Genomic DNA, 257,743 nt, shown 5'->3' on the forward strand with positions numbered 1-257,743 from the left:
ACAGCAGCCACAGCGCTGTGAACAACGGTAGACTGGTGGGTAATAAGCCAATGAATAATACAGAAAACAGAGATTGGAGACGGGAACTGTTCTTGAAGTACAGAGAGAGAGAGAGATAGAGAGAGCTAGCTGTGCATGGAGTGTGATTTTAATAGTCGTGGAAGCAAAACAGCAAAATTCAGCTCGGTGAATTTTGGTTGGAGAGACAAAACCTGCAGCTCAGAATCAGCGCAAAAAGACGTAATCACAGCGCGGACCGGACACATCGGATTCGCTGAGCTCCGACAGCGTGTCCGTCTACGGACCGTCGGGTGAGAAAGCCGAGAAAGACAAAGTTGATTCTGATGCGTCGGGTCTGTGTTTACGTCTTTGTGTGGAGTCCGTGTACCTGCTCTCATCTGCTGTTTGGTTGTTGTTGAAATGGTTTTGTGAGCTTTAATCTGAGAATCTGGCGTTTCTGGCAAAACACAGTTATATTTAAAAGTTGATTCAGGATTTAATGAATTGATATCCTTTATTCAAGCTACTCACCTCCCACTTCCACCTGCACTTTCAACTGGACCATGGCCAATCAGAGAGGTCCCGCCCCTGACTATCTCTGATTGGTTTAGTCCACGATAGGGGCAAAATGTGTGTCTGTTGTTGACCACAGGGAAGGTTGCAGATTTTGTTTGTTTTTTTTGCTACCCGAACAGTTGGTCGCACAGGTGCAACCAAATATTTTTTTTTTTAGTCGCACCACTGAAAAATTTGGTCTTGTGTGTGTGTGTGTGTGTGTGTGTGTGCACGTGTGTGTGTGTGTTTGGCAGTCTGATGCGGTTTCAAATAATCAAACAATCAAAGCTTTATTCGCCACATGCAGGTTGCCCTGCAGTGAAATGGGACCCCCCCGACCTTACACACACATCACAGACATCACATGGGGATACAGTCGGAGATCGGTAGCGTTACAGAAAAACACTGAAATGTACACTACAATAGGAAAGTACAAGAGGAAAAAAAGAGACCTCTACTCATGCTGTGCTTCCATGGTAGGACAGCATGAGAACAGGAAACAAAAACACTCCTCTGCACAAAAAGCACATAAATGTCCACAGCACAACTTTGTGAAAGACATGACAAGCCACAGGATTGGGTGGGGGGTGAGGAGTAATCCGAAGCGAACACAGCAGCCGCCCTGCACAGCGCTACCATTCCAGCGCGGCACACAGACCCACCGTGTTCCCCCGCAGGAAACAAGCATCGAAGGCGTTTGGAAAGTGAGGGGGGATGAGTGTGTGCTCATCAGTGTAAGTGTATGTGTGTGTGTGTGCGTGTCCAGAGTTCAGCTGAGACAGTGCCCTTCGCCCTATCAGGCTAAGTAAACAGTCTGCCAGCCAACCCAGGTGGCCATGTATGGGATGGGAAGGAACAGACTAAACACAGTCGTCATGAACAAATGGACAACAACGCTGACCGGGATTCACAAACGACTGAATGACTTCATACCTGGATCAACAGAATCGAACACGTGCATTAATCACAGGAACAAATAGGAAACTAAATGGATCAAAGTAAATGAATTTGGGAGTTAATAGAAAGGCAAATAAATACAAAATCAAAGCATAAAAGCAGTTAAACTTCCTGATGAAGCTACGAGACTTTTTTCAGAGCGAACAAAGACACGCAGCTCTCGTCTCGTTTGTCCTGTAAGTGTTTGGTGCTGCAGGATTTACACACAGTTATTCTTTATGGATGTGAACCTGAGAGCTGCACGTTCATTTAGAAATGACTTTCATGTTGTGTGTTACAGCCATGGCATCCCGTTGGTGGCCCTCCTCGATGCTCTTGGCTTCACTGCTGTTTCTCTACTGGACGACCTCCTCTGCTCGGCCCCGTGACCCCGTCACAGCTGACCTCTCACCACCTTACAGGGCTCGCAGAGACCTGCCTGAAGACAGCAGAGACCAAGCTGATCAAGTTCTGAATTCTGTCAAAGATTCTCTGTCTCTGTTTAAAGACGTGATGGAAAATATTAACCCAGATAAAGTGGTAGGTGTAATCAAAAGCCTTTCAAACTTTGCTAGCCTGGCACCTGGCATCGGAGGTGTGGTCTCCTCTGTCATCAGCATGGTCCTAGTCTTCATCCCACAGGACGACCCAGTGCTGAAGGCAGTGAAGGAAGGCTTCGCTGAAGTAAACAGGAAGATGGATTCACTCTCCATCCAGATCTCTGACCTGGCAACAGACGTAGAGTGGTTCAGCTACATCAGCGTCTACTCTCAAGATGAACTCCGCATCCTCAACGCCTGGAGGAAGTTCAACGAGTTTCGAGAGAGTGGCGAGCTGATGCGAGGTGAGGACAAATGGCGACTGGCACAAATATTCACCAACTACTATGAGAACACGGGAGCTGAGACCGGTATGACCAACCTTTACCATTACCTGACAGTCACCAGCACGTCTCTGAGCGGAAACATCAACGAACTCCTGAAGAGAAAGTTTAAATGTGACACGAGTCAGATCGGAAAATACAACTTGTATTTAAGCAGCCTGCTGTGGAAGGGGATGCTAGTCAACCAGTTCTACTGGAAACTCCTGGGTTTAAACACAGCAGCCAAAGAAGCTGAACACACGCAGATGTTCAAGAAAGTCTCTGAAGCTCAGATTTCAGCTGTACAGTTCTGTCTGACCAACTATGAGCAGTTCATGAAGAACGATGTGATAGAGACCGCCAAAGCTCACACTGCTAATAACAAGCAAGCCATCGCTGTTCAGGTGAAGACGGTTCTGGACCAGAAGTACAACTGGTACAGCTGGGTGGTGGTGGTATATGACACTGATACAGACACGACATATGCATTTCACAATATGACAAAGATCCCTGTGGACAGTGTGACTGTGGCTGTGGGCTACACTCTGAAAGAAGAGCAGGACACTAAAGCAGCAGCAGTGGTAAAGGAGCTGGACTCGTGTAACCTGGAGCCATATTACTTTTACCATAACCTTTTGCCAGAAACACACTGCGATCAAATGGCACAGAATATTTTAAACTGCAACCGCAAGGTCGATGGAGTTTCTGTAGGTCAGTTTTTAAAGGTGATGCACAGCATCAAGTTTAAGTGGGACGACTTAGTGGAAGTCCCAGCAGCCATGAAGTCCTTCAGATGTTGGAGGTATGATTGGCTTCCACCTCAATACAGTGTTCGCTATGACTTACCTCACTACAGCCAAATCTGCATCCATTACTCCCGGTCACTTGCCGTCTGCAATCCTGATACGTGTCTGAACGGGGGACGGTGCAAGAGGCTGCTGGACTCCAACCAACACCTGTGCGACTGCCCCGACAGTTACCTGGGAGACAGGTGTGAACACAAGATGAACACCACTGTGCCGCCCATAGATGTAGGGTTTACTGTGCGGAGAGCTCCGCCGTCACCGCTGAACTAAATCTGGAGGATCGGTGCGCACTCATTAAAAACCACATTACTGTGAAGTTCACAGGAAACTCTGTAGCTCATGAAAAAAGCATCAGTAGAATAAAGCAAAACTGATTTTGTTCAAGAATGAAATGCGCTGACACAGCAGTCCACTGCAAACATGACAACAAACAGTCAGGACCAGCTGAGGTCCTTTCTGTGTAAGGCAGTCATGCTTTAACGATGTATTCGTTGTGTTTTCTTTGTGCTTGCCATGAAAATAATTAACTATGTGACCACAAATAAAGACACCTGGACTGTGTCTGATTCTTAAAATATCTGAAACCATGGCTGTGGTTGGGGATGGGATCCACTGTGAACTGGTGCGTTTCTCCTTCATGTTTGCGTCCGCTGAAGCTTCACGGGTCAGAGTAACGTTGTGAAGTCATTCTGGAAGCTGCAAAAAACGGCGAAAATCTTTCACTTTGACTTTCTCATCTTCGGTTTGACAGCATTTTAGTAGATAAAGTCAGATGGTTTGAACATGAATTGAGCTGGAGTTTAAGAAGGCCTCTGGGGGGTCGGGCTGACCTCCGTGTCCTAATGACAAGTGAAATAACTGAAAAAGGGGGAGGGAGGGTGAGGCAGGAAAACGAACAGCTTGTAGGGCTGGCGATGTCATCTATAGACAGAGGACACGTTAGGAGGTGCAGTCCTGCTCCTCAAATTCAAATAATTTATCTCAAACTAATGCTGTCAAATAAAAGACATCATGTCCTCTTCATGCAGCTGATAACAGTCAGTGTGAAACAGAAGCTGTGCAGGTCTACGATCAGCTGTAAGGAGGATGCCGAGGAGGAAACATGCAACGACACACGTACAGGTAACACGGTGGCTCAGCCTTTGGACTTTTTCCTCCGTGGGTTTAGATTTGGCTACAGATATACTTAAAGTGTGATCGGCATTAAGTGCAGACATGCATGACTGTTTCATGTCGGGGGTGCTGAGCTGTGAATCTGAGGGCAGCTGGGGACAACACCGGGACAAATGAGTCGTTAGAGCTGCAAACGTGAGAGGACAGCGCAGTCCTGCAGTCCTGCAGTCCTGCAGTTCTGCTTCAGTCACTCGCAGGAAAACTGTAAAAAAAAAAAGTTAAGTGTTCATTGCATTTCAGTTAATTTCTCTCACTGGGTGTGAGCGGCACAGAGTGTGTCTGTGTGACAGATGTTACTCATTAACACTGATTGAGACTGCTTTGTAACCTCCACATTAACCCTTTCACACACAGTGGTCACTACAGCTATTCAAAGGCTGTTTGCTGGTATTTGTGTGCACTTGTATTGGTGTTGATGGTATACTTGCACATAAACCAGTACATTGGACACTGATGTGTCGCTCCATACCCTGCCACCTGGTGGTTGTTAAATGTTACTGCAGATTTTTGATGTGTTTCATTGTAATTATTGTCATTTAACCCTGTCATGCATGAATTATGACAACCTCAATCAGGATTTTTTTCTTAGGTATTTTTATTTATCTTTTCAGGCCTGATCCTGATTGAGGTTGTCATAATTCATGCATGACAGGGTTAAAAACAAACTCTGCTCCAAAGCTGAATATTTTTTTAAAAGATTTTGTTAAGATCAGCAGCAGTCACCACATAAACCCGATAATATCTCACTGCAGTGAGAGCTGCAGCGCCAGCGTCTGTACTGACATGAACATGGCTGTTCATTCTTTAACTAATGCAGGTGTACTTTAACATTACTTTACTGAGTCTGTCCACTCAGGTCAGGGAAACTTTGCACTTTTGCACAAAGACAAGATTCAGTTTGCTTTCAAATAAAAGTATAAAATTAATCTATGAAAAAACTCAATAAGCATACTTTCCTGTGAGAATAATCGGTGCAGTTTGCATCTTAATTGCCAGCTGGGTCAGTCGTGTCCGAACAGCTGAAACCTCTGCAGAGCTGATCAAGATCAGCACACACAGAACAGGGCAGACTTTGTGCAGCTCTCAGTAAACGAGATCAAACTTCCACTTTACATTTAACAACCATACGACCACGAGTGGCATCGGCATCCAGGGTGGAGGAACCTATATTTTGAGCAGTGTGTCATGGAGGAATCCAACAAACATCCGGACAACCCGTCCAAGCGGACCGACAAAAAGAGGAAGACCTACTCACAACTGACCTGGGGTAAGTGTTTTAGAGCAGCGGTCCCCAACCCCCGGGCCTCGGACTCGTACCGGTCCGTGAGTCGTTTGGTACCGGGCCACGAGAGTTGAGGCTCAGGTGTGAAATGTATAGTTTTCAGGGTTTTTATCGGTTTTCAGCGTTATTTTGTTATCGTTTTTGTCGTTTACTCGGTTTTCCTGGGTCTTTTCACATGTTTTATGAATAAATCTTTTTTTTCAGTACCGGTACTAGTTTTATTTTGTTGTATTTATCCGCGACACCTTAAAGGCCGGTCCGTGAAAATATTGTCGGGCATAAACCGGTCCGTGGCGCAAAAAAGGTTGGAGACCGCTGATTTAGAGTCCATAAACACAAAGCTGGATATCCTAGGGATGCTCCATCAGGAGATCAGAGAGTTTATCTCCAGAACGGCAACACAGAACTCAGACGTTCTGTCACAACAATAAAAGTGAATAAGTCCCCAGAAAAACTGTCCTTGACATATAAACGAGAAGCATGAGAGACAACATGGTTTTAAGCCTTAAATGTTTGTGATCATGTTTCATAGGTCTCGACGTTAATTTGTTGTTAAGATGGATTTTGTGTTTGAGCATTTGATCTTGGATAGTTGTTCCTGCCTCATGTTTTGTTATGTTTTGCAAGTAGTGATGTGGAGATGACACCTCACGGAGGGTGTGGCACATTGTGCTTACTGTGTTGATGTGTGTCATTGGTTCAGATATATGGATGACACCTGGGTGAAAATCAAATCTCAGGACGTTTCACATTTCACGGATCACATTAACTCAGTGGACCGACACATCAAATTCACCAGGGAGGATATGAAAAGTGGCAGGTTAGCCTTCCCAGCTGGACTTTTGTCAAAGCTGGGAAGGCACCAAAAGAAAGCTCCAGCTGATCCAGGACAGAAGGACAACCTCTGACTAAGGGAAAACCTGTAGTGATCCCGTACATGTCAGGAGCAGTTGAGACTAGTTTTCTCTGAACACTGCGTCTCTGTGGCTTTTAAACCCCAAAACCCGCTGTGCCAAAAATAGGTCCACCCCAAGGATCGGGTCCCCCGACACAAACAGAGTAACATAGTGTACGCTGTTAAGTGCAGGAGGATTGGCAGGATTTATACATCGGGGAAACCAAACAACCTCTGGCTAAGAGGACGGCACAACACAGAAGAGCTACCTGGTCAGGCCAGGAGTCCTGTAGTTCATGGACGTTGATGTTGATGTCATTGATCTGTAGGCCGAGCAGTGTGTTGGTTCTGATTCAATCATTTATTTGTCTATCAGTGGTCACGCTGTACTTCAGTCTGTTTTATCTCCTCGTCTGTCACTTTTGGGAAGTTGGATTTTACCCCTTACCGGAATTATTTGCTTCTCTGGCTGATGTCCAGTTGGATTGAATATTTGCATTTTGAACTTTAACCTTGGTCTTCTGTGTCCTATGACTTGGCAGTCTTCCCTCTGTCTCTCATTACAAGGAGCCAGGGATCGAACCACCAAACTTCAAATAAGATCCATGAGACCGAGATCATGCGAAGCGAGGACCCAAATGCAGATGATTATAGGCAGGAACACACTCAGAAATTAAAGTACAGAAATGTACCTATAGGGGTACAATGGCTTGTCACTGGGGTGGTACCCCTCTAAGGTACCGTTCTGTACCCTAAACTGTGGGTACTGATTTGTACCCTTGTAATTTGTACCTTTTACACGTCAAACCTGTACTTTAAAGGGCAAAGTTGTACCCTTAGTATAAAGTACAAAAAAGAACCCTTAAAAGGAGTACAAAAATGTCTTTCTAAAGGTTCAGTATCTACACACAGATTTCCTATATTTTTCCTCTCAGGATTTGAAAAATTGAAGATACAAAGTCAAAAATACTTGTCACATTTATTACCTTCTTAAATACATTGCTTAACTGTTACATACAAACTGTTATCAACAGAGTATGTGTCATAAGCTGCAACATCAATTTCCTGTCCAGGTTTTAGCAACGTCCATTCACTATCAACTCTAACACTGTATGAATGAAAATGGTTGTCATATAACAGAGGAATGAGAATTTTTCCACAAAAGACCCACATTGTGTCAATATTAAATATGTACTTAATTTGCCAGAACAGAGGAATCTTCTCTGAAAGCAGTACATCAATGACAAACACATCTCTTACACAGTATTTGACACTGTTCACAATTACTTCTGACACACGCTGGAAAGCTTTCTTAGCACTATCAACTTCAGAAAAGCCACAATAGACTGTCAGTGCTTGTTGCAGTTCCAGTGGTAATGACAAAAATGGTGTAGTCACACTTTTTCCAAAAACATTTTCAAATTCACCAAGTAAACTTTTGTTAGAAAACTCCCAGCACTGTCTGAACTGATGTCTGTTGCTCAAAGTTGTAGCAATGTTCATAAAATTTCTACAATTGCGGGACAACGTTTTGAAATACTGGTGCTTACTTTCAAATCTCATACACCATAACAAACGTAGAGGGCCGAACATTTCAATCAGTCTTGCATAGTGGATTAAATAATGACACTTTGGTGTAATTACATCCCCAAATACACTTTTCAGTTTTGTGAGAAACTCATGGACAAGCAACTTCAACAATAAAATATTCTCTTTTCGCACTTTTTTAGCCATTACAATCTCTGTTATTTCACGACATAGAAGAAAAACATGCCAATATTTACAATTAGGTGGCACACGGTCTGCCATCAGAAATGGCAGCAATCTGAACAGGCACCACTTTTGAGATGCTGATCCAACAATACCAACACTCTGAAGTCTCTCTGATAACTGTACTGGTTTGTTTGTTTTGTCATTCTGACCGATGGGCATTTTTTGCAATTCTTCATTGATCTCTCTAATTGTAATATGCTTCTCAGTGTGGGCTTTACAAATCACTAGTTTCATAACTAGAGGAACTACACCTTCCAACAGATCATGCATTACATCAGGTGGTAAAGCTTGCGTAACACTGAAATAACTCAGTCTGTCAAAAGGACATGAACTATTTACACCATATATTGTTTTATCATCCGGAAATTCTTGGATTCGTGCAAGATGATACTGGTGAACCTCTGATGTTCTTAAAACAAAGCTTTCTTCCTCAAAGGATTGTTTCATATCTTCATAAGAAGCCATGCAATACCGACAAATTCTACCAGTGTTAAATGACATAGAAAAACCACCAATCATGTGAGCTGATAAATTATCACAAGATAAAGTTGCAAGAGCAGCATGAATAGTGTGTTCAGTTTTATCAATGGTAAAAGTAAAGCCATCAGTGGAAAGTTTTTCCAAATCATCAAGCAAAGGTTTAAGGATAACATGCCAACCACACCGCTTAACGAAAGAATAGCGTACCAATAACGCTAGATGAATGTGCCTCTGCTGAGAAGTGTACCTTTTGTCCAAATTGCCTACAGTGTAATAAAATGCACTAAGTTTGTGTTTGGATCGTTTAGATCCTAGAGGATTAAGTACTTCAAATTCATCCTCATAAAAATGGAGTCGCAGTGCATTTGGGTTATCCTTGAAGAATTGATGATGTCTGAAGATTTCTCCATCAGAGTAATCTGTTAGAAATTCATCAGTTTCCAAATTGCCACTTGAAAAAATGTGATCTTGTATGTCTTCATGAGAAAGATAATTTTTTAGCACCTTATCAACAGGCACATATGAATACGAGCCAACTGTATGACCCACAGAGTCTCTTAATTTGCAATGAACAGGCTCTGTCATGTTGAGCTTTGATTTGCAATGTTCTTTGACCAAATAAGGAGATCGAATAGCTGTTGAAGCCTTCTCAAAAAATTCATTTGAATGCAGGACATTTTTAAGCTCTGGACACAAAGACACATCAAGACCCATTTTCTCTAAATGATATGCTATAAAAGCATCGTAGTTCTCCTTGAAAAAACACATCAGAAAATTTACATCTTCCACAATTTCTTCCTGAACAGAGACTGGTAAAGAATTTTTCTCTCTGCACTTAAGAATGAACTTGAAAAGATTGTCTCTGAAATTTATCAAAAATTCATCCCAGGATGGAGGGGTTTCAATATTTTCAGTCATGTCATTTGCAAATTCATTTGGGTGTGGACTGACTACCTCCTGCTCATTTTCATCTAAGTCTTTATGGGGACACAACACCTGTTCTCTGTGTTTCCTATACACATGTCGTCTGAAAGATTCATATTTTTTGAAGGAAGAACAGCAGTCACTGAGTCCACAGGTTATATCAAAATTGGCATCATGGGAATGAATAAGTCCTATGTGCTGAATAAGCTTTGTCAAACTAAAGGTTCTTCTGCCACATTTGGAGCACTGATATGGCTGAGGCATGGTGGTCAATACAGAAGATTTATTTGTCTGGTGACTGTGATTGGCAGAGGCCGGTCCTCACCCTCATCTATTTTCACAATGTACTTTTGGAGAAAAATCAGGGTGTTCTTCAGATGTTTTGGATAAGCAAGGTTGAAGACAAAATACAAGCAGAAAGAAGAGATGATTCCTTCAAAAATACACGAGCTTCTGCACACTTCACTGCCATCCAACTTCACAATGTTTGGAGCGCTTCTGGAGAACACTGGTTTCCAGTCTTCATGAAGTAGCTGCACAGTTGGATAGGGGGTTTTCGGATGAACCTTTGAAGTCAAAAGAGAAGGTAGAGGAAAGCAATATCTTAGTCTCTTAACAAAAGATACATTTGTTTTCCTTTTATATAGACTAAATATTTTAATACACACACCTCTCCAAGTATGACAAAGAGATCCAGTTTCTCCTTGAAGACATATGGCAGGAATAAAAGTGCAGCCCTTGTGTCAAGATCTGCCAAAAAAACCCAAAAACAACACAAGATCACCCATGCATTTTATCTGGCATTTCCAGTTACCTATAAAAATTATATAAAATGGAAGCCTTGAAAGCAAATACCTGGTAGGTCATCAGTGAGAGCCTCCTCTCTTGCATCAAGGTAGAGCTGGTAGAGTGGGGTTTTCCCTCGTGTAACGTCAATCACCTTTGCTGCAACACATGAGAGCCCTTCACGAAATCGCTGGCTTACATTACCCGTTGTTGGTTGGATCCACCCGAGTTCGTTGCACAGCTACAAGTAAAAAATTAATTTTCAGTACAAAATAACAGTGTATGAAAATGAAATAATCTAAAGTTGATATTAATTATGTATGGTGCTGCATAATTATTTTTTTATAGAATTTAACAACAATACTGTAAGAAGTTACATGAACATACAAAAAAAGGAAAGAGGGACAGATGAAGAAAGCAAGGTCAAGGGCAAATAAAATTTACTACTATAAACATGTTAAATGTGACAGCTATTTCCAAGTTCAGTTCAGCTTTCTGACTTACACCAGTAGGCATCCCTAAGAAGGGGTACTTCTTCAACACATCCTCCACAGGCATACCATCTGCAATTTCTTTTTGCCGCCAAGCAAACGTTTGCTGCATACGGTTATGAACCACCATGGTATCTGGTTGCATCTTCTGATATTGGCACTGTAAGACCTTTAAGTGGGCGTCGATGGATAATAAATCCTCTCCTTGTACGCATGGTCCCTTGAAAGAAAGCAAGAGTGAGAAGAGAAAGTCAAAACAGATTAGAAACCCAACATAAGACTAAATATACAATTAGAGCTGACACGATCTGTGCATCACAAAGAACTCGTATCGTTTAAAGTTAACCGATACCATGAACCAATATTTAAAATATGGAAACTCTGAAATAATTTCACATAAAATCTTAATTGTTAACTTGAAATTTTAGTTTTGGAGTCATATTTAAAATGTTGGTTTTTTTTAAATCTAGTTCACCCTCTTTTAGCGCCTTCTAATTAATAATATTTTGTGAGGTAGAAGTATTAGCACTGGTACTTTGTATTAGCAAGTGCTCTAATCCAAGTATTGGTATAGTTTTGGTTTGAAAAAAGGGGTACAGTTGCATCCCTAATCCTTAGTTTTAGATGTAATAACAGAGGCAAGAACATTTTATAGCTCAAGATGTCCCTCACACCAACCTGACAAACATTTCTCTGACTTGTTCGTTGACATTTATTAGGCTGCCCTCTCCTCGTAGAACCAAACTTCTCCTTACAACGCCTCACTGCCTCACTGTCGACTAGTGGTGCCCGCTCTGATTTGAATTTACGTCTCAAAGACATATGCCATGTGTGCTTGTTGAACAGAAACATAAGTTACTGTAAAAACAATCTACACAAAATACACCCAACAAAGAATCAGTAAACATACTTCATACAAACCTACTGAGAGGCTACAGATTGTCTTACTAACAAAACAAGATTGAAAAAAGCTTCACTTTTACTTTGTAATCTTGAAGGAACCTTATGCAAATTTTAAATTTAACTTACATAACCATTTCCCTCACGATCCTTGAGGAAAGGATACTTCATTACCAGCGTCTTCACAGCTTGCACATATTCAGAATTTGTAGGATACCTGTAATATCAGAAGAAACATAAGTGTTAGAGCAACTGCTGACAAACAAACTTTATCAAGTGTCAGTTATTGTTTCTTAGTAATGTAGCGTTTATTTTCAATATGACAGATTCAGCTTTTTCTAAAGCAACAAGCTAACATTACCCTGATTAACTTACATAGTATACTGTGCCACAGCTTCATATAGAACTCTGATTATTGTGTGTCTGTCCCTTGGATTTTTATGGCACGGTTCTTTGTTGTCCAGTTTTAGTTGCAGATTTTTGGGAAATCTTGGAATTTCAAAAGAGGCTGGCAGTCTCAAAGTATTTTCATTGCTGTGAAAACAGTTAAATGTTTGTTTTTATTGCATGAATTGAAGTATAAAACACTACAGTAACAATACATATGGTAGGAAAAATGATCATATTAACTAAATCCTAAAAGTGCATAATGGCCAACATGTATGTTTCAGACATACTAACTTCATTATAAATAAGAAAATACCTTATTGAAGTTGACGAAGTAGATGGTTGCCAGTCTTCTGGAGAGACAGTCTGTAGAGTCAGCGTCACTGAAGATTCCTTCATCCTTGACACAAATTGGTTGAATTTAACCTGCTTTTTGAAGGATCCTTGGAAAAGGTATGCAACCATAGTCTCAGTAAGACCGCAGTCAACTGTGTCACCATCAACCTCATTGTCTGCAAGATAAATGGTAGTACAAACTCTAAATTCCATGTAAGAATATTTAACACCACATTTTTACATGGGTAAAAACCGTATATCACACACATTAAAACCTTTTGTACAACTTCTTTCAGTTCAAAGAAATATTCATTAAAAAAATCAGTAAATTAAATAAAATAAACCAAATTTTTAGAGTGAATCCTCTTGATATGCAAAGTTTTCATTTTTAAATTTAGATGTTTGTTTGGGACTACTGGACACAGGAGAGCAGAGTCTGAGCATGCTTTTGTGCCCTTTCAAGTTTGGAAGAAAAAAAAAAGACTAGAATGCTGTAATTTGTTAATATTCACTACTAAGGTGACTCCTTTCTCCAGATTTCCGACAGTTTCTGCCGTCTGTTCTTTCAGACCGATTACTTATAGCGATAACACCCGGAGGACCGTATTACAAGCTCAGATTACATGCTGAAAAAGTTCCCACATTGCTGAAAACGGGACTATCAAACCCCAGCTGCGACACCCTTGTTATATTTTAAACAAGTGCGGCGTCAAGATATTTCCTTTAAACGCCGCCCATGTGTGTTAATGGCCTTGGAGTGGATGTAAAAACGTGATTTTATTAAACCATTAATACACTAACGGTAAACTGCATTCAGCTACCAGGGAATCAAATTTCGCGCCGTTCCGCTGCGCAGGGGTTACCGAACCCATAGACTGTGGCCGAACCACATATATAAGTTCAAACTTATACAAATACTATGTGTACACATTTTTCATTTTTCAGAACTGTGACCTCAACTTTACACATGAAACGTTTGTAAAAACGTTTGTAAAAAGACATAATTTGAGCTAAGAGAGTGCCGAAACTAGCTAAATTGCTAATATACGTTAAGCTAGGCTAAACCAATAATTAGTAATTACGCTACATTTTTCTTTAAATAAAACTTACCTCTGAAACGCTGAGCTTCAGCTTCGGTGACATCTAAGCCCCACTCTTGTATTTTTGTTAAGAGTTCCTCGGTTGAAAGTGAACAGAGCACACCAGGACTTGCAAGTTCGTAATCCATCTCCGTCCGTTGATAAAACAAAATGGCACCTGCTGCATTTAAAGAAAGTTCTAGAATCCACCAGCTATTCGTTGAGTTTCTTCTTCTACTTTTTGTTTGATGTTGTGAGGATGGGCTCAACTCGCACTCCGAGGGTGCTTTTTTGCAATTCATCCAAATACTTATACTTAAAAAAAAAAAAACGCTCTCTTAAAAAAATGTTTAAATGCATTTTTACTTTTTTTTCTTTCAAATAAATTCGTTGTTCTTAAAGCAGCTTAAAAATAAGGGGGGTTCAGGGAATACAAAAACAACAACAGCAATGAAAATAATAAAAAATAAAATAAAAACACTAAAATATATGCTTAAATCAATACAGTTGCAAATAAATTACTGTCAAAAAGAATTAAAAAAAAACCTCTAATCAAAAAGAGCTTAATCAACCTGTACTTTATCTTTTGAAAGAATGGGTACAAATAAGTACTTTTCACAATTAAGGAACATGTATGTACCTTTCAGACGCTAAAAAAGGTACAGATAGTTCCCCCGAGGTCCAATATTTGTCCTTAGACTGTATTAATGTCATTTTTGTACCTTGGGGCACAGTAATGTACTCCTTCCGTACCCCTATTTCTGACTGTGAAGGAGTTAACTGAAGCTGAGCTATTGATTTATTAATGCTGATTGGCAGAAAACACAGAACTAAAAACCAAAACAGAACAGAGAACTAAAACAGAAAACCTAAGCTGACAAACGCAAGGAACAGAGAACACGGAACACGGAGAACCACAAGGGTAGATTAACAGTCTGACGAAGAGCAGAGGAAACACTGACGGGTGCGTTATGATCCAATTGGCCCCACTCACGCACCACCCAAGAAAGAACACAAACAGTAGTGCCTTTTAAAGTGCTAAGCAGCCATTTATTTGCTTCAGCAGTGAGCAGTGCCAAAAATAACAAACAAAACTCCCTAATGGTCCTTATGCTTTCCTACACAAATGAAAACAAACAAAAAGACAATTCACTTACCTAACTTAGGAAACACAGGAGAAAACTTATTCAACAAAAATGACTTCTCACGCTTAATAGGATGCTGCAGTGAACAATATATACAAGGTGAACAAAATACACAATTCCTACTTTACAAATCTATGTACAGCTATTTACAAGATTAAGGTACTAACACCAGACACACACACACAAGGTCATACTTGCAAAACAATGGGCAAAGACACTCTACGAAACAACGAATCAAAACCACAGGCTCTTTGTTGGATGGTGGAGGCTAGGAGAGAGGGGGGCCAGGTGGCTGTCATCTGGTGGTTAAATACTGGAGGTGATAAACCAATTATCCAATCCGAGGACAGGAAGAGACTCCAGCCAACTACTCAACAGGCACGCCCAAGTGTCCATCTGCTAAGAAAGAAAAGGGGAAAACACCCACAGCCATTGTCTGGTGGGAGGAGTCACACACAAAACAAACACTGATAACATTGGATCATAACATTTCCTCCCACCCAAAAATCAAACATTTAACCCCAAATGAAATGTTTGATTCATGACCTAGAGAGGGCATCAGCCATGACATTCTCTAAGCCCTTTTTGTACCGGATTTCAATGTTGAAGTCCTGGAGGAGTAAGGACCAGCGCATAAGGCGCTGGTTGCTGTTCTGCATCTGAGTTAGGAACTGGAGAGGGTTGTGGTCAGAAAACACAACGATTGGAAGGGGACTGGACCCAAGGTACACTTCAAAGTGTTGCAAGGCTAGCAATAAGGCTAAGGCTTCCTTTTCAATCGTGCTGTAATGTAATTGGTGTTTTAGGAATTTTTTGGAAAAGAAACAGACTGGATGGTCAATGCCATGTTCATCCTCCTGCAAAAGCACTGCACCAGCCCCCAAAGCACTGACATCCACCTCAAGCTTGAACGGACGTGTGAAATCAGGGGCGGCCAGCACAGGAGGACTGCAAAGCAGAGCTTTGGCAGCTTCGAAAGCAAACTGACATGTCTCTGACCACACAAATGGTGATTTTGGACTGGCAAGACTGGTTAATGGGGCTACTACCTCGGAGAAGTTTTTGCAGAACACACGATAATAACCTGCCATGCCTAGAAAACGACGCAGCTCCCGACGCGTCTGCGGAGCTGGGAAGTTTAATATTGCCTGCACTTTCACGGCAACAGGGAGGACTTGACCCTGTCCTACTTGTTTCCCTAGGTAGCTTACAACAGCCTTTCCGAACTCACATTTAGCCAAGTTTAGTGTCAGTGAAGCATCATGCAAGCCGTCAAATATTTCACTGAGGGTTTTGAGGTGTTCAGTCCAGGTGGATGAATAGGCCACTATATCATCCAGATACACTTCGCAGTTTATGACTCCATGTAACACAGTGTTCATCAGTCGTTGGAATGTGGCGGGAGCATTTCTTAACCCGAACGGCATGATGTGTATTGCAAAAAGTGGTCGGGTGTCACAAAGGCACTGATTGGTTAATGGGACTTGCCAGTATCCTTTTAGGAGGTCAAGTTTGGTCACAAAGTTTGCCAAGCCCACACGGCCGAACAAGTCATCCATGCGTGGGAGTGGGAAAGAGTCTGGTTTTGTAGCAGCGTTTACCTTTCGGTAGTCGTTACAGAAACGGGAGGTTTGATCGGGTTTTGGAACGAGCAGTGATGGTGAGTTCCAAGAACTATTACTGGAACGGGCAAAACCATGGTCAAGAACATACTGGACTTCTTGCTGCATTATGGCACGCTTAGTGGGATTTACTCTGTAGGCATATTGCTTTATTGGTTTGTGATCACCCACATCAATATCGTGACTTAGCACGTGCGTTTGAGTGGGTATATCACCGAAAAGATTTGGGTAATTGTTAATGAGCTCACAGGCATCAGATTTGGCAGGATCAGACTGATGTGCTAAATAGACATCCAAGTCACCCAAGATTTCAGAGTTCCTGAGTAATTCCCTCGTTTTAAACGATAAGAAGACTGAGACTGTGGTGTTCAACAGTAAAATCCCTCGTGCCTAACTCTGTGCTGCCCTGGGTTCCTTTGCTAGTTTTTCTTGTGACTATGTCAGTAACTTGGGTGCACTGCTGGATAGCTCGCTCAAACTCGATAAGCAAGTGTCTGCTGTAGTGAGATCTAGCTTCCACCAACTGCACCTTATCTCTAAGGCTAGGCATTATGTTCCGCATGAGGACCTGGAGAAGCTTATTCACGCTTTTGTGACCTCCAGGTTGGATTATTGTAACTCCTTGTACTATGGTCTTCCCTCTTCTCTTCTTCTTACACTGCAAACAGTCCAAAATGCAGCAGCCCGCCTTTTGACTGGTACCAGGAAATTTTGCCCTATTACTCCTGTTCTAGCTAGCCTGCATTGGCTGCCCATAAAGTACCGTATTCACTTTAAAATATTACTCCTTACATTCAAAACTATTAATAAATTAGCGCCAAGTTATCTTAGTGAACTTCTCAAACCACATACTCCTGCTAGAACACTCAGATCTGCCACTCAACTACTTCTGACCCAACCCAGATCTCGGCTGAAGTCCCGGGGTGACCGTGCGTTTGCTCCGGCTGCCCCGGTACTGTGGAACACCCTTCCTCTCGACCTCCTCGCATCTGATTCCATTGCACTGTTCAAATCACGACTAAAAACCCACTTATTCAATCTTGCCTTTCCCTCTAGTTAATATTTCTTTTATGATTTTATATCATGTGAAAAGCTTCATTAAAATCCACCGTAAAGAACATCGCCTTCGACAGAGTGCATCGCTTGGGGGCCGTGAGGTTGCCACTCACACTAACTTGCATTAACTTAACATTAACATCTGTTTTAACTTACCATTATCAAATCGCATCTTAAGTGTGATATGATAGCAGAATTAACACCGTCACTCTCCGTCAGTGATTTAATTGGAATGTTTCCGGGGGGTTTTTTCTTCTCTCTTTTCCCCCCTCTTGTTTTTATGCTGCTCACCCTTGTCCTTGGTTTCTTTCTTTATTTCTTTCACTGCTTCGATCACCTGCTTCCACACTCATCCACAAACAGCATCCTTTATTTCTACACATAGGCACAGCACGATCATGCACAGTCATGCGTTCAACGGCAGCGCATTTGCATCAGTCAGACAGCGCACACAGTCGTATATGATACACACACTTAAGCCAAGCCTACTCATATTAGTAAATATGCACACACATAGTCAAACTATGTTTGACTATGTTACATTTTGATTTGTTACATGGAATATAAATGGAGCTGGCTCCAGAGAAAAGAGGTTAAAAATATTTAACCAACTCAAAAAACTACAGGCAGATCTTGTCCTATTACAAGAGACCCACAGACCTCTTAGAGGTTCGAATGAACTTAAAACACCTGAGTTTCCTAATGTGTTCTCAGCTTGTTATAATTCTAGACAAAGGGGAGTAGCAATTTTAATACATAAAAATATTAATTTCACAGTACTCGATACAGTTATAGATCCAGAGGGCAGATTCTTAATCATTAAACTATCTATACTTGATAAAAAGCTATGTATTGTAAGTGTCATGGTCCTGGGTCGGTGACCCAGCGCTTTAAGTTTATTATTATCATTTTCCAATTTATTATCATGATTATTATTATTGTTTGAGTTCTACGTGTTATATTCGGTCTGCCTCTGAGTCTGCGTCTGTATCTGTCTGTCTATGGCGTCACCCCGTCTGTTTGTGAATCTGTCTGTTTAGTTCAATGTCTTGTCTGGTTCCATGTGTCTGAGTTTCCTGTTTTATTGTGAAGGTCTGTGTTGTATGTGAGTGTGCTCAGTTTACGTTTCCCCTGTCTCGTCAGCTGTGATTTCTCCCAGGTGTGTTCCCCTCCTGACTCTCTTCCCTTGATTACTGCCGTCTGTGTATTTAAGCCCTGTGTTTCTCTGTGTCAGTGTCGCGTCGTACCCTCAGAATTATGCCTGTGTGTTCAGTTCTCGGTGTCATTGGTCTGTTCACGGTTTCGTTTGTCACCAGCAATAAAGCTAAGGTTCTCAGTTTCAATTCAGTCTCAATTCAATTCCAGAGTCTCAGAGTCTCGCATTTGGATCCTCCTCTCCATCCGCCTGCACACAGAGCCCTGACAGTAAGTGTATATGGTCCAAATGTTGATGATCCCTCATTCTTTCACGGGTTTTTCAGTGCACTCTCTGAACACTTAGATGGCACACTTGTTCTTGGAGACGACCTCAACCTTGGACTAAATGAAGACATGGATAGGCTCAATACAGCGGGAACTCAGCGTAACTGGCAGTCCACAAATATAATCAAACAGTATATGAGCGACTTTGGTCTTTGTGATGCATGGCGCTCCCTTCACCCCACCAGTAAGGAATATACTTTTTTCTCACATGTCCATCACTCCTACTCTCGTCTGGATTATTTTCTGGTCAGCAGCTCACTGCTGAGCGAGATTTCAGACACTGAGATTCACCCTATAGCTGTCAGCGATCATGCTCCTGTATCTTTAACACTAATGCACAAGAATAATACTACGCCAAGTAAAAACTGGAGATTCACTACACGCCTACACTGAAAAAAATATGTTGTTGGATTTACTTAATTCAATGGTGGACATTTGTTGCACACAGATGTTTTGCTTTGGCAGCAACTTAAACAATTGAGTTAAATTAACACAATTTATTCATGTTCAATAAACCTGTGCAATTTGTGTTGATAAAATGTGACTTAAACATGTTTTGATGAAGTAATTTGAGCTCTTGGAATATTTTAATCCTTCACAATTTTTTCACTTTATCCCAACACCATTCAATAACTTTTACCCAATACTACTTGGTCACTTAAATACTACATGTTATCTTCAAATTACATTTTGCTATTATATTCTAGTATCAAATACACAATTTTCAAATGGAGGCCTTATAACAGATTGTATTGTTCTCTTCCAAGATGGTTGCTGGCATCCACCAGTAACCTTTAAAAACAAAATGTCTAATTTCACTGCATTGACAGTAGGTAAAGAATTAAACTGACATTACTCCACTACTGAATCTATATAAATCAACAGTTAAATAATGTCAGTTCTTCCGTGTTCTCTGGAATCAATCACAGCAAAGAAATTAGACTGTTTCTTTTGAAAAATGTTACAGGACAATACAAAACATTCTATTTAAGGCCTCTGACGTCAAGATTCAGTTAAACAACAATTATAACTAAACAATTTGAGGAAATGGTAGTTTCCATTAACATTAAATTAGGTTACTGAATTGGCAAACACCTTCCTATTAACATTACCCATTTTACCCCAATAACTAAAGAAATTAGCACTTGCAGGTCAAAAACTTTATTCAAGAGACGCAAAAATAACATTGATACAGTGACTGTCAAAAATTACAGCACTGATCATACTGTGACATCTTGGTTCAAAACAGCACACTTAGAAATATTCAACGTTCTTTACTTCAACTGAATGAAATTGAAAATACCATTTCACACGACCCATATGGGATATTTAGACTGTATAACTGTTCACGCTACATCTCTTCACTAGTAAAAGAAAGAAAAAATACAAAGACAAATTTAAAAATGCTGCCAAACAGACAAACAGAACTTGTACAGAGCAAAAGGAAAAACAAACAACAACAACAAAAACAGCTTGTCCTCATGGCAGTTGCAGAGTATATAAAAATGAACCCTGCGATCTGCTCCTGGAATTGAGCTTCAAAAATGCAGCAGAACAAGTGTGAGATTTAAATGTCCTCTCACCTAGAGCTGATCACCTTGCATGCATAACAGTGAGCTTTCCTTGCAGGAGCAGTTTTGTCTTAGTTGTGAGCTTTTCTTGAGAGCTGAGTTGCATCCAACTCCATTACCACCCATTGAATCACCTCAAAAGTGTAGCAGAGCTGTGATGGGTAACTCATGTTGAAGGAATAAAAAAGGTCCAAACAGCATGGCTACTGCAAAGGTCACATTATCCAGATCTTGAAGAACTACTATACCCTCGATGATGATGCCAACATCAGAAAAGTCATTGCCTGGCGCATCTCTGGAGACAGATGTTCATTGTGGTTTTCTCAATCTGTGCAGTGGCCTCAGTCAAGTCCTGGTTAAACACAAAACATTTTTTTAAGATTCCCTTTTAAACTCATCTCTTTTGAATCTACCAGTTCTAATGTTAGAGTAATTTAAACCATAGTAAATAGCTATAGCCAAAGAGTGGCCTGCCATGCTGCCATTCATGGTCTAACAGAGTTTCTAAGAGAGAGTGAAAAACATAATAATTTCAAATGCTTTACATTAGTTTTTGTTAGAAAGACACCGGCCCATCAGAAATCCAGGTTATGTCACTCAGAAGATGTTAGAATTTAGACTTTCAGCCCCACAATTTGGTTAGCTGTTGGTCAGTTGGTCTTTTTTTTTTTTTTTCTTTCAAACAAAAGCTAATGTAAATATTGGGGGGATTTTTCTTTGTTCACTAGAATGACAAATTTAAAGTTTTTTCACACTGATGTGACCCCTAATACAGGGGTAGGGGTGGGGCCTCAAGGGCCGGCGGCCGAGTTCACTACTAGGCCTCATGTGAACTTCAAATTATTAAAGAGGACTACTGGTCCTAACCAGTCCAATGAGGATCAAGTGGATAACTAAATGCATTTTTAAATGTTGCAAAGCCACAATCTACTCATAAAACACTCACCATGAACTCCTGCACCAAGATGTTGCAATTGTCTTTCACACAGATGCGGAGCACTTTGATGAGACTCCCTTTGAGCATTAATGTCATCCTAAAGTATTATAACAAAGAAAACAGAGATTTGTGAACTTTTCAGTAGCACAGAAGAAAATGATCCCAGACAAAAACTTGACTTTTTAAACCAGTCAACATGCAACACCAGCATCTACAAAGCAATATCAAAAGTTCCTGTTTGACATCAACTTTATGGATATATAGTTTCCAGAACATATATTTTTAAAAAAAGATAATTTTTTCTCAGTGGGCCAGTAAATGCATGACAAAAAAGAATGGCATCCTTTCAGTGGAATCAGTACTCACAGGTAATAGTTGACTGTTTCAATGGATGCAGCATAAAAATCTTTTACTGACCTAATGCAATACATATACACTTTGTAGTTAAAGAATTTTAAAGTTCTTACTGTCATCATGGCAGCTACATCCTTTAGCTTTGTGCACTGTTCCCCCGATCACTTTGCAAACACTTTCAGCAGACTGTCAGAGAGAAACTCAGCTCCGTCAGAAACCTTGACTGTAAAGGCATGGTTGGGATGCACTGGAATGCTGCATTTTATCTGAAATAACATTTTGAAATTTTGAAATAACAGCAGGCACTGTGCTTGGTTAATCAGTAATGTTTTGTTGAATAAAAACTGTGTTTCCAGATCTTATGGGATTAAAAAAATCCAAAGATGTTTGTTTCTGATTTGCAACCCAAGAACCCACAAGTTACAACCTCATTTTAGTTCAAGTGTGCATTAATGTGAGTCCAGTAATCACCTTTCTGACAATACATACAGGTATAAGTTAAACCTATGGCAGATTTTGGATTTCTCAGTTGTTTTAATAGGGTGGTCTATTTGTGTATGCATGCACCTAATAATTATACAAAACCTATTATAATTAAGTTACAGAAACCTTAAGCGAAAATAGAATATACTTTCTTACCATAACACCTTGAACCCACAATCCATCAGCTGACTCCTGGTGAAATGCAGAATAGATGTGGTCTCTCAATGTGCAGCAAAAAAAACAAAAAGAAAAGGACAGCAGGTGAGGGCAGGAGGGGTAGGGATGTAAGCTAGCATAATGCCGCTAATGATATTAGCTAAAGCTGTTCAATGTCCAAAATCTCACTAACACCACGGTGCAGTAAATACACAATGTAACTGAAGAGTCAGTTGGCAAATCTATTCACACAGAAAACCAAATTATGTTATGAGTGCCTCATAATTAGGTTTAATGTGATATTACGGCTCTTGTGCCAAAGACAAATTCAAATGAAAAAGCGCCAATTCTTTGACAACAGATAAAACAGCAAATAAGCTAATGGCTCTTTTTTAGCATGTTACATGGCGGCACTTTAGACGTTTAACTACATTTGGCTGAAATATGGTAAATATTAATTCAAAAAATCAAGACATACCAAAAACGTAGAGTTGGCTGCTCGACTTGACTGAGATGGATGCCTTTTTTGAACCACGATCCAAAGCCCGCGAGATGAAATCACGCGTGGTTTCACGAGATTTAACGTTGCTATCTTATTGACTTACTTCACCTGAACATGATATGAACAATTTAATACACCCTTTCTGCATATCATGTAGTTTTTACACTATATAGTTACATTTATCTTTAAAACATGAGGTAATTGTGTTAAATACATGCAAGATGCTTACATAAATCCAAGAGATGGCCAGTCCCTTTTTTTCAGTGTAGACTAAGAACGTAAGAGGTGAATAAACATGGAAACAACACAGAAAGGAAACTCAACAACCTCAAATAACCACCAAACAACATAAGCACAAGAAAACAAAACCAGGAAATGAGATGGAAAAGTCCATAAACACAAAACCCTGGGTCAAAGATCCAGAACCGTGACACAGACTGAGAGTACACCTGTGTTCAGGTAAACCTCTGCTGTGTGTTAAAACATTTATATTTCTTTTTATTCAATCATCTTCCAGAAGACAGAGACCTCTGCACAGCTCAAATGCCAGTTGCAGGATCTCTAACATTAGAATTATAAACTCATATAGGTTTTATTTTGGTACTTTACACGTCACAGTTTCAATACAAACATTGCTTATATGGCAAAGTTCCTCTTTTCTGTCTGGCTTCCCGTATTTATTAATATACTGTACAGCTCTACGTCACAGAGGAAGGAGGAAGTCTTCTTCAGAGCGAGCGGAAGAAAGAACGATGGAAGAAAATCAGTGAGTGTTTAAAATGAGACTTCTGCTTGACTGTCGACCTCCTTCCTTCTTATGGATGTGATTAGGATAAACGTGCCAGTGAAACTTCCTGTATGAACCCTTAAACTATTCGCACAATCCGTTCACGTTCGTCTTCTTCCTGAAACTCTTTGGCGTTTTTACGAGGAAGAAGTCGTTGGAAAATTGGGTGGGGGAGGGTGTTCGTGGTTATGTTGTTGTGTGCGTGCAACTCAGTTTACATTCATGCTTTCTGAAATCACCCTTATCTCTATAAGACGACCATCCACCTTTGTAGAGCGCTGCAGGCCATTCCTGTTTCACTTCTTGCCGAGCGTTCCTGATCGCTGCTCTGTGATTGGCTGTGAGGAAGTGTCTGTCTTAGAGGAAAGCAGAATTATTTTAATGCTTTTCCAGTTTTCTTCTGCAGGAATCTAAAGTTGTGTGATTTTTAACAGGGCACAGGTCAAGATACTGCTCCTGGAAGAGCTGAATAGACTGACTGAGGAGCAGTTTAAGAGTTTCAAGTGGCAACTGGGACTCAGGATGCGGGATATGCCTGCATACCAGCGGGAGAGGGCAGACCGACATGAAACTGTGGATCTGATGATGCAGCATCGCCCCCATCAGGCCGTGGTCATTACCACTGAGATTTTTAGGGCCATTGCCAGGAACGATCTGGCTGATCATCTGACTGAGCGTCTGGCCGATATCAACATGGGAGGTGATGAGACAGCAAACAACAAAGAGCAACATAATAATAGAGAAAACAAAGCACCATCACAATAAACTAGCTAGCCATAGATATCAATATTTACTAAATAATAAACGATATTTTTTTGTTTGTTTTTTTTTTTTCTCCATACAGGTGACCCAGGAGTTCTTTTTTTTTTTTTTTTTCTCTCTCTTCCCCCCCCTGCTCACCGTCTCTTCTCCCCTTTGGTTTTCTTTCTTTCTCTCCCCCTCTTTCTCTCATTCATTCCCCCTGTCCTATTTATTAAAAAAAAAAAAAAAAAAAAAAAAAAAAAAATGACAAAGGAATGTCGCATACTGCTGTTTCTGATGTCATTAAAAAAAAAAAAAAAAAAAAACGAAAACAAAAACAAAAACAAAAGAAAAACAAAACAAAAAAAAAAAAAAAAAAAAAAAAAAATGACAAAGGAATGTCGCATACTGCTGTTTCTGATGTCATTAAAAAAAAAAAACAAAAAAAAAAAAACAAAACAAAACAAAACAAAAAAAAAAAAACATGGGAGGTGATGAACCTGCTCTTTCCAAATGAAGCTGTAGAAATGTCCTCACTTTATTCGCACTGAGACAGCAGCAGAGCACGAGCTGAAGCAAGAAGAATGATTTCGTTATTTTTTTAAGAGAACATTTAAAAAATTACCTTTATTTGGTAAAACTTTTACTTTTTCATGACGATGGTGAGGAGTGGTGTGTGAACTTGTGAAACACGCCAGAACCAGCATGACAGAGTGATCATGTGACTCTGTGATTATTCGACTGTGAGATGACGGGTCTTCGCCTGAAGCTCCAGAAGCATCACGTTCATCAGCACGAAATACAAATCCATGTTTGTTTATTGATAAATAATCAATAAACTTGTTTTACATGATCTCTGCCTCTGAGACCCAAACTCTGTATTACAGCTCCACCATCAGCTCCACCCTTATGCAACTGGGTCATTAATTACATATGGTTATAATTACACAAAATATGTTCTAAAACCCACATTTGTCCCTGGTATACCCGACCTTTAGGACCTCCAAGTTTGTAGTCATCTTTATTATCAGTTAGAGCGCCTCTGCATCCTTTTCTTCTTCTTTGGTGCAACCCTGTAAATTTGGGCTACCCCTTTGGCCTCTCTCCTTTCCTATAATTTCCTGTGGGGGAATTATTCCAAATTATATCTTTATCCACCTTGATGTTTGTCATTGTGTGTTTTAGTTCGTTATTGTCGTCATTACGACTGTCTTTACTAAATGCTGTGTGTAGTACGTGTGTGTCTCGTGTGTAGAGGCATTGTTAATGCTAGCATGAAAGTGTAGTGAGTCTGGTTCACGCTCGTCCACACTGTTTATATGTTACTTGGAGGTCTTTCTTTCATTGTCAGGTATGTCAGGTGTTTTTTTTCCATGTAAGTTTGTACTTCATGTTTAATGTAAAAATAAATGCAGCCCCTTTTCTACAGTTCCCCTGTGGGAGAGGAGCTGGAAAGTTGTTTACTTGGAGGTGTTTCCTTCTACCCTTCTGTCGGAGACAATGCAGGAACACACCGGTTACACTTACAGGTCCAGCACAGCCTCCATCTGAAGCATGAGTTGTACACAGTGATTTACCAGCGGGCGTAGGTGTGCCCATCAAACCAAATCATTCCCAAATGAATCGTTTACTAATTAATCTCAGAACCTCCACCAGGTCACCAGCTACCTGGCTAACATCAGGGGCAGGGCACACAACAGTCTGTTTGGCACGCCACTAAAAACAAAACCCTGACGGTTCACCCATGTCCTGCTTCTGGGTGTTAACGTGATCTCCTGATCAAGCTTCAGAGAAGCCTGCAGACGGTCGTCACCTACCTGAGCTCACAGTCCGGCGTTTAAGCTCAGTGAGCTCAGTAACACCTGGAGGCTGCAGCAGCCTCTGTAAGCAGGCAGAAATATTTCTTTACTCCAGGTTAATTTGGTAACACTGGAAATGAAACATGACGTCAAAAAGACTAAAAGGAAAAAACGTTCCATGTTTTAAATGGAGTAAAAGCACTGAAAGTCCATGTTATTTTACATTTTGAACTTTCGATTAAGTTTAAGAGCGTGCAGTTTGTTTGTGCCCATTTTTTTTAAAATCACATAATTACATATGTACCCACTGCACGGGTAATAATGAACCACCGACGAGGGCCACCGGCGAGGGCCACCAGAGGGCGCTGTTGGTCTGCCCAGAGAGGACTGAGGGTCTGACTGTGGCTTCTTTGGCAGACAGGATGTAATCTCAGGAAAGGAGGGGAAAGAAGACAAGCCAGGACTGGCAGGTCAGAGAGGGCGGAGCTAAAGAGAGAGAGCGAGAGAGAAACCTGTTTGAGTGATCGGGGCTCGCCCCTCCAAGATCAGAAGAGAAAAAAGTGAAGTAGGATGGTTGGATCTGACTTTTACTGCAGGTAAAACACAACAAACTCTCAATTTATCTGTGTGTGTGTGTGTGTGTGTGTGTGTGTGTGTGTGTGTGCGTGTGAGTGAGTGTGTGTGTACCCAGTTGTAGTTGAAGACATTTGCTTTGTTACATTTTTGTGTATTGTTGTGTCTGTCTAGATAAAAGCGTTTCCAGTGGACTTGTAAACCCTATGTCACGGGGTCCTGGTCCCACACCTGCATTATGGGGAATATGAGTCTGTTTTTAGATTCAGTGCATGTGTGTGTGTGTGTGTGTGTGTGTGTGTGTGTGTGTGTGTGTGTGTGTGTGTGTGTGTGTGTGTGTGTGACTGTGTGTGTGTGTGTGTCAGTTGCTGGTATGTGTGACCGGGTGTGACACAGTGTCCTGATTTCAGACTGAGGTTTTTTTTTCGCTCTTCATTAAAAATCTGTAGAAATGACAGAACTGTAGTGAGAGTGTGTCTGAAAACCCGCCGGGCATAAGAACAGGTTTTACTGTAACTGCAAACTCTGTTGTTGGTGGTGGTTACACTTAGAAATGGGACGGTCCAAAAGTTGTCGTTCGACGCACACCTCAAACCTGGAGGTAAACATTCACAGGCCTCGGAAATATTCCCTTTTGACTGTTTTATCGCCACAAATCACAAGTGAAGAGCTAAAAACAGAAAGAGTCAAAGGAAGAGCTCGGTACAGGAAAGAAGGGCCTTCATCACTGAAATGGAGCCAGGCCTTTTATTCTGAAAACAACCTGCTAAACACATTTTACAAAGTTGTGGTCAAAGTCCTCGACAGGCTGTAAACATGCAGAAGGTTCACCCGGGTTTGGATACGTGCTCTTGCATTCCTCACACACAGACAGAAACACAGCACATGTTTTATATCTGAATCTTATTAGACACGTTTTGTGTTATTACACAGGGACACATCTTACACGAAACATACAGAACCACATGTAACAGTGTTCTGTATGTTTAATAATGCTAAAATATTTAAATCACACATGTTCATCGTGTGTTTTGTGCGATGTCGAGAAGAACTTGAATAAGAGAAAAAAGAATTTGCTTCCACTGAAGTTTTTAGAGGCGGGTCACATGACTCCACGCCGCAGGCTGGAGTTCCTCATCAGGTAAAAACTCTGCACGTTATAATTCTGTATGCTAACAAGGTGCGAACGCATTTCGCTTTTATACAGTTTATTACATTAAGATGTTTCAGAAAACAACAGAAGCTGAACATCTGCATGAACAGATAAGAGCTCAATAATAGAATAAGCCTGCCACTGTAGTATGTGTTTATAATAATGTTATAATAAGTGATAAATGTGTTTAGTTTGTGTTTGGACACAGGGCTGTGTGCTGTATTCTCCACAAACTGCATAAACCGGGCTCAACCTGAACCCTCACTCACAGTGTTTTAGTGTGTGGGGACTATTTGTTTTCACCGGGCTCACTGAGCATCAGGTTACAGAGGAAGTTTGAAAGGTTTGAAACAGCGTGCGAGGAGAGCGCGGCAGGTGCCAGCCAGTCAGAGCCGTGTGTTTGTGCTGAGAGTGTGCGATGCTTATGTGTGTGACTCTGTGCATTCCTGTCAGCGTCGGTTTGGTTCCAGCCTCATGTGGGCGGAGCCAGCAGACAGATTTATGACCTGGACTCGTTTATTTCTGTGTGCTGTGACCACACCCGCTCTCACATGGGGTAAAGGTTGAACGGTCTTTAGATTAAGCGACCTGGGATTGGCTGCTGGGTGTATGATGTCACTTGACGGATGGCTGACGAGGCCCTCACAGATTCTCCTTTAAATGTTTTATCTTTTCTGATTGGTGGACAGGGTGTGTCCCGCCACAAACCCTCCAGTTTATTTTTTCACATGCTTCGCTCCTGTGGTCACACAGAGCAGTGTTTGTGTGTGTGTGTGTGTGTGTGTGTGTGTCACATACCAGCCTGCTGGTGCCGCAGAGACACAATCACAGTGTGCGAGGAGGGGGAGGGGCAGCAGCATTCCAACATACCAGCGTCTCTGAAACTCACCTGTCCCAGGTGTTTAAATAGAAAACAATGGATTTCTAAAATAAAACTTTATTTGTCTTTGCAATGGCAACAAACAAACAGCAGGAGAAAAAACAACAATAATAATTATTAAAAATGACTGAAGTCATAAATAAATGAACAAAATTACGGTAAGATTCTTAAGGTCCTGTTTATGAATGAGTGAATTCCTTCATGGTTTTTGTACATCAAAAAACCTCAGATCACTGAAAACCAGAAGGACGGACTAACGATTCACGAGGAATAATAATCAGTAATCATGATTTTCTTCTAGAAATCAACACGGTCCACTGAAAACAGCACGACATCAGTCACATACTCCACTGCTGTACAAAGAGTGGGGTAGCAGCAGGCTAAAGAGTGGGGTAGCAGGAGGGTAAAGAGTGGGGTAGCAGGAGGGTAAAGAGTGGGGTAGCAGGAGGGTAAAGAGTGGGGTAGCAGGAGGGTAAAAAGTGGGGTAGCAGCAGCCTAAAGAGTGGGGTAGCAGCAGGCTAAAGAGTGGGGTAGCAGGAGGGTAAAGAGTGTGGTAGCAGCAGGCTAAAGAGTGGGGTAGCAGCAGGCTAAAGAGTGGGGTAGCAGCAGGCTAAAGAGTGGGGTAGCAGGAGGGTAAAGAGTGGGGTAGCAGCAAGGTAAAGAGTGGGGTAGCAGGAGGGAAAAAAGTGGGGTAGCAGCAGCCTAAAGAGTGGGGTAGCAGCAGGGTAAAGAGTGGGGTAGCAGCAGGGTAAAGAGTGGGGTAGCAGGAGGGAAAAAAGTGGGGTAGCAGCAGGGTAAAGAGTGGGGTAGCAGCAGGGTAAAGAGTGGGGTAGCAGCAGGGTAAAGAGTGGGGTAGCAGGAGGGAAAAAAGTGGGGTAGCAGCAGGGTAAAGAGTGGGGTAGCAGCAGGGTAAAGAGTGGGGTAGCAGCAGGGTAAAGAGTGGGGTAGCAGGAGGGAAAAAAGTGGGGTAGCAGCAGCCTAAAGAGTGGGGTAGCAGCAGGGTAAAGAGTGGGGTAGCAGCAGGGTAAAGAGTGGGGTAGCAGCAGGCTAAAGAGTGGGGTAGCAGGAGGGTAAAGAGTGGGGTAGCAGCAGGCTAAAGAGTGGGGTAGCAGCAGGCTAAAGAGTGGGGTAGCAGGAGGGTCAAGAGTGTGGTAGCAGCAGGCTAAAGAGTGGGGTAGCAGGAGGGTAAAGAGTGGGGTAGCAGCAGGCTAAAGAGTGGGGTAGCAGCAGGCTAAAGAGTGGGGTAGCAGGAGGGTAAAGAGTGGGGTAGCAGGAGGCTAAAGAGTGGGGTAGCAGCAGGCTAAAGAGTGGGGTAGCAGCAGGCTAAAGAGTGGGGTAGCAGGAGGGTAAAGAGTGGGGTAGCAGGAGGGTAAAGAGTGGGGTAGCAGGAGGGTCAAGAGTGGGGTAGCAGCAGGCTAAAGAGTGGGGTAGCAGGAGGCTAAAGAGTGGGGTAGCAGCAGGCTAAAGAGTGGGGTAGCAGCAGGCTAAAGAGTGGGGTAGCAGCAGGGTAAAGAGTGGGGTAGCAGCAGGCTAAAGAGTGGGGTAGCAGGAGGGTAAAGAGTGGGGTAGCAGCAGGCTAAAGAGTGGGGTAGCAGGAGGGTAAAGAGTGTGGTAGCAGCAGGCTAAAGAGTGGGGTAGCAGGAGGGTAAAGAGTGGGGTAGCAGCAGGCTAAAGAGTGGGGTAGCAGCAGGCTAAAGAGTGGGGTAGCAGGAGGGTAAAGAGTGGGGTAGCAGGAGGCTAAAGAGTGGGGTAGCAGCAGGCTAAAGAGTGGGGTAGCAGCAGGCTAAAGAGTGGGGTAGCAGGAGGGTAAAGAGTGGGGTAGCAGGAGGGTCAAGAGTGGGGTAGCAGCAGGCTAAAGAGTGGGGTAGCAGGAGGGTAAAGAGTGGGGTAGCAGCAGGCTAAAGAGTGGGGTAGCAGCAGGCTAAAGAGTGGGGTAGCAGCAGGCTAAAGAGTGGGGTAGCAGGAGGGTAAAGAGTGGGGTAGCAGGAGGGTAAAGAGTGGGGTAGCAGCAGGGTAACGAGTGGGGTAGCAGGAGGGTAACAGGAGCCCAGAGTTCACAGGTTTGAGGCCAGTCGCTTCCAGGTCCATTGACGAAAGAGCAGCTGATTGGATGTTTGCTGAAAGCTCTGGGCCAGAGAAAATGTTTGGCTGTCCCGCTGCTCTGTGAGCACACACACACTGTTGTTCCTTCACAAAGACAGGAAACACACCGCTATGTGATGTCATTGAGGGGTGAGGTCAATGCCGCTGTGTGGGCGGGGCTTGCAGCAGACAGGAAGTGCAGGCGCTTCCCTGTGTAAACAGAGCTGCCCTGAGATCAGCCTCCTGCTATTGTTCTAAGCGAATGCCTGGCTCAGAGGCTGCTGGGAGGGAAATAGCCCCGTACTGCAGACAGGGTGGCTGTAGCTCAGGAGATCCCTCGCACTCCCTCTGAGTGGCTGAACGAGGCATGTTACATCTCGGACAGGCGTCCAAGTCAACATAACCTCTGCTGCATTGCAGTTCACCTGCTTCTCTCTGTCCAATTAAATCAAAACACAGACTCAGGTGCTGCTCGAGTGCAGAGACCCTTCAAGGAACAGGCAGGGAGCACGTGAACTGCCAAACTTCAAACCAGGGTAGTGATGCAGCGCGTGCTCCTCAGCTCAGACTCAGATTTCAGGACGGACAAAACTACGTCCTGTATGTCCAAATATTCACAGCTCTGTCTGCGTGTGGCGATGTTTGATGCTGAGGATGCAGGTCCAGGTTCATCATTTCAGTCACAATCACCTCAAATGCCTTTGCATGTGCTTCACACCTGAGTTTTGTTCCTCCTATTGGTGCAGTACATTCTAGTCGCACCTACCACCCCCCACCCCAAGGTTGAAAAATGAGCACTGACCAAACCCTGCAGTCCCTCTACTGTCCACCAGAGGCTTCAGCAGAGGGTTCAGCCCGCATAGACTCGAGTTTTCAAGCAGTGTTAATTCTGACAGCAGGTTTCTTGTCGACTAAACATCAGGAGACTGCAGCACACTTAGGCTACATCCGCACTAATACGTTCTCGTTTGAAAACGCATAATTTTCTCTCTGTTTTGCCCTCCCGTCCACACTGAGACGGCCTTTTCATTCAAGAAAAACACACTCGAAAACACATACATTTGAAAACTGTTTGTTCTTTTGTGTCGCAGTGCGGACAGCGCAACCGCAGACTTTTTGAAAACAATGACACATCAGATCACTTTTATTTTCACATCATATGTGCAGGTACACGGGTACAGAACACGCGAGTGAAATTCTTGTGTGCGAGCTTCACAAGCAACGGAGGTGTGGAAAAATACAAAAACATAAGAACAAGCAAATATAAGAATGGCTAAATCTGAGTCTCACATTTTAGTCATGTGATGCAGTCATGTGACCAATTAAACTAAGATAGCGGAGGACATTATACAGCAGTTGTTTTGTTTGACTGCCCTGTTAAAGATTAATATCAGTCTGTACATGCTTCAGAGAGCTTTTCTTCAAATTCTTTAATTCTCACTCGCTTTTGCAACTTTGTACTTTTGTGTTACTCGCAGCAACAACTCCACCTCATTGTGAGTCCATTTAAAAACCTTATTGCCGACGTTTCAAAGAGCCGGAAAAGTAAATAAACCTAATTAGTTAATGTTAGTTAACCTAATTAGTTCTGATTGGATCTCATCTGTCCAGAATGTTTTCGTCTCGTTTTAACTGAAGTGTCGATACATTTCATCACTGTTTTTGTCCTCGTGTGTTAGTTTTATGTAGTTTACACGGATATGAGGAAAAATAAACCTTGAATGTTCAGTGAGGGTTTCACACAAAGGACTGAAAAACTGAAAGCAGACGGGCTTCAGCCTGCAGTCTGCTTCCTCGGACTCTCTGTGTGAAACAGAGCTAACCTATTTTAGCCATTGATTTGTTCCAACTGTTTGTCTTTGGTTAATGAAACACAGCAGCGTTAACTCCTTCACTGCGCTGGGAGATAAATGTGATGTTTGTTAAGTGGACTGAAGTGTTTTTGCTTCGGGGCTGTGGGAGGAGTTCAGACCTCACTTTGACCTGTTCTGACATGAAAGCAGAGGAGCTGATAACTGTCATTCCTCTGCTTTCAGTCCATGAAGACAGTCTGTCCTTTCCTCAGTGTTAGAGACTTTCATTCATTCAGAGACGTTCGTTCTACAGCTGTTAGAAACGTGAGTCAGGGAAACTAGAATCTTACAGACATGGAGGAAAGACAGATAGCCTTGGGCAAGGTACGAACCCAAGTTGCTCTCTGATGCATTTTTCAGTGTGAATGTTGGATGAAAAGCGTGAAATGTGTAAGTGAGCCTCGGGTGCTTAAGAAGACAAAGACTGTGAGCAGCGGCCATGTTCTCGCTGTGCCTGCAGTGAAAAGGCAGGTCTGCTGGGTTAGCTTACGGTTCTATGTTGATATAATGCGGTGGCGCCCAAAACTGTGGTTTGTAGATGTGCTACAGTTGGCTCAGCTCTCACAGCTCATCAGACAGAAACGCCCACAGACGGGTTATACAGGTGTTTCCACGAGCTCGCCAGCATCTACCTGATGGTGTCATCAGACAGAGGCGAAGGCTTTGAGTAGGAACACCAACTGAATCAGCACGCCTCCTGGTTTCTGCACCGCTCTCATCCACTAACACAGTGGTTCCCAAACTTTTTTTGCTTTGTTTTACAAGAAAAATGGTCCGTCCCCCCCACGCACGCACAAAACATCCTCCAACCACACACGCCCATATTTTGCTCCATTGCAGTTTATTTCACACCTCAAACATTTAGTAAACAATTAAGCAAATACAAGTAAACTGCAATAAATTACAGGCAGTAATAAAATAAACGAGTAACTCTTTTATGCTACGTCCGCACCTACACATGTATTTTTGAAAACGCAGCTGTTTCTATGCGTTTGGACCTTTCTTCCACGTAAACGGTGTTTCCAATCACCGAAATTTTTTTAAACTCCTTTTTTGCGTTTACGTGTGGACGAGTAATACAGAGTTCATCACGCAACGTCAAAGGTATGCGCCTTTTTTCACGTCACGCTGTGGCCACGTTATTGTTTACATGAGATGAATTGCAGAATGACAGAGAGACAAAATGCTGTTAATCTGACTGTCTGCAGGCTTTACACGCAGTTACTGTCCCTCCATTTACAAAGGCAGAGGCGTCACGGTGGGATTATTTTACGTGTGGTTGGTTTTTTCCTGTGTAATAATGTTCAACATTGCTGTCAATACATTTTTCAAAAAATGCCTCTCTGTGCAAAATGGGTTTAAAAACATAAACAGCTGTGGGATCCTGTTTGTCTGTGATTTGAACAAATCGTGGCAGGATCAGCCTGATGTTATTTGTATCCCGCTGTCTGTGATATAAGGCAAAGCAAGGCAAGGCAAGTTTATTTGTATAGCACAATTCAACAACAAGGTGATTCAAAGTGCTTTACAGAGACATTAGAAACAAAAACAAATAAAAAGCATGATTTAAAATTGATTAAAACAAGCAAATAAACTAACTAATTAACAAACAAACAAACAAAACAGTATATAAAATCAAAACAGATCAAATCAGAACAGTAGATAAAATCAGTAGTTAAATGTAAGTTTTGAAATTTAAGCTTAAAGTGTGGATTTGGTGCTTTATTCAAATGCAGCTGAGAACAGGTGAGTCTTCAACCTGGATTTAAATAAACTGAGTGTTTCAGCTGATCTGAGGCTTTCTGGGAGTTTGTTCCAGATATAAGGAGCATAAAAGCTGAATGCAGCTTCTCCGTGTCTGGTTCTGACTCTGGGAACTGATAAAAGACCGGATCCAGATGACCTGAGGGATCTGGATGGTTCATACTGGGTCAGGAGGTCATTGATGTATTTTGGTCCTAAACCATTCAGAGCTTTATAGGCCAGCATCAGAACGTTAAAGTCTATCCTCTGACGGACAGGCAGCCAGTGTAAAGACCTCAGAGCTGGACTGATGTGGTCCACTTTTTTGGTCTTAGTGAGGACTCGAGCAGCAGAGTTCTGAATGAGCTGTAGTTGTCTGACTGATGTTTTAGGTAGACCTGTAAAGATGCTGTTACAGTAATCAAGCCTACTAAAGATGAATGCATGGACTAGTTTTTCCAGGTCCTGTTGAGACATCAGATCTTTTATCCTTGATATATTCTTGAGGTGATAGTAAGCTGACTTTGTTATTGTCTTAATGTGTTTTTCTAAGTTTAGGTCTGCATCCATCACTACACCCAAATTTCTCGCCTGGTTTGTGGTTTTTAGATGTATAGATTGAAGTTCTCTGGTGACCTGTAATCGTTTTTCTTTGGCGCCAAAGACTATTACCTCAGTTTTGTTTTTGTTTAGCTGGAGAAAATTGTGGCACAACCAGTCATTGATTTCCTCAATGCATTTACCAAGAGCCTGTACAGGGCCTCGGGCTCCTGGTGACATTGTGATATATATTTGTGTGTCATCTGCATAGCTGTGATAGTTTATTTTGTTGTTGTTTATAATCTGTGCCAGTGGGAGCATGTAAATGTTAAACAGAAGGGGTCCCAAGATGGAACCTTGGGGAACTCCACATGTGATACTTGTCTGCTCAGATGTGAAGTTACCTACTGATACAAAGTATTTCCTGTTTTCTAAGTATGTTTTGAACCAGTTTAGTACAGTTCCTGAGAGACCTGTCCAGTTCTCCAGTCGTTTGAGTAATATGTTGTGGTCAACTGTATCAAATGCTGCACTGAGATCCAGTAAAACTAGGACTGACATTTTTCCACTGTCTGTATTCAGACATGTGTCATTGAACACTTTGGTCAGAGCGGTTTCAGTGCTGTGGTTCTGTCTAAAACCTGACTGGAAGGCATCATAGCAATTATTCTGTTTTAAGAAGTAACTGAGCTGTTGAGAAACTGCTTTTTCAATGATCTTACTTAAAAATGGGAGATTTGAGATCGGCCTGTAGTTGTTCATTTGTGTCTTGTCAAGATTGTCCTTTTTCAGTATAGGTTTGATTACAGCAGTTTTTAGTGATTCTGGAAACACACCTGATAATAAAGAAAAGTTGACGATCTGTAACAGGTCTGACTCTAAAGTCTTTGAGACCTTTTTGAAAAAAAACTGACCACTTACCAGTTTTTACTTTGTGTGACTGTGATTTAAAAAAAATAGATACCAAGATCATGATAGAAAAGCGAACAATAAATGAAGAAGCAATTCATGCCTTCAATTTCGATTTAGCACAACAAGATTGGAGTTCGGTGTATGAAGAGTCAGATGTGGACAAGGCTTATGATAATTTTCTAGATATTTTTACTATGTGGTACAATAAACATTGTCCTGTAAACGAACACATGACAAAGAAAAAAAAGATAAAAAGTCCTTGGCTCACAAAAGGAATTATTAATGCTTGCAAAAAGAAAAACAATCTGTATAAACAGTTTATCAAAGTAAAAACAAAAGAAGTGGAACAAAGATATAAAGCATATAGAAATAAATTGACTGATATTATAAGAACGAGCAAACAACTTTATTATAGAAGAAGATTATATGAAAATAAAAACAATATAAAAGGAACTTGGGATGTGTTAAACAACTTAATTAAACAAGGATCTTCTGGAACATCATATCCTGAATATTTTACTGATGCAAATGGTGAAAATCACAACATGAGTAATATTGTCGATGGGTTCAATAAATTCTTCATAAATGTTGGCCCAGAACTAGCAGCGGACATCCCGTGTCATAAAAATGAAAGTATCAGTAATATAAAATCAAATCCCTTTTCACTGTTCCTCTCAGCTACAAATGAGCAAGAAGTAATAAATATCACATTAAAATGTAAAAGTAAGTCTTCAATGGATTATCATGACATAAATATGTCTGTAGTTAAACAGGTTATTCTGAATATTGCTAGTCCCTTAACATATATCTGTAATTTATCATTTCAGTCCGGTTGTTTTCCAAAAAAAAATGAAAATTGCGAAAGTAATACCACTATATAAAAGTAATGACAAACACAGTTTTACCAATTATAGGCCTATTTCTCTACTGCCTCAATTCTCAAAAATTCTAGAAAAACTTTTTAATTCAAGATTAGAAAAATTCCTTGAAAAACATCAAATAATAAATGTTGGTCAGTATGGTTTCAGAACGCAAAGAACCACTTCAATGGCGATAATTGAGGCAGTAGAAGAAATTACCAATGCACTGGATAAAAATAAATATGCAGTTGGTATTTTTGTTGATCTCAAAAAGGCCTTCGACACAATCAATCACTCAATTTTACTGGATAAATTGGAAAGATATGGTATTCGAGGGAAAGCTGGTAACTGGTTAAAAAGTTACCTAACAGGTCGGGAACAATATGTTAGCATAGGGCATTACCATTCAGAGAAACTTGGTATTACATGTGGTGTTCCCCAAGGGTCAGTGTTGGGACCAAAACCTTTCAATGTATACATAAATGATATTTTTGATGTTTCTCAAGTACTTAAACTCATACTGTTCGCAGATGACACCAACATATTTTTCAGTAGCGATGATTATACTGATCTTGTAATGACCGTAAACAGGGAGCTACAATTAATAAAAAAATGGATGGACATAAATAAATTATCATTAAATATAAATAAAACTAAAGCAATGTTTTTTGGTAATTTAAAATATAATATAGAATTACCAATTATCATTGAAGGTGTACCAATTGATAACGTGAGTGAAAACAAATTTTTGGGAGTCGTAATTGATAATAAAATTTCATGGAAACCCCACGTCAGACACATAAAAACCAAAATTTCCAGAAGCCTCGCAGTTTTGAACAAAGTGAAACCATACCTTGATAAAGATGCACTTCGTACTCTGTACTGTACCCTGGTTCTTCCATATCTTACATATTGTGTGGAAGTGTGGGGAAATACATATAAAAATACAACTAATCCATTAGTCACAGTACAGAAACGAGCACTGCGTATTATTCACAAGGCTGGTTATCTAGATCATACTCACAAATTCTTTCTTCAGGCAAAGTTACTTAAATTCCAGGATCTGGTTAATTACAATACATCCATAATTTTGTATAAAGCTTTTACTAAACTTTTACCGGCAAATTTACAAACTAGATTTGAAATTCGAGAAAAGGTTTATAATGTGAGAGGCTTTGGAGAATTCAAATTACCCAGAACTCGAACAACCCGTAAAGGCTTTTGTGTGTCTGTATGTGGTGTGAAAATCTGGAACAGTCTGAGTTTACAATTGAAACAATGCAAAAATATTCATAGATTTAAATTCCTCTACAAACAGTTGGTCTGGTCACAGTATACTCAATGATGGGTTTTAGTGTGCTCTGTAATGTCTGTCCTCTTACCATTGCTGGTATGGATTCCAAAATAAAAAAAATAAAAAAGTGTGCGTATGTATGTACATATATGTACTTGTGTGTGTAGATATATATGTATGTATATGTATGTGTGTTTGTTACTTGTAGTTATTACTGCCTGTTACCTGTGGTAATGCAATTTATAATTTATATATTCTGTATTCAGTTATGAAGGCTCTAATTGTTGGTTGCGAGCTGCCGCTTAGATGCTTGTATCTGCCCGGGGCTGTTGATGGGTCTGTATGCAATGATGGGCGTAGCTGCGGGAAGTTTATTGTTTTTTTTTGTTGATGAGTGAGTATAGGGGTGGGATTTAATAAGTTTTCTTCGTCCCACTCCTTTTTCAGGCAATTTTTGTTTTTTGTTTTGTGTATTTTATGTTCAATATAGGTATTTGTTGTGCCTGAAAATGAACAAATAAATGAAATGAAATGAATGAAACTTTACTGTATAAAGAGCAAACATCTCCAAAATGTCAGGAGTAGATAGTCATTACAACAAGTGTTTGTGAACTAAAAATCAAGAATGTGGGATCCTGTTTGTCCGTGATTTGAACAGCCCAGCGCTGCTCCCAACGCAGGGAAAACCAATCCTGCAGGGAGACCTACCTCGGCACTTGTGCAGGTGAAACCAAAGGGCAGATTTGCTTCACCATATTTTCTAGTCTTCTCTAGGCTTAAAATGAAGTTGGTTTGGAAACATATTCAGCGATGCTTCAGCTCCTGCTTTGCGTTTGTGTGGGAGCCCCGTGCTAGCAGTGTCCAAGCGTTTACTTATTTATTTTTTCCTTTTCATACCCCCCCCGCAATGGCTCTGCGTCCCCCTAGGCGGCGGGCCCCACACTTTGGGAAGCTCTGGTGATCATAATTAATTCCTGTTAAATGTGTTAATGCAGAGCTTCCCAAAGTGTGGGGCCCGCCCCCTAGGCGCAGAGCCTTTGCAGGGGGGGCGCTGCAGTATGAAAAGGAAAAAAAGGAATAGGGTTAGGGGGAAGGGCACTTACGCACTGCTAGCACGGGCTCCCACACAAACGCAAAGCAGGAGCTGAAGCATCGCTGACTAGAGACTAGAAAATATGGTGAAGCAAATCTTCCCTTTGGTTTCACCTGCACAGGTGCTGAGGTATGTCTCCCTGCAGAATCAGAGACAAACAGGATCCCACAGCTGTTTATGTTTTTAAACCCATTTTGCACAGAGAGGCATTTTTTGAAAAATGTATGACAGCAATGTTGAATATTATTACACAGGAAAAAAACAACTGCAGGTAAAATAATGACACCGTGACGCCTCTGCCTTTGTAAATGGAGGGACAGTAACTGCGTGTAAAACCTGCAGACAGTCAGATTAACAGTATTTTGTCTCTCTCTGCCATTCTGCAATTCATCTCATGTAAACGTGGCCACAGCGTGACGTGAAAAAAGGCGCATACCTTTGACGTTGCGTGACGAACTCTGTATTCCTCGTCCACATGTAAACGCAAAAAAGGAGTTTTAAAAAAACTCTGTTTTCAGTGATTCGAAACGCCGTTTACGTAGACGAAACAGCTGCGTGTTCAAAAATACTCGTGTAGGTGTGTTTGTATTTTTGTCTGTTTGCTAGGCATTGTTTTTATTTTGTGTGTTTGTTTATTTTTTCCTTTAGGACGGGGGTGTAGGATCAGGAGTGATCTTTGACCAGTTACCTTCAGATTAGATCTTCCCGAGGGGGCGGGGCCTGAAAAGCCCAGGGTTGTCAAAATGGCAGCAACATCCTCCTTGCAGAGCAAAGGTGAGTCACCCTACTGTTGCAGGTGAACTCCAGCTTATTTAGACTCTGATTGGATGAAATCACCACATTAAGACCTGATGAAGCTGTAGAGGAGCGTTCGATGGCGCTGCTCTGGCGCGTCTGCATGTTTACAGTCACAGCTCATGAGCACATGTGCTTCACATTACTGCCATCTCCCTGCTCGTGACCAGCTCGTCTGCCTTCTTTAAAACTACATATAGCTTCAGGAAGTGAACCGGACCTCATTTTGACCTCAAAAACTGAACACAGCAGCTTTGAGAAGGTTGGGTTAAAATCTGTGGCCCGTTGTGTCATCACATTCAGCTTCTTGAAACTTTTCTGTTCCTCTGTCTGATCCTTTCTTTCAGGTCTGGGTCTGGTTCTGGTGGAATTTGGGTACGAGTACGAGGGTCGGGATGGGGCGCTGGTCACAATCAAACCCAATGAGCGCTACATCCTCCTGGCGAAGACCAACAACCACTGGTGGCAGGTCCAGGAGGATCGCAGCTCCAAGCCCTTTTACATTCCGGCCAAGTACGTCAAAGAGCTGCCGTTGGAGTTACCGTCTCCTCTGGACTTTGCTGATCCTCCCAGTCCCGAACTGGTGCTGCCTGTCGTGGCTCCAATCCCTGTGGCGGTGCCTGTCCTCATCCCAAAGCCTCTAGAAGAGTCCAGAACCAAACCAAGTGATGACATGACCATCAGACTCACACCCGATGCGGTCAAAAGGCACCACAAAAATGAAAATCGGATGTCTACATTTGGCGTCCCGCTGGACTTCCAAGATGTGGCACCTCGGCTACCTGGGGCCCCTGCTGGCCCTGCAGAGCCCGGGTCAACAGCAAACAACAGAACTGCAAACTCTGCCGATGGCAAGAAGCCGCCTCACCTGTCAGGCTACGTGGAGGACGCCAGGGATGCCGGGAAACCTCGCGTTCCCAGCTTCAGTCCGGCAGACCCCCTCTCAGTGCCCCGGCCCCAAGCCCAGCCCATCCGGGTGGAGACACCAGTGATCCCGCCCCACAGCAGCCTCCACAACATGTCCTCATCCCCAGCAGGACGTCCGGATGGCCACGAGTCTCCAATAGAGCCAGATGAGGAGGAGCTGGCAGAGGAAGAAGCAAACGTGGAGGAGAGCGTGGAGGAGAGCGGTGAGGAGGGGCGGGACTCAGTGAAGGGTGAGGATTCACACCACATCTACGAGTCCATCCAGGACCTGAACCTGGACCTGGAGGCTCTCGTCGGAGCGAGAGCGAGCCCTGCAGCACAGGTCGAGCCTGCAACACCTGAGGCTGCACCAGCCCCACCTCCCACACAGGTAAGTCCCCAGACTATGAAAATGACCCTTTGATAAAGTCTCTGATTGTTGACTTTAATGTAATCAAATATCTTTTTACAACACCTGGACTTTACTTTTATTGAAATGATTGGTAAAATGGCACAAAGGCAAAAATAAGTGTTCAGGAATGGTTAAAGAACAATATGTTACAGAGTCCTCCAAAATAAAAGTCCTGTGCAGCGTGTCATTTCCTGCAGTTTCCACACAGGAAACAAGTTTTGGAGGAAAAGAAAAGGCCAGTTCCTCTTTTAATTCTCAGCATACCAGAAACAAACTGCTGACCTTTGACCTCCAGACCCACTGAAGCTTAAGAAAACTTAGTTTAAAGATTTAGTTTAAAACTATTTTTTGTTTACTGCTTTTGTTAGTTGTGATCTTAATGTTTCTTTCTTTTGGTTTTAAATTTAATAATTTACTGTTTTTTAAATATTTGTGTAGTTTAACTTTGTATTATTTGTATAAAATAATTTCATTGAACTCAAGTTGCTTAAAACCTACAGAGAGCAGACATTTGTGCGGGCAGGGTTACTGAGGGGAGCTTTTCCACGGTTCAGGGTCTGTAGTGATGTCACAGCTGGCAGGATGTGTTCAGGGTCGGACAGGAAACTGCGAGAGGATGACGCTGCAGCGACACCTGCAGGTGAAAACAGTCTTCAGTCAAGGTTAAATCACGCTGCATTACAGCAGACAGAGCACCTCCTACCCAGCATGCCGTTCAGCTGCTTTAATCATCCGTCCATGCGTTTTCTTTTGGTTATCCAGTTCAGTGATAGGGGGGTGGAGCCTCTCCCAGCTGTCACAGGGTGAGAGGTACACCTGGACAGGTCTCCAGTCTAACACATAGACACTGACTGCACGTGTTTGGAGGAAACCGCCCAGATACTGGAGTTGAACCCCGGACTTTGGTGCTGTGAGGCGACAGCGCTGAACGCTGCAGCATCGCTCAGCTGCTTTACTTAGTAAAAGTCTGCTTGCTCTGTAATGACAGTGCATATGAATGATAACACAGTGACAGTAAAATAACATTCCTTATCGTGACACTCGCTCCGGCTGTGAGCTCCTCGCTGACGTGTAATTACAACAGTGAGTGTGTGGTGAAGTGGGTGTGTCTGCTCTTCAGTCATGGAGCAGGTAGACCAGCTGCTGTGATCTGAGCACACGAGCTGTGGACACTCAGGGTTTAAATTAGAAAAATTAGATAAATAAATTAGATGCAGAGACGGGTTTAAGGTGGAAATACTGGAATAAAAGAAGTGATTCTGAGGTTTTAACCAGGGCTGAGTATCGTCACTGATTTCTAGAATCGATTCAATTTGAATCGGGGAAATTTTGCCTCAGTCAGAAATATTATAATTCAGATCATGCATCAGTGCATTTCCATTTTTTATATCTATTAAAAGAAAGCTGACACTTGTGAGACTTTATCAACGGTGTGAGCATCACAGCAGAGGCCTTTGTGTCAAAGTACGTGAGGTTAAAACAGAAAAAGATTTTCCTGGCCTGAGATTTTATAAGAATATTCTGCAGTAGATCGTCGGTGAGAAAGTCACATGATCCTGATGCGTCGGCGGGTCGAGCTTTGTGTTCACGTCTCTGTGCAGAAGCCTGTTCCTGCTCTCAGTTACTGTTTTAAATGTTTGCTGGTTGTTGAAATTTTGTGAGGTTTAACCTGAGATTCTGGCGTTTCGGGCAAAATAAAATTATATTTAAAAATCGATTCAGGATTTTAATGAATCGTATCACGTAATCCAAGCTAGAACCGATTTTAATCGATAAATCGATACTCAATACCCACTCCTAGTCATTACCCTCAGGGGAGTTCAAATCATGTTCAACGTCACGTTAGCGCCGTCAGTTTCTGTGTTTGATGAGCAGCAGCTGCTTCTTACCTCTGTGACCATCCGACTCCTCGCATTGCTTTCTGATGTCAGCAGGTAACGATGAAGTGTGGGCGTCGCCTTTAAAGCAAACGTTTTGAGTTTTCAGAGTTTGAACTTTTTTCTGCTGCTTGGGTTTAAAGATGAGCTGGCGGCTCAACTATTACAGTTTTTGCCCTTTGCTTGAACACATTTTGCAAAACTTCGCTCATTGTGCCAAAACTCTAAACACAAGTAAACATGACACAACACTGGGAAATATACCATTCACATCTCTGCCAAATGGAAACTCTGCTCTCAAAACCTAACATTCCTCTGTCAAAATGTAACTCTGTTGACAGAATGACACATACCTGCATCACATGCAAACACTTACAGATCAGGGGACACACTAGTCTACTTTATATAAAACACTGCAGTCTTTGATTTTCATTGTTTATTCAGAAGGCATATTTTCAGGAGACACAAACAACCAAAAAAGCAAATAGGCCTACTCAATATTGTCCACTGCAGTACCATGAATTCAGATCATGCAAAAAAACCAAAAAACTATACTGTAAACACAAAACATCATGACAATTGTGCATACGTGGGCTCATGGATCCCGCCGTCTGTTGGGGTCTGGCCACAGGACCTCATCAACATCGCAAGCAGTGTCCTCTCCCGCTGGGCACCGGGGAAAATATCCTCTTGCATGTCGAAACCATCCATGGATTGCTGTCACCTGAATGTCGCCGCAGGCCTGTTCCATTGCCTGCAGAAGAGGCATGCGGGCATGTGGTTGGCGGTCATATACACGCCATCTCCAAGCCTAAAAAAATCCTCTATAGGGTTTAAAAATGGTGAGTAAGGGGGCAAGTATACCACTTCAAATTGACTGTGGTTGGAGAACCAGGCCTGGACCAGAGCAGCCGATGGAAACTGACATGATCCCAGATCACCACAAACCTGGGCTGATCTGCTCTGTTCTGTACAACTATATCATGGAGAGCATCTAGAAATGTGAGTATGTGTTGGCTATTGTATGGACCTAGTTTTGCATGATGATGCAGAAGCCCTCGAAGGCTTATGGCGGCACATAATGTGATATTTCCCCCGCGCTGCCCTGGGACGTGCACAATTGCCCTTTGGCCAGTTACATTACGACCCCGTCGTCTTGTTTTGCTCAGGTCGAATCCAGCTTCATCAATGAAAATGAATTCATGAGGCTGTGCAGCTCCATCCATGGCTGAGATTCTCTGTAAAACAAAGAGAACATATTACTGCACTACAGTGCTACACATACAGGACCCTCACCCCATCACACAGGTACCTGTGTAGCTCTCAGGATGGATCCATGTGGTACTGATATGGTACATATTCAGCTGCTACTGGACTTCACCAATACTCTATTGTCATGTAAAGGACAGTTACACGTACCCGTACATATTCAGCTCGAAGTCCTTTGACCCCGTCACTGGTCCTCTCAAATGGGACTCTGTAGAGCTGCTTCATGGTGATGCTGTGTTTACCCAAGATGCATCTGATGGTGGTGATGCTCACATGGTTTATGTTGCTGAACACTCGCCTGTCTGCAAGTATTTGCTTTCGTAGCTGGTGGAGACGGATGGCATTGTCTGCCCTCACTAGGTCCACAACAGCAAGTTCCTGCTGTTGTGTGAACAGGCGTTGGCGTCCTGCCTCAGAAGGTCTTCGAGTCGTTCTAGAGAAATACAACCACATATTGTCATGGCTTTGCTTACTTTCTTACAGTACTTTACTGTATACACTGTATCATCCACTGTACAACACTGTACTTCAATATAAGTAATCATGCTATGTTTCACAGAAACCACCACTTTGGCTGCAAAAGCAGCATTAGCACCCTGCAGTACCCTGCACACTTGATACGATGATATACTGTAGAACAGTGCTATGAAACCATCTGAGTAGAGTAGAAGGCAGAGAGGTGAAGACAGACCTGCTTTCTAGTCTGAATGTTCGTATTACAGATGCCACTGTGAAGCAGCTTCGATGTGGGTGGACTCTCTGCCCAGCTTCCCTCATAGTCAGGCCGTGGTTGATGACATGGTCCACCAAAGTTGCTCTTATTTCATCAGAAATATGGGTCCGTGCATGGCCTCTTCGACCTCCTCCTCCTCCTCCTCTTCCTCTTGCTCTCCCTCCATCCATGCTTGCAAAGTTCTTGAATTGGCTAAACTGAGGGCTTTTTGTAGTTGGCTAATTGGTGTTCAGTTTTGCAAGTAAGTGCCTTCAGGTGTGTATTTGAGTGGTTGCAATTACCCGATGTGTTTTGTATTTTGGATACATGTGTTTTCCAAATGGCACCCTGAAATTTCATTTTCTGAACGAAGTGTCTTATGTATGAAATAGAGTGTAGTATGCAGGACCATGTGTGTTGCATAATTGCAACTAGGGTGCAAAGCAGTGCTTTTGTTTAAGGTAGGGGTACAAGTGTTTGAGGTCTGGTAACAAAAGCTTCAAGTTGTGTTACTTTAGTCTAAGCATGGCTTTATAGTGTTCAAGAAACGGGCAACAACTGTAATCTTTAACAGGGCTGTCAAAACTGCAAACAAAACAACTGCTGTACTGCCCTCCGCTATCTTGGTTTAATTGGTCACATGACTGCATCATATGACTGAAATGTGTCATCGTTTTCGAAAAGTCTCCGGGTTCGCTGTCCACACTGCGAAAACGGCGTTTTCAAATGTTTCTGCTTTCAGGAGCGTTTTCACCACGCTGCGTTTTCCTTGACCCAAAATGCCGTCTCAGTGTGGGCGGGAGGACGTAGCCTCAGTAAAGGTGGGTGGCAGCAGGCCGTAAATCAGCTGTTGGTGCGTGGAGATGGAGCGGGTTCAGCCAGAGTGTTTCTGACCTTCAGCTCCTTTCAGAACTCAAAGGTTTTCAGCGTCTTCGGTCTGACGACTCTCAGTGAAACTCAGCGTCCACATGATCAGCTCTCTGGGACTTCCTTATCTGACTGGTGGAGCATCGAGAATGCAGCTCTGCTCTTTTCTGGGTGACCTTTGACCTTTAGCAGTTGATGTCTTGCTTTCATGTTGTTCAGCAGGTGGTTCGTTTACCCAGAGGGTGGAACAGATTGAGTCATCTCGTGTTTGAAGCTGTTTCCTCCTCATAGGCTGTCCTGAAGCCAGGTGTGTCCCAGGTGAGGTGGCCGGCTGAGCGCGCTGCTGTGTTTGCACTAAATGAGCTGCAGCCGGATGTTTTGCTGTGACACTGCACCGTTAGGACTTTACCGGCTCTGGGGTCATCAGTCAGCCAGCTTCCTGTCAGTCGCAGAAATAAAAGCTCTGCATCCTGGTTAACGGGCAGTCATAAAGTCATCCTCTCCTGATTGGCTGCTTTTACTCTGTGTGTGTGCATATGTGTGTGTGTGTAGTGTGTCTGCTTACAGCTGCTGCTGGACTGCAACACTCTGAGTTGCATGTTTCCTGCAGTTTGAGACAGCTGCAGGCTGCTTCCTGCAGGCAGCAAATGCCCATTTGCAGCTGCCTGTGGACCTGCAGTGTTACAGCGCTCCCAGGACAAACGGGGAGTCCAAGCACAGGCTCCAGCTGTTCGAGTCCCGGAGAACGTTTAACGTTGCTGGTTTGGACGTTTGAGCTGTGTTTTTGGAGTGTTTGCTGAATCCTTTTAGAAGATTTGGCCGTTGGATTTATTGAAGCTTTAGAAAAACTCCAAGACTTATTTATGAAGTGTGATAAGAGTCCAGGGACTTGAGGGAAATGTCCATTAGAAGATTCCAGGAAACTTGAGGAAGTTTGATGAATTCCAGGTGATTCCAGGACTCAGAAAGAAAATTAGGTGGTCGTCAAAGTTGATCTATGGAGTCATAAAATGTTTCATGACGTCGGTGAACAGTGATCTGGCTCAGCAGCGTTGACTCCTGATCACACTGCCCTTCACAGGGGGCGGGGCTACTGAATCAGAGGGGGTGGGGCTACAGCCTGTGCAGTCTAAACACAAACGGAGTCTAGAAGACTTTCTGAGTTGTTCCTGGTGAGGTTTGATGCAGGACACACTTTGGTGATACTGAAACAACCACAGATGCATTATGGGTAAGTCCAGACATGCTGCATTAAACTTTGATGCTGGATAGAGATGTTGTCATTGTTTCCCTGCGTGCAGCTGCAGGTTCAGAGCATACGGAGCTTGTCGCAGTAAAGCAGGAGAGCAGATTTTTTCAGGTTAACGTGACGCTGCAGTCGATAAACACTGCAGGGCTGCAGGGCTGCCCCAGTCACCGGTGGTGATGACTAAATGTGCAGGTTACTCCCGTGGAGTAATCCTCCTGTGGAGTATTCCTGCTCCACCTGTGCCGTGCTGTGCCAGTGCCAGTGCCAGGTTGTAACTGTGAGTCTATGCATCAGTAATAATGAGTCAGTGTTTAACATCGAAGCCCAGCACACTGACCGGTCGGTCTGCAAGCATTAATGATGAGTAAAGTTTAGTTAATGATAACGAGAATGCCTGCTGAGCAGTGGAGCCTCACCGGAGTCGTACCCAGCGGCTTTAATGGAAGTGACCTGAAGTGAAATGTAACACTATCTTTGTTTCCCTGTGGCCACACTCGCCTCCTCAGTGTGACAGGAAGCTGTCTGCTCCCTGCTCAGAGGAGGAAATCTTGGCAAAGGTGAATCACCTCCAACATCTTCAGGATGATGATGAGTTTTATCAGAACTCGGTGTATCTGTGGTGTTGTGGAGATGTGAAACGTCTTCATCACCACGAGGACTCGACTCCCTGAAGACTGAAAACATCCAGATCTTCTTCCTCAATCAGACGTGAGGCTTAGTGAAAGTCTGCAGGAAATGACTGCAAGTCACTGTGTGTGTGTTTGTTTATAAACCCTGGGGGGAGCTCTTCCTGTACAGCAGCAGATGATTGCCGTAAATGAGGCCGACGCTCCAGCAGGTTCCTGCTTGTTTAGCGGGGACTTTGTCCTCGGTGGGTCGCCGTGCTCTGAGCGTCTCTGTAAGGACTCGCTCTGCAGCCCTGCTAACGCTCGCTCTTTGCTAACGCTCGCTCTTTGCTAACGCTCGCTCTTTGCTAACGCTCGCTCTTTGGACCCGTGGTCTTCTCTGCGCTCCTCTGTCTTGCAGAGTTGTGGGAACCCGGGACAGTGGCGCAGCTGCCCCTCTGTTGGTCTTCCTTGGTCTCTTGTGTTCTGGGGGCCTCTGGATGTCTGGAGTTTTGATCTCCTCCACACCTGCTTCACGCCCTGGAGGACGGGGCTGTGGCCCCCCCCACACCCTCTAGCAGATCATTACATGAAGGAACCTTTTAAAAAACAAAAAACAAGCGCGTCCATGCTCACAGGTGTACACACGGGTGATCACACCCACAAACTACACCCTTTTTGGCTCCTACCTCAAAGCACACTGTGTTCTGTTGATCTTATGTGCTGCACAATAATGTTTAACATTTAGTATTTACTGTCATATTCCCATATATCATTGTGATGTTGTTTATTCTGTTACTCTTGTTCTCTTCTGCTTGTTTTCTTTTTTCTTTCTCAGCAGGTGACCCAGGTGATTGATATATGCATTTTTTTTTCTGCCCGTTCTGTTGGTTTTTGTTTTTTGCCCTTCTCCCCCGTCCCTCTTCTCAGCTGTTTCTCTTTCCCTCTTTCTTTCTCCCCTTCTTTCCCCCAGTCAAGTCTGTCCCGTATTCAGCAAGTGAAAATAAAATAAACAATAAAAGGTGAATCAAATGGACCATTATGGCAAGGCTGGGATGGTCAGTTTGGTAAAGTAAATCCGTTGGGCATCTTTGTTTGCCTTTAGACAACAATTCTGATGCAAAAGAGCCAAACGGGACAGGCAAAAAAAAAAAAAAAAAAAAAAGAGTTGTGGGAACCCCGTAAACTTTATTAAAAACAGATTTTCGGCTTTCTGCAATGATTCTTTTCACTCTGAGGAGAAAGTTAGGCGGATGAAGCTGGATCTCCATCAGGATGATAACATCACCGCCATGCTGCCGTGTGTGGGTGATGGTTGGGGGTGGGCTTTAAATGGGCTCCTAGTTGTCTATGTTCTGTAGTTTTATGACTTGAGGCGTGCAGCACAGAGCGCTCTGTCGTCCAGATGAAGAAGGAAGGACACGGCCGGTCGTCGGGTTATGTCACATGCAGGAGGTCTAAACACTGTGACGAATCCACGCCGTGAACATGTCACAGCTTCGACTCAGAGTGTGTTGTTTTGTGTCTGACGGTGTGGTTGAAGAAATCCTCTCTCTCTCTGTAGGACCAAAGCTTGCCCGACCCTCTGTCGCCCATCTACGCCAACGTCCCATCTCTGAAGAAATTGGCTCCGCCTCAGGGCCCTTCTGGCTCCTCCCTCTCCTCTCCACCTCCCACAGACCACTCCCTCTCAACATCAGACCACAGCCCATCATCTTCTACCTCCTTGGGCATGACCAGCCCCAACTGCCCAGTCAGCGCACAGGACCGATTGCAGGTAAGGCGACCTTTGACCTTTCCAGGTGTGTTTTGAGTTCATGTTTGTGTTCGGGTCACTTAAACACCAAACGGAGATGAAGCAGCAGCGCCAAAAGACTGCATGAAATGAATGTGAATGTAGACGAGAGCTAAACTATCAGGACAGATGAAAGAAGCTGACGTGCAGCTGAGGAAAAGAAGTGCAAGAACAGAGATGATGAGTGCGGTTCACATGGTGAACCCATACGCTTACAGGTTCAAATCGGTATTTAGAAAAATGCAGGAATTCCTTCTAAAAGGAGTAAAATGGGTTTAAAATATTGAAAAGAGTGTTTGCATGATATATGGTTCATTTTCACAGGTTTCCTGTTTTATTGTGAAGAGCTTTGTAAGAGGAAGTGAATGTGGTTGTGATCGGTAGCGTGCTCTGACAGAAGTTTGTGCCAGTGTTCATGGATGGACTATCTGCTCCACGGTCTACGTGCACATTTCTGTGACATTTCTGCCCACATCCACGAGCAGCTGCTCACTTCTGTTTCAGACGCCTCGCTCTGCACACGCGACTGTTTCTGTACAGACAACATGCCTCAGCTGTATCATGAGCCTGGCATCACAAAATAATGTTTACCTTCTGTGCAGTTTCCAACATCTTGTGATAAAAGTGAAAGTTCTCCGAGCTTTTCAGGAGCCGGACAAACAACACAAACTGAACGCTACACTTAAAGTCTTACTGAACACGAGGACACATCTGCAGTAGGCGTTTGGACTTGTGGATAAAAAAGTTATTTCAATCCAGGCACAGACTGAGAGTTGCCCATCCTCAGCCTTACTCTCTCCTTCCAACACTTTGCTCGTGTCCTGCATGAGACGTCCTTTCAGGTGACGCTGATAGTCCAGCAGCTGCAGGACGCCACGTCCATAAGCGACACTGCAGGTGTGGTAGAGAAGGCGGGGGCGCAGGACGGGCAGCTGAGGCTGCAGGAACAACATCTGGTTCTTTTCTTAACAGTGCATCAGGATTACAAAAAGAAAAGAAAGTAATTGCATTTACTGAGTTAAAGCTGCCATCGGGCAGCAGCCCTGGAGTTACTAAAACACTGGATTCAAAGCAGTGTGACAGCACAGGAAGTGACTGAAATCTAAATGAACTCGAAGGTAAACGACAGGTCAGACACCACGGCGGCATTAAAAGAGCAGCACTGGATAACACATAAAAGCTCAGCTAAGCTAGCATTAAACACACTAAGGAAGAGCAGAAATCTAAGATTTCAGAATCGGACGAAATCAGAAAAATCCATTTTGAGCGAGACGTAGATGATGTGTACGCTCGTTTCCTAAAACGATGATTGCTGGGAGTGACGTGACAGGAGACGATGGTCCAGACAGAAGAAGGGCTGAAGGCTGATGATGCACAGCTGAGGTAGTGCGCTTCATCATGCTGTAGCGACAGATTACACACCAATGTAAGTGGTCAACAAAGTTTAGTGATGGCAGCGTTACAAACAAAGCGTATCTGGAGAACATTTGTACGAATGGCTCGTTGGATTTCTCTGCCATCGTCACTCTGACCTTCCATTGTGTTCCACTCCAAACTCACCGCTGTGTGCAGCTCAGAGGTACTTAAAGTTTTATCAGCTGTAATATGAGCATGTGGCGTCTGTTCCACAGGGATCCGGTGACCAGTTACTGGACACCAGTTTGTCTTACTGGTTGAGCAGGCATCCATGAGCCCTGTGCCCCTTTCTCTCATGTCTGTAGCCAACTATCACTGTAGCCTGATGAGATTGTTTCAGGTGTCACATATGAGTCTAAGAGGTTTTATATATTTTATGTCGTCAGTATTTTTCTGTGAATTAGTGCAGCGGTCCCGACCCCCGGGCCACGGCCCGCTACCGGACCATGAGAGCGTAGACTCGGGTGTGAAATTTATGGTTTTCAGTGTGTGAATGTATGAATGTGTGTGTGGATGTGTGTGTGGATGTGTGGATGTGTGTGTGAATGGGTGGATGTGTGTGTGAATGTGTGTGTGGATGTGTGTGTGAATGTGTGTGTGAATGTGTGGATGTGTGGATGTGTGTGTGAATGGGTGGATGTGTGTGTGAATGTGTGTGTGGATGTGTGTGTGAATGTGTGGATGACTGGATGTGTAAAGCGCTTTGGGGTCCTTAGGGACTAGTAAAGCGCTATACAAAAACAGGCCATTTACCATATTTTATCGTTAACTCGGTTTGCCTGGGTCTTCCCAGAAAAAAAATATTTACACGTTACCATAGTGACCAGAGCATTAAGGGGCAGAGAGGATGTTACTCTGTTGTTGGTGCATTTCAGGAGGACGCTGCTAATAAAGTTACACAATCACACAGTGAATTCACGTTTATTATTATATTTACAAAATACCAGTTTTTGTCTTGGTCGTATCCTTTTATTTTGTTGTATTTATCCGCAACACCTTAAAGGCCGGTCCATGAAAATATTGTCTGACATTAAACTGTCCGTGGGGCAAAACACGGTTGGGGACCGCTGGATTAGTGAATTTGGTCCACAGCCACAGACAAGTTTTAACTTCTAGTGTGCAAACAGCAGAAGACAGGCCTGATCATCATTGTACAGAGCACGAACTACTTAAAGTTTGTATAAGTAATATTAAACAGTGGAATAAATAAACCAAAGGGTAGGAATTACACCCAAAGAACTGTATATAAAATTAAATCTATAAACAAATGGACTGATAAACACACACACACAAACATTATCACTCAGCTTAACTCAACTACCTCAAAACATTGAGACTGGACTGACTAATCAACACAAGCGCAAACACACTGACCTACACCACCAAACCATCGCACACACCAACCTGTAAATGCTCTTTTGCACAATATTATTACTGGACTTTCTGCACTAACTTCTTTACTTCCTAATTTTTGCTGCTACACTAAGGAATGTTTACTGTTCCTCCACTGCCTCAACTCATCATCACAAAACCTTTTTATTATGTTACGTTGTGTTTTTTTGTCACACTGTCACTTTGCTGCTCATGTTTGCACATTTGCACGTGCACTTTGTTGTCTGCTGTCTGTTAACAAAAAAAAAAAAAAAGGCTTCCTTAGATAGTTAGTTTTTGTTAATTTATGTTGTAATTTATGTTAGGTCAGTCTGTCTTGTCTCTGCTAGCAGCTAACTAGGCCTCTTAGTTAGCTAGTTTAGTGTTTTCTGTTAATTTATGTTGTAAATTTATGTTGCATGTAGCACCTTGGTCCTGGAGGAATGTTGTTTCGCCTCACTGTGTACTGACTGTATATGGTTGAAGTGACTATAAAGCCAACTTGACTTGACTTGACTTGAAATGAAGGATTTGTAAGTTTAGCAGAGGAATAAAGTAAAGCAGGAAAAATGTACAATTTCATTAAAAATACAAAAATGTGATTACAATGAAGATCAGAGTACAACACAGAACATGTAAGAGTGTGAAGGAGGAAAGCAGGAAGTATAAATGCAGTGACAACAACAAATCTGATGACAGAACCAAAGCAGACAGTCCTGCTGTGCTGACCTCTGTGCAGGGCCACACTGAGCAGGACAGCGGGAGGCAGCCTGGAACCAACCACATGAACAACTCTCGCAATCCTCCACCCGTGCCGGTTAGAGACCTGGACCGGTCCAAGGGAAAAGAAGGGGGTCAGCTGACCTCCATCTCCCCCGCCTCCTCTCAGGTTTGAATCACTGCCTTCATAACCCCCCAGTCCATTATCAGGTCCTCAAAGTGATGTCGTCGTGCTTCCCGTCAGGGCTCTGGTGGCTGGGAGAAGGTGTTTGATGAAGTCTCAGGGAGACCTTACTACTTCAACCGCAGCACACGAACCACATCCTGGAATTTACCTGAGCCATCCTCCCCGTCACCCCCACCTGGATCTGCAACCCACAGGAAGCACGAGGGCGGCCCGGTACGACCCAGTTTAAAACGATGACCAGGTTCAAAGTCAGAACAGAAACTAGAACAACAAACTTAGTCATTTTTTAAATTGTGAAATATGTCAAAATGTCACTTCAACAGCTGAAAAACTGAAATCCATCTGATATTTTATCAGCTGTATCAGGTGATGCTTAGTGAACAGGTGGTCTTTGTGTTAATGAGGATTCAGGGTTGTTTGATTAAAATGGTGAACTTCCTCCAATGACTCCTCTTACTCTGATTACTGAAAGCCTCCCCTGCCAGAGGAAGACTATCCTGTAGGCGACCATAAAGACAACAACGCCAACTTTAGAACGGTACCACACACACAGACTGAGCACACGGTTCATTGCCACCCATCAATGACAGTCCTTGGATTGTTCCGAATATTCTCCCACATTTGTGCCTTTTTCTCTCCACAGCATCCTCAGCAGAGCTTGGGCCTGATACCCAGAGCTCACCTGGACCTGAAGGATCCTCAGGTAATCAGTTGGTCAGCGCCATCTGTGTGTCTGCTTTTTATTTGCATTAATCCATTGGTTTGCTGACTGTTACAGATTCCCTCAGTGCCCCAAAGTCTGATGGGAAATGGAGTTTGTGAGGACGGAGCATCGCTGCAGGCCAGGAAGCTGAGAGTCAGCATGGGAGAAGACGTGAGTGAAAACTTTACGGTACAGCAACAACCTTTTTAGGCCTGCGTCACACAGACTTTAACTGGTTTCTGGGTTTCAGACGTGTTCCCATGGCCACCGGAGGAACTTCTCCGATCACACTGACATGATAAGCAGACACGCCTCCCCCGACAGTCCACAGGTAGACACTTACCTGTGTCACTATCACGGCTCCATTCATTCGCATTGACTCGCTCGTTCCCGCTCATCCATTCGTTCATTTGTCGATCTGATGTCATCCTGTTCTCCCCCATCAAGCTCTCTAATAGGTGCAGACTGAAGAGGAATCTGTCCAATCAGAGCACAGGGTCCAGCTCACAGCATGTAGGTCTTGGCACCTGATTGGCTGTTGGGAAGATTAGTGAAGGTTTCCAGTAGATGTGGTTCCACTAACTCATCACATTAACATCTTACTAACCACTGCCTGACGGGAACTTTTTGGGCAGTTCAGACTGACAGCGCCACCTGCTGTGCTTCCTCAGTATTACGTGTTAAACATTTAGAAAGATTTTTCCTGACACCATGAAGTTCAAGTGTGTTTATCGGTGTTTAGATTTTTACTGTAAGGCTGAATTTGCCCAGAAAGTTGCTCAGTGTTTCTCCACTAACCCTTAAATCGCTCAATAACACCGATCCATCACACATTAACGGGTCTGAGGGTCTGATTGGTCTCTTTCTATGGCCCTGCTATTAGTTCTGGTAACTCCAGCATCTCTGACTGTGTCCACACTGGAGGCTGGTGTGCACACGGAATCAGACTTTGTCCACAGGTTCACACCACACTTTGGTGGTCCTCCTACTTCTCCTGTAGCCTCAGCAGACATTCCTGGCCTGATTCTATACACGAACGTAGCTGGTCTTTGACCTGCTGCTTCACTCACTCTGTGCAATGTTCAAAGGAGCACCAACAAATAAAACAGGAAACCACCTGCAAAGGAAACATGTGCACATTGTCCAGAGTTCATGAGGAAAATGGTTTAAGACATAAAAACTGAGAGCAGATGAAAAGAAGATGCTGCTGTGTGCATCCCAGTGTCCGTGAACACCCCATGTGCAGATGTGCAGATCGTCTCTGATGACGAGCCAAGGACCAAAACCAAACACTCCCAGAAATCTTGGACCCAATGCTAAAATCAACAAACGCTAAGTTTAATAGTTGCAGACTTCAAAGCAAGCTGGCCATTAACTATGACTCAAGCGGTAAGCTTACCAAAGGAGTTTACCCTCCCAGACACCACTCCATGTGTTACTGCCTCAAGCTAAACAACAAGAAGTGTGTGCATGACAACATTACATGAAGTAGAATTTATTAAAAACAAACTCACAGTAAGTTCTGCTGAATGAATAAAAGTCACCACACCTGGGCCAGCTTTTATCAAGTTGAAGGTACAGGTGTGCTGCATCAGCTGACCGCCTCGCAGAGAGGAGAGCATCAGCAGCACGAGGGCAGTGGGAGTTTCAAGGCTCAACCTTGATTAATGCATGAGTAACACAGTGGATTGTGAAAATGGCTGCTGTGGAGAAGCTTTGGTTCACGTGGTAGTAAAGTCCCTCCTGTGTTTCCTGAAAGCAAACTCCTCCTTTGTCAGATGAAAAGTTCAGTCATGTTTTAATTAGGGATGCAAAGAGGTCTCTCGAGGCCTTGTTTGTGTCCGTGAGGAGGTCCTCTGTCCGCCGAGAATGTTTTAGGTGTCCTTGAATAATCACATAAATCCTTGAGTTTGGTTCCTGGAAAGATTTTCAGGTATTTAAAAATGTTTCCAGCACTGATCAGACTGATGGATGAAATGAGACAGGCTGATAAAAGGCCTTTCATTAGACCCTCACCACTCCCGTGTTTGCAGAGGAGTCACATTTCAAAGCAGGTAACCTGAGGACTCAGCTGTGTGTCTGCATTCCTACAGGGACACCTGCTGGAGAAAGCAGGGATTCTCAACAAGACTAAAGTGGCTGAAAATGGAAAAAAGATCAGGTGAGAGCACAACAATTGTAAAGGTAAGGTGTGTGCTCGTATCTGTTCTGTGGGTTTTGTCGGAGGTAACTGTGTCTGCTGATTTTTGGACAGGAAGAACTGGAGCCAGTCGTGGACTGTCCTGCATGGAGGGATCCTCACATTCCATAAAGACCCCCGACCAGCCGGGAATGCAGTAAGAATCAGTTTACAGAGTCCAACAGGAGCTCAATCAGAATCAGAATCAGAATCAGAATACTTTATTGATCCCTGGGGGAAATTATTTTTTGTTACAGTGCTCCATTTTAAACCAACATTAAGACAAGACAGACAATACGCTAACTAAGAATAGTACAATATATACATATATATACATACATACATACATAAGTCACTTATAAATAAATATTTGGAAAAGAAACATGTGTAGCTGTAGCAGCAAACAGTGTGTTAAGTGGATGCGTTGTACAGGGAGATGGCCACAGGCAGGAATGATTTCCTGTGTCGTTCAGTGGTGCTTTTCGGTAATCTCAGTCTCTCACTGAACGAGCTCCTGTGACTGACCAACATGTCATGGAGTGGGTGGGAGGTGTTATCCAACATTGTCTTTATCTTGGACAGCATCCGCCTCTCCGACACCACCTTGAGGGAGTCCAGCTCCATCCCCACAACATTGCTGGCCTTACGGATCAGTTTATTAAGTCTGTTGGCATCTGCGACCCTCAGCCTGCTCCCCCAGCATGCAACAGCATAGAGGATCGCACTGGCCACCACAGACTCATAGAAAATCCTCAGCATTTTCTGGCAGATGTTGAAGGACCTCAGTCGCCTCAAAAAATAGAGACGACTCTGGCCCTTCCTGTAAAGTGCTGTGGTGTTTTTAGCCCAGTCCAGTTTATTGTCAATGTGTACTCCAAGGTATTTATAGTCCTCCACAATGTCAACACTGACCCCCTGGATTGAAACAGGGGTCAAGTGTTTCCTGGTCTTCCTGAAGTCCACGATCAGTTCCTTGGTCTTTGCCACGTTGAGCTGCAGATGATTCTGCTCACACCACGTGACAAAGGACAAACACCCTAATGCACCTTCTGCCTCGAACCATTACTTGTGTTTTCTACTCTCTGTAGTAATAACATTTCTCAGGACTAAATACCTGAGAAATGTTTGGATTTCATATGTGGAAGACTTAGATTGATCTAATAAATGAACAAGGCAAACAGAGAAAAACTAACTTGTGAGAAGGAATTCAATGAGTTATTAAACACAAACAATACCGCCAGCATTAATAAATGGCTACGATATAGAAACTTTAGATTTCCATCCATGAATCATTGATCCTATTGTGCTATTAAACTATGGTGATGATGAGGAGGAGGAGGAAGGTAATAAAAAATAAAAAATCAACTTTATTTCTATTGCAAATAAAAATACAACAAAGTTGACCAAAGTGCTTCAGAGTCGGTCAGAGCAAAAGCACAAGACAGAATGAAAAGAAAGAGTTAAAAGGAAACAATATACAACTGTTTGAAACAAAAACTAGCCACGAAGTAACAAAGTAGTTTGAATCAAAAGCCAGACTAAAGTTTTAAGACGCAATTTAAAAGACTGGGTGGACTCGGAGGAACGAACATTAGGAGGGAGGTTATGATGAAGATGATGATTATGACGGCAATGAGGAGGAGGAGAATGAGGATGATGATGATGAGAAGGATGAGGATGATGATTACTTTTATTATTAGTCCTTATCCAGGTGAAAAAAATCTCATTGAGATTAAAAATCTCATTTCCAAGAGAGACCTGGCATCATGGCAACAAAAGTCAAAATACACGAACCACATGACTATATAACTTATTATAACTTATAATTATGACGGCCATGAGGAGGATGATGATGATGACTTGTTTTCCCTCAGAGCAAAGCGTCACAGATTGTTCCAGAATACACCGTTGAACTCAGAGGAGCTTCGGTGAGCTGGGCCTGCAAAGACAAGTCATCCAAGAAGAACGTTCTGGAGGTACTTTTTACCCCAGTTACATCAGCTTCCCTTCTTACCTGCTTGATGAAGACCACTGTGGTGTTTGTGTGCAGCTGAAGACACGTCAGGGCTGCGAGTATCTGATGCAGTACGACAAGGAGAGCATCATCAGCGACTGGCTCAAAGTGATCCAGGACACCATCGGACAGCTGGTGCCAGACGGAGCACACAGACCGGTAATCCTTCGAAGCCTCGTGCCTCGTTCAGGCTCTTTGTTTCAGAGCGAACTGGCTTACAGTGAAGTCTGCTTTCAGGACCAGGAGCACCTATCAGACAGTGAAGACGATGGTTCTTCAGACAAAGAGGACAAAGACAGGAGATCAATATGTGAGTCTTTGAACTTTAACCATCTCCAACATCTGTGCAGACTCGGCCTGATGAAGGTCTGAAGCATTAAAAGCTCAGGAAAGGAGCACAGGATGGCCCTGAGCGGAAACATGTTACCAGCTGGTGTTTCTGATGTCTTTTCAAAATGACCCACAGAGTGATGGAATAAGTTTATTAATAAGAACGTTTTATTGGCAGGTATTGCACAGTGGTTGTCATAGTAACACTGAACACTTTCTTCTTCTGCTGCATCTTCAGCGAGCAGGATCCCATCAGGAGCTGACACGGAGCAGACGCGAGTTCGGTCCAAACTGCGACGCTTCCTGCAGCGAAGGCCGACTCTGCAGAGCGTCAAAGAGCGAGGATACATCAGAGGTAAAAAGGCCTCCCGATCACATGCACCGACCTTTAAATGCTACAAACTGTGAATATCATTGACTTTTCTATCAGATGCAGATGTTTACCTGCATGAACCCGCTCAGTGATCCAAAGCTAACTCGCTACAACAACAGATTCACCTGTATATTCATTTGGTAGTTTAATGAGTGAAATTAGCAGCTGAGTTAACCCATTTACATCAACATGTGCACAGCGCACGGGTAAATACAAGATCCAGAGATGAACAGAAAAACATAGTAAAACAGTAATGCATCCGAATATGAGTTTATCAAGAGTGAATCACGATGTAGACGATATGAAAACTGTAAAATGATGCTAAGTCTGATGACACAGAAACATGCAGCTCGTTGATCAGACTGGAAATGTCTTCCAGACAACGTCTTTGGCTGCCACCTGGACACTCTGTGCCACCGAGAACACAGCACCATCCCCAAGTTTGTGGAGAAGTGCATCAGGACAGTGGAGCGCAGAGGTGACGGAGGCACACATGTTACCCACGCGCTACAGGAAACGCACAACAAAACATCCCAAAAGGTTAACTGTTCATCTGGACGTAACGTTTTCAGTGTGAGAAACATTCAGATGAACAATCAACCTTTTGGGATTAGGTGCCATCATGGCACCGGATACCGGTACCCATCCCTATTTGGGATTGACTTACCTGGATGATTGAGCATGCATCAAGGCACATCAAAACGTGTGTTTACAGTGGGGCAAAAAAGTATTTAGTCAGCCACCGATTGTGCAAGTTCCCCCACCTAAAATGATGACAGAGGTCAGTAATTTGCACCAGAGGTACACTTCAACTGTGAGAGACAGAATGTGAAAAAAAAATCCATGAATCCACATGGTAGGATTTGTAAAGAATTTATTCGTAAATCAGGGTGGAAAATAAGTATTTGGTCACCTCAAACATGGAAAATCTCTGGCTCTCACAGACCTGTAACGTCTTCTGTAAGAAGCTTTTCTGTCCCCCACTCGTTACCTGTATGAATGGCACCTGTTTGAACTCATCATCTGTATAAAAGACACCTGTCCACAGCCTCAAACAGTCAGACTCCAAACTCCGCCATGGCCAAGACCAAAGAGCTTTCGAAGGACACCAGGAAAAGTATTGTAGACCTGGGGCCCGTTCTTCGTACCTCGCTAAGTAAGTTAGCTGGATTAGATTGTTGACGTTTTCGCCTGATCTTGGATCGTTCGGTTCCCCGAAGCTCATCCGGGACTTGCTGTCATAGCAACAGAGCCGTAAGCGTAAACCTGCTCGGGAGCAGGTTTACTTTATGTAACCAGGATTAGATCGCGGCCACGCAGGTATGTCCGCTTCATTCATACGAAAGCAACAGCGATATTCCACCACTGTTTCACCATAAATAAATAACATCAATGTAACTGAAGATAATGCAGTATTTGATTCTTTTATTGATTTCATACAGATACATACAGGTCATTTCCTAAAAAAAGGGAAATGTACTATTAATCATTCTATTCCATGTATGTGATTATTTCAGATGTAATTCATATTTTAGAGTAGTAATAGTAAATTACTTTGTGTAATCAAGATGAGAGACCACGGCTATAAAAGCGAAGGTGGATTTGGGAAGCCTGTCGCAGCCATGTCCTGTCCGTTTACGCGAGCAGCCCATTGTGGAAGGTGCAAGATTGATAAGGAGAGTCCTCAGAATCCAGCGTATATTGCGGGACAGACAGGATCCTTTAGCTCAGCGCGACAGTGTGCTCATAGAGAGATATCGATATTCCCGTGAGGGTATTATTTACTTAACCAACTTGTTGACGAGGGGGTGCAGGACCACCACCTGTCTTTGTTTGCTCTGCCCTTTTCTTGGTTGCTGTTATGAACAAACAAACAGATTATTTCAGGGTCTCTTTCCAAGAGACGAAAAGCAATATAAGTGATAAATATTACCATTCTGTAGAATATTCTTATATTTCACTTTTACTTGTTCCCATGTTCTAGTGGGTCCTGTTGTGGCTCTAATGTGAAAGAGGATATAATGTAATGTAATATAATATAATATAATATAATATAATATAATATAATGTAATATAATATTGGATAATATAATGTAATATAATATAATAGATTTACCCTACCGCCTACTGGTGTTGGCCAGAGGGGCCGATGGCGCGATATGGCAGCCTCGCTTCTGTCAGTCTGCCCCAGGGCAGCTGTGGCTACAACCGTAGCTGCCTCCACCAGTGTGTGAATGCGAGAGTGACTGAATAATAATAATAATAATGGAGTGGATTTATATAGCGCTTTTCAAGGCACCCAAAGCGCTTTACAATGCCACTATTCATTCACTCTCACATTCACACACTGGTGGAGGCATTGTGGCATTGTAAAGCGCTATATAAATCCACTCCATTATTATTGTTATTATTAAATCACTTACGAGTTTAATTTGTCAGCAACTTTCTGCCAGCCCTCTCTCCTTGCTTTTGCAGCCTTTGCAGTGTTCCCTTGCGTTCTGATGAAACTCCTGAAATCCCTCACTCAAGGGTTCTTCCTCTGCTGCCGAAAAATACCGAGCGCGCTCCTTCGACATTTTCGCCGACCAATCAGAGGGTTGCCGATCAATGTTTCTACTATCGATGCGTAGCCCCTGTTAAGCCACCCAGTGATCTCACATTACTTCATCCAGCTGTACTAATCGTCAACAGCAGGTGTGTTCGGAGAACCGGATTAGCGAGCTCAAAGTTAGCACGATGATTTGGTCTTGGATGTGTCATTTGATCTTGGATGTAGTGAGCGACGTACGAAGAACGGGCCCCTGCACCAGACTGGGAAGAGTGAATCTACAATAGGCAAGCAGCTTGGTGTGAAAAAATCAACTGTGGGAGCAATCATCAGAAAATGGAAGACATACAAGACCACTGATAATCTCCCTCGATCTGGGGCTCCACGCAAGATCTCATCCCGTGGGGTCAAAATGATCATGAGAACGGTGAGCAAAGATCCCAGAACCACACGGGGGGACCTGGTGAATGACCTGCAGAGAGCTGGGACCAAAGTAACAAAGGTCACCATCAGTAACACACTACAACGGCAGGGAATCAAATCCCGCAGTGCCAGACGTGTTCCGCTGCTGAAGCCAGTGCATGTCCAGGCCCGTCTGAAGTTTGCCAGAGAGCACATGGATGATACAGCAGAGGATTGGGAGAATGTCATGTGGTCAGATGAAACCAAAGTAGAACTTTTTGGTATAAACTCAACTCGTCGTGTTTGGAGGAAGAAGAATACTGAGTTGCATCCCAAGAACACCATACCTACTGTGAAGCATGGGGGTGGAAACATCATGCTATGGGGCTGTTTTTCTGCCAAGGGGACAGGACGACTGATCCGTGTTAAGGACAGAATGAATGGGGCCATGTATCGTGAGATTTTGAGCCAAAACCTCCTTCCATCAGTGAGAACTTTGAAGATGAAACGAGGCTGGGTCTTCCAACATGACAATGATCCAAAACACACCGCCGGGCAACAAAGGAGTGGCTCCGTAAGAAGCATTTGAAAGTCCTGGAGTGGCCTAGCCAGTCTCCAGACCTCAACCCCATAGAAAATCTGTGGCGGGAGTTGAAAGTCCGTGTTGCTCGGCGACAGCCCCAAAACATCACTGCTCTCGAGAAGATCTGCATGGAGGAATGGGCCAAAATACCAGCTACTGTGTGTGCAAACCTGGTAAAGACCTATAGTAAACGTTTGACCTCTGTTATTGCCAACAAAGGTTATGTTACAAAGTATTGAGTTGTATTTTTGTTATTGACCAAATACTTATTTTCCACCCTGATTTACAAATAAATTCTTTACAAATCCTACCATGTGGATTCATGGATTTTTTTTTCACATTCTGTCTCTCACAGTTGAAGTGTACCTCTGGTGCAAATTACTGACCTCTGTCATCATTTTAGGTGGGGGAACTTGCACAATCGGTGGCTGACTAAATACTTTTTTGCCCCACTGTGTGTGTGTGTGTGTGTGTGTGTGTGTGTGTGTGTGTGTGTGTGTGTGTGTGTGTGTGTGTGTGTGTGTGTGTGTGTGTGTGTGTGTGTTAAGGCTCACATCGTGTTGTGATTTAATGGTTGAAGGTGGGTAAATTTCACTCATTAGCTTGGATTTGTAGTCGTACTGAATCTAACATGATGTTGCAGCCATACAGCACTGAAACAGGGATTTATGGTGAAGTGTTGTGCAACAGAATTCAGATGTTGTTTTTGTCTAAGGTGGAAATGAAACAATTCTTAAAGGTGTAACCCAGCGACTGATGAACTGGACAGAGGTGTTTGTCTACTAACTGGCTTCACTCGCTGTGTTCAGGTCTGGACGTGGACGGGATCTACAGAGTGAGCGGAAACCTAGCCGTGATCCAGAAACTACGACACAAAGCCGACCACGGTAATGCGTCGCTGACTCAGTTCATGTTCGGTAACGGTCACGTGATTTCTCCCTGGATTCAAACGGTCTGATGGATCGTTCAGACCTGCGGCGGCAACACGAAGCTGTTCGCGTCTAACAGATGGATCTGAACCCAAAGTCTGTTTGATCTAAAGTTTGGTTTCAGAAGACTGAAGCTGTCCTCTGTTTCTGCAGAGGAGCACTTGGACCTGGAGGACGGACAGTGGGAGGAGATTCACGTGATCACCGGCGCTCTCAAGCTTTTCCTGCGGGAGCTTCCAGAGCCGCTGTTTCCCTTCAGCGTCTTCGAAAAGTTCATCGCCGCCATCCGTCAGTACACACGCTGTTTGACACATACATGTTAATACACAGCAAAGGAAATGTCACACACTGTACCAGACCTGCAGTAGCCCTGGTCTACTCGTGTTTTTATCTTATGTCTTTAACCCAGCTCTTACCTGAAGGAGGGTAAAGCTGGGCATACACTTTTTTTTTCAGTCGCGTTATTCAGCTCCTGCTCAAACTGCACGATTGACTCGCAGGGGTGAGAAGTTCGTAGGTCACGATGCAGGTCTCACACTATACGGCCCGATGCTCTGATGCGACCTGAGTGCTCACACTGTGCCTCCATAACATGAAGCTTATAACACAAAATCTGTCGCTCGCTCTGTCTTTCACTCACACAGACTCACATCGATCATCGAACATCAAACATCAGGCAGCTGTGATTGAGCAACAATGTAAATCCAACTGTTTTCACTCTTTCTAGACTCATTGGAACGGCGCATACATTTGCACACACACAGTTCCTCAGTGAAGCAGGAAAACCTGGGACATTACTTGCAGATCTCCATCTCTACATGCATCCTGACAATCCTGCAGTTTTTACATTATGATTTTACTCTAACGACACCACAAGCGTAGCCGGACGTACAGCAGGCTGGAAAAAGGGCCACTTTAACATCATCTGAACACAAGTCAAAGTTAAGAACCGACACAACTTACAGCACTGCGCATCACATCATCATCATCATCATCATCATCATCGCCAAGATCACTTTTCTAGATATGACCCAAGGATCTCACCACTCCAGGTCTGCTAAATAAAAAGATCCTCTGTAGTTAAAGCAATCGCAATAACTCTTTTTAGGGTTAAACAAAATATCACACTGGGCTCCATAACAGCACAAACTCTAAGTAATGATTAAGAACATCACCCACACAGTCATTTAACATGACATCAGGACACAAACTGAAGAGAACTGGAGACAATGTTCTGACTCCAGTTAGTAAACTTTTCTTACTCTTACAGCTCGTTGTGCTGAAGCTCATATTCCTTTGAATGAAGCAGACAGCATTCTTAGATTATCATTAACAATTTTCTCATGTTCACTTACGTTTTTGTGCAAACTCTTGGCTTTCCAGCACTAATAACATTAGCCTGCATTAAATATTTGCAAACTCGAACAGCTGAACACATCTGGAGATTTAATACATCACTGCTTAAAGATGAAGACTTTATTAAATATTTTTAAAAAGAGTGTACTCTATATTTAGACTATAATGACACTCCCGGAACATCAGCTCGTGTGGGACTAATAAAGGTTATCTTATCTTATCTTATGATGTGTTACTTTTTCTCTAAAACTCACAATCCAATCTCTCTGGGGTCATTGCATTGATAAACTCTTTTGCAAGAATATCAGATTACTCAATTTACTGGTCAAAATCTACAGTCCTTCCGATGAATTGCTCCTTCCATAATTCTTCTGCACGACTACATCTGATAAGTTGTAAATGTGCAGAGGTTGACCGAGCAGTCGACTCTTCCAGTCAGGTCTCCTGGTGTCACGGTGACCACAGAGAAACACAAAGTAACGAGATCGCAATAATCCCAGCACACGTTTGTGATGAGCGATACACTGAAAAGTGCCGTCATGCCTCTAAACTGTTGTAGTACAGAACCTTAGCTGTGTGTGTGTTTGCAGAAGTCCCAGACTACAGCCTGAGGGTGTCCTACATGAAGGATCTGGTGCAGACTCTTCCTCTACCGAACCACAACACCATGGAGCTGCTGTTCAGACACCTGCGAAAGTGAGTTTGCTCCGAGGCTTTATGAACCAGTGCAGACAGACAGCGGAGTGAGCAGTGCCCAAAACACTGCTAACTCGGCCAGCCTGCTCTCTGCCAGATAACCCCTAACAGTCCCAGTTACACACTGGGTAAGGGTGTAGAATGCACTGGATCATGGCAATGGTGAAATAGATCTGTAACTCCCAAATAATCAGTCAGCTAAAATAAAATTAGTCTGCAAGTAAAAACGAAGCGGCAGAGCATGAAGGTGATTAGGTCTGCTTTGGAAACAACGTGTATCTGTCTGTGCCTCTCCAGGGTGATCGAACACAAGGACTCTAACAGGATGTCGGTTCAGAGTATCGCCATCGTGTTCGGACCCACACTGCTTCGCCCCGAGACTGAGTCGGCAAATATGACGATTCATATGGTGTTCCAGAGCCAGATTGTGGAGCTCTTGCTCAACGAGTTCCCGACTGTTTTCTCAGAGAGCTAAAAGGAAACTCCTGGAATTTACTCTGCGTCCTGCGAGAACCCTCAGAGGACGCGAGTCTTCCAACACCCTCGAGGACATTGGACCTACACACCCCCTCCTCTCTGACCCAGGAGCCAAATGTGGGAATCTGAGAGGACCACCTGATACCGAGGGTTGGCTCTGAAACCTCTTCACTCCTCTTTAAAAGGAGCAGACCCAACCTGACGTTTTATTGGCACCTTAAAACCATCAAACATGTGACAACGACATCTTTTGCCAGACTTGTAGCTCTCTGGACCGAAACACAGGAACTGATCCTGGGTAAACCTCCAGGACAGGTTTGAAACCAGCATGTTTGTTTCTCCTTCAAGACAAAATACCAAAGTGGTGAATGTCCTGTTAAACCTCTGAATGCCTCACAGTAAACCAGACTGGTTCAGGACCCTTTGAGAAACTCGTGGAACTCTGAACTCATCTTCTGTTGCCTTTTTGTTTTGTTTTTTCACTCTGTGGATGTTAAACTTTGACCCGGGACCTGCTGGCTGTGTTGCCTAGACCCAAAAACCCTTTTTATAAATTTCATATATATAAAATGTAAATGTTGAGTATATCATGTCGGCATCTCAGCATCACGCCTTAAATGAGCTAAAACACAGCAGAACAAACAGTATCCTGATTGAATGGCACCGTCTCAGGATCCTGTGCTTCTTCACTGTACAGACACGATCCTTCGAAGTATTTTTAAATTTTCAGACCCTCCTCTGCAGATGACTGGAAATTTACCTTCAAGCTATGACTTGGTGTGACTTTCTGGTTCACAGAAAGTCACACCAACCCAAAGAGGGTGTACAGAGTCTCCCTGGCAGACTGTGGAGAGCAGCTGCACATGTGATCCTGAGAATCTCCATCCACCTGTTCAGGTATATCTACCAGAGCAGCCACCACTGCGCTGCATTCACTGATGCTGGGAAACAGATTCACACGGCAAAATAATTTTCTACATCAGTGTTGATACCATGAGTATGTTTAAGTTAAATAAAACATGCAACGTATTAAACACTGGATCAAACTCTAGACTTTATGATGTGATGATCATAAATATGGAGCTTCATCAGCAGATGGAACATTATAGAAAACGCATGTAAAACGCTCGACTCCGAACGAGAGGCAGAAGCTTTATCGACTGTTAAACTGTAGATCTGAGTGAAGGGAGGCTCCACTGAACACAGAACAAAGGATTTAAAACTACATGACGGCCAGGGGTGGATTTTACAGGACAGTTCTTACTGTTGTAAATAGTTATGTATGTTTTTATAGCAGTGAGTTTCTATGCACTACAGATGCAGAACTAAGTTACTTTGTTAGGGAAGATATTCCTTTCATATTCCTTTCTGTACAAGAGGGCATTTTCCTGACTTTAGTTTGAAATAAACTGTCGTGTATGACGGTGTCCTGCTGGGTCTGCTTCTCTTCAACACACCCAGAAATCAAACACATCAAACTCTTTATTTAACACAAATTCACCAAAGGACTAAAACCACAACCCCAGACAGAAATATAACCTGCAAAGATGGCTGCTAAAGCCTCGACAAGCCAAAGTGTGAATCATCAAAGGTCAACAAAGAGCTGAAGCTTCGGTGGGAGGACTCACAGATGTGCTGCTCCACGCTTGGTTACTGGCGTTCCTGGCATCATAACAAAAATGACCAATCACAGTGCAAGCTAGCAAAGCTTCCATCAGCAAGTTGCATTAGCCCAGCTAGCTGCCTGTTAGTAACTTTGTTCGCATTGTGTTGTCCGTAGTCAGTAGCCGCTGTCCCAGTTTATTTGCATAATGTGATTTCATTGGCTAACAGCCGCTGAATAAACACGAATAAAAGACAAGAGCAGTTAGAAATCTCAGGTTTTCAGATCCTTTGTTGTGAAACTGTGTGTCATACATGATGTATCGCCTCTTTGTGTTATTTGGGAGATGTGATCATGGTAAACTGTTACCATGGTACCAGCTGCTCGTCGGACGATGCTCATCTTCTGCGGTTTCAGCTGAGACGGTGATGTGGATTGTCGAGCTGCATTGGACCTGAGGGTGTAAAATAAGACTCGTCAGAAGCTTTCACATCATGATCAGCAGCTGCTTCATTCTTGTGCTTCAGAAATATGTGAACAGGTTCTTCTTCTTCTCTGAGCGCTTACAAAAACGACACAAAACACCTGAGCTGTGAATCCTGATCAGTCTGCAGCAGATTTTACTTTTCAGGAAAATATTCACTAAAAAACTCTTGAGTACAAATGTTTGTTCATGTTAGTGCATCAACAACAAAGGTGGATATCAAATCTTTGACCTGTTTTACTTCATAGGAACAATTTAAGGAAGGAGTCATCTCATTCAGATCTCAGTCTTCGTTAAGAAGGCATCAGCTTAAAGTGCTGACCCGATAACATCCCACCCAGGATATAAAAGACTTCCTGCTTCCTGCAGTGGAAAACTCTCTGAAAACAAAGAAACTTTCAGATTTAAATTATCAGATTAAATCAGGCCAGGAAGAGCTGAGCTGCTCCTGTGCTGTGGGTTCACCTGTGTTGTTGCTCATGCATTCCAGACTCTCAACTAGGTCGTGCCTCCCCACCTTCTCCAGCACAGACTTGTCCACCTGCAGAGCATCAGAGCTGTTACTGTCCACCTCTGCTCAGGACAGCGTTAGGACGACTCTAGTTAGTAAAAAGGTTCTTTGTGCCAACATCAGTCAGTGTGCTGAATAACGAGATGCTGGGATGTGTATTGTTGCGCTGAAGTTTTGTATACGTACATATGTACATACATGTGTAAATATGGGTTGATATGAAGTGACTCGATTGATCCGTTGATGAACTGGAAACAAATTTCCATCGATATGGAAAATAAAGTTATTCTATGCTATCGTTCTGATCCAGGTGCAGTGGATTTATCTGGGCTGCAGGGGGCGCCAAACTTCACACACAATAAAAGATTCTTAATGAAATATTTCAGGTGTGATGTTAACTGTGGTTAATGGAATACTTCATCAGCTCCTTCCTCATAACATACTGCCTGAAATAAAAACTGCACCACCACAAAAACCAGAGACGAGAGAAGCTGCAGAATAAGCAAACACCAGCATTTCTCTTCCTGTTCACGGCACTGAGCTCGACCTGCAACGCGAACACCTTCATCTTGTCTAATGTGATCGCCTTTAACATTCTTAGTTCGTAACTTCTTACAATGAATTGTGCCACAAGGCTCAGTTGACTGCATGTTTCATTTCTTTACGATTGTGTGCTACATATACACTATATATGACATATAAAATACATAAACCTATGAGATGTTGTATAGAAATATTACCTTATCAGCTAATATTACTGAAGTAGAAAGTGTGGAAACAGTGGAGGCTTCGTTATGGCTTCCTGTTTGGTTTATAAGTCACTGTGTGATCACGGTGATCCTGATCCTGTCCAGATTCGTCCGGATCACAATCATCATGTCTTTCTCTTATTTATTTTTTTAAATATTTCTCCTGTTTAATATTTATATTTTATTCCAGCACAGATGGTGTGGCGCGCTATTCTGTTCTGTTTTGTACAGGCGGATCCCAGCCCTGCAGTTCCGCCAGCGGCCACAGGCGGCAGCAGCGAGCTGACATCGCTCAGAGAAGAGGAGAAGAAGACACGAGCGGCGCGTCGTCATGGAAACGGTTTGTTTTCGATCAGAGACGAGAGAGTTCACGGAGGGAGTGAGAGCGCCTGAGTTTAGGTGAACACAGAGAGGATTCAGGCTGTTACAGGTGAGCACTGAAGACAGACTCGAGCTGCGTTCAGGACCCGGTCGTGTTTTCAACTTCCGCTGGATCAAAGCTGCTTTAGTTAGCAGCTGTGAGGTCACGTGACCAATAACCGTGTACACTATTAGATCGGTGTAGCTGATGTGATGCCACGTTGTGATGTCACCGCTGTTTGCACCGTGGTGTGAGCTGCAGCAGAGGGAGGAGGGCTTTATGTGACCTATCTGCTTTCTTATTAGAATTCCATCAGAAGTGATCTTAGGCTCACTTTTATTTTTCTGCATTTCTGATGATCTCAGTACTTAAACAGGAAGTTCAGTCCGTGACTTACAGGAAGTCAAGAAGCTGTGAGACATCATCAGGAGATGGCAATGTCACAGTGTGACGTCATCGACTTCTCTGCATTGGAGAGAGAGCTGCAGGTGGCAGTCGAGTCTGAGCGGCGACATCAGCGTGAGAACGACGCCAAGCTGAGAGCCGTCTGCCAGAGAGCGTCCTACGACCAGTTCAGGTAGGCGGCTCCTGGAGAGGCCTGGACCTCTTTCAAAGCATTTCCAGGGTCTTTGGATGAGTTCCAGGAGATTTTGAGCTTTGGTTGGCGAGGCCTGCTGAGTCCAGCAGGGCCCTGGTTAGTGATGCTTTAAAGGTTTTTCTCACAGCTGGGTGTGGTTTATATGCCCCTCAGAGACCTGGTCCTGGCCTGCCACATGAAGCCTCTGGAGAAGAAAGATAAAGACGGCGCACTGCGGAAACAGCCCTGGAACCCCGTCGCCCCGAGCAACAAGTGATGTCCACTCACCTGGACCAGCGTGGACTGACACGCTGTAGCCCACAGAGTCTTTTATAGTCCTGCTGTGATGTCAGAACATGTGACACATGATGAAAGCTGTAAACAGGAAAAGAGATCAGATGTAACAATTCATCATTTCTAATAAACCTGAAGAACGTGAACCATTCTCCCAGCATCACTGACTCCTACACCTGTCCACTCACCTGTGAGCTGTGGACGTCTTTCACTGTACTGACCCAACAGCCCGGTGGCGCCTGTGTCCGGCAGCCTCGCCTCTGTCAGTGCGCCCCAGGGTGGCTGTGGCTACAATGTAGCTGCCATCACCAGTGTGTGGATGTGTGGATGAATGGGTGGATGACTGGATGTGTAAAGCGCTTTGGGGTCCTTAGGACTAGTAAAGCACTATAGAAATACAGGCCATTTATCATTTACTGACCCAACACTGAGGTCAGAGGTCATCAGGTAGTCGTGCAGGTAGCCCCACCCTGAGAGCGTAACAGTAGCAGATCAGGTGTGGACAGGTGTGCAGTTCTGTGTTTCTTCTGTCCTCACTCCTCTGATTTCAGATTCTCACACTGAGCAGCAGGGGGCGCTCCAGACCCACCGCTCAGCTTCATCTCTGGATGAAGGCTGAGCACTAACAAGCGTGACAGAGCGAAACCGCTCACATGTGACCAACTGTGAAAGACACTGAGATGAGTTTTTATTACAGGAAGTGAAAAATGAAAAGTAAGTCACTATAAATACAACAGACTCTGTGATATCAGCTCATGTTCTGTCTGTGAAGGCTCTCAGTCATCCAGGTCGCGGTGATCTAAGGCAGCGGTCCCCAACCCCCAGGCCTCGGACCGGTACCGGTCCGTGAGTCGTTTGGTACCGGGCCGCGAGAGTTGAAGCTCAGATGTGAAATGTATAGTTTTCAGGGGTTTTATCGGTTTTCAGCGTTATTTTGTTATCGTTTTTATCGTTATACTCGTTTGTCCTGGGTCTTTTCACGTGTGTTATGAATAAATGTTCTTTTTTTTTTGTGTGCGGGTACCAGTTTTATTTTGTGGTATTTATCCACGACACCTTAAAGGCCGGTCCATGAAAATATTGTCGGGCATAAACCGGTCCGTGGCGCAAAAAAGGTTGGAGACCGCTGATCTAAGGAGCTTGGAAGAAACGCGACTGGACATCTTTAAGCTTGTGCAGACATTTCTTCACAATCAGGACACTTTGATAATTCCAAAGGAAATTATGTATCCGACAAGCTTCTTCAGTACCAAAAGCAAATGATCAACAGTGGGTCATGACTCACTGACCTCAGTAGAGGTCAGTAGAAGATGTGAGTGGGTGTTAAGGTGTCTGTGAAGGGTCTCAAACTGGATTATAGATGGCAGACATTTGGTGTCCAAAGATGGTCGCTCACAGTAGACATTAGGGATGACCGATACCACTTTTTTGGAAACGAGTACGAGTACTTCAGAAAATGTGGTATCGAGGCCAATACCAGATACCGGCATTGGTATCGGTGCATCCCTACACAGCAAAATCTCCAGTGTTAAATTAACACTGGAGAGTGTCTATATGGGTCCACACCTCTGAGTGTTAAATACAACACTGTTGAGTGTTAAATTAACACTTTTGACAGTGTTATATGTTTAAAAGTAACTTAGTCAGTTTTGAAGATTAACAATGGCTAACACTGAGCAGTGCTGATTTTCTAACACTGGAAAATAACTCAAAATGTTAGAAATATTCCAGTGTTAATTTAACACTGGAGATTTTGCTGTGTAGTAGACATCAGTGTTGGTCAAGTTACTTGAAAAAAGTAATCAGTAACTAATTACTGATTACTTCCCCAAAAAAGTAATCCCGTTACTTTACTGATTACTTATTTTCAAAAGTAATTAATTACTTAGTTACTTAGTTACTTTTAAAAACAGGATTTACAACCTGAAGAGGTGATAAAGTGATAGATCTTTCAGCCCAATTCTACTTTTTCTGCATAATCCATCATACAACATGTAATCAAATGGAAAAGTCTCTTTTTAAAACTTGTTTTATTAGTTTTAATCTTTTAACTTTATGCATCAAGCAAAAATGTAATTATCTGCAACATTCTCTGACTGGAAGAAATTAGTTTAACATTTAAACCTGTTTTCTGCACATTCCAGCTCATAAAATAAAATATATTTTGTGTTTACACTCAGTCTTTCAAATAGATGCAAGTAAAACACAGCAGAAAATAAATAAAGTCAAAGACTCAGCGGTCCTGTTGCTCTATTTTCACCTGTAAAGCAGGACTGCGGTAGGCGGAGGTTTACCCTGGTGCAGGTGTGCCGCGGTCAGTGGAAGAATCCGCGAGTTTCTCTGTGAGTTTCCCATTACGTCGTAGCTACTCGGTGCTTGTTGGAAGTTTAGGGGTTTTTCACTGTAAAAGAAGTTTTCTTCCCACACACAGCGGACACTAATGTTTTTGTCACTTTTTATGGAATCAAACTCAAAGTAAGGTCAGTACTTCCACGCTTTAAACGCTGCACGCTCATACTCTCTCTGCACTCGATATGTGATCCATTGTTGATCTGCACACAGCTGTTGTCACAAACGTCGCACTCGCTTACGTCACTGTCGTGAGACATTCTCACAAAAAAAATCACGGTTTTAGTAACGCAGTAACGCAGCGTTCCTACGGGAAAGTAACGGTAATCTAATGACCGTTTTTGCAATAGTAATCCCTTACTTTACTCGGTACTTGAAAAAAGTAATCAGATTACAGTAACGCGTTACTTGCATTACTGCCCATCTCTGGTAGACATAGATGCTTCCTTCACTCCTCTTTCAGACCATCTGTCCTCTCTGTCCAACAGGTGAACATTGGCATCCTCAAAGAGTGACCTTTGACCTTTAGATGCAGATGGACTGCTGAGTCTTGTCCCGTGGAGGTGGCTCTTCTATGTTGTGGCTGTTTGGTGTCTCCAGTGTAGTCTGAGCACTCCTCGCTGCTCTGCACAGCTACGTTGTTGAGTTTGTCTTTGTGATGAACCAGTTTATGTCTTTGTGTGTTGCTGGGTCTGAAGTACACTGGCATGTCGTGCTTGGAAAAGACTCCCCTGAGTGTCTCTGATAAACCTCAGTCAGTGATCACGATGATGTTTTGTTTCTCCATAGTTGGTGTCTGATCTTTTTTACTGTGGATCGTTTTTTCTAATGCACTCTGATAACCCTGCTACAGTCTGTTACTGTTATTAATACTTTCACTTTGTTTCATAGCGTTTGAAACATCTTGCCCAGCTTAGTTTTTCCTAAATTGTAACTTATGTCCTCACGCTGATGTGAAACGGGAAGTGGTTTATACTGAGCAGGTCTGCACACAGAGGTGCAGATGGGCGCAGGAGTGCTGCCTCTCACCCATATGTGGAAACTGAAGTGGGGCCGGTCTGGGTGACGGCTGTTGTTGGTGGCCCGGTACAGCAGAGGAGTGAGCCCTCGCGCTGTCACACAGGATCTCTGTGTGCTCAGCGCTGCAGCAAACATGAAAGTTGGAGCTGCACGGTGAAGTTTCACAGAATCACATGGGAGGAGGCTTCATCACAGCTCCGGCTCATCAGACGGCTGCTGGTGACTTTCTGCACTTTTCTTCAGGTACGGTTCTTCCTCTATGGTTGTGAGATATAAATCTGCTGCTTTCTGTGTGTTATTCAGATCAATATTCTAATATATTGATCAGCGTGCCTTCATCAGACTCAAACTGATTTATGTTTTAGAGTGACTGTCCCTCACACCTACAGTCACAGCACGTCAAAGGAAAGACGTTTTTCCACTGCACTCTGATTAACAGCACGCTGTTTGGCTCAGATGGTCGAGCAGAGCAGCTACTGATCGAACGTTGGTGGTTCAATCCTTGGCTTTCCCAGTCTGCATGCTAAATATCCTTGGGCTAGATAGTAACCCCAAGTTGGCCCACGGTGCGTGACTGTAAATGTTGGTGAGATTGCACTTGAGGTTAGAAGTGCTTATATGAATGGGTGAATGAGGCATGTTGTATACAACGCTTTCAGTACTCCAGGAGAGCAGAAAAGCGCTATATAAGAATCAGTCCATTTACTCTTGCTTACAGCATGTTTCTATTGCACTCTACTCTGATTAACAGCACTTTTCTATTGGACTCTAACAGCAATTTTCTGACTATCTCTCACTGAAATGGCCCAGTTTAGTCACTTTGTTTGATCCCTGGTTCTGGTTGGTTCTTATTGCTCTCTGGTTTCTTCTGCATGTTTGTGCTGCTCTTAAGGATTAGTTTGTAGAAGCTGAGCTTGGAATCATGAAGGATCAGAACTTAAACGAGGATGTGATGAAGATCCTGGAAGAAGCTCCTAATGCCAGAAAAGCTCTGAGGGAAAACTACGACAATCTGCTCAATGTGGCCGACTACTGCTACAACAACTACATACAGGTACTAATCAGGAGCTAGTCTTTGTTCTAAGCTAAGCTAACAGTTTCCCTTTGCCTCCAGCCCTTTTGCCAAGTTAGGCTAACCATGATGTGTCTCTATCAGGCTGGTGAGGGCAGTGTGAAGGCATTGGAAGAAACAAAAAAGTTCACCACCCAATCACTGGCCAGCGTCGCTTACCAGATAAGCACTCTGGCCAGTGGCGTCCTGAGTCTACTCGATGCCCAGACCAATCAGCTTCGCCACATGGAGTCGTCTATCAACCTGATTGGTCAGGTAGGCCCCACCCAGTCCATGGTGCTGATTGATGGTTAAAATAAGACAGGGGTCTTGGACTCCAGGCCTTGAGGGCCGGTGTCCTGCAGGTTTTAGATGTGTCCTTGATCCATCACAGCTGATTTAAATGGCTAAATGACCTCACATGTATAAAGCTCTGCAGAGGCCTGGTAATGAACCAATCATTTGATTCAGGTGTGTTGACCCAGGGTGAGATCTAAAACCTGCAGGACACCGGCCCTCGAGGCCTGGAGTTCAAGACCCCTGAAATGAGAGATCCTGTTTTCCTTTCAGGATAAGAGTGTAAGCATGATGTAAAGGTCCCGATTAGAGTCTGAAGCTCCTGACCTTTGACCCTCGCAGTGCTGTGGTTTTCACCTTAGGCAGAAAACACAAAGTCTACTCCGCAGGGGGCGCTGCAGGGAGGAGGGGCTGTTTTGTTTTTTTTTTCAAACAGAGAGTTTGGTTTTCTATTTTGGAACAAAGGCTACGTTCACTCTGCAGGTCTTAATGCTCAATTCAGATTTTTTGATCAAATCTGATTTTTTTGTCTGCTTGTTCACACTACAAATAAAATGCGACAGCAAACGCGCTCTAGTGTGAACGCTCAAAGTGGCCGCATGCGCAAAAGAAGACGTCACACACAACGCGCTCTGTTTAGACCCAGACCAACAGTATTGTTTGACTGATGGCCTTAATATAAAGACTTGTTTCGGACTTTACGTTTCCCAATTTTTGCTTTAAGTTATTTTGTTATTTACATAACAATGTAAATAACCTAATAATGATCCTTATTGCTGTTTTAGAGGAGCGGTGCGTCTAGTTGCAGATTTCTGTCAGAATCTGCAGATTATACAGTACAAATAAAATGTTCACGTTTCTCCAACGTTGTTCCCAGCAGTTTCACTGACATCTACACTGGATGGCCAGGAAGCGTTCGCGATGTCTTCTCCGGCGCTGATAATTGGCGTCTGTCTTGTGTCGGTGACGTAAAAGACGGATTTAATGCGACATGACCATCAAACAGCAGTCGCTTTCTAAAACATCGGATATGTATCGGATTCAGCACCACATACAAAAGTGACCCAGATCGGATTTGAAAATATTGGATTTGTGCCGTTCACACTGTCATAGCACGATCGGATTTGGGTCGCAGAGGGTCAAAAAAATCGGATTTGATGCGCTTTCGCCTGCAGTGTGAACGTAGCCAAAGTGGTCAGGCAAATGACAATATTGAAACTATCATATCACAAACTATCGTTTATGAAAACCTGGAAGAGTTTTAAAAGAAAAAGCTAAACCTGATCATTTACCTTCTGAACAAATTACTGAGCTCGGGGTCAGAGTCACAGTCGGTATAAGTTATGGACGGCTCTTCTGTGTCTGTAAAAACAAGCCGATGCTGAAGCAGCTGGATAGTGTATCGGGGCGAGACCACACACCTTTGGAGAAGAAGTTGCAAGTTCGATTCCCTTCTAGTATCCAGTAAGGGCCCTGTCTAGGCTCCCCATGCCAAACACCAATCCCTGAAATTGCGTGGCTACGTATGCAGCCTTTCCGCAGCTCGGACATGACACATTTCACTGTATGTTGTACTCTATGTGAGTGTCTTACACCTGCATTTTCTCTAATGTCCAGCAGGGGACCACTACTCTGAAGTCTGCTTTCATAGAAGTATATGGGAAAGTGAGCCTCACCTGATTCTGAGCTCAGTGAACTGTTTCACGTTTCAGGTCCTTCAGAATAAACGTGAAGTCCATGTTGTAAATGCCGGTTTTTCGAAGAGTCAGATCCCACGGTAGCAGAGCACCGGAGACCTCTACCCATCCTGCCTCTCACCCTGGGATGGGTAGAGGCTAATAGTATCCGGTTGTTAAGTGATGACGTGACGAATCCTACTTCCGGGTCTAAAGTAGTCTGCGTTTAATATGGCTTTTGTGTTGTTAACATGTTTAATGTTTTGTATTTTCTTCTATTTGATCTCAAAAAGCTCCTAAAACAGTCAGTGATCACTGTTGACCTCCCTCGGCTTTTATTACCACTAATCATTTATTTAAGCTCGGTTTTTAAAACCTTAGGATGTAACTACAGCCCAGCCCATGCAGCAGTATATGAATGACTAACCTCGTATTGTGGATGGATTATCTCAGTTGTTCTCCTGGCTGAAGTTTGGTCCTTTTACAGCATCCTGGCATGCGATTACATTTGTTCCTGACCACCGAGAACACTCACGTTAACTTTTATCGAGTGGAAAAAAAGTTAGCTTGTTTATATTATGCTAACATAGCTGTGTCGCTAGCTGTCACGTAGCACATCATTATATAGCAGCTAGCCCAACTTCAGTAACCCTACAAACGTCACTGCTGTTTAGTTTTCTGTCTTCATTTATGCTGGAAGTGATAACAGAGCTGTACGTTTTAATTTGTTTCCAAAACCCCGCAGTCAGGACATGCTATATTGTATTTAGATAGAAGCTAGCGAGCTAACTCCCTGCTAACTTCTAACTCCGTTAAATGTCATAACTTCCGTTTTCATGGATGCCTGGATGTTAAACTCAATTGTTACACCTGGTAGAGCAGAACGCTGATCATTTTATTAAAGATTAAAGACTTTAGACAGTTTTTCAACTCTCAGTAATGCCACAGTGATCGTTTGATATATGGACCTGCAGCGGAGTTTAGGCCCAGACACGGCTAGTGACGTCAGACTGAACGACCGGATAGCATTAATTATATACCACAGTAGGCTGAATTATTCACATTTAGAAACGATGGGTGGACGGGCGGGTGTCACCCATGAAATGTTAGAAGCTTTGAATTTGAAAAAGAAGTAGGAAATGTCGAGTGCATATAAACAGTGTAATGCAGTAAGTGTAACAGAGTGGGAGGTTCTAACAGACTGAAGGTGATTGGTCGCTGTCCTCCAGCAGCACTACACCTGATTTAAGATAAGATAAGATAAGATAAGATAAGATAACCTTTATTAGTCCCACACGTGGGAAATTTTTTTGTCACAGCAGGAGTGGACAGTGCAAAAGTTATGAGGCAAAAATTAGAATACAATAAGAATAAATACAGTACACAACTGTACAGAATAGAATAAAATAAAATACTATATACAGTAGAATAAAATAAAATAAATATACAATAAGATAAAAATAGAATACAAATACAAATACTATATACAACTGAGTAAAAATACAACGATGCCAGAAAGGATTATTGCACTTAGTATTATTGCATATGTATGGATGTGTGTGCTTGATCAGTTAAAGTCTTTATTATGGAGTCTGACAGCAGTGGGGAGGAAAGACCTGCAAAATCTCTCCGTCCCACACCGTGGGTGCCGCAGTCTCCCACTGAAGGAGCTGCTCAGTGCTGTCACACATTTAAGCTAGCATCAACACAAAGCTGTGTTTCACATTACAGACTCAGTGCATCAGAGACGTATGAGCAGTATGACGTATGATTACAACCTCTTCAAAGGTCAGAGGTCACCTGTTTCTCCCTGTGTTTGTCTATGATGCCGTCACATTCACTGAAGCTCATGGTTTCTGCAGCGCAATAAATTTAAATGGAGCCACCATGTTGGACTTGCGCACACTGACCTGGTCCAGACGCGGGTCCATTAACCTCTGACCTTTGTCGTCAGACCGTGGACATGCACAAGGAGAAGGTTTTCAGGAGGGAGATTGGCGTGTTCACGGTGGTGAGACGAGTCCCACGCAGCCACAAGATCCTCCCTCCCACCAGCATGCAGCCACGCCCATCATACAGCCGCAAGCCAATCAACTACCAGCAGCTGGACAGTCTGGGCCACGGCATGAAGGTAACACACACAAACACAACCTGTGACATCAGCAGATGACTTCCAGGCTTTGCTCTGTTTTATCCACATGCTAAAATCCAGCAGAGCTGCTCTTTGGTCAGGTGATGTGAGCTTGTGCACAGTGACAGGTGTGGCCGGTGTGGGAGGCGGAGCTCTCGGTACAGTGTTTCAGTATTTCAGGCCTTTGTGGCCTTTGAAGCTCTGAAGACATGAGAGGGAGGCTCTGCAGCAGCTGGTGTGAAATCAGACACGGGAAAGCAGAAGTGACGCTCTTCTCTATGTGCTGCTTTCGCGATGCTAGCAGGAAGTGTCTGAACCACAGAAGCAGAAATGACTGTGCAGTGAGACTTCCTCCTTCAGATGTTGGGTCACCTCTGTAGGCTGCAGCGTTCTCGTGCAGGTTTAGTTTCATCTGTAACATCCTCTGTTTCTGTTCGGGAAAAGATGAGACTCGTAGCACAAATCCATAACAGTCGAGATGTCTGTGAAGGTTCTCAGTCATCCAGGTCATCGTAGTCTAAGGAGCTTGCAAAGAAAAGCGTCTGGACTTCTTTAAGTTACTTGAAGACGTTTCACCTCTCATCCGAGAAGCTTCTTCAGTTCTAAGGTCAAATGGTGGAGAGTCCCAGATATAAACCTAGTGGGAGTTTCCCCCCCACAGAGGGACAAAAGGACCCCTGATGATCCTCTAATCACATGAGCCAAGGTGTGAAACTGGGTGTGGGTCCCAATCAGCCAGAGTTTCGGGTGAGCTCATTGTGAAACCTGGCCCCACCTTATCATGTGATTTCCTGAGGTCAGATGGCCCAGGATGTGAGTGGGCGTTAAGGCATCTGGGGAGGATCTCAAAACTGGATTATAGATGGCAGAGAGTTGGTGTAAACCCCGCCTCTGTTAAAAGATGGTCGCTCACAGTGGACGTAGATGCTTCTTTCACTCTTTCAAACCATCTGTCCTCTCTGTCCAAAATGTGAACATTGACATCCCTGAAAGAGTGACCTTTGACCTTTAGATGCAGATGGACTGCTGAGTCTTGTCCTGTGGAGGTGGCTCTTCTATGTTGTGCCATGCGCTTGTGAAGAGGCTGTTTGGTCTCTCCAATGTAGAGGTCTGGGCATTCCTCGCTGCACTGTACAGCAAACACCACGTGTAAGCTGTTCAGCTTTATAACTTTATAAAGTCAGCAAAGAGGCACAGAAAAGAAGACCAGACACCAGCGAGGGAGGATAAGAAGGACAGACGCAACAACACTGTCATCCCCTATGTAGCCGGTGTATCAGAGAAACTCAGGAGAGTTTTCTCCAAGCATGACATCCCGGTGTATTTCAGACCCAGCAACACACTCAGACACAAACTGGTTCACCTGAAAGACAAAACGCCAAAACACAAACTTAACAATGTGGTGTATGCTGTACAGTGCAGCGAGGAATGCCCAGACCTCTACATTGGAGAGACCAAACAGCCTCTTCACAAGCGCATGGCACAACACAGAAGAGCCACCTCCACAGGACAAGACTCAGCAGTCCATCTGCATCTAAAGGTCAAAGGTCACTCTTTCGAGGATGCCAACGTTCACCTGTTGGACAGAGAGGACAGATGGTTTGAAAGAGTGAAAGAAGCATCTACGTCCACTGTGAGCGACCATCTTTGAACAGAGGCGGGGCTTACGACACCAACTGTCACATTTGTGGAGATTTTTGATGTTGCTGTGCTGCACACACATAAACATCACATGAAGGATGACCGTATTAACACAAAGCACTGCAACAGCCCGACTCTCAGCTTTTTGTCAAACACATTTTTATCTTGAGAGTAAAAAAAGACAGAAAGAGGGTGAGAGTTTCTCACATCAGCTGCAGCAAGCGCCGCACACTTCCTGTCTGCTGTCGCCTTCTCTGTGCAACACGAAGCTCTGCTCAGGTCACAAAACAGCAGCAACAGCAGAAGAAGAAGAAGAAGAAGTGCTTCTAAAATAACTTTAACACATTAACCACACACACTCACACACACACATTTGCTGTTCTGTCTTTGTGAGGACCCACATGCACACAGCACCTTCTCAGGCCCCTGACCATGAATCCACAAATGTTTCATTCACCCAGACAAAACAACTCCCCCCCCCCCCCCCCCCCATTCCAAACTGTCCTCACAGTGCGGTGATGCCCCTCCACCCCGGTCCCCACTCACATGTGCACGCACACACACACACACACACACACACACGCACGCACGCACGCACGCACGCACGCACGCACGCACGCGCACACACACACACACACACACACACACACACACTCTGGGAGCCTGGCATCTTTGTTGAGCGTGGGAAAATGTTCAGAGAGACTAATTAGTGCTGCAGCAGCCTGAGAGGCTCCATTGATGCTCACATTGGTTTCTGTGTGTCCCCCCCTCCCTGCAGGTCTCTGGGAAACAGTCGGACAAAACCGGAACGATCCGCAAACACGGCGCCTCCATCAGGTTTACTTTAGTTCTACTGTGTTTCTATTCAGAGCTCCTTCTGCTTTCACATCAGCATGCTCAACAGGAAGCTGAGCTTTCGTGTGTCTGTGTGTTTCAGGCCCAACAAAGCTCCAGAGGCAGTCCAGTGCCCTGTGGTGCCCCCTGCTGGCGGGTAATAACCAGACACCTTCAATCCTCCGCAGCTTTAGGTCTGGTTTTAGGGTCAAGACCTCAGTTTAGCCCTGAGCTCTGACTGCCGCATCACAGAGCCTTCAGTTCGAGCTCAGGGCTGAAACCTGACTGCTGCTGCCCGAGGTTAAAGGAAGTCAAACCCACTGATGGGACAAACACAGTATCAAACAGCAACTCCAATTTGAACTTCATTTATCAGCTTTAATGTTGAAAAGTTTGTTTTTCAGCTCCAGCTTTGGGAAACCTGTAGCTCCACCCACCATTCCCACCACCTGGCAGGCACCACCTGAGGCTGACATCATCACCACGCTGCTGGACGATGCCCCACCTCCTCCTCCTGCTCTCATTGAGATGCCAGTTCCAGATGGCGCCTTGGCCTTGCCTCCCCCACCTCCTCTTCCTGGTTCATCGGGAGATATATTAGCCCCACCCCCCCCTCCTCCTCCCCCTCCTCCACCCTTTTCAGGTGCTAGTGCTCCACCACCAGCTCCACCCCTCAGCCTTGAGACAGGTGAAGACAAAACAGAAAAATGTTTTTTGATGATGCCATAGCAACTACAAATCAGTTAGAAATGCACAATTAGTTAATCCTGGTTTAGTTAATCTCTGATAAGCAGGTTCATTCATAGCTATGTCTGGATTAGTTAAGCCTGGACTACTTTACCCTGTATCAGTGTGGTTGGTTTAGTTAAACCAGGGGTCGCCAACCTTTCTGATGGCGAGTGCCATTTAAAATTTCCTGAGAAGTCAGTGTGCCATATGATTCCATAACAATAAATTTAATAACGCTCTTTGAACAGTCACACACTATATAGAACCACTTTATAGAATTATGTTTGTTTGCAGATGTTGGCAGCTGTCAGCGAATAGTTATCAGCTATTTGGAAACAAAAAAAGACTTTTTATCCATAACAGCAAATGAACTGTACAACAGAAAATACAAATGCTATTTATGGTCTCCTCACAACAATGATAAGAAAAATAAACTGGGCCAATATGGCATGTTTGTTAATACAGAGACACACATGTTAATGTGATCTCTGGTCTCCCACTCAGAGACACAGGTCTCCCAGTGTCCAGCATTCAGACGGCTACCTGAGGACTCATGTGAGAGAAAATCTGCTACACAGACATGTAGAGCCAAATACTGTCAATAAGGCCTCTGCAATGTTCTGAAGACAGTTAAACTTGTCAGGTAGTTCAATTCACTTCAATTCAATTTTATTTATATAGCGCCAAATCACAACAAAAGTCGCCTCAAGGCGCTTCATAGATACAGAGAAAAACCCAACAATCATATGACCCCCTATGAGCAGCACTTTGGCGACAGTGGGAAGGAAAAACTCCCTTTTAACAGGAAGAAACCTCCGGCAGAACCAGGCTCAGGGAGGGGCGGGGCCATCTGCTGCGACCGGTTGGGGTGAGAGAAGTAAGACAGGATAAAGACATGCTGTGGAAGAGAGACAGAGGTTAATAACAGATATGATTCAGTGCAGAGAGGTCTGTGAACACATAGTGAGTGAGAAAGGTGACTGGAAAGGAAAAACTCAATGCATCATGGGAATCCCCGGCAGCCTACGTCTATTGCAGCATAACTAAGGGAGGATTCAGGGTCACCTGGTCCAGCCCTAACTATATGCTTTAGCAAAAAGGAAAGTTTGAAGTCTAAAACTGAGTAGGTGATGTCCAGCAGGTGAACATGCAGCTCCATGAACACGCACAGCTGTGGATTCCAGCTGCTTCGATGTTGCATTAACTGGCATTAACTCAGCCAGTTAATGCGAGACAAATCCAGCTGCTCATTAAAGATTTCTGGTTTGATCAGAAAAGAAAACATTGGTCCAAACACCTGAAAGTCCCAAAAATGCATTGTGTCTACGGATGTATCCGTGTATCTCCGTGGTGCTGATGCTGTGCTGAGCCGACAGCTCCTGAAGCTTTTGAAGTGTCAGAATGTGGAAAGCTAATAACGTCCCTCTCACCAGTAGGCTAAGTTATTTTTAACCAGTTAACCAGTTAACCAGTTACGAATCTGGTACTTGGGGTTGCTAAGATACCGTCATTAAGAAGCGGCACAACTAATGTGTCTATGCGAGCTGATTTGCGATGTTCATCGCTGGCGCGGCCATTTATTTTTTGATGCACCTTCTTAGATTAATTCACTGCGTGTCGTGCCCAGGGCTGGACTGGGACAAAAAATTAGCATTTTGACTAGAGACCGCCCCCCAGGTATTAAAACCATAAAGCCTTTGAATGAAAACAAACGCTGTTGTGACAGTGATGTACAGTCTTGTTGGTATATGTATGATTTCTATACATTTTACATCAGATAGAAACCTTGGTTTTAAGCTTCAGATAATTATTTAATAACAGCAAGACATTTTAAATGAGAATAAGAAAGTATTTCTTTGTGCCCCCCTCTCCCTGTTAATGCCCCACCTGGCTGTAAAAAGTCAGCACAACGAAAATAAACTCCAGCTAAACTTGGTTTATATCTGACCCAGATAGACTGCAGGTCATAACTTCTTACCTGATGTTCAGTTCACCTGACACTCGGACCGGCGGCCGCCTCAGGTCTCTCCTCCTGCCTCCCCTCTTGCCTCCCCTTTCTCTCATCCACCTGCTGGCCTCCACCACTTGCTAATGTTACTGAATCTGTGGAAGCACCGCCATAGCCACCACCAAACAACTGAGTCATTTTTACACACAGACCAGCATCTGGCCAATCCACCACCTTTCATTGTTTATACCGTTACAAAAAAAAAAAAATCATCGGCCCACCGAGCAAATGCCCGATTGCCAGTCCAGCTATGGTCATGCCATCAGTTAACCCTTCGTGTGCCAACTGTGGCACGTGCCCAGGATTGCCGACCCCTGAGTTAAACCATTCTTATTCACATCGCACTGTAACCCTGATCAAACTGTGTGACATCATGATGACATCTCGTTTCCTCCCTGTCCTCAGTGGTGGAAGAAAACAGTTTTCCTTGTGCCTCTCTGCCTCCTCCTCTTCCTCTTTCTGAAGACGACGGCTTCCCTCCGTTGCCCGGTGACACCGCAGACCTGCTGGCCCCACCCCCTCCACCCCCACCTGACCAGGAGATAGACGGTAGCATTTTTAATATTGAACTGTGTGTGCGTTTCCTGTATAAAGAGACTGAAACATTTAACAATTGTGCAGTTTAACCCAGTTTGGAGCCTTTGAAAGTCTGATATTATGCATATGCAACAACTTTTACTGTGAAGATGAATGAACCACTGGTGCATGTGCAGTTTGATTTTCTAAAATCAGCTTTCCTCGACTCACCGATAAGTCTCAAGATTCTCTGAGAAGGTTCAGGTGAAGAATAAATCAGTGAACACACTTCCTGTGTGATACATGGACAGTCCGAATCATTCACAAATCTGGTATTTTAAAAGACGCCAGAAAGCTTCCATTCCAAAAATGTGCAGTTTAAGTAGCCCTTTCTTCTTCTGTGGTGCTTTTTGTCAGCCTTCCTTTGCTTTGTTTTTCTCCAGTCTTTTCTTTTTCTGTGGTTCTTTTGCAGTGACCCTCCCATCCAGGAGGAGTCACCGCCGTCACTCACCCCCAGCCACTCGCTCTCTCTCTCTGAGGGTCCGCTCAGGCCCCGCCTCTCGCTGCCGCTATACCCGCTCTCTGTTCCTGCCTACTGTCCAATCACGTAAGCACAAAGTCGGGGAGCTACAGGTCTGAGAAGTCATGAGGTCCTTGAAAGGGTTCTTGAATATCTTTCAGGGCCATAAATGTTCCTTAATAATGTTCCAGGAGTTCCAGGCCTTTATTTGCCCACTATTCATTTCAATCCAAACTTTATTAGGAATCTGTCGTGGTCCTGATCAGCGACAGTGTGAAAGATGGACGTAGCTAAAGCGCCTTATAGCTGCATTGTTTTTAATGGCCATCAGGGGGCGACACCGTTTCTTTACTTCTGTCATCGACTGTTCGGGCACTGAACTGGCTAACAAATTACAGTTTACATATCATTAACCAATGAGGCTGCAGTTTCACACTCAGACCCGCCCTTTGAGGCTTCAGAGCAGGACTTGACTAACTGATGGCTGATGTCATTGTAACGGCGTCCATCTTTGGTACTGCCTGTGGTCTCAGACGATCACGCCTTCATCATACTTTTTTCTGTCTGTCAGTCATGATTCCCCCACCTCCCCCCTATCCTCCCCCCTGTGCTCCGCCTCGTCTTTCCTCCTCTTCATCTCGGCTCTGCTTACCTGCTCGTCTCGAACACCTGGGTAAGACGAGAACTCTGCTGCCAGCATGCCGTACTCTTAGAGGTAGTGCTTTTGTAGAATTAGAACATTAATACGCACCTGCCTCCTCACCCTCGTAGATCTGGAGATCCCAGCCCCACCTCCTCCGCTCTCATTGGATGATATGGCGAGGTTTGATGACATACCGCCCCTCCCACCTCCGGTGGATTACGACACCAACGCCCCTCCAGATTACATTGAGAAAGGTACTGAGGTGACTGTGATGACATCATTCCTACAGTCTGTGGCTTGTCTAACTGCAATTCCTTTTTGTGTCCAGTGAGGGCGCTGTACAGCTATGAGGCTGTGAAGCCCGATGAGCTGTCCTTCACTGAGGGCGACATCATCTACCTGACTCAGCGCCATGAGGACGGCTGGTATCAGGGCGTCCTGAACGGCAGACAGGGCTACTTCCCTGAAAACTACGTCGAATCATGTGGCTAAATGAAGCCCCGCCCCCTCATGTTTAACAGCCCCACTGTAGCATCCACTGAATGATTGTTAATGTAGGGTAACTTGTTGCACACCTCGGATCAGGTAGACTTCTCTGTTCTTAGCTTCTGGTTGGTGTCCCCACACCTGAGTGATTAACGCTTTGAGCGCTCGTACAAATCCTGTGATTAATGAAATAAAGTTTTTTCTTCTCAAAGCAGCAGCCGTGTCCCTCCCTGCAGTGTGTCCTCTGTCCTTCAGAGGGCGCTGCTACTGTTCGGTCTCTCTGTCTTCCTGTTTGTTTCTCAGGGGCTTCAGCGTTCAGACTTGTTTTGTCTGATTTGTCTCGTCTTTCAGATAGAATAGAATAGAATAACTCTTTATTGTCATTGTTACAAAAACGATGAAAGGCAGTTTGGCATCTCTCCACGTGTTTGAAGTACACAATAGTGTGAGTATTTACACAATACCACAGATAAATTTACACTTACACAAGAAACATATGTACAAGTTATAGATACACTTGCATACATACAACTTTTGCACAAGTTTTGCAAACAACAAACAAACAAAGTTATTTGCATCCATTTACCTTTTACCTTGATTTTTTTAAATAACCATTTCAAACTATTTACAGAATAATCAGCTGTTCTTCAATAAGATGCCAAACAAATTATTTGTGCCACTCCAAAAATGTAATTTCTGTCCACTATAAAGGAGAACATCACAGCCTGATACCTGCAGGTCTGACAGCAGCAGGCTTATCACTCCTGTTTCTACCCGGAGACAGCAGTCGCCTCATTGTTCTGACCAGTGTTGGGGAAGTTACTTTAAATTAGTAACTTAGTTACATTACTAGTTACTTCTATCAAAAGTAACTCAGTTACTTCAAGTTACTCGTTACTTTCAAAGTAACTAGTTACTAGGGAAAGTAACTTTGGTTTTACTCAGAATTCTCTTGTTAATGTGTTGCTTCCGTAACTGGATACCGAGCAACACTGCCAGTCTTCTAGCTTGCTTACCTGTTAGCACTATCCTGCCACATAAAAAAAGGATCCTGGTGTTATTTGTCTCTCAGAAACAGTTCGTAACTTCAACTCATCCATGTCACCTAAAAGGTAAACCTGTTTCTCCATCACAGCTCTGATGATTCAGTAAGGACATCTCCTGGTTTCATCTTCATGTTTCCCTCTCACCACATATCCAAACCGACATCATGACCAGCAGCTTTTACAGCTGTGGCTCCAGCAAACATCAGCTGATACTAGAAATTAATATTAAATAAATTCTAACAACAGCTGATCAAACGTGCTGCTGTTGTTTAGCGAGACATCCGCTGGTTTCCTCTTTATGGCGCAAAGTGGACGATAAACAAACGAGAGAAAAGCCGATCAGCTGATCATTGTTCAGTTTAATGATTGAAGTAGAAACAGGAGAGGGAGGGGAGAGGATGAGAGAAGAAGAGGCAGCTGTGCAGCAAAGACACAGAATAAATCCAGCTTTGTGTCTTTTTCCATTGTAGCTGAAGTCCGGGACAAACCGTTCCTTTTCACCTCAATACGAAACGCGTAATATTAACTCTGAATACCAGAGGATTCCGTTTTTTTACAGGATGGTTGGCAACTCTACTAAGTTCAACATCAGTAACATCATAACACCCACCCAGCTGTGCAGAAACTCCGTCATGCTAGCTAGGATGCAGTACGAAAAAGTCAGCACAACGAAAATAATGCGGATGATGTGTTGCTTTTTCTGCAAAACACACAAACCAACCTCTCTGAGGTAATTACTCTAATAAACTGGTTTTCAAGAGTTTCAGATTATTCAATTAACTGGCCAAAATCTACAGTTCTCCCCATTAACTGCTCCTTCCATAATTCTTCCTCTGCCCCACTGCAATCCGGAAATATTAAATATTTAGGTATTAATGTTTCTCCTAAGCTTTCAGACTTAACTAAATTAAACCACATCCCACTTCTAAAGAAAGTAGAAGGCGATCTGACTAGATGGAAATCTTTACCCATATCACTCATGGGAAGGGTCGCCACTATAAAAATGATGATCTTGCCAAAAATAAATTACTTATTGATAGGTTTGTAGCTTGAACCCATCCGCTGGAACGTTGAAGACAATATAATTACACTGCAAAGCAAGACACAAGTAGGCAAAGTTCTTCATGTTACTCGTGCACGGGAGAAAACCGAAGAGGCGCCGTTCCCTCGCCTGACCCCAGTTGCTCTCGTCCGTTCTCCCGTACCACTGCTCTTTTATTGAGGTTACATGAATATGCATAAATTCATTAACATATGACGTCTACATACACACAAAGAGTACCTTTGCCTGTGTGTGTGTGTGTGTGTGTGTGTGTGTGTGTGTGTGTGTGTGTGTGTGTGTGTGTGTGAGGTCAAGATGTGACCCTGTGAAGACTCCCCAAAGCTGGTGCCAGGACGTCTGAACAAAAGGCTCTTATACTCAAACAGATATACGTGTGTTTGCTATACCATAAATCAATAAGGAGAAGATAAACTCTCCTAGGGAGTGTGATCCATGCCAGGACACTCTGAGTAGAGGAATGTATGCACCCCCCTCTACACAGAGTTAATAGGATGAGACATCCTTTCAATCTACAATTGATTATACACTTCTAAGCATATGTAGTTAAATATTTCTAAGCATAAATGACAATCAACAATACAAAATCTATCACTTATTTTTGATGATCCCTAACAAACCATCACAAGATTGGTTCAGATCTCTGGATTCATATATTTCCAAATTCCTTTGGAAAGATAAACCCCCGCGTATCAGCTTAAAAACGCTACAAAGAACCAAGGATAGAGGAGGATTAGATCTGCCTAATTTTCACCAATACTTCTTAGCCAACAGGCTTCAGTTCATCTCAGAATGGTCAAAACATACCTTCTTAGATGAGCCCTGGCTAGATGTTGAACAGGCACTATGCAAGGATCTAGAGATTTCAGACCTACCATTTATGAATGCTTTAAAAGTATCAACATCAGCTTCTCTCTGACAGCATGGTGGGAGTTTCTAAAAATAACGGAGTCTTCATTAGTCTTCATTAATCCCATGCAAACGTACACCTATCTGGAATAACCCTGACATATTACAAAACAATAATATGATTAATTTCCCAGAATGGAGTTGTAAAGGAATTAAATACTTAGAACATATATTAGAGGGAACAGAATTTATTCCATTTGACAGACTAGTTGCACAATATGGGATCAACAAGAAAAGATTTTTAGAATATCAACAAATTAAATCCATAGTAAAAAAGAAATTTAACCTCAGTCAAGTTGAATTACAAACACCACCAAGTGCGGCACATTTCCTTTTTTTTTTTTTTTTTTTTTTTGTGTCCCGTTTGGATCTTTAGCATCAGAATTGTTGTCTTAAGGCCAAGAAAGATGCCAAGCGGATTTATTTTACCAAGTGGATCATCATGGCCTTGCCATATTGGTCCATTTGATTGACCTTTATTATAATTATGAATTTATTTTATTTTCAGTTGCTACAAACGGGACAGACATGACTGGGGGATAAGACAGGGAGAAAGAATGAAAGAAAGAGAGGGAGAGAAAGAAAACCAAAGGGGAGAAGAGACGGTGAGAAGAGGGGGAAGAAAGAAAGAAAAACAAACAAACAAAAAACAAACAAAACACCTGGGTCACCTGTATGGAGAAAAAAAACAGAAGAGAAAGCAAACAACAAAGAGCAACATAATAAAAAAAACGGCACCATCACAATGAACTAGCTAGCAGTAGATATCAGTAGATACTAAATAATAAACGATATTGTGCAGCACGCAAGATAGACAGCGCACAATGTGCTTTGAGGCAGCAGCCAAGAAAGCTGTAGTCCGCGTCTGTGAATACCCGTGTGTACACCTGTGTGCACACCTGTGTGGATCAGCATGCTTGTATTCCAAAGGTTTCTCCATGTAACGATCTGCTAGGGAGTGTGGGGAGCCACAGCCCCGCCCTGCAGGGTATGAAGCAGGTATGGAGGAGATCAAAACTCCAGACATCCAGAGGGCCCAGAACACAAGAGACCAAGGAAGACCAACAGAGGGGCAGCCGCGCCACTGTCCCAGAAAGAGCTGAGGAGAGTCCCAGATGAGGGCTCACTCAGCAGCCGCGGAGCAGAAGCCAGGGGGAGTTGCAGTGACGCGCCCGTGAGCTCCGCCGGCAGCCAGCTGTGCCTGGCACATTTCCTTACTCTTAAATCCCTCAAATTATTATCTAAAATATACAGAACACTTTCTAAATTAGATGAATCAATATCCCTTCCTATTGCAAAGTGGGAAGCAGATCTATCAGTCAGCTTAGACCAAAACTTCTGGTCTCAGATTTGCTTAAAAACCTTTAAATTGATTAAAAATCCCAGTCTGCAATTAATACAATGCAAAATACTACATAGAGTGCACTATACAGGTCATCGGATGTTCAAGATGGGCTTTACATCTTCCAACAACTGCTCACACTGTCAAGGCAATACACCAGACAATTGCATTCACGCTCTTTGGTTCTGTCCACCAGTGCAGAAGTTTTGGCGCGAGATATGTGAGGACTTATCAAAGTGTCTGAAATGTAACATTCCAACTTCCCCCTTAGTGTGTTTGTTGGGCAGCTTAGATAATGTCACTTCAGAAAAGAATATAGCCCATATGGTTTTCACTGCCCTATGCATAGCCAAGAAAACTGTCCTCATGAACTGGAAAAATAAAAATAATCTTAATTCTAACCAATATAGAAATTATCTATTAGATTACATTAGTCTTGATACAGCCTCTGCCACCACATCAGATCAATTGCTCTGGGCTCCTTTGATCAGCTCCATCACCTAGTGGGGGTGGGGGGGTCATAGTTTGGTCCCGCCTTCCCTGCTGTGATTGGTGTGGGGGTAGGGACAGGCTTAGGGCGTCGGGGGGTTCCCCGGAGGCATCTTCCTTGGGGGGCTCAACCCGGGGTAGCGGTCATGTCCGGTTGGGGGCTCTTTTGGCTCTCGGGTGACTGTTTCCTCGTGGCTGCGTGTAGCGGGGCTAGGGGAGGGTCTGTGCTGACGGACGTGGGTTACTGACCTGGTAGCCTGTCTGCCCCTGGGTGGGTCCGGGATGGGCGTGAGGTTCTGGGGGCGCTCCGTCTCTGGGCTGGGGCCCTGGCCGGGCCTCGGGGCCTTGGGTCCTGGTTGGTGTGTTGCCGGGGTTGTGGGCGGGTGGGTGCATGGGGCCCATCCCTGGCGCAGGGTGCCGCCGGTGCGTCGAGCCACCTGGGGGGCTCTTCAACTGGTGGGGAAGATTGTCACACGTTGCAGGAGCTTTCCTCTCCTCAGGAACTCTCTGCAGGAGGGGGAGATACAGGAGAGGTGGAGGAAGATCTCAGCCTGGGTGTTTATTGTCTCATGTAGTCTGGAAGATGAGTGGATGGTGGGGTGGGTGCAGTTTTCTCTGTGGTGGGGTTGGGTGGACTGTCCCGGGCTCTGTGGGGCCGGGGGGCGCTGCTGCGCTGGGCCCCGGTCTGGATGGGCCTGGGCCCCCTTTCCCTGGCGGGTCGCGGAGTATGGGAGTGCCTACTGGGGTCAGCGGGGGAGCTGGCCCCAGGGAGGGGTCACCTGCCCCTCCCTTCCTTCCCTCCCCATCTAAAGCTGCCTCCCTCTCCCCGCTCCACCACAACCACCCACACATGCAGGGCCTTGGAGTAGGGGTATGTCACCAGGGTGCAGAGGAGGCTACCCCCCCCTGTCCCCTTCTGGCTGCCTCTGCCTCAATTTTATCCCACAACTTAGACATTCACATTACTCACACTCATTACACATACATATAGGATCTTGGGGGTGGGCACGATACACGGAGTCCAAATTACCATCAGGGTGTACACCTCACCCCTGGCGTCGTTGCCCACCTCTCAATGTTAAATACACGTAGACATTGAGGGCCAGCAGGAGGGACCATGCGCTTACCTGCTGCTCTCTGGCAGGTAGCTCCATGCCCTCCTGGGTTTTAATTGCACCTTAGAACACACATGCATCAACACTACAATGAGCGGGTGGAGGGAGGTTTGGAGTCTTCTCTCACCCCCATTCTCTGCGGCCTGCTGGAGCGGGAGGGCTAGTAGGAGGAGTTGGCCGTCCGACTGCGGTCTGGGGTGTGGGGCCTCCCTGCTGCTGCGGAGTCGGGGCGGTCTGCCTCTCCCCACCGCAGGGAAAAGGGTAACACCACTTGGGTCTGGGTGCAGTTCCCCCCTCCAGGGGCAAGGGTACCTAGACCCGGTTCGTAGAGTACGCTTGGGGAGTGTGATCGTGTGTACAGCGTCTCTTTATGTCTGTCTCCACGTTGGTTGAGTGTGGAGTAAGTGCATATGAGAGCATGAGGGTGGGAATGGATGTTTGTATCTGTGTGTGCCTGTATGTCTGTGTCTATATGTCAGGTTGGGTATCAGACGCCACCTCTCTGGGGACATCTCAGGCCCTCCAAGGTTTGGAGGCCTATCTCCCCCTACCACCACTTCCCCTGCCGGTGGCGGATTCCCTCAGGTGTCGGTGCGTTGGTGGTTCTTTGTGTCTGGGGATGGGCGTCCGGGTACACACCGGCTCACTCCTTGGCGGCCGCTTATCGGGGCCTGGAGCCTGGGGCTCGCTCGGGCCACTTCGGAGGTGGGGTGCCCCCGGCCTCTCGGCCTGGGGCTCGGTCACTCAGGCACGGCTGGCTGCCGGCGGAGCTCACGGGCGCGTCACTGCAACCCCCCCGGCTTCTGCTCCGCGGCTGCTGAGTGAGCCCTCATCTGGGGCTCTCCTCAGCTCTTACTGGGACAGTGGCGCGGCTGCCCCTCTGTTGGTCTTCCTTGGTCTCTTGTGTTCTGGGGACCTCTGGATGTCTGGAGTTTTGATCTCCTCCATACCTGCTTCATGCCCTGGAGGACGGGGCTGTGGCTCCCCACACTCCCTAGCAGATCGTTACATGGAGAAACCTTTGGAATACAAGCATGCTGATCCACACAGGTATGCACACAGGTGTACACACGGGTATTCACAGACGCGGACTACAGCTTTCTTGGCTGCTGCCTCAAAGCACATTGTGCGCTGTCTATCTTGCGTGCTGCACAATATCGTTTATTATTTAGTATCTACTGATATCTACTGCTAGCTACACTGAAAAAAATAATCAGTGGGATAAACATAAAAAAATTATTGTAATCGGTTGCACGAAATTAAGTTATGTTTGGTTAACCTTAGTTTTTTATGTTATACCTGCACACATTTTTCTGGTAACACGAACATGACTTTTTTATGTTGTTGTTATGTTTTTCATTCCGGTCAAATATTTATAGAAACCACTTGTTTATCAGACATGAACTTTTTGTGTTAATTGTATTGGACTACTATGTGTTATAGTGACAAGATTATTTAAGAGATAAGATAGAACTTTATTAATCCCTCGGGTGGGTTCCTCTGGGAAATTCGACTTCCAAAAAGCACAGCAACGACCGAAGTTACAGTTACAGAATTGTTATATATATATATATATACACACACACACACACATATATATACACACATATACATATAAATAAAATATACAAAGGGGATAAATAGAATAAATAGGAATAAAAAATAAAAATACAAGTGAATTGCACATTTCAAGTATTGAGTCTATTGCACTGTTGACTATTTACAAAAGTATTGCACAAGGTATTGTACAGTGAGGTGAAGAGGCACTACAGCTTAGTTGTTCCCCCCTCCTTTGTCCTCCTGTTTCCCCTCCCTCTCCCCTCCAGAGAGGAGTTAAACAGTCTGATGGCGTGTGGGACAAAGGATTATTTTATGGTAAGCTTATTTTATTTTATAACAAATTTCTAATATATAATATATAATCTAATATATAATTGAGTGTTCAATAAATAAAACTAAATTAAGGCTGATCTTACTGTATGTACTGTACACTTTCTCTTCAATCAAAGAAATAAGCAAAACATTTTTGAACAATGACCTGTATTTTTGAAAATACTACACAGTTGTAACAATGGACTTTCAATTCAGGCTTCCAAAATATACATGAGTCATATTTGTACAATGCATCTCTTGAAAAACATTCCACAACATTCCTCAAAGTTATCTGCTGTAACCTGAATTCAACATTGTGGGGCCTTATGACATCGCGCTTATGTAAAAAATTGTTTTTTAAATGTAAGAGCCATGAGGTAATATGGCAACAGGGGTGTAATTATTAAAATGACACAAAGAAGAGACTTAAAATAACATCATAACCCACAGGCACACAACCAAGAGACCTAAACTGATTAGTATTGGCTTGCTTCTATCACTAAACATCACAATCACTAATACTAGACAATGCAATCTGTTTGTAGTGGTGCACCTTGGGAAAAAAAATTGCAAACTGGTGAAATTGGTGCAAGGCACCATTTCCATTGAGAAAAATGGACATTCAAAGTTTGAATTTTTTTAAAAGAGCCATGGCTTGAAAAGTGAAAACTGCAGTAATAAAGGCCCCAAGTTGAAAAGTGCCAGAAAAATAAGTTTCACTATGTACTGCAACTTTACCAGTGCTGGCTTAAAAGAAAGGATGGTACATATTCGAAGAGGTAAACATGTTGTTCCCACATCATAACTGGAAAACTGTTCAATCATACAAAACCTGGGCCTTCTTTGAAAGGCTGTTCCTTTTGAGCTCCATAACCAGTTTCTATAATACCTCGAAGGTATACTTTTCCAGTGGGTAGGTGAGGTTCAAAGTGTACATTAGTCCAAACAGCATTGCAGCTGCTAGGGTATAGTTATCCAAATCCTGCCAGACTCTCTGGCCTTCAAGGACTATCCCGATGTCCTCAGGGCTGCCATTGGCATCTCTTGACTTTATGATGTAAATTCCCATGGTTGTTTCCTTATTAGATCGTTGGATAATGGCTTCATCTGTGGCCTAGAAAATGCAGAATTCCAAAATTTAATTAAACAGAACACTGGTCAAAGAACATTATACCAAATCTTATTTTAATCTGTGTCACTATTCCAAAAAATGTTACATAAACACATTAGGTGAAAAAAAAATGGATTCATTACAGCATGTGATTTGAGTCCTCAGAATGCTTAAAAAGGTAATGCATGAAGTGAAATCTCCATGCAAAGAAGCAGAATACTGTCAGAGCATAGAGAGGTGTTCAACTATGAACTCCACACATAGTTCTAATGCAGGTAAAAGAAAAAAGAAAAAAAAAAACGCACCCATGGTAAATTGTGAAAATCCCAGGTGATTTTCAACATACTCCTGGCATAGAGTGACAAGCAGCATTTTGTTAAAATTATTATTTTCCCTAAAGTGTATATACAAATGAATTTTTTTCTTACCTGGGCTGTGGGCTCCAGAATGTTCTGAAGTCTTCTTCCTATTTGTCCTCCTCGCCTTTTGAACACCTTTATTAGTTTGTCAGATAGCACATCTATCTGCGAGAGTAATATGGACTGCAGTGGCATGGTGGTAATGCGCTTAAACTCTGTATCTAAAAAGAGAAGTTGTCACATAAAAATGCTGTCAAAATCTCAAATCTCACAAGGTTACATCCACACAAAGTTGTTATTTTTTGTCATATTACTATTTATTAGCTATGGGTCCCATGTTGCTGAGCAGTTCCATAGTTGCCCTTACTTCCATACCACCCAAAGCCTGTTTGCAACCACAGCAGTTGCCTCCTTCTGGCCATTTTGCAGTTCTGCCAAATGACCCAGAAACTACATCTATTATTGTCATATACACATCAAGGTCTTTCATTAATACTTAGTTAAATTAGTTAATTTGACTTTTCCAGAAAATTTACCTTACAGATGCAAATCTTCACTAGTAAATAAAATAATGTTATTAAAACCTTAACTGTAACACCTCTACATAACAGCGCTAGAGAATTGTTCTGAAGCAACACCAATCTGCCCTTCAGCAGCGATAAGCACCATATATCGATACAGAAAAAATAAATTTAACATATTTATATTGTCATTATTTTTATCTCTTTAAGCCCTCCTCTCAGTCTCTCTATAAATCAGTTAAAACAATTTGTTGGGTTTTTGTGTGTCTTTAACATGTTATCAGTAGATTACATTCACTGCCCCAGAACATGAAATAAAGCCCCACGTCATGCACTTCCTCTCCTAATGAGTACTGCATAGGTGTCATGCCCTAAATAAACCGACTTTAGTGAAGACCCCCACCCCCTCTCCCGAACACACACACAGAGCCCACCCCATGGCAAACTAGCTTATTTAACTGTTAACTAAATGGACACAAGTTTGTTAGTCTGTATTCACTGAGAAAAAACAAGCGGATGTGACTGGGCACACACTGAAAAAAAGCTAATGCACATAATATTGTCCCGCAGCTTAAGCTAGCATTATCGTTAGTTAACTTAAGGAATGACTTGTTTTTTCCATTATGTTGCTCAACAGCAATTCATGAGAAAAACTTCCCCATCTAATGGATGTTCTCTTCGTTTCCTCTCAAACATGTAGTTTTCAGTTTACCTCGACAAAGTAAAGCTCAGCACCAAACGTAAACGAAGCGAAGACAAAAAATGGCGGACCGCCACAGTGAATTTTCCCTCGTAGAACACACCCTGGGGGGTGGAGTTTCAACAGAAAACATAACTATTTTCTGTTATTTTGATATGACTGGTTTTAAAAGACTGAACATCCTTCTAAAACAAGTGAAAGGCGTGAGACTTAATTATGTTTAGACCAAAAATATAAATGATTCATGTTGGATATATTTACTGTATTTTTACTAATTTAACAACCTCATCATTACATTAGTTGCTTTATGCTACTAGCATTAGCTTGAAGCTCAAGGTCGTCATTTTATTTTATTTCTTTTTCTGGGCTTACAAACAGGACACACAACATTTAGATAACCGTTACACTGAATCTTGGGTCTGTGTTGAGTCTTCCAGCTGCTGACTACAGAAGCTAGATTGACCTTTCAGCATGTTTTTAGCGGCTGTGGCTATGTGCTGATAATGTTACCGTGTGTGAGCAGTCACATTGGCAGCAGACATGTTTCAACAAACTAGTCATATCCCGGCCCTACATTAGCTTGTTTAATGGTTAAGACACTGCAGGTACCACCACTTACTACAGACACCGATGCAAGTTTGTAATAGTCTGTTAATTTAAACTGAAAGAATATACAAACAATATTAACTCACATTATATATGTTAATTACTAATTTGCTTATCGCATAATTTCGGTTACCATTAGCTAACTGGAGCTAGCTAACATTGGCCTTTCATGGTTTTCGATAAACAGCCCACATACCTGTAAAATGACAACACCCCAGTAAAAGTCCACATATATAAAGGGTCTACACTCTTTCTCACTGGTGTGTTAGCTTTAAAATCTTATTTACCTTCAAGTGTAAAACTCCAGATGGTAGTAGATTTTCCAAAGCGAGAGACAAAAATGGCGGACAGTGCAGCCGATTTTTCCTTTCCAGGGGGCGGAGCTTGAGGATAAAACACGACTAACTTGTTTCTTTTCAACATGATTTGTTCTAAAAGAATGAATATTCTTAAAGAATATGTGAAAATTAAAAGTCAAAAATATGTTTAGATGTGAAATTTAAATTAGTCATGCTGGATATATGAAGTAATTCTATGCAAATTCAACAACCACCCTATTGCATTTTTTTCAGTGTAGTTTATTGTGATGGTGCTGTTTTTTTTATTATGTTGCTCTTTGTTGTTTGCTTTCTCTTCTGTTTTTTTTCTCCATACAGGTGACCCAGGTGTTTTGTTTTTTGTTTGTTTGTTTGTTTTTTTCTTTCTTCCCCCCCTTCTCACCGTCTCTTCTCCCCTTTGGTTTTCTTTCTCTCCCTCTCTTTCTTTCATTCTTTCTCCCTGTCCTGTCCCCCAGTCATGTCTGTCCCGTTTGTAGCAACTGAAAATAAAATAAATTCATAATTATAATAAAGGTCAATCAAATGGACCAATATGGCAAGGCCATGATGATCCACTTGGTAAAATAAATCCGCTTGGCATCTTTCTTGGCCTTAAGACAACAATTCTGATGCTAAAGATCCAAACGGGACACAAAAAAAAAGAAAAAAGAAAAAAAAAGAAAAACGGATGGCTGACCTCCAGTGGAGGATTATACATGGAGCAATAGCCACGAACAGACACAGAGCCCACCTGGACCCAAGCACTGGGGAGGGTTGTCCTTTTTGTTCAGAAAGGGAGACGCTGGAGCATTTAGTGGTCTGTAGTCAGGTTTCAGAGCTCATCACAGCACAGAAACAGCTTTAGTGAAGGTTACAAATGATCTTCTTATGGCCTCTGACAGTGGACTCATCTCTGTGCTTGTCCTGCTAGACCTCAGTGCAGCGTTCGATACTGTCGACCATAATATCCTATTAGAGCGATTAGAACATGCTGTAGGTATTACAGGTACTGCACTGCAGTGGTTTGTATCATATCTATCTAATAGACTCCAGTTTGTGCATGTAAATGGAGAGTCCTCTTCACACACTGAGGTTAATTATGGAGTTCCACAGGGTTCAGTGCTACAGTGCTAGGACCAATTCTGTTCACATTATAGTCCATCCGGGTTTTTTTTGTTTTTTTTTTTTGCTTTTTCCTTGATGAATATTTTTTCATATTTCTCTATATGATGTATTTGACTTGTATTTTGTGTGTTCTAAAAACTCAATAAACATTGTTGCAAAAAAAAAGAATAGAATAGAATAGAATAGAAAGCATTTTACAGCCCTTTAAAAAACAGTGAATCTCTGTTTTACAATCTGCTGCTCATCAAATCTTCTTTAAGCCACAAACAGAGTCAGGAGTACCTGAGAGATGACCTCATCAGACAGATGAGTTCTGGAGCAAACTCAGCAGCAGCTCCATGCTGTCTGCACAAGTTCAGCTGTAAAAAAGAAACCCCACCCACAGACTTCATGTAAGCTCCACCCTGACCCTAATTCTGGGAAAACAACCTCACACAGTAGCTCAGGCACAGATGTTTCCTCTATTATCTCAACCATCATAGTGGGAATGTGAAGATCAGACCTCTACAGGATACCGGGAGAAACACACACACTCGTCGTCTGTATTCATATCTTGTGAGGACATGTTGTTGACATAATGCTTTCCCTGACCTTTACCCTGCACCTACACCAATAACCGATTGTAACTTTAACACTAAAACCACATTTTGAGTCTCAAAGGTGCCTTGGTCCCCACAAACACATGAATACACACTCACAGAGTGTGTGTGTGTGTGTGTGTGTGTGTGTGTGTGTGTGTGTGTGTGTGTGTGTGTGTGTGTGTGTGTGTGTTGGATACTGGCAGCGCTGATGGGAGGAAGCTGGAAAGTCACGAAAACAACATGTGTAGAGAATTCCAGCACATTAAAAAACCCTGCAGACTGAAGGAGTCTAACTCGAGGTGGTGGGAGGGGTCAGATATCTGGGTACATGTGCCGTGTATAGGACGCAGGCGAGGAGTGCAGCTCGGGCTCAGGTCTGTGTGCTAAAGAAAGCTTTACCCCGAGCTTACATTTCTGATCTGAGTGAGTTTTCACCACACGCGAGCTCGCAGGTTCAATCTGTCCTGAGTTAAACTCATCATCATGCTGAATAAGCCAGAACAATCCTCTAGTTTTCGATTGTGTTCAGGAAACGTGTCAGAGTTTCTTTGAGTCTGGTTGTTTGTTCAGAAGCGTCTTTAGTGTTAGTTTTAGAGTTTCACTTTGGCACGTTTGAGGTTTTCAGGTTACACTCTTCAGATTAGATCAGTGAATGTCATTTTTTCTATTTTCTCTCCATTGGAGACGTTTCTCTGTCGGCTCTGATTTCCTCAGGAAGCCACGCCTGACCATTAGAGCAGCAGCAGCAGCAGCTCAGAGACTTCAGCAAAGACCTGCAGCAGCAACCAGTAAGTGAAGCTTCTCCTTCAATGCTTCAGCATTGATCAGAGTCCAAACTGGTTTTGATTTGACTGGAAACATTGAGGTTAAAGTGTATGACAGTGCATGAAAGTGTATGGTGGTGTAGTCCTGGCTGCTATCGGGGGTTCGGTGAAGCAGATCCGTGGATGTGTGTTTGGCTGTAGCAATAACACGGTCATTTCTGACACTTGGGTTTTAAACCTCTTTTTAGGATAAACAAACTGTGATGCAGAGCGATACAAACTCCTGTATTCAGGTTAGAAAAGCACTAATGAAATGTCAAAAACAAACAGCTCTGTGAGGACTCTGATTGGTCAGTGAGGGGTTAACAGCTCTGTGAGGACTGATTGTTTCCAGCTGTGATCAGGCTCTGGGCGGCGGCTCCTCCCACCAGCACACTGTTACACAATGCCTCAGTCATGTCATCATGTTGAACTCCTTCAGATTTCCAGTGAAATGGCTTTAAAGTCATAAGTGAAGAAATCAGACTCACAATTTACCCAGAATGCACTTTGTGAAGTCTCCTGTAGTGAATGGTCAAACATCAGATTACCAGTGCTGGTTTCTGCTTGTCAAACAGCTGCATACAGATGTTGTCTTCTGACTGAGACTCATCAGAGCTTCAGTATTAAAGTGGTTGTGCTGGTGGAAAGTCAGGTGACTATGATGGCGTCGGGGGCACCATTGACTCGGACCAAGAACACGCCTCCTATGACCCACAGTGGCTCTGACCGTCCGCCAGCTCGTGTCAGAGCGGTTTCAAACCTGCTGCCAGGCTGAGAGACGGCGGTCAGTCAGTGAAAACATCACAGTGAAAGAGGAAGTGGAACAGGAAGTGACAGGGAGGGGTGGTCGTGTCATACAGGAGCAAAACAGACAGAAGAGGATTTGTGTGAGGCACTCGAAGGCAGCAGGTAAGAGGACAGAGAGAGAGAGAGAGTGTGTGTGTGTGTGTGTGTGTGTGTGTGTGTGTGTGTGTGTGTGTGTGTGTGTGTGTGTGTGTGTGTGTGTGGAGTGCACTGCGTGGACGTGGAGAACACGGTCACCGTCGGTGTTTCTGTGTTCGTTCTGACTGATGAAGGAGATGAAATAACGTCTCTATGAGTGCGTGTTATTGAACATGCATTATAATGAGTTTGCAGAGCTGTTGTTGTGTTTGCCCTCTCAGTCTCTTCAAAACTGATTTTTAATGTCGCTGTTTTCACCCGGGTCAATAAACATCAAAGTTACGGGAAAGTCGTCTGTTGCTGAAAATGACCTGATATCACTGAGACGTGTTTGACGTGTGTGTGTAACGTTCAGGCTGCAAAGTTGTTTGCATCGGGTTAAATTCCTGCGTCAGTGTGTGTGGAGCTGCCCGTCGCTCCTGCAGGAACGTGGACGCCATCCTTACTTTGGTGCTTTTAAAGTCCCGAGTCTCTGTTGTTATCCCGGGACTCCTGCTCTGCAGACGCACCTGTACACACAATGGACAGCCCTCAGCCCAGGCTGTGGTCACCGAAGTAACCATGTAATGGATTTACTGTCAGGTCACATGTGAGTCATTGGTGTCCTGCGCTCTTCTTGGCTTGAGGGCTCTGATGCTGATTTCATTGTGACGCCTCAGGCTCATGGCACCTCTGTGACTCCCAGATATCAGCTTTTCTTGTAGTCACACGATCACTCGTCTTCATGGTTAGCTAGACACAGGCTCACGTTACCTGCCCGTCCTCCCCTCAGTAAGGCAGGAAAAAGAGGAGGCGGCGATGAGGCTGAGAGGACCTGCGGGTGTAATAAACATTTAAATATTTCCATCATGTGAGCAGCAGCTGAGAGCTCAGGAAGTGTGTGTGTGGTAGCGAACAGGAAATAACAAAGTGAGAAACATAATAACAGCTCAGGCGTGACCCGATCACGTGATGCTGACTGAGCCAATCTGAAGCTGAGGACAGGGCTGGACTGCGTCTCTGGAACCGTCCCCTGCATGATGATGCTAGCTCACCAACAACCCAGAGTCCAGGATCCAGGACAGGGAGTAAACTGAAAGGACTTCCTCTGACTCTCTGTTTTCTGCTCCTCTGCACAGGTTCATCATGGGTCTCCCAACTCACCGTCAGTGCAGCATCGAGATCCAGAACAAGACCACGACGTTCACCCTGTGCAACCCACGGTGAGTCCTGCAACTCCACGTCCACAGAGAGCTGTCCCCGCGTCAGCTGCATGACAGTTATTGAAAAATCACTTGGATGTTTCTGTGAGGTTAAATCCAGATATATGTAATTATTGTTGTTTTCATTCATGAACGTTCACAAAAGCAGAAAAAGTAAAAGCACAGTTGTTGATTGATTAAATTACAGTTAATCAATCACACGTGAGTGTGCTGCAAGGATTTTAAAGCATTGTGAAGTTTGACGAGATCCCTCGACCCCACGAACGAGCCTTTCAGACTCATGCTGGGACATGAGGGGTCAAGGAAGGACAGTAGGAAGGAAAACTTCCTGTTAAAAGGGAGTTTTTCCTTTCCACTGTCACCAAAGTGCTGCTCATAGGGGGTCATATGATTGTTGGGTTTTTCTCTGCATCTACTGTACAATATAAAGCACCTTGAGGCGACTGTTGTTGTGATTTGCGCTGTATAAATCAAACTGTGTAAATTGGGAGTGAGACCAGAGTCAAACAGGATGTGACACGAGTCAGATCAGATCTCTGACAGGAAGCTGCCATCTTTCTGTTGAGCTACGTTCCTTCCTGCTTCACCAAACCTCAGACTTCCTTTAGACCAAACCAATCCAACCAAGGTGCCATTATTTCTATTTCGTATCACTTTATAACTTCTTCATCTCAAAGAAAAATATCTCCTACACCATATATAAGGATGCATTGTCTATGAAAGACACAAATATGGTTCTTTTCATGTACTGGCACAGCTACATTTGTCTGAAAGCTTACTTTATGGCTCTTGTATAGTTATCTGTGGTACTATATAAGATGAGCGCTAAATTCACCCACGACATGGTTAAGTTGGTGCACTGCCCAAATGTCTGGCTCCTGAGAATGAACCACCATCCTTTTAACTTAACGAGTGAACTGTCTGCTTGTTTCTCCTTAAAACAAACGTCGGTTTGACTCGACACCACCAACACAACCAGCTTCAGCAGCAAAATAACTGAATGAACGTTACTCCATCCAGATGTTTGACTGTAAAAGTGGCACACAGTGGCATGGTCCTCCTGTCCTGTTTGCTGGTTCTGTTTGTGGATGTATTATCCATAAAATCGTGATCTGTCTGCAGGGTTAAAGTCAGTCTTCTAAAGTAAAGGCCTTAAAAGTAAGTGGAACCTGAGCCGCATTAAGTACTGACATTGCTAATGTCACGTCACTTTGCCGACATTTGACCAAAAGTAACTTTTTCCACATTCTTCAAAATTTGCATTGCTACTTAAATAAGTGAGAATAAATATGTCACAATAGATACATGAGAACAAAGCCCAGCACTTGCTTGTCTTCCCCCAATTTGTTTTTAAATTAGCTGTGTCCCAAAAGGTCGGCTGCATCCTCCGGAGGCCGCATTTGAAGGCCAATTACGTCACAGCCAGGCGACGAAGGCTGTCCCAGTTCGTCGACTCCTTCAAATGCGGCCGACAAATGCGTCCTTCATTTCCCCGAATTTGAAGGATGGGTCGGGTGTGTCCTTCGTGCCCAGAATTCATAGTGCGGGGCCAGCCAAATTTCAGCTGCCAACAATGGCGGCCGCTACTAAGTTTTAAAATTACTCTTATTAATCTTTCTGGGTCACAAAATAAACTTTTAACATATTTTAAGGCGAGAAAGCAGCTGTGTAAATTACAAATATCTGCTCGGTTTATCAAGACATCGCATATTTGCAAAAGTGTGCCGACGTTTTCGGAGACGTCTGTTACCCACCCGCTCGATAGCAAGCCGGGGGGTTCAATGGTCACTCCAGCCGGCGAGAGCAGTGGACTCCCGGCTTCATCGTTTTCAGACCCCCGCTCTTTCGCTACTCAGGTTAAACATGATATAAGTCACTCGGATAACTTAAAAATGTAATTGTTTGCCTTTTTTCTGTGTTTTATTTGTTCCGGAGTAAATCGGTTTGGCTGAGATCAAAGTTATTAGATTATTAGATTAAATAAAACTTTATTAATCCATTGGGTGGGTTCCTCCGGGGTTTCCACACAGCTGAATAAACGTTAAACAGAAAACTGATTAAACAGAAGTGTGAGACGGTCGAGAGTTTACTCCAGTGTCCTGTTATATTTTAGATAGCAAGGAGCAGACGGCCGAGTTTATTAAACTCCACCGAGACAGCGGTGACGCTGATCTGAAGGCTCGACCATCACATTTCACAGCCTCGCACTTCCGGCCTTCTCGGTCTTTGAAGGACCCGGCCCACGTAGACCGCGAAGGCCGGGTCCTCCGAAGGATGCAGCCGACGTTTTGGGACACAGCTAGTATTCACCAACACACTTCCGCATCTGGTCCGTTAAGTTATTGTGTTCCCAGAAACGCTTCTGTTTTCTGAATTGATTTTTTTTCCTTTTGTTTTGGCTTTTAGCTTTTCCTGCACCACCCCTTCTCCCCACCGCTCCACCACCCATTTCCCATTTTGGGTCAGATACGTTAAATAATGTCTGAGAATGGCTAATTAAAATATAGAAAACAGTTCCATACTCTTTCCCAAACCAGCAGAGGGATGCAATCTGTCCAGCATGCCCTAGTCTGTGGAGGAGACTCTTTGAGGCTCCGTTCGATCACTACCTCCAGGTCATGATCATCAGCGAGGACAGGAACGCAGAACAAGCCACAAATCACAGGCTTCTTGCTCAGCTCTGTCCTCACCACAACGGACGGATCACTGCAGCCTGTACAGCCTGCCTTACTTCCTAACTTCCTTCCTAACTTCCTTCTGTCTTAAACCCATCTCCAATCTAAAGTGGATGACCGCCTGGTCCTCCACACTGCAAACCAGCTGATGAAGCTGGATGCTGTTGTTCATGCGACAGATCTCCACTCAAGCTCGTTAACAGTAAACTCCTGATAAAGTTTCTTTAATTAATCCGTCACCATGTTTGATGTTGTGTACAGGATTCAGACCTCGGCCTGAAAAGTCCTCCTGCTCTGTTTGAGCCTTTTAGATTTGAGTCTTTGCAGCGTTTGGCCCTTAGAATCAATCCTCCCCTCAGGTGTGTACACAACATGAAGACATTGTTGCCTCGGTTCAACTCCACCATCGGACCAGAGTCTTTCTGTACCCGGGTCTGTGTGGGTTCTCTCCAGGTACTCTGGCTCCCTCCCACAGTCCAGACACCTGCAGTCAGTGGGGTTAGGTGAACTGGTAACTCTAAATCATCCACAGGTGTGAATGTGAGTGTGTTAGAGCTGTGGCAGACTGGCGACCTGTCCAGGTGTGCCCCACCTCTTGCCCTATGATAGCTCAGATAGGCTCCCGCCCCTCCGCAACCCTGATAAGGTTAAGTTGGCCACTGATGGATGGTCTCTGAGCGTGACGGTGCTTGTGGGTGCAGGTCTCTGCCGGTTGTTCAGGTGTGTTGCAGGTGTGAGGTGTGTGTAACGGCAGTGATGTCTTCCTGTTTCTCCAGCATGCACATTGTGAGCGGCTCCTGCAGCTCGCCCCTGCCTCCCACGCTCAGCCCCTACGAGAACGGCAACGCCCTCTTCATCAAGAAGCCTCACACGGCGTGTGGCTCTGTGACCGTCTTCACCTACGACCTCCAGCACGTGTCCACCCTGCAGTTCAACGGCAGGGTCGCAGTGATGTTCTCGGTGCCGTACGACTTCAACTTCTACTCCAACTGGTACGCGGTGGGAGTCTTCGACATGGACAAAGCCTGCGACCAGCACCTTTACGACGAGATGTACAACAAGTCGGAGCAAAAGTTTGTCAGGGGCAAAGCCAAGGGGCCGAGTCTGACCTACAGGGGGGCCTACATCACTGTCAGGGCCACCATGTCCGACACCTACCAGCCCATCCTCAAGGTCGCCATCTGCAATAACTGAGGCCCACAGCCGCACCTGCAGTGTGCACCATTAATCCCACTTAACCCAGTAACACTGGGTTCACACTGCAGGAGACCTGCAGCTGATTGATCAATCAATTAATCAGTCATCAGTCAGTTCGATTCTCTCCTCATTTTATATCCACAAACACAGATTAAATCTCAACATTTATTTGAAATTTGGATTTCTTTCCCTGCCCCTCCTTCCTGATGACATTCAAAAAATGGTGAGCTGTGATTGGTCAGCAGTGTGTCTGTGATGTTGTCTGAACCCGATGTTAAACTTTTTTTCCTTCTCTTTATGTTTGACACAAACTTAACTTTTACTTGTGATGATGTCACTCAGAAATCGTCATGGCGACTGCATTACTGTGGTCCAGTGAGATGAAACCACAGAGCTGTGCAGCTGTGAACATGTGGATGAGATAATAAAGGCTGAGTGAGTCCTAAATGTCTGAGCTGTTTTCTTACGATAACCAATCACAAAGCAGTCTAAGGAGCTTGGGAAGAAAAGCGTCGGGACTTCTTTAAGTTTCTTGAAGACGTTTGGTCCGAGAAGCTTCTTCAGTTTTCAGAGCAACTAGTGCAGAGTCCAAGGTTTTAAGCCCTGTGAGAGTTTTTCTAAAGGGGTCGCTGACCCACTGTTGATCCTCCGCCTAATCACATGAGCCAAGGTGTGAAAACAGGTGTCACTATCAGCCAATGTTGTGAAACCTAGTCCCATCCTGTCATGTGACTTACTGAGGTAAGTCACATGACAGGGTGTGAGTGGGCGTTAAGGCGTCTGGGAAGGATCCCATCCTCTCTGTGAGAGGATACAGAGCTGCTCTGCTAACAGCACTGCCATACACCTCGTGGAGGGCTATGGAGCGTGATCCCTGAAGATGGAGCACGTCCTCTGTTGAGGGACCAGATCTGCCCCACCCTGGCCCTGGATCAGGGAGGGGCAGAGGATTATCTGGATTATAGATGAATATTATTTGCTATTGATATCTATTGACAGTGTATTGATTTGTCCAGGAGCTGAGAGTTAATTAAGTTAATTTGTAAATTTTTGTAGTAAATTGTAAATATTGTAGAACTTTTCTTCTGTCATTTAATGGTCGGGCATTGTACAGCTACAAGCATTTCACCCCCATGTCATACTGTGTATGGTTGTGTGTGTGTGACAAATAAAATTTGAATTTGAATTTGAATTTGAATTTGAGCTGCCCTCTGATCCCATATTTATCATCATCAGCATCATGTGATTTTCTGAAGGTCAGTAAACGCCACACAGCAGATCCTCCAGTTTTCACTGCATTTAATTTAAAAAAGATCTTTGTTTACATAAATAAATAAATACATAAATACTCTGAATAAATAAATAAATAAATAGAGAGGGGAACATCAGAGACAGTCTTCAGATATTGTGTCAGTGTTGCGTTGCTGTTGCGTTGCTGCAGAGCGCCTCCTGCTGGCAGCAGCAGGAACTCTGATGGAGGCCACGAGCAGCTCCAGCTGTTCCAGGCGCAGTTTGGTTTCCTTCCTGAGCAGCTGCCATGACGCAGTACTGCAGCCCTGTACACACAGTACTACACTTATTACCACTGTCACTACACACAATAATACAACGAGTACTACAGTACTTGTACTTACAGAGCAAGACAGAGTACTGTTGGCCAGAGTCCTGTAGTAGCTCCTCAGTCTGCTGTTGGCTGGACTGTTGGTCGAAACCTGGAGACAAAGAACAGTTCAGACTGAGGCTCGGAAAGGAGGTGAAGTGTTGGTGTGGGAGGAGGTGAAAGGAGGTGAAGCACTGATGAAGAGGAGGCTCTGGGAGGAGGTGAAGGAGAGTGGGTGTGGGTGCATGTTTGCTCCTGTGAGTAGGCTGAAAGCAGTGAAGTGGGCGTGTCCACTCACACACGCGCTCAGTTCCATGATCTGTCTGTGGATGACCGTCAGGAAGCCCTCCGTCTTGTCGGCGCCCCAGGGAGCGGCTGACAGGTTGTCATGGCGATACAGACAGAAAATAAGCTGCAGACTGTCTCTGATGAAAACCAGCTTTGAGTCCACCTGAAGAGAGAGAGAGAGAGGTGAGCTGCAGGCGTCTGATTGACAAACAGATGTGATGTCATCGATGTAGTCATGTGACCTACCTCAGAGTTTTTTATTTGCTTGTAGAGATGTTTTGGGAATCGAACCGGATGAACTGAAGAGTGCTGTTCAGTCAGCTGATCGCCCTGAAACAGAGAGACAGCGCTTCATTTCACCACATCGCTCTGAGCTGTTGCCAATCGTGACGTGTTGTTGACGTCCCCACATTCAGTCTACACACTAAACATGTGACCTGTGATGTTTACAAATGTCCTACAGGCTCTGAATGCATCGTTTTAGCTGTCAGTAAACTTTGTGTTGAATATTCATCACATCTGCAGACGAAGGTCTTATTTCAGTCAGGTTTCAGAGCCCATCACAGGACAGAAACACAACATCTCTAAAGTTAGAAATATCCTGTCTCAGAGTGACGCAGAAAAACTAGTTCATGCATTTATTACTTCCAGGCTGGACGACTGTAATTCATTATTATCAGGAAGTCCTAAAAACTCCCTCACTCACCCCAACCAATCACAGCAGATGGCCCCGCCCCTCCCTGAGCCTGGTTCTGCCGGAGGTTTCTTCCTGTTAAAAGGGAGTTTTTCCTTCCCACTGTCGCCAAAGTGCTGCTCATAGGGGGTCGTATGCTTGTTGGGTTTTTCTCTGTATGTATTATTGTAGGGTCGACCTTACAATGTAATGCACCTTGAAGTGCCTCTTGTTGTGATTTGTAGCTGTATTAATAAAATTGAATTGTATGTAAACGTGTCACATCATGAAGAATCACTGAGAGTCTCTAACTTAAGTTCAAAAACCCTGAAAATCCTCTTATACAGAATCTCTTTATGTATTCACACAATATGTTTATGCAGTCCTGGAATATCATTAAAGTCCTGGAAACATGTTTGAAAAAACCAAGCAGTGTTTTTAATGTCCTGGAATGTTTTAAAGACCAATTTAAGGACCTGTACTCACCATGCGAGTGAGGAAGCCCCGGGCTTCTTCCATTGGTGCTTTGTAGTGTGTGAGCCAATCACAGCAGAGGGCAGAGGTCAGGGTGCCACAGAGAATGAAGAGCAGACCGGTCCAGGTGACCATGATGAAGATGATGAAGATGCTGTGCGGTGCTGAGAGTGCGTGTCCATGCTGCCAGCAGAGATCAGGCTTTTATTTTACAAACAGGAAACAGAAAACATAACAAAAATTCCGTGTTTCAGTTTTCAGACAGAAGCTGTGAAAGTATGGGCTCATAATGTGGTCATAATGTGAAACTCTGCACTCAAGTTTCAAGTAACAAGTATAAATTTTGACCCTGTTTTTCTTCCTTTCATCGGGTTGGCCAATGTCATGTCAATCACAAATTTAACTATCCAATCAGAGAACAGATGGGTTTGGCTGTCGGAGGGGCGCTTTTTTGAACTGCAGGTCCTTGAAGGGTAATACAGTTTGAAGCTGGAGGACCTCTATATAAATATAAATAGAAGCTAGGTCCCCTAACTTTCAGTAGCTGTTGAAAGGATAAAGTTGTGCTATATCAGTGGTTAGAAATACCGTTATTACTTTAGGATTAATTTAACACAAAGTCAGGGCTGACCTGGGACCATTGCTGTGAGTCACAGTGCGCAGCATAAAGGTCCTTTCACATCGGACGCAGGATGTGCTGCTAATGCTAACTGCTAACTAAAAGCCAAGGATCCAGAATTTGCTGCTGGCTGCTGGGCTCTGTGGGTTTTTGCAGCAGCTCTACCTGTACTAGATGCACCTGCTCCTTGTCGTTTCTATCTCTGACTCTACAAGAGTTTCTGTTTTTTTTTTGCTGGTTCTTCAAATGTTCAATAAAAACATGTATGCTAATTCATAATGAAGAAATCTTTGTAACCATCCCCACTAGTAAAGACTGTCATTTCCACAATACTGCCCCGCCCCCCGCCCTAGGTCCGCAGCGCTGTTGAAAAGGCTTTGGAGGTCCCTGTATTAAGCATGTAAACTTGTGACACATAAATCACCAAACTCAGACGACCACAGACTGTTTTCCTTCGTGATGAAGGAAGACGCTGGGCTGGCATGTATAAGGGCATTTATTCTCTTCTAGGACCTGAAGCTCCATAAAGCACACCTCCAATAGCCAAACCCACCTGTTCTTTGATTGGATAGTTAAATTTGTGATTGACATGACATTGGCCAATGAGATGAAATGAAGAAAAACAGGGTCAATATTCGTACTTGTAACTTGAAACTTGAGTGCAGAGTTTCACACGTATTTTTTGACTAAATCCCCACACAAATCTTTTTACACACACAAATTCGATTTACAAGTACAAAATATTTATGACCACAATTTGAGCCCATATGAAAGGGTGGGCTTTCAGAGTCTCGTCTCTTTAATCAGGATAAATGTTGTCACACACACTTCAACTGCTTTGATCTGAACCTGAGCCGGGTTTTAACACCTGTCTGCAGGTAAAAGTCCCCACTCTGCAATTTACAAATGTCCCGAGGGGACTGAATGCATCAATTATTTGTAACGTTTATTTATTCATTTATTTATTCGTTTCTAAATCAGAGGTTTTATATTCATGGATACAAGTTTGTGTTTAATCTGCGTGTTTAGGCTCTTATATTCAAGGACCCTGGAAATCCTCTAGAGGACCCTCACCCTCACAGTCCTGGGATATTCTTAAGCACCCTGGAAAGTCTTGAAGTGTCCATCTTCGTGAGCTGTGATTGGTCAGATGTGTGTGTTCTGTCTTATTAACGTGATCAGTTCATTGATCTCAGGCTGATCGATCACTGATTGATCGATCAGCTGTGTATTGGTAGAGGAATGACAGCATTTGGGTGGAATTCGCTCGCTTTCATTTTCCACACTGACAGGAAGCAGCAGCATTTCACAATAAAAGCTGTTTGTGTGTGCGGTTCACTGTTTCCTATAAATAAACTCTTTAACTCTTTACTCTTTATTGTCATTGCACAGTCATACATAGTACAGTAGTACAATGAGATTGGAAAACTGTCCTACGTCGGCACTACATATAACACAACACGATACGACACATCACAACGCAACACAAACAACACAACACAGTATATTAACTTAGTAATAAAAAAAGAAGAAGTGTATGTGTATTGCACACTGTTATTATTACACATTAATTATTATTGCACCTTGTTATAAACATAAATATTATTATTGTTATTGTATTAAACATTGTTACCTCCCCCCTAAAAAAGTCCAGGGAGGTATCCAGTCAGGTCAGCTATTTGCATTGATCAGGGCTGTTGCCCTGTTGTAACAGCTGTCCTTGAGTCTGTTTGTTCGGGACCTCAGCAGCCTGAACCTCCTGCCAGACGGCAGCAGCTTAAACACCCGGTGACTGGGTGTGTGCAGTCCCGGAGGATGCTGCGTGCCCCCTTGAGACAGCGAGTGCTGTACAGGTCCTTCAGGGAGGGAAGAGGATGTCCAATGATTTTTTGGGCCGTATTAATGACCCTCTGGAGTGCCTTTCTGTGTGCTGTGGTGCAGCTGGAGAACCACACACTGATGCAATATGTCAGCACACTTTCAATGGAGCAGCGGTAGAAGACGGTCAGCAGCTCCTTCTTCAGGTCCATTTTTCTGAGGATTCTCAGAAAGTGGAGACGCTGTTGGGCCTTCTTTAAAACCGCAGAGGTGTTAGATCTCCATTGGAGGTCTGTGTCTATGTGCACACCCAGAAACTTGAATCTGGAGACCCTTTCCACGCACTCGCCGTTGATGCAGACAGGCTGCGGCTCGGACTTCCAAATAAAGATTTGTAGATGTCTGTGTATTTTATAATCGATGTTTGAGTTTCTGCACTTACTGTTGTGAACCTTCTGCTTTCCTTTTTGAGTTTTTTCATGCAGTCTTTATTCAAACTTAACCTGAAAACCATCATGCTTTTATTTTGGTTTGCAGTTTTGTTTTCTGCTAACACCCAGCTGACGTCATCGTCGTTTTCGCTTTCGGGTGTGCAGGAAACTCTCAGTGACGTCACACCAGGTGAGCTCACTGATGAGGCAAGAAAGAAACTCGGAAATAAAACTTTATTAACACAGCAGAGTGGCGACAGACACGTGCGCTCATCCCGATACTCCTTACTTCCGGTCTCAGCAGACAAAAAAAGCTTCATTGAACAATCTCTCCACGATAATCACTATGACAACACAGCAGACGTAAATAGAAAAGCAGAGACAGGATTGTTAAATAACAGCCGTGAGACTCGTGACGAACAACATTAAAATGACGCCAAACTGATTTCCAGAACTTTCCCCAGATTCCTCAGAGGAGTCAGGCCCGGCAGCGGGTGGACTTCAGTGATTGGTTTTGTAGGAGAACGCTCTGATTCGTCGAACATTGTCGCTCTGTCCCCTGATTGGTTGCCGTGGCAGGCTCCGCCTCTCAGCGGAAGCGCGCTCCTCTCGCGACCCCGCTGAGCGCGTTATCAGTCCAGGGGAGCGGCACACGTGCGGCCGGGATGGAGGCGGAGGTCGTGGACTTCCGGGTTCCCGTGGAGAGCAATAAGACGGTGCTGGTGTGGGACATCCCGCCGACCCACGGCGAGGCACACATCCACGTGAGTGCACACACGGTGACGTCAGTTTGTATTAAATGGTGACGGTCTGTCTTGAGCTGCTGGTGTAAAATGAGTGGATGTGACATAAGAGCTGCAGGTGAGTGAGGCAGGAGTCGTTAGTGGGAAGCGCGTGCTGAATTCAGGTCACATCACAGCATTTCAGTGATGTCACTGCCCACCGACCAATCAGATCTCCATTCCTGAACATCCCTCAGAGCGCTGTGTGCGAACAGTGTGTCACATCTCTGTTTTCCTGCTGAGCATCAGTAATCACAGTCAGGTGGATTATTATCGTTGTGTTGTAAGCATGTATATCTGGACATGCTGACCCCAGATCAGATTGATGTGTTCATATTTAACCTTAGATCCTGAAACAGAGTCAAACAGGTGGTGGTCAGAGTGACGGAGAGCGCAGAGCACATGCCTGCTCGACCAATCACGTCCATCCACTCTGCTCTGATTCCCACGTCTCCTTCATCAGGCTGTGGGACAGGAAGTTTCACGTTTCCATGGATACAGCCTTACTGTGCAGCTGTGAAGCCAGAAACCAGTTTCTGCTGCTTCAGAACATTTCCTGTCAGATTTCTAGTCACCGTCTGATAGCACCTCTGAGGTTTGTGGCACTCTCAGAATCAAGTTCTGTGGAAGTCACATGACCCACCAAAGGCCCCTTTATAGACTGCCCCGCCCCTTTGACGTGATCGTGCTGGTTAAACTGTGAGCTAACAGCGAGGTGATAACGTGAGCTCCATGTTGGGATTAGTGAATCAAGATAACAGCGATACCCTGGCTACTCGCTGAATACTTCTGATACTAAATCTATCAAAAGGAAACAGCGGCCTGTTTGTCATGATGATGATGATGATGAAGGCCAATGAAGACTGTCCACCTAAACACAGATGCAGGACAGGGGCGCTGCTAGGATCCTGAAGCCCTGGGGGCTTAGCCCAGCCCTGAAATATGTTTGGGTTTTACTTGATAACAGCAACTTTTTAACAGTCATGACTACAGTAACAGATGAGTGTGATGAAGCGTTCGTCTGTGAGACGGGATGCTGACGGTACGTAGGCGAGTTTAACAGCGTTCCCTGCTCCGCCTCAGAGCCTCTGCTTTTCACTGCTGCTGATCATCTTCTTCTTCACGCCCGGGTCTTCTTCACCAGCCTGCTGCACTCTTCACCTCCTCGGCTCTCTCCTGTCCTCTTATGAGAACAATGTAAACAGTCATCAGAGTCAGCACTGAACACCAGCTGAGGACCCGCCCTCTGCTGCTCTCCAACCAATTACATCTGTCTACACAGTCACATGTCTTCCTCCTTACTTGATCGCTGTTTTCTATTGCACTATTTTATTTTTAGAGCACTTTAATAATCACTCTGTTGATGTCACTGCACTTTATTTCGTACAAACTGTCCCATGCAGTGTCCTGAGATGTCCACTAGATGGCACCAGTCCTCTGTGAACATGGAGCGTCAGTTACCATCAGTACCAGCACTGACACACCGTATTATCAAGGTTACTGCAGTAATACTGTGTACACATGCAGTATACTTCGTTTAAAAGGCTTCAGTGTTGCAGTAGCTGATACTGCATGGATATAAAACCTGAGAACTTTCACTGTGTCATCACAGCATCCCCCGTAACCACGGTTACACACCATCCTGCAGCCTGTGCTCAATCTGAGCAGCTGCCTGATATTTGTCGTGTCCAAATTCATGGGCTGCATTCTCCTGAGGCCGCATTTGTAGACCGATTACGTCACAGCGACGCGCCGAAGGCTGTCCAAATTCGTAGACCCCTCCGAATGCAGCCGACAAATGCGTGCTCCTTTTTCCGAATTTGAAGGATGGGTCGGGTGTGTCCTTCGTGGCCCACCATATCCCAGAATTCATAGCGCGGCCCAGCCAAGCTCCAGTTTCCGGCTAATGGCGGCCGCTACTAAGTTTAAAAATTACTCTTATTAATCTTTCTGGGTCACAAAGTAAACTTTTAACATATTTTCAGGCGAGAAAGTAGCTGTGTAAACATCAAATATCTGCTCGGTTTATCAAGATATCGCATCTTTGCTAAAGTGCTTCGATGTTTTCGGAGACGTCTGCTACCCACCAGCTCGATAGCTAGCCGGGAGCTCGAGGGTCACTGATGCGGCCGAGAATGGCACAACTCCCGGCACATCATTTTCAGATCACCGCGGACTTTCGCTGCTCGGGTTAAACGTTGTCAGCCGGTGATCAGCTGTGATCAGCTGATCACGGGGCCGGGGTTAAAAGAGAGACGCCACCCACCTGTTCGCCGCTCAGACATCATTCTCTTCGTGTCAGGAGCTCCGAAACTCTGCCGACGTCAGTCTCCGCCTGATTCAGCAACCGTGAGTGATTATCCCTTCAATCCTTTTTCTCTTCCCGGCTCCGCTCGCTCTCTGTCGGTAACGACCGTTCCGAAGCCACGCTTCGTGCACTGATCGTTACTAGAATAACTGCGTGCCTGCTCCAAACCCACCGCTAGCCTTCGCCGCGCTTGGGTCTAGCCAGCACGCCACACGGGCACGCCGAATTACTGTGTGTAACCCGCCCGGCCGTGACAAACGTAATATATAAGTCACTTAGACAACCTAAAAATGTTATTGTTGGGCTTTTTTCAGTGTTTTGTTTGTTCGTGAGTAAATCGGTTTGGCTGAGATTAAAGTTATTAGATTAGATAAAATAAAACTTTATTAATCCCCCGGGTGGGTTCCTCCTTGGTTTTTACACAGCTGACTAAACGTCAAACAGAAAACTGATTAAACAGAAGTGTGAGATGGCCGAGAGTTTACTCCAGTGTCCTGTTATATTTTAGACAGCAAGGAGCAGACGGCTGAGTTTATTAACTCCACCGAGACAGCGGTGACGCTAATCAGAAGGCTAGACCGTCCAATTTCACGGCCGTTTACTTCCGGCCTACCCGATCTTCTGAGGACCCGGCCCACGTAGACCGCGAAGGCCGGGTCCTCAGGAGAATGCAGCCCATGAATTTGGACACGACCATTGTGTGTGTGTGTGTGTGTGTGTCAGGCCCAGCTGCATGCTGTCTTCTCGTCCTTCGGTCCTGTGTACCTGTTGAAGGTGAGCCCTAACGCTCCGCTCCACCCTCCTGGTTTTTACGCCCTCATCAAGTTCTTCTCTGCGGCTCACGCCGCTGCAGCTCAGCGCATCACAGACGGACGCCCGCTGCTTGACGACTTGCCGCTGAAGGTGACGACATTTTCTTCGTCTTTGATGACCTTTGTGTGTTTTCCTGGAGCTCACCTGGCCATATTTGTGGGTTTTAGGTGAAGTTGAGCTCCAAGCAGACGCCTCACTTCCTGTCTGGCAGCAGCAGAGTTCTGAGCCATGCACACTGTCTGGAACTGGCCAATCACGTCCTGGGATTCAACGGCTGGACCTCTGACATCATCACAGTAAGCACTGCATCGATGTATTCAGGTGAGCGAGTGAGAGTGCAGGTGACTCACTGTCTGTCTGCTTCAGCTGAAGAAGCTCACCAACGAAGAAGAAGGCGAGGAGGAGGAGGGGGGAGGGGCCGGGCAGAGGAGGCTGAAGTTCGGCTGCGTGCTGCAGCTCCGCTTCCCTCATCACGGACAGACGAGCAGAGGAGCTGCGGTGCTGGAGGACTGCTTCACCTGCACAGGTGAGGGCAGGGAGAGCCCGACACTTTGAACATTGCTGCCTGGTTATTCTGGTCTAAGGTGTGTGTGTGCGTGTGTGTGTGTGTGTGTGCGTGTGTGTATGTGCGCGTGTGTTTCAGGTCCAGATGTGTTCCTGCAGAGGTGCTGCAGGCTGCAGAGGTTGGTCAGAGAGAAGGCTCTGGTTCAGGCCTTCAGCTCCGTGCTGCTCATACTTCTAGGTACTGCAGTACTCTAAATACTTTAAATACTGCCGTACCTGCAGCACTGACTCTGCTCACCTGTGTGTGTGTGTGTGTGTGTGTGTGTGTGTGTGTGTGTGTGTGTGTGTGTGTGTGTGCGCGCGCGTGTGCGCAGGTAACGGGAAAGTGATGGTGGAGGTGAAACAGACCCCTGATCAGTTTTTAGCTGATGACACTGAAGGAGTCCTGCAGGTAATCTCACCTGTTGACTGTGTGTGTGGGAGGGTAGGTATGGGGGGTTAATGCCTTTAATTAAACCCTCACACGGGGGGTGTGTGTGTGTGTGTGTGTGTGTCAGGTGAACGAGTTTTCCTGGACAGAGGGTCCTGCTGATGAAGAGGAGGCTGACGATGCAGAGTGGGCTCTGACTGTGTCGTAGATCAGGACTGTGGGTGGGTGTGACGTGTTTCTGAGAGGAAAGCTTTCAGGTGTAGAAACAAAACAACGGCGCTCCCCGACGCGACGCTCCGGCTGTACGAGGACGGGAAAACTGATCCTGAGATGCAGAAGCTCATGGCACACACACAGCTGTGAAACAGCACCGATCAGCTGTGCGTGTTGCTCTCGTCCTCTCTGCAGCAGTGAATCATGATTTTCCACACAGCTGTTTAGCGTTCCCTCATTATTTATGTTTTGGTTTGAGGTTTTATTTTGAATCGCCAGGCTGGATTTTCTTGTTGTTGTTGTCGTTTCTTGTGTCAGTTTGATTCTTTTTAATAATTAGTATAAAAGATCTGTGAAATAAATAAAAGCACTGACTCAGTTTGTGGATGTCCATCAGAGAACTCTGACAATAACTCTTGTCATTGCATGGTCCTACATGACAGTCAACACAACACCACACAGTAACTTAACTAAACTTAATAACATAAAGAATAAGTGTATGTGTATTGCACACTGTTATTATTGCACCTTGTTATACATATGTCGTTATTGTTGTTAGACACAATAACATAAGTATCTACTCAAAAAGTGGGAATTTAATGTGTTAACTGATTTGACAAAAATAACACATTTAATCGCACTTTGCTTTCCAAGCAAAGACAAAAGGGGACCACTGCATCATTTCCTGATAAACCAGTTATACTGATGCACACATCAGAGCTATGTTGCTAGGACTGATCAGAAAACGTTATCCCGACAGAAGTGGTGTTGTGCAGAAAGTGAGTTTGCATACCACCGAAGCACTTCAACCTTACGGTATCATCTGAATGCAAAACACGTTGCAGCGAGCACAGAAAATGTGGCAGCTGTTAGCAGCCTCAGCACCAACAAAAGGTGCTGGCAGTAGTGATGGGAATTCCGTCTCTTTTCAGAGAGCCGGCTCTTTCGGCTCCCAACTGGCACTTCAGGTTCTTTTGTTGCTTTAATTAATTTATTATCAAGAACAATAAAAAAATATGTACAAAAGGAATTACTAATGTAAAAAAAATCCTGGCTTTATCCATATATGTTTATTAGAGGTGCAACGATACACACAATTCACGGTTCGGTTCAATACTTTGGTGTCACAGTTCGATATTTTTTCGATACAATTTAATTTCTCATTTATTAAAATTATAAATATATATTTTAACTCAAAAGTACAGTTTTTAAATTTAATGTTGCTGAAACAACAAAATAATAATAATAATAAAAAAATCTATCTGATGGAGAAATCCCTCATCTTTGGAAAAGAAAGTTTATTACAGAGAAATGTCTCTTTCCAAAATAAAAGCTATACTATACGCTTCTTCTGGGCTATATTCTCAGCAGCATATTAAACATATCAGGTCCCCATAAGGAGAATCCTGTGCTAACGGCTGTCTAAATCAGCGGTCCCCAACCTTTTTTGCGCCACAGACAATGCCCGACAATATTTTCAAAGACCGGCCTTTTAGGTGTCACGGATAAATACAACAAAATAAAACTAGTACCGGTACCGAAAAAAATAAGATTTATTCATAACACACGTGAAAAGACCCAGGAAAACAGAGTTAACGATAAAAACGATAACAAAATAACGCTGAAAACCGATAAAAACCCTGAAAACCAAACATTTCACACCTGAGCCTCAACTCTCGCGGCCCGGTACCAAACGACTCACGGACCGGTACGAGTCCGAGGCCCGGGGGTTGGGGACCGCTGGTCTAAATGACTCAGGTAAAGTTTGTAGCATGCTGCTTGTTGTTTTTGTCTGCTTCCACTTGTCTTTGCACTAGGATGCTGTCGGTGTAAATGTGCAGTCATATTCGTTGTGTTCCCACTAGTGCTGTCAGCGTTAATCTGAAATGACGTTAACGCCACAACAGGGCAAATCTCCGTTAACGAGCTACCGCGGATCGCCCCGTGCGTGGGGCTGGACGGCGTCAACACGTTAACGAGCTAACTGCGCTAACGCACTAGTTCCCACCCATGTAATTGAGCATTGCATGGCACATCCGACATACTGTTTTACTTTAGTCCATGACGCGCTTACCTTCAGGGTCATACGTCACATGAAGACCAAAATAGTTCCAAACGCCAGATCTGAATGAGGGTGGGGGAGGTTCAATTTGCCATGTTGCAAGGCGCTTAACTTCTGTCTCGCTAGCTTGCCCTGCGCTCAGTGAATCTGCGTTCGACTACTCCGCCTAGGCTGCACTGTCGAGCGCAGATCCACTGAGCGCTCAACACAGACAGCATCGTCAGAAGGAAAGTTGATAAAATTAATTGTCTGTGAAGGTTCTCAGTCATCCAGGTCATCGTAGTCAAAGGAGCTTGCAAAGAAAAGCGTCTGGACTTCTTTAAGTTGCTTGAAGACGTTTCACCTCTCATCCGAGAAGCTTCTTCAGTTCTAAGGTCAAATGGTGGAGAGTCCCAGATATAACTAGGGATGGGTACCGGTATCATGGCACCGGTTCTGACATAAACAGTAGTAACCAGACCGAAAAGCAGCGCACATTTCGGTGCTTTATTTCGGTGCTTTTTTTTCCTGAGCTGTGATACACTTCTAGCCAATCATTTTACGTTTCCGAGGATAGTAGGCGGGGCCAGGTACGTACGTTCTTTTATGCAGAGCTACAGATTAAAAATGCCCAAGGCGAAGCGGTCAAAAGTCTGGCTGTACTTCACAGCAAAAGATGCAAACTCAGCAGCCTGCAACAAGTGCTTTAAGCTGATACTGTCAAAGGAGGTAACTCCTCAAATCCGATGAAACACCTGGCGACGCATAGCGGGTTTTTTTCCCCAAAAACCAAGAAATGCGCTGTATTTGATAGCTTGCTGCGAGACCTCACACCGAGCGCATCTACTGCGGTGTGGTGCCTGTTATCGGACCCGGAGTTAGCAACATACCCAAAAACACGAAGAGGAGAGTCCTGGCCCCTAGCCCTGCCAGTGTAGCAGAAATGATGACGGATGATGATGCAGCAGCAGCAGCCGTTCTTCTCTGCGTGAGTAATTTACGTTGAGTAGGCTAACCACGTTATTACATTAATGCATGTAAGGTGAACTAGCAAACATCATCATAGCTACATGCGGCTGTCTTCTTGTTTGATGGCAGATACTCCCTTCACCCTGGCCAAAAAGGCTAAAATGACCAAAGAAAAAGAGGGAAACAGCTAAACATGAGAGGTTTTTGGACAAAGTTTGTGTTTTTTCCATTGTTTATGCACTGCTTCCAGCCAAGAGTGATACCATATATGCCCCATAGCTGCAGAAAAGGCTAACATTGTTATCTTTTTACAAAAACCAAATCAAATCAAATCACTTTTATTGTCACATCACATGTGCAGGTACATTGGTGCAGCACATGTGAGTGAAATTCTTGTGTGCGAGCTTCACAAGCAACAGAGTTGTGCAAAATACAATAATGTAAACAAGCAAAATACAAGAATGGCTACATCTGAAACTAATAAATATATGTACAATATATAATAGTATATGCATTTCTGGATGTGTATACTAAATATTTTCCTACGTGTGTGTGTGTGTGTGTGTGTGTGTGTACACATATTTTACAAATTAAATAGAGTAAACAATAAATAAAATATATAAAATATACAGAGTTGAGACATGTGCAAAACAGTGGCATTACTGTACAGTATGGAGTGCATAATGTTAAAGTTCCAGTAGTGAAGCTGAGGTGTCTATGACGTGTTCAGCAGTCTGATGGCCTGGTGAACCAGCTGAACATGAGAGGTTTTTGGACCAATTTTGTGTTCTCCATTCTTTAAGCACCGGTTTGAGCACCGTTTAAGCACCGGCACTGTTTCAAAAGTACCGATTTGGCACCGGTATTGGATAAAACCTAAACGATACCCATCCCTAGATATAACCTAGTGGGAGTGACCCTCCACAGAGTATGTGTGGTGTACAATTACATCAAGTACACCAAGTGATGCAGTGAAGATAAACACTAACCGGCCAGCCAGTCACAGTCTGCTGATACTGCCTTCATGAACTAAACAAGCCGTCACTGTAAATCATCCAAGGACAATAGTTGCAGTCAGAATAATTGATACTCATCTATATATGAATATCTACTGACTCATTGACCTTCAAATATTTCAAACAGGTCTGCTGGCTGAGAGACAATAAATGATGATGTGTTTTATCTTTCATTTGCTCCTGTTGATCCTGAAATGACCAAAGATGCCAGGAACTTTAGCTAAAGTAGACCCTGAGCACATCACTGCAGGTAAACAACAACGACTCAGAGTGCAGACAGTGGACTCTGGACTTTGTGGACTGGTGTCAGCAGAACCACCTGCTGATCAACGCCGGGAAAACCAAGGAGTTGGTGGTGGACTTCCGGAGACGCAGACCCACCACACTGACAGCGGTGAACATCCAGGGAGTGGACATTGAGATAGTGGACTCTTATAGGTACCTGGGTGTTCACCTGAATAATAAACTGGACTGGAGCCACAACACTGATGCTCTTTACAGGAAGGGTCAGAGCAGACGCTACCTGCTGAGGCGGCTGAGGTCATTTGGAGCACAGGGAGCGCTTTTAAAGACCTTCTATGACTCTGTGGTGGCATCTGTCATTTTTTACAGTGTTGTATGTTGGAGCAGCAGTTTATCGGCAGCTGAGAGGAAGAGGCTGGATAAACTCATCAGGAAGGCCAGCTGTGTTCTGGGATGCACCCTGGACCCAGTGCAGGTGGTGGGAGACAGAAGGACTCTAGCCAAAATAACATCTCTGATGGACAGAGTCTCCCAGCCCATGCATGTAAATGTTGCTGAACTGCAGAGCTGCTTCAGTGACAAACTGCTGCATCCTCGATGCATGAAGGAGCGTTTCTGCAGGTCCTTCCTCCCTGCAGCTGTCAGACTGCACAATCAGAACTGCTCCCAACAAACACAGATGTTTACATCTGCGCTGTAACTGCAATAATTTAATCAACCAATTCGCACTACAACCTGGTTTGCCTCTTATCTGTAGTTATTTTTATTAAATTTAATAACTGTACAGTACTCTCTGTATATAGTAACCATTGTCCTTAATGTAAATATGTAAGAAAAATTGTGTATGTTTCTGTTCTGTGTCCTGTGTACTGTTTGTTTGTATATGTGTCTTTCTGGCTGCTGTTACAACCAAATTTCCGCTTGTGGGACAATTAAAGGATTATTCTATTCTATTCTAAACAGCAGAGCCAGTTATACAAAAAATAGTTTAATATCATTGACAAAGACACTGATATGCAGTTAACGCACCCACATTTTACACAGACTTTCAAGCGCAGTCAGAAATATCACAAATATACAAAAACAGCCTGTAAAAGTACACGAGACACCAAACAGTTTCACAGAAGAGCCGACCGCACCTAAAGGCAACCGGGATGGTTTTACTAACAGCTTTCTCAAAGGAGATTTTATGGGGGTCCTTGAAGGCAGCACAAAGACACGACTGCTGCCATATTAAAGGAGCAGTCCCCTCATTTTGATTCCAGCCCTTTAAAGGAAAACACCAATCTGTTTCCAATCAATCCATGGCTAAGAGATGTACACATATACACACAGATCAATAACCAATCATCTATAATCAATCGTCTGTGCTTGCTGTCAGCTGGAAACCTCACATCTCCGTCTACAATATGAACGTAAACACATTACGAGGTTTTCACATGACAGCAGACTCACACTGGCAGTGTGTTGGTCCAGTTAGAACTGGTTTGTTTTGGCCTAGTCCAGTTTGGTCTGGTCTGGTTTATTTTTTCAGACGCTGAGAGTCTCTCAGTGAGTCTCAGTCCAAGAAGTGACCCAGTGTTTCGGGGACTTCCTGTTTCGACATGAGGAGACTTGGTCCTGGATCAGGAATCCGTCAGCATCCATGTGCTGCTGTTGTAGGTCGTCTTTACCCATAATCCTCCCCTGATGGAGCGCCACCGCCCGCCACACCCCCTGACGCAGAAAGAACCCACACTGCAGAGAAAAAGAGGGATCAGAGACCTTGTATGTCCACAGAGACACGGAGGCAGTGAATAGGTGACACAGGTGAGTTTGCTGGGATAACCAGTGATCTGCTGAAAGGCAGATTCATACTGGTCCTATTTTGGGGTGATTTCCCATAATTCCTTGCATTGACAGCAAACTGAATATTTTTTGGTTTAAGGAGTCTGTCGGGATTTGTGTGTGTGAAATTTGATTTGATTGGCTGCAAAAATCTAGCAGGTGTGGCCACAGACACATTAAAGGGTGAGCCCGCTTAATTTTTTTCTGCCGTTTTCTGTTAATGTGTCTTTTGTGACTCCTTTCAGAATAAAAGCTCCATCAAATCTGCAGAGAAAAGCCAACAAACACAAGCAATCACATTTTTTGCTGAGCTGATCAATCAGAAAAAGTAGAGCAGATGGAAACAGGAGGTTACTGAAAATCAAATGGTCCCTGAGATTATGGATGAAACAGGTTTTATTATGGGAGATGAATTTGTGGGGATGCCGTTATTAGTAAAAACCTAGAATTGATCAAATTTAAGACAAAATTTCAAAGAACCTCAAAGTATCAGTGCTGACTACTTTAAGCAAGTACAAACTTTTTAACTTTGATCTGACTCAGCACTTTTCATAGTCTCAGTAATCAGTTAGTAACCCTTCCACCTCTGGTCCTTACAGCCGGGCTCTCTGGCTGCGGTGCCCCAGCCTCAGAGCTCCTCGGTCAGCCTGTCGTTCTCAGATGGCTGGCTCTTCATCTGGGCCTTCTGGGTCTTTGCCTGGTACAGCTCCCTGGTGCTGGCTCTCCTGAAGAACCCACACTGAACAGCAGGGGGCGACACACAACACTTTACAGAGATAAAGCTCACGATACAGATGAATGATGAATGGTGATGAGTGGTGATGAGTTGATGCTGCTCTGGAACCTAAAACTGGAACCAGTCTGGCAGTGCAGCAGAACTGGAGCTATCTTTCAGAAGCACTCTTGAGTTTTCAGGGATGGTTTGTAAATCCAGCTCAGGAACAATGATTTCACTGGAATCATTTAAGACTTTTTCTCCCAGTTTCTATGCCAAATGAATAATTTAAAGACTTCCTCTGATCAAAATCATCTTTCAGTTTACACACAAAACACCAGGCAGCTGAAAGTAAGCTGTTATTATAACAATATATGAGTACTGTGGAGACGGGGGATAATATCCACTTGTAAAAAGTTTCCCTGGACTATGACTTTATCTGCTGCATCATTTCTGTATGTTAACACCCGGGTTACCTTCCAGAGCAGCAGACAGATGAGAGCCAGCAGCAGGACACCTGCCAGGGCAGACAACATGATGATCCATAGGGGGGCGCCAGAGTCCACCTGTAGCCCCAGATCTGGATAGATGTAGACCTCAATCTGCAGAGAATACCTCAGAGATTCAGCAGGAAACTACAGCCACATACAGTGAACTGTGAAGGAGGGTGCAATGGTCCTTAGGGGGCACTGGCTGCAATCTGTTACCTGCGAGCTGTGAGACTCCATGTTCACGGTGGGTTTGTTGGTCTGCAGCTTCAGAGATGCCTGACCTTGAACCAAGACACTGCTCGCATCGCTGTAGTCCTGAAACACAACAAGAAGCGATAACTGGCCATGAGAGGATGAAAAAGACAAAAAGTCCTGATATCTGAGCACAGGTGTCTGCAGGTTTGGGGACAGAAATGCTTTCTGAGCTCACAGGATGACATTTTTTGCATTTCAGAGGTCTTAAGAGTTTTCATGCAGTATTTAAATGATAACGAGGGTTAATTTCGACAACACTTTAACACACAGACAAAAAAAAAATCAACTTTAAAAAATATAGAGCAAAAGAAACCAAAAATAGAAACTATCAATCTAAATAAAATGTAACAAATAGAATAAAAACCACTTGTCTCTGTAGTTGTGATGCAGACGGTTTAGTCTCTTTAAGCTGTAGTTTTGAATTCTTCTGGTCTCCATCAGAGATGGGCAGTAACAATTCAAGTCAATTCAATTTTATTTATATAGCGCCAAATCACAACAAAAGTCGCCTCAAGGCGCTTCATAGATACAGAGAAAAACCCAACAATCATATGACCCCCTATGAGCAGCACTTTGGCGACAGTGGGAAGGAAAAACTCCCTTTTAACAGGAAGAAACCTCCGGCAGAACCAGGCTCAGGGAGGGGCGGGGCCATTTGCTGTGATTGGTTGGGGTGAGAGAAGGAAGACAGGATAAAGACCTGCTGTGGAAGAGAGACAGAGGTTAATAACAGATATGATTCAGTGCAGAGAGGTCTGTTAACACATAGTGAGTGAGAAAGGTGACTGGAAAGGAAAAACTCAATGCATCATGGGAATCCCCCGGCAGCCTACGTCTATTGCAGCATAACTAAGGGAGGATTCAGGGTCACCTGGTCCAGCACTAACTATATGCTTTAGCAAAAAGGAAAGTTTGAAGCCTAATCTTGAAAGTAGAGATATTGTCTGTCTCCTGAATCCAAACTGGAAGCTGGTTCCACAGAAGAGGGGCCTGAAAACTGAAGGCTCTGCCTCCCATTCTACTTTTAAATACTCTAGGAGCAACAAGTAGGCCTGCAGAGCGAGAGCGAAGTGCTCTAATAGGGTGATATGGTACTACAAGGTCATTAAGATAAGATGGGGCCTGATTATTTAAGACCTTGTATGTGAGGAGCAGGATTTTGAATTCAATTCTGGATTTAACAGGAAGCCAAAACAGGAGAAATCTGCTCTCTCTTTCTAGTCCCTGTCAGGACTCTTGCTGCAGCATTTTGGATCAGCTGAAGGCTTTTCAGCGAGTTTTTTGGACATCCTGATAATCATGAGTTACAGTCGTCCAGCCTGGAAGTAATAAATGCATGAACTAGTTTTTCAGCGTCACTCTGAGACAGGATATTTCTAATTTTAGAGATGTTGCACAAATGGAAGAAAGCAGTCTTACATATTTGTTTAATATGTGCATTGAAGGACATGTCCTGGTCAAAAATGACTCCAAGGTTCCTCACAGCGTTACTGGAGGCCAAGGTAATGCCATCCAGAGTAAGAATCTGGTTAGATACCATATTTCTAAGATTTTCAGGGCCGAGTACAATAACCTCAGTTTGATCTGAATTAAGAAGCAGAAAGTTAGCGGCCATCCAGGTCTTTATGTCTTTAAGACATTCCTGCAGTTTAACTCATTGGTGTGTGTTATCTGGCTTCATGGACAGATAGAGCTGGGTGTCATCTGCATAGCAGTGTAAATGTATGCTATGTCTTCTAATGATGCTGCCTAAGGGAAGCATGTATAATGTAAACAGAATTGGTCCTAGCACTGAACCCTGTGGAACTCCATAATTAACCTCAGTGTGTGAAGAGGACTCTCCATTTACATGCACAAACTGGAGTCTATTAGATAGATATGATACAAACCACTGCAGTGCAGTATCTGTAATACCTACAGCATGTTCTAATCGCTCTAATAGGATATTATGGTCGACAGTATCGAACGCTGCACTGAGGTCTAGCAGGACAAGCACAGAGATGAGTCCACTGTCAGAGGCCATAAGAAGATCATTTGTAACCTTCACTAAAGCTGTTTCTGTGCTGTGATGAGCTCTGAAACCTGACTGAAACTCTTCAAATAAACCTCTGCAGATGATCTGTTAGCTGTTTGACAACTACTCTTTCAAGGATGTTTGATATGAAAGGAAGGTTGGAGATTGGCCTATAATTAGCTAAGACTGCTGGGTCTAGAGATGCTTTTTGAGTAAAGGTTTAACTACAGCCAGCTTGAAGGCCTGTGGTACATAGCTGATCATTAGAGATAGGTTGATCATATTTAATCGGAAGGTTGCCGGTTCGAGCCCTGGCTTGGACAGTCTCGGTTGTTGTGTCCTTGGGCAAGACACTTCACCCGTTGCCTACTGGTGGTGGTCAGAGGGCCCGGTGGCGCCAGTGTCCGGCAGCCTCGCCTCTGTCAGTGCGCCCCAGGGTGGCTGTGGCTACAATGTAGCTGCCATCACCAGTGTGTGAATGTGTGTGTGAATGGGTGGATGACTGGATATGTAAAGCGCTTTGGGGTCCTTAGGGACTAGTAAAAGCGCTATATAAATACAGGCCATTTACCATTTAAGACTGAAGCATTAATTAATGGCAGGACTTCTTTGAGTGGTTTTGTAGGAATGGGTTCTAAAGTTAACTCAGAAAGATCAATTGGAGAAAAAGAGTCTAACTTAACATCAATGGTACTAAGAGTAGCTGTAGATAATATTACATCTGTGGGATGATTATTGGTCATTTTTTCTCTAATGATTAAAATTTTATTTGTGAAGAAGTTCATGAAGTCATTACTAGTTAACGTTAAAGGGATGGTTGGCTCAACAGAGCTCTGACTGTTTGTCAGCCTGGCTACAGAGCTGAAGAGAAACCTGGGGTTGTTCTTATTTTCTTCAATCAGTGATGAATAGTAAGATGTTCTGGCTTTGCGAAGGGCTTTCTTATAAAGCAGCAAACTATTTCTCCAGGCTAAATGATGATCCTCTAAATTTGTGACACGCCATTTCCTCTCCAGCTTACGAGTCATCTGCTTTAGGGTACGTGTTTGAGAATTATACCACGGAGTCAGGAGGCCTTAGTTTTCACTGGAGCTACAGTATCCAGAGTCGTACGTAGTGAGGAGGTGAAATTATTAACAAGATGATCGACCTCTGTTGGGGTAGCGTTCAGATAGCTGCTCTATGTTGGTACAGGGCATTGAAGATGATAACAGTGGGTGGATTATATTCTTAAACTTAGTTACAGCGCTTTCAGAAAGACATCTACTGTGATAGAGTCTACTCTCCACCGCTGTGTAATCAATTATTGTAAATGTAAATGTTATCAGGAAATGATCAGACAGGAGAGGGTTTTCAGGAAACACTGTTAAATGTTCAGTTTCTATGCCATATGTTAACACAAGATCTAGAGTGTGATTAAAGTGGTGGGTAGGTTCTTTTACATTTTGAGAGAAGCCAATTGAGTCTAATAACAGATTAAATGCCATGTTGAGGCTGTCATTTTCAGCATCTACATGGATGTTAAAATCACCTACAATAATTATTTTATCTGAGCTCAGAACTAAACCAGATAAAAAGTCTGAGAAATCAGACAGAAACTCTGTGTAAGGCCCAGGTGGACGATAGATGATAACAAGTAAGACTGGTTTCTGAGTTTACAGCTGGGGTGGACGAGGCTAAGCATCAGGCTTTCAAATGAATTAAAAGTCTGTCTGGGTCTTTGGTTGATTAATAGGCTGGTGTAAAAAAATTGCTGCCACACCTCCCCCTCGGTCTGTGCTTCGAGGTTTCTGGTAGTTAGAATGACTCGGGGGGGGGATGTGGGGGATGTGATGGAATGTGCAGAAAATAGGTTTAAATGTTAAACAAATTTCTTCCAGTCAGAGAATGTTGCATATAATTAAATCTTTGCTTGATGCATAAAGTTAAAAGATTAAAACTAATAAAACAAGTTTTAAAAAGAGACATTTGATTACATTTTGTATGATGGATTATGCAGAAAAAGTAGAATTGGGCTGAAAGATCTATCACTTTATCACCTATTCAGGTTGTAAATCATGTTTTTAAAAAGTAACTAAGTAATTAATTACTTTTGAAAATAAGTAATCAGTAAACTAATGGGATTGCTTTTTTGGGGAAGTAATCAGTAATTAGTTACTGATTACTTTTTTCAAGTAACTTGACCAACACTGGTCTCCGTTTGCTTCTTTAGCTGGTAAATGTTTGCATGCTTGCATTTTAAACTGGCAGGAAGTGAACCAGAAGAATGAAAGTGGGCATTAAATGAGGGTATAAGACTGGGGCTGCCCTTTTACCTCGATCATGGTGGAGTTCCACAGTCGGGCTTTGATGGTCAGAGTCGCCGAGTTGTTCATGCTGACGAGAGGACAGACGAACTTCACGCACCTCGCTCCGCGGACACAGTCCTGCAACACGGTTTGCTGTGGTTACTTTGAAACACAACTGTGGACGTCCTCATAAAAATGTCCTCATGTTCTTCAGAAGCCCTCAGTTTTCTAAAACATGTCAAAATTGTTCCTCAAATTGTCCTCTCTCCTAAATGTCCCCACATTTAAAACTGTCCTGTCCTCCAAGATTGTCAATAAGCTTGTAGAAACAGTGTGTCCCTGTGCTTGTGTCTGTACCAGACTGTAGCGCTTCTTCTTTCTCTGAAGATGGAGGACAGTTGGAGTTCTGTCAGTCTGCTCCTCTTCCTCGTTTACTTCATCCAGATTCCTCTTCATCTTCTTCTTCTCCTCTTTTGACAGCTGAACCAACAGGAAGACAGGCTAACTTTCAGAGACAAGTTTAAAATCTTCGGTAAACAGTTCAGTTTTAATTGGCCTTTATTCTAAAGAAGAACGACTTTTATTTTGAAAGTAGTGTATGAGGCTGATGTTGCTGTGGTTACCGTGAGGTTGAGAGGATTAATGATGTTGCCGGGTGGAGAGCAGCGAGGCTCTGAAGTACCGTTTATTTGGATCTCTGTGAGGTACAGCAGCCACTTCCCATTGGTGGCTTCCATCGGCCAATCAAACTCCACCTCCAGGGTGCCCAGGTGGCCCAGCGGCTTTCCCTGGACATGCACCTGATGGAGAATACCGTTCACACCTGACCTGGTGAGGGTCACGCAGAACTGTAAATGTTTTCAGACTAACCTGGAAGGTCAAGACCAGCAGGCTGCCGATGTCCTCTGTCTTCTTCATGGCCACCTCACCGATCACATGACCACTGAAGGAGGTGGGGCCTGACGTTGAAATTCTGTCGAGGTACCAGATGAAAGGTTACCATGCCTTCTCCATTTAAAATACTCAGAAGTGTGGCTCCGTGTTGGAGCGTTTCTGTGGACCACTGTGGCCCTTCTTTTCACCTGTCCAGCACTCCCGAGTGCAGTGTGTTGCACTCTTCATCCTCTTCATACCTGCCTCACTTCCTTGTCCCCCATTAACCATATAAGTACAGGGTGTCTGTAGCTCACAAGATAGGTCACCTACTAACTGGAAGGTTAGTGGTTTGATCCCTGACTGCCTTGGGCAAGATACTAACTCCAACTTAATGACTCGCTGCCCTACAAGGCCACCTGCGTCGGGCTAGAGGACACACACGCAGACACAACTGGACCAGGGCAGAGATGCTGCCGTCTACACCGGGTCACTCTTACCCCATTTACCCACCCCTATTGCTTGTCATGTCTTTTCACGGTGTTACGGTGTGAAGGCATAGGGATAGCTCAGTAGGTAGCGTGGTCGCCCCGTGACCGGAAGGCTGGGAGTTTGAATCTACCGAACAGCTACCCTCAGGTACACCGGAGCAAGGTACCATCCCCATTGTGTAATGTATGTACAAGGAGTCCAATTTCACTGCAGGGAACTGCTAGTGACAAACAAAGGCTTCATCATCATCAACTTGCTCTGAAGATGCTCCATCTGAATATGAATATGTGTGAATGTGAGCTAGAGCACACTCAAGTGCTTGCATGAATGATGCAAGTTAAATAAAGCACTTTGAGTATAGAGCCAGTCTATTCAGCATTTACATGGATGTAAGGCATGTGTTTATTGATACTGTCTGTTATCTATGTGCTGATGTTCATCATTTTTTTACTAATTTTGACGCTGTGAGCTGAGGTCAACGTTTCCACTGTGCTTCGGTTTGTTTTGTGTCGGCTCACATTGGGGCAGGGTTACTGTCCTTGTCAGTCTGGATTCATTTCACAACAAAGAGTCGTAACTCAGATTCTCCTCCCTGGCTGTGAGCTTAAAGCTCAGACGGGCCACCTGATGTGCACCTGATCTGTACTTACAAACTGAGTGATGTCTGCAGCAAATACTCCACCACCATGAAGACGGAGATTGGGGACAGATCCGGCTGTTCACTGAGCCTGAAGACACACAGAAATGCCACTCAGTAACCTCCAACAAACACAGAGAGAGTGGCGTGTGGTGAAGGCCGTACGTGGATAGCTGCAGCACAGACTGGATCTCGCGTGTGTCCAAACTGATCTCAGATGGCTGAAATTTGATCAGAACCTGAACCTGAAACACAGGAAGAGACAATACATCAGAAAGAGCTCAGCAGAGTTACTGCAGTACAGACAGCAGCAGACAGCAGCAATGCTAGTGCCCTGGGTCAGCAGTGATATTCCCTACCTTGTTGGTGCTTCTGAAAGGGTTCCCGAGCTCACACTGAAGAGAGGTCCCCTCCACAGAGCACTCCACCACTGCCGAGGCATCACCCTGAAACACAAAGAAAAAGGGGTGATATGGTACTACAAGGTCATTAAGATAAGATGGGGCCTGATTATTTAAGACCTTGTATGTGAGGAGCAGGATTTTGAATTCTGGATTTAACAGGAAGCCAAAACAGGAGAAATCTGCTCTCTCTTTCTAGTCCCTGTCAGGACTCTTGCTGCAGCATTTTGGATCAGCTGAAGGCTTTTCAGGGAGTTTTTAGGACTTCCTGATAATAATGAATTACAGTCGTCCAGCCTGGAAGTAATAAATGCATGAACTAGTTTTTCAGCATCACTCTGAGACAGGATATTTCTAACTTTAGAGATGTTGCACAAATGGAAGAACGCAGTCTTACATATTTGTTTAATATGTGCATTGAAGGACATGTCCTGGTCAAAAATGACTCCAAGGTTCCTCACAGCGTTACTGGAGGCCAAGGTAATGCCATCCAGAGTAAGAATCTGCTTAGATACCATATTTCTAGGCTTTTCAGGGCCGAGTACAATAACCTCAGTTTGATCTGAATTAAGAAGCAGAAAGATAGCGGCCATCCAGGTCTTTATGTCTTTAAGACATTCCTGCAGTTTAACTCATTGGTGTGTGTTATCTGGCTTCATGGACAGATAGAGCTGGGTGTCATCTGCATAGCAGTGTAAATGTATGCTATGTCTTCTAATGATGCTGCCTAAGGGAAGCATGTATAATGTAAACAGAATTGGTCCTAGCACTGAACCCTGTGGAACTCCATAATTAACCTCAGTGTGTGAAGAGGACTCTCCATTTACATGCACAAACTGGAGTCTATTAGATAGATATGATACAAACCACTGCAGCACAGTACCTGTAATACCTACAGCTGCTCTAACAAAGTCACCGTGGTGTTCCACTTTAGATGGTCGGAGCTCTGCTCTACCTTTGTCTCTACTCCAGAGTAGATAAGTGATGGTGGGATGCTGATGCTCAGAATGGTGTTGTGAGCATCCTCTGCTGGTTGACCTGTTGATGGTGTATTGCTGATGTTAACCTCCAGAAACAGCCTCTTGATGGTGGAGTTGAAGTACATCACCTGAGTACCCTCAAGCCTGAAAACACACAAGAACACAAACATCGGCCGAACCTCAGCAGCTGTCTTAGTTAATAATCACCTGACAGACTCTAACCATGTTGTATCTCACAGACTCTAAGCCAGTCTTCTGTTCTTTTGTCTGTTATTGTTTATTCTTAATGTTTGTACAGTTTCCTTTAAAAGTGAAATATTTGAATTTTGTTTTTCATTATATCTCAGTACCTAACAGTTAGTAGGAGACACTGGCCTTCAGGCTTTCTGGCAGAACACCTTCAGGGAAGTAAGTGGAATATCAAAGTCAATCATCAAGTAAGTGGTTGCAGTGGGATGTGGTCTGTGGGTTCAGGGGGAGGTGCCAGACAAGGTTGGCCAGCTCTGCCCTATTTCAGTAGCACGCCAGGACATGGAGAAGGAAGGAGCTGAGAGCAGACAGCTGCACCGGGATCAAATGTGGTAAAAGGAACATTCTGAGCTAGTCGGCACATCCGCCTGAAAGGCACCTTGTAATTAAAACACTGTGAAACACTAACACATGTTACAGTGGCCCTCAACTGCCCAGCAGGACAAGGTCAGTCCCCTGACCCATCCAGGAGAGGGGGCACTGGCAGAGATGGTGGTAGTGCCAGACTGAAGTGTTAGAAACCCGTGGCAGCGCTGTGACACTGGCTGAGAACCAGCTAGCAGCAGCCCCAAGAAGAAGGCCCCGTGGCACTTCCCCGTTTCGACTGTCCGCTTAAGGACAGCAACAACAATCTCCAACTAACCTCTATCTGTCACCACAGGTCTTGGCGACAGTGGACGCTACACCTTGCTTACTGGGAGTCCCACAAAGATTGGGACAGCAATGCTGGTGGTGCAGATGACCGGTACACATGCACCAGGAGTACCCACTGATGGAGGAGGAAAAAGTGCTCCAACACCCTCACCCAGTCTGGTAGAGACATTCAGTGTGCCGGTAAGGTGCCAAGGGGGTACAGGTCGGTGTGCGATGGACTCAGGCTGCACACAGACTCTGGTCCACCAAACCCTGGTTTGCCCGGAGCATTGGTTGAAACAGAGCATGGGGACATTCCTAAATCAATTTCATTGATCAATTTCATATCATTCAAATGAAAATAACTCAGCATTAGCGTTAGCTGATATACTGTAGAAGATGGATATTTAAAGCTTCAGTCAGTGATTTTTTAAGTTATTTAATAAAATAAAAGAATACTGCCTGGGTTTGTGTTGGGATGCACTGATGACCATTACTGACATCGTCAGTGGTGACCCGGGGTGAGTGAGGCTGTTTAATGCTGACTCTGAGGAGGAGGAAACAGCGGGGCTTCCAGTGATTCGCTCCACAGAGATGTATCCACTGGAGCATCGAGTGTAGTCACAAGACAACACTCGATGATAGAAACTGATGTTCACATGGTGCGCCCAGGTATGGGAACTGATAAGAATTTAGCGATTTCACTATTGATATCACTTATCAATTCTATTCCTTATGGATTCTCATTGGCTCCACCATCAACGACAACAAATTCATGCAAATTAATAACATGCTGTTTGGTCAAATCAATCACAACAACTTATTGCTGCTAAAGGAGGGTCTGAAGCTGCTGAATCATGGAGTGTACAGCTGTAACAATGATTAGTCTCAGACGTGTAGTTGCTTCATTTTCTTTTTCAAGTGTAGTGGATTTCTGGGTATACAAATATAAATGAGATAATAAATAATGATAAATAATAACAAAGATTTTAACTCCAGTGAAGTACAGAGCTTCTTATCTGCTTCATCATGCCTTTAAATTGGCTTCTTATCACATGACCTCATGCTTCCTGCTGAGTGTTTCTGTCCAATCATCTTTTTTGGACTCTGGGCTGAGCAGTGTGTGTTCTGTTCACTCACTCGGGGAAAGCTTTCTGGCTCTCATCGGTGAACCGAGCTGTCATCTGCAGGTTGCTGTGGCAGCGGTTATCAGAACCACAGTCCTTCTGGATGTGGATCTGAGGGACAAGGACAGCATCGGTCAGACCAGCAGAGTTTGGCTTTTCTATAAAAAGGTTCTGATGGGTTCTGACCTGGGTTCTGATGGGTTGGGGGGTCTCACTCAGCACCGGGAGGCGTTTCAGGTCCTGCACGTTCTTCTTTTTCTTGGGAAACTTCTCGTACAAGGAGGCATTCAAGGAGAACACCAGAGGCTCCACTTTGTCTCTGATTACACTCTTCAGAACATAAGAACACAGAAACTGAACATCAGCTCAGTGCCAACATGACGTGGACTGCAGGAGCTTCTTTGCAGGATCTGTCCAGCCAGACTGATGTGAACTGGCCACTTGGAGCTGAGGAAATCAGGCTGAAAGCAGGTGGTGATCAGCAGGAATGTGAAGTAAACACGAGTCAGTGGACTGAAAGCATGAGAAACAGCAGGCTCGCTGACAGACTGAAACAGAATCACAGAGTGAAAACAGGACGAGAGCCGAGCGAACGCGATCAGAAACACAAACCGAAGACATGAACGAACGTGACTTTTGCTTCGACCTGCCTACACACCACCTCAGATGCTCGCTGTGGTTTTCCTGTTGAGCTGTGGCTGAGAAGCAGGATGTGGAGTCTGTCAGCAGCCGCATGAATAACATGGCGGCAGAAAGTCATCATGACTTTGATCATCAGAATCAGTTCGTTATATCTCACACAGCAGAACTTCCTTCATCTGACTCTAATTAAAGGAAAAAATATAATTTAAGTTTTTTCATGCAGAACTGGAGGACCACGTTTGGTCTTTGCTCTCGTTATGTGGTGTGCTGGTTTGGGACGATTCTCAGAGTGAGCTAGTCTTAAATAAACCGTGACACAGCTCCGACACTCGCCGCTCACATCGACACTAAATGTTTTGTTTCAGTGGACGTGCTTGTCAGATTTCAGCAGCCTGTAGGGGGTGCTATGCCTGTGTTTGTCTCACCTGCAGTCCCACTCTCAGCGTCCTGCACTCCTCCAGCGGCATCGACAGGTAATCAGAGTACACGCTCTGCCCGTTGTCATGAAAATTGAGGCGGGGCTTGACACTAGTGATGTCAGCTTTCAGCGTGAAGAGGATGGCTGTGACACAAAGATAAGGGTTCAAATATAAAACACACAGGCGTAAGATAATCACAGGTTGTGATGTGATTTATTTGTTGTTCCTTAACCCTGACATGTGACAGACACCAATAGAGTCCAGGATCTGGGTGGGCTTTAAGGCGTCTGGGAAGGGAACTCAAAACTGGATTATAGATGGCAGACAGTTGGTGTCGTAAACCCCCGCCTCTGTTCAAAGATGGTCGCTCACAGTGGACATAAATGCTTCTTTCACTCCTCTTTCAAACCATCTGTCCTCTCTGTCCAAAATGTGAACATTGGCATCCTCTTTCAATCCAGTTTTGAGTTCCCTCCCCAGACACCTTAACGCCCACTCACATCCTGGGTCATCTGACCTCAGGAAATCACATGACAGGGTGACTACGATGACCTGGTTGACTGAGAACCTTCACAGACATCTAAAATACAAGACTGTTTTATTAAAACTCCGGCAAGATTTTTATGAAATTGAGTAGGACCACGAATTGATCCTTGAGGAACTCCACATTAAAATTCATAGATAAAGATAATCTACATTTTAGACTGGATTTCAATACACAACATTTTATTTCTGATACTTTAGTTTCTCTGTGAAAAGATTAAGAACAAACATGTTCAAACAAAGGCTTGACGACATTGTGAGGCAGCATCAGATCATGGGAGTCGACAGCCACACTCAGTAGCTTAGATTAAAAAACATGCGCTGAACTAAATTTAAATGAATACACTGCCCAGGTAGCACATCCGAAGTTACTTTTACAACATCACCTTTGGTGGGACATATCAGTTTCATTTAATGTAAATGAAAATAACTCCAGCAGTGTTAGCTGACATACTGTAGAAGATGGATATTTAAAGCTTCAGTCAGTCATTTTTAAGTTATTTAATAGAATAAAAGAATACTGTATTCATAAACATACATACAGACAAAAATAGTGTTATTACACAGAAACTGATGCATTCTCATAAACGTATAGTTGATGTATTATCATTATTATTTTAGCAGAGTGGCTGGGAGGAACAACTCCCTTCTGACTAATGTTGGGGTTTTACACATGTGCCCATCACCAGTCAGAAGTGAGCGTCTCTGACTCACTAACTCGTATCAGACTCCATTCACAAACTTCTACTGCCTCCTCCAGAGTAAATAAAGGTGGATGCTTCTCACTCGGGATTGACAGATACTCTGGATTATTGCCATCACACTGATTTTTCTGCCAATACTACAGTTTGGGGTTTGAGTTGGGGTTTAATTATAGCAGAAAAGGTATCGGATGTATTACTGATAGTTGGCTGAAGCCTCACAATGCTTCTGTAATGGAACATGACGACTTTAGAGGAGATCAACTTGCAGGGAAAAAATCTTTTTATTAATTTGAAATTATTTTCAGTTTTGGTTGGTGTGACCTGCGATGACAGAGGAAGTACTCTTTTTATGCTGGGGTTTATCAATAGTTTATCAATATATTTATATTTGCACACCAATGCTAAATTAGCCAATACTTGAATGGACTCTGGTCTTCTCTTTCTGTGTGTAGTTGACATGTTAACAGTTATCAGCTTCTCTGTGAGACAGAAGACGCTCGGGTCCAGAGACACAGTGAGGGTGACCTTGTCTCTGATTGGTCAAATTAACACAACCAGCAAACACAGACACACACTGAGAGAGCGAGAGTCTCAGATGTAATAATATCAGTTTCTCTAATGTGATTTATCATTCAGAGAATCACTCAGGGGACAAGAGGACACACAAGGACACGGCATGATGTCATCTGTGCGTGTGTGTACAGGCGTGTTATAGCAACAGTGTGGCCTCAGCTCTGATTGGTCAAGTTAACGAGACACAATAAGGACACACGCTCAGAGTCTGTGTGTGTGTTGATTAAAAACTGGATCTAATTGACAGCTGTGTCCTGTCAATCACTCACACACACGCACGCACGCACGCACGCACGCACGCACGCACGCACGCACGCACAGGAAGTTGATGTCATTAGCAAGTCCAGCCTGTAACCTCTTGTTAGTGGCAGTGTGGTCGATTGCTGTGCTCGCTTAGACTCTCCTGAGGTGTTACCTCAGGTCACCTGACCCAGGTGTGTCTCTACAGGTCAGAAACCACTACGGGCTGTTTCCATGGTTACACGTTGGTGGGCTGACACTCCACCATCTCGCTCAACTGCCTGATAAAATCCTGCTGCGTAGTTTCTGTCTGCTGGTGCTGAGAGTGATGCGAGATGGACAGTGAGAGTCCACCTGTTGGAGGTTAATCCAGCCGTGAGCTCAGCTTTGAAGGCAGCACCTCCTCTTGCAGCAGGCCATAGGGACGTGAACTTTGGATGAGTCACATGACTTCATCTTTCAACAGCCAAACTCTGGGAAAACTGGGAATGGTCATGATTTACTTTGATAGATAACAGTTTATGACTGATTTTACTGGCACATGGGCACCTGGTAGGATATAATGAGCAACTACAGCCAGAAGGTTGGGTTAATGCATCCTTAAGCTAAAACTGAAGGAAGCCCGCAGCTATGGGCATTGGAGAAGGAAAGCAAACAGGAAAAATATGTAAATACTCTTGCATCAAACGCCATCAAAAACTAATGAAACGGGACTGATTCTGAACCTTCCAGGTAGACATAGCATGTTACAGGTGTACTACCGCGTCTGAACAATACTTCCTGGTTTAATTTGGCTCAGCTATCCTTCACGGACATCTCCCTGCAGTCCTGTTTTGGCCACTCGTATGCTCTCCTCCACAGAGCCAAACCTTCCAGCCCAGCCTTCCAACCTTCGCAGAAGTTAGCATGATCAGATTTAATATGGGTGCATTTTTTTGTCTTTGACTCACTGATGTTGTCTCTGTCGCTCTTCTCTCCCCTGTTGAACATGTAGAAGAAACACACTTCCACCTGTATACTGAGAGAGTTGAGCTGTTAGCATGTTATCGTGTGAAAACACCTCCGTACTGAGGGTCTGTGAGCATGTTAGCTGATGGTAGCTTTGAATCTCACCAGAAGTCACAGCTGTTTGGGTCCACGATGGTCGGAGAAACTTTGAGTGTTTTATTTAAATGGATGACCGGTCGACTCCTGAGGATCAACACATCAGTCCATTAATAAATGCATAAATTTAGTTATTCTTGAGCTCTTAATTAGCAGTAAGTGCTAATGATCAGTACTTTGAGGACTTCAAAATGTACTTTAGATGAGCACTATTTAGCGCAGAAGTTGGTACCTGAACAGAACAACGGTATCATCGAGAGAACCAACCAGCAGGTCCGGGTAATAGTTCCCATCAACATCCCCGCCTGCAGAAAGGGAGTAGCCAAAAGTCCCGAAAACAGGGGAGACCGTGCTGCCTCGGATCACCTGTACAGAGGAGGAGGCGGGGTCACAGGTGTGTCTGCACACCAATTTAAAAACCATCACTGGCAAAACTTGTCTGGCCCGTGAGGACATGTCTGCACTCTGATGGTTCAGAGTTGGTTTGAAAGTTGTGTCCTGGGAATGTGGGTCAAACATAGAAAGGACCGTGTTTTTGTGAGACCTGGCTCGGCTCTGTAGAGATGCCCTCACTGCTTCCTGTCCAGATCATCACACTTCCTGCTTCATGAAAAGGAGCTCCGATGGCAAAGTCTGGAACAACCAAAGACCCGTCACCATGACTACTGATTACTGATCACGAAAACACCAGCATCACGTTGAGCCCTCACCCTGGAAGCCGTCCTGGTTGAGGTCTCCTGCAGCGGCCACAGCCATGCCGAATGCCGACCCCGCCGGCCCCTTCAGCACTACGCTGGGCTCAGAATTGAACCTCCCTCCTACGTTCACGTAGACATAAACTGCCCCGCCCACCTCCGTCTGACGGTGGAAATAAAAAGGAGCGCCCACCAGCAGGTCGTTCCACCTGTGGGACAAAAAAGCAGCTCAGTGAGTGTTCCTGAAACATGTTCCTCAGGTTTAGATTATGGTGCTCTGTGGTTCCCACTGAGTCGTTGTCATCAGAAGATTTTACTAAAGGTACTGACCGTGTTGCCTCAGTGCGGGTCATGTGACCCATAAACCATTCCTCACCCGTCATTATTGAGGTCAGTAACTGCCAAGGCGTTCCCAAAATACGAGCCCATCTGTTGACCGCGCAGCTTCTGGCGAATCATCAGTTTATCAGAGCGCTTGACGGCCAGCAGCACCGAGCCATGAGCGTCTTCCATACGGTCCCGAGGAGCTCCTATTCAACAACACACCAATCAACACATCTATCAGTAAATCTACAGGTCAACCAGCTGCTTCCTGATTAGCTGAAAAGTCTTCACCTGTTACGATGGTTTCATCATCCTCAGAGAGAAGGCGAGGAGCCTGAGCGACAGAATATCCTGCACAAATACACGTTTTACATTCAGCTTCAATTCTTTAAATGTAGGAAAGGTTCCCATTAAAAGCATACATGTCTGAACATTCATTGAAACTTCAAAATAAAAGCAGCTGAATTCTGTGACACACAGACAGATAGATACATGCGAGACCGATGGAGGACTGATCCAGAGGAGACCTGCTTCATTAAAATAAGTCTGCCACGTAAAACAATAACACAAAGCACGATTCAGATCCTGACTGATCCGCACGTCAAAGTATCGGCTGCTCATCCACATACGTAACTCTGCACTTAGCTTGTGAGGCTGCAGGTATTTATTTAAGTCAAAGGAAAGAGCCGGACTCACAGCCACCTGTGGCGGCAAACACTTCCTGCAGAAACCAGAATTACACTTTTTGAACGATATGAAAGCCGGTTTGACGCATGCGTTTCTGAATGAAGACACACAAACAGAGAGTTTTCACTATGGACTCTTTTCTGCGTCAGCGTGTGACTAAAAACCTGAAACACTGCTCACAATAAGCTAAGCCTGACGAGAGCTTCTGCTCTGTGTTGAGGAACATTAGCGTTTCTACAGGACACCGTCCCTCTGCTCCACCCTCATTAAATCATTGTCTCAAACCGCATGTGCTCATTGCAAACCTTATTTAGGCACATTCATGTAGCTGATTTAAATACTGTCCTGCCCTGAGGAAGACACGTGTGACCGAGCTCAGATCTGAATGAGCTATTTAAAGAGACGGCGCACCGATGTAGATGTTCCTGTGCTTCTGGTTGGAGAAGGAGCTCTTCTTGGTGTCAAACTCATCGTCAGGGTTCATCCAGGAGACTTGGACGTTTCCTACAACACACACACCATGAACTGCATTAGATGCTCACAGAGCTGAGATGCTCGCTCTGAAAAGGAAGAAAAACATCAGAATAGAATAGAATAGAATCACCTTGCCATTCGAAGCTTCCAGGCGAGCCAACAATGACTTCGCTTTGAGTGATGGCCGCTGACATCCCCATCCCGCACATGACCTCACCAGTGAAATCACCCAGATGACTGAATACAGACAGGCAGCAGGTGAGGAGGCGGAGCATCACTCATCACCTGTAGTGTGCAGTCATGTGACATACCTGCAGGACTGTTCGGGGTCCTGCCAATTAGAGTCGTTCTCGTCGTACCGCAGGTCGTTTCCACGGAGATAACAGCGGCCAATCATTTGCCTTAAATTGAACGCTCCATAGAGTTTTGTGAAGCGGTGACCGCATGCCTGCAGAGCAAACACGCCATTCTTTAACTTCTCACCAATAGGAAAATAATCAGCCAATCAGAGCACAAACTCACCAGGACACGCCCCCCAGGCCGGCCCTGACTGGCTACTGAGACGCCCAACCACATGTCCTCGACCAGTTCATCAGCATGGATCTTGGCTGAAACACATCACAGGTGAGTCACAGACTGTAGGCTCCGCCCACTGACGGGGTAAAGGTAAAAAAGTAAACTTTTGTGTGATTTATTCCACTGACTCTAACCCCATACGACCTGTGCTGCAAATATGTTGTCCAGCAGCTGACAGAGCAGGTGCTATCCTGCACACCTGAGCTGCAGCAGTATGACAGCACAGCTCACCTGGACCTGTCACACAGGTGTCACATACCCGCTGGCTAACCTCAGCCGGGAGAGTCAGCTCAGATCAGTGAGTTGCTGATTCATGACAGTTTCTCTCCATATAAACACTGTGTGTGTGTGTGTGTGTGTGTGTGTGTGTGTGTGTGTGTGTGTGTGTGTGTGTGTGTGTGTGTGTGTGTGTACATGTGGGTGGGTGTGTTGCTGTTGTTGTGTTTGAGCAGCCGATAACACACACAGCAGCTTTCACTGCTCACTGAGGGATGGAGTTCCCATAATGCACCAGGACACTGATAGCATCACCCATTAGTGCAGCCAAACAAGCTCAGGAAACGGGTCGCTGACTGTCAGGCTGAGTACCTGATCTGTGATTGACCGATACAAGAGAAAGTAAACAAACCAGCCAATAAGGCTAAGGACACGTGTGACTCACTTGGATCTATGAGCTTCATCCTCCTGCAGTCTGACTGGTTGGCACTGATTGGACAGGTGTACACTCCTCCTGTGTGATTGGCTGGAACATTTGGCTCCGCCTTCTCTCTGGGGGCTCCGACTAATAGCCTGTCGGGATGACACAGACGGCACAGTTAACGTTTGAGATTCTGGGTGGAATAAATGAGGAAACGTCTGAAGGACACACACAGAGGACACGGGTCGCCTCCTTCTAAGGAGCTTCAGTCACGTGACGTGAATTATCTGAAGATGAGCAAACCGGCCCAGCCTTCCAGAGACAGTTCGGGGGACTCTGTTTGTGTCAGTGCCGTCTACATTTAGTCTCACAGTAAAGTTTTACTGGAACAAACGTGTCCTCCCAGCTGAGAGCTCGTTCACAGCAGCCTGACCTGACTGTGCATCTGTACCTGTTTAACTGCTGCTGTGGGGTCCCAACTGCTTCACAGCTCAAACCCTATCAAACACACATTTGAACTCTGCCTGTCCTTAGGCATCACTACCTGCTTAACGTGTCTCCCAGAATCACCTGACTATGCATAGTGTCCTCAAGAACCCATAAGACCATGGCAGATGGCCCCGCCCCTCCCTGAGCCTGGTTCTGCTGCAAGTTTCTTCCTGTTAAAAGGGAGTTTTAAAAGAGTTTTAAAAGAGTTTTTCCTTCCCACTGTCACATAGGGGGTCATATGATTGTTGAGTTTTTCTCTGTATCTATTATTGTAGGGTCTACCTTACAATATAAAGCGCCTTGAGGTGATAGTTGTTGTGATTTTGAATTATTGATCATGAGTGTGACAATCACAGAGGAACACACCTGGGGGGAGGGGGGGAACTTCCAATCAAAGACATTGACCTCCTAACCCCTGAACACTCCAAGGAAGCTACATTAGAGTGTGTGTGTGTGTGTGTGTGTGTGTGTGTGTGTGTGTGTGTGTGTGTGTGTGTGTGTGTGTGTGTGTGTGTGTGTGTGTGTGAGACTAACAGCTAATCCAATTACAGAGTATAAAGAGACAGTTGTCACGGTGACTAGAGACAGACAGCTGGGTGGCCTCTGTGTGACCGCCTCTCACATAGAGACAGGAAATGTGCAGCTTTAGTGTGACCTGCACTTCCTGTTAGACCCCCCATCTAACCTCAGTTTACTCTCACACAATACTCTGCAGACAGTAGCTGCGCGCAGAGACTTGAGCTGCTTTTATTTTGAAAGTCTAACCTAAAAATGTGTGTGTGCAGTGTGAGGCTGCACCATGTGACCTGCCGGCATCTGCTCGGACTCACTCTGACGATAAACGCCGCGCTGACAGAGGTGGGCGCTGTCACTCCTCTGCTCCCCGACATTACGGAGCCCCCGAAAACCTCCTGAAGCTCCACCTTTCTTAATACCGCCTTGTCCTTTATCTGCTGTTTGCGCAGACTTCAGAAGAATTCAGACATATTATTAACGCTGTGGGGCATTCACCTGACTCTGTGTGTGTCTGACGCACACACACAGAGTACGGTGTGTGTTTGATAGGGTCCAGTGAAGGAAGCGGAGAAGTCGGCCAGAATTCGGTGGAGAACAGTCACCTGAAGCCAGACAGACCACTCCGTGAAGCCAGAGAGCGGACAGAAATGTTGCCCACGACGACCACAAAATGATCCACTATTTTAAACGTCCTCACAACTCCAAATGCCACGTTTATTATTCACACATGAAAGTGTTTCTGAGATATGACCTCACTTCCTGTTTTACTGCTGCTTTGATTAGCTGTGATAGATTTGGTTCTAACTGATGAAAAGTGGAAACAATGTTGCTTTGAACTCTGCTTCATCAAAATAATCCAGCAGTTCTTCATCTATAGAAAAGGACCCACACAAGCCCGCTCTGTCACAACACTGGTGTTAATGGTCACTTTGAGGACAGTAGAGATCTGCTGACCTAAGGTTCAGTCTGAAGTCAGATCATTTACCCGGACACACCTAAAAGCAGATGTACAGCTAGCACGCACACACACACACACACACACACGCACGCACACACACACACACACACACACACACACACACACACACACACACGCACACACACACACACACACACACACAGGTGTGTACTCACAGGTAGCTCTCTGTCTTCAGGTCTTGGTGCAGAGCAACAGAAAATCCAAACAGACTTCCTCGTTCGCCCATCTTCAGCAGTGGAAATGATGTGTCGAGGTTAAACGCTGCACACACGCTGATACCCACAACCAGCAACATGCACACACCTGTTGCCATGGAGACACACACCTGAACAGCAGAAAAAAGTCAGAAGTGCGATTGTCAGTAAGTTATCTTTAATGTCACACGGGTTTTATTCTACCTGGCTGTATCGTCATGGTAACTGATGCTCAGTGGAAGACGTATGAAATGTGAAAGCTGCTGAGCCGTACCTTTGTCGTGTCATCAAATGAGTCCTGAGTGAATCTCTCAGAGTGTTAAAATGCTGACTGTGGTCTGGATAGCCATCTATCTCTTTCATGCAGACGACACTGTTATTGATGAGCCTCTTTATACCCTCACAGTCACACTCCACCGTGAACTTAATCTGCTGCGTTTCGGGACGTTTTGGTATAATCTCGAAAAAACTGGATTGGGGTTGTATTTGGAAATGTAATTCACAAAGGTAGCATGAAAATCAAAAGTCAAAGATTATTGTAATCTTTTATTTGAAGTTTGAATCTCTGGAAGCAGGATTGATGCTGCTCAGCTTTCTCTGGGTTATGTTAAGAAAGAGTGCAGCTCATCCAAGCTGTGTGAGCTTCCTACTTTGTGATGATCTGCTGGGATTGGTGGTGGTCGCTCTGCCACGGTTGATTTGAAGTTGGTATGGAAAATGAGGAGCACTTCATCATTCTACCTGCTCACAAGCTTAATGGAGATGCTGATTTCTTTTTCCAGCAGAGTTTAGCAGGTGTCCGCAGCAGCAAAGCTAAAGGAAACAGTTTTCTGGTCACCCTGAACGCCACAGAGAATCTACGAAAGTCACTTCACCCAAAACTTCAGTAACACCTCAGCAGCTATGAGCTTTTCTCCTCCGTGCTATCGTTGTGTTCCTTATCCTTTTCTACTGTATTTCCTTGCAGCTCTTTACTCTTCTCTCTGTGTTTTCTGTTGGGTTTATGTCTTTCAGTAAATACTGAGAAACTGTCTTTCTGTGAGCTGCAAACAGTATACCTGTACTGACTGTATTTTTGCTTTCACTTCAGGCTGTTCGTTCTGGCACTAATGAAACATTAATTACATGTAACAGCGCATTAAATATGAAGTGTTTTTATGCTCTCTTCTATCCCACACAGACACTTTATGGTAAATGGCCTGCATTTGTATAGCGCTTTTCTAGTCCATAGGACCCCAAAGCGCTATACACTACATTCAGTCATTCACCCATTCACACACACATTCACACACTGGCGATGGCAAGCTACGTTGTAGCCACAGCTGCCCTGGGGCGCACTGACAGAGGCGAGGCTGCCGGACACAGGCGCCACCGGGCCCTCTGACCACCACCAGTAGGCAAACATGGGGTTAGTATCTTGCCCAAGGATATTTGACATGCAGCCCGGAGGCAGCCTGGGATCGAACCACCGACCTTCTGATTAGTGGCTGACCTGCTCTGCCACCTGAGCTACAGCCTCTCACAGCATCTTTACCCAGCAGACTTACAGTACATTAGCTTTAGATGTGGAGTATTTTGACTCTGTGGCACTTCATTACAGCGTGAGGACACCCGTCTAACCCTGGAATGAATTTACTGAGATATTAAATTTGCTGCTGAATAATAGAAATCTGGTCTGAAGTCTGTCCCTGTCAGATCAAATGTAAAGAAATAAGGGTAGAGGAAGAAATGCAGACCTGTTGCTCTTCCTGTTGGCTCGTTGGTTTGTCCCTTGCAGGTTGTCAGTTTGATTCCCGCACTGCTCCGTCTGACTTCTCCTCCGTCTGCTCACCGACTGATCTGCACACGCTCAGATGCCTCCCTCACTCACGCCCTCATTCTCATTCTTCAGCCGTGCTCACTCGCCCTGAAATGAAATCATGTCTCTCTCTCTCGGTTAACCCCACCCCCACACTCTCTCTCGCGCGCGCGCACACACACACACACACACACACACACACACACACACACACACACACACACACACACACACACACACACACTATATTTGTCTTTCTATCTTTGTGAAGACCCATGTTCTCATGTTGCTTGTAGAACGCCTGATCTAGAACCAGAACAGAACCCTGAAATTGGTTTTGAAGGTCCAAGACATTCAAAACCTTGACCGCTCAAGTCCATGAAACAAAACCAAATGTCCTCACAAAGCCCAGAACTCACATGAATAGACATTTGAGCACCCACCCACACAAAGTCACAAAATGATTCAGGTTGTTTGGACATTTGAGGGCACCTTGATTCTCGCCACACACACACACACACACACACACACACACACACACACACACACACACACACACGGTTTTCTGGGTTTATTTCCTGTCTTTGTTGCTGCTTCCTGTCTTGCTTTCTTCTCCTTTTTCTGATGTTAAAAACACAGTTAATGACACACACACACACACACACACACACTGCATACCAGAGACCCATGCAGTAGGAGAGCATGCTCTCTGCTGAGGAGCAGTGCTCCACTGAGAGCACCACAACTTGAAGAAGAACCTCTGGTCCAGGTTCTTCTTCTTCTTCAGGACATGGAGGAAGTGCAGCCACTGCTGGGCCTTCTTTAACAGGGCGATGGTGTTGTGGGTCCAGGTGAGACCAGTGGATATGTGGGTGTGGGTTAGATACAAAACAAATTCTATGGCAAGGGGGAGCCAGAACATCAGGTCAGGGGGAAGAAATCATGATCCCCATCCTCCGAGACTGTGGTGACTGTGAGAACATCTGACTCAAAAGAGAGGATCATTGCTGAGTTTGAAACCTGGACCCTCCGAGGTCGATCACTAAGACTATGTAATATACCCTCTGAAGGTCTTCTAGGCTTCCTGTCGTGTTTGGGTCAAATCTGACTGATTTACAACTTAAAACACTCATAAATATTGTTTTTTACATCTGCCTCGAGGCCTTATGACATCCTCCACACTATGCACTTGAACATATAACAGTGATGGTCAGCTCTTTCATTGAATTTTGATTGTTTAAATCAACCTTTACATTTGTGATGTTCCTGGTCAAAAGTACCTGCCATAGGAAATGAATGGGAATCCACTCAACCCCTCCTCCACTGACTGAGCGACCCCCTGAATGGTATTTATGGTAATGTCATCTTCTCCTTAGCACTGCCCCTGAACCCACTCTACCACCCTGCCACAACCACACCCTGCTGCCACAGTGTCATACTAAGCTGGAGCCAGAAGAGCACAGACCAGTAGAGTTACTTAGTGACTTTTTTAAAAACACGATTTAAATTCAAATTCTATTTGTCACACACACACACACACACACACACACACACAACCATACACTGTATGACATGGGGGTGAAATGCTTGTAGCTGTACAATGCCCGACCATTAAATGACAGAAGAAAAGTTTTACAATATTTACAATTTACTACAGAATTTACAAATTAACTTAGGAATTTACAGTAAAGAATGTGCAAATAGCAGAAGAGATTATAAAGATAAGGATTATAAATTATAGGAATTATAGGATTATAGGAAATGTGTGGTGACGTGTGTGAGAGTCCAGTCTTATAGTGACGTGTTTGGGAGAGTCCAGTCCTACACCTGGTTCAGGCCCCGAATAGCCTGGGGGAAGAAGCTCCTCCTCATTCTCTCTGTTTTGGCCTTAAGGGAGCGGAAGCGCTTCCCAGACCTCAACAGTGAGAAGAGTCCATTGTTGGGATGGGAGAGGTCCATCATAATCTTCCTAGCTTTGGACTTGCACAGCTTGGTGTAGATGGACAGCAGGTCAGGGAGCTCTGATTGAATGATGCGTTCTGCCGAGCGCACCACCCTTTGCAGATCTCGTCTGTCCTGCTTGGTGCTGTTCCCAAACCAGGTGCAGATGTTTGACGTCAGGACGCTCTCGATGGTGCAGGAGTAGAAGTTCTTGAGCACCTTCAGTGGCAGATGGAAGTCTCTAAGTCTTCTGAGGAAGAAGAGACGCTGACGGGCTTTCTTAACCAGGGTGTTGATGTGACAGGACCATGACAGGTCCTGAGTGATGTGGACACCCAGGTATCGGAAACTGTCCACTCTCTCCACTGGCGTGCCACTGATGATGAGGGGTTTGTAATTCCTCGCCTGCTTTGTAGTGAAGTCCACGATCAGCTCCTTAGTCTTGCTGATGTTTAGGAGGAGGTTATTCTCCTGGCACCAGGTCTCCAGGTTCCTAATCTCCTCCAGGTAGGCCGTCTCGATGTTGTCGGAGATCAGGTCCACAACAGCAGTGTCGTCAGCAAACTTGACAATGGAGGTGGTGTCGGATGTGGCTACACAGTCATAAGTGTACAGTGAGTACAGCAGGGGGCTTAAAACACAGCCCTGAGGCACTCCAGTGCTGAGTGAGATGGAGGGGGAGACTTGTTTCCCACCCTCACTGTTGGGGTCTGTCTGTGAGGAAGTTGAGGATCCACTGACACAGTGATGAGCTGAGTCCTAGATCCGTCAACTTGGTGAAAAGCTTAGAGGGAATTATTGTGTTGAATGCTGAACTGTAGTCCACGAACAGCATCCTAACATAATTCCCTCTGCCAGTGTCCAGGTGACTCAGGGATGTGTGGAGCAGGTGAGATATGGCATCGTCTGTGGAACGATTAGTCCGGTAAGCAAACTGAAGTGAGTCGATGGTGGCAGGAAGTGAAGAAGTGATGTGATCTCTCATCAGTCTTTCAAAACACTTCATCACAATTGAAGTCAGTGCTACTGGACAGTAGTCATTGTGGCAAGCGGGCTGTTGTTTCTTTGGAACAGGGACAATAATGGACCGTTTGAAGCACGTGGGAACCACAGCTTGGGCCAGGGAGAGGTTGAAGATCTCCGTGAACACCGGTGCTAGTTGATCAGCGCAGGCTCTAAGGACCCGGCCAGGGATTGCATCTGGTCCTGCTGCCTTCCTGGTGTTCACCCTCCTGAAGGTGTTCCTCACGGCATGCTCTGTGATGACGAATGCATTTTCTTCACTGGTGCACTCCGAGCGCCAGTGGCGTGTCTAGAAAATTTTTGTTGGGGGGGCCAGGTAGGGGCACAGATTTGGAGAAGGGTGGCAGATTTAATTGGCAGATAATGTTTTAAAAAAAAAGTCTACCAACCCTTAACCATAATTCAATAATCCTATAAACCTAATAACCAAATGCACTTTTAACTCTTATTAGAATGAGATTTTAACCACTACGGTGCAAAGTTTTTAGATACTGCGTTGATAAAGTACAAGAGATACAATCAGTGGTTTGTCAGTGTTTACTCAGCATTCAAGGACATCAATATTTGCATAGTATTTTTACTGACATGTAGTGCACATATGTTTTGGGCAAAAACATTTTTGAAAATTAAAATACGAACATTTGTAACAAACAATTGACAAATTAGCCAATGCAAAACCAATGCCTGTTAAAAAAAGAAGATAATCTTCTCACAAACTGGTGTTTGATTTTGAAACAGGAAAAAAGTGGAGAAACAAATGAAAAGACTAACATTTGAATACAACCTAAAGGCAAGTAAATACTTTCTATGCTGCCTTATGGTAAACTTTGGTAATATTGATAAAGAACAACACTGGCTGATGATGAAATACAGTCAGCTGGCATGGTGACACTGCCAGTATTAACCTGCAGGGCTGGACTGGGACAGAAAATCGGGCATTTTCACTACAGACTGACCCACCAGGTATTAAAGCCATAAAGACTTTGACTGAAAACAAACCCTGTTGTGACAGTGATGTACAGTCTTGTTGGTATATGTATGATTTCTATACATTTTACGTCAGATAAAAACTTTGGTTGTAAGATTTAGATAATTATTTAATAAAAGCTAGGTATTTTAAATGAGAATAAGAAAGAAAAGTATTTCTTTGTGCCCACCTTTCCCTGTTAATGCCCTACCTGGCCCCCTGGCAAAACTTTGCTAGACCCGCCCCTGCACAGTTACCAGCTGTCAGCTGCTTAGAAAAGGATCCTGGTGTTATTTGTCTCTCAGAAACAGTTCATAACTTCCCTTCAACTCATTCATGTCACCTAAAAGGTAAACCTGTTTCTCCATCACCTGTTCAGCTCTGATGGTTCAGTAAGGACATCTCCTGGTTTCATCTTCATGTTTCCCTCTCACCACATATCTAAACAGACATCATGACCAGCAGCTTTACAGCTGTGGCTCCAGCAAACATCAGCTGATACTAGAAATTAATATTAAATAAATTCTAACAACAGCTGATCAAGCTTAAACGTGCTGCTGTTGTTTAGCGCGACATCCGCTGGTTTCCTCTTTCTGGTGCAAAGTGGGCGATAAATAAACAAGAGAGAAAAGCCGATCAGCTGATCACTGATCAGTTTCATGATTGAAGTAGCAACAGGAGAGGCAGGGGAGAGAATGAGAGAAGAAGAGGCAGCTGTGCAGCATAAAGACAGAATAAATCCAGCTTTGTCTCTTTTTCCATTCTAGCTAAAGTCCGGGACAAACTGCGTCTCTTCTCAGCTCAATACGAAACGCGTAATATTTTCTCTGAATGAGGGACCATTCCATTTTTTTAAGGAGCCGTTGGCAACTCTACTAACTAACCTTATGAATAAAATAAAGTTCACTATCAGTAACATCATAGCACCCACCCAGCTGTATAAAAACTCCGTCAAACTGGCTAGAACGCAGTATGAGTTATTGCAACTGACAGTAAAAAGTCAGCAACATGAAAATAAACTCCACCTAAACTTGGTTTATATCTGACCCAGATAGACTGCAGCTCATAACTTCTTACCTGAAGTTCAGTTCACCTGACACTCGGACTGGCGGCTGCTTCGGGGCTCTCCTCCTGCCTCCCCTTCCCTCATCCACCTGTTGCCTCTGTGGAAGCCCCGTCATAGCCACCACCAAACAACGGAGTTATTTCTACACATCGACCTGCATCTGGCCAATCCACCACCTCTCATTGTTCATGCCATTACAAAAAAAATAAAAAATAAGTCACGGGGCAGATGCCCGGTATGCCCGATGGCCAGTCCAGCTATGTTAACCTGCAACCAAATCTGCAGCTCCATACAGCAATGTTACGACTTAGATTATATCTTATAACTCATAACTCTTATGTTAGCTGCCCTCAGTAGCATACTGTCTGAAATATTCCACAGCTGCAATAATTCTTTAAGTGTTATTTTTTTCCTTGGTATTCTAATTTCACCAAAGTTTACTAAACTCAACAAACTTAATATTACTTACCGGGACATTTATTCTGTCCTCATTTTCTTTCACCGAAAAATTGTTTCCTGCAGTGCCATCTTTCGGCTTGGCTCTCCTACCTTTGCTAACGTGATGCACATAGCGCAGAAGCGATGCTGCATTCACTTACACTCGGATATCTGAGCGTCACCGTGAAAACATAATCGGATATTTGATTGAATTTTATTGTTTTGCCTTTGGGGTGGCACCTGGGGTGGCCAGTCTGGTTTGGGGGGTGGCCTGTGCCCCCCCAGGCCACCCCGCTGGACACGCCATTGCCGAGCGCGCGCAGCCGTTTGTTGTTTTAATTGCTGCGGCGTTGAAGCGAGCATAAAACGTGTTCAGCTCATCAGCCAGTGAAGCATCGGCATTCATCATTGAAGAAGCTGGTCGTTTATAGTCCGTTATAGTCCGCAGTCCTTTCCACAGGCTCCTAGAGTCGCACTGTCGTAGCTGTGACTCTAGTTTTTCCCCGTAGCTCCGCTTTGCCTTTCGGACCGCGCTGCGCACGTTGTAGGACGCAGCCTTGTATAGGTCCATATTACCGGAGACGAGCCCTTCATTGTAGGCAGCGGTGTGTGATCTCAGAGCGTCGCGGATGTTTTTATCCACCCACGGCTTCTGGTTGGGAAACGTTCGGATGATAGTTCTTTCTGCTGTGTCGTCCGCTAGTTTCCCGATAAATCCCACAACCGCTTCCGCAAACATGTTGATGTCATCAGAGCTGCGCCGAAACATGTCCCAGTCTGCGTCATCCAGTGCGTCCTGCAGCGCGGCCACCGATTGGTCCGTCCAGCGAGCGACCTCCCTCCTGATTGGTGGTTGCTGCTTTAGCCTTTGTTTGTAAGCAGGCATGAGGAAGATGGCGGAATGGTCCGATTTTCCAAATGCCTGCAGGGGCTGAGCCTTGTAACAGTTCTTGAACGGGGTGTAGCGGTGGTCTAATGTCCTCGTGTCCTCGATTTACAACCTGAATAGTTGATAAAGTGATAGATCTTTCAGCCCAATTCTACTTTTTCTGCATAATCCATCATATAAAATGTAATCAAATGGAAAAGTCTCTTTTTAAAACTTGTTTTATTAGTTTTAATCTTTTAACTTTATGCATTAAGCAAAAATTTAATTATATGCAACATTCTCTGACTGGAAGAAATTTGTTTAATATTAAAACCTATTTTCTGCACATTCCGGCACATAAAATAAAATATTTTTTGTGTTTACACTCAGTCTTTCAAATAGATGCAAGTAAAACACAGCAGAAAATAAATAAAGTCAAAGACTCAGCGGTCCTGTTGCTCTATTTTCACCTGTAAAGCAGGAGTGGGGCAGGCGGAGGTTTACCCTGGTGCAGGTGTGCAGCGGTCAGTGGAAGAATCCGCGAGTTTCTCTGTGAGTTTCCCATTACGTCGTAGCTATTCGGTGCTTGTTTGGAAGTTTAGGGGTTTTTTTCGCTGTAAAAAGAAGTTTTCTTCCCACGCACAGCGGACACTAATGTTTTTGTCACTTTTTATGGAATCAAACTCAAAGTAAGGTCAGTACTTCCACGCTTTAAACGCTGCACGCTCATACTCTCTCTGCACTCGATATATGATCCACTGTTGATCTGCACACAGCTGTTGTCACAAACGTCGCACTCGCTTACGTCACTGTCGTGAGACATTCTCGCAAAAAATATCACGGTTTTAGTAACGCAACGTTCCTACGGGAAAGTAACGGTAATCTAATGACCGTTTTTGCAATAGTAATCCCTTACTGTACTCGTTACTTGAAAAAAGTAATCGATTACAAGAATGCGTTGCAAGTAATGCGTTACTTGTGATTTGGCGCTTTATAAATAAAACCAAATTGAAAAAAATTTAATTGTGTTGAATCAGGGACCCTCAATGAACTTTCCCTGACTAAGGTTTAACCCTCCACCCCTGTGCTAATGTGTTTATCGTACCTTAACCATAGGTCTGTACCTAGCCACCAGCTACCAGGTTTGAGATGTGTGTGTGTGTGTGTGTGTGTGTGTGTGAACTAGGAATCAAACAGATGAATTGATTCAAACTGAGGACGAGACCAAGCTCACCACCCATGGTCCCCAAATGCCAGACAGACAGGAGCACACACACACACACTTTATCTCTTGCTGCATCAACACGAAACACACAGATTATCTGATGCTGTGTCATGGACACAATAACCAGTCAGACACACCAACAGTTACTGACAAAGAGCGACTGATCAAAGGGTTGAGGCGACACCTGTGTGATGAGAAATACTCGTCAGCGTGCACAAGGACGCCCTCCATGTCCCTCCCCTACAGTAAGGCTTCATGTCCGATGAACAGCTTACATCCTGCCTCTTCTATGAGTTGAACTCGTGCTTTGTGTGTGAAAGTGTGAAAGCAGTTCTCTGACAGCGCTGTATGTTTCAGGAACACAGGTGTATTTAGAGTTCACTGTTTGAACTTTGAGGAAGTTTTGACTCTAACCAACAATTTTAAATAATTCCAAGAAAAAAGCTTTTTTTGTTTTGAATTTGAAGTTCATTACAGACTAAATGGATCCAAATCGGGAACACGGACTCATGCTCACGATTTCTGTGAAATCAACGGTGTGGATCATCTCTGAATCTTAAACACAATCTTTCATACACAACATGAAAGCAAAGCCAGGCGGTGACCAGCGTCTGTTATCAGTCCCATCAGTTTTATGTCAGACAGAAGAGGTCAGAGAAGACTCCATCAGGGTTCCTTCAGCCAGCGGCGCTGACTTATCGTCTTATTCTACAAATGTGAAGCAAAGTGAGTTTGTCTGGGAACCTTCAGAGCCTGTTTTCTGTCTATCAGCACAATCAGGAGGAGGAGAGTGCATCAGCTGCTCGGGCTGGAAACACCACAATCAGTGATCTACCATCTCCATCACCAATCATGATTACTCAGTGAACTTGTCATATGCAAGACGCAGACTCGGAAAAACAAGCCTGAGATGTTTTCACAGAGGCTGACTCATGGTAACGGTAACAGTGTGTCCAGCGTGTGAGGCAAGCTCACCGCCATGATGTCGTAGCATCAGTGTGAGTTCTCCATGAACGACGAACCTGCTGGGTGTGAAATATTCTTCCAAAGCTGAACACGTTTGCACGGCTGCAGTCAGGAAGTCAGCCCGAAGTGGAAACACCTGCATCACATTCAGGTTTCGCTGCGGCGCTCTCTAGCACAGTGAAGCACATTAAGCTGCTGATAATACACAAAGTGAAATCCAACACTGCCGAGCGGAGATAAGCAGCCAGCCATCGACCGTGCGTCTCACACTCTTTCACCAAAGAGCCAATCACAGGCTTTGTTCCTGTTTTTGAACTCATTTCCAGCACAAAGGAAAACACTCTGAAACAAAGTACACAGTGCATTCTGGGTAACGCCACCAGATCTGCATTACCAATAATAATAATAATAATAATAATGGATTGGATTTATATAGCGCTTTTCAAGGCACCCAAAGCGCTTTACAATACCACTATTCATTCACACACTGGTGGAGGCAGCTACAGTTGTAGCCACAGCTGCCCTGGGGCAGACTGACAGAAGCCAGGCTGAGATATCGCGCCATCGGCTCCTCTGACCAACACCAGTAGGCGGTAGGGTAAAGTGTCTTGCCCAAGGACACAACGACCAGGACAGAGAGCCCAGGGATCGAACCGGCGACCTTCCGGTTACAGATGCGATTCCCAACCCCCTGAGCCACGGTCGCCCCAAATGAGCGCTGTGCCTAACAGTGGCCTCTAACCTCCGCCTGGAGCCAACAAGTGACAGTGACTGACAGCACAGCAAACCCGTCTGTGTGACGGCAGATGCGAGAACACACTCTGCTGTGACTGGATGGTGAGCCAATCTCTTGATGACCGTGTGACTTCCTGTCAGAGTCAGACAGGAAGTCCTTGCTGCAGATAAAGAGGATGAACAGGACCCTGATTACTGTTTGATAAACAACATTCCTTATCTCACTTCCATTTGAAAGCACATGATGGGAAATCTGCTTCAAGTCAATGATGTTTGTTCTAATATGTGGGGGAGCCACAGCGCCACCTACAGGACAGAGTTCACACCTGAAACTCACGCTGTAGAGTCTGGAGCCTCAAACAATCCAGCTTCTCATGTCACCATGGTAACTAACGCTGCAAACCTGCTCCAGATTACAGATGAAATCTCAACGTGCTGACCAGAGTTCCTGATGATCCCTCAGAGCTGTGTGTGCAGCGTTAGTCGGTTTCTTTCTATTGGCTGGAAACAGGTTTATTCTTCTATGAGCGTTAATAACGGTCCCTGTTGTACATTACTCTGTTCAGTTACTTAATACACTGCTGTGCTGATATGGCACAAAGCACGTTAACAATCCATTTGCACAATGTTTCTATTTAAATTTAAATGCAATTATTGTTTATAATGTTTGCAGAGTCAAGTAAGCCGTTCAGGACACATTTCACTGTGTGTTGTACTCGCATGACTTGACAAACTAAGGCTGTGTCCCAATTCAGCGACTGCACTGCTTGGAGTACGCATTTTGAGACCTATTACCTCACTGCGATGCGACAACGGCTGTTCCAATTCAAAGTGTACTCCTAATGCGCCTGTCACTACCCAATCCGGAGATTGAAACCCGGAAACCTGATCGGTACCACGCATGTGGCCTCTGGCTACACTGTAGCTGCCATCACCAGTGTGTGAATGGGTGGATGACTGGATGTGTAAAGCGCTTTGGGGTCCTTAGGACCAAGTAAAGCGCTATACATTTACCATGTGTGAATTTTACGATAGTTAAGGGTCAGCGTATCTGTTAAGAATAATAAGTATTTTTGCAATAATGAAATATCAATATAATGAAGACAAAAATAAAAAATAAAAAGATAGTTACGGATCAGGACTCCCCGATCCTTACTGCGCATGTGCAAAGTCGGACTGTACACATCGGGTCTAGCCGATCTGTACCGTGCATGTGTAGATGTTCTCTTCTTCTTCTTCTATAATTAACTCTGTTAATAATAATCCGTATTCGGAGCGGGTACCGACAGCGCCGTCGATTTCCCCAAATAACAAGCGTGGTCCGGTGTCGCTACCAGATCCGTACCGGAAACCCGATTGGTACCCCGCATGCGCAAATCTTACGTCACTTCCTCTCTTTGCCAGCATTGCAACATTCAATATATTTGAATGACACGGTTAGCGCCCAGTTAGCTCCTAGCATTTCTCAAGGGCTCTGCCTCCTTTTCAACTACCGGGACATTTAAACAATGGATAATCTGTTTACAAACAAATTCATGCTTTTCTCCTCAACAGAGAGCGTCCCCCGATTGAACAACAGCGCCATAAAATAAGAACAATGGCGCCTAATTACCAGTGTTGGGACTAACGCGTTATTAAGTAACGCGTTACAGTAACTACGTTATTATCGTGGTAACGAGCACGGTAACTAGTTATTATGCCAAAACCAGGAACGCGTTAGTCGTTACTGGGATTTAGATAGGCTCGTTATTCGTTACTTCGTGTGGTGGCATCGCGGAGCTTCCACAGATTCAGTAACATTAGCAAGTGGTGGAGGCAGCAGGTGGATGAAGGAAAGGGGACGCAGAAGGAAAAGAGACCCGAGGCGGCCGCCGGTCCAAGTGTGAACTGAACTTCAGGTAAGAAGTTATGAGCTGCAGTCTCTCTGGGTCAGATATAAACCAAGTTTAGGTGGAGTTTATTTTCGTTGTGCTTTTTCGTACTGCGTGCTAGCTAGCATGACGGGGTTTCTATACAGCTGGGTGGTGCTATGTTACTGATGTTGAACTTTATTTTGTTCATAAGGTTAATTATTAGAGTTGCCAACCATCCCGTAAAAAACGGAATCGTCTCGTATTCAGAGAAAATATTACGCGTTTCGTATTGAGGTGAAAAGGAACAGTTTGTCCCGGACTTCAGCTACAATGGAAAAGACACAAAGCTGGAGTTATTCTGTCTTTGCTGCACAGCTGCCTCTTCTTCTCTCATCCTCTCCCCCTCCCTCTCCTGTTGCTACTTCAGTCATGAAACTGATCAATGATCAGCTGATCGGCTTTTCTCTCGTTTGTTTATCGTCCACTTTGTGCCAGAAAGAGGAAACCAGCGGATGTCACGCTAAACAACAGCAGCACGTTTAAGCTTGATCAGCTGTTGTTAGAATGTATTTAATAATAATTTCTAGTATCAGCTGATGTTTGCTGGAGCCACAGCTGTAAAGCTGCTGGTCATGATGTCGGTTTGGATATGTGGTGAGAGGGAAACATGAAGATGAAACCAGGAGATGTCCTTACTGAATCATCAGAGCTGTGATGGAGAAACAGGTTTACCTTTTAGGTGACATGAATGAGTTGAAGTTATGAACTGTTTCTGAGAGACAAATAACACCAGGATCCTTTTTAGGTAGCTGACAGCTGGTAACTGTGCAGGGGCGGGTCTAGCAAAGTGTTGCCAGGGGGGCATGTAGGGCATTAACAGGGAGAGGGGGGCACAAAGAAATACTTTTCTTTCTTATTCTCATTTAAAATGTCTCGCTTTTAAAAAATAATTATCTGAGTTTTACAACAAACGATTGATAGATTGATGCATATATACCATCAGAACAGTGAACATCACTGTCACAACAGTGTTTGTTTTCATTCAAAGGCTTTATGATTTTTCCTATAATGGTGGGCCGGTCTCTAGTCAAAATGCCCGGGCCGATTTATTTGTCCCAGTCCAGCCCTGTATGCAGCTCATCTGCAGTCTGGTGTTACCTACATCTTCCTATTCAGAAGGCAGAATTTCAGAGTTCTGAGTACAATCGAAGCACCACGACTGCAGTTTTTGTGTTGGATGTAAAAGGCGCACATGACACTGTGACGTAGGCTAGAATCATGGTAGCAGTCAACGACGGTCCAGGCGTGGGATTTCTCTCGTGGAAATATGCACATTATCTTTTCCTTTCTATTGGTAGGTGGCACAGTGCACTGCGGCAAGTAAGCAAGCTAGAAGACTGGCAAAGTTATGGAAGCAACACATTAACAAGAGAATTCTGAGTAAAACCAAAGTTACTTTCCCTAGTAACTAGTTACTTTGAAAGTAACGAGTAACTTGAAGTAACTGAGTTACTTGGAAGTAACTAGTAATGTAACTAAGTTACTAATTTAAAGTAACTTACCCAACACTGCCCCAAGTGGAGGAGTTCAAGTATCTCGGGGTCTTGTTCGCGAGTGATGGGAGAAGGGAGCCGGAGATCGACAGACGGATTGGGGCTGCAGCTGCAGTAATGCGGACGCTGCACCGGTCCGTCGTGGTGAAGAGGGAGCTGAGTGTAAAAGCGAAGCTCTCAATTTACCGGTCGATCTACGTCCCTACCCTCACCTATGGCCACGAGCTGTGGGTAGTGACCGAAAGAACGAGATCGCGGATACAAGCGGCAGAAATGAGCTTCCTCCGAAGGGTGGCTGGCCTCTCCCTTAGAGATAGGGTGAGAAGTTCGGCCATCTGGGAGGTGCTCAGAGTAGAGCAGCTGCTGCTCCACATCGAAAGGAGCCAGCTGAGGTGGTTCGGGCATCTGACAAGGATGCCCCCTGGGCGCCTCCTGGGTGAGGTGTTCCAGGCATGTCCCACCGGGAGGAGGCCCCGGGGCAGACCCAGGACACGCTGGAGAGATTATATCTCTCGGCTGGCCTGGGAACGCCTTGGTATTCCCCCGGACAAGCTGGAGGAGGTGGCTGGGGAGAGGGAGGTCTGGGCCTCTTTGCTTAGGCTGCTGCCCCCGCGACCCGGCCCCGGACAAAGCGGATGAAGATGGATGGATGGATTACCCAACACTGCTAATGACAGAGTTAATAATACAGACTTAGTAATGTGTCACGTGTAGATTCATCAGCCAGATGAAGTGTTTACTGACAATTGACAGTGACAGCGGACATCATCATCACTATTCCGACAATCCTCTCCACACAGACGAGCATAAACACACTCGACTATCACTAAATCAAATTTAACACACGTTTGTAATGACGCTAATTCAGTTTACAATAGGGTTCATTCGCTCGGTCAGCAGGTGGCGGTATCCTCATCCTCATACACTGCCATTAGACTAAACAGAAGAAGAAGAAAACATCTGCACATACGCGGTAAGGATCGGGTAGACGCACCGTACGTAGTGCGCGTACTCCGAAGTGTGCTGGATTGGGACACAGCCTCTGTGTCCGACCAATCAGTCTGCCCTCTCACGCAGGCGGCGGTCCTCCGTGCATCCAACATGTTAAACTTTATTCTTTAGTCTGACCAACGGAAGCGTTAAAATCTACACACACATTCAGCCTTCATAGTCAGAAGCTTTACTCATACACTCGTCTGTATTTAATCATTGTACTTTAGTTTGATCTTTATTTGTAAAATCAGCAGTCCATACACCCATGCTTGTTTGTGATTGGTCAGATGCTGTCAGCTACACCCTTCCTGTGAGCGTGCAGGGAAGCCCTGGGTTAGCGCCATGCTGACCTCTGAACCTGACTGGTGACATTAGGGTACATGAGCTGGGTCTGCCAGCCTCGTTGAGCAGCACAGGGTGGTGAACGTATGTGAAGTGTTTTACTGACCCCCAGTGGCCAAATGCAGGAAGTACACTTTTAGTCAAACAGGACTAAACACCCTAACTGTTTAGACAAAGTGAGATTTTGAAGGCTCAGTGTTTTGTCTCTCAGCTGCTGCCATTCTGGATCCTTGGAGGAAGGTCTTCATCCTCTACTTACACAAAGATCAGGGCCGTCCCGAGTCACCTGACCTAATGGGTTGGCTATCCTCAGATCCTGGCAGCAGGCACTTCTGCATCGCTTCTTGAATCCGAGATGATGTCTGTGGTTCTGAAGAGGTGTGCAACAGGTATCTATAGACTGCCCAGTCCAGGATTCCTGGTCCGGCGTCAAGTCTGAGCTGGTACAGGTGTGCAGAAGGCATCAGCTGCCAGTGAGTCCAGGAGCTCCTCTTCCTCATGGAGAATAATTTGGAACCAAAGAGAATCAGAATCAGATGGGACAGTTTAGTCTGGGAACTAGAACCAGAACCCAGCCCACAGTCTAAAAAGCGGGTTACAGAGGTATGGAGCTTAAAAAGCAGCTTCAAGCTGAAAGATGCAAAATATATGCTTGAATTAAAAAATACTTTTATTTTGAATAAACTGAAGCAGCTTCCCTCACAGAGAATATCACGCAGGACCTTAATGTACAGCACAACAGAGGAAATGAAGGTCAAATGTTGCAGAGACCCGTTTCAGACTGGCACACCTGCTGCAGGTGTGTTTGTGCACCTGAGCTAAAAGGCACCCAAGAACGATCCCTGCCCCACAGCAACATGTTCACGTTTCAAAATAAAAGCTTTGAAACTGTCACGTGCCTACATTTCCTACCCCTATGTATTGCCCGGTGTTGTCACATGACCCTAAACCTTTCTCCTGTGGCTCGCCACCCATCACAGCCCACAGGTTACTAACTGTTAACGGGACCTCGAGCATCGTTAGCGTGAAGACCCTCAGGTGGTCCCGGTGTGCATGTCTGGTGGTTCTTGTGACTTGTGAATGGGCAACGAACACTTCAGCGTCCACTTGGTCCTTCAGGTAAGCTAAAAGTCACACAGACTACCTGAGATGGTGAGCGAGTCAGGACGAGAAGCACACTGAGGTGTGCACCTTCACTTTCTCACACCAAGAGACTCTCGGTCAGGCTAGAAAAATGCATTGTGGGTAAAAACATGCAGGTACATCACAGTTTTGCAGTCAAACACAAGCAGCAAACCCACACCTAACAGCCCAAAGTTTACCTGGACAGTTGAAGCTGAGCCTCCTGTCGGCTCCACGTGTAGGAAAAGTTATAAAAAATCAAACACAAACATCAGGAAACACAAAGAAACTCAGAATCGGGGGAACTAGAGGCAGAATTTGATCAAAGACCTCAGGGGGGCTGAGAGCGGGACATTTCTATGACTCAACAGCATAAATTGTTTACAAACTGCACATGCTCAGCAGAGGTAATCCAGCAGGTCTGGGGGTGGGGTTAAAAATGATTCCTGAGAAGGATTATGGGTGAAGGTCAGATGCGCGAGGCCTTTCCCAAAGTCAGACACACACTGGCTCATTTCACCCAGTTCAGTCCAGTTTGGTCTGGTTCAGTTGGGTCGGATGTTGGCGTAGTTCTTGATGACGCCGGAGAACCTGATGATTTGGACCTCTGGGTTTTTGGGTTTGAAGTCCTGCCATAGGTACTCAGGTGACAGCACCTTGCTGGGTTTGTTGATCCACATATACCTGAGTAAAGAAGCAGGAAGTAGAATCATCTAACGATAACAACAAGGACCAGCACATCCAGCACCTGCCCAGCCACCTTTCCTACCTGTTCAGGTGACTCTCCTCCTGCCAAGCTGCCTCGATGCCCCTCTTGGCGTCGTCCTCAAAGTTCTTGCGGCAGGTTTTGGCGAGCAGGTGAACTTCTTCCACCAACCCCCCGAACGCCCCTCCACAGTAGTAGAAGTCCCCCTCCCCGGGAGCCACGTAGGCGTTGGACGCAGGACTCCGCTCGTAGGGGAACCTGCTGCGGTCATCTCTGTAGTAACCTGCAGACACAGGTGGGAGCGATGTCACTAAAAGTTCAGGGCAGAACAAAGCCGCAGAAAGCAGAAGTGAACGCACCTGAAATCTTTTTCAGAATTTGGCCTGAGTTTTTGAGATGTACTCTGAGGAGATCAAGCTGTTATTTTAGGGTTCATGTCTCTGTACCTCTTCTGTTTTCATATGAGTATGCCATAAACGTAATGCCTATTTTTGACCTTGTGATTTGAAGCATGTGCCTTAAACTGAAATTCTCGCCCCAACAGGAGGGATGATGTAATCTGTCTGCTTGTTAGCACTCGTGTCCACAGTTTTCAAGATATTATGTTCAAATTCTGTGTGATGGGAGATACCAGTAACAGCTCCATATGGTGAAAGTTTGGTGAAAAGTCAAAATAAAGGTCACGCAGAAAAAACCTTATACTACGCAGACTTTTTGTCTTCACAACAATATAGCAGGCCTGCGATGGTTTAAGTAGCTAGGTTGGCTAAAAGCTGAGTTTGACCTCCAGAAACCAGAACAGCGTAAAACAACGCACGAATGTGTGAAAGTTTGTACAGAAGTCAACGATTTCAGCCAATTCTGCTCCGATCATAAATAAAATAAATTAAAATACAGCTTTAAGGTCATAGGTCAAAGGTCAGACATTGGCATGTTTCAGTAAAAACATCCTAAGACACCAAAACAGCCTTAACCTCTGACCCTAAATGCTGGCCTGGACCATAAGCTCCGAGCTCCCTGACCTGCACTCAATCTACAGCAGGCGGTGCTGGACCAAGGCCAGGAAGATGGTGAAGGACCTCAGCCATCCCAACAACAGACTGTTCTCTCTGCTGAGGTCAGGAAAGCGATTCCGCTCCCTGAAGACCAACACAGAGAGACTGAGGAGGAGCTTCTTCCCGCAGGCGATACGGTCTCTCAATCACACCACCACACAGTACTGACCCACACATATGGTTCTTACACACACACTGGACTTTCTGGACTTTGGTTTTGCACAACACTGGTCACTATATTCTTCAATTCCGGTTAATACTTGTACAGCTGCTGTTATTGTGTATATATTTATTTATATTTAGATTTCTTCATACATTCTTATATAGTTCTATATTGTGTATTTTGTTGTACAGTTATTTTATTTTCAACTTTAATTTATATATTTATCTTTATCTTATTCTTCCCTGTGTTGTACAGTTATTTCATTTTTAACCTTAATTTATATTTTATTCCTTCTTAGTTAAATTTACCCTTTTTAATTTTTCATATTTAGTTCCTATCTTATTCATAGCCTTTTCCTTTTTTGTTTTCTTTAGGTCACGAGCAGTTGTCCAAGCATTTCACTACATATCGTACTGTGTATGACTGTGTACGTGACAAATAAAATTTGAATTTGAATTTGAAGCGAGACATTTGGCCGGCGGTCACCATGGAGACCCACAGCCAGACTTTGTTTCTTTGGAGGTTCTCTGCTGATGTTTACAGATGTGGGAATACTCGGATGTGTGTGTGGGGTGTTTTTGATCGAGCTGAAACGTCGACCACGAACTCGTTATTGTACGGTTTCGTGGCAGTGCGGGAGAACAGACCTGGATGGATCACGGCCACAAGTCCTCCCAGCGACTCGGCCCCCCAGCGACCGTGGAACTTTGAGTCGACGTCCAGACAGAAGATGTAGTCGGCGCGGTTCTGAAGCTTCTTCTCGATCAGGTTCTGGATGATCTCCATCCTGCGAGCTGAGATCTCCTGCCAGCGGTTTGAGCTGGGCACCGAGCGCACCGTCAGCTGGAGGAGGAAGAGGAGGAAGGAGGCAGAGTCAGAAAACAAAGAATCCGCCAAGAGGCTGCGTTTGGTTACAGGATCCGTTTACCATTCTGCCGGCCGCCATGTTCACTTTGGGCACCTCGTTAGGGCGATCAGTGAAAACGTAAAAGTCCACCCTGAAGCCAACGAAGAAGTGCTCCTCAGACGTCTGCAGAAAGTCCTTCAGGAACATGATGTACCTGTGCAGAGGAGAGGTCAAAGGTAAAGCCAGAGACGCTGCTTTTAGGCCTGCAGGGAAACCGGAGCGTTGTGATGTCACACTTACTTTCCGACAGCGAAGACTGTGGCAGCAATGGTGATGTTCTTCCTTTTGTAGATGCTGTCCAAGAGAAACGGGTTGAAGGTTCCCTCCCAGACCACCGGAGCCAACCACGGCGTCACCGTCACCACGTCAGTACGACTGCCATTACAGAGACACGGCATCATCATCTCCATCATCATCATCATCATATTTATCAAAAGTACAAACATCATGACCAGGGCTCTAGAGTGCGACCAATTTGGTCGCAAATGCGACCAAATTTTTCAGTGGTGCGACTAAAAAAAATATTGCAACCTTCCCTGTGGTCAACAACAGACACACATTTTGCCCCTATCGTGGACTAAACCAATCAGAGATAGTCAGGGGCGGGACCTCTCTGATTGGCCGTGGTCCAGTTGAAAGTGCAGGTGGAAGTGGGAGGTGAGTAGCTTGAATAAAGGATATCAATTCATTAAATCCTGAATCGACTTTTAAATATAACTGTGTTTTGCCAGAAACGCCAGATTCTCAGATTAAAGCTCACAAAACCATTTCAACAACAACCAAACAGCGGATGAGAGCAGGTACACGGACTCCACACAAAGACGTAAACACAGACCCGACGCATCAGAATCAGCTTTGTCTTTCTCGGCTTTCTCGCCCGACGGTCCGTAGACGGACACGCTGTCGGAGTTCAGCGATCCTGATGCGTCCGGTCCGCGTTGTGTTTACGTCTTTTTGCGCTGATTCTGAGCTGCAGGTTTTGTCTCTCCAACCAAAAGCAAACTGCGCTTCACATTTGATCAATGTCGTCATTAATTTTGCTGTTTTGCTTCCACGACTATTAAAATCACACTCCATGCACAGCTAGCTCTCTCTCTATCTCTCTCTCTCTGTACTTCAAGAACAGTTCCCGTCTCCAATCTCTGTTTTCTGTATTATTCATTGGCTTATTACCCACCAGTCTACCGTTGTTTACAGCGCTGTGGCTGCTGTCTTTTTCTTTTTCACTTAAATGACCTCGGACAAGAAAGCCTGTTTTTTCTGTTGTTCAATACTGAAGAAATTTAAACTTTATATGCAGAACATTGTAGAATATTTTTAAGGTTATCTGCTATAAAAAGCCAGACCAGGAAAATCTCCTTCATGTTTTTCTGTGTTTTATTCTCAGTTACTTTCACACAAAGGCATCTGCTGTGATGTTCACAATTCTGATGAAGTCAGTGCTGATAAATGATCAGAATTATAATATTTCTGACTGTCTGAGGCAAAGTTGAATCGAATCGGGACTTTGAAAACCAGAATCGAGTGGATTATAGAAATCAGTGATGATACCCAGCCCTAGTGAGCAGCCTAGGCACGACAGAAGTGGATGTAGCTGTAATAGGAAAAGAACTATTGCTAACTTTTCTGTTAAGGCCTGATGCTTCTGAAATTCATAGCCAGTGCTCTGACACGGTGTCATCAATCTTTGAATGCTGAAAAAGCACAGTGTATCCAGAAAAACACATTATATTATATAAATTTAGAGCTGGGCGATATGAGATTTTTTCATATCACGATATGTTTTTTTCATTTCAGGCGATAACGATATCTATCACGATATAAGCCAAATAACTATATTTGTAAGATTTAAATGTGCCGTTGCTCACAAGTAAAATGTGAAATAATCAGCAGCTTGTTTTTAAATATTTATTTCCCATAATAAGTTCAACAGGGTAGATGTACTTAAGGAACATGAGACTTTTTCAGATAAATAAAGGCAAATATTGCAAACTACACAAAAGGCAGCCGCTAAAGCGTTTAAGTTTCAAAATAGAACAAACGAAACAGACTAAATTGTCAATTCCACTTAGAAACAAAATATTAATTCTAAAAATAAATCTTAGTTTGTTTTACAGAAGAACAGACAAAACTGACTAACTTTTGTCAATATCAAATAAACTGAGAACTAAAAGGAAATTCTCAATCTCTCCTTGTTGTATAGCTGAGCTTTTCAAACAGTTTTAACAGTTACTTTAGTCTGACAAAAGCCGAATGACGAATTAGCGCTTCCAGTCAGAGACTGAGGCTACGTCCACACGTACACGGGTATTTTTGAAAACGGAGATTTTCCGTTTTCGTTTTAAAAAAATAATCCCGTCCACACATAAAGGCAGAAATGAAGGAAAACGCTGCTATGAACATGCCAAAGCAGCAGGTGGCGCTAGATTCCTAACCGTGCAGAAATGTTGGCCAATCAGAAGTCTAGAAGCCTCGGTGGGAAAAAGTAAACAAAGCTGGGGCATAGAAGCAGAACCGAGTCGTATGTGTGGAGGGACAGTAACTGTGTGTATATGTAAGCATTTAAACACTGCAGAGAGTAGAATTAACAGTATTGTAGAAATTCATTTCACCGAAACAATAACGTGGCGCACAGTGTGACGCATGCACCAGTTTATTGTATTTCCAGACTTGCTTTCGGCACAATTTACAGTGCACGCTACTCTGTTTTTGTCAGACTTGAAATAGCAGAAATACCTTCACACTACGGAACTTCTATGGCTCTTCCGTTCGACAATCTCTCCGGCGTTGGAACCATCATCTGTTTTCTCTTCGGTCACGCTCGGTTGATTTTTCTAGTCGGCACACTCATTTCCTCCATTACCCGCTGGCTGCTTCCCAAACAAACACACGTGCGGCTTGGCACTTGTGCTGTATGTAGCAAGTCACGCGACGTGACGCTGCGGCTGTGATTGGTTCGGCTCTGCGCTACTGAATTTGGATCGGCTGACCTTTTTTTTTTTTTAAGAGGACAAGAGCGGCGAGGTCTATCGCGATAGCTTAATTTCTCTATCGAGTAAAAGTTATATCGCGATACATATCGTTATCGTTCTATCGCCCAGCTCTATATAAATTATTATAAAATTTGTGTGCGCCTAACTTTTGTGCCGGTACGCCCATGGCAAAAAGTTAGTCTAGAGCCCTGATGACATAAAGAAGCAGAGATACTGACCCGTGCACGATGCTGGGCTGGTTGTACTTCAGACTGAAACACAGAAACAAAGAGGTTAAAGTTCAATACGAGCCAACATCACGAGCCTAACGCAGCCAAGCGCGTTCAGTTTGTCCAGCAGGGAGCGCTGCAAAAGGGACACATTTATGAGGAGTTGATGCACGCTCAATCATGCAGGTAAGGAAATCCCAAAAAATTGATTCTGTTCATCTGGATGTTTTCAGTGGGAGATTCCTCACATGAAAAGACCATCTCTGAATCGAGGAGGGGCCTAAGGGTACATCTGTCACCATCCTACAATGCTGTGACTGCAGCCATTCCCCAACTCTCTGTGAATGGTACTCGTGGACACTGATCAGTGGTCATGACCATTTGCATGTTAATGATCATAAACTGACCTCACAGCCCATTGTAAATCAGTGGTGCTGGTTTCATGTCCTGTTTATAAGGTTGGAAACCTGCAGCCAGCTGAGACTGAAGGAGTCACCTGATGATTATGAAAAGATGAACAGAACCAACCTTTTGGGAATACATTTATGAGTTAGATCCAGATCCTGAAGGAGCAGAATGAAAGGAAAGATCCATGATCTTCAGTCACATGCATGCAGTTCCTGCTCCTGACCAGCAGGTGTCAGCCGTCACACATTTCACAAATATGAGGACCGTTTCAAACTGCCTCTTTCACTACCTTTCCATGACCTGATGAAAACTTCATCAGCTAGTAAAGTTGATAAGGAATAAGAGGCGAGCAGAGCGGTGCTCAGATATCAGAACAAACTAACTTCAGCAAAAAATGGACTACAAAACACACATATGACGTCATGACAGCTGTTCTAACCCTGCTAATTTATGAGAACATCCAGTAAAAGAGTAACCCTTCATCCAAGAAAGAACGATCAGATCTACTCATGTCGGCAGCAGCTGTTTGCCTTTTGGGGGAAGAAAAACTGTGATGCAACAGAGTGAAGCTGCTGAGTAGAAAGGACAGTACTTACTGCTCAGGAGACTCCAGGTGGAGATCAATACCAGGCTGACTGAACGTGGTGGTTTCAACGGCAGATCTGCAGCACACACACACACACACACACACACACACACAGTGTCTGTTTGTTACCCTTAAAAACACCTTTAGACCGGACTGACCAAGTTCCACAGATCAGCAAAGGTGCTTTATATGGTAAGGTTAAGACCCTACGATAACACAGGGAAAAGCTAACAATCAGACAGTCCTCTATTTGCAAGCACTTTGGTGACAGCGGGAAGGAAAAACTCCCTTTTAACAGGAAGAAACCTCCGACAGAATCAGGCTCAGGGAGAGCCGGGGCCATCTGCTGCGACCGGTTGGGGGGGGGGGGGGGGGGGGGGGGGGGGAGAGAAGAGGAAGACAGGATAAAGACATGCTGTGGAAGAGAGGGAGAGTCATACAGGGCTCTAGACTGGAAACTAATTCCTCAATGGTGCGACTAAAAAAAAACATCCTTGGTCGCAGCGGTGCAACCAGCCGTTAAAAAAACTCTGAAAGTCTCCGCGTGGTCAACAGCAGACACACATTATGCCCACATCGTGGTCAAAGCCAATCAGAGAGCGGGACCTCTGTGATTGGCTGTGGTCCACACATTCCTGTAGGCCTACCTGTCTATACATTTGAAAGCATAGGTGAATGGACAGAGTGAGTAGGGCTGGGTTTAAAATCACATTTCTGATTAAAATCAATTTTAACTTGAATAAAGCGACATCGATTCATTAAATCCTGAATGATTTAAAAATAAATGTATTTCACCAGAAACGCCAGAATCTCAGGTTGAAGCTCACAAAACTGTTTCAACAACCACCAAACTGCTAAAACAGGAAACACCCCCCCATTAAAGTGTCACAACCAACCACCCATGCTGAAACCAGCTTTACTGCCTGTTGTCAGTAGCAACAAACAGTAAAGCCGGTCTGCGCTATGGGCTGAACCACTGTTAATGGTGGTTGGGGGACACACACTTTGTATTCAGTTTTAGGATTTATAGGCAATGTTAACTGTAGCTTATTTTAATTGTATGCTAAACTGGGGTGGCAAGAGATTTTTGTAGGGTGGCACACGCCACCCCTGTAGATCCGGCCCTGCATTCAGTGGTATGCAAAAGTTTAGGCACCGCCGATCATTTTCATGTTTTTCCTTCATAAATCATTGGTTGTTCGGATCAGCAATTTAATTTAAATATATCATATAGCGGACAAACACAATGATATTTGAGAAGTGAAATAAAGTTTATAGGATTTACAGAAAGTGTGCAGAAGTTACGTAAACTAAATTAGGCAGGTGCATAAATTTGGGCACCCTTGTCATTTTATTGATTTGAATACCTTTAGCACTAATTATTGGAACATAAAATTTGTTTGGTGAGCTCATTGACCCTTGACCTACATACACAAGTGACCGTGGTTCAGGGGGTTGGGAAGCTCATCTTGTAACCGGAAGGTTGCCAGTTCGATCCCCAACTCTGTCTGTCTGTCTTGGTTGCTCGATGGCGTGATATGGCAGCCTCGCTTCTGTCAGTCTGCCCCAGGGCAGCTGTGGCTGTAACTGTAGCTGCCTCCACCAGTGTGTGAATGTGAGAATTAATGAATAGTGGAGTTGTAAAGCACTTTGTGAATTCAATCCATTATTATTATTACTAATCCAGACATGAGAAGGGTATTTAGGGTGGCCAATTGCAAGTTTTCCTCCTCTTTGCATCTTCTCTCGAGAGTGGCTACATGGGAGCCTCAAAACAACTCTCAAATGACCTGAAAACAAAGATTGTTCAACATCATGGTTTAGGGGAAGGATACAAAAAACTGTCTCGGAGAATTCAGCTGTCAGTTTCCACTGTCACCGGAAGTGACAGGTCAAGGAAAATCTTAGATAAGCAGAGGCGAAGAATAGTGAGGACAGTCTCAGTCAACCCACACACCAGCTCTAAAGACCTACAACATCATGTTGCTGCAGATGAAGTCACTGTGCATCGTTCAACTATTCAGCGCACTTTGCACAAAGAGATGCTGTATGCGAAAGTGATGCAGAAGAAGCCTTTTCTGTGTACATGCTACAAACGGTGTCTCTTGAGGTATGCTAAAGCAGCGTTCCCCAACCCCCGGGCCTCGGACCGGTACCGGTCCGTGAGTCGTTTGGTACCGGGCCGCGAGAGTTGAGGCTCAGGTGTGAAATGTATGGTTTTCAGGGTTTTTAGCGGTTTTCAGCGTTATTTTGTTATTGTTTTTAAGCGTTAACTCGGTTTTCTTGGGTCTTTTCACGTGTGTTATGAATAAATCTTTTTTTTCGGTACCGGTACTAGTTTTATTTTATTGTATTTATCCGTGACACATTAAAGGCCGGTCTGTGAAAATAATGTCGGGCATAAACCGGTCCGTGGCGCAAAAAAGGTTGGGGACCGCTGTGCTAAAGCACATTTGGACAAGCCAGCTTCATTTTGGAATAAGGTGCTGTGGACTGATGAAACTAAAACGGAGTTATTTGGACATAACAAGGTATGCATGGTGGAAACAGAACAGCATTTCAAGAGAAACACTTGCTACCCACGGTAAAATGTGGAGGTGGTTCCATCATGCTGTGGGGCTGTGAGGCCAGGGCAGGGACTGGAAATCTTGTTAAAGTTGAGCGTCGCATGGATTCCAGTCAATATCAGCAGATTCTTGAGAACAATGTTCAAGAATCAGTCACAAAGTTGCGCTGGGGCTGGATATTTCAACAAGACAACGACCCGAAACACTGCTCAAAGTCTACTAAGGCGTTCAGCAGAGGATCAAAAAAAATGTACTGGAATGGCCATCTCAGTCCCCAGAAATAAATAATATTGAAAATCTATGGTGTGACTTAAAGCGGGCTGTCCATGCTCGGAAACCATCAAACCTGACTGAACTGGAGAGGTTTTGTAAGGAAGAATGGTCCAAAATACGTTCAACCAGAATCCAGACTCTCATTGGAACCTACAGGAAGTGTTTAGAGCCTGTTATTTCTGCAAAAGGAGGATCTACTCAATAGGGCTGGGCCATATTATACCGCTGAATGCATGATAGAATATTGGTAAAACGCTCATGCGCAGTGCCTTTGTTTTCATACGCAGATGGCCGATTGTTGAGTGAAACGAATGAACCAGAACTGGTTTGTAAAAATGCTGCAACTTCATGTGGAACTGGTTTTTCGTGTTTGTCCATCAGATACACAACAAAGCACATTTTTTTGTAGAACGTGCAAGCGGGCCGTCGTTATTACCGTATTTGTTGGACTAAGGTGCTCGTAAATCTGGTCCTAAACTCCCTCTGCTTCAGGTCCTAAAGTCAAACGAACACTGCAGCATCACTGAGAGTTAAAAACTGTCTAAATTCTTTCATCTTTAATAAAACGACCAGCGTTGCTGCTTTACCAGGTGTAACTATGAAGTTTAACATCCAGGCATCCATGAAAACAAAATTTATTACATTTAACGGAGTTAGAAGTTAGCAGGACGTTAGCTCGCTAGTTTCGCTTGTTACCCAAGCATGATATAGCACGTTCTGACAGAGATTTTTCAAAAAATTTAATCATACTGCTCTGCTGTCACTTCCAACATAAATGAAGACAGAAAACTAAACAGCAGTGATGTTTGTAGGGTTACTGAAGTTGGGCTAGCTGCTATATAATGATGTGCTATGTGATCGCTAGCGACACAGCTATGTTAGCATAGCATAAACACAGTGAAGCTGGAGGATGAACACTAACACTTTTCCACTTGATAAAAGTTAACGTGAGGGTTCCTGATGGTTAGAGACAAATGCAATCGCATGGCAGGATGCTGTAAACGGACCAAACTTCAGTCAGAACAACTGAGATAATCCATCCACAATACGAGATTAGTCATTAATATACTGCAACAACTGCAACAACAAAGTTCGATTTATCTGACTCCTTTGTTTCGCTTAATGTGCGCTATAATCCCGTGCACCTTATGGTCCGAAAAAAACGTATTTGACTTTTTTTATTTGGCACACTGCAGTTTAATGTTGCAAAGCACCTCTTTTTAACTTCAGTGGATATTATACATGGTTAACTCAGGATATGTCAGCACATTTCTACTGGAAATGCCTTTTGGTTAAACCTTCAGCAAAAAATTTGCATTTGCACTGTTAAATTTTTATATAGCTTTAATGTACTCAAAAAACAGCTGCTTGTTTAAGTAAAATAAATGGAAGGTGTTTTTTTGCACTAGTAAAGTTGTGGAGTTGTATTTTGTCTCACATCAATTATATCATTATCGCAAATTTTCAAATATATATCGTGATAAATATTTTTGGCCATATCGCCCTGCTCTAACTACTAAATATATTGATGCAATTTTTCTGTTGGGGGGTGTCCAAATTTATGCACCTGCCTAATTTAGTTTACCGTATTTTCACGACCATAAGGGCACTGTGCTAAAAGGCGCAGTCTCAGTTATGTGTGCCCTTACTGTATTTAACACACACATAAGGCGCACTGGACCATAGGGCGCATACAAGTACCGTATGCGTATTTAAAAATAAAGCGGGAGCAAACCTGAATTCGGTACCTTACTCACATTTCTATTACCAATAATCGTCATCATCAACAACACACAAGCATACAAGTGTGCGTATTTAAAAATAAAGCAGGAGCAAAACAAAGTTTGGTACTCACATTTTTATCATCAATCAAACCCATCGAAGTCCTCATCCTCTGTGTCTGAACAGCTGCGCTAAATCTCCATCAAACATGCCAGGTTCACTTTCTTCACTGTCAGAGTCACTTTCCGTGCCGTGCGGCTCCTCGGAAACGATGCCGGCTTTTGCGAAAGCTCGAACAACAGTGCCAGCAGACATGTTAGCCCAAGCATCTACAATCCATTGGCAAATTGTGGCGTAACTCGCCCGGCGCTGCCTTCCACTCTTAGTGAAACTGTGGTCTCCACCGGTCATCCATCGCTCCCAGGCCGCTCGCAGCCTTACTTTGAACGGGCGGTTCACACCGATGTCCAGCGGTTGGAGTTCCTTTGTCAGGCCTCCCGGAATGACAGCAAGCTCACAGTTCATTTGCTTCACAAGTTTTTTCACATCGGCTGTGAGATGGGCACGCATAGAGTCACAGATCAACAGCGATGGTGATGCGTGGAAAAAACCACCTGGTCTCCTTACATACACCTCCCTCAGCCAGTCTTTCATCATTTCCTCATCCATCCAGCCCTTTTCATTTGCCTTAATGATGATTTCTGCTGGAAACTTCTCTTTAGGCAAAGTCTTTCGCTTAAAAATCACCATAGGCGGCAGTTTCTGTCCATTAGCATGGCAGCCAAGCACAACAGTAAAAGAAGACTTTTCGTGCCCCGTTGTGCGTATCGCTACCGTGCTGGTCCCCTTCTTCTCCACAGTGTGACTCACCGGGATGTCAAAAGTGAGCGGGACCTCGTCCATGTTAGTGATGTGGCTGGGCTGGATGTTTTTGTCGCCGATGTGTTTGCTGCAGTAGGAGCGGAAGATGGCCAGCTTTTCCTTATAATCCGCTGGAAGTTGCTGCGCTACCGTAGTCCTGGTCCGGATGGAAAAATGGCACCGTTTCATAAAACGAAAGCACCAAGACGGACCTCCTTGGAAATGTTCAATGTTCATCTCTTCAGCTAGTGAAACTGCTTTTAGCCGAATGGTGAAGTCGAAACGCTTCTCCCGCTCGCTCTTTGCTCGATGATCCACCGCTCGAGTCTTTCCTCCAACTCGGGCCACCTCGCCTTATGTCCGCGGAAACTCAGCTGCGTTTTCTTGACCTGTCGGAGCTTGTTTTCCAGCTTCCTCCATTTGCGAACCATCGATTCGTTAATCTTAAATTCTCTCGCCGCTGCTCGATTTCCATGTTCCTCCGCGTAGCTGATGGCCTTCAGTTTAAACTGTGCTTCGTAAGCGTGTCTCTTTGCCATTTTCAGGGTTGTTAAAACAACGATGTCCTGCATAATGCACATACCTGTTCTTTTATACAGGTATGTGCGATTGTCCCGGTATATACGATCAACGCCCACACTTCACCCTTTAACGTTCTCATGGTGTTCTCTACTACGTCCTCCTTACGACACACAGGGCGCACTGCACTATAGGACGCGCCGCACTTTTTGAAGAAAATCTAAGACTTTTAAGTGCGCCTTATGGTCATGAAAATACGGTAAGTAACTTTTGCACACTTTCTGTAAATCCTATAAACTTCATTTCACTTCTCAAATATCACTGTTTGTCTGCTATATGATATATTTAAATTAAATTGCTGATCCAAACAACCAATGAAGGAAAGACATGAAAATTATCAAGGGTGCCCAAACTTTTGCATACGACTGTAGATCTGTTTCAAAGCACTGCAGCACCTGTAACACCTGTTAGCTGTGTGACTCTTTCAAGGATCTGGCCTGTCATTAGCTAAGAGCGCTGGCTCTTTGGGTCTAGCTACTGCCAGCTTGAAGGCCTGTGGTACATCTCTGAGTCCTCTGAGCTTCATTCATGACTCATTTTAACCAATGGATGTTTGTATCTGTGTGTGCCTGTATGTCTGTGTCTATATGTCAGGTTGGGTATCAGACGCCACCTCTCTGGGGACATCTCAGGACCTCTAAGGTATGGAGGCCTATCTCCCCCCACCACTCCCCCTGCCAGTGGTGGACTCCCTCAGACATCGGTGCGTTGGTGGTTCTTTGTGTCCGGGGATGGACGTCCAGGTACACACCGGCTCACTCCTTGGCGGCCGCTTATCGGGGCCTGGAGCCTGGGGCTCGCTCGGGCCACTTCGGGGGTGGGGTGCCCCCGGCCTCTCGGCCTGGGGCTCGGTCACTCAGGCACAGCTGGCTGCCGGCGGAGCTCACGGGCGCGTCACTGCAACCCCCCCTGGCTTCTGCTCCGCGGCTGCTGAGTGAGCCCTCATCTGGGACTCTCCTCAGCTCTTTCTGGGACAGTGGCGCGGCTGCCCCTCTGTTGGTCTTCCATGGTCTCTTGTGTTCTGGGGGCCTCTGGATGTCTGGAGTTTTGATCTCCTCCATACCTGCTTCATGCCCTGGAGGACGGGGCTGTGGCCCCCCCACACCCTCTAACAGATCATTACATGAAGGAACCTTTTAAAAACAAGCGCGTCCATGCTCACAGGTGTACACACGGGTGATCACACCCACAAACTACACCCTTTTTGGCTCCTACCTCAAAGCACACTGTGTTCTGTTGATCTTATGTGCTGCACAATAATGTTTAATATTTAGTATTTACTGTCATATTCCCATATATCATTGTGATGTTGTTTATTCTATTACTCTTGTTCTCTTCTGCTTGTTTTCTTTTTTCTTTCTCAACAGGTGATCCAGGTGATCGATAGATGCATTTTTTGTCTGCTTATTTTGTTGGTTTTTGTTTTTTTGCCCTTTATCCCCGTCCCTCTTCTCCGCTGTTTTTCTTTCCCTCTTTCTTTTCCCCAGTCAAATCTGTCCCGTATTTAGCAAGTGAAAATAAATAAAATAAACAATAAAAGGTGAATCAAATGGACCATTATGGCAAGGCTGGGATGGTCCATTTGGTAAAGTAAATCCGTTGGGCATCTTCTTCTTCTTCGCCTTTAGACAAAAATTCTGATGCAAATGAGCCGAACGGGACAGGCAAAAAAAAGATATGAGTGCCGCCTTAAACACAGACACACAGAGTTCTTGTTACTTACCCCGCCTCCACTGTCTTCCACTTCTCCTCAAAGGACAGCGAGACTCTGCATGACACAGAGATCAAAGTTAGCCCCGCCCACCTCTGACAGGTTACCGGTTATCGATCAGATCCCGGTAACCCGCTCCCATCTTATTATCGGTGTTGTCGTGAGCGCATGAAGCAAAGATATTCCACACAGCCAATCACCAGCCAGAACAAAAAATGTGCAAGCCAATCACGTGTCAGCACAGCACGGGGCGCGGTCATGCGCCATCAGACACGTCTGCTTGTTATCGCCGTGACAATGGAGACACTTCTCCAACTTCGGCGATCGTAGCTCAAGAGTTGGGAGTTCGCCTTGTAATCGGAAGGTTGCCGGTTCGAGCCCCGGCTCCGATAGTCTCGGTCGTTGTGTCCTTGGGCAAGACACTTCACCAGTTGCCTACTGGTGGTGGTCAGAGGGCCTGGTGGCACCAGCGTCCGGCAGCCTCGCCTCCGTCAGTGCGCCCCAGGGCGGCTGTGGCTACAATGTAGCTGCCATCACCAGTGTGTGAATGTGTGGAAGATTGCGTATAGTGTAAAGCGCTTTGGGGTCCTTAGGACCAAGTAAAGCACTATACAAATACAGACCATTTACCATTTGTTAACGACCTTTGACCTTGAACAGCCGTTTCTGTCAAACACTGAAGAACAACACTTCGCAGAGTCAGCTAACCCACACTGCCCCCTGCTGACAGTAAACAACAGTAAACAGGTTTGGGTGTTGCTGCAGCCAACGTCGGCCATCTTTCCCTAACTCTGCCCTCGCCCCCATAACCATCAGCCAAGTGTCACAGCATTCCCAGAGAGGAACACTGATCCCAGACCTGCGCTGTTTCACACCTTCATCACCCTCGGTGTGCCTGTGGATGTGAAGCTGATTGGTCAGGGTGCGCAGAGAAAACATGCTGGAATCAGCTGAGCAGACCACACACGTCAAACACTGAGAGGGGGGTGGCTTACAGATGTGCAGCTGCTGCAGCTACAGGTGAAACAGGTGAGTCACTCTTCCACGAAACACATAAGCCTGGCGTGAGTTCATTTCCATGGCCAGTGAAAGTGAAATGGAAATCAGGTCATGGAAAAAGTTTTCACAGAAGAGAGAAACACATCAGGGACGTAACCAGGGAAACCATCAGTGGTAAAACACTTCACAGATCTGAGATCCAGGCGCTCCGGAGGCTCTCACGCTTGCCTGTGGGGAGCAGAGAGCTGCCAAACGTGTGGACGAGCTGCAGCTCGGGGACCAGCAGGTCCAAACATCCCCAGAACCCTGTTACACCCACTTTAGCTCATTGCTAAATCCCAGTTAGGTTTCCTTAGCCCTCGCGCTGACCGGCAGCTCTCACTTTACCCGCCCCTTTCTGCTGATTGGCTGCCCCGGCACACGGAAGTGTCATGTTAGTCATGTCCAAATTCATGGGCTGCTGCATACTGAGGACCCGGCCTTCGCGGTCTACGTGGGCGGGTCCTCAGAAGGTCGGGTACGCCGGAAGTAAACGGCTGTGAAATTGTACAGTCTAGCCTTCAGATTAGCGTCACCGCTGTCTGGGTGAAGTTTAATAAACTCAGCCGTCTGCTCCTTGCTGTCTAAAATATAACAGGACACTGACGTAAACTCACGACCGTCTCACACGTCTGTTTAATCAGTTTTCTGTTTGATGTTTATTCAGCTGTGTGAAAACCACCCGGGGGATTAAAAAGGTTTTTTTTTTAATATAATTTGATCTAATAACTTTAATCTCAGCCAAACTGATTGCCTCACAAACAAAGCCCAACAATAACATTTTAAGTTATCTAAGTGACTTATATATCACGTTTAACCTAAGTAGCGAAAGACCGCGGGGGTCTGAAAATGATGTGCCGGGAGTTGTGCCGTTCTTGGCGGCTCCAGTAACCCTCGAGCTCCCGGCTAGCTATCGAGCTGGTGGGTAACAGACGTCTCCGAAAACGTCGGAGCACTTTTGCAAATATGTGATATCTTGATAAACCGAGCAGATATTTGACGTTTACACAGCTACTTTCTGCCTGAAAATATGCTACAAGTTTATTTTGTGACCCAGAAAGATTAATAAGAGTAATTTTAAAACTTAGCAGCGGCCGCCATTGTTGAAAACTGGAATTGGCTGGGCCGCGCTATGAATTCTGGGATATGTGACTTTTTTTATTTCACCATTCATTAACTGCACAGAGAAGGCCTCGTTTAAATATGTTAATGTTTTCTTTAAGCAAAGACTATTAATAAAGTTTGTCATGACTGGGCCAAGTGTCCTCTTTTTTGGAAATCAAAGCATGGTCACCCTAACATGAATCCACTTCCTGGCTGTGACATCATCATCAGATCATCCAATGAATCCAACACAGCTTCACGTCTCGTTCGGTTTGTGTTGATGCAGCTTCCAACATTCACGCCGATTCGTGCGCTCAGACTGGGTCACGTGACCGTTTCAGCTGCAGTTCAAACTCAGACAGGAAGCTCTGTGACTTTTATTTTGAAAGTCAGAGACTTAGCAAAGAGGAAGCTAGCAGGAAGGAATCATGCGTGTCTGTGCGAGTGTGTGTGTTACCTGTAGTACTGGGACAAGTACAGCAGCCTGTGGGGTCAAACAAACACAATCATTAATCAATCAGCAGACCTTTAGCTCGTTAACATGTTCCTAACCCGAACGGCATTAGGTCGAGCGCCTCTCCTCGCCAACACGCCTACACTCAGGCTCGACCGCCGCCTCGGTCAGAGGTTACATTCTGTAAAACCAGACTATTACTGGACTGTACACATGATCATCAGGTGTTTGCGATAGAGCTGACCAATAGGAGCGCATGAACACACAAAGCTTCAGTCATCAGCCTGAACACACCTGAACAAACTGCTGTCACTCACGAGGCTTTGTGCCACTGTGAACCCTGAACGACGCAACGCTGCAAGCTCGAACACAGAGACGGGAACAAAGAGAGACGCCCTGAGCAGACCGAGCTACAGACCTGGCAGGATCCGCCTGAAACCTGAGCATGCTCCGTGTGTTTGCTCTGCTCAAAGCTGACATCGCAGAGGTCGAACAGAGGCTTCAGTAGTAAACGCCACATTAACAGTAGTATTAAACGCAGTATTAACTGTAGTATAAGTACATGAACTCACCCCAGCAGCACAGTGACAGACAGGATCACAGTCACAGCTTTTGTGTGGAGCACGGCCATCTTTCAGACCGGGACGGGTCCGATCCTCGCAGGTCTCTCGGTCCAGATCAGGACCACATCAACCACCGAGACCGCGTCCAGCACTTGGCTTCTGATCCAGCAAGTCTAATAAAACCAGCCCGACTCCTCTGTGTCTGCACAGAACGCAGCGTTTACTGGCTGGATCTGATTAGCAGGTTGAAGTGTTCAGGCACAACTCACATCCTCCACACCCTAGAGAGAGAGAGAGCAAGAGAATCTGAACTGTTAATAAAGGAGCAGCCAGTCAGCGGAGAAATGGGAGGAGCTAAAGCAGCTTGTTGGTGAATGGAGGGGCTGCAGCAACGTCCAGTCTCAGAAAGAAGATCAGCAGGTACACACCTGTGGCTCAGGTTACCTGAGACAGCCCCCTCCTCCTCTCACGGCTGGAGCACATTTAAAGCCCGCCCTGACTTCCTGTACGCTCTGACCTCCTTATCGCATCGTTATACGAAGCTTCTTTTCACAACTGTAAACCGAGACGCGTGTTTCGGCGCCATGAAGTCTGAAGTTATCTGGGCCTAAAATAACACGGCTGTAAACGGAGCGAGGTCACCTGACACAGGTGTGCTGTTGTCACAGTAACATAAAGTCGTCACATCAAACCTTCACACCGTGCGCAGGTGAATGTCACAGAAGACAGCAAAGCCCCGCCCACATTCAAGTAGCACTGCAGCATTCCAAAATGAAGCTTTTTTGCTTCAATGTTTCATTGAAGACACAAGTTGTGCTTTCTCCTTTGAATATTAATGATTGCTTAATAATTACCAAAAAGATTCATTTCTGATTCTTCAGTTAGTCAATAAAAGACATCAGCTCATCATGCAGGTGTGGAGCTGTGTCCACTCCCGTGGAACAACATGAAGGTATGCACACGCATCACATGACAGTCCTCTGTTTGTGTGAAAACGATGGTTGTTGTTGTTGTGCAGGATCATAAGCCTTTGCCTCCCTCCTGAGCTGAGCTCCAGCAGATCCTCGCTGGTCTGGAGTCGCTAACAGTACATCACATGTGCAGCTGCTCCTCTCAGCAGAAACAGGTAAACAGTTTTCCTGAGCTGCTCGGTCCTCCTCCGGCACAGAGGTCAGAGCACCTGCAGTGAAGCAGAGGGGAACAGCTCCAAAAACACAGATTTGTTCCTGTTTTAAGGTCTTGGAGCGTTTCCTCATTCTGACATCACTTCCTGGCTTTGAAAGTAGCGGCGGTTTGGGCATCTGACAGGGATGCCTCCAGGGTGAGGTGTTCTGGCCATGTCCCACTGGGAGGAGGCCCGGGGCAGACCTTACAATGCCGTGATTGCAGCAATTCCCCAACTCTCTGTGAATGGTACTCATGGTCTTTGATCAGTGGGTTTTGGTCAGTGGTTGTTGATCAATGGTCATGAGAATTTGCATAATTATGATTAAGGAACTGACCTCACAGCCCATTGTTCCTTCAGTGGGCTGGTTTCAGTCATTATGTAAATGTCCTGTTTATAAGATTGAAACCTGCGGTCAGCTGAGACTGAAGACGTCACTTGGATGAGTGACGAAACGTTTCTCCCAGAAAACGATACGTCCAGATCAGGGGTGCCCAATCCCGGTCCTCGAGAGCTAGCGTCCTGCAGCTTTTAGATGCATCCTTGTTCCCACACACCCGAATCAAATGAATGGCTTGTTATCAGGCCTTTGCCAAACATGATGGCATGCTGAAGAGGTAATCACACCATTTGATTCAGCTGTGTTGGAGTAGGGATGCATCTAAGAGCTGCAGGATAGTAGCTCTTGAGGACTGGGATTGGGCAGCCCTGGTCCAGATGAACAGAATCAACTTTTGGAGATCTATATATAACCCCTTTGTAAACGCTGTTCACCGAAGTCTATTTACCAACATACGTAAAGATATTACACATAAAAAATACACGGAAACATTGGAAATGACTTTTTGGCACAACACCGGCACTACACTTCATGATGTTTCCGTCTCTCCGTTTCCAGCCCGGAGCTGCCAACCAACCCGGAAACAGCGCGACACACACGGGCGGGCGGACGGACAGCACGTACCTGTGCAGGCGCTCGTCGCTCTCCTCCGTCTTCTTTTTTTTTTCTTTCTTTCTTTCTTTCTTACAGTTGTACTGGCGGTTGGCAAACAATTGAAAGGTGCCTGTCTTCTTCGTCTGTCTCACCTTCACTTCCTGCTCCGCCACAGCCAGCGGGGAGGCCACGCCCCCTAACCTCCCCCCGGTGCTGTGTTGAAACGCTTCCGCGTTTCTGGCTGATGCGCTTGGTCGTGAGCAGACTCAAGCTGGTCTCCGTGTTACTGAAGAACACGAACACAAAATATTACACGCAGCGCAATGTTTACACAAACACACTTCCTTGGATGGCTGAGTAACGGGAAACACCCGCAGCAGATGGGTGAGGGTGAGCACCACCACCAGTGACGGAGAACCCTCCCCATGTAACCAGGAACTCCCCGTGGGTTTAATTCACCAAAAGGCTTCCCGTGGTTCACTCGATCTAAAGCCAGTCAACCTGTGGCTTTAGAAGCATCAATTAAACACGAGAACTGATGGATTCTAATTTGTGTTGTACAGTTATTTCCTTTTTAACCTTAATTTATATTTTATTCCTTCCTAGTTAAATTTACCCTTTTTAATTTTTCATATTTATTTCCTATCTCATTCATAGCCTTTTCCTTTTTTGTTCTCTTTAGGTCACGAGCAGTTGTCCAAGCATTTCACTACATATCGTACTGTGTATGACTGTGTACGTGACAAATAAAATTTGATTTGAATTTGATTTTTGGGCCTGCACAAGTTTCCTTGTATACACTGTCAGTACCATCCTTTCACTTGATGCCAAACTGATTTTCCAGGGAAGAGATACACACTTATCTAGATCCTTAGATAAAATCCTGGCCTATAATTATCCACCCAGCTCACTTTTCCAGTTTTGACCAAAATACAGACATTTAGTGTGGGAGAATGTCATGGATCACAGATCCAGTGAAACAGAGGGCTGAAACAGGAGCTAGCCTTAAACTAGCATGTCTCAGATTTTCCTGTGATCCAAACCACAGGCCTTACTATCAAATACTTTATGAATGGCTTCATATACCTCACGTGTCAATACACTCATAGGTCCATTGTTGTACAGTGTAGTGTAATGTTGTCTCCATAGTGCTGCAGTATTATCTTCCCCAGAAACCGTGCAGAGTACAGATGGTTTGCAGTTGTTAACAGCATTTACCTCTTTCCCAAAATCTACATTTTCCCATGGATCCATCGGAGCAGAGACGGGGATCAGACCACCAACGTCCTGATTAGTAGGCGACATGCCACCCCTGTGCTTACATTGGACATCAAGCAGTTTACCACCTTCATGCAGAGCAGCCACTGTATCATCATATGGAACAAAGTTTATGTGAAGGCTGAAGATGCTGATGTTGGACATCCTGCACAAAACCGATTCTTTAGGCAAACAAATGTTGTTTAGATGTTTATTTGTATTATTATAAAAACCAAGAAGTCCTCTTCACTAAATGCTCTGGCAGCAGTGTGTTATTAGTGACATGATTATTTGGAGTTGTTGCTGGCAGTTGTTCCACATTTACAGTAAAACCCACAGGTATATGGTCTGACACAGCTACCCTAGATTTGCAGTCATGTTTTCTAATCCTGCATGACCCTCAGCTGTACTGATGCAATGATCCAGCCATGATGAAGTATAACAAGCTCCAGCCTACTGAGACAATCCTCGTCATTTTCACAAGTTTCATAAGGAGGACAACCAAACTTTTGTTATTCTGTGTATATTGTACACCAGTCTGCATCCAGCCTAATGGGCTTATCGCAGCCCTGGTATTCTGCCTCTGACTACAGCTGTGCTGAGACCAGCTGTTGATTCCTCCACTCCCCAAAATTTGGGCTCAAGGTAGTTAATTCTTGGTTAAGTCACTGTGTCTCCTGTAAATATAAAACGTCACATTGCGTTACAACAACACATCAAGCTTTGTGCCCTGCACTCTGTCCCAAACGCAGGCCACCACAGTTAGTTACACACAGTAGCTGTGGACACCAGGGGACACAATTATCTGCGCTGCTGGATGCACTGTGTTTGACCTCACACATCCGGGCCTGCGTGGTTCATGACAATGCCGGCCAGATCCGTTTCAGGCCAGAGTTCAGGACTGTGCTCCGTATATTGACAACTTTCTGGCAGGTGGCATTCTGTCAATGCAGAGAAAGCGTTTCTGCATCTACATCTGGGGAAGTCTTGTGCTGAACACGCTAATTTAGTCTTTACAGTTTTTATAGTACTGCCAATGAGAGATACACTTCCAGGCCTCTTGTTGCCTCCAGCAGTAACAGTGTGCAATCCCAAACCTGAAACAAGCTTCTCCATGGCCCAAGTTTGACTTCATGTTATTTATGTTCATAATCGAGCCGCTATGTTTATTCTAGAAATGGCACAATACCACTTTTTTATGTCCGATACCGATATCATAAATTTGGATACCAATACTGATATGAATCCGATATAGTGTTTTTTAATCAATAAAACTGTTTTTTAATATCTTGCTGCATTTTGTATAAGTTCATACTCAAGTTTAAAAAAAACCCACTAAAGCTATTCTGTTATACCTGTATGTAAAAAACACACTGCACCCAAAATATTTCATAGTTCAGCAAAACTGATGAATCTAATAAACTTAAACCTGCTCAATCCTCCCTATTCTGGTGTTTTAAAGAGTAAGCAACCTAATAGGGTTGCAGCCTCGCCTCTGTCAGTGCGCCCCAGGGCCGCTGTGGCTACAATGTAGCTGCCATCACCAATTCAATTCAATTTCAATTCAATTTTATTTATATAGCGCCAAATCACAACATAAGTCGCCTCAAGGCGCTTCATAGATACAGAGAAAAAAAACCCAACAATCATATGACCCCCTATGAGCAGCACTTTGGCAACAGTGGGAAGGAAAAACTCCATTTTAACAGGAAGAAACCTCCGGCAGAACCAGGCTCAGGGAGGGGCGGGGCCATCTGCTGTGATTGGTTGGTGTGAGAGAAGGAAGACAGGATAAAGACATGCTGTGGAAGTGTGTGAATGTGTGTGTGAATGTGTGGATGATTGTGTATAGTGTATAGCGCTTTGGGGTCCTTAGGACCAAGTAAAGCGCTATACACTATACAGACCATTTACCATTTACTCCCAGCAAAAAAAAAAACTAAATAGGGAACCACCCCCCACCTCATGATGCTTAATTGACGTAATCAACTTTAATTTGATGCAGTGCGGAAAAAAAATGCACAGAAATCAATTATTTTTCAAATCAAATCACTTTTATTGTCACATCACATGTGCAGGTACATTGGTACAGCACATGTGAGTGAAATTCTTGTGTGCGAGCTTCACAAGCAACAGAGTTGTGCAAAATACAATAATGTAAACAAGCAAAATACAAGAATGGCTACATCTGAAACTAATAAATATATGTAAAATATATAATAGTATATGCATTTCTGGATGTGTATACTAAATATTTTTCTACGTGTGTGTGTGTGTGTGTGTGTGTGTGTACACATATTTTACAAATTAAATAGAGTAAACAATAAATAAAATATATAAAAATATACAGAGTTGAGACATGTGCAAAACAGTGGCATTACTGTACAGTATGGAGTGCATAATGTTGAAGTTCCAGTAGTGAAGCTGAGGTGTCTATGACGTGTTCAGCAGTCTGATGGCCTGGTGGAAGAAGCTGTCTCTCAGTCTGCTGGTACGGGACCGGATGCTGCAGAACCTCCTTCCTGATGGAAGCAGTCTGAACAGTTGATGGCTGGGGTGACTGGAGTCCTTGATGATCCTCCCCGCTTTCCTCAGGCAGCGCTTCCTGTAGATGTCTTGGAGGGAGGGAAGCTCACCTCCAATTATCCGTTCAGAGCACCGCACTACTCGCTGGAGAGCTTTGCAGTTGTAGGCGGTGCTGTTGCCATACCAGGTGGTGATGCATCCAGTGAGGATGCTCTCAATGGCACAGCGATAGAAGGTCCTGAGGATGCGGGGGCTCATGCCGAATCTTTTCAGTCTCCTGAGAAAGAAGAGGCGCTGCTGCGCCTTCTTCACTGTTTTGTTTGTGTGTACTGACCACGTAAGATCCTCAGCCAGATGTACACCAAGGAACCAGAAGCTGCTCACTCTCTCCACAGCAGCGCCGCTGATGGTGATGGGGGTGTGTACTTCTCTGCACCTCCGGAAGTCCACTATCAACTCCTTTGTCTTTGCGACGTTGAGGGTGAGATGGTTGTCTTGACACCAGTGGGTCAGGGCGCTGACCTCCTCCCTGTAAGCCGTCTCATCACCGTTGGTGATAAGACCCACCACTGTAGTGTCGTCCACAAACTTCACAATGATGTTGGAGCTGTTAGTGGCTGTGCAGTCGTAGGTGTAGAGTGAGTACAGGAGAGGGCTCAGTACACACCCCTGTGGAGCACCAGTGTTCAGTGTGACGGGGGATGAGGTGATGCTGCCCAGTCTGACTACTTGGCGTCTGTCAGACAGGAAGCTAAGGATCCAGCTGCAGAGGGAGCTGCTCAGTCCTAGATCCTGCAGTTTCCTGTCCAGCTTCGAGGGAACGATGGTATTGAATGCTGAGCTGTAATCTACAAACAGCATTCTCACATACGTGTCTCTCTTCTCCAGGTGTGACAGGGCAGTGTGTAGTGTCAGGGCTATGGCATCATCAGTGGACCTGTTGTGGCGGTATGCGAACTGTAGAGGGTCCAGTGAGTCGGGTAGTGCAGAGCAGATGAAGTCCCTGACCAGCTTCTCGAAGCATTTGCTTACGATGGGGGTCAGGGCTACAGGTCGCCAGTCGTTCAATGAGGAGATGGTGGAGGATTTGGGTACAGGGACGATGGTGGCCATTTTGAAGCAGGCTGGGACTACAGACAGAGAGAGGGAAAGGTTGAAGATGTGCGTGAACACTCCAGCCAGCTGAGCCGCGCATGACCTGAGGACGCGGCCGGGAATCCCGTCCGGACCTGTAGCTTTGCGTGCGTTCACCTTCCTGAAGCACTTCCGCACATCCTCCTCAGACACAGTGTGCGCACTGACATCATCCGCGGTGCGCACACTGTCCGGTCTCATGGTGTTCGCTGTGTCGAATCTAGCGTAGAATACGTTTAGATCCTCACACAGAGAGGCCGTGGTCTGCGGTGTGCTGGTTTTCCCTCTAAAGTCTGTGATCGTGTTTAGTCCCTGCCACATACTCCGAGGGTTGTCAAACTGTTGCTCCACCCTGTCCCTGTACTCACGTTTGGCTGCTTTGATCGTCTTCCGGAGTTGGTAATGTGTGTGTTTGTAGTCCGATGTGTTCGCGGAGGCAAAGGCGGTGCTCCGTGCCACCAGTGCCGCGTGAACATCTCCGTTAATCCAAGGTTTTTCTGTTTTTCTACAATATTTAAATAGATTCAACATCTTTCTTCAACAGAACTGCAGACTGCACAAATGGTACCTTCCCAAAGGAAAAAGTACGATAGCTTACTAGAGTATATTAGACTTAACAGTTACTACAGTAATGGACTTCTATACATTTTACATCAGATTAAAACTTTGGGTGTAAGATTCAGATAATTATTTATTAAAAGCTAGACATTTTAAATGAGAATAAGAAAGAAAAGTATGTCTTTGTGCCCCCTTTTCCCTGTTCATGCCCTGTCGGCCCCCCTGGCTAAACTTTGCTAGATCCGCCCCTGCACAGTTACCAGCCGTCAGCTGTAGAAAAAGATCCTGGTGTAGAAAGTAATATTAAATAAATTCTAACAACAGCTGATCAAGCTTAAACGTGCTGCTGTTGTTCAGCCGCTGGTTTCCTCTTTCTGGTGCAAAGTGGGCCAAAAAGAAACAAGAGAGACGGACTCGCGACAGAAAAGCCGATCAGCTGATCATTGATCAGTTTCATGATTGAAGTAGCAGCAGGGGAGAGAGAGAGAGAGAGAGAGAGAGAGAGGTAGTCGCTCCATATATTGGTTGTTAAGCTTAACGCAGGAATGCTTTACAAACATTCAGAGATGAACTTACACACTTGCTTTACTTCTCTCAGGGATCACTTCCTCAGAGATGAAATGCTGGTTGGCGAGGCTCCAAATGCTCAACCAGACACCAACAGGTCCGGCACACCACAGCCGCTCTATCCCATGACGCATACTGCTCCAACGTGCTACGGTTATGAGCAGTGGCGTGTCTAGAAAATTTTTGTTGGGGGGGCCAGGTAGGGGCACAGATTTGGAGAAGGGTGGCAGATTTAATTGGCAGATAATGTTTAAAAAAATAATTCTACCAACCCTTAACCATAATTCAATAATCCTATAAACCTAATAACCAAATGCACTTTTAACTCTTATTAGAATGAGATTTTAACCACTACGGTGCAAAGTTTTTAGATACTGTGTTGATAAAGTACAAGAGATACAATCAGTGCTTTGTCAGTGTTTACTCAGCATTCAAGGACATCAATATTTGCATAGTATTTTTACTGACATATAGTGCACATATGTTTTGGGCAAAAACATTTTTGAAAATTAAAATACGAACATTTGTAACAAACAATTGACAAATTAGCCAATGCCAATGCAAAACCAATGCCTGTTAAAAAAAGAAGATAATTTTCTCACAAACTGGTGTTTGATTTTGAAACAGGAAAAAAGTGGAGAAACAAATGAAAAGACTAACATTTGAATAAAACCTAAAGGCAAGTAAATACTTTCTATGCTGCCTTATGGTAAACTTTGGTAATATTGATAAAGAACAACACTGGCTGATGATGAAATCCAGTCAGCTGGCATGGTGACACTGCCAGTATTAACCTGCAGGGCTGGACTGGGACAGAAAATCGGGCATTTTTACTACAGACTGACCCACCAGGTAGTAAAGCCATAAAGACTTTGACTGAAAACAAACCCTGTTGTGACAGTGATGTACAGTCTTGTTGGTATATGTATGATTTCTATACATTTTACGTCAGATAAAAACTTTGGTTGTAAGATTCAGATAATTATTTAATAAAAGCTAGATATTTTAAATGAGAATAAGAAAGAAAAGTATTTCTTTGTGCCCCCCTCTCCCTGTTAATGCCCTACCTGGCCCCCTGGCAAAACTTTGCTAGACCCGCCCCTGCACAGTTACCAGCTGTCAGCTGCTTAGAAAAGGATGCTGGTGTTATTTGTCTCTCAGAAACAGTTCATAACTTCCCTTCAACTCATCCATGTCACCTAAAAGGTAAACCTGTTTCTCCATCACCTGTTCAGCTCTGATGGTTCAGTAAGGACATCTCCTGGTTTCATGTTTCCCTCTCAACACATATCTAAACAGACATCATGACCAGCAGCTTTACAGCTGTGGCTCCAGCAAACATCAGCTGATACTAGAAATTAATATTAAATACATTCTAACAACAGCTGATCAAGCTTAAACGTGCTGCTGTTGTTTAGCGCGACATCCGCTGGTTTCCTCTTTCTGGTGCAAAGTGGGCGATAAACAAACAAGAGAGAAAAGCCGATCAGCTGATCACTGATCAGTTCCATGATTGAAGTAGCAACAGGAGAGGGAGGGGGAGAGAATGAGAGAAGAAGAGGCAGCTGTGCAGCGTAAAGACAGAATAAATCCAGCTTTGTGCCTTTTTTCCCATTCTAGCTAAAGTCCGGGACAAACTGTGTCTCTTCTCAGCTCAATATGAAACGTGTAATATTTTCTCTGAATGAGGGACCATTCCATTTTTTTAAGGAGCCGTTGGCAACTCTACTAACTAACCTTATGAATAAAATAAAGTTCACTATCAGTAACATCATAGCACCCACCCAGCTGTATAAAAACTCCGTCAAACTGGCTAGAACGCAGTATGAGTTATTGCAACTGACAGTAAAAAGTCAGCAACACAAAAATAAACTCCACCTAAACTTAGTTTATATCTGACCCAGATAGACTGCAGCTCATAACGTCTTACCTGAAGTTCAGTTCACCTGACACTCGGACTGGCGGCTGCTTCGGGTCTCTCCTCCTGCCTCCCCTTCCCTCATCCACCTGTTGCCTCTGTGGAAGCCCCGTCATAGCCACCACCAAACAACGGAGTTATTTCTACACATCGACCTGCATCTGGCCAATCCACCACCTCTCATTGTTCATGCCATTACAAAAAAAATAAAAAATAAGTCACGGGGCAGATGCCCGGTATGCCCGATGGCCAGTCCAGCTATGTTAACCTGCAACCAAATCTGCAGCTCCATACAGCAATGTTACGACTTAGATTATATCTTATAACTCATAACTCTTATGTTAGCTGCCCTCAGTAGCATACTGTCTGAAATATTCCACAGCTGCAATAATTCTTTAAGTGTTATTTTTTCCTTGGTATTCTAATTTCACCGAAGTTTACTAAACTCAACAAACTTGATATTACTTACCGGGACATTTATTCTGTCCTCATTTTCTTTCACCGAAAAATTGTTTCCTGCAGTGCCATCTTTCGGCTTGGCTCTCCTACCTTTGCTAACGTGATGGCATAGCGCAGAAGCGATGCTGCATTCACTTACACTCGGATATCTGAGCGTCACCGTGAAAACATAATCGGATATTTGATTGAATTTTATTGTTTTGCCTTTGGGGTGGCACCTGGGGTGGCCAGTCTGGTTTGGGGGGTGGCCTGTGCCCCCCCAGGCCACCCCGCTGGACACGCCATTGGTTATGAGCCGAGTTACGCCGTGTCGCAAGTTTTGTGAGGTTTTTTTTTTTTATATTTCAAGGATCGTATTACATTTTTTATTTCTCTCCGATATCCGATCCAGTAATGTAGGTCAGTATCAGACTGATACCGATACGTAATATCAGATCGGTCCATCTCTAGTTTATACTGGTTTGACTGCAGCTTCTACACAGTGACAGACGTGTTTCTGACATTTTACAGGTCCAGTTTAAATTCCTGCACTTGTGTTTCCAGCACAGAGGCTTCACAGCCTGTTCAAAGCCTTCCAGGACTCCTTCAGTGCTTACAGCCTTGCAGCTTTCAGAACGTGAACATGAAAACGAAAGTGAGAGGGGAAAGAGAAAGCAATGACGTCATCGCTGCACAGACGTTTCACGGTTTCTGTTTTGCGTTTGTGAACCAATCAGAACACTTCTGGTTGGTTTTAATAACAATAATAACAATAAAAATATTAATAATGACAATGATATGAAGAGAGTCAGTCTACGGTCAGGTTCTTCTCTCTCACCATATCCGCTGATTTCAGGTGTGCTGTGATTATTTCTCTGGAAGTAAAATAAAGTGAAATGTGAGTGACAGGAACACGTTTTTACACGAGTCCGATGTCGTCCTCTCGTCCAAACGCTGAAAACTAACCAGTCTTCAATGTTCCGAGCGCACCTTCAGCACCTGCAAGACCCACCAATCAGCGCCCTGCCTCGCTCACCAGTTTGCAGGTACTTTTTCCCAAGAGGGAAAATGAAAGACGGACTTTTTCCCCAATATTTCTGTTTCCTGTTTGTAAAATAAAAGCTTGAACTCTGCTGGCAGAATGGACACGCACTCTCAGCACCGCACAGGATCTTCATCGTCTTCATCATGGTCACCTGGGGCCTGCTCTTCGTCCTCTGTGGCGCCCTGACCCCTGCCCTCTGCTGTGATTGGCTCACGCACTACAAGCAACCGAGCAAAGAAGCCCGGGGCCTCCTCACTCTCATGGTGAGTACAGCACTGACTCCAGGTCCTTAAATTGGTCTTTAAAACATTCCAGGACTCCTTAGACTGTTACAAAGAGACAGTTCCGGGGTCCTTTAAAAGTTTCCAGGATCCTTGAAGACATTTCAAGAGTGATGAAATTATCCCAGGACATCATTAAGTTAAAGAGATAAAGAGATTCCTGCTGTAAGAAGATCATTTGTAACCTTCACTATAGCTGTTTCTGTGCTGTTATGGGCTCTGAAACCTGACTGGAATAAGCCCTTCCTCTGCAGACGTGATGAATATTCAAGACAAAGTTTACTGACAGCTGAAACGATGCATTCAGAGCCTGTAGGACATTTGTAAACATCACAGGTCACATGTTTAGCGTGTAGACTGAAGGGGTGTCCAAATTCATGGGCTGCATCCTCCTGAGGACCCGGCCTTCGCGGTCTACGTGGCCTGGGTCCTCAGAAGGTCGGGTAGGCCAGTCGTGAGCGGCTGTGAAATGTGACGCTCGAGCCTTCAGATCTGCGTCACCGCTGTCTGGGTGGAGTTAATAATCTCGGCTGTCTGCTCCTTGCTATCTAAAATATAACAGGACGCTGGTGTAAACTCTCGACCGTCTCACACTCCTGTTTAATCAGTTTCTGTTTGACGTTTATTCAGCTGTGTGGAAACTAGAACTTTGATCTCAGCCAAACTGATTTACTCACAAACAAATGAAACACTGAAAAAAGCCAAACAATAACATTTATAAGTTATCTAAGTGACTCATATATCATGCTTAACCTGAGTAGTTAAGACCGCAGGGGGGTTGAAAAAGATGTTTGGGTGGAGTTCGCTGTTATCGCCCCGGCTAGCTATCGAGCTAGTGGGTAAAAGACGTCTCTCCAAATATGTGATATCTTGATAAACCGAGCAGATATTTGGAGTTTAATATCTTAGAAGCTTATTTTGTGACCCTGTTTTTTTCTCCATACAGGTGACCCAGGTGTTTTGTTTGTTTGTTTGTTTGTTTGTTTCTTCCCCCCCTTCTCACCGTCTCTTCTCCCCTTTGGTTTTCTTTCTCTCCCTCTCTTTCCTTCATTCTCTCTCCCTGTCCTGTCCCCCAGTCATGTCTGTCCCGTTTGTAGCAACTGAAAATAAAATAAATTCATAATTATAATAAAGGTCAATCAAATGGACCAATATGGCAAGGCCATGATGATCCACTTGGTAAAATAAATCCGCTTGGCATCTTTCTTGGCCTTAAGACAACAATTCTGATGCTAAAGATCCAAACGGGACACAAAAAAAAAAAAAAAAGAATTTGGACAGCCTTCTGCGCGTCGCTATGACGCAATCGGTCTACAAATGCGGCCTCAGGAGGATGCAGCCCATGAATTTGGACACCCCCTGAATGTGGGGACGTCAACAACACGTCACGATTGGCAACAGCTCAGAGCGATGTGGTGAAATGAAGCGCTGTCTCTCTGTTTCAGGGCGATCAGCTGACTGAACAGCACTCTTCAGTTCATCCGGTTCGATTCCCAAAACATCTCTACAAGCAAATAAAAAACTCTGAGGTAGGTCACATGACTACATCGATGACATCACATCTGTTTGTCAATCAGACGCCTGCAGCTCACCTCTCTCTCTCTCTCTTCAGGTGGACTCAAAGCTGGTTTTCATCAGAGACAGTCTGCAGCTTATTTTCTGTCTGTATCGCCATGACAACCTGTCAGCCGCTCCCTGGGGCGCCGACAAGACGGAGGGCTTCCTGACGGTCATCCACAGACAGATCATGGAACTGAGCGCGTGTGTGAGTGGACACGCCCACTTCACTGCTTTCAGCCTACTCACAGGAGCAAACATGCACCCACACCCACTCTCCTTCACCTCCTCCCAGAGCCTCCTCTTCATCAGTGCTTCACCTCCTTTCACCTCCTCCCACACCAACACTTCACCTCCTTTCCGAGCCTCAGTCTGAACTGTTCTTTGTCTCCAGGTTTCGACCAACAGTCCAGCCAACAGCAGACTGAGGAGCTACTACAGGACTCTGGCCAACAGTACTCTGTCTTGCTCTGTAAGTACAAGTACTGTAGTACTCGTTGTATTATTGTGTGTAGTGACAGTGGTAATAAGTGTAGTACTGTGTGTACAGGGCTGCAGTACTGCGTCATGGCAGCTGCTCAGGAAGGAAACCAAACTGCGCCTGGAACAGCTGGAGCTGCTCGTGGCCTCCATCAGAGTTCCTGCTGCTGCCAGCAGGAGGCGCTCTGCAGCAACGCAACAGCAACGCAACACTGACACAATATCTGAAGACTGTCTCTGATGTTCCCCTCTCTATTTATTTATTTATGTATTTATTCAGATTATTTATGTATTTATTTGAAATATTTATTTATTTATTTTTCTACATATTTCATCAAACACTGTTTGTTTGTTTGTTTGTTTGTTTGTTTGTTTGTTTGTTTGTTTGTTACTTCAGAGTAACTCAGTGCTTTAAGTACAGAAACTTTGTCTTCCAAATATTTCTGTCGTGCATTTTAGTCACTCTGAATTTTTACTTTAGATTGGTCTTATTTATTTATTTTTTTGTATTAACATTTCATATGCTTTACTTTTTTTTAAATAAGTTACTGAAATAAATTCTGTCTCATTTAAAATGAGCTGCATTCATTGGTTGTAGGGAGGAAGAACTCCTTTTTAACAGGAAGAGACCTCCATCAGTAGCATGCTCATGGAGGGGTGCTCTCTGATGGGATGGAGAATGCAAAGAAGCATTCACGAACAATAAAACAATGATCTTTACTCTTAATCGCACCTTTCTCCTCTCCTCCTTCCCCTTATCTTCCCTGCTTAGCCTCTTGTGTCCTTGTCTTGTCTTGTGTGCATTACTTTCCCTGGAACAGTCTCTCACTGTCGTTCTCTAAAACCTAAAAGAGAATTATGGATTTGATCAACTGGTCTCTGAATGCTATTGACACCCTTTTCTCAACGAGAAGTCTGGGCTCAGGTGAGGAAACCAAACTGCGCCTGGAACATGGAGGGACTTTCCCTGCCGGATACACGATGGCAGACATGGCAGACATGGAGGGTCTGTCGATCGAGGACGCTGAAGATATCTACCTATGAACCATGATAACAGGGTTCTTGCTGATCGGAGCTGGCTTGGCCCTGGCTTATCGGAGAATTAAGAAAGCGGAACCAGCTGTTCAAACCCCCACAAAGCTGCCCGCTGGGATTGAAACGATGGGACGACGCGTGACTTCTCAGAACGGGCTAACTGAGTGCAGCATGGTTAAGATCTTGGAGAAGCTTACGGCTGCCGTGAATACTCAGTGTAACTACAGGGGTCCAACAAAGAATGGCCACGCATCATACTGATGTCTTCGTAAATTTATTTCTCTCTCTCTCTCACTCTTATTGTCTTCAGACACCGTGAAAACTGAAGAAACACAAAGTACACAACATAAATGTTTTGAGCTTATCAGTCTCTCATATCAGTGTCCATAAACAGTCTTGTACAAGCAGAACAGAAAAATGCACAATAATGGATATCACAAAAATGTCCTCTCATTACCAGTGTAGAACACGTATGCAACATTATACAAACAATATACATGAAACCATACCGTGTGCGCCTCTTGGACCACATGCAGAATAACATTAACGCTGAGGCTGTAGATGCATCTGTAGCCATGTATCCATGCTAGCTCCACAATGCCGTGATTGTGCTCTCAACCAAACTCTGGTCATGTGACAATTACAAACTTTACCTCATACAAACGTTACAGCACTTTACATATTTAACAAACCCATATTTTGTAATCACATATTTTAGACATGTTTTTTTTAAATTAATGTTACACTTTTATCATCTTACTCTTATAAATAAATGAACTAAATTAAGCATGAATCTATCACAGAAACACAAAATAACCAACTTTATTTTAACTGTCTCAGGGACAGTTACACTCAGAATAACACCTCTGAGCGTAAATTTGATTACATCAAGGAGAAGTTCACTCAGAATAACATCTGTGAGCGAAAGTTGGATCACATCGTGGAGCAGCTGACTGCAGTCGTGAGTTCTCAGAATCGGCTCTCTGAGCACAAGAATGACAAGACCACGGAGCGCAAGTTTGATACCATCATGGAGAAGCTCGCGCCTCTCCACCGGGAGATGGAGAGACCAGTGTTGGAGTGTTAAAGAGCAGCTTTGAAATTCTCATGAGTTGTTCGCATAAAAGAATAATCAACATCATAATGCGGCTGTCCCTTCGGCGCCAGCTGTGGGCTCAAGGCTGGAGCCGAACAAAACTCCCTGATAACAACTGTGTGTTGACTGTTCTTCCCACTCCATGCAAGGCCACCTGGGTTGGCTGGAAGACTGTTTACTTAGCCTGGCAGGGCGAAGGACACTGTCTCAGCTGAACTATGGACACGCACATACACTTGCACTGATAAGCACTCACTGATCCCCCTTCCCCTTCAACCTGCCACTGCATGTGGCTCATAAAATTTGAACTTGAACTTCTGTTTCTTTATGATGTTCCTCACAAGATAAGCCCCATCTCATGATCACTAATCTGTGGTCATGACAATTTGCATATTAATGAGCACCTCACTGCTCCTCATTGTTCATTCAGTGGTGCTAGTGTCAGTCACTGTGTAAATGTCCTGTTTATAATCCTGGTGAAACCTGCAGTCAGCTGAGACTGAAGAAGTCACCTGATGATGACGAAAACATCCAGATGAATAGAATCAAACTTGTGAGTCTCATCAAGACTCGCAAGGTAAGGGGCTTTTGTTTTTTATATGCAAACTAAACATTGTAAACTTTGTATTTATCATCTGAATTTACTTCAGACTGACTGCAGCAAAGAGACTTCAGCCTTGTCTAGTTTTAAAACCAGTCTTTACAAAGAGCAGGAGAAGCCCATGTGTTCTGAGAAAGCTCTGACAGGCCAAAGAGGCAGCAGGCACCCTGGTTACCCAGGTTAGTAGTTCTAAAACTATGTCTTTACAATAAAAACAATAAAACCACAAAATATATCTAAAGTCAACAGCTATATTTTCAGTGAACTGTCAGCCTCCTCAAATACAGTGTGTGGTCAGCTCGAGCTGCCGTCCTTCTAAAAGCTTTTCTTGAAGTGTTTCAGCAGATCAGCACGCTCTGCATCAGCTGCTGGAGTCTAGCAAAGCACTTAATATTTCAGTCTTTAAGCGGCCCTACCATTCTCTACTAATGAGCTGCACACCACAGGCCTTCAACTTACACCATGACTTAAAAAGCCATCTCTTGACCCAGCCATCTCAGCTAGTTACAGCTATCACGATTACAATTTTTTCAGCTATTGCACCCTTCCTCTGTGCTTTGGATAAAGGCGCTGTACAGAGATATCCACAGGAAGGAAAGATTTCCTGCTGTGATTGGTTTTATGGTAAATGGTCTTTATTTGTATATGTATGAAGAGCTTTCTCTACGTGTGTGTTCCTTTTTCTTTCCCTTTTGGCACAGAGGAAACATAAACCAGTAAACTTAATGTTGAGGTTTCCATTCTCCTCAGTGCACACATCGCAGTCCAGAAACAGCAAACAGTTATCTTTGTGTCTTCCTGGTGAACTTTGTTTCCATCCACAGAGTTAATGTGAGCAGTGAAGGATTCTACTTTTGACCCAGGTGTTATCAGCACATCTGTACCAGTAGCTCGGCGCTGTCCCGGAGCCAAGAGCCTTTCTTCCCACTTCCTCCATGTAAAGGTTGGCTACAATAGGAGACACCAGGGACCCATGGCACAGCCATGTTTGTGTCTGTAGAAACCCTCGTTGTATTTGAAACAAGGCAGAGCTCTAACAGTGTGCACGTGAAGAGGGAGAGTGCGACTCCTTTATGGATTTTTGGAAGTCCTGCATACAGTTGAGTTCAGGACAACAGTGGACCTCCCCTTGTCGGCTGGTAATATGGTGACATTTGGTGGGTATGCCACAAGCAGTGACGATGCTGCTGCCATCGTTTAACATGGAGTCTGTGTACACACTCACACAGCCCATCAGAAAACGCTGCCAGGCTCTAAAGGCTGAACCAGCAGCTGCTCATCGGTCAGATCTGTTTAAGATCATCCAGCAAGTTTAGTCATGGAACAGTTCAGCAACAGACCAAACACCCTCCAAGCAATGTTCCCTCTAAGCTGCACGCGTGTGAAATTGCGCACTGCTGGCACGGTCTCTGCGCACAGAAAATCTGCGCTGTGCACATAAAAATCGAGCCTGAATTGAAGTTAAAATTAAAACGTTAACAATTCTGTTCTGCAGTGTTAGTCAGTAAGAGACTGGCTGCTCCTGTATGGGATTAGAACGATGCCACCTTATCCCATAGTCCAGCCAATGATGCGATTCACATTCGTATATACGCAGCTAATCAACGCGGTTGACAGGCTCTGACAGCGTCCTTATGTGCCGACACCGGTGTTTTAGCGAGCAAAGCTGATGTGGAGTGAAGCCACGTTAATGACAACGTGTACAACCATTGGAGATGTGAGCAGGACAGACGGAACAACTGACGGACAAAGTGTGGACTTTATACCAGTTTTTAAATTGTGTTGATCGGACGTAAAACCAGAGCTATGATAAAAATATCTGTAATGTTTGTTTTTCTTCCTGAATACTGTCGTTGTTTATATTTACTGCGGGAAGAAACGGTAAAAACGGCGTTTTATAAGGAAAACGCTCGAAAGGCGAAAGCACTCTCCGCCTGGGGAGGGGGGTAGGAGTGACGGCGGTGTTTTGAGATGTGAAAAATTTGCGACGTTTAGTGCAAATCTTGTGTAGTTAGTGTGTAGTGTAGTCAATAGTTTTGTTGTGTGTCAGAACAATGAGGCGCCTGCTGAGTGTTACAGGTGTTACAGCAGTGACACATCTGCTGCTGTCAGGCCTGCAGGTATCAGGCTGTTGTTCTCCTTCATCTCATAGTGGACAGAAATTATTTTTGGAGCGGCACAAATAATTTGTGTGGCATCAGATTTGATGCAGAACAGCTGATTGTTCTGTAAATAGTTTGAAATGTTTATTTAAAAACGCCTTGGCTGCATTTTTAGGTAAACAGCTGCAAAAAACTTTGTGGTTTGCATAATTCAGTTACTTTTTTGAAGAAGTAACTATATAATTAATTGCCCAACATTGGTCATTATTTACTGTATGTTGCAGACAGAGTTACAGACTCTCTCCCAGACCACAGACTCATAATACAAGTCAGAGCTTTATTTAAAAAAAAAAGGAAAGTTGTGTTTTCAAAATTGGAGTTCAAGTTATTTTTACTTCCAATAGTGTTAACATGCTGCACAGGTCATGAACAATTGTTAAAAAAAATTTCATTGTAAGTGGGATAAAGCAGTTAATTAAAAGTCGTCTAACATAAATGTAAATGCTGTAATTTCATTATTTTAAGAAACATGCAACTTGGATGGATTCGGTGCTGGCGTGACCACAATGACCACGCCTGCTGTTGCTCACAGTGGTCCAAGTGTCCGCTCAGGGAGTTTGCGCGATTGCTCAGACACATGAAACATTAGAGGGAACATTGCCTCCAAGGTATGTTCCCTCTAAACTGAGTGCGTGAGCAATCGCACACTGCTGACATGGTCTCCCCACACAGAAAATCTGCGCTGCGCACACAAAAAAAAATCCAGCCCGAAATGGAATTAAAGTAAATACGTGTATTTATTTTATTTCGCTGATTCGCGATTGCTCCCGCGCTCAGTTTAGAGGGAACCGTCTTCATCAGGGTTTGATAGGCAGGCTCACCATCAGCCAACACCTGACTCTTTGAACCCCTAGAGGGCGCCAAAGGTTAAAAAGACAGATGTCTGTACACAAGAAAACAATAAACCTCAACAATGTTGTATAAAATTATGCAAGACATACAAAACAATCTGTGAAAAGGGCCAAAGGTCATACATTAAATCCATCCATTGTCGTTCGCAGGTCTAAACAAAAGACAATCCAGACATTAAAATTCTGCTTGTGCACAAGAGTGGCATCAAAATTTGATCCTATATAATAAAAAACAATAAAAAACAGAGCGTAATAGTATAAACTGGGATATTTTACTGGAATCACAAACTGTGTAGAGAAACAGGGTGTGTAAAACTGTAAGGTCCCCCTCCTCACTGCATCCTGCCCTGTAACATTTTCCACCCACTTCGGGTGTTATCGGTAACATTGCTGCTAATAACGCCCACTGAATGGACCAATAGCATCCCAAGTGGGTGAGTCTCTCCCCTAACTTACTTCTAAAGATCTGGGGTCCCATGTCATGCTTGGTAACAGCGGACCACCCAAGTCTCACCCTTAACCCCCAACATCGAAATGTGCTCAGGGCACTCGAGACGGCTCTCAACGTTTGTTTCATCCCATACGTCCAGTTAGGGAACAACAAGAATACGATTTTAAAATGGCCCATAAAGGTGAAGTTTTATCTGCAGTTAAACTATTAAGAAACAGACATACGAGGTGGAACCAAAGAGAGTTCATTTTAAAACTCCCACGTTTTCTCACTTCTCGTGAATAAGACAGAAGTCTTTCTTATCTGGTTACTTTTAAAAAATACTTTATTTGGCCTTTGTCAGCTTTATTTGATGAAGAGAGGACAGGAGAGCAGGGCAGAGAGAGAAGGGAGACAGCTCGACGCACTGAGCTAAACCCCCTTATCGTGTTACTTTATCAGATAATGATTAATCAGTAGATTACGGAAATACCTGATAGACAACTGTGAAACTGTGTGTCTCAGTCTTTGCCTCCCTGCGGCTCATCTACGCTTCTTAGTCTACCGAGCTGGACTTTTTTTTCATCAGAGCCGCTTCACGACTCAGATTCTTCAAGCTGTTGGCGACCTTTCTCAGAGATTATGAGCCATGTTGACATGACATCATCGTGACATCATCACGACCCTCCACTTCCCAAAGCTGCTGTGTTGGACTGAGATCTGTGACGGTGGAGGCCATCCGAGTGCAGCGGCACGTTCAGGAACTCGGTCTGAGATGATCTGAGCTTTGAGACGTTGAGCTTTATGACCAAATCTCAGAAGGATCATAACGGGACAGACGTGGTCTAACCGTGGTCTAAGCCCACGCCATCAAACCAGCAGCCTGGGCGCTGATACAGGCAGGATGGAACGTGCTTCCAAACTCTCACCCGACCATCAGGAAACCTTTTGCACCTCCTGTTGTTCAGTGTTGTGGGTCTGTGTGTTTTCTGTCACGGTCCTGGGTCGGTGACCACGTGCTTTGTGTTTCTTGGTTATTTGTTGTTCATGGTTGTTGCTGTTGGTGTTTTGGTTTCTGTCCTTGTATTTCTAGCTGCTTAGTTCTGTAATATTTCCAGAGTTCTAGTTCTTAGCTTTTGTTGTTGACTTCCGTGTGTTCTGTGTTAAGTTTACGTATCTTGAGTTCAGTCAGCGTGTTTCCTGTTTTACTTTGAAGGTCTGCGTGTTATGCAGTGTTGGTCAAGTTACTTCAGTAACTAATTACTGATTACTTCCCCCAAAAAGTAATCCAGTTACTTTACTGATTACTTATTTTCAAAAGTAATTAATTACTTAGTTACTTAGTTACTTTTAAAAACACGATTTACAACCTGAAGAGGTGTCAAGAGGAAATTGTGTTTAGTAGTCAGTATAATCTTTTTAGTGATATAAGTTTGCATATGGTAGAATACTGCATGTAGTGATTTGTATTAGGAAATATTCAACCATGTATACTTAGAGGCATATAATCAATTGTGTGTGATCTCTAGCAGGCTGCAGGCTTGGCGTGCACCCCAGGAATGCACCCCCAAATCCTGGGAGCATGGGAGAGATCGTACCTTGTTTTATTGTTTTATGGCAGGATTAACGTAGTTACGTTTGTTTTAGTCTAAGTGCTTTAACTGCTGGACTTCCTCACCCTTCTCCTGACCAAGGATGTACCTTTTATGACCCTTTGATCAGCAGGACACACACACACACACACACACACGTTCAATGGAGTATAAAATAAAAACCAGGGGCAGTGCTCAGGGCGAGTCTCAGTCTGGAGGCTGCCCTTGCTAGCAAGAAGTTCTGTGTGTTTCTCTTCTCTGAGTCTTTACTGAAGAAGTGTTTTAGAACATTTTCTTTAACAAGAGGTGATAAAGTGATAGATCTTTCAGCCCAATTCTACTTTTTCTACATAATCCATCATATAAAATGTAATCAAATGGAAAAGTCTCTTTTTAAAACTTGTTTATTAGTTTTAATCTTTTAACTTTATGCATCAAGCAAAGATTTAATTATATGCAACATTCTCTGACTGGAAGAAATTAGTTTAACATTTAAACCTATTTTCTGCACATTCCAGCACATAAAATAAAATATTTTTTGTGTTTACACTCAGTCTTTCAAATAGATGCAAGTAAAACACAGCAGAAAATAAATAAAGTCAAAGACTCAGCGGTCCTGTCGCTCTATTTTCACCTGTAAAGCAGGAGTGGGGTAGGCGGAGGTTTACCCTGGTGCAGGTGTGCCGCGGTCAGTGGAAGAATCCACGAGTTTCTCTGTGAGTTTCCCATTACTTCGTAGCTACTCGGTGCTTGCTCGGAGGTTTAGGGGTTTTTTTCGCTGTAAAAAGAAGTTTTCTTCCCACGCACAGCGGACACTAATGTTTTTGTCCCTTTTTATGGAATCAAACTCAAAGTAAGGTCAGTACTTCCACGCTTTAAACGCTGCACGCTCATACTCTCGCTGCACTCGATACGTTACTTGAATAAAGTAATCAGATTACAGTAATGTAATCCGTTACTGCCCATCTCTGGTGTTATGTCAGTGTATTGAGTTTTGCAGGCAGAACGACCCGAATGTTGCATTATTTTTATTGCGTTAAAATGAAAAAGTCTTTAATTATTGCTCACATGTGGGAGGGACTGGGAGGCAGCATATTTAATGAGGAACAGATTAATGTTGCACAGAGTTCATGTTAGTCTGAGAATGGCTCGCAGATGAGCCGCTCAAAGGCAGCTGCAGTTAGTTTGGCATCAGAGCAGTGGGGTCACCCTCAGGGGTCAGGGGTCAGGGATGGTGACCTGTGTGTTTCAGGTCAGTTTTTTCAGTCTTAAAGGTTAATTTTTAATCACTTTAATAATTCGTCAGGCATCAAACAGGTGAAAACTGATTCTACTGTCAGTAGATCATCTTTAGGTGCAGAGAGGACTCAGATGTGTGTGCATCATCTGTCTACGTTTATGTCTTATCCCTGCACAGTTAGTGTGGAGGACCCACAACTCATTAAAGACATGAAAGGGCTATTCAATTCTATTCTATCAGAAACAGCACATCGTGTTTCATGTTTAAACACACTGCTGATCATCGGTAACATGTGATGGGAGCTTTCCGATGAAGCGCAAACTTCCTGCGGCTGGAAGCAGAATCAGTCATTCGAGTACTTTAGGGTAAAAGCTGCCTCGGCCTCGGCTCAGTGTCGCTCTGACTCTGCAGCTCGCTTCAGTTTCAGCGTCACTCGCCCCGCGCTTGGTGACACTGAGCGACTCGTCGAAGCTGAAGTGGAAAACGAAACACTCGCCGAGATCTCATTTCTCCACAGAGGAGCTCCACGCTTCCTTCCTTCTTTCTTTTCTGTCTAAATGTGACTGAAGCTGCACTTCCTGCCTCTCTGCTGCTCTCTCTTCTTCTCTGTAAACATAAACTGAAGCGTTAAACCGCTTCCTGTGACGAAACTCACAGGTTTTACTTTGATTCATAGACGCAAACACAAGGACGAGGACAGTTCTGTCCATGAACACTTACTGAGAAACTACAAGAGACATCATTGTTTCCATGTGACTCAAAGGGAACAAGCAGCAGGAAATCAAAGTGTTTGTTTGTTTCATGAAAAACTACAAACTGCATATTAATCCTTTATTTTCTGAATGAGAAACATGGATCATTACAGAGCAATCGCTTCAAACAGCACATCTCTGAACTGCGTCTCCGATTCAAATTCAGCACATAAGCATCAACAAAACCAAAGTGAAACCACCAAAATAAAACAACCATCCACCCATCGACCATCCATCCATCCATTGATCATCCACCCATCGACCATCCACCCATCGACCATCCATCCATCGATCATCCAACCTTTGATCTGTATTTTATCTCCTTACTTTTGACTTTCGGCAAAACTCAGATGTTCACAAACTTTTGTGTTTAATGAGGAGTCAGCATTCCAATCATCCAATCAGAATCAGGCGATGACAGTGCACTTTATTTTTGAGTTTATAACTGACTGACCACTGGAGGAGTTTTACAGGACACACACACAAGGACAGAAAAGTGAGGAGAAAAACTGCAGGATACAGAATAGTCCTAACACCAGCTGGTTGACTGTGTAACAGTAAATTAACTACAGATTTTTCCTGGCAGGTTCGATAGCTCGCAGTTTAAACCAAACTGAGTTTTTTGGGGCAATAATGAGCTGATTCTCAATACTTGGTCAGTTTTTTAAGTATTTCACCAGCAAAAACAACATATAAGAGAAAATGAACAATAAGTAATTACAAAGGTCTGTGTTTGTCTAATATGTATCTGCTTTGATGACATCAGGCTACAGATTAGTACTTTTATTTTTGACTTGTTTGACTTGTTACCTCGTTCATTTACATCATTATTTTAAAAGTGTATTTAATTCTGTAGTTTTGTTTATTTTGTAGTTTTTCATTTAAGTTTCAACTGAAGTAGTTCTAGTTTTTATAAGACTTGAACATAATTATTGTTGCACTTTAACCAGCTGCACACTTCTGTCACAGTTTGTTTCAAAATCAAATAAACTAATGAAGCAGCTGACATATTTACAGTTTGTGAGTTTGCTTCTGTTTCTCCTTTGTGTAGATTTTATTGATATAGTTTTCCAAGTTTATAAAATCGTTTCATTGAGTTTCATTGTTTTTAAAACTTTTAATGTTATTTTAGTGTAGTTAAAAACATGTTCACATCAAGTCTTAGTTTGAGTGAACAGTAATGATCTTGTGGAGCTAACATCACATCAGAGCTTTTGATTCTTCTGCCCATTTGAAAACTTTTTGCTTTGACACTGCACACTGAAGTGTTACTGCAGTAATGTGATTACTTTTTGAAAGTGCTCTTTGAGACACGGAGCACTTCATTAAAGTGTCTGGGGCCTCCAGCTGACGACACATGTAGCTGACGTCAGCTGTCCATAAACTTTTGACCGTCAATGTTTCCATATGTTTTGTGCATCTCTGCTGTTGCTGGATTTCTTACCATGTTGAGTCAGCAGTTGCAAAGCGAAGGCTCGCGCGCCACCTCGCACCCTGAGGGGGTGGCCAGGATGCAGTGGGGCCTGAGGTTGGGAAATTTCCAGAAGTTCTTAGAAATGTTTAATTTTTGTTGAATGCATCAGAGTTTCATTTACTGCTTTCCAGGATGAAGCTTTATTTAAACCACAACATAACACAGACTCTCATCAGAACCACAACAACCACCAGAGGAAGAACCAGATCAGCGCAGACCTCCGACACCTCCAACACCTCCAACCCTGCAGCACCCCTGCCAACGGTGAGTGTCTCGACTCAGATATCAAAGCACTGAAGCAGTTTTAGATCAGCTGTGGGCTTTATTGATATCCTCAGATTAATCCTCAGACTTCTGGATTAAACATATTTCATTAGAACAACAGCTTGAAACCTGATGCCATTATTGATTTTCTATTGCTCAGTCAGCTGTTGAACTTTCAGTTACTGTTTCCTAAAATCTTTGATCATTTATGTCTGCAACAGCTTTATTTGTAATTTGATGAATGAAGTCTGCAGTTTGGATAAACATCAGCTGGTTTTTAACCCTGTGAAACAGAAATGTGGCAAATATGAAACATTTTTGTGTCACAGGGTTTCAGAGCTCTACATCATCAGTGCCAAAAAAACCCCCGATCCTTCAAAAAATACCAAGTAAAACTCAAATTTATAATGATTTTGTTCCTAATTAGTTAGAAGATTTAAAAGAGGTTTTGAGGGTTTTAATAAAGTTTGAAGACTTTTTAGCGTTATGCCCTGGCTGCCTGCGAGCTCTGTGCTGTTGAATGAAGTTGCATTTTGAACAATTTGGCTTCGGGTCCCTCTGTGCCGGTGATTAAAAGCCCCTGATGATTAGCAGTAAGGCGCTAACGAAGGCGCTTTAAGTTTCATTTCAGGGCCAAAGCTTCAGATAAGTGACTCATTGACTTTCAGGACTTTTCTTCTTCATTAGAGTCAGAACGTGAATTTTCCACTCATGATGCGAGACGAGAACGTCAGCTGACGGTTGGCGCCCGATCGGGTCTCGTAGCTCTGACGAATAATTCCACCAACGCTCCGAGGCGCGGCGGGAAAACCTGCTGACTGGAAAGAGTGTTGTGTTTTTATGTCTGATAGGAGCTGAGCGAGCGACACGTCACCTCGGCACACTACAAATACCATTCGCTCAAAGCGCCCGGTATCAGTCCGGCCGATCGCTAACAGGTCAGAGTTCAGCTTTGGTGACTGTAGCTACCTTTACTTCTCTCAGAGCTGTGATGTCACATCCCGTTTCAGGCATTTAGATGGGTAGTAAGCGTCAGGGAAACTGTTTGGGATGTTTTACGTATCTGAAACCAAAGATATGACCATAAATATGCGGACACGTCTAACTACTCACCGATGTTGTTGTTTTTTTCATAAATACCTGTTAATGAGCTTTACACCACTCCTCTAGTGACTCACCTGGCAGTAGAGGGTCCAGGTTGTGCTTTCAATCAGATTCTTAGTGGTTTGTGAGTGAGTCACACAGGTAGATGTCCTCTCATTGGCTGATGTGCTGACATCCAGCCCATCTGCTTCTCTCTGTTCCAGGTTACCTGCCGGCTCACACAGCACACACCTCAGACCAGACAAGGACCCGCTCGGCTCTCATGGCGCCCTCCACCGTCCTCCTCATTCTCTTGCCGCTCTTTGGTCTCCAGATGATGCTGGTTGCCAAGCCAACGCCGCGGTGCCGTCCTCTGACAGGAAGAGTGGTTACGGGAGCCCACCATCTACTCAACGCCACGGTAGGAACGGAAACCCTCAGACCTTAACATCAGCTGCTGTTAGTCGGTCATCTGTCCATAAAAATTTAGTGATTCCTGTTTGTCCTGTAGGGACCGAAATTTCCTCTCCACTGCCGGCCAGTCAACGCCAATATCTCCTTTCCAGACTCCACCCTCCCCACCACTGCAGCCAGTCGATCTCAGGTAAACTTCACCGTGGCCTGTCGGCTCTCATAGAGCTTTGTTTTCTATGTCTGGATATGACCTGATTTCTCATTGGCCCACCTCAGTGTCCCCGAGTACTGTGGGTCGTCTACAAGTTACTCGAAGGCATGTGGCTGACGTACGAGGAACACGAGCTACCTGTGGGAGATGGCGGAGTCAACTGGGACGAGAAGAAACTCGAAGAATTCTTCACCCTGCAGGACCGTCTGCAGGATGAGGGTCGCTGTGTGAGTACCAGAGCCCATCTCAGTAGAACCGCCTCAGTCATTGTGGTCTCTGTAATCTGTAGTTTCTGTAGAACTGGTCTAAGGTCTGATGGTCTCTGTAAAACCAGCCTATGTAGAATCAGCCTGTGTAGAACTTGTCCCTGTAGAACCAGCCTCCTGTTGCTGTGATTTGACGGTCCGTGTCTCCGCAGCTGCCCTCGGACGAGGAAGCATCAGGTCTGCTGTCGTCGTACTTCAGTAACGTCACAGCAGTCATTGAGCAGCAGGTAAAAATTGATCTCTGCAGTCTGATTCATAAAACGTCACGAGTAATAAATATATTTTTATTAAATCAATTCAACATCAAATGAACGATATAAAATTATTAAAGATTTTATTAAAGCTTCGTCTTAATAAATGACATGTTTGAGTCACTGTGTGTGGACCAATGAGAGCTGAGTGTGCGTATCTTGTCGTGTCTCACAGGACAGTGCAGCGTGTGGTTGGGAGGCTCTGAGGAGAGATGTGATCTGGGTCCTAAAGTCCACCCAGCAGATACACAGGTCCTGCTTCAACTGGAGCCACGCCCAATGAAAAAATCCTTTGCCACGCCCACCAAGGAGTACTGATAATCATATATTTTATTTATACCTTTATTTATTTATATGTATTTATTATTTATTGTTTTTGTACTTTTTCTGATTTCATTTTTTCTTATTTTTTATTGTTCAAATGTTTCATTTCATCAGAATAAAGCATCAAAAAATGCACTCTCTTCTTTTCATTATTATTATTATTTTTATAAGTCTGGGTTAAACCGGGGTTTGGCAGGGTCTGTAATATCAGATGTAGGAGTGCAGCGAGGGTAAAACAAGAACTTTGAAATGAATGAACGTGAGGCTCTGATCAGCTGACCTGCGCTGCCGCTCTGATGCTCTTTATGGCTGACTGGAACACGCTCAGCATGAGTTGTGTGCCTGATTTTAAAACAGTCTATGCTTTTCATATGAAGCTGAAGTACAGCGACCTCAGCTCTACGTCTGCACCACGAACGCATCACAGGGAGGAGTAGAAAGGATGTGCTGAGGCTGTGAGCGCCGATGTGATGTCATTATTTTGGTATTTCTGAGCGAGCCTCCGTGTGGTCACTGGAAGCATCACCAGCAGCACATGAAAAACAGTGAAAGTGAACTACAGTGGGGCAAAAAAGTATTTAGTCAGCCACCGATTGTGCAAGTTCCCCCACCTAAAATGATGACAGAGGTCAGTAATTTGCACCAGAGGTACACTTCAACTGTGAGAGACAGAATGTGAAAAAAAAATCCATGAATCCACATGGTAGGATTTGTAAAGAATTTATTGGTAAATCAGGGTGGAAAATAAGTATTTGGTCAATAACAAAAATACAACTCAATACTTTGTAACATAACCTTTGTTGGCAATAACAGAGGTCAAACATTTACTATAGGTCTTTACCAGGTTTGCACACACAGTAGCTGGTATTTTGGCCCATTCCTCCATGCAGATCTTCTCGAGAGCAGTGATGTTTTGGGGCTGTCGCCGAGCAACACGGACTTTCAACTCCCGCCACAGATTTTCTATGGGGTTGAGGTCTGGAGACTGGCTAGGCCACTCCAGGACTTTCAAATGCTTCTTACGGAGCCACTCCTTTGTTGCCCGGGCGGTGTGTTTTGGATCATTGTCATGTTGGAAGACCCAGCCTTGTTTCATCTTCAAAGTTCTCACTGATGGAAGGAGGTTTTGGCTCAAAATCTCACGATACATGGCCCCATTCATTCTGTCCTTAACACGGATCAGTGGTCCTGTCCCCTTGGCAGAAAAACAGCCCCATAGCATGATGTTTCCACCCCCATGCTTCACAGTAGGTATGGTGTTCTTGGGATGCAACTCAGTATTCTTCGTCCTCCAAACACGACGAGTTGAGTTTATACCAAAAAGTTCTACTTTGGTTTCATCTGACCACATGACATTCTCCCAATCCTCTGCTGTATCATCCATGTGCTCTCTGGCAAACTTCAGACGGGCCTGGACATGCACTGGCTTCAGCAGCGGAACACGTCTGGCACTGCGGGATTTGATTCCCTGCCGTTGTAGTGTGTTACTGATGGTGACCTTTGTTACTTTGGTCCCAGCTCTCTGCAGGTCATTCACCAGGTCCCCCCGTGTGGTTCTGGGATCTTTGCTCACCGTTCTCATGATCATTTTGACCCCACGGGATGAGATCTTGCGTGGAGCCCCAGATCGAGGGAGATTATCAGTGGTCTTGTATGTCTTCCATTTTCTGATGATTGCTCCCACAGTTGATTTTTTCACACCAAGCTGCTTGCCTATTGTAGATTCACTCTTCCCAGTCTGGTGCAGGTCTGCAATACTTTTCCTGGTGTCCTTCGAAAGCTCTTTGGTCTTGGCCATGGCGGAGTTTGGAGTCTGACTGTTTGAGGCTGTGGACAGGTGTCTTTTATACAGATGATGAGTTCAAACAGGTGCCATTCATACAGGTAACGAGTGGGGGACAGAAAAACGTCTTACAGAAGACGTTACAGGTCTGTGAGAGCCAGAGATTTTCCTTGTTTGAGGTGACCAAATACTTATTTTCCACCCTGATTTACCAATAAATTCTTTACAAATCCTACCATGTGGATTCATGGATTTTTTTTTCACATTCTGTCTCTCACAGTTGAAGTGTACCTCTGGTGCAAATTACTGACCTCTGTCATCATTTTAGGTGGGGGAACTTGCACAATCGGTGGCTGACTAAATACTTTTTTGCCCCACTGTAACTGCCATCACACTGATCGGCTCATATCCAAAGATCAGGATCACTTTACTGATTATGAGCAGAAGTAATTTTGGTAGTAGTAACAGTAATGACATCAGAAGCAGAAGTATCATCTGAGATGTTTCCAGTGAAACTGTTGTGAGCTTTGACTGGAGCTTTCAGGTGAAGCTGATGGTGAGCAAGCTGATTTTTAACCTTTTGTGACTAGAGTGAGAGGAAGGTTTAAAGACAGAGGTGTGACCCGCTGTGATGGATGGCTTGGAGACAAAGTTAGAAAGGCTGACATGGTTTGCACATGTGCAGACGAGGGAGAGTGGATTTACTGGAAAAAGGATGAAGATGGGGCTGCCAGACAGGAGGACAGGAGGAAGACCTCAGAGGAGGTTGATGGATGTAGTGAAGGAGGATATGCAGAGGGCGAAGTGACACAGTATCTCCACCTACTCAGTCACATCATCCCTCAGCCTCCTCTGACATCAGAGTTGAGGCTCGGGTGTGAAATTTATGGCTTTCAGGGTTTCCCTGGGTCTTTTCCCATGTTGTAGTTGTGTGTCTTATTTCGAGAGATGAATTGAACGTCTATGGATTTCACGGCCTCGCTGAGCTTCTCTGGGACTGAACCCTGTGTGATGAACTGGCTCCAGGTCACAATCAGTGACAGCAGGTTTTGGCTCTGCAACAATGACCTTGTATCTATTTTAGTTTATGAACATCTGAAGCATCATCACAAACATTCCTGATGAATGAATGAAGCGCTGCTGAGTCAGCGCGTTGGCTGTGATTACAGTCTCATCAGGTAATCGTCTGCTGACAGGTTGTGGTTTTCTTATTATACCGAGCTCTTACCTGAGGCACGAGCGTTCACATCCAGACATGCAGCATGAGTTGTGTGCCTGATTTTAAAACAGTCTATGCTTTTCATATGAAGCTGAAGTACAGCGACCTCAGCTCTACGTCTGCACCACGAACGCATCACAGGGAGGAGTAGAAAGGATGTGCTGAGGCTGTGAGCGCCGGTGTGATGTCATTATTTTGGTATTTCTGAGCGAGCCTCCGTGTGGTCACTGGAAGCATCACCAGCAGCACATGAAAAACAGTGAAAGTGAACTACAGTGGGGCAAAAAAGTATTTAGTCAGCCACCGATTGTGCAAGTTCCCCCACCTAAAATGATGACAGAGGTCAGTAATTTGCACCAGAGGTACACTTCAACTGTGAGAGACAGAATGTGAAAAAAAAATCCATGAATCCACATGGTAGGATCTGTAAAGAATTTATTGGTAAATCAGGGTGGAAAATAAGTATTTGGTCAATAACAAAAATACAACTCAATACTGTGTAACATAACCTTTGTTGGCAATAACAGAGGTCAAATGTTTACTATAGGTCTTTACCAGGTTTGCACACACAGTAGCTGGTATTTTGGCCCATTCCTCCATGCAGATCTTCTCGAGAGCAGTGATGTTTTGGGGCTGTCGCCGAGCAACACGGACTTTCAACTCCCGCCACAGATTTTCTATGGGGTTGAGGTCTGGAGACTGGCTAGGCCACTCCAGGACTTTCAAATGCTTCTTACGGAGCCACTTCTTTGTTGCCCGGGCGGTGTGTTTTGGATCATTGTCATGTTGGAAGACCCAGCCTTGTTTCATCTTCAAAGTTCTCACTGATGGAAGGAGGTTTTGGCTCAAAATCTCACGATACATGGCCCCATTCATTCTGTCCTTAACACGGATCAGTCGTCCTGTCCCCTTGGCAGAAAAACAGCCCCATAGCATGATGTTTCCACCCCCATGCTTCACAGTAGGTATGGTGTTCTTGGGATGCAACTCAGTATTCTTCTTCCTCCAAACACGACGAGTTGAGTTTATACCAAAAAGTTCTACTTTGGTTTCATCTGACCACATGACATTCTCCCAATCCTCTGCTGTATCATCCATGTGCTCTCTGGCAAACTTCAGACGGGCCTGGACATGCACTGGCTTCAGCAGCGGAACACGTCTGGCACTGCGGGATTTGATTCCCTGCCGTTGTAGTGTGTTACTGATGGTGACCTTTGTTACTTTGGTCCCAGCTCTCTGCAGGTCATTCACCAGGTCCCCCCGTGTGGTTCTGGGATCTTTGCTCACCGTTCTCATGATCATTTTGACCCCACGGGATGAGATCTTGCGTGGAGCCCCAGATCGAGGGAGATTATCAGTGGTCTTGTATGTCTTCCATTTTCTGATGATTGCTCCCACAGTTGATTTTTTCACACCAAGCTGCTTGCCTATTGTAGATTCACTCTTCCCAGTCTGGTGCAGGTCTACAATACTTTTCCTGGTGTCCTTCGAAAGCTCTTTGGTCTTGGCCATGGCGGAGTTTGGAGTCTGACTGTTTGAGGCTGTGGACAGGTGTCTTTTATACAGATGATGAGTTCAAACAGGTGCCATTCATACAGGTAACGAGTGGGGGACAGAAAAGCTTCTTACAGAAGACGTTACAGGTCTGTGAGAGCCAGAGATTTTCCTTGTTTGAGGTGACCAAATACTTATTTTCCACCCTGATTTACCAATAAATTCTTTACAAATCCTACCATGTGGATTCATGGATTTTTTTTTCACATTCTGTCTCTCACAGTTGAAGTGTACCTCTGGTGCAAATTACTGACCTCTGTCATCATTTTAGGTGGGGGAACTTGCACAATCGGTGGCTGACTAAATACTTTTTTGCCCCACTGTAACTGCCATCACACTGATCGGCTCATATCCAAAGATCAGGATCACTTTACTGATTATGAGCAGAAGTAATTTTGGTAGTAGTAACAGTAATGACATCAGAAGCAGAAGTATCATCTGAGATGTTTCCAGTGAAACTGTTGTGAGCTTTGACTGGCGCTTTCAGGTGAAGCTGATGGTGAGCAAGCTGATTTTTAACCTTTTGTGACTAGAGTGAGAGGAAGGTTTAAAGACAGAGGTGTGACCCGCTGTGATGGATGGCTTGGAGACAAAGTTAGAAAGGCTGACATGGTTTGCACATGTGCAGACGAGGGAGAGTGGATTTACTGGAAAAAGGATGAAGATGGGGCTGCCAGACAGGAGGACAGGAGGAAGACCTCAGAGGAGGTTGATGGATGTAGTGAAGGAGGATATGCAGAGGGCGAAGTGACACAGTATCTCCACCTACTCAGTCACATCATCCCTCAGCCTCCTCTGACATCAGAGTTGAGGCTCGGGTGTGAAATTTATGGCTTTCAGGGTTTCCCTGGGTCTTTTCCCATGTTGTAGTTGTGTGTCTTATTTCGAGAGATGAATTGAACGTCTATGGATTTCACGGCCTCGCTGAGCTTCTCTGGGACTGAACCCTGTGTGATGAACTGGCTCCAGGTCACAATCAGTGACAGCAGGTTTTGGCTCTGCAACAATGACCTTGTATCTATTTTAGTTTATGAACATCTGAAGCATCATCACAAACATTCCTGATGAATGAATGAAGCGCTGCTGAGTCAGCGCGTTGGCTGTGATTACAGTCTCATCAGGTAATCGTCTGCTGACAGGTTGTGGTTTTCTTATTATACCGAGCTCTTACCTGAGGCACGAGCGTTCACATCCAGACATGCCACCACAAACCTTCAGCTGACTTCAGGTCAGAGGCTTCCAAGCGGTTTGTGTCCAAAGATCAGGCTAAAAGAACACCCAGGCTGACAACCTGTTATTAGACCCTTTCACACACAAACGGTCTCTACCTCGGGTCCAGATCCTGCTGAGACAGGGTCTGAGGTCAGTTTTCTAATCTTGGTTACTGAGCACTTTTTCAGCTTAGCTCAGAACCATGAAGTTGGAGCTTCATGTTCTTCTGATATTGTTCTACAGCTGAGACAGACACTATCTCTACTTTCAAGATTAGGCTTCAAACTTTCCTTTTTGCTAAAGCATATAGTTAGGGCTGGACCAGGTGACCCTGAATCCTTGGTCATGCTGCAGTAGGTGTAGGCTGCCGGGGATTCCCATGATGCATTTTCTTCTTCAGTCATCTTTTTCTCTCATCCATCTGCAGACTCACCTGTTTGCATTCAAAGATGGCTGCTTTTCTCTATGAGTGTGCTGTCTCTGTGTGTGGCTGTAATGATGTTCATGGTTAGTATGTCCAAAGCTTTATTTATTCACAGCACACAATGCAGACGTGACAACTTTGTCTGTTTGCTGAGGGCAAAGATGACAGTGTGAATGTATGGAGCTTGGAAAGGACGCGACTGGACTTCTTTCATTTGTTGAAGACAGATACTTCTTCAGTCTGGGACTGAAGTCTGGGCCTGGGACTCTCCACCTTTTAGTTTTGAACTGAACAAGCTTCCTGGATGAAATGTCTTTGAAAACCTTAAAGAAGGGGCTGGATTCTATGCCAGCAACCATCGGGTGGGACCTTCAACCAGATTTTAGAGCCCTTGTTCACGCCTGAGACAGACTGGATTATTATCACTGAACAGTTAAAATGAACTAGAAATCAGTAATCCCTGTTAATATACTGCAAACTTCACTTTCAACGCAACTCAGGTTTGTCATGTGGCCCCTTTTAAGAAGAATCGCCCACCCAGGTCAAATGTGACATCACTATGAGACATTTGGAATCACCATATAGCATTATCATTTTATAAATAATGCCAACACTGTCAGGGGGCTGGGCCTGTGACCAATGTTCCCTCTAAGCTGCGCACATGTGCAATTGCGCACTGCTGGCGCGGTCTCTGCATACAGAAAATCTGCAGGACAGACGGAACAACTGACAGACAAAGTGTGGACTTTATACAGGGAGTGCAGAATTATTAGGCAAGTTGTATTTTTGAGGAATAATGTTATTATTGAACAACAACCATGTTCTCAATGAACCCAAAAAACTCATTAATATCAAAGCTGAATGTTTGTGGAAGTAGTTTTTAGTTTGTTTTTAGTTTTAGCTATTTTAGGGGGATATCTGTGTGTGCAGGTGACTATTACTGTGCAGAATTATTAGGCAACTTAACAAAAAACAAATATATACCCATTTCAATTATTTATTTTTACCAGTGACACCAATATAACATCTCCACATTCACAAATATACATTTCTGACATTCAAAAACAAAAACAAATCAGCGACCAATATAGCCACCTTTCTTTGCAAGGACACTCAAAAGCCTGCCATCCATGGATTCTGTCAGTGTTTTGATCTGTTCACCACCAACATTGCGTGCAGCAGCAACCACAGCCTCCCAGACACTGTTCAGAGAGGTGTACTGTTTTCCCTCCTTGTAAATCTCACATTTGATGATGGACCACAGGTTCTCAATGGGGTTCAGATCAGGTGAACAAGGTGGCCATGTCATTAGTTTTTCTTCTTTTATACCCTTTCTTGCCAGCCACGCTGTGGAGTACTTGGACGCGTGTGATGGAGCATTGTCCTGCATGAAAATCATGTTTTTCTTGAAGGATGCAGACTTCTTCCTGTACCACTGCTTGAAGAAGGTGTCTTCCAGAAACTGGCAGTAGGACTGGGAGTTGAGCTTGACTCCATCCTCAACCCGAAAAGGCCCCACAAGCTCATCTTTGATGATACCAGCCCAAACCAGTACTCCACCTCCACCTTGCTGGCGTCTGAGTGGGACTGGAGCTCTCTGCCCTTTACCAGTCCAGCCACGGGCCCATCCATCTGGCCCATCAAGACTCACTCTCATTTGATCAGTCCATAAAACCTTAGAAAAACCAGTCTTGAGATATTTCTTGGCCCAGTCTTGACGTTTCAGCTTGTGTGTCTTGTTCAGTGGTGGTCGTCTTTCAGCCTTTCTTACCTTGGCCATGTCTCTGAGTATTGCACACCTTGTGCTTTTGGGCACTCCAGTGATGTTGCAGCTCTGAAATATGGCCAAACTGGTGGCAAGTGGCATCTTGGCAGCTGCACGCTTGACTTTTCTCAGTTCATGGGCAGTTATTTGGCGCCTTGGTTTTTCCACACGCTTCTTGCGACCCTGTTGACTATTTTGAATGAAACGCTTGATTGGTCGATGATCACGCTTCAGAAGCTTTGCAATTTTGAGACGGCTGCATCCCTCTGCAAGATATCTCACTATTTTTGACTTTTCTGAGCCTGTCAAGTCCTTCTTTTGACCCATTTTGCCAAAGGAAAGGACGTTGCCTAATAAGTATGCACACCTGATATAGGGTGTTGATGTCATTAGACCACACCCCTTCTCATTACAGAGATGCACATCACCTAATATGCTTCATTGGTAGTAGGCTTTCGAGCCTATACAGCTTGGAGTAAGACAACATGCGTGAAGAGGATGATGTGGACAAAATACTCATTTGCCTAATAATTCTGCACTCCCTGTACCAGTTTTTAAATTGTGTTGATCGGACACGTAAAACCAGAGTTATGATAAAAATATCTGCAATGTTTGGTTTTCTTCCTGAATACTGTCGTTGTTTATATTTATATATATTTTTATAAGGAAAACGCCTTGGCTGCATTTTTAGGTAAACAGCTGCAAAAAACTTAGTTGTTTGTATAACTCAGTTACTTTTTTTAAGAAGTAACTATATAATTAATTGCCCAACATTGGTCATTATATCCTGTATTTTGCAGACAGAGTTACAGACTCTCTCCCAGACCACAGACTCATAATACAAGTCAGAGCTTTATAAAAGAAAGAAAGTTGTGTTTTCAAAATTGGAGTTCAAGTTATTTTTACTTCCAATAGTGTTAACATGCTGCACAGGTCATTAACAATTTTTTAAAGAAATTGTCATTGTAAGTGGGCTAAAGCAGTTAATTAAAAGTCGTCTAACATAAATGTAAATGCTGTAATTTGATTATTTTAATAACCATGTAACTTGGATGGATTCGATGCTGGCGTGACCACAATGACCACGCCTGCTGTCGCTCACAGTGGTCCAAGTGTCCGCTCAGGGAGTTTGTGCGTTCGCTCAGACACATGAAACATTAGAGGGAACATTGCCTGTGACCCAGCATTTTTATACTGAGAGAATGTTCTAGTGTTATTATTGTGAGCTGGTCTTAGTTGAGCTTTAGTTTATCTTTATTCCATCTCCTGGTTTCTTTTCCTGTCCTCTGTGTTTCACCTTTAGTTATGTCCGTGCTTTCGTCTGCTTTATCTACGTGTCTCTCGCGTGTCTCCCCAGTCTGTCATGTGTTTCATGTCTGTGTGTTGTCATGTCTACGTCCCATTACGTTTCCTTTTTTATTTTGAAGGGTCCAGTGTTTCCGTGTTCAGTGTGTTTATTTTTGCTTCCCCTGTGGCGTTCATGTTCATTTGTGTCGACTGTGTTTCCCAGGTGTTTCCACTTCTCTCATTACTCTTCTGTGTTTTTAAGTCCTCTGTCTCCCTCTGTTCGGGGTCGGGTCGACTGTTTGTATCAGGTCATCATGATTACGTTCATGCTGTGCTTCAGGTTCATGTTTCTTATCACAGTTTTTGCATGCACATGTTCTGATTCCTGTTCATGTACCATGTCATAGTTAGTTTTAGTTTATCCCAGTTTAGGTTTTAGTTTAGTTTTTCCCCAGCTCGCCTTGTTGTCTGTTTGACATCAGCCTTAATAAACGGCTCGCTTTTTTTATACTTTGTTTTCTCTGCCGTGTCTGCTTTTGGGTCCACGACACAACACCTCAGCTGCTCAGTCATGAAAAACACAGACAGCAAATTTTAAGCAGCTTCAAAGATAAAAGACATTTCATGAAAGTTTGACCTTATCTGACCTTGATGAAGAGGTCAGAGGTCACATGTGACATGATAATTTAAAGCTCTATACAATGACAGGAGCGTGGATGTATGTGTGTGGGGTGTCAGTAATTATAGCCGCTGACTCAGGTCGGTGCTTGTGATCCCACCAGACGCACCGCAGCGTGTTTCAGAAGCAGTGCTGCTAAAAATAGCAGCAGGTGTAATTTTCACCGCAGTCACGTCAGAGCAGGTGATGACAGGAAGGCAGAGCCAGGAGCAGAATCCAGGATAAACACTCCGGCGTGGTCTGCAGCGATGGAAGGTACAACAGTGTCAGAGATGTTCGTCTCACAGTCAGCTCAGACGCAGCGATGACTCCGACTCTGAGTCACAGAGCTCCATCAGGCGTCCATCCTCTGTCTGCCCGGCAGCACCCGGCAGGTGGAAACAGGTGGGACAACTCTCAACACATTGACTTTGCTGTGTGAAAATGCTGCATCGCTGCACTTCAGTACCTCTCAATACATTTTAAACTTAACCTGAATTATCAGACTGCTCAGGGCCAGGAAAACAAAAAATATACACGTTTAATCACTTTCTTTGCCCCCCCGAGTATAAATTCTAGATGTTCATCTAGAGTTTATACTCGGGGGGTTAAAGTAGGCTGTCTGAAGGTGCCTGTCAGCTGTGTTTGTGGTACCTTAGAATACAATTCAATTCAATTCAATTTTATTTATATAGCGCCAAATCACAACAAAAGTCGCCTCAAGGCGCTTCATAGATACAGAGAAAAACCCAACAATCATATGACCCCCTATGAGCAAGCACTTTGGCGACAGTGGGAAGGAAAAACTCCCTTTAAACAGGAAGAAACCTCCGGCAGAACCAGGCTCAGGGAGGGGCGGGGCCATCTGCTGTGATTGGTTGGTGTGAGAGAAGGAAGACAGGATAAAGACATGCTGTGGAAGAGAGACAGAGGTTAATAACAGATATGATTCAGTGCAGAGAGGTCTGTTAACACATAGTGAGTGAGAAAGGTGACTGGAAAGGAAAAACTCAATGCATCATGGGAATCCCCCGGCAGCCTACGTCTATTGCAGCATAACTAAGGGAGGATTCAGGGTCACCTGGTCCAGCCCTAACTATATGCTTTAGCAAAAAGGAAAGTTTGAAGCCTGATCTTGAAAGTAGAGATAGTGTCTGTCTCCTGAATCCAAACTGGAAGCTGGTTCCACAGAAGAGGGGCCTGAAAACTGAAGGCTCTCCCTCCCATTCTACTTTTAAATACTCTAGGAACAACAAGTAGGCCTGCAGAGCGAGAGCGAAGTGCTCTAATAGGGTGATATGGTACTACAAGGTCATTAAGATAAGATGGGGCCTGATTATTTAAGACCTTGTATGTGAGGAGCAGGATTTTGAATTCTGGATTTAACAGGAAGCCAAAACAGGAGAAATCTGCTCTCTCTTTCTAGTCCCTGTCAGGACTCTTGCTGCAGCATTTTGGATCAGCTGAAGGCTTTTCAGGGAGTTTTTAGGACTTCCTGATAATAATGAATTACAGTCGTCCAGCCTGGAAGTAATAAATGCATGAACTAGTTTTTCAGCGTCACTCTGAGACAGGATATTTCTAACTTTAGAGATGTTGCACAAATGGAAGAACGCAGTCTTACATATTTGTTTAATATGTGCATTGAAGGACATGTCCTGGTCAAAAATGACTCCAAGGTTCCTCACAGTGTTACTGGAGGCCAAGGTAATGCCATCCAGAGTAAGAATCTGCTTAGATACCATATTTCTAAGCTTTTCAGGGCCGAGTACAATAACCTCAGTTTGATCTGAATTAAGAAGCAGAAAGTTAGCGGCCATCCAGGTCTTTATGTCTTTAAGACATTCCTGCAGTTTAACTAATTGGTGTGTGTTATCTGGCTTCATGGACAGGGGCAGAGACAGGTGAGAACTTTCCAGCGCTTGCGGTGAATTATCGCGAGGCCGCTGCCCTTCCCGGAGTTGCGAGGTATTAGATATAAACAAACTCAGATGGAGTGGAGTAATTAAGTGAAACAAAATCATTAGGCTGTTGCCTCGTTTCAGTCAGGCAAAAGAAAAATCCAACTTACGGTCCGAGAGGAGATCCTGGACGAGATGCCCCTTACCAGTAAGAGAGTGGATGATTAATAGACTGCAGTTGATGCTGGAATTACCATGTGTGACAGTAGGCTTAGCTGCCCTAACAAGGTGGACCAGCATGTTGTGGACAACACCCCGATCGGTTTTGCAGGGAGGATGACAAGTTTTGGACCAGATGGACACTATTGAGTTAGTGTCATTGGTATTGAGGTTTCGCTGGAACCCACGGTGGATGTACCTGCAGTGGGGCTTGAAAGCGATTGTACGTGTTTTGGTGTTTGTACGTGCTTTGTCTCTAGGGGCCACCGTAAATCTATTTTTATTTATTCACGCCACATAAAATGCAATAAAACAATTATAAAATACAAAAAGCAACTATTTAGATTTCAACTTTTAACTATTTAAATTTTCAGCTTTTTCTTTTAAACAAATTTAGAGTGAAACAACACAAAACACTGCAAACCACAACACAGTAAAATATAAATTAAAATGTGCAAAACAAAAAGAAGATGCACATTCTCTGTCATACAGGCCTGGCATGATTTTTGGGAGAATGTTTTCCTGCTTGGAACTGTATACATAGGATTCAGTGCATGAATAAACTTTCTGAATCCTTTATCATCCGCAACTGAAAATAGTTGTGGATGATTACTATACCTTTCTAATGTGACGTTGTTGTCCCTGCTCTCTTTCTCTCTCTCTCCCTCCCGCTCTGTTCCTGTGCTACTGCGAGTGTAACTACCGGCCCTCCCCCCTCCGCTCAGCGCAAAGCACAAGGCTCGCGTGCGGAGTGAAGCGGGAAAAAATGCGACAGAGAGAGGGAGGGTGAGAGAAAGAAAAAAAACACGGCTCCCAATAAGGAGCCGGCTCGCGTCGTTCACTTCAAAGGGTCGGCTCTAAGATCCATTTCGTTCGCAACCAACACATCACTAGTGCTTAGCTTGGTGCAGCAGCACGGGGTGCTGTGACTGTTTTAACCTCCTAGGACCTGTGTCCACATATGTGGACATCACATTTTGGGTTATTTAGACCAAACTACTCAATTTTGCTCTACAAGGGCCTGATATTCACTTACGAGGACATTATACTGCTACTGTTCTATCAAAATTTTAAACGAATATCCTCGTATGCGGCTCTTATTTTTCTTAAAAACAAAAATAAGGTAAAAAAAAAATCTGGTAATTCTTTGTTTTTACATTCATCGGGCTCCAATATGCCCAAATATCAAAGAGAAATTAAAAATGCATGCCGTGGAAGAGTTCGGGTCTTAGGAGGTTGAAGCTAAAAATGGGCAGAAAAGTCTCTGAAAAGTGTAGTAACTGTGATCAGCCTTTTACCATGAAGCTGCTTGTACAACAATGGTAGTGATTTTTCAGCAGGAAGTGGAGGATTTAGATCATTTCTGGCCATGTTGTTTCTGTTCATGTTCTGGACTGTGATTGGCTGCTGATTCAGAGGAACTCATTTTCAATGAAAGTGCCTATGTTGAGTCCCTGAATGCACCATAAGAACAAAAATCCATCGAACAAAAACTACCCAGCACATCTGAAGGGATTTATTCAGTCCTGGGTGCGGCCTCCATGGGTTCGTGTGGATTAGGATCCACGTAGTCTTGGTTGAACATGACGGTGTCGGCTCCCAATTTGAACCTGTGGATGGCAAGCAGGCTCTGCAGCACCTGCAGACACACAGCATGCATGTTAGGGGTTGTTAAAAGCAACCACAATAATCAGATAAAAATTAAGAGAAATCTCTGTGTAAGGCCCAGGTGGACGATAGATGATAACAAGTAAGACTGGTTTCTGAGTTTTACAGCTGGGGTGGACGAGGCTAAGCATCAGGCTTTCAAATGAATTAAAAGTCTGTCTGGGTATTTGGTTGATTAACCCTTTAAGACCTACCATAGAACCAAGTCCGCCAGAGCTTATATTATATTTTTACATGCTGTGGAGCCATTTTTTGGAGCATTTCAAGTTGCTATACATCAATACAACCATTATAGCCCACATTTTAATAATATGTCTGCATTAAGTGCATAGTAATTACATAAGTTGCAAAAAAGTGCAATAAACTACAAAAAAATTTAAAATCGTTTTTGTTTTTTTAACATATATTTCTAGTTAGAGAAATTTAAGAGGCTTATCCCTCAAAACTGTAAATACAAAAAAGTTGCACAAACTAGTTTCCCACCAAAGGAAATTTATTTTAAGTGTCTTCATAGTTTTATTTTTGAGATACACCAATTTTCATATACTGCAGGAAAAACGAAAAAATATATTATAGTGCAAATTTGCAAAATAACAGCATATGCATCAAAATAAAATATTTCCACCAGTGCAATATGAGTCCTAAGCATCCCAGAAACGACACAGAAAGTCATAAAGTCAAACATAACTTTTAAAAACACAAGTATAGGCTCATAAGGCCACGATGGTAAAAAAAAACTACATTTCCTCAAAATGACGTCACTTCCGGTTTCGGGCAGGTCATGCCGGACATGCGATAGTTCACGCTGATGGACGTAGGAAGTGTTACAAACAGCTGATCGGATCGGCAAAGCGTGTTTCTGGAATATTATGTTTTTGTTGCTGCAAGTGCTTTTTATGCAGTTTTTGCAAAGCTATATGTGGAAGGAAACTGTGACCGAGGACAAGCTGATGGCATAAGATGTAAGTACAACTCCTCCGGTTTTATATGCAAAAAAAATTATTGCGCTAGCTTACGTGGTTGCACTGCTACCGGGATTTAAAAATAGTTACGCAAAACAGAGCGTGTCCGCTCCGACCGGCTCTAAAGGGTTAATAGGCTGGTGTGAAAAATTGCTGCCACACCTCCCCCTCGGCCTGTGCTTCGAGGTTTCTGGTAGTTAGAATGACTCGGGGGTGTTGATTCATTTAAACTAACATAATCATCCTGCTGCAAGCAGGTTTCTGTAAGGCAGAGTAAATCAATTTGTTGATCAATTATTAAGTCATGTACTAACAGAGACTTGGAGGAGAGAGACCTAATATTTAATAATCCACATTTCACTGTTTTACTCTTTGGTTCAGATGTGGATACTGTATTGTTCTTTCTTTGTGATTGTTTATGTTTAAGTTGTTTGTTGCTGGTTTTTAGTTACTTTGTCTGTTTGGGAGCTGACACAGTCTCTATGGAGATGGGTTTTTTGGGGGGGGGGATAGCAGGAGGAGAGAAGCTGCAGAGAGGTGTGTAAGACTGCAACTCTGCTTCCTGGTCCCAACTCTGGATAGTCATATTTTGGGGGGTTAAATAAATTTGTCCATATTTCTAGAAATGAGAGCTGCTCCATCCAAAGTGGGATGGATGCCATCTCTCCTAACAAGACCAGGTTTCCTCCAGGTTTGCCAATTATCTATGAAGCCCACATCATTTCTGGGACACCACTCAGACAGCCAGCAATTTAAGGAGAACATGTCTGTGAAGGTTCTCAGTCATCCAGGCCATCGTAGTCTAAGTAGCTGTCATGGTCCTGAGTCTGGGGACTGAGTGTTTTGTGTTTCTTTATATTATTTTATGTTCTTGTTTATTCTGTTATGTCTTGTTTAGGTTTGCTATGTGTTAAGAGTTTTGTTTTATGTCTGCCTATGTTCCCTCTGTCTGTCCATGGTGTCACTGTGTCTGCTCGTGAGTCTGTCTGTTAAGTTCAGTGTCTTGTCTGGTCCTCTGTGTCTGTAAGTTTCCTGTTTTATTCTGAAGGTCCTTGTCTTATGTGAGTGTGTTCAGTTTACAGTTCCCTTGCCACGTCAGCTGTGATTTCTCCGAGGTGTGTTCCTGTCCTGTCTCCCATCCCTTGATTACTGCTGCGTGTATTTAAGCCCTGTGTGTTCTCCTGCCTGTTGCTGGCTCGTCTGCGTTAATCTCCTCCGTCATCCTTAGTGGTTTCCCTGCATCTGTCTGCATCTCTCTGTCCTTTTCCACGTTTGGTTATCATTTCATGGTTTGCTCTTTAGTTTTCCCAGTTTAGGTTTACCCAGTTCTGTTTTTCGCCACCCTTGCCTTGTATACTTTCCACCTCCTTTAATAAAGCTTCCCCACATCAGAAGTGCCTGCATTTTGGGTACTTTAACAATTCCACACAGCTCATCCTACGAGCCATGACAGGAGCTTGGAAAGAAAAGCGTCTGGACTTCTTTGAGTTGCTTGAAAACGTTTCACCTCTCATCCGAGAAGCTTCTTCAGTTCTAAGGTCAAATGGTGGAGAGTGCCAGATTTAAACCCAGTGGGAGTATCCCCCCAAAGAGGGACAAAGGACCCCCTGATGATCCTCTAATCACATGAGCCAAGGTGTAAAAACGGGTGTGGGTCACATTCAGCCAGGGTTTCGGGTGAGCTCATTGTGAAACCTGGCCCCACCCTATCATGTGATTTCCTGAGGTCAGAAGGCCCAGGATGTGAGTGGGCGTTAAGGCGTCTGGGGAGGGAACTCAAAACTGGATTATAGATGGCAGACAGTTGGTGTCGTAAGCCCCGCCTCTGTTCAAAGATGGTCGCTCACAGTGGACATAGATGCTTCTTTCACTCCTCTTTCAAACCATCTGTCCTCTCTGTCCAAAATGTGAACATTGGCATCCTCGAAAGAGTGACCTTTGACCTTTAGATGCAGATGGACTGCTGAGTCTTGTCCTGTGGAGGTGGCTCTTCTGTGTTGTGCCATGCACTTGTGAAGTGTCTGTTCGGTCTCTCCAATGTAGAGGTCTGGGCATTCCTCGCTGCACTGTACAGTATACACCACATTGTTAAGTTTGTGTTTAGGAGTTTTGTCTTTCGGGTGAGCCAGTTTGTGTCTGAGCGTGTTGCTGGGTCTGAAATACACTGGGATGTCGTGCTTGGAGAAAACTCTCCTGAGTTTCTCTGATACACCGGCTACATAGGGGATGACAATGTTGTTGCGTCTGTCCTTCTTATCCTCCCTCGCTGGTGTCTGATCTTCTTTTCTGTGCCTCTTTGCTGACTTTATAAATGCCCAATTAGGATAACCACATGTTTTAAGTGTTTCTTTTACATATAAAGGAAATCAGACCCAGATTTCAGACCCAGCAACACACTCAGACAGAAACTGTTTCATCCCAAACACAAAACTCCTAAACACAAACTTAACAATGTGGTGTATACTGTACAGTGCAGCAAGGAATGCCCAGACCTCCCCAGACGCCTTAACGCCCACTCACATCCTGGGCCATCTGACCTCAGGAAATCACATAATAGAGTGGGGCCAGGTTTCAGGATGAGTCCACCCGAAACCCTGGCTGATTGTGACCCACACCCGTTTTCACACCTTGGATCATGTGATTAGGTAGAGGATCATCAGGGGGGTCCATTGTTCCTCTTTGGGGGGATACTCCCACTGTGTTTAAATCTGGGACTCTCCACCATTTGACCTTAGAACTGAAGAAGCTTCTCGGATGAGAGGTGAAACATCTTCAAGCAACTCAAAGAAGTCCAGACGCTTTTCTTTCCAAGCTCCTTACATTAAGGAGAACATGCGGCTAAACATGTCACTCCTGGTCTGATTGGGGAGGGGACCAGGGAAAACTACAGAGTCCGACATTGTTTTGGCAAAGTTACACATGGATTCAATATTGATTTTAGTGACCTCCAATTGACATAACCAGGTGTTCCGTCAATCGGCCGACGTGAATTATGATTTTACTGAATTTACGTTTACCCTTAGCCAGCAGTTTTACATTTCCGCCAATGTCACCTGCTCTGGCCCCTGGAAGACAATTGACTATGGTTGCCGGTGTCTCTAGCTTCACATGTCTGAGAACAGAATCGCCAATTACCAGAGTTTGACCCCCGGTGGGTGTGTCACCAAGTGGGGAAAAACTGCTACATACATGAACAGGTTGGTGGTGTACCTGGAGCTTCTGTTTAAGACTATGCTTCTTCCTCACCGTCACCCAGCCGCCCTCTTTCCCCAGCTGCTTGGGGTCTGCCGAGGAACAGCTAGCAGGACCTACGCTGTCTTTGGGTGCACCGCCTGCAGGGGCCTGGCTAGCTACAGGTGTATCAAGGGTGCAAAGCCGAGTCTCCAATTCAGTGATCTTAGCCTCCAGAGCTGCAAATATGCTACATTTGTTACAAGTATCCTTACTGCTAAAGGAGGCAGAGGAGTAACTAAACATCTGACACAATGAGCAGGAAAGTTCAGGAGGGACAGGTGAATAGGCCATGCTGCTAGCGACTTCGCTATGAGCTAAGCTAAGCTAGTAAAACTCAAAAGAGGCAGTGAGTGAATACTGTGAATGTAAATTAGCGAGTGAATGCACAGAGAGTGAGCTTTGGATAAAGCATGTTCCACTGTTACCTTCTCCCTCCACATCTCGTCCAGCTCTTTTCTGAGCCCTTGGTATTTCTCCTGCTTCTTGTCTTCCTTCTTTCTGATGTTGCTGTCATTGGGAACTGCTACATCTATCACTACAGCCGTCTTCTGATGTTTGTCTACCACCACTATGTCCGGTTGGTCAGCCACCACCATTTTGTCTGTCTGTATCTCGAAGTCCCACAGGATCTTAGCTCGGTCATTCTCCACCACCCTTGGGGGCATCTCCCATTTTGACCTCGGGACTTCCAGGTTATACTCGGCACAGATGTTCCTGTACACTATGCCGGCCACTTGGTTATGGCGTTCCATGTATGCCCTGCCTGCTAGCATCTTGCACCCTGCTGTTATGTGCTGGATTGTCTCAGGGGCATCTTTACACAGCCTGCACCTGGGGTCTTGCCTGGTGTGATAGCCTCTATGGATCTTGTGCTCAGAGCTGCTTCCCGTGCTGCCATAATTAGTGCCTCTGTGCTGTCTTTCAGTCCAGCTTTGTCCAGCCACTGGTAGGATTTCTGGAGGTCCTCTATCTGTCTTCTGTCTGGTACATGCCATATAGTGGCCTGTCCTTCCACGATGGCTCCTCCTCTTTCTTGGGTTTCTGCTGCCTGAGGTATTCACTGAGCACACAATTGGTTGGGGCCATCTTCCTGATGTACTTATGGATGTTTGTTGTGTCATCCTGGACCGTGGTGCTGACACTCACCAGTCCCCGGCCTCCTTCCTTCTGCTTAGCGTACAGCCTCAGGCTGCTGGACTTGGGGTGAAACCCTCCATGCGTGGTCAGGAGCTTCCTGGTCTTGATGTCAGTGGCTTCCATTTCCTCCTTTGGCCAGCTTAATATCCCAGCAGGATCAGTGGCAGGGAATAGGTGTTGATTGCCCAGATCTTGTTGTTACCGTTCAGCTGACTCTTCAGGACTTGCCTGACCCTCTGCAGGCAGTGATTGCCCGTTTGCCTGTGGGATTCTCAGGTACTTGTAGGTATCCTCCATGTCCGCTCATTTCTGATTGCCCTTTCCTCTCTTCGATACTATCCAACTATACTCCATGAGTACATCAGGAAGATGGCCACAACTGACCATCTGTTCAGTGAATACCGAAGAAAGAAACAGGAGAAAGAAAAGAAGCAAGGGGTAATAGGAGGGGCCATCATGGAAGGACAGCCCACTGCACGGAATGTACCACCGGCAGGTGGCTGACATCCAGAATCCTACCAGTGGCTGGACAAGGGAATTATGTGGTTACAGTTGCTCCAAGACAATACAAGTAACAGACTGAACTAAATACTGCAATATATTACAAAGTTTAAAAATTAAAAGAAATAGCTCAAATATACAAATAACTCAATTATAAATATCTAGAATATTACAGAGGAGCACAAGATCCATAGAGGCTGGGGTCTATCACACCAAGACCCCAGGTGCAGGCTGTGTAAAGATGCCCCAGAGACAATCCAGCACATAACAGCAGGGTGCAAGATGCTAGCAGGCAAGGCATACATGGAACGCCATAACCAAGTGGCCGGCATAGTGTACAGGAACATCTGTGCCGAGTATAACCTGGAAGTCCCGAGGTCAAAATGGGAGATGCCCCCAAGGGTGGTGGAGAATGACCGAGCTAAGATCCTGTGGGACTTCCAGATACAGACGGACAAAATGGTGGTGGCTAACCAACCGGACATAGTGGTGGTAGACAAACAGAAGAAGACGGCCGTAGTGATCGATGTAGCGGTTCAAATGACAGCAATATCAGGAAGAAGGAACACGAGAAGCTGGAGAAATACCAAGGGCTCAGAGAAGAGCTCGAGAGGATGTGGAGGGTGAAGGTAACGGTGGTCCCCGTGGTAATCGGAGCACTAGGTGCGGTGACTCCCAAGATAGGCGAGTGGCTCCAGCAGATCCCGGGAACAACATCGGAGATCTCTGTCCAGAAGAGCGCAGTCCTGGGAACAGCTAAGATACTGCGCAGGACCCTCAAGCTCCCAGGCCTCTGGTAGAGGACCCGAGCTTGAAGGATAAACCGCCCGCAGGGGCGTGCTGGGTGTTTATATATATATATATATATATATATATATATATATATATATATATATATGTATATTAGTGCTGTCAAAATTATTGCGTTAATTGTTAAGATCAACGCGAAATGTTTAATGCATTAAAAAAAATTTACGCTGATTTTGTTTTTTTATTAATTTCCTGTAATCTAAGACCTTTAAATTCATGAGCACCTCTGGAGGAGGGGGCAACAGTGTGCTATGCTGGCGTTTGGCCTGACAGAAATGATTAGAAGAAGAAGTGACACCATGCTACTATCTAGCTAACACTAGCTAACACACGCAAGCATGGACGAGGGCGGACTTTTGGGTGGAAAGTTTCTCTTTAAGAAGTTGCCTGATGGCTTGTTGGACAAAACGAGAGTAAGATGCACAATTTGCAAAGCTGAATTCAAGTACCACAGAAGCAGTTCATCACTGGCGTATCACCTGAGAGCAAAACACCCAACTGAATCCACCTCTACGGGACCTCGCCAGTCTACGCTTCAGGAGTATGGTGCTTGTGGACGAATAACAAAAAATGTGAGAGAAAAGGTAACCAATTCCTTGGTTGTTTGGATAGCTAAAAACTGCCGACCAGTTAGCATAGTAGAAGATGATGGACTGAGAGAAGTCATTCGTGCTGCATCAGGAGATGAGTGTTACAATCTGCCCTCGAGAGGAACCATTGTGTCGAGACTGCACACTTTGTATGGGGACCAGAGGGCTCAGCAGTCCAGCAAGCTTGTGCAAGTAAGGAATGTCGCTCTCACCGGAGACCACTGGACTTCGGTGAACAACGATAATTACTTGGGGGTCATGGCGCATTTTATTGATAACGACTGGACTATGCAATCGTTTGCACTAACAGTGAGTAAAACTGAAGAGAGACACTATGCTGAGGCGTGTGCTGACCATTTTCTGAATGTTGCAAACGAATGGAAAATCAAGGACAAGGTAACCACGCTTGGCACCGACAGTGCTCGTAACATGGTTGCAGCCGCCAGACTACTTCCATTTGAACACATGCCCTGCATGGCCCACATTCTGCAAAGAACGGTCACAGTTTCTCTTAATGACAGCGCATTTGAAAGGGCTCTGGCCAAATGTCGCAAGATTGTTGGACATTTTAAGCATAGTCCAGCAAACGCTCAGGAATTAAAGGCACAGCAAGCTGCACATGGACATCAAACAGAACCGCTTGTTCAGGACGTTCCAACAAGATGGAACTCCACCCTAGAGATGATCAAGCGGATCCAGAGAAACAAATTTGGGCTGACCACCATCCTGACTCAACAAAACAGCAAGGTGACTATGTTGACTGACCAGGAGCTTGACAGACTGCAAAAGCTGGAGGAACTACTGGAACCTTGCAGGTAAATCATTTTGTTTCTCATGATTGTGTGTCTATCTTTGCATTCTAGCTTTGTTTTCAAGTATGTTCTCCACCTCCACCTCTCTGTGTATTTTCATATGTAGTTTTTATGTTTGTCTCTGTGTGATTAATAGAAAAATACAGACTTGATCTTTCTATTGCAGATATGTTACCGAACTGCTGGGAGGAGAGCGGTATGTCTCTTGTTCCATGGTGTTGCCAGCCTTGTGTCATTTGTTCAGGATTATGGAGCCCTCAGATGATGACCCAGTCTACGTTTTGAGGTTTAAGAAGATTTTTACCACAGACCTAGCTCAGCGGAGGGACAGCAGCAATCTCACATGGCTGAAGATCGCTACTGCCCTTGATCCCAGGTTTAAAGATCTTAAATGCCTTTCCAAAGATGAAAGAAGAGAGGTGTGGGCATCAGTACATGACCTTCTGATGTCAGAGACGGATGCACACCAACCATCTGCTCAGACAACAGAGGAACCCTCACCAAAGAAGAGCAAGATGTCCATCTGCTTGCTGGGTTCTCCTGATTCAGATAAAGAGGAAGAGGAAGATGCTATAGACTGCTGTCTGAATCTGTACAAAGCAGAGCCCAAAATTGACATAGGAGAGTGTCCACTACAGTGGTGGTTAAAGAGAGAAGGAGCACATGCCAGGCTGGCACCTATTGCACGCAAGTACCTGTCAACCCCTGCAACCACAGTGCCTTGTGAGAGATTATTCTCACTCTCAGGTCACATCATTCAAAAGAAGCGTGCTTCTTTGTCATCAGACAATGTAAACAGAATAGTCTGCCTCAGTAACTGGCTGAGTGCAAAGAAGGACTAATCCAGATTGCTCCTTTGAAGTGAAAAATGTTCAACATTCTGGGTTTTCAGCTGTGTCTTTTTGTGTTTTAAATACTGAGTTTTGTGCACCCTTTATTGTTATGATATTCACTTTAACCTGTAGGCCTGGGTTCAGTCACTGTTGATGGCCTTAAAGGTTTTTTGTAAGTTTTCACTGTGTTAAAGATTGATGAAAACTATTAAAATTCTCTTTGAATTTCAGCATACATTCTTTGTGTTTATTCTGCATTTACTTCATTGTGTTGCATAAATGTCTGTTACAATCTTAAAATATAAAGAATAAAAAAAATGTAATTGGAGCCAGGCTATTAATAAAGTAATTGAGATTAATCGCAATTAATAACAGAAAATTGTAAGATTAGTTAGTTAATTTTTTTTAATCTATTGACAGCACTAATATATATATATATTTATTAGGGGTGCAACAATACTCGTATCGATATTGAACCGTTCGATACAGTGCTTTCGGTTCGGTACGCATATGTATGGGACAATACAAAATTTTTAATTTATTTTATCAACTTTCCTTCTGACGATGCTGTCTGTGTTGAGCGCTCAGTGGATCTGCGCTCGACAGTGCAGCCTAGGCGGAGTAGTCGAACGCAGATTCACTGAGCGCAGGGCAAGCTAGCGAGACAGAAGTTAAGCTCTGCTTGCAACATGGCAAATTGAACCTCCCTCACCCTCATTCAGATCTGGCGTTTGGAACTATTTTGGTTTTCATGTGACGTATGACCCTGAAGGTAAGCGCGTCATGGACAAAAGTAAAACAGTATGTTGGATGTGCCACGCAATGCTCAATTATATTGGTGGGAACTAGTGCGTTAGTGCAGTTAGCTCGTTAACGTGTTGGCCGTCCAACCCCCATGCACGGGGCGATCCGCGGTAGCTCGTTAACGGAGATTTGCCGTGTTGTCGCGTTAACGTCATTTCAGATTAACGCTGACAGCACTAGTGGGAACACAACGAATATGACTGCACATTTACTCCGACATCATCCTAGTGCAAAGACAAGTGGAAGCAGACAAAAACAACAAGCACGCCTGCTACTAACTTTACCCAAGTCATTTAGACAGCCGTTAGCACAGGATTCTCCTTATGGGGACCTGATATGTTTAATATGCTGCTGAGAATATTGCCCAGAAGAAGCGTATAGTATAGCTTTTATTTTGAAAGAGCCATTTCTCTGTAATAAACTCTCTTTTCCAAAGATGAGTGATTTCTCCATCAGATAGATTTATTTTTTTATTACTCTGTTATTTCAGCAACATTAAATTTAAAAACTGTACTTTTGAGTTAAAATATATATTTATAATTTTAATAAATGAGAAATTAAAAAGGCATGAACCTTTTTTTTTCTATCGAAAAAATATCAAACTGTGATTTGTCTGACTGTATTCTTTTTCCTTTTTTTTAATATTTATTCTTGTTCATCGGGCGATCGTGGCTCAAGAGTTGGGAGTTCGCCTTGTAATCGGAAGGTTGCCGGTTCGAGTCCCGGCTTGGAGAGTCTCGGCCGTTGTGTCCTTGGGCAAGACACTTCACCTGTTGCCAACTGGTGGTGGTCAGAGGGCCCGGTGGTGCCAGTGTCCGGCAGCCTCACCTCTGTCAGTGCGCCCCAGGGTGGCTGTGGCTACAATGTAGCTGCCATCACCAGTGTGTGAATGTGTGGATGACTGGATGTGTAAAGCGCTTTGGGGTCCTTAGGGACTAGTAAAGCGCTATATAAATACAGGCCATTTACCATTGTTCTGTTCATTGCACATGTTATAAGGACAATAAAGATATTCTGATTCCATTACTGAAGCAGCGTGGAATCACCCTGACAGAGGACAAAAGGCAGAAACATCCAAACAGGAGCTTTGAATGTCCTTCTGGAAGCCTGGAGAGCTATTTCTGAAGATCCTCGTAGAGATGAGAGAGTTGCTTAGAGCGTTCAGATGGAGCTGAAGGATGAAGCTGCTCACACCAACTATTCACTTTCAAGCTCGTTAGAATCATTCAAACTCATTTACTGTATTCCACATACGTTTGCACAGGTTTCAATAAATCACCGCATCTATTCTTAGCTATCCTAAGAATGACTCAAGAGTTTTGCTTAGTACAGTAAGTTTGTTCTTTAGTGTTGCACATAAACCCGACCAGGTGACAGCCAGCAGCAGGGAGCAGTCCATTGTCTCTCCATGGACCATGCTTCTACTTTTAATATGTTAATCTTAATGTCACTTTATTAGATCTTCATACACCAAAGTACATGGTGATATCACATCACACACAACGACATCACTGCAAAAAGAAAACGCACAACATAGTTCATGAATGACTCAGTTACCGCAGCGACAGTAAGGCACTTAGAATAAGAGTTCAGACTGAGCTATGAGGAGGAAACAGAAAGCACATGAAGGCTCGCCCCTGATTAACTAAAAGAGACAAGTCAAGTAAGGTTTGAGTTTCAGGCAAGAGGAGAGCTGAACAGTTTGTTGTATTCTTCCTCAAAGGAGACTCTCTTCAGACGCTCCAGAGACAGCAGAGTGAGACCGCCCTACATACAACACGTCACATGACATGACATGAGGCACATCACATGACATGGGACACAACACACATACGACAACACAGACAGAAGGAAACAGAATCATATGAGTTGTTTGTTACATGTACACAACATATCTTATACATGTGCAAGGGTTTAAATATTTCTAAATAAACGTGTTTGTGCAGTAGTCTGACCAGCAGGTGGCAGCAGTGGAAGCCTTCACATACTTACCCAGGTGAAGATGGAAAAGAAGGAGAAAACAATGGTTGCTCTGGCTGCGTCGACTCCTTCGTTCAGAGGATTGTCCTCTTTTTTAGAGACCTGCCACTGATTGGCCAGAAAACAGAAGCCCACAAACCAGATGAAGGCCCATAGAGCTGCACACAGCACGGAGGAACCACATTTAACAAAATGCACAAAACACACGTGCCTAATCCCACCGACTACAAAGCACAGGAGATGGACACTCACCTGACACTACAATGTCAGCCATGACGGCCTTCTTCCTGTCCTTCACGCCGCTGATCTGGGGGAAGTAAACATCCAGTGCTAGGAAAGCAGCGCTGCATAGGAACCCCAATGTTCCCATGGTGATGCCATAGTTGCAGGCGTTCTGGTTGCGGTTGAAGATGCAATACGGCTCCACCTCCTCTGGCCTGTTGACATAGCCCTCGTTAGCAACGCAGCCGAGGATGACGATGGAGAAGAGCTGGAGCGAGGAAGTAAAGTTTATTAATGAGCAAGTTTAAACACAGCTTTTACTGATCAAAGTGTACTGACCTTGTTAGAATGTAATTTTATATTTAAGGCTATATATCTCATAATTTGTTCGTTTTGCCTCTGAAAACACTACATCCACATGAACAGGATTTGGTATGGTAATGAGAGTGTCATCTCCACATAAGGAGATGTCTAGAAAGGCGCAGAGGAAGAAACATGAGCTGACGTCAGATGTCAAGGCCACGCTCAACAGTTTTGACCAATCACGTTAACGTTCTGTTTCTGTGACCCGCAGTAACACTGTTTACTGGCTGGGTGTGGGGCTCTTTCTTTCTTTTGGGTCTCCTGAGTGACCAAAGAGACACAGCAGCCATTTTTATCTTGAACCTTTATCTGCTTAATATTCTTTTTTATAAATGCACTTTGAGCATATTTGTCTTCTCTCTCAAAAATAAACCCAACAACCTATAAACATGCATGAAATTACATATTACATGAAAAAGCAAACTCAGACACGGAACCATTACCAGGCCATCAACAGAGGACAGCAGGGGGCAGACAGAGTTTCAGCGGGAACAGCCAATGGGAGATCAGTGGCTCAAAGAGAGAAATGGTGGATTCTTTGAGGCACACAGAATGTCTTTTTCCATGGCCTCTCCGAACTCCTCCCACACAGGAGTTTTTGCGTCGGCCACTGCCCAAGCCGCTTTCTGCTAGGCCTGTCGGTACCTATCGACTGCTTTCGAAGTCCCACAGGCTAACCGAGCTCCATACAGCTCCTTCTGCATGATGGACTCCACCACCTTGTGGATGCAGCTCAGTGCAGCAGCTCCAGCAATGTGCTGAACATGGTCCATTTGGACTCAATGTCCTCAGTCTGCCTTGGAATGCTGTCGAAGCTTTACTGGAAGACGGAGGTGAAGATTCTGTGGACTGGGGTCTCTCCCAAGCAAAATCTCGGGTGTGGGAGGAGTTTGGTGAGACAATGAAAAAAAAAAAAACTGGAACATAAAAAAACCCAAATCTATTAGCAGCAACCAACCAACCCAGTGATGTCACACTGTGCTGTAACACAAGATGGCACTAATCACGGTTTAAAAATGTTAAGCACTTATTTTTTAGATCCAGCAGGGTTATCTATGTCAGTTTTTGAGAGCAGGACTCCTTGGTGTGAATTTGCTTTCATCAGAGATAGCAAAGTAGGAACATTCTTTATTTAAGTAGAAGTACGGCAGCACCATTGCTGGAGCTGCTGTACTTCTACTCGAGCTGCTGGAGTATTTTGAACCTGTGTTAAAAAATACTCCAGTAAAAGTTTAAGTACTGAAGCAACTTTTTTACTCAAGTAAAAGTTTAGGTTTAAAGTACAGATTTAACAACACTTCCATGTGAGCTTTAAATGAGCATCCTTCCTGTGACTCTAAGCTCTCTGCTTCCTCTCCTCCTTTCTTATCTGTCTCCATCTCTGAGTGAACGTAGCTCTCTGTCTTTTCTGTCCCTGACAAATAAGCAGCTGGACGTTAGCTGCAACACACTGTGGGACAAACTGCAAGCACACAGTTTGTGTGTTTGCTGATGTTTGTTGAGCTGCTTTGATTTGATTTGACAGTGTTTGAGGTGAGCTGAGAACACTTTATCATCCGTGGTATCAGTCAGAATCAGCTTTCTATTTTAACCTGACTATTATGTGAGTAGCAGGTCACTGTTAACAGTTTCGGTGCTATGAATGGCTCTGAGGCCCGACTGAAACAGTTCCTGTTTCTCGCCTGAGCTGGGACCCGACTGCTGTTGTAAAATGAAAGTTAACTTAGCAACAGGACGGTATGTCCTTGGCATCAAGGTTTGATGTTTTTGTGCCATGGCTGGATTCTGGAAGCAGAGTGGGCATGATCACATGCAGTCTGATGACTTCCTCAAAGAAAGCACTGCAGTCATTAAAAATGCTATCAACACAGCGCAGCTCGAGTGGATACACGGCTCCTGTCACACTTTAATACATTTATACAAAGACAATCACAGTTTTGGAGAGTGTTTTATTTGTGGTCCTTGAATTGCGTCTGTAGATCTGTAAATATTTCACATCAGAAACCTGTTAATAAAGGAAGGTTTTCAGCTTTTAAACAATCAATCATGTACAGCTGGACCTAACAGAGCTCCATGTGACCTTTAACCAGCAAGCAGCTGTTACCCTGCAGCATACACCTCCCAGCTCCACAATTACCTCTTCCATCCTGTGCTATGGAGGCGTGGAGGACTGCATGTTTCTATCCAATCATGGCAGTCTCTCTCCTGAGCTGTCCAATCAGAGTGGCTGCAGAGTCAAACAGTGAGGTTTTGTTTGAGCAGTCTTGTGTTGAGCCCCAGGAATTTTAACACCAATCTCATGACTGAATCACAAAGGACTCTCAGGACCCAGCAGCCAGTAAAGTGACAGCTGACCCCAAACAGAGAGAGAACCGACCAGAACCAGAGCCCCTCAGTCACACATTAACACAAAGGCTGATCACTTAAACATCAGAACAGGCAGACATTTGTGAAGATGCTGATCTCCTGAAGTTTTACTTCCATCATCTCTCAGGTCAGAGGCACATCAGAGGAGGATGGACATCAGCAGACCAGGTGGACCCAGACTCACCTGAACTGGATCAGAACGACAGATCTAAGAGGTTCTGTCAAACCTCAGACTTCATTCAGAATTCGGACAATTCGGGACTCCATTTAAATTTTTTCTGCCTCACTTTGCTGGATTTACTCTAACCTGTCAGACATTCATCCCCCTGCTGGAGGGAGCTTAAAACACGTGTTGGGGAACATGTGGGGCATGTTTTGAGAGGAAGGCATTCAGGGAGGGGGCCAGGCACCAGCGCGGATGTGAGACTGTGCGTTCAGCAGATGAGACTCTGAGAGAACGTGAACTCACCTGAACGCTCTAAGATAAAACAGGTGAGCCTGTCACATGACACCACAGCTTCTTGGATCTGATTGGATGGCACCGTGAGACCTCTCAGGTTTGTCCATAACACTAATGATTGGTTTGTTTAGAGACCCATCTATGACATAATTATGACATCACAGGACTTACCCAGCACAGGATCCTAACGACAGTCTGCGGCTGCCTGATGAAGGTCGCAGGGTCGAACGCTCCGCCGGCCTTCCCCGCCCCGTACGCCTGGAAACCATCCATCCACTTCCTCTTCCTCAGACCACTGCAGTCCACCCCAACCCTCCAGAACCCAGCCAAGTCCAGTTAGTCGCAAACAGACTGGTTCCAGTTCACTGCATCAGGACAGGCCCAGTCAGGCCAGTAGGCTCAGTTGGTTTGGGTGTGCCTCTCTCTTCTTCTTCTCTGCTGTTATAAACTACTCTGTAATCTGTAGTAATCCTCTTCATCCTCCCTCACTGCACAACAGCCTTTAGCCCCCCCCGCACCGACTCACAGGGTGGCCACTGCTGCACCAATCAGAGGAAGCGGCCACAGCTATCCAACCATAGTGAAGGAGGCGTTACTCTGCCTGAGAGGAGGAGCTGCCTGTGAGGCAGAACTCAGGGTGGAAAACTACTCATGTCTGTCTCCTCTTTCCTTCCTTCCTTCCTTCCCAGTAGCTTTGTAAATCCCAGCGATTAGAGGTTTGCAGTGATGAACTCACAGACCGGGATATCATGGCGGCGGCTCTGAGGAAGACCTCCCATCTTCATTGTCCAGTCTGGAGATCAACCATCAGCTTGATTGTCCCTGATGGTGTGGTTGAGGGGTGGGGGGTAGCTGTGACCCCTGTGAAGGCCTCATTAATTAAAAGTACATCTGCAGAGCAACATCTGCTCCTAACCCTAACACCTCACTGAGCTCCATTCCTGACCTGAGTACAGCCCAGCCCCAGACCATCACCCACTGAAACATCTGGAGCTTCACAGAACCCAAAAACCACAAAAACATCTGATTTCAACCTGCAGAAGCTGGTCTCCTCAGTTCAATCAGAGCTGTGGCCTGAACAGCTACAAGTTTTTTATATTTAATGATTGTTTTGATCTTTACTCTTTGACCCTGAACCAGCAGCGATGCTGCAGCTGAGAGAATAAAGACTCAGAGTTTCCTCTCATTCGTTCATGTGCAGTTTGTTCCTGAAAGCAGGAAATGAAGCTCCAGCTGCTCAGACTGAACATCCATGTGATAGTGCGCTGATCCAGACCATGGTTCTGATCTGCTGCAAACACACACCTGAGTATCTGTTCAACCAATCACATTCATTCACTCTGATCTGCGACATACTGCAGCGAGTTCCACTTTAAAGTCTGAGCGCTCTGATGGGGGACGCTGTCAGAGTGGCTGTAAGCATCACAAGAACTTTTTTCTGCCTTGGTCTGTATCAGCTGTTCCTCTGATGATGTTGCCTTGTTTGATGTGAGCATGCTCACCACGGTGACCCCTGTTAACCCCTGAAACAGGCTTTAGGCTTGGTCAGACAGCACAAAGACAGCACAAGGTCAAGGTCAGACCTTGACCTTGACCAAAGAAAGCCTGGGTGAAGTTTCAGTTCAGGGTGACTGAGTGTCCTCACAACGGAGGAGAACAAGTGTGTGTGTGTGTGTGTGTGTGTGTGTGTGTGTGTGTGTGTGTGTGTGTGTGTGTGTGTGAGATCAGTGGGAGCTTCGTGTGTCATCTCATTCTTATTTCCTGTTTGTTTGTTTACAGATGGAGACGTTTGTTGTTGAGTTTTACTGAAAGTGAACTTTATTGATAAACATGTTGCAGTGCAGACATTTATTAAGATGTCGATCAATAATTAGAGCACCTCCCGCTTCATCAGTGATCATGTGACACTCGGTGTTATTCAGTCATAAGACCTTCAGACAAACACTGCTCATCCTCATCATCGTCTTCATCTTTGGGGAGAGTTCGCCTGAAGAAACCAAGCTGCACACACACACACACATTTTACATGTGAACACAAAACAAAGACGAAAACTAGCTGAGGCGACTTCAGCGTGGTCGTCACGGTGACTGAGGATACCTGCACAGGTACAAACTGAATTTAGGTCAGTAATCATCACATTACTGTGGAGCTGACAAACGGAATGTGACACGAACCGCTAATTAATCATAAACATCCTCCAAATCAGTGGTTCCCAAACTTTTTTTGCTACGACCCCTATGTTTTACAAGAACCCCCCAAACCACACTCACACACACATATTTTGTTTTCAAACTCTGTTGCAGTTTATTTCACACCTCAAACCTTTTGAAAACAGTTCAGCCAATAAAAGTCACTGCAATACGTTACAGATTGCTATTAAACAAGCCACAGAAAAACAAACCATCTTTATGGTGTAATTATTTTACATATAGTTGTTTTTGTTGTTGTTTTTTTACTGTGTAAGAATATTCAACAGTGCTATCAACACATTTTTAAATAATGTCTCTCTGTGCAAAATGGGTTTAATATAGTGCTGTCAGCGCTAACGCGTTAATGCACCTGACCCGTGTTAGCGCATCAAAATGGTCAAATCCCCGTTAACAAGTTTACGCAGTTTAGTCTGTGTGAGGGTTACTCGGCGTTAACGCATTAATGCAGCTTAAGCGCGTTAACGCCGTCATCACAACTAACGCGATTAACATTTAACTGGTCTATAACGCAGGAGACTCAAAATCACTGGAGGCAGTTTGTCCGAAGTTTGTTCATTCTGCGCTCCAGACGCGTTAAGCACATTAACAATTTTAATCGTGTTAATCGTGATGATCGCGCTAACACATTTAGCTGTGTTAACGGCGTATTAACGCGTTAATATTGGCAGCACTAGTTTAAAAACAGAAACACCTGTGGGATACTGTTTGTCCGTGATTTGAACCAGGGGAACAAACTGTGGCAGGATCTGTGTTGCACCAAGGTACCGACAAAATGTGTTCCCCTGCCTAGCGAGCATTAGCACAGAGTGCGGATCCAGTTCACTCCGACTCCATTACAGACAATAGACGTGGGAGTAGTGATGTTTTAGTTTTGTGAAAAAGTGAAAATGAGTGTCGTTACATTACCTTTCAGTTTGAGGGTTACAACAGAAAGTGATATATTTATTGTTCTTACGTGGTATCCAATCGGATTATTTTACCTGATACTTATTTTTATTAGAGATGGACCGATCCGATATTACGTATCGGTATCGGTCCGATACTGACCTAAATTACTGGATCGGATATCGGAGAAAAATAAAAAATGTAATCCGATCCATTAAATATCACGAAAGCAGCTCACAAAACTTGCAACACGCCGTAACTCACCTCAGAACGTTAGCACGTCGGAGCAGTATGCATCAGGTGATAGAGCGGCTGTGGCATGCGGGACCTGTCGGTGGTCTGGATAGCATGTGGAGCTTCGCTACCAACCCAGCATTTCATCTCCGACAAAGTTACCCCGAGAGAAGTAAAGCAAGTGTGTAAGTCCATCTCTGAATGTTTGTAAAGCATTCCTGCGTTAAGCTTAACAAGCGACTGCCTCTCGCTCTCCGGCTGCTACTTCAATCATGAAACTGCTTAACGATCAGCTGATCGGCTTTTCTGTCGCGAGTCCGTGTCTCTTGTTTGCTTTTGGCCCACTTTGCACCAGAAAGAGGAAACCAGCGGCTGAACAACAGCAGCACGTTTAAGCTTGATCAGCTGTTGTTAGAATGTATTTAATATTACTTTCTACTCGAGGATCTTTTTCTACGTAGCTGACGGCTGTAACTGTGCAGGGGCGGATCTAGCAAAGTTTAGCCAGGGGGGCCGATAGGGCATTAACAGGGAAAAGGGGGCACAAAGACATACTTTTCTTTCTTATTCTCATTTAAAATGTCGAGCTTTTAATAAATAATTATCTGACACCCAAAGTTTTAATCTGATGTAAAATGTATAGAAGTCCATTACTGTAGTAACTGTTAAGTCTAATATACCCTAGTAAGCTATAGTACTTTTTCCTTTGGGAAGGTACCATTTGTGCAGTCTGCAATTTTGTTGAAGGAAGATGTTGAATCTATTTAATATTTCTTGAAAAATAATTGATTTCTGTGCATTTTTTTCCACACTGCATCAAATTAAGGTTGATTACATCGATTAAGCATCATGAGGTGGAGATTGGGGGGTGGTTCCTTATTTTTATTTTTATTTTGCTGGGAGTTTGCAACCCTATTAGTTAGGTTGCTTAATATTTATGCTAAGTACTCTTTAAAATACCAGAATAGGGAGGATGGAGCAGGTTTAAGTTTATTAGATTGATCAGTATTGCTGAACTATGAAATATTTTGGGTGCAGTGTATTTTTTACATACAGGTATAACAGAATAGCATTAGTGTTGTTGTTTATTTAAACTTGAGTATGAACTTATACAAAATGCAGCAAGATATTAAAAAACTGTGTTATTGATTAAAAACACTATATCGGATTCATATCGGTATCGGCCGATATCCAAATTTATGATATCGGTATCGGACATAAAAAAGTGGTATTGTGCCATCTCTAGTATGTACATGACTGGCTGAGTAGTGGTTGATTGATTGATTGATTGATACCTTCCAGAAGATGAAACAGGGAATGCAGAGGAGGAGGAGCGCACAGATGACTGACAGAATGATGTAGCCAATGGGAACACTTTTCTCACCGTCTGGAGGACGCCACAATACTCTGAGCTGAGTCTGCACACACACACAAAGTTACCAAATTAGCACCTCAACTACGGAACTGTTGTGTGTGTGTGTGTGTGTGTGTGTGTGTGTGTGTGTAGTACCTGTGTGTGTCCACTGTCCGGCAGTAGCGGTTGGACCTTTGATGATGTGTTGATGACGTCATAAGATGCAAAGGAAACAAGCTCATAGTTCTGATAAGGAGTCTGTAAGGAGAAATGCAATAACATCACCACCTACACGTGTGTATGTGTGCGCGCGCACGCGCATACCTCTATAAGTGTATTTGTCCACAGTCGGGCTGAGATTCGGATAACCGCACTGAAACCCCGCCCAAAGTCTGTGACATCACACAAACCTGACACAGCCTGCCTCGCCACTGCTGCAGTTCTACACACATAAACATGATCAATCGATGATTGATTAGTGATGTTGAGTTGATAAGGTAATGTTATTGTTATGGATGTTGTGAGATGGTAAATGGCCTGTATTTGTGAGATCAGTAATAAAGTTTCTTCACCACATGAACAGTCTGTCTGTGTGAGTTTGGCTCCGCCTGCTGGACTGATGGAGAAACTGCAGACACACCCGAGGAGTTTCCAGCCAGCTGCAGGCGTGTGGAGGGAGAAAGAGGCATCAAATAAACTGTTTAAAATACAGAGTCCAACTACAACACTGAATATCAAAACTGGGAATTTTTAAAGTTTTCAGAGAAAACTTTTCTTATTTTGGATTTGATGCAGTGACTTGTTTCAATAAAGTTTCCAAGACCAGTGAAAGGTCTTAATGCTGCAAACCAAATACAGCATTGAAGGAAATATAAACAGGAAACGATAGACGAGCTGTGCACTGGTTAGAAACTAGAGGTCATATCAGGCTGCACCGGACCTCAGCACCTGGACCCGTTTCCTTCACTGCTCAGGCCAACAGAGACGCCAGGACATCAACATCATGCTTAGTGCTGGTACCAAAGAAAGCATCCCCTTCTGGCGACTTCAGAGCAGTTGCCTTGATGTCACATGTCACAAAGGTGAACCTAACACCGGTGCTTGCAGGTGAAATATGCTCTCGACTGTCTTCAGTTTGCCTCAGCCTCTCATGCAGGTGGATGATGATGTTATCTACCTGCTGCAGTGTGTTCACTCTCACCTGTGTAGTACTGCCTTTAACACCGTCCATCCACTTAGAATGTGCATCGCCATGTCACGTTCAGTGTGTGAATTTTAGAGTATATGTGCACGGTGTTTATCATGAAGACAAGATGAGCAGAATATGAAAGGCAAGGCAAGGCAAGTTTATTTGTATAGCACAATTCAACAACAAGGTGATTCAAAGTGCTTTACAGAGACATTAGAAACAAAAACAAATAAAAAGCATGATTTAAAATTTATTAAAACAAGCAAACAAACTAACTAATTAACAAACAAACAAAACAGTATATAAAATCAAAACAGATAAAATCAGAACAGTAGATAAAATCAGTAGTTAAATGTAAGTTTTGAAATTTAAGCTTAAAAGTGTGGATTTGGTGCTTTATTCAAATGCAGCTGAGAACAGGTGAGTCTTCAACCTGGATTTAAATAAACTGAGTGTTTCAGCTGATCTGAGGCTTTCTGGGAGTTTGTTCCAGATATAAGGAGCATAAAAGCTGAATGCAGCTTCTCTGTGTCTGGTTCTGGTTCTTATTCATAGCCTTTTCCTTTTTTGTTTTCTTTAGGTCACGAGCAGTTGTCCAAGCATTTCACTACATATCGTACTGTGTATGACTGTGTACGTGACAAATAAAATTTGAATTTGAATTTGAATTTTGACTCTGGGAACTGATAAAAGACCGGATCCAGATGACCTGAGGGATCTGGAAGGTTCATACTGGGTCAGGAGGTCATTGATGTATTTTGGTCCTAAACCATTCAGAGCTTTATAGACCAGCATCAGGACTTAAAAGTCTATCCTCTGACGGACAGGCAGCCAGTATAAGGACCTCAGAGCTGGACTGATGTGGTCCACTTTTTTGGTCTTAGTGAGGACTCGAGCAGCAGAGTTCTGAATGAGCTGTAGTTGTCTGACTGATTTTTTAGGTAGACCTGTAAAGATGCTGTTACTAAACTGAATGACTGATCTGAAAACGCAGAATTGCCGATGACAAAGCAACGGAGGGAAACAGAGGGCTTGAATACATCGGATAAAGATGAAGAATAGAAACAGGTGACAACACCGCTTAACCAAGCCTGACTAACGACACAGGAAGTAGAAGTAACCATACAGCACACAGACAGATGACCGACACAATAAAACAGGAAACATACATGTGAAAAAAGACACTGGGTCAATGATCCAGGAACCCTGACAGCGCAAGAGTCGCTGATTGGAGTTTTGCATTCGCGAAAGAAACACAAGTGGATTATGATCTGTGAAAACTTGAACGGGCACGAAGCTAGACCCAATGTAGACCTCGAAGTGTTGTAAGGCTAGCAACAATGCAAGCGCTTCCTTTTCGATGGTGCTATAGTTCATTTGGTGTTTATTGAATTTCTTCAAGAAATAGCAGATTGGACAGTCCACACCGTGTTGATCTACTTGCAGCAGGACCGCACCCGCTACAGTTGCGCTGGCGTCCACCTCCAACTTAAAAGGAGACACGAAGTTAGGTGCTACTAAAACTGGGGCACTGCACAGTAAAGTTTTCACTGACTCAAAAGCAGTTTGGCACGCCGCAGTCCATGTGAAGGGTTTGGTCGGGCTGAACAGGTCAGTCAGGGGAGCGACTACAGAGGCAAAGGTTTTACAGAAACTGCGGTAGTAACCACACATTCCCAAGAAGTGGCGTAACGCCCTCCTTGTTTGTGGAATCGGAAACTCAATAATAGCCTCCACCTTTGCGGTTACGGGGCACACTCGGCCATGACCCACCTGCTTTCCGAGCTAGGTGATGGTGGCTTTTCCGAACTCACATTTGGTCAGATTTACAGTGAGCGATGCTTCCTCGAAACGCTTGAAAACAGTTAAGAGGGTTTGGAGATGACTGCTCCAGGAAGCAGAATAAAAGACCACATCATCTAAGTAGGCATCACAGTTAGGGACCCCGGCCAAAACCTTAGCCATCAGGCGCTGAAATGTCGCTGGTGCATTACGCAAGCCAAAGGGCATCACGGTATACTGAAGGAAGTGATCGGGGGTAACGAATGGAGACGCTCTTGCGGTTAAAGGAACCTGCCAATATCCCTTTAATAAATCCAATTTGATCACACAAGTAGCGGATCCCACCCGATCAACACAGTCATCCATCCTAGGTAATGGGAAAGAGTCTGCTTTAGTGGCCGCATTCACCTTTCGATAATCCGTGCAGAATCGAGGAGTGTTGTCAGACTCGGGCACAAACACACATGGAGAGCTCCATGCGCTAGCACTTGGAACAGCTAAGCCATGCTCTAGGAGATAATTGACTTCTCTCTGCATTATTTCCCTTTTCACTGGATTCACCCGGTAAGCATGTTGTTTAATTGGCTTATGCCCCTCCACATCAATGTCATGACATAAGACAGTCGCTTGGCGCGGGTGATCAGATAAAAGTGACAAATTATTTTTTATCAGAGTAATGATGTCAGTTTGAGCAGTTTCAGGTAAATCGGCAATGATTCAAGATCATTTAAAATTACTGAATTTTTCAGCCCACTACCTAATGCATCATCCCTCCCAGATAATCCGTCATCCGACAGTTTGTAAGCGGGGAGGATGGCAACAGCGCACACCGGGGGCGCTGCTGTATTTTGTTTACAGGGATAGAACAGTTTCAACTAGTGATGGGATTTCTGGCTCTTTTTAGAGAACCGGCTCTTCAGGTTGTTTTGTTGCTTTAATTAATTTATTATTAACAATAATATAAAATTATGCAAAAAGAAATTACTAATGTAAAAAAAAAAAAGTGGTTTTATTTATATATATATTTATATATAAATATAAGCGGTGGCCCCCAGAGACAAAGCACGTACAAACTCCAAAACACAAACACGCACTTCTGTTGTCTTTTGTACGTGTTTTGAGTTTATATGTGCTTCTGAGTTTTTACGTGTTTTGGAGTTTGTACGTGTTTTTACGTGTTTTGGAGTTTGTATGTGCTTCAGGGTTCGTACGTGATTTGAAGTTTGTACGTGCTTTGTCTCTAGGAGCCACCGTAAATATACTTTTATTTATTCACTCCACATAAAATGTAATAAATAAATCATATAATACAAAAATCAACTATTCACATTTCAACTTTTAACTATTTACATTTTCAGCTTTTTCCTTTTACAAATGTAACAAGTGTCACCTGGCAGTTTGTTGCTCTCTGCCAGGTGATTGGCTGAAGAGCTGTGAAAAGGTAGTGGGTGTGTGGGGTGAAGTCAGCGCTCTTCTGTGGAAAAAACCAGAGGCAATTAATTCACTCAGGTGCGAGTGGGTATACTGTCGTGTGACCACGAATTTTAATAGAAGAATTGATCAAGCCCTAGATCGACTGCGCGCAGGGAAACTGATCAATATTCTGTGCTGTCTCTGCTGTCCTTTTTTTTTGTTCTTTTGATTGATTTGTAATTTTGTTTTGGTTAGTCCGTCCAGCCGTAGAGGCGGTTATTGATTGAGAGTAAGTTTTGTAAGGGCGGACTAACCTCTCTTTTGTTTTTTTTTATTTTAATTGTTTGTGCCACTTCCCTTTATCTCTCAGATCACAGGCCATACATAGCACTGATTCCCAGCTGCGCTGAGACCCGAATTGTTTGCAGTGTGTGCCACGATTGCAGTGTCGCTAAGCGGGGTGTGACGGGTTGTAGTGTTATTTCGCACAGTTTGTGTGGTAAGTCTCATGTGCAGCTGGGATATCAGCAGGATGTGTTGTAAGTCCTGTCTGGAAACGACTGGGAATTTGTATGTTTAACTCATGTAATAAATAAATGATCAATTATTTCTTTGCCCCGTTTACTCATCCCTTGTCCTCGGTTACACAAATTTAAAGTGAAACAACACAAAACTCTGCAAACCACAACACAATTAAATACAAATTAAAATATGAAAACAAAACGAAGATGCATATTCTCTGTCATATGGACCTGCATGAATAAACTTTCTGAATCCTTTATCACCTGCAACTGAAAATAGTTGTGTATGATTACTATACCTTTCTAATGTGACATTGTTGTCCCGGCTCTCTCTCTCCCTCCTGGTCTGTTCCTGTGCTACCCCCCCTCTGCCCAGCATAAAGCACAAGGCTCGTGTGCGGAGTGAAGTGTGAAAAAAGTGCGAGAGAGAGAGCGAGAAAGAAAAAAAAAACCCCACGGCTCGCGATAAGGAGCCGGCTCGCGTCATTCACGCCAAAGAGCCGGCTCTAAGAGCCATTTCGTTCGTGAACCACACATCACTAGTTTCAACGTATTCACATGACAAACCCTGTTTTTTTTGCCGCCGATCTGGGCCCTATTTCAGGAAGCCGGTTTAGAAAACTCAGAGTGAAAAACGATACTCAGGGTTGAGTAACCCCGAACTGTCCAACTCGGAATATTCGGTTTCAGAAAGGCTGATAACAATTAGTTCAGTCAACGCAGAGTTGCTGGGCGACCGTGGCTCAGGGGGTTGGGAATCGCATCTGTAACCAGAAGGTCGCCGGTTCGATCCCTGGGCTCTCTGTCCTGGGCCCTATTTCAGGAAGCCGGTTTAGTGGAAGAACTGAGTAAGTACACCCTGAGTTAACGAAAACTCTGGGTTTTCGGTTTCACAAAGCGAGTTCAGATGAAGCCTCAGTGAGTCACTATGACGACACACTCCGTGAAGCTAACCTGCCCCCTAGCAGGTTTACTACAACTAACCCTGACTGTCTCCGCCCCTTTGTCGGAAACCTGACAGTAGGAAGTGTCAGACATGGCGTGCTCCTTCCTTGAAGAGCCAGTAGATCGTGAAGCCCAAATTCTCCGCAGAGCTCTCCGCCGGGAGAGAGTGATCAGAGCGCGTTTGGACATTTTATCATTTCCTGATGATTTTCTGTGTGAACGTTACCGTTTCTCAGCACAATCTCTAAGTTATTTGGATAACATCCTCAGGCCATATATTACGCATGTGACACATCGCAGACATGCTCTCAGTTCATTACATATTATTTGTATTGCACTTCGGTTTTTTGCAAACGGGAGCTTTCTGTACAATATTGGTGACGCTGAGCACGTTTCCAAGGCTACCGTCTGTCTGGCAGTCAGGTTGTTACAGTTGCACTGAAACGTCTCCTGTACTGGTTTGTGGTGTTCCCCGGTCATAGACCCACAAGATTTATCAAAGAGGGATGCCACAAAATTGCAGGTATCAGGATGACCAAAACTTAATTCATGATGTGGTGATACTTGGACTACTACTTAAATTTTACATTTATTTTCAGGGTTCCCAGGCGTGATTGGCTGTACAGATGGCACTCACATTCCAATCATTGCTCCTTCAGTAAATGAAGGAGACTATGTGAACAGGAAGTCTTTCCACAGCATTAATGTACAGGTACATAGTTCCCTGTAGCATTTCAAACTAACAAATTATTTCATTATAGTAATGGATGCTAATTTGTGTTCTCTGCACTGTGAAGATCATATGTGATGCTGCCAACATTATCACAAATGTGGAAGCCAAGTGGCCAGGCTCTGTCCATGACTCACAAATATTCTGTGAATGTACACTGAGCACAAAATTTGGACATGGTGAGTTGAGAATACTTTAAAATATATAAAGACCAATTGCTTCAGGGACATTTGAACTGAAGTGTATCCTTCTTTCTTAGGAGAGTTCACTGGCTACTTGCTTGGTGATAGGGGGTATCCATGTTTACCCTATTTGCTTACCCCTTACCCTGACCCTGAACCGGGCCCACAGCAGCGATATAATCTGGCTAATTGCAGGACAAGAGCCAGAATTGAAATGACTATCGGAATGCTTAAGGCCCGGTTCCAGTGCCTGCAAAGACTCAGGGTCACCCCAGAAAGGGCATGTGACATTATTGTGGCATGTGTGATTCTTCACAACATTGCCACAATTAGAGGAGAACACTGTCCTTCTGAACCAAACATCAGCAGTGATCCAAACCATGAACATCCTGACCCTCCCACGGACATACAAGATGGAAGAGCAGTCAGAGACACCATATGTCACAATCATTTCTTTTGACCCATCACCTCAACATGTTGAAAGAAGAATAAACAGATTTTTTGTTCAACTGGCTTTATTGGTCGCCTGTGTTTCCTGTACACAAAGTATTAAAAGATGTAAACCTCATAAAGTGTCCCTGTTGCTTCCTCCTCTGTAACAGCTGTCAATGTTTCTTCATTATTTTCCTGTAGTAAAGAAATAAACAACATTGCTGTTCTACTGTAAACTCATATAATCTGTGGAGTATTACTCACAACTGCATGTTGGTCTGGCTCAACAGGAGGCTGCACCAGATGCAGTACACCACCACCATCAACTGATAGAATATGAGGTTTATACAGGTCACTTATAACTTACAAGGGACCAAATGGCAATTAACAAACATACCAATCACCTTACACTTCATTGTCATTATGCTCTCAAAGACAACCAAGACTGAGGGAAGGTAAAATCAGTAGGAAAATAACTTCACTACAAAATAATCCATTATGGTAAAGACTTTATCAAATGAATGAGTAGCACTGCAAAGGTGACTGTGAAGAAAGGATGTATGCACATCATGTATTATTTTGAATTCACCCCCTATGTAGGCACTTGTGTCTTGCGGGGTTATTGACTCAGAGGATGTCCCCGCAGAGATGCCTTCAGTCACAGGGCGCCCACTGTTTTGGCTGAGGGCCAACTGCTCAGCCTCTGTGAGTGGTGGTGGTGGTGGACCCCCACCTGTTTTTCGGGCCTCCGCTTTTTTTCTGTTGGCTATAACGGGCCACATTTGAGCATACAGAGTAAGCAAATATGTACTTGTAATGTGCTCAGATAATTTCAATAAGTGCTTACAGAAAGAAAATTAATGTAGCCTCTAACTGCAATTGATTTACATCGGACAAACAGACCAAGCTCTATGGCTCATAATACAATTACACCTTACCTGTTTGGACTATATTTTTATATTTCATTTTTACTTGCTGCCAGGCACGTTTGGGGCCTGTTGGGTTGCACCTGCGCTCACATCACAGCACAAAATAAAATGTATAAAATAACAAATAAAATAACATATGATAAAATAACGTGTTAAATGGGTGGAAATCCCTAGATCAATGTTTATATTAACACTCACGCATTGACTCTGTCGGCTATGTTTTGCCGTGCATGCTCCCTTTCTTTTGCAGCTGAGGCTGTGTTACTTTTTTCCGCGGAATTTGCATGTTATTGGCATATACTGCCATCAGAATTTCGGCCTCAAGCGCTGTGAAATACATTGACCGCGCCTTCTTTCCCTCCGTCTCCATGGTGACTCGCTTAATCTGTGCTCCGCTTATCAGGGCTTTATGTATCCTCGTCCGCGCGCTTCACTTGGGGTTAAAGCAACTCCGCGTTGACTGAACTAATTGTTATCAGCCTTTCTGAAACCGAATATTCCGAGTTGGACAGTTACTCAACCCTGAGTATCGTTTTTCACTCTGAGTTTTCTAAACCGGCTTCCTGAAATAGGGCCCGGGTCGTTGTGTCCTTGGGCAAGACACTTTACCCTACTTGCCTACTGGTGTTGGCCAGAGGGGCCGATGGCGCGATATGGCAGCCTCGCTTCTGTCAGTCTGCCCCAGGGCAGCTGTGGCTACAACTGTAGCTGCCTCCACCAGTGAGTGAATGAATAGTGGAATTGTACAGCACTTTGAGGTTCTCGAAAAGCGCTATATAAATGCAATCCATTATTATTATTATTATTATTATTATTAACCCCAAGTTAAGCGCGCGCACGAGGATACATAAAGCCCTGATTAGTGGAGCACAGATTAAGCGAGTCACCATGGAGACGGAGGGAAAGAAGGCGCGGTCAATGTATTTTACAGCGCTTGAGGCCGAAATTCTGATGGCAGCATAGGCCGATAACATGCAAATTCCGCGGAAAAAAAGTAACACAGCCTCAGCTGCAAAAGAAAGTGAGCATGCATGGCAAAACATAGCCGACAGAGTCAATGCGTGAGTGTTAATTTAAACATTGATCTAGGGATTTCCACCCATTTAACACGTTATTTTATTATATTTTATTTTTTATTTCATACATTTTATTTTGTGCTGTGATGTGAGCGCAGGTGCAACCCAACAGGCCCCAAACGTTCCTGGCAGCAAGTAAAAATGAAATATAAAAATATAGTCCAAACAGGTAAGGTGTAATTGTATTATGAGCCATAGTGCTTGGTCTGTTTGTCCCATGTAAATCAATTGCAGTTAGAGGCTACATTAACTTCCCCTCTGTAAGCACTTATTGAAATTATCTGAGCACATTACAAGTACATATTTGCTTACTCTGTATGCTCAAATGTGACCCGTTATAGCCAACAGAAAAAAAGCGGAGGCCCGAAAAACAGGTGGGGGTCCTCCACCACCACCACTCACAGAGCCTGGCCACTTGGCTTCCACATTTGTGATAATGTTGGCAGCATCACATATGATCTTCACAGTGCAGAGAACACAAATTAGCATCCATTACTATAATGAGATAATTTGTTAGTTTGAAATGCTACAGGGAACTATGTACCTGTACATTAATGCTGTGGAAAGACTTCCTGTTCACATAGTCTCCTTCATTTACTGAAGGAGCAATGATTGGAATGTGAGTGCCATCTATACAGCCAATCACGCCTGGGAACCGTGAGAATAAATGTAAAATTTAAGTAGTAGTTCAAGTATCACCACATCATGAATTAAGTTTCGTTCATCCTGATACCTGCAATTTTGTGGCATCCCTCTTTGATGAATCTTGTGGGTCTATGACCGGGGAACACCACAAACCAGTACAGGAGACGTTTCAGTGCAACTGTAACATTCCTGACTGCCCGACAGACGGTAGCCTTGGAAACGTGCTCAGCGTCATCAATATTATACAGAAAGCTCCCGTTTGCAAAAAACCGAAGTGCAATACAAATAATATGTACAGAACTGAGAGGATGTCCGCGATGTGTCACATGAGCAATATATGGCCTGAGGATGTTATTCAAATAAATTATAGATTGTGCTGAAAAACGGTAACGTTCACACAGGAAATCATCAGGAAATGATAAAATGTCCAAACGCGCTCTGATCACTCTCTCCCGGCAGAGAGCTCTGCGGAGAATTTGGGCTTCAACATCTACTGGCTCTTCAAGGAAGGAGCACGCCATGTCTGACACTTCCTACAGTCAGGTTTCTGACAAAGAGGCGGAGAACGTCAGGGTTAGTTGAAGTAAACCTGCTAGGGGGCAGGTTAGCTTCACGGAGTGTGTCGTCATAGTGACTCACTCAGAATTAATCGCTGTGTGAAACCGAAAACCCAGAGTTTTCGTTAACTCAGGGTATACTTACTCAGAGTTTGCACTAAACCGGCTTCCTGAAATAGGGCCCTGTGGACCTGCCGGGCAGGGCAGGGACTCCACAGCCAGAGAAACCCCGATCAAAGAACAGACATAGCCATCGCCAGAAAAACAAAGAGCGGGGGAGCTTTCTTGGTTTCACCTGGACACCACCGGCCCTCGCTCACCTTTTCCGTCTCTTGGGGGTGGGAATCCCGAAGGTTGTGCACTCAGATAAGGAGGAAGAAGTTTTTTTGCAGCTGTCCCAGCCGCTCCCGACTGAAATGTTTAACAGTGAATCCCGATCATAACCACCAAACAAATCAGCTGACTGCGAGCGGTCCCAGGTCTCAGGCTTCCATCTCCTCTGGGGTCCGTTCTTCGTACCTCGCTTACTACATCCAAGATCAAATCATCGCGCTAACTTTGAGCTCGCTATTCCGGTTCTTCGAACATACCTGTTGTTGACGATTAGTACAGCTGGATGAAGTAATGTGAGATCACTGGGTGGCTTAACAGGGGCTACGCATCGATAGTAGAAACATTGATCGGCAACCCTCTGATTGGTCGGCGAAAATGTCGAAGGAGCGCGCTCGGTATTTTTCGGCACCAGAGCAAGAACTCTTGATTGAGGGATTTCAGGAGTTTCAGAGTTTAATTAAAACGCAAGGGAACACTGCAAAGGCTGCAAAAGCAAGGAGAGAGGGCTGGCAGGAAGTTGCTGACAAATTAAACTCGTAAGTGATTTAATAATAACAATAATAATGGAGTGGATTTATATAGCGCTTTTCAAGGCACCCAAAGCGCTTTACAATGCCACTATTCATTCACTCTCACATTCACACACTGGTGGAGGCAGCTACGGTTGTAGCCACAGCTGCCCTGGGGCAGACTGACAGAAGCCAGGCTGCCATATCGCGCCATCGGCCCCTCTGGCCAACACCAGTAGGCGGTAGGGTAAATCTATTATATTATATTACATTATATCATATTATATTATATTACATTATATCCCCTTTCACATTAGAGCCACAACAGGACCCACTAGAACATGGGAACAGGTAAAAGTGAAATATAAGAATATGCTACAGAATGGTAATATTTATCACTTATATTGCTTTTAGTCTCTTGGAAAGAGACCCTGAAATAATCTGTTTGTTTATAACAGCAACCAAGAAAAGGGCAGAGCAAACAAAGACAGGTGGTGGTCCTGCACCCCCTCGTCAACAAGTTGGTTAAGTAAATAATACCCTCACGGGAATATCGATATCTCTCTATGAGCACACTGTCGCGCTGAGCTAAAGGATCCTGTCTATCCCGCAATATACGCTGGATTCTGAGGACTCTCCTTATCAATCTTGCACCTTCCACAATGGGTGGCTCGCGTAAACGGACAGGACATGGCTGCGACAGACTTCCCAAATCCACCTTCGCTTTTATAGCCGTGGTCTCTCATCTTGATTACACGAAGTAATTTACTATTACTACTCTAAAATATGAATTACATCTGAAATAATCACATACATGTAATAGAATGATTAATAGTACATTTCCCTTTTTTTAGGAAATGACCTGTATGTATCTGTGTGAAATCAATAAAAGAATCAAATACTGCATTATCTTCAGTTACATTGATAATATGTATTTATGGTAAAACAGTGGTAAAATATCGCTGTTGCTTTCGTATACATGAAGCGGACATACCTGCGTGGCCGCGATCTAATCCTGTTTACATAAAGTAAGCCTGCTCCCGACCAGGTTTACGCTTACGGATCTGTTGCTATGACAGCAAGTCCCGGATGAGCTTCGGAGAACCGAACGATCCAAGATCAGGCGAAAACGTCAACAATCAAATCCAGCCGACTTACTTAGCGAGGTACGAAGAACAGACCCCTGCTGATGGAGACACACTGATGGTTACCTGCTGTAGCTCAGTATCCGTCCAACAGAGGGCAGCAGAGGCACTTCGCCAGCCTTCAGTTGGTGTTGAAGCAGCAGGAGAGAAACCATCTGCTCTTCTGATCAATAATCAATCACACACTGTGTGTGTGTGTGTGTGTGTGTGTGTGTGTACTCATGAAGGCCCTTCCTGCCACAGATGCCGTCTGACTGGTTGTCACAATGATTTTGTTTATTTGCGCATTAAATAGAAAAAACACAAATTAACAGTAAACATAAGGATGAAAGCCTCTAATAATAATAATAATAGCAATAATAATAAGAACAAGACCTGGAAAAGGAGTCCAGAACGACAGAGAGGAGATCTGTTTACAGAAGGATAAAAACGGGATCTTTGTTAGTTCCATATCTTAGATGATGAGTCTTAACATCGATTTTGGCTTTAGCCATGAGCTAAACTGTTGCAGTGAGACGACCTTCGATTGCTAAACAGAGGAAGTGTGACACAATGGGAGCTGGGAGATTCATAATTCAGTATTACTCAATAATTTTCCTTTTTTGAAACACGCTCTGAGGCAATGTTTAACCATGAATGTGTCAGAAACCATCAAAGAAAGAAGCCTGAAGCTTTCACTGGTCGTTCTCACCCTCAGAATGAATCATTTGGGACACACACATCCAAATATGTCCTAAATCTGAGCAGTGACAATATCTAAGTGGTAACAGTGATGGACCAAAGCACTCTGGAACTTTTAACTCTCACACTTGTTCGAGTAAACGCGGCAAAAACACAAATGTAACCCAACAGAAATGTGGAGCTGTAATTATTCCTGACAAAATCATTTTGTTAATATGAGCACATCTTTGTATTTCCATCACCTGAGTCAGTCTGCCTTAAGCTGTCAAACTTTTATGGACCATAAAACATTTCAGCCAATAAGAAGGAATGAGCCAATAACGTCCATGAACACTGACACAATCATCTATATTTTTGAGTTTGTCTCCTGTTAACGTCGCCGTGCTGTGAGAGACTTTTGGACCTTCGTCATCGCAGCTTCAGTCACGGGGCTGTTAGCTGCTGACGAGCTGCAGCCCAGCTGAATCCAGCTCGTACGTCTTAGCAGGTGGAAGTCTGAGGTCAACATATCTTTGCTGTCATGCTGCTCTGCATTCTGCTACCTGGGACGCATGCACAGGTGACACGCATGCAATCTGCATGGATGTGTCCATGAAATAGGCGTGGCCTCCACATGGAGCCGAAGAGCTCACGCCTGTGGTCCATCGCCTCATCCCTCGCCTCCTCCTGCGTCCTTCATCAGATCCATCAGTGATGACGTCACACACGTGTGAACGTCCTGCTGGCCGAGCCCGCTGTAAGCAGTGCCGACAGCGAGAAGACGAGGAGGAAGAGGCACGTCAGAGTAATGGGACGGATTCATGAAGCTAACATTAATCTGACAGAGAGACTGTGTGTTCCCTGCAGCTGAAATGCAGACTTATCACTGCAGAACCAGCACAACCCGACTGTGTGTGTGTGTATTGTATCCTTATTAAAGCTTATTAAATCAGCCCACATCCTCTCAAAGCACACACACACACACAGATACACACACTCACACAGGAGGGTGGGTGATGCCTCAGTGTGCTTTGGATCAGTTTACCCAGAATGCACTGGAACATGAGTGTGGTTTTAGGGGGGGGCAGTACGGGGAAGGAAACCCCAACAATCCACTGAGCAGCGCTTGGTGGCAGCAGGAAAAGGCCTCCAGCAGATCCAGGATCAGGGAGGAGCAGCCCTCTGCACAGGTCAGCTGGAGGTCAACCTTACCTGAGCTCAGGTGTGGTGGCTCAGCAGGTGTTTCATGTGTCCCTGGTCGGCCAAATGAACAATGAAGTTTTGTTTCCCGAGACGATCCAAACACATTGCCTGCTGTCCCAGCAGCGCTCCGTTTACTCATCAGCAGTGACTCACCGGCTCAGTCTATTTACTGTGCGCCGGCTGGGTTTATTTCCTAACTCTGACAGGTATTTCTTTAGTGACTCAGCTCTGTCCGAGCCTCCGGCTGTGTTTTCTTGCTGCACAGAGAGCCACAGCAGACTCACGGAGATGACAGGTGAGCCTCTGCCTCACAGTTACAGCAGGCCCTGCTGACAGGATGTTCAGCTGAAAGTGCGGCAGCGACCTCTTTCAGCTGTAATGACTTCTGACAACCGATCTGCTTGTTAGCTCGAGGCTAATCTCTGAGCTGACTGAGCTGCTCGTTAAGATTAATAAACAGTGAGGGTGGGTGTTATTTTCTGCAGGTGAGCATAATCAGAGGTGACACTTGAGTAGAAAAAGAGCAGAACTCACCAGCAGCAGGAAGAAGAGTCAGAGGACCTACAAAATAAAACCCTAACATCACAGCAGCTCTGCAGCCCATGCAGATTTAGAAGCAACATGAGCTGCTGATTGGTCAGTTCTCCAGCTTCCTTCTGTAGACATTGGAGCAGGGCGATATGACCAAAAATATTTATCACGATATGCATTTGAAAATTTGAAATAACGATATAACTGACGATATAACTGACACGAGACAAAATACTTTACAACTCCACAACTTTATTAGTGCAAAAACATCATTGTATTTTCACTTAAACAAGCAGCTGTTTTTTTATGTGCATTAAAGTTATATAGAAATGTAACAGTGCAAATGCAAATTCTTTGCTGACAGTTTAACCAAAAGCCATTTCCAGTAGAAACTGGCCGACATATCCTCAGCATAACCATGTATAATATCCACAAAACTTAAAAAGAGGTTATACACACACAATACAGTAATATTATGTTGAAGCACAGTACGTCTGTGAAGGTTCTCAGTCATCCAAGTCATCGTAGTCAAAGGAGCTTGCAAAGAAATCCACTGTCAGGGGATACAGAGCAGACTTCATTCTGCAGAGAGCACAAAATCACCTTTAAAGTGAAAGGATAAGACAGGTCCATTTCACTATAGATGTCCTCCAGATCAAGCTCAGCCAGACTCTGCAGGAACTGGAAACCCGTCTACCCTCTCCAATCTTAGAAGAGGTTTACAAGTTTGTGGACAAGGCTCAGCAGGCCCAACACTCTAAAGGAAAAGAAAGACAACGCAGGAAATTTCACATCTTGCTTTCAAAGACACACACTCCTCATTCTGAACCTACACAACCCAGAGAAGAAAACACACCTGAAGACAGTCAGCAGAAATGGGTTAAGAACTTTTCAGACCAGAACCTCACTGAACCTGAAAAGAGAGAGTTAGCCAAAGGACTCAATTTTGCCATTTCTCCACAACAGTTGCCCATAGTGGACCTCATCACAGCCACAGAATCTGCCATACGGATTAATAAATTATCACAGACAGAAGCAGAGCAAATCAGGATGGAAGTCTCAGCCTCCAGTGCCAAAGTCCCTCCATCCAACCTCACAATACAGGAAAAGAAGGCCGTCGCTTCCCTGAGCAAAGACCACAACATCACTGTTTTACCAGCTGATAAGGGAAGATGCACCGTGGTCCTAAACACTACAGATTACCATACAAAGATCACTACTCTCCTCAGTGACAACAATACCTACGAAGCCTTAAAGCGAGACCCCACAAGCAGCTACAAAAAGAAAGTTATAGCTTGCCTTCAAGACTTAGAAAAGGACAAAATCATTGACCGCCTTATATATCACAGCTTTACCCAGGGGATGCCATACCCTGCATTTACGGACTTCCTAAAATCCACAAGGAAGCTGTCCCACTCAGACCCATAGTCAGTAGCATAAACTCAGCCACTTATAACATTGCTAAACACCTTGCTACCATCCTTGCACCTCTCGTGGGGAACACCCCACACCACATCAAGAACTCCACCGACTTCACCGACAAGGTCCAGAAACTTACCCTGGATCCAGATGAAACCATGGTGTCCTTTGATGTAGTCTCTCTCTTCACTTGCATACCCACCACGGAGGCCGTGGAGACTGTCAGAAAACGACTACAAGAAGACAGCTCCTTGGAGGACAGGACCAACTTCAACCCCGATCAGATCTGCACACTGTTAGACCTCTGCCTCACCACACATATTTAAATACAACGAAGGCTTTTACTGACAAAAACATGGCTGTGCCATGGGCTCCCCCGTGTCACCTATTGTAGCAACCTTTACATGGAGGAAGTGGAAAGGAAGGCTCTTGGCTCTTTCAAAGGAAGAGTACCCAGCCACTGGTACAGATATGTGGACGACACCTGGGTCAAAATCAAGACACAAGAAGTGGAATCCTTCACTGCGCACATTAACGCTGTGGATAAAAACATCAAGTTCACCAGGGAAGACACAAAGGACGACTGTTTGCCTTTCCTGGACTGCGCCGTGCACATTGAAGAGAACGGCAACCTCAACATCGAAGTTTACCAGAAGCCCACACACACGGACCAGTACCTCCTCTTTGACTCCCATCACCCTCTGGAACACAAACTTGGAGTAATCAGGACCCTACACCACCGGGCAGAACATGTTCCCTCTAAGCCTGAAGGGAAAAAGAAGGAACACACACATGTAAAGGAAGCACTCAAAACGTGCGGCTATCCTAAATGGGCGTTCTTAAAGTCAGCAAAGAGGCACAGAAAAGAAGACCAGACACCAGCGAGGGA

General features: G+C 44.3%; 14 protein-coding genes and 3 long non-coding RNA genes across 31 annotated transcripts; 10 read left to right on the forward strand and 7 right to left on the reverse strand.

The window, feature by feature from the left end:
* Positions 1-1,792: 1,792 nt before the first annotated feature.
* LOC147333305 (cephalotoxin-like protein) lies at positions 1,793-3,720 on the forward strand. Its single transcript, XM_086290400.1, has one exon. The coding sequence runs from the start codon at positions 1,795-1,797 to the stop codon at positions 3,427-3,429; it is 1,635 nt and encodes a 544-aa protein (XP_086146526.1). The 5' UTR covers positions 1,793-1,794; the 3' UTR covers positions 3,430-3,720.
* Positions 3,721-7,459: 3,739 nt separating this feature from the next.
* LOC147333306 (sterile alpha motif domain-containing protein 3-like) lies at positions 7,460-14,187 on the reverse strand. 2 transcript variants are annotated; one of them, XM_086290401.1, is made up of 9 exons: positions 13,697-14,187; positions 12,567-12,762; positions 12,239-12,397; positions 11,993-12,080; positions 11,642-11,797; positions 10,977-11,183; positions 10,542-10,713; positions 10,357-10,436; positions 7,460-10,252 (listed from the first exon to the last, which is right to left on the reverse strand). In XM_086290401.1, the coding sequence occupies exons 1-9, from the start codon at positions 13,965-13,967 to the stop codon at positions 9,956-9,958; spliced, it is 1,626 nt and encodes a 541-aa protein (XP_086146527.1). In that variant the 5' UTR covers positions 13,968-14,187; the 3' UTR covers positions 7,460-9,955. The 2 variants fall into 2 exon arrangements, with proteins under 2 accessions (XP_086146527.1, XP_086146528.1); XM_086290402.1 differs by lacking the exon at positions 11,642-11,797 and having other exon boundaries at positions 13,697-14,185.
* A 5,899-nt stretch (positions 14,188-20,086) lies between these two features.
* LOC147333307 (uncharacterized) lies at positions 20,087-23,227 on the reverse strand. Of its 2 annotated transcripts, XR_015128900.1 has the most exons (5): positions 22,950-23,227; positions 22,472-22,507; positions 21,946-22,098; positions 21,488-21,575; positions 20,087-20,893 (listed from the first exon to the last, which is right to left on the reverse strand). It is a non-coding gene; the product is annotated as an uncharacterized LOC147333307 (long non-coding RNA). The 2 variants fall into 2 exon arrangements; XR_015128899.1 differs by lacking the exon at positions 22,950-23,227 and having other exon boundaries at positions 22,472-22,909.
* Positions 23,228-23,668: 441 nt separating this feature from the next.
* LOC147333308 (uncharacterized) lies at positions 23,669-25,964 on the forward strand. Its single transcript, XR_015128901.1, has 3 exons — positions 23,669-23,739; positions 24,195-24,460; positions 24,605-25,964. It is a non-coding gene; the product is annotated as an uncharacterized LOC147333308 (long non-coding RNA).
* Positions 25,965-26,648: 684 nt separating this feature from the next.
* On the forward strand, positions 26,649-68,979 carry LOC147333309 (rho GTPase-activating protein 27-like). Of its 3 annotated transcripts, XM_086290405.1 has the most exons (22): positions 26,650-26,896; positions 39,932-40,057; positions 40,426-41,375; positions 49,540-49,752; positions 53,297-53,446; positions 53,522-53,677; positions 53,937-54,002; positions 54,108-54,167; positions 54,243-54,338; positions 54,418-54,498; positions 54,615-54,680; positions 56,261-56,328; positions 56,422-56,503; positions 58,221-58,322; positions 58,397-58,519; positions 58,598-58,670; positions 58,929-59,045; positions 59,443-59,541; positions 63,406-63,483; positions 63,679-63,813; positions 65,472-65,577; positions 65,875-68,978. In XM_086290405.1, the coding sequence occupies exons 2-22, from the start codon at positions 40,027-40,029 to the stop codon at positions 66,050-66,052; spliced, it is 3,030 nt and encodes a 1,009-aa protein (XP_086146531.1). In that variant the 5' UTR covers positions 26,650-26,896; positions 39,932-40,026; the 3' UTR covers positions 66,053-68,978. The 3 variants fall into 3 exon arrangements, with proteins under 3 accessions (XP_086146529.1, XP_086146531.1, XP_086146532.1); XM_086290403.1 differs by having other exon boundaries at positions 26,649-26,896; positions 53,937-54,167; positions 65,875-68,979; XM_086290406.1 differs by lacking the exon at positions 54,615-54,680.
* Positions 68,980-69,702: 723 nt separating this feature from the next.
* dnaaf19 (dynein axonemal assembly factor 19) lies at positions 69,703-70,779 on the forward strand. Of its 2 annotated transcripts, none has more exons than XM_086290772.1 (3): positions 69,703-69,831; positions 70,128-70,339; positions 70,514-70,779. In XM_086290772.1, the coding sequence occupies exons 2-3, from the start codon at positions 70,194-70,196 to the stop codon at positions 70,614-70,616; spliced, it is 249 nt and encodes an 82-aa protein (XP_086146898.1). In that variant the 5' UTR covers positions 69,703-69,831; positions 70,128-70,193; the 3' UTR covers positions 70,617-70,779. The 2 variants fall into 2 exon arrangements, with proteins under 2 accessions (XP_086146898.1, XP_086146899.1); XM_086290773.1 differs by having other exon boundaries at positions 69,709-69,831; positions 70,139-70,339.
* A 2,607-nt stretch (positions 70,780-73,386) lies between these two features.
* Positions 73,387-86,748, forward strand: abi3a (ABI family, member 3a). The gene is made up of 12 exons (XM_086290420.1): positions 73,387-74,245; positions 74,895-75,056; positions 75,159-75,329; positions 78,981-79,157; positions 81,577-81,635; positions 81,736-81,789; positions 82,037-82,320; positions 84,775-84,918; positions 85,358-85,492; positions 85,977-86,078; positions 86,177-86,302; positions 86,377-86,748. Exons 2-12 carry the CDS (start codon positions 74,925-74,927, stop codon positions 86,538-86,540), a joined length of 1,548 nt encoding a protein of 515 aa, XP_086146546.1. The 5' UTR covers positions 73,387-74,245; positions 74,895-74,924; the 3' UTR covers positions 86,541-86,748.
* syngr1a (synaptogyrin 1a) lies at positions 83,062-236,466 on the reverse strand. 3 transcript variants are annotated; one of them, XM_086290422.1, is made up of 5 exons: positions 236,141-236,466; positions 232,810-233,047; positions 232,570-232,715; positions 220,724-220,865; positions 83,062-83,259 (listed from the first exon to the last, which is right to left on the reverse strand). In XM_086290422.1, exons 1-4 carry the CDS (start codon positions 236,240-236,242, stop codon positions 220,743-220,745), a joined length of 609 nt encoding a protein of 202 aa, XP_086146548.1. In that variant the 5' UTR covers positions 236,243-236,466; the 3' UTR covers positions 83,062-83,259; positions 220,724-220,742. The 3 variants fall into 3 exon arrangements, with proteins under 3 accessions (XP_086146548.1, XP_086146547.1, XP_086146549.1); XM_086290421.1 differs by lacking the exon at positions 83,062-83,259 and adding an exon at positions 216,569-218,019; XM_086290423.1 differs by lacking the exons at positions 83,062-83,259; positions 220,724-220,865 and adding an exon at positions 232,013-232,344 and having other exon boundaries at positions 236,141-236,464.
* On the reverse strand, positions 94,120-98,132 carry LOC147333313 (uncharacterized). The gene is made up of 3 exons (XM_086290407.1): positions 97,952-98,132; positions 95,907-96,058; positions 94,120-95,481 (listed from the first exon to the last, which is right to left on the reverse strand). Exons 1-3 carry the CDS (start codon positions 98,085-98,087, stop codon positions 95,248-95,250), a joined length of 522 nt encoding a protein of 173 aa, XP_086146533.1. The 5' UTR covers positions 98,088-98,132; the 3' UTR covers positions 94,120-95,247.
* Positions 99,950-106,956, forward strand: LOC147333314 (DELTA-sagatoxin-Srs1a-like). 4 transcript variants are annotated; one of them, XM_086290409.1, is made up of 4 exons: positions 99,950-100,061; positions 100,402-100,475; positions 102,554-102,637; positions 106,089-106,956. In XM_086290409.1, exons 3-4 carry the CDS (start codon positions 102,561-102,563, stop codon positions 106,504-106,506), a joined length of 495 nt encoding a protein of 164 aa, XP_086146535.1. In that variant the 5' UTR covers positions 99,950-100,061; positions 100,402-100,475; positions 102,554-102,560; the 3' UTR covers positions 106,507-106,956. The 4 variants fall into 4 exon arrangements, with proteins under 4 accessions (XP_086146535.1, XP_086146534.1, XP_086146536.1 ...); XM_086290408.1 differs by having other exon boundaries at positions 99,981-100,110; XM_086290410.1 differs by having other exon boundaries at positions 100,011-100,110; positions 100,372-100,475.
* On the reverse strand, positions 107,864-109,679 carry LOC147333315 (interferon a3-like). Its single transcript, XM_086290828.1, has 5 exons — positions 109,557-109,679; positions 108,644-108,727; positions 108,408-108,560; positions 108,144-108,221; positions 107,864-108,065 (listed from the first exon to the last, which is right to left on the reverse strand). The coding sequence occupies exons 1-5, from the start codon at positions 109,677-109,679 to the stop codon at positions 107,895-107,897; spliced, it is 609 nt and encodes a 202-aa protein (XP_086146954.1). The 3' UTR covers positions 107,864-107,894.
* Positions 113,013-117,843, forward strand: rdm1 (RAD52 motif containing 1). Of its 2 annotated transcripts, none has more exons than XM_086290412.1 (7): positions 113,013-113,176; positions 116,226-116,405; positions 116,483-116,611; positions 116,682-116,841; positions 116,959-117,057; positions 117,194-117,270; positions 117,377-117,843. In XM_086290412.1, the coding sequence occupies exons 1-7, from the start codon at positions 113,078-113,080 to the stop codon at positions 117,455-117,457; spliced, it is 825 nt and encodes a 274-aa protein (XP_086146538.1). In that variant the 5' UTR covers positions 113,013-113,077; the 3' UTR covers positions 117,458-117,843. The 2 variants fall into 2 exon arrangements, with proteins under 2 accessions (XP_086146538.1, XP_086146540.1); XM_086290414.1 differs by lacking the exon at positions 113,013-113,176 and adding an exon at positions 113,214-114,690.
* Positions 123,332-146,367, reverse strand: LOC147333317 (integrin alpha-3-like). Of its 3 annotated transcripts, none has more exons than XM_086290417.1 (29): positions 146,246-146,367; positions 144,471-144,640; positions 142,356-142,483; positions 141,641-141,726; positions 141,430-141,566; positions 141,249-141,355; positions 141,056-141,148; positions 140,249-140,308; positions 140,010-140,163; positions 139,649-139,842; positions 139,483-139,571; positions 139,171-139,304; positions 138,948-139,025; positions 138,785-138,852; positions 135,781-135,917; positions 134,900-135,043; positions 134,727-134,824; positions 132,680-132,848; positions 131,683-131,769; positions 131,489-131,568; positions 131,337-131,414; positions 130,192-130,294; positions 129,945-130,121; positions 129,679-129,801; positions 129,349-129,459; positions 124,981-125,079; positions 124,750-124,875; positions 124,156-124,297; positions 123,332-123,468 (listed from the first exon to the last, which is right to left on the reverse strand). In XM_086290417.1, the coding sequence occupies exons 2-28, from the start codon at positions 144,626-144,628 to the stop codon at positions 124,187-124,189; spliced, it is 3,129 nt and encodes a 1,042-aa protein (XP_086146543.1). In that variant the 5' UTR covers positions 144,629-144,640; positions 146,246-146,367; the 3' UTR covers positions 123,332-123,468; positions 124,156-124,186. The 3 variants fall into 3 exon arrangements, with proteins under 3 accessions (XP_086146543.1, XP_086146542.1, XP_086146541.1); XM_086290416.1 differs by having other exon boundaries at positions 123,340-123,468; positions 124,143-124,297; XM_086290415.1 differs by having other exon boundaries at positions 123,436-124,297.
* On the reverse strand, positions 160,930-181,587 carry LOC147333318 (globoside alpha-1,3-N-acetylgalactosaminyltransferase 1-like). Of its 2 annotated transcripts, XM_086290418.1 has the most exons (11): positions 181,428-181,587; positions 179,308-179,579; positions 178,739-178,765; positions 176,152-176,196; positions 168,437-168,502; positions 167,442-167,474; positions 164,471-164,605; positions 164,252-164,384; positions 163,971-164,166; positions 162,169-162,388; positions 160,930-162,083 (listed from the first exon to the last, which is right to left on the reverse strand). In XM_086290418.1, exons 2-11 carry the CDS (start codon positions 179,364-179,366, stop codon positions 161,945-161,947), a joined length of 1,053 nt encoding a protein of 350 aa, XP_086146544.1. In that variant the 5' UTR covers positions 179,367-179,579; positions 181,428-181,587; the 3' UTR covers positions 160,930-161,944. The 2 variants fall into 2 exon arrangements, with proteins under 2 accessions (XP_086146544.1, XP_086146545.1); XM_086290419.1 differs by lacking the exon at positions 176,152-176,196.
* Positions 190,944-193,552, forward strand: LOC147333319 (interferon a3-like). Its single transcript, XM_086290774.1, has 5 exons — positions 190,944-191,103; positions 192,567-192,650; positions 192,734-192,886; positions 193,073-193,150; positions 193,229-193,552. Exons 1-5 carry the CDS (start codon positions 190,984-190,986, stop codon positions 193,397-193,399), a joined length of 606 nt encoding a protein of 201 aa, XP_086146900.1. The 5' UTR covers positions 190,944-190,983; the 3' UTR covers positions 193,400-193,552.
* On the forward strand, positions 227,730-229,997 carry LOC147333320 (E3 SUMO-protein ligase ZBED1-like). The gene is made up of 2 exons (XM_086290424.1): positions 227,730-228,943; positions 229,107-229,997. Exons 1-2 carry the CDS (start codon positions 227,877-227,879, stop codon positions 229,780-229,782), a joined length of 1,743 nt encoding a protein of 580 aa, XP_086146550.1. The 5' UTR covers positions 227,730-227,876; the 3' UTR covers positions 229,783-229,997.
* A 10,502-nt stretch (positions 236,467-246,968) lies between the features above and the next one.
* Positions 246,969-247,928, forward strand: LOC147333321 (uncharacterized). Its single transcript, XR_015128950.1, has 2 exons — positions 246,969-247,412; positions 247,493-247,928. It is a non-coding gene; the product is annotated as an uncharacterized LOC147333321 (long non-coding RNA).
* Positions 247,929-257,743: the final 9,815 nt, after the last annotated feature.

Source organism: Aulonocara sp. 'chitande type north' Nkhata Bay, linkage group LG4 (assembly GCF_057382095.1).
Source record: "Aulonocara sp. 'chitande type north' Nkhata Bay isolate Kocher_YH1m ecotype deep benthic linkage group LG4, A_spYH_male_GT1.1, whole genome shotgun sequence".
Lineage (NCBI taxonomy): Eukaryota > Metazoa > Chordata > Actinopteri > Cichliformes > Cichlidae > Aulonocara > Aulonocara sp. 'chitande type north' Nkhata Bay.

Coding starts and splice junctions, on each gene's coding strand:
- LOC147333320 (XM_086290424.1), top strand. CDS start 227,877: ATGGACGAGGGCGGACTTTTGGGTGGAAAGTTTCTCTTTAAGAAGTTG. Junction 228,944..229,106: donor GAACTACTGGAACCTTGCAG/GTAAATCATTTT, acceptor TTTCTATTGCAG/ATATGTTACCGAACTGCTGG.
- syngr1a (XM_086290422.1), bottom strand. CDS start 236,242: ATGGATGGTTTCCAGGCGTACGGGGCGGGGAAGGCCGGCGGAGCGTTC. Junction 233,048..236,140: donor TCGTTAGGATCCTGTGCTGG/GTAAGTCCTGTG, acceptor TCCTCGCTCCAG/CTCTTCTCCATCGTCATCCT. Junction 220,866..232,569: donor TCTTTTCCATCTTCACCTGG/GTAAGTATGTGA, acceptor GTGTGTCTGCAG/GTGCTGCAGAGCCTGCTTGC.
- dnaaf19 (XM_086290772.1), top strand. CDS start 70,194: ATGGCAATGTCACAGTGTGACGTCATCGACTTCTCTGCATTGGAGAGA. Junction 70,340..70,513: donor GCGTCCTACGACCAGTTCAG/GTAGGCGGCTCC, acceptor TATGCCCCTCAG/AGACCTGGTCCTGGCCTGCC.
- LOC147333313 (XM_086290407.1), bottom strand. CDS start 98,087: ATGTTGAAAAGAAACAAGTTAGTCGTGTTTTATCCTCAAGCTCCGCCC. Junction 96,059..97,951: donor CTGGAGTTTTACACTTGAAG/GTAAATAAGATT, acceptor TTCTCTTTTTAG/ATACAGAGTTTAAGCGCATT. Junction 95,482..95,906: donor TTCTGGAGCCCACAGCCCAG/GTAAGAAAAAAA, acceptor TGCATTTTCTAG/GCCACAGATGAAGCCATTAT.
- LOC147333309 (XM_086290403.1), top strand. CDS start 40,027: ATGGCAGCAACATCCTCCTTGCAGAGCAAAG. Junction 59,542..63,405: donor CAGGACAGTGGAGCGCAGAG/GTGACGGAGGCA, acceptor CGCTGTGTTCAG/GTCTGGACGTGGACGGGATC. Junction 63,814..65,471: donor AAAGTTCATCGCCGCCATCC/GTCAGTACACAC, acceptor GTGTGTTTGCAG/AAGTCCCAGACTACAGCCTG.
- LOC147333318 (XM_086290418.1), bottom strand. CDS start 179,366: ATGGCCGTGCTCCACACAAAAGCTGTGACTGTGATCCTGTCTGTCACT. Junction 178,766..179,307: donor TCTGTCACTGTGCTGCTGGG/GTGAGTTCATGT, acceptor TTGACCCCACAG/GCTGCTGTACTTGTCCCAGT. Junction 167,475..168,436: donor CACCTGGAGTCTCCTGAGCA/GTAAGTACTGTC, acceptor TCTGTGTTTCAG/TCTGAAGTACAACCAGCCCA.
- LOC147333317 (XM_086290417.1), bottom strand. CDS start 144,628: ATGGCAACAGGTGTGTGCATGTTGCTGGTTGTGGGTATCAGCGTGTGT. Junction 141,149..141,248: donor TGGAAGCTTCGAATGGCAAG/GTGATTCTATTC, acceptor TGTGTGTTGTAG/GAAACGTCCAAGTCTCCTGG. Junction 135,044..135,780: donor CGCTGAGAGTGGGACTGCAG/GTGAGACAAACA, acceptor TATGTTCTGAAG/AGTGTAATCAGAGACAAAGT.
- LOC147333306 (XM_086290401.1), bottom strand. CDS start 13,967: ATGAATTGCAAAAAAGCACCCTCGGAGTGCGAGTTGAGCCCATCCTCA. Junction 11,184..11,641: donor GTCAGAGAAATGTTTGTCAG/GTTGGTGTGAGG, acceptor CTTTCTTTCAAG/GGACCATGCGTACAAGGAGA. Junction 10,437..10,541: donor TCTCACTGATGACCTACCAG/GTATTTGCTTTC, acceptor TTTTTTTGGCAG/ATCTTGACACAAGGGCTGCA.
- LOC147333314 (XM_086290409.1), top strand. CDS start 102,561: ATGGGTCTCCCAACTCACCGTCAGTGCAGCATCGAGATCCAGAACAAG. Junction 102,638..106,088: donor TTCACCCTGTGCAACCCACG/GTGAGTCCTGCA, acceptor CTGTTTCTCCAG/CATGCACATTGTGAGCGGCT.
- abi3a (XM_086290420.1), top strand. CDS start 74,925: ATGAAGGATCAGAACTTAAACGAGGATGTGATGAAGATCCTGGAAGAA. Junction 75,330..78,980: donor CTATCAACCTGATTGGTCAG/GTAGGCCCCACC, acceptor CTTTGTCGTCAG/ACCGTGGACATGCACAAGGA. Junction 86,079..86,176: donor TGCTCGTCTCGAACACCTGG/GTAAGACGAGAA, acceptor TCACCCTCGTAG/ATCTGGAGATCCCAGCCCCA.
- LOC147333315 (XM_086290828.1), bottom strand. CDS start 109,679: ATGGTCACCTGGACCGGTCTGCTCTTCATTCTCTGTGGCACCCTGACC. Junction 108,728..109,556: donor GGGGCTTCCTCACTCGCATG/GTGAGTACAGGT, acceptor TCTCTGTTTCAG/GGCGATCAGCTGACTGAACA. Junction 108,561..108,643: donor AGCAAATAAAAAACTCTGAG/GTAGGTCACATG, acceptor CTCTCTCTTCAG/GTGGACTCAAAGCTGGTTTT.
- LOC147333319 (XM_086290774.1), top strand. CDS start 190,984: ATGGTCACCTGGGGCCTGCTCTTCGTCCTCTGTGGCGCCCTGACCCCT. Junction 191,104..192,566: donor GGGGCCTCCTCACTCTCATG/GTGAGTACAGCA, acceptor TCTCTGTTTCAG/GGCGATCAGCTGACTGAACA. Junction 193,151..193,228: donor ACAGTACTCTGTCTTGCTCT/GTAAGTACAAGT, acceptor CTGTGTGTACAG/GGCTGCAGTACTGCGTCATG.
- rdm1 (XM_086290412.1), top strand. CDS start 113,078: ATGGAGGCGGAGGTCGTGGACTTCCGGGTTCCCGTGGAGAGCAATAAG. Junction 116,842..116,958: donor GGACTGCTTCACCTGCACAG/GTGAGGGCAGGG, acceptor CGTGTGTTTCAG/GTCCAGATGTGTTCCTGCAG. Junction 117,271..117,376: donor ACACTGAAGGAGTCCTGCAG/GTAATCTCACCT, acceptor TGTGTGTGTCAG/GTGAACGAGTTTTCCTGGAC.
- LOC147333305 (XM_086290400.1), top strand. CDS start 1,795: ATGGCATCCCGTTGGTGGCCCTCCTCGATGCTCTTGGCTTCACTGCTG.